The sequence below is a fragment of the Sphaeramia orbicularis genome, chromosome 13 (genome assembly GCF_902148855.1).
Source record: "Sphaeramia orbicularis chromosome 13, fSphaOr1.1, whole genome shotgun sequence".
Taxonomy (NCBI): domain Eukaryota; kingdom Metazoa; phylum Chordata; class Actinopteri; order Kurtiformes; family Apogonidae; genus Sphaeramia; species Sphaeramia orbicularis.
Window position 1 is genome coordinate 26,815,089 of NC_043969.1, and position 261,816 is coordinate 27,076,904.

General features: G+C 39.5%; 5 protein-coding genes across 9 annotated transcripts; 2 read left to right on the forward strand and 3 right to left on the reverse strand.

The window, feature by feature from the left end:
* Window positions 1-7,926: 7,926 nt before the first annotated feature.
* ppp2r1bb (protein phosphatase 2, regulatory subunit A, beta b) lies at window positions 7,927-20,899 on the reverse strand. 2 transcript variants are annotated; one of them, XM_030151229.1, is made up of 15 exons: window positions 20,752-20,899; window positions 19,953-20,043; window positions 19,621-19,721; window positions 18,918-19,150; window positions 18,634-18,781; window positions 18,363-18,518; window positions 16,870-16,984; window positions 16,660-16,730; window positions 15,514-15,648; window positions 13,765-13,938; window positions 13,545-13,605; window positions 10,273-10,427; window positions 9,993-10,135; window positions 9,785-9,876; window positions 7,927-9,496 (listed from the first exon to the last, which is right to left on the reverse strand). In XM_030151229.1, the coding sequence occupies exons 1-15, from the start codon at window positions 20,827-20,829 to the stop codon at window positions 9,480-9,482; spliced, it is 1,770 nt and encodes a 589-aa protein (XP_030007089.1). In that variant the 5' UTR covers window positions 20,830-20,899; the 3' UTR covers window positions 7,927-9,479. The 2 variants fall into 2 exon arrangements, with proteins under 2 accessions (XP_030007089.1, XP_030007088.1); XM_030151228.1 differs by lacking the exon at window positions 7,927-9,496 and adding an exon at window positions 9,666-9,712 and having other exon boundaries at window positions 9,750-9,876.
* A 558-nt stretch (window positions 20,900-21,457) lies between these two features.
* med29 (mediator complex subunit 29) lies at window positions 21,458-23,413 on the forward strand. Its single transcript, XM_030151233.1, has 4 exons — window positions 21,458-21,651; window positions 21,779-21,837; window positions 21,983-22,067; window positions 22,901-23,413. The coding sequence occupies exons 1-4, from the start codon at window positions 21,487-21,489 to the stop codon at window positions 23,126-23,128; spliced, it is 537 nt and encodes a 178-aa protein (XP_030007093.1). The 5' UTR covers window positions 21,458-21,486; the 3' UTR covers window positions 23,129-23,413.
* Window positions 23,414-25,050: 1,637 nt separating this feature from the next.
* Window positions 25,051-40,096, reverse strand: mlf1 (myeloid leukemia factor 1). Of its 3 annotated transcripts, XM_030151230.1 has the most exons (8): window positions 39,932-40,095; window positions 38,466-38,613; window positions 31,387-31,431; window positions 30,166-30,249; window positions 29,888-30,016; window positions 28,208-28,367; window positions 26,509-26,647; window positions 25,051-25,990 (listed from the first exon to the last, which is right to left on the reverse strand). In XM_030151230.1, the coding sequence occupies exons 1-8, from the start codon at window positions 39,976-39,978 to the stop codon at window positions 25,924-25,926; spliced, it is 819 nt and encodes a 272-aa protein (XP_030007090.1). In that variant the 5' UTR covers window positions 39,979-40,095; the 3' UTR covers window positions 25,051-25,923. The 3 variants fall into 3 exon arrangements, with proteins under 3 accessions (XP_030007090.1, XP_030007092.1, XP_030007091.1); XM_030151232.1 differs by lacking the exon at window positions 29,888-30,016 and having other exon boundaries at window positions 39,932-40,096; XM_030151231.1 differs by lacking the exon at window positions 31,387-31,431 and having other exon boundaries at window positions 39,932-40,094.
* Window positions 40,097-41,800: 1,704 nt separating this feature from the next.
* On the reverse strand, window positions 41,801-153,587 carry rsrc1 (arginine/serine-rich coiled-coil 1). The gene is made up of 10 exons (XM_030152322.1): window positions 153,523-153,587; window positions 152,794-152,982; window positions 149,627-149,749; window positions 132,354-132,581; window positions 111,186-111,222; window positions 99,837-99,888; window positions 63,493-63,564; window positions 46,305-46,411; window positions 43,834-43,941; window positions 41,801-42,290 (listed from the first exon to the last, which is right to left on the reverse strand). The coding sequence occupies exons 2-10, from the start codon at window positions 152,964-152,966 to the stop codon at window positions 42,198-42,200; spliced, it is 993 nt and encodes a 330-aa protein (XP_030008182.1). The 5' UTR covers window positions 152,967-152,982; window positions 153,523-153,587; the 3' UTR covers window positions 41,801-42,197.
* shox2 (shox homeobox 2) lies at window positions 120,626-164,070 on the forward strand. Of its 2 annotated transcripts, none has more exons than XM_030152319.1 (7): window positions 120,626-120,798; window positions 146,868-146,965; window positions 156,378-156,647; window positions 158,826-159,034; window positions 161,266-161,323; window positions 161,717-161,805; window positions 162,556-164,070. In XM_030152319.1, exons 1-7 carry the CDS (start codon window positions 120,761-120,763, stop codon window positions 162,847-162,849), a joined length of 1,056 nt encoding a protein of 351 aa, XP_030008179.1. In that variant the 5' UTR covers window positions 120,626-120,760; the 3' UTR covers window positions 162,850-164,070. The 2 variants fall into 2 exon arrangements, with proteins under 2 accessions (XP_030008179.1, XP_030008180.1); XM_030152320.1 differs by lacking the exon at window positions 120,626-120,798 and adding an exon at window positions 132,527-132,598 and having other exon boundaries at window positions 156,422-156,647.
* Window positions 164,071-261,816: the final 97,746 nt, after the last annotated feature.

The following is a 261,816-nucleotide window of genomic DNA, read 5'->3' on the forward strand; positions in this document are numbered from 1 at the left end:
CTTGTGTTACAGCCTTGTTCCAAAATTGATTAAATTCATTTTTACCTGAAAATACACAAAAATTCTTAAAAGTAGAAGACTATAACATGTACCTAAGTATTCGCAGTGTTTGCTCAATACTTTGATGACGCACCTGTGGCAGCAATTACAGCCTCAAGTCTGAATATGATGCTACGTGCTCGACACACTTACTTTTGGGCAGTTTCTCCCATCCTTCTTTGCAGAACCTCTCCAGCTCCTTCAGGTCAGATGGGGACCGTTGGTGCACGGCTATTTTCAGACTCTCCAGAGGTGTTCGGTGTGGTTCCAGTCTGGGCTGAGTTCTACTGAAGGCACTGCTTTGTTATCTGGGCTGTGTGTTTAGGGTCGTTGTCCCGCTGAGAGATGGATCTCTGGCCCCGTCCGAGGTCCAGAGCGTTCTAAAGCAGGTTATCATCAATAATGTCTCTGTGCATCACCGCCTCCATCTTTCCCTCGACCCTGACTCGTCTCACCTGCTGTTAAAACCCTCCCCACAGCCTGATGCTGCCACCATCATGCTTCAGTGTAGGGATGGTGTTAGGCAGAGGATGAACAGTGTGTGGTTTCCTCCTGACCATGACGTTTGGTATTCAGGACAAAGAGTTCCATCTTTGTTTCAGATCAGAGTTCACTTCCTCATGCTGAGTCCACTGTCCTCACTGGGACCTTCAGAGCTGCAGAAATGTATCTGTGCCTCTATGTAATCCTGTCTCAGAGGTCTACAGACAATTCCTTGGACTTCCTGACTTGGTTTGTGCTCTGACACACACTGTCAGCTATCAGACCTTACACAGACAGGTGTGTGTCTGTCCAAATCATGTCCAATCAGCTGCATTTACCACAGGTGGACTCCAGCCAGGTTTAGGAAACAGGACGTACCTCAGCTCACTTTGGAGCGTCACGGCAAATACTGTAAATACTTATGTGCATTATATTTATATGTTATATTTATATGTACATTATATTTGTATATTATTTTGCATATATGTTAGATTTTTGTTTTTTATTGTTAATAAATTAGCAAAAGTTTCAAGCAAACTTTTTTTTATTTTGTCATTAAAGAAGTATTGTGTGTAAACTTTCGAGGTAAAAAAAAATTAATCTGTTTTAGAATAAGACTGTGACGCAGCATAATGTGTGTGTGTGGAGGTGTAGGGCTGTGAATACAATAAGACAAGACAAGACAAGACAAGACAAGACAAGACAAGACAAGACAAGACAAGATAAGATAAGATAAGATAAGATAAGATAAGATAAGATAAGATAAGATAAGATAAGATAAGACTGTATTCTTCCCACTATGGGGAAATTTCTTTTTTTTTTTAAGTGATACAGTTAACGCGACATAGTGGAAAGGAGAAAAAAAACAACAAATAAAAGATAAATCAAGTAAACAAACAAATAAAGAAAAATAATGGCAAACAACAACAACAATGACATCATCATATTACAATGAAAAAGATAAACATAAAGAGAAACTAAGCAATATGGATTAATTAGAGGTGATAGGGAAAAGGGAAGGGGGAGAGTGAATGAAAGTGAGAAAGGAAGAGAGAGAGGGGGAGAAAGAAAAAGTGAGAGAGCTAATAATTGTTCTAATAATGATAATGATTATAACAACAGCACAACAATATATAATAATACTGCTAATAGTCATGTTTGTCAGTATTATTGTGGCAGCGGCAGAGACACAGGCAGCCACAATAATAGTAAAATGAGTTAAATAATTAGATATTTATATTAATTTATATCAATTTGAGTTTATATTAATTAATTTCACAGGGAAATTTCCCACTTTACAGCAGCAACATTATAACAAGAAAGTGAAGAGACATGAAAGGTAGAAAAACAACAAGTGAAAAACGGAATATGAAGAGGAAAAAAAAAAATTGGTATTTACATAAATATTCATAGACATTTAGAATTAGATATTATTTACATATTTACCTGTTTACATTGACCTTAATGCACTGTAAATAAATAGGGAGAAAACAAGGATTAATACAGATTTGGACAGAAGTAACAGGGATTTCGATCATATCAACCTCCATGTAAACAGTAATGATCAGATAAACACAGTAAAAGGGAAATGTAACATCCACATTTACATACTTTACATTCTAGGAGTTGTTTAGATGACCAGCGAACCATAAGTGACATAATAGAAGTCCTCTCATATTAAAGCAGAGCTGACTCACATTACAGACAAACCTGTTTGGCCTGTCTCTCTGTAATTAACAAGGAAAACCTGTTCCAGATACTCACACCTGGCATCTTTCTACGCAAATACTTCAGAGTTTTTTGTCAGTCCATGTGTGGGATTCCATCTAAATCTGCAGAAATCAGCTGCTGACCACTAGTTGGACCAAACTTGAATTTATTAACACACACCTTGTAAATCTTGGCATAAACCCACGAGAGGCGGCGATACTTTAATACTCCCAGACTAATTTACAATTAATCCAGTTGTCACAAACAACTGACACCACTATATATGAGGCACTGAAGGGCACTTACCTGCTCTGTGGATGTGATCCACTCTCCAACCTAGTAAATAATTTGCGATGCTCAGAGGATAAAAAAGATTGCATTTAAGAAAGTCAAAGGCAAAGTAGTGACATGGGCCTTGTTACTCTGTGTTAACTCAGTCTATTTGTATACTACTATGTATAAATGGAGAAAACAAGGAAAAAATAAAACTTATATTTATACTTAATGCAGTATAAACATATTTTTTACTTAGTACAGTTGATATATCAGATCAGATTATCAGAATTCTTCAGATGTTTTTTCTGGTTGTTCACTTCAGTTCTTGATGAGCATCTGATTCCTTGATGCACATCTTTATTTTATGTTTTTGACTCATTAAAGCTCCCACAACTAACTTTTTTTCTTACAGTTTAGACATAGATGTATTTTTCCATACTGTATTTCTACTACACTGTATTTCAGAGCAATTTTATGCATGTTTACAACAATTTCCTTTATATATCATAGCTACTTCTTTTTTTTTTTTTTAACATTCTGCTTTTTGTTGTTTTTTTTTTTTCACATATAAAAACAAAAAACATAGTTCCATTGTTTGATCCAGAAGTCAAACAAATAGACAAACAGCATGTGGAACAAACCCCCCTCCCCTGGCACACATCCCCTCCAGATTACAGGAAAGACTAAAATAAATAAATAAACAAAGAGTAAATAAATGCAAAATAGAAGTACAAAAATTCCCACTTTAAATGTTACAAAAAAAAAAAAACACTAAATAAAAAACAATAATAGTAATGATAAGTCAAAACTGCTAAGTCACACCAATAGTGTATAATACAATACTGATTCAAGAGAAACATGACAGACTGTACTATTAACACAGATCAGAAAAGGAGTCCATGTCTTTTCAAATGTGTTAGAGGCCCCAGCTCATCATAGCTACTTCTTTAACTGTGTACATAAAAATACTTTTTAAAAACATGGCACAGTAATATGATGCAGCATTATACTTATCAGTTACACACATATTTATCACACAGGCAAAGTGTGAAAAACTGAATTCATATGGAAAAACTATGACAAACTCTCTTACATGTATTTATGAAAAAATATTCAACATTCTGAACTTTTGAGTAGTATTTGGACTTTTACTTTTAGAATTTCTACACTTAAGTCAAAGGTCTGAGTATGTGTTACATATTTCTGTGTATTTACTAAAACCATGCACACACACACAGCCGGCAAACAAATACATATTTCCTTTCTGTCGTCTATGACTCACTGCAGTGTTTTACAAAACTCCTTTATGCTGAGCTTTAACAGACAGGAGGATGGACTGAATAATTCATCAGCAGTGATAGAAACTGAAGCGGCTTAGATCACTGATATGACATCAGATTCAGTCTATCTCCATGGCAATCACCTGTCAATATTTATTAACCTGAGAGAAACCCAAACACCTCTGTGATAGTGAAGGACAATCAAAGGCGGTCTGATCTCCTTTCGGTCGACCTCGGGTTCGACTACTTCAGCTGCAGACGTTTACAGCAGAATAAGTTCTCAAAGCTGAGTGGGAGTAAAGGTTTGGCCCAATTGTGTGGAAAGGATCATGTAGAGAGAACATGTCAATCCAATCAGCCCACTCAGACAGAGAGCAGCTAATCCCACTAATACACCACCAGAGGTAGAGGCAGGAGGAGGAGGAGGAGGAGGAGGAGGGGGGAGTGCATGCCACACTGGGACAGGTCACACTCACTGCATCGAAAACCATAGATACTGATCACATATCCAACTTCATTATGACTGCGTGAAAGGAGCGTGAACACAGCGATTTCACACAGGATCCACCCCTGAAGAAATAAAACAATAGCTCCTGCTCTGCCAGACAGAAATAATACACCAGCAAATCTCCCCAAAAAGATGCCAGTATTCAAGTGAACGCCATTTTCCAGTATAATGTAGTTATTTATAGTACGTATTCAGTGGCGTTCTGTGGTATTGAGACCTCCAGCAGGCTTCCTGTCACAGACACCCATGGGGGAAAGACAGAGAAAGAAAGCTGATACAAGGACAGACAGCGGTAATCATCTTTTTCTGCAGTAAAATATTGCAATATCAGAGACTATTCAGTCATCAGGGCAAAGTATACTGTAATGACATCAATGGTTGCCGTGACAACGGGAGGAGGGTGGATGACAACATCCTACTGCGTCTTCAGAGCAGAAGATCACAGCACTGTTCAGGATTAGCGCTGCACACAAAAAAAAAAAAAAACAAAAAAAACAGTTTGAGACAAAATGCTTGTGCCCTGAATGTAGAGAAAAATAACTTTAATGCAGTGTGTTTTTAATAATCTCCATGCAAATCACACACACACACACACACACTCAGACACTAATCATCTACACACTACAAGCCAGGTGCAGCAGACAGGCTTTGTTGCATGTGACGTAAATGCTGTGGTCGTGCATGAGGATTGTCAGTGGAACAAAGATTTTCTTCGCATTGAAGAGCTTATAGTATGAAACCAGCTCTTCAGTGAAGGTCATGTTGCACTCACAGGCATGTGTCCCCCATTATTCAGCTTCAGTCCCTCATCTCTGAGTACACAACTGAACACATGCTGGCCAGCAGATGGACAGAGTCAGAAATCCCAGTACAGATGACCCAGTAGTGCCTGGAAAAATCAGCTCCTGCAGGCTCAGGACTGGATGTTACAGCCAAGACTCACACACACACACACACACACACACACACACACACACACACACACACACACACACACACACACACACACAGACACTTCTTAGTGTGACTGATCTTTCTGTGTTCTCTTTACCCAACACACTTGCACTGATATCATCTAAAGGAGAAAGTTTGTACAGTTTATAAACCCAACGCTGAAAGATTACTGAATAAAAGGGGAAGCGGGGAGGGGGAGTGTGTGTAGAAGCAACAAGGTGACTTAACAAAAGATGGTGGGCAACTGTTCCTCTTCTCCTAGACTGATGTTTGTCATTTGTCACCCTGAGAGCATCTGACCTCACTATGTGTGTGTGTGTGTGTGTGTGTGTGTGCCATGCTGTGTGGGGGCTTTGCTTGACTCCTTTCATTATAAATGACACAGTCCTGGGAGGCAGCTGCATTGACGTCAGGGCTCTCAGTGCTGTCAAGCGCTCTGGCTGCTGAACACCCCCCCCCCCCCGCCCCCCAAATAACAGGATCTAAATAGAAAGAAATAGGTTGCTGCTGTTTCATTACTGCCTGATGAACCCAAGTGGATTTAGGGACCGGATTAGCTGTCGTCCTCAAGTAATCGTGTTTTAATGAAGATTTTCGGTTGTAGGAAAAATTGTGGTTCAAAGCTTGGCAACTAGATCACCAGCTTTAAAAAATATATGTAACCCTTCATAGTCTGAGAGAAAAAAAGAGGGTGATTTTATGTCTCTAGAACTAAACTTCTTACCTACTGGTCTATCTCGCCATTTTCTTCAAAAGCGCATCCTGCCTCGAAGCCATTCATTCTAAATAGCTCTCAGGGTAATCTGAATGTGCTGACACACAGCAACAGCAGCGTGGGCCTTTGCATTACACTGTATGTGCATAATGTGCTGTGGTGATGAGGTATAGAGTGAAAAGGCTGGGTGGAGGGTTGGGATGGCGCATGGCTCTGAAGAGGGCTGATGGGAGATTTGAGGAGATTAAAAAAGGAAGGTTAAGGTTCTAATAAAGATCTCTGGCATCTGATTTATGGCTTTAATCCTCTGTGTGAATGCTCATTTGGAATCAACAAAAAAATGCTGGTGTATCTAAGATCTGTTGCATATGGTGAAAAGGAAAGTAGGTAGAATGTTAACACTTCCCTGACAAAAAAAAACAAAAACAAGATGTCAGAAAGTAAAAATAAACATGTTTTTGTGGATGTAAAAATCAAAGAAGGAACTGTTTTGGTGTCCAAACTACATTTGCTGGAGGAAGACAAACACCCATTCTGAACCCAGCCCTTATTTTGAAGCATTCCTCTCCCCAGCAGTAGTCAGGGTGAGGGCAGGTGTCAGCTGCAGATCCTTCCCTGCTCTGCATGGTTCCCTGTGGCCAAAACAGCCCAGAGGACCAGCGCTTTCATCTCCGGAGCAGCTGCCTACCAGGTCAGAGCCGACCAAATATGAGACAGGGACTGGGTCAAATGAACACCACATTTTCTCCAATGTTCGACAGGCTGCAAACAGATTTAACAGATGTGTGTTCAAGGATACGCAGTCTTGCAACTGTCAAAGTTTCATACCATACTGATATGAAATGACTGTTGAAAACTGTCAGGAACACCATAACCAAATGTGGTAGATTTAGAAATGCAGACAGTATGTTCTAAGTGAGTACAAATCAATCATACTGATGTGATACTGCAGCATGTGTTTGATTTGGTACAGAACAACAGCAGACTTTTCAAGAAGACTACAAAAATGTCAAAAATGTTCATCTCCCAACAAGTCCTATAAAAAAAGTTGTCAAAACATGTAGATTTTTATAGTTACAGGTATGGCCTGACAAATGCAACCAACCCAACTGTTCCATCATGTTGGTAGTAGTACCATGTGCAGGAGACACTTTTCTGCAACAGGACTAAAAATCTGTCAAAATAATTACAGGTAACATCTTTTACAAGAAGAAATCCTACTGTTTACAAGTGAAATGCAGATTTTCCCTCAAGAGAACACCCAAAGTCAGCCTGTTTTACACTATGTGCATAGGTTACCTGGCCTTGAACTGTAAATACATTTTAGTTGTTTATGTTGTGATTGACCTGTTTTTCTTTCCTTAAATGTACCAGAATGCACTGTCCTGATATACGCATTTTTTTTGGTATTGCTTTTTTGTTTTTCATGAGTTCTATTTATCAAGTCCAGTGTTGATCCTTGTATTATAAACACATTACTTGAAATTATAAGTGTTACATTTGTTAAATGTTGAAAAGTTCCATAAATGTTGAAAAGCTCTATAATAATAATATATATACATCACCAAAAGTAAAAACATTAGACACCTCAGAAGAAACAATGGAAACTTCCAATACATAATTGCTGTGAAATCCTTTTTTAAAAAAAATTATTTTCTATTAACTCATGAGAACAGGACGTCTACTTCTGCAGTCAACAAGTCTACACTTCTACCCAATTAAGAATAGATCTGCTGTTTAGTGACAATTATCAAACACTAATTACATCTACTATAATTTGGTGTTTCCATTTCACCATGTTTTACAAGCTGTTCTCACCAAGTACATTCTGTGTACAGATTATAATGAGAAGGCTGCTGAAAAATCATTTCCTATTGCTTGTCATCATTTGGCAAAGCAGTCTGTAATTACAGGGACAGGAGTTGTATGTATGAACAAGTTATAAACTCAGGCTAAACCGGTTCCTTTTTGTTACTTTATTCAGATCAAGATACAGTAGTACAGCATCCCAATTGTGGAGAGAATCCAAAATAAAAATAAAAGCACAGTCTTTGTGATACAGGACAATCAACAGTCAAGGTTTACTCAAGAGAACAAAATGAGAGGGGAAGGAGAGAAGGAACGGTGGGAGGGGATCAGGGAAAGACAAAAGTTTCATTTCTTAAACACAGATGATACATTTATTCAACCCACCCATAACCACCCCCGCTCCCATCCCATAATAAAACATTATGCAGCCTTACGTACACATGCTTCATGTCTCCATCACACTTTCTATGACACCAAGCGCTCGTTCTCCACTGTGCTTCCATTTCTAAGCAGAAGTCAGCTGAGGTCAGTGTCCTTGTGCTGGAAAATATCCAAACAGTGGAGGACTTGGCGTGGTCTGGTGGCTCTAGGACACGAGGAGTGGCAAGGTTTTGTTAAGCCTATGGCATTAGGAAGCTGTCGTCAAATTCAGTTTTACCGTGAATAATGTGGAATAATGTGTCCCTTATGGAAAACACCTCTACTTCTTATAGGACAGGTGCAAACAGTTGAACCCAAGCATACCAGAAGAAAACACTGTTTGTTAAAGCCGTTGGCACAAAGATTAAGAGCGATGCAGAGAACGTATTGCAGAAAACACCACGACTACTCATTTCCCCTAAATCACTAAAGATCTCGTGGAGGGATAATTCTGAGCAACAGCAGACGACGGAGCTGGTCCTGTTATATTCATCTGTTCGACCAGTCCAATCTGTGCTGCTGTCCAGAGCAAACTGCCAGAGTACAAGGGTAGAATGGTAAATGGAGCTGGGAAAGGACACCATTTGAGATTAATCAGTACATGCAATCACTGCAAGGAGCTCAGATTACATGCGGTGATGGGACACTCCTGCCATTTCTTAGTCCAAAACTTTATACTTGGTGGAAACTCCGATTGCTTTTTCGGAGCCACACCAGTGTTTTAGGGTCAAGAGAGCTACAGACGAGCTGATCTGAGAGGAGGCTTGGCAAAACAAACAGCTTGTTCCACCATCTGCTGCTCAAAGTTTGTGTCTAGCGCTGGGGGGGGGACATGTACAGCAGCACACGGAGCTAGCACGGCCCTAGTGCTAGGTAGCGAACATAGACGTGGTAGGCTGCAATGACAGTGGCTAAAGTACAACAGTGGCCAAGGATGGAAAAGGGAGGAATGTGAAAGGGGCTCTGATTAGCGATGCCTAGCTACAGCAGCACATTAGTCAGCATGCACCACTTAATGCAACTTCATCACACTTTGCCTCTGTTTAAGCGGCCATTTACAGCAAAGAGGAAGATTAACAAAGAAGCCTGTGCGATGCCTGAACATGGACTACCATGGACAGTAAAAACAAAGGAAAACAGAAAGGATAAAACAATTGTTAACAGCTTTCTCTATACATTAACCAGTTGTTCCTGAACATCAATAAATATCTTGTAAAAGTGTGTGTGTTGTTGCTGTTTTGTTGTTTGTTGATGGGTAGTTGACTGGTTCAGCCATGTAGAGTTGTTATGCTAGGGCCAGAACTGGGAGAGAAGGAGAGTGAGAGCAATTAGTTTGTTGTGGTTTAATACATTTATTTTATAACGTTAAAATATATATCCTCTTGAGACCCAGCAATGCATTTTTGTCCTCTATAGGGGACAAGAGTTTCACAGCTGTGCTAAAAAAAAAACAAAAACGCTGTCCACTGCAAACTGTTGTATCCTGCCATTTCCATTCAAGACAATTATTTAATGTATAAAAAACCAAAAAAAAACAAAACACTTTTACTTTCCTGGGTCTCAGGAGGATATTAACGGGTAAATGCTTACCACTGATAGCCTCCTGGGCAAAGTACTTGACATCCATATCTGTGTCTGTGGCCAGCTTCTCCAACACTGGCTTCACTTCTGTCTGAAGGGCACTGATGGACAAACAGTGTGGAGGTTAAAACTACACCTTGTAAAGACTGGTCTCTGATTACTGTTTAACGGCACATCTCTAAGACTGGACAGAGCGACTGAGGTCTAAATAACGTACTTGCTGTCAAGGACGGGGCCGATCTTCTGAAGGGACTTGGCCACATTAAAGCGTACGTTGGCCACCTGGTCGTTGGACATCTTGAGGACCACTGGTAGCATCTGCTTAGTGGTGATCTCCTGGCCACATGCCTCTGATAAAGCCTGAGACGCAGAGAATACACAGATGCAAGGAATAAACACAGATCTCAACAAGTGATGGAAAATCGAGATGCAATTTAAGAACTTATGCCCATTACAAATAAATCTGATGACCTAAGCGACAAGTACTGTTGACTCACATTGATGCAGAATAGAGTGGTCATCCTGTGGAGGTAATTGGGGTCGTTGGCCATGCCCAGCACTTTGGGTACAATGGTGTTCTGGGCCCACTCAGCTCCAAACTTCTCCACAAGCTTCATGAGGTTACAGGTGGCTGCTTCACGGATGGCATACACTATGAAAACACCACAGCAAACAGTAAGCAATTCAGTACAAACTGATCAGAAATTCAACCAAGCTTGAATAAATAAAATGGCTATTATGTTTACAAAGTAGGATTGAAATGAACTCTTTGTAGTGCATTTTGTCCACAGTAAAGATAATTTCTTTCCTGTAAAATCCTACTACTATTTGAACGAGTGTTCAAAACAGCGAAGTAATAAGGCACACACATATCTAATTCACTCTCATCTGGGAACTGCTGGGTAATCAGTATGTTTTAATAGCTGTGAAATTATCTTTCATATTTTTTAATTATCAAAATTATAACCAATTTAAGACTGCATGACTGCTCAATCAGTTAAAGAAAAGGGAAACAAAGCACTAGATGACAGATGAATACAATCTATTATAATGTGACTTGAAATCTGCACCTGTGGTTAACATACTGAGATAAACGTCCAAGTATCCACATGATTAAAAACACAGAAATCATGATTTGCCATGTGATGTGTTGCATGATAAAAAAAGAGCCCCTTGTGATTGAGTCAGAGATAAAAACCGTGGCCTGATTTCTGTTTTTCTTTGAGACTTACATAAGGGTGGCACATCCCTAACCCCCGTCCACCACAGCCTCACATGCACACACATTCATGGACTGAGATCCACACCAGCAACATTCCAATGATGTAACCCAGCCGGCTCTTTGTCCTCAAAACAGAGCGTCTCACTCCAATTAGAAAACTCAATGTGAACAGAGCACCATTTGCAGACTGAAAATGTATGCAAAAGACAGTATCGCTGGTTATAAATGGAGCAGGATGTCTATATGGGCACCGAGGGCCCTTTCAGTTTCTGACTGTGGGTAATGGTCTCACAAGTCAGTTTACTGTACTCATAAGATGCAGAGGATAACCAGCTCAGATATACGCTCACCCACACAGCACCTCAACTTTGATGTTTTTTCTCCATTATAACTGAAGTACAAATCCAAAAGTTCAGGTGGTTCACATATAGTTTTCTCATTTGGCCTTATCCTGAAGGCCACAGAGGAGAACATCTCAACAGTGCAGTTGCTGCCATTTTACCAAGCATTTTGCAAGTCTTTCCCCGATAGCACACAGTACATAAAAGTCACAAAAAAGGAGCCTCTGCCTGAAAACAATGATACATAACGTGTGATGACATATTACAGTTTCCTCACAATGCTAAATCATGACTGATCTGAATACGTTCACTTTTAAGAGACCATACTGTGGGTAAAAATACAGATACCAACACTAATAGTTTTCAACTCATCTAGTGTTCATTTCAAATGGCCCAATTACCAGTGTAACTTTCAAGTATTTTACAGGGAGCAATGCATTATGGGTTTGTAGCATTAATGCCACTCTGCCTGTGAGGTTATTTTACTCTGGTTAGTGATACTTCAGCATCTGTCTGCACTCTAGTGTTCAGTTTTGGTCCAAACTACCCCACAGAGTTAAGTAATGTGATGTTTTGTTGCTCAAGATGAAATAAATGATGAAGTCTATGAGCTGCATCTGTAGTTTCTCAACTCTGATAAGGAGCAAGTCTGATTTACAGATACTTTCCAGTTAGGTTAAAGTATCAAAATGTCTGACTCATAAAACTCTGCTCAGACCAATTAGGTTGGCAGAATGTAGGCAATTAATGTTAATACTGCAACTGTTGGAAATGTCCAACAAGTCATACAAAAGTCAAAATCTTGCAATGTGCATTTCCAGTCAAATGACAAAAAAGCGGTCAGGTCAGCTATAAGGCCCCAGAAACCAGAGAAAACTAGAGAAAAACTTGTTAGTTTAATTATAATAATTATATCACGTACAGGTCAAAAGTGTTGAAAAATCATAATTCAGACTGTCTGTTATGATTCAATCTCAAAAGTCATATTTTTGGGCCCAGTCCTGCCCTGGTCACACTTATTCTCACACCCACACTGACTGATTAAGTTCACTAATCAGTCCCCCAAGCTACCACACAGATGATGTCTTGGTAAGGAAAGTAAAGACAAGTGAACATCCTAATGGTAAGTGGATGAGCTCTGATGGGCAAGAGCAGTGGTGCTCAGAGCTCAAAAAAAGACAAAAAACAGCAAGCTCATTGGACATCAAACAGTAATATTAGTGCAATCCTTCTGAAGTGAAAACTGGAAATAACTGCTGTATACATGTTAAGTGATGAAGTGATGTCAAGCATAAAAACCGGCTGGTACTGGAAGGCATGGAAAACAAGGGATTTAATCATCCACCTTATGATTCAATTTAGTGACTTTTGGGAAGTTATAATGTTAGAGCGGCAAAATAACTGTACAACAATCACAACCTCTGTGAGTTGTTTACTAACCAACCAGACAAGTAAAAACAGTCTGTACATATTTGCCAACACCTCTAGGAAAACCTTCAGGCCATTCCCACATGAAACCACATCTTCTGTTATCCAATCTTTTTCTTTGTCATTTTCAAAAAAGTGCTCCGTAAACACGGAGTCGTTTTAGGAAATATCTGTGTCCACATGAAACCACTAAAAACGATGTGCTACAAATGCGAGGCCTGCATGTGACGTTGCAACGCTCTTGCAAAAAAAAAAAAAAACAACGGAGAAGATGACGTGAAGCATGTGCATAAAGCTTGCTTGGTTCTACTGGGTCTGATCCAATATTTCCTCCTGGTTGCCCCTCTCCATGGTAGATCCAAGAGCATGTAGTGAATATTGTTAGCTATGGTTGTTTGTTGCTCATCGTAATGAAAGAGTAGCCGAAGACTTGGATTCAATATTTTCAATAAGCTAAATAGCTGTTGTAGAACGAGCACTACTCTGTAGTGCGACGCTGTTGTTGTTGTTGTTGTGAAGCGGCATCTTGCTTCTAGGGTGAAAGTTAGAGGGGTGGGGCTATGACATCATCATTTAAGAAAAGCTGCAGTTTGGTCATACAGATGTGAAAGGTATTTTCAAATTTATCCACTCTGGGACCCAGTTTCCAAAAGTTGTGGTTTCAGTGACTGAAAACAGCGGTTTTGCGTGGACAAAAGGCCTCTCCAATACAAAACTTTTGCAGATACGACTGAAACCCTCTTTGTATAGACAGGGCTTTAATCTGAGAGGGTCTTACCATGATCGATGAGCCAGGCCATACACAGGGTGTTGAGCTTCTCATCAAAGAATTCTACTCCCTGTGGAAACAAGGACAAAGAACTTAGCACTGGATGTCTGTCTACACTCAATCCAGTGCATTTCTCTGGATGTTTCTGGTTCTGTGAATGGTCCTAATTAGAAAGCCTTTCGAACATATTTTGTGTGAGCTTCAGCTGCCTTCAGACTCCATGACTCACCAGCTGTCCTGCCAATAGGGGCATGTACTCTATGATTGCCAGGCGAACTCTCCACTTAGCATCCTCTGCCAGTTCCACAATGGCTGGCAGAAGCGACTGGGAGAGCTGACGGATGCCAATCACCTCATTCACACAGTCCAAGTTGGAGATGATGTTGAGACGCACCTCAGGGCACTGTGAAAGGAGCAGGTCAAAACAAATTACATTAATTACCCATGTAAAGTAAAAAAAAATGTTTTTGGTTGATTGGTGGCTGAGAGGCCAGATATTTCCAGTTCAACTATGGTCAGAGACCCTTTGTGGCATGGTGTTCCCATCTCACTATCCTCATTTCCTGTTATTCATTTCTTTAATATCCACATTCTAATAAAGGCTCATATCCCCTTAAAAATGTTCAAAGTTTTCTACTAAGGAGATAAATCACTGGGTCAAATCTCCAAACATCATTTGCACCATTTCTTGGCTCTGCCCAAGCCCTGATACTTAAATCACTTAACAAAACAGAAATCTATAAAATTCTGTACACAATAATGTAACCCTAGTTTATTTTAAGAGCCTAAAATGAATATCTGCTTTAGTTCTAATCTGAACCTGATATTACCGTACTGTACTGTCTTCTTCCGCTTGGACCTGATATTAACCAATGGAAAAAGCTATAAAGACTCTACATGCACATGTCCCAAAACCAGCAGGCTTGGACTGCACAACGTTCTGACACTGTCAGGCTTGTTTACCAAGTGGGAACACACTAGCATCAGAAAAAAAATAAAAAGGCACAGTAACTGTTCGGTATAATTCAGCACTTGAATAAATGACAAGTCTACAGAATGTTCTCCACCTTTTTCCCTTTAAAACTGTCCTCAGATGGACGCACCTTAAATTACTGAAATTTGCAAGTCAAAGCTGTCAGATTGGACAGTAATCCAATTAGACACTCCTGGTCTTGTTTTATGCTGTGAGGAAAATGGGACATCTTTAAATAGGACTGAGGAAAGCGGTGGCAGAAATGACAGCCTTAAGCTTTCCAAAACATTTATATACTTTTGTTTTTAATCTGCCAAACTCATGTCTGAGCTCACTTTGCAAATTCATGTCATGGAAATGTATTCAGTGGACAACAAGAGGCTGGGCTGCTGTTTCAAATAAATCTGTTACATTAGAGGAAGAACTTATTATGAATGTAACACAATGTACTTAACTCCAACGGCAAACTGATCTGTTGGTTTGCCACTGAAACAGCTGCAGAAACTAATCTTTACAAGAAGTAGGATATAAAACTGAAAGCAGACCGATGGTAGCAGAAAAGTGTCTTATTTTATTCAGAAGTTATTCTGTGTGCTGAATGACTAACTGGACCACCATCCTGTTTAAACATTTCACAATATAGAGTAAAAAATAAAAACAATAATGTAACCGAAGTACAGTGTGTCCAGTTTCTCATTACTCTCCTCTGTAGACACACCAATGCAATCTTCAAATTGTAAGGTCTAAGTCTGACAGCCAAGTGCATGAATCATCCTCCCACCAGGTTAGACGGCTGCCAGGCAGCTCTACAGGCTGTGGCTAAGTACCTTTACCAGACTGACACATGTGGACCAGTTTAGGTTAGGTTGGTTAAACTTCTGCAGGGGACTTTAGTTGTGCTTGTTGATAACCTAATGCCCTACCTTAAAGATTTCTAAAGTCAATTGTGTTTGAAATCTGGAGGTAAAATTCAGCCAAACTATTACGAGTCTGCATTTCCTTTACCTCGTCCTTGAGCTGAGCCAGGAAGAGAGGCAGTAAGTGCTCTATTGTGTTGTCTTTGCCCAGGATGGTTGACAGACCCATGATGACCGAGGCCAGGGCTGACTTCACATGCTGGTTGGTGTCTGACACAAGTTCCTGGTCAGGGACAGGACACACAGGAGACAGAGAGATCAGCACAAACAAATAGTTAAGAAAGTAAATACAAATCAAGATTACTGCCCTGGGGCATTATAACAGGGCACAACAAACAGGTAGTCTATAATCTACTTGTGTGTAAATATACTAATACAGGACAAGCAGAGGCAACAGTCGCAGGAGATAAAAATCTCCTGTGAAGTCAAGCAACATCAATTATGATGAAAACAAACAAAACTGACTTGAAATAAGCCAGAATTCCTTTCCATACTGATTAATATCAAACAGAAATAATCCAACCAAATAATGTGATTAGGAAACACTGCATCACAATACTTTTCTTCAGACATCACATGATCACACGGAAAAAAAAAAAAATAAGTATGCTGAGCACTGATGATCTGCTAAAAGGGGGGGAAAAATCTACTTCTTTGCTCATCCTTCAGGTTTGCGGCTACCTGTACAGCAGTATGTCTAATGTTGACAGGATAAGCAGAATGAAGCTTTGTGATCTGAATGTGTACCTCTCCTACCAACATTCTGAAACCCTTTACATTTAAAGCCACTTCTACCTGTATTGATTAAAATATTAGTGGTGTAAAACAATAAATTGGCAAAACTTGATTTTTTGGATTTGAAGCACTACAACTGGACTTACTGTAGAAACAAACCAAAATCCAACAGTGCCACCTGCTGTTCAAAATTTTAATAGACAGCATACAGGCAGCTCCAACTCCTCCTGAGTCCAAAAAACACCTTTCTTCATTTAGTTACAGGAGTGGGCATCTTTGAATACCTACACATCTGCTGGCTACAAGTTACAGCTGGCCAGTGTATACCATTTCAACCACAGGAAAGTTAATCATGGGAAAAACTAGAAAATGAGAACTATTTTGTCCCTTGGGTAAATGTCAAGGTTTTTTTTCCATTCTTACAAAATAAAGGTATTTCAGTTCAACAAGAAAATGGCCGATAAAGGTAAACTGTGGCAGACAAAAGTTTATTTTTTACCTTGACGCAGGGCAGAATGTGAGTCATGATGATCTGCTCACGATTATCTTCTGGGAGGTTCTCACAGAATTCTAAGAAACAGTATGGAATGTTAGTGAAGCATAATGCAAAGGTGACAATGTTTTTTTTTTTTTTTTTTAAATGTAGGTTTTCCTTGTCTCAAAAAAATTCAGAAGAGATGTATAGATTAAACAGCATTTTTGTGCTTACCTTTGACTTTATTGGCTGCAGCAGCACGGACCTCAGCTTCACAGTCCTTCAGAAGATTCTGGAAAGCTGGGACCAAATCGTTCTTGGTGATTTCTGGGCCCACAGCTTTCTGGAGCTATAATTATAAGGAAATTATTTTAAGAACACCAACAGAAATGACTGCTGCATTTGAATAAATGTTGAAGGACAAGAATGAAGAAATAGACGATCAAAAGGTATGGACACCAAACGATTAAATTCAATCCATTTAAAATCTACCTAAAGTATGTCAGTTTCTTGTCCATTAATGTCCTGTGCAATTAATTATAAGATTGTAGTGGAATGAGTATAAATTAAATAAGCCGTAACCCAAGAGAAGCATTGTGGCCATCGCAACTAAAAAAAAAAAAATCATTTCACCATGTTAAAATACTGACTAGAATCATGCTTACAAAGAATTGCAAAGAAACTGTGCTCTTGACCCACTTAGTCAACTAACCTAGTTTTAACATTGCAAGCAAAAATCATGAGTCTCTTAGAAGAAGCTGGTTGAGCATTTGGACTACAAGAAACCCAGTTAAACATGGTGTACTCTGCATTAAATGGGTTACTGTGTCAGATCTTACATTGTTCTTTTTTATACACCACTTCCAACTGCACAACATAATGGGGACTAATTTGATGCCACAACAAGTCTGAAACTGTAGTACAAAGTCTTAAAAGTGAATGCTGAAATAAAAATGGCTCATGATCATCTTAGAACCATTCAGCCAAATCTGTTTGAGCTTTTTGTATAACTGAGACATATCCAAAAAGCTAAGCTTGAGAAACTGACAGCATGCATTGAATCTATACAAAAACCAGTTTCTAAAAGGAAGATGGTTACAAGCACTAGCAAATATACTCAGCAGAAGAAAATGAAGCACAGATGCAGGAAGTCTCAGTGAAAAAAAAAAAATAGTAGTGCTTCATTCAAAAAGAACATGGGGAAAAAAACAGCATTTTTTCACTTCAGTGGAGTAAAAGGTACTAAGATATGAATCAAATAACTAAGCCCTTAATTATTTGCTTGAGCCACGTCCAAATATTTTCTATAAATGTCCAATTTCCTAAAGTGATACTTCCACATTATTTTAAACGGGTCCAAAGAAAGGATGAAATATGCGCTAGATGTGACATTTGTTTAAGATGAAGCAACAACACTCAGTTACAACCTTCAATCACTTTAGCCTGACTCTGGCTCTAAAATGATCTTAAGAGTTCAAACATGGTCATTTGTGTAGTGTCATAAATCAAGTACTTACATTTTTTAGATACTGATGTGTGTGAACTGTATCATTGGATTTGCCTTTAAGGATAAACTTTATCATTTTCATAAACTTTTTATTGCTCATTAGCTAGGTAATCCAAAATGAAGTAAAACTCCATTTCCCAAAAGCATGTGCATACCTAAAAATTTGACTATTATCTGAAAATACACGTTTTAAATTTTTTGTATCATTTGCTCTGCTTACCTCTGAAAACTTGTCAGCCACCATGTAGCGAACCCTCCAGGACTTGTCCTCTGCAGCTTGGCGAAGAGTTGGCATCACGAGGGTCTCCAAGTCCTCCTGAGGCAGCAGAGTGGCAATACTAACACAAGCCTCCACTGCAAGCAGCCGCACTGAGTCCTGAGAGGAAACAAAAAACCGCACCAGTTTGGAAAAGGAAAAAAAACACAGACAAAGACAAGATTCTGTTGACAACAACTAAATTGTTAAAATTCAAGAAGAAAGATGTTCATACCTGCTCATCTGAGGCCAGAGCAGTGAAAAGGGAAATTATGTCACTTTTAACATAATCCAACTCCAGGACTTTGGCAAACTCCCCCAATTTAGATGCTGCAGCACGACGGACCATTGGTGTGTCATCTGAACACAAGGTGCGAAAATGCCTAGACGAAAAACAGAATTTGTATATTTTATCAGACACAAAAAACCTACTGAGTCAAGCATGAGTAAACAAACAATTCATAAAAAGGAAATGTACAATTAACATAAAATCTACAATTATATGAACAAGCCACTTACTGACGGATCTCAGCCTTAACAGTGCTGGAAACACGAGGATAACAAACACTAAAGAGGCCGCAGGCAGATGTGCGAGAAGTGAACCAGTCACCACTTGCCAGCCGCTTGACCAAGGGCTCAAAATGGACCTCCAGGTCTACTGGAGAGTGCTCCTGAGAGATCTTCCGCAGGGACTCAACAGCTTTATCTCTGACTACTGTCTCCTCCACTGTAGCTAGGCTCTCCAGAGGAGGCTGCAAATCAAGAAAGAATCAGGTTAAGTACTTGCCTTCACCATTTTACAAAAGCAATACATTATGTCAATAAAGCTTTTCAAACAAGCAAATGTATAAATGCATACGTAACAATGTCCAGTATTAACCTTATTGACCAAATGTAATTAAAGAAGCAAAGATATGGATACAAATATGGAAGAATACCAGTACTGGATAATAACCTGACCTTGTTGACGGACAGGGAGCTGAAATTACATTTTGAATTTGACAATGACCAGCATTTGTCTCATGTTTCGTAAATTTTGTCTATTTGCTTATTCAAACACATTATGGATAATGATTTATCACTTAATGGGGATTTATTGGAGTATTGGATTCCATTTGACAAGAAATTTCAAGTTAAACATTTTTTTCAAGGCCTCCACCAGGGTAAGGATGACATATTCCCTAAATGAGCATCCTCAAATCTTAGGTGACATCCAACTCACCAAGAGACAGTGGACATACTCGGGTCCTCCCACCAACATAGTGAAATTGCCAAGCTGCTCTGCCAAGGCCAAGAGTACCTCATCTTCATCATAGATGGTGTCTAAAGAGATCACAGAAAGAATACTATTTCTGCAGACATCTTTGCACAAGCAAAAAAACCCTAAATATAATGACAGCATTGAAAAATTAAACACAAAGGCTGTAGTTACTGCAATAGCCGAACTGGTCTTGGGTGCAACACATTCAGAATTTCTCCGTGACAGCCTCGTGACAATGACACTGAGAGAAAACATAGTAATGTTAATGGTTTACAAAAGAAGGACTTTATTACCTGTGAGGAAAGGAAGAAGTTCAGTGCGAGTCCTCTCTACACCGAGGGCCAGAGCAATAGTAGACAGTTTCTTGATGCTGTTCAGTCGCAACTGTGAACAAGAAAGGGGTGAACTTAAGCATAACTGTCCAGGCCAGTTAAAAAAATCCCATTTTCTTAATATTTAATGTTCACGATTTACACAACTGCATTTAGAAAACGTTAGAATTTACTCGATAACAATTGTTTGGATATTCGTCATAGCTAGTGTTAGCTAGCGTTAACGTAACAGTGATGGACTCAAACCGCTGTAAAACACAACTGCCTATTATCACTGCCTATTACTTGACATTATATGGACATAACGATACTATACTGTCTGTAGCATCTGTGATTTGCTGTTGTGATTGCCAACTTCAACATTAGTCACTCGACGCTAGCTTAGCTTTATGTGGGCCACTACCGATACATTACCGCTAGCAGCTAAACGAATGACCCGAACGGCTTCTTGTCTCTTACCTATGACAATTCTTTTGAAATTTAACTGATGTAAGCAACGAGGCTAATATATCCCACTGGTTAGTGCTGGTCATGGTTAATAAAACTGTACACTTAACAACAAACTATTCAATAACAAGACGGGGTGCGCCCGGCAGAAAAATCACGATATCACTAGGCCTTGACCGGGAACATTAGCTAGCGTATTTGCTAACGTCAGTGCGCTAACAACTAATTGCTGTCCGCCTAAAACCCATGTGAAAACGAACCGATGATTGTCCGAAATAGAAATATAGGTTACAAATGAATCGGTCGTCACTACCTGAACATCCTCGTTTCGCAGTTCATCAATGAGAACGGCGATAGGGTAGAGAGAATCGTCTCCATCAGCTCCTGCCATTTTGGATACTGTTGCAGTTACCGAATGGCGCTGCTGTGCTGCACTACGGGGTTTCTGCCAGAGACCAGCGGCTGCAGGGCCCTCCCTTCTCCGCCGCGGTGCGTTCAAGAGAGTAACGACAGATAGAAAACGGCCAAAAAACACAGAAAACAGACTTAATACAATGTCGTCAGAACACCTTCATGTTAAAATATAGATTAACTGAATAAACGTTAAATGGTTTGCAAGGGCTGTGATGTCGGCAATATAGGAGAGATGTTACTTGATAATCGAATTACGTTTTAATTAAAAAAAAAAAAATACTGGAATGTTTTTAAACTTTACTCATTTACAATTTGTTTGATATTCGATAGATCCGATTCAAAATATTTACTTAAATATATAGATTAAAAAATATATATTTATTGTGTGGGGAAAAAAAGGTTGTTGAGGTCAGTGTATTTGTAATTTAACTTCACGTAAAATAAAATAATAAATAGAATAAATAGTAGAACAAAACAGCATACAATTACAAAAATTACCCGAAAACGTCAATTGTATTTATGAATGTTCAAATATTTAAATGAAACTGCGCAGACATTTTATTTAAGGGGAGAAAAAAAACCAAAACGGAAGTCTTACTCTTGACATCCGGTAAGTAGACCGTACCCGGCCAAGATGGCGTCTCAGCAACAACAGCCTCCCGGTGGGCCGATGCCTCAACCCGGATTACAACAATCTGCCACATTACAACAGCAACAACAACAGCTCAGTCAACAACAAGACTTTGATCCAGTTCATAGATTTAAAATGCTAATTCCTCAGCTGAAGGAGAGTTTGCAGGTAATAGTCACATTCACGCCGAGCTAACACTGAGATAGGCTAACGAGCAGAGACACAGTTTGTATCGTTACATTTAAAATCTATTTTGGAAATATTAAGTATTTACTCATTTATTTTTTATTTGCAGAATCTTATGAAAATTGCATCCTTGAATTTGGCCCATAACACGGCGATCGACAACGGCATGTGAGTATCTTAATATAGGGAAATGGATTAGCCTTAAATGGTCTCAGTCAGGTTCTATCTGTCAGATCCTCTACAGCCCTTTTAAGAGATTGGGATGTGTTAAGTTTGTGTTTTATTTATTGTATTTTATTTCTTTCTGTTTCAGCAAAAGCAGTGACGCTACCGTTCAGCGTTTTGACAAAAGCCTGGAGGAGTTTTATGCCCTTTGTGATCAGGTGGAGCTGTGTTTGGTAAGAAAACATCCACACATTTACAGAATCATTTTATTTATCTGTGACACCTTTACTCTCTATTTTACTTAGTTGTGTTTTGAATTTTGAAATTTCTCCCTATGTATTTGTAAATTATAATAGTATTAAGAAGTAAAAGCTACATTAAACCAGCGTAAAAATAAGACCATATTGGTGAAATATTAATGTGATTTTAACATCACTCTTTGGATATGAAATTACAAATTCCTGCTTGATGATGCGTCTTGAAGGAATATCTGTATTAGAAAAAGTTTTTATCTGGAGCAAGTAAGAAGTAGTTACTAGGAATTGGTTTAATGTGAGCACTCCAAAGCCAGATCAGTCACTTAAAATTCTTCATGATACTTTTATTATAGAGAAGTTCACATTACTACAAAGAGGACACTGTCAATTAAAAAAATGGGGGGAAAAAATGGAATATTTATATGACAAGTGACACTGAAACCACTTAACTGGAAGTAAATACTACACCACAATGTACTACATGATTTTCCGATGATTTGTTATGCTGTTTGTTTTATTGTTGTTATTGTATTTGTCTGTTCAAGAGTTTTCGTGAAATTTAATAAGAAATTAAGCGAGGAAAAATGGGATAAACCTTTACTGTAATATTTAATTGTTGTGAGTTTGGACATATCCATATGCAAATTTCGCTTTGGGAATCAGGATTGACTAGTCGTTACATGCCATTGAGGAGATTTCTAATGCCTTTTTCTATGAGCCTTAAAACATATAACCCATGTGACTGTTTATTTGTAGCATGTACGCTCACTTGCACTCTCATTTTGTTTTTTTTGTCCTCTTCTGTGCAGCGGCTGGCATACGAGTGCCTCTCCCAGAGCATCGACAGCGCCAAGCACTCACCCAACCTGGTCCCGACAGCAACCAAACCAGACACAGTGCAGACAGAGTCCATGTCTTATGCTCAGTACCTTGGGATGATTAAGTCTCAGATCACATGTGCCAAAGACATCCATAATGCTTTGCTGGAGTGTTCTAAGAAGATTGCAGGAAAAGGACAGCCTCAGGGAATGATGTAAACCTGAACTGACTCCATATTATTTTTTTGCATCTGTTGATGTATATGACAGGGGATGGATTTCACTTTCCTTCTCTGAATATTTAAATTTCAGTTTTGCATTTTGCTGTTCAAGATCCTGTGTATTTTCACTTCTATGTTCATGTAAACCTTGTGTAAATATTTTTGACAAAATGTCATGGTCTTAAATGACCTGCAGATGGCAGCAGAGTTGTAAGTACCAGCTTACCAAACGCCACAAATCTTTTGTAGTTTATTTGTATTGAATAAAACCTTTCTACCAATACTGGTTTTCTCTTATTATTAACATGCACAAAGACAGACCTGTCCATCAATGACATCTTTACCTGGTGACAGATCTGTAAAATAAATGAACAGGGTTCCCACAGTCATGAAAAACCTGTGGAAATAATGGACTTGTATTTTATTTTCCAAGCCTGGGAGAAGTAATGAAATGTGTGAAAATCGTGACAAGTTTTGGAAATTTCCTCCTCTTTCAACAGAATTAGCCAGTGAAAAATACTCTACCAAAAATAATTTCTAAAAACTAAACACAGGCTAAAATTAACTGAAAATATGCCACAGAGTAGGTTACGGAAAGTCTTATAATAAAAGGTTGTGAAATTCAGACTACATAAATCCAGACAGGCAAAGTCAAACATTTCAGTGAAATGACATTACTTTTGGAAGAGTGAAATTAATCACTCTTAGGGTGGGGATTTCCCTTTGGCAAAAATTGACTGTAATACCGTAATTTAAAGCTAAAATATCGTAAATTTTCTTCATGGGGAACACGACCCTTGAGGGGACTTGTATCTTCGTTGCCTTCTACCTTATCAAATTGCTGAGGTGCTGGTAAGGCTTTTTGTTGTTTTTCAACCTAAAACAATGCACTTCTGGGTCTATATTAGTGGAATCCTTTTAAAATACCCTATTAGCCTGATGGAGTAATAACTGACAATTACACAATGACAAAGGTTGATACAATAATTAACAAAAAAGACACTTTTGTTCATGTGTTAAAAGGTTGTGAATGTGCATTTCAGTTGTTGAAAAGTCATGGAAAAAGTCTTGATATTTTGGAAAAAAAACTGTGGGAACCCTGTTCAAAGCATGATGTGAAAGTGGACACAGCTACTCAAAGGTCACAATAAATAAGGAAAACTACATGTATTTAAAAAACCCTGCAGCCATAGAGCTGTACAGATCTGTGGACACTATACACACTGAGCCTTTACAAAGCTCTGTAGGATCCTATAGAACTAATAGCGTTGATATAGTAGTGTAAATGGTGGAGTTAGAGAATTGTAACCTAGGAACGTCCTATGGAATTTAAGGAGGAACCCATTTGGTTGGGGGAAAGAGGTTGTTGAGAGATAGTGCAAAGATTTCCATTTACAAGATCCTTTAGAATGTTGGACTGTTTTCTCATGAATAACGCATTATTCCCACCTGTCACATGATAAATCAGAGGTGTAGTTCAAGAGAAGTTCCTCCAAATGGTTCCATTCTTGGTCGTCTTCTATTGTGAACCTGGACTGAGTGAGACTTTGGCTCACACCACCAGCTTTATTAAACAGTATACGATCATATATATGTGAAACAGGTTTTAATGAAGTCTGATACATTAGTATATGAGAGCGGAGGCTGGTGGGCTGCAGCTGTGTAACATCTCAGACCAGTTAGAACCGCTGACAAGTGCTTGGATCCAAAAATACTACCCTGGGTGACTACAATAAAAAGCCCAACACAATACAAGGTAGCACATTTGAACCCCTCGCAGCTCCATACTACCACACAACAGAGGGAGTTTAAGTTATTTCAAGATTATTTCATTTAAGTTTCTTGTCTGTGCTCCCATGTCAGACAATTTAATAGTCAACATGCTCTTGTGTATGTTAAAAAAGAAAACAAAACATCCTATCCATTTTCATATTTTTTATTTTTAGACAACAGTTGTTGACACAACTTTTTTGTTTAAGCTTGAAAAAAATGTACAAGGTCAACGTCTGAATTTAATCAGATAGTGTCAAGAGTCTGTGCCGAGTTCATTAGATGAAAAACATGAGAAACCAACGTATCAATATAAAAAGGTAAAGGTATTATTTGTCTTATTTTTACAAAGATTACAGAAGATAAAATACAAATAATCTAGAACGACAGGTACTGAACAACATAATTACAAACAGATATTTTAGACATCGTCTAAGTGCATTACTGGATTTCAGAAGTCACGACATTTAGCGTTTTGTTGCATGAAAAATAATGACTGTGTGAGAATGTGTCATAAAAGTAGTAGAATAAGTAGAGTAAATGCTTATCTGATACAACATACCATAAGTTTTGTTATTACCTTGTTATTGCATAATAACAGCTCTTAACAACAGTGCTTATGATATTTTGCCTATATCCATAGAGAAACTAAAAAACCTTTTATTTCCTGGTTTAAGTGAAAAATAGAAGAACCTTCTAACCTGTACTGTAACATCTACTGATACTGTTAAAGGATTACACCACTAATATGCTACATTGCACATATTACATAACAATTGATGAACAATTCTTGATTGTGTTAAAGTGCCCACATATTTCTCCATTTCTCCGTTTCTCTATTAACTATTTGACCAAATAGCAGAAGCCAAAAAATGTTTCAACAGTGATATTGTTTAAAAATCTGGGTTCCTGTGTTCTGATTCCATCCATCTCGCTGTATGACCGGAGTGTGTGTGGTTACAGAGCACCAGATTGTATTGGATATTGCTTCAGAGACTTTAATGGACACAAAGACAGATGTTTTCACGGCTTTGAAGAGCTTGCGATTCTAACATGGGTTTTACCCTCGGCCTTGGGCTTTCGTTGTTCTCTGTGAAGAAAGACAAAGCACACAGACAAATTTAACCATCATTAATTACTATTCATTCATTCATTTTTGGAAACCCGCTTTATCGCTGTAGCCTATCCCAGCTACTTATGGGTGAAGGTGGGGCACACCCTGGACATGTTGCCAGTTCATCGCAGGGCCGACAAATAGAGACAAACAATCACTCTCACATTCGCACCTATGGGCAATTTAGATTTAACCTACCCCTATTAGTGCATGTCTTAGGATGGTGGTAGGAAGCCGGAGTACCCAGAAAGAACGGGGAGGACATGCAAACTCCACCTGGTGTTGGAATCAAACCTGGGACCTTCTTGCTGTGAGGCACGAGTGCTATCCACTGCACCATCACTATTCATAACCCAGAGCATCATACGAAAGCAACATACCAGCCTGAACATGCACCCTCTATCAGCATTTCCATCTTGTTTGTCATTTGAGCCTTAACTGCAGATTCTGGCCTGTCTTCAACATTGCACTGTATGCGGGTATGTACTACTGACCTGTGGGTCTGTTCAGGACCGGTGAGGGCTGCCTGGTGAACATTACGGGGTTTGGGTTCCTGCAAGCGAGACATGGACCCAGACGGCTTAAATGTGGACACCTTTTGCTGCCACTCTTGATCAAAAGTCTGTGCTTCAGCTGGGGGCAGAGGACAAAGATCATGTTAGGCAATAATTTAGCACCGGATTCTTAACATACAATAGCTGAAGAGTAAAATGATGGACGGTGTTGTGTTTAACCCTTCAGTCTGGTAAAAGGTGACCTAATGTATGCCCTGACCACGTCCAACTCAGTCATGTACTGGTCTGGAAATGTACCAATAAAGACCCAGTGCTACTTCTATGGCAGCAAATGAATTTTTCTCTCTATTTAACCTTTTCTAGGTAATTTATCACCATTTATTATAATATTATCCTCTATTTTTTTTGCATTTTGCACTGTAAATCCCGTATATTCCTATTAAATTTCCTATATTTAATTTAGATGTTCATGAAAACTCAGAGTTGATTTAAAGGTCATTGTATCAAAATAAAGAAAACTGAAAAAAGCAAGATTTATCAATAACTGAACATAAACCAAGTGTGTCCATCCACTGTCATTGATCCAACTCCATGGGTTTTACTGATGAATCAATGTTGTAGAAGATGACAGTGTTTCCACAGTAACTACAGAGCCTCTGAACGTCCAAATGGGTCATATCTGATGACCATGAAAAGATGACAAAATGCATTTACACCAATTATTTATATGTATTGATAGGATTAATGCATCAATAGGTATTAAACATTTTAGATCAGTACATGATTTTAGTCGCCAGTGGAGGTTTGGGTCTTTATGGGTTAAATGGTGAATTTTTTTAATCATCCATTTGCACTAGACACAGATTAGTCCTGGATGTAACCGACACTTGTGTGAAGATTCTTTATTTAAAGTGTAGTTTAATCCCATTCTGCTCTGCGTCAAAATTAGAAATGTCAGATTTCTTGTACAATCCAAAAAATACAGTGTACATATCATTTGGCTCATAGCATAATTAGCTAAGTCATATTTTGGGCCAAATTGTGATACTGTATATGGACAAAAGTACTGGGACACATTGAATTCAGGTGTTTATTTTCTAACAGGAGTCTGGGATACAAAACAATAATGACAAATGTCAAAATATAGTTTTATATTGTGATAAATATCATTGCATCGGTTAGTTTTGTTTAAATTGTTATCTTTGCTTCCATAATGCCTCAGATGGTTTTTACTCAATTTCTCTCAACATTGAATTTGTTTTTGTTTTTTTAACAATGACTATAATTTTAAATGTTCTACCTCTAAACTTCTAAAATATTTTTCATGCTCTGAATGTAAATAATACTTTTCTACCACAATTAACCATCTACTTTTGGAAGAAAAATCTCTCATTAAACTTTTAAGGAAATATTGATGTTTATATCTCAAATCAGCATGAACAGCACATCTTACAAGCTGTAGACATGATGTGTCCCTGTATTTTTGTCCATAAGTTTATAAACATCAATAAAGCGTAACTTCACTCTCTGAAACAGCTGCTTCATTTTTCATAATTGGCTATGACCTGAAAAAAATATGACTTAGGAAATTATGTTATGAAGCTAACTATATGTGCTGTTTCATCAACTGACATTAAAAAATGATAATAAAAGATAATAGATTCCCCCATTAACATACACTCATCCATATTCTGGAAGTCCTGGTTGAACTCTCTCTCCCCAGTCTTATTGTTGAACTTCTTTTCGACAACGTGCCCTCTGTCCTGGATATGGTGACCAATGGACATCTTCTCCACACCACTCTCTGAGTCTTTTAATGCTCGCCTGGTCTCCTTGATCTTGAAAACCAACATTGGACCAGTCATCAGACAGAGATAGTGAACGAAAGGCATAATGATCTCAAAGATAAGCAGAAGGAATCTCATTAAAGTCCATTCTAACAGTAGATCTAGTGTATCTCATTAGGCTTCACTTCTATACATACATACACTGTTGCCATTAAAACTGGAAAAAATATTATTTTCAGACACATTCTCTTTTTATTCCTATTTATAAACATCAGTATTCACCTTTGCCCTGGTGTAATGATGACATACTGAGGCCCAGTTACACTTTATCTATCAAGAATGAGTCACATTGTCACAATACTTTCCTGAGAAGAAGTGAAAATGTTTTATTCAAACTTCATGGGCAACAGTGTATAACTAATAACATTTAATAATGAATAAATAATAGATAATAATGCATTTGTGGTACTGTAAATAGCATTTATAAATTCCCAGGTCACATTTTGTGTATCCAAAATCAGTAGTGACTAATACACTCCAATGACATGGATCATTTCATAACCTTGATTTAAACTCGGAGATATATTAAGGAAGCAACCTCATTTATAATATAGCCAAGACAAAACACAAAACATTTGAAATATACAATGAACATATCAGAAATACCAAAAAGTAAAAGTGACAAAAATGAATTAAAAACAAAGAAGTCTACTTAAAAACAGGAGCAGCTGGAGGTAAAATAAGATGCAATTATGGATTTAAATTATTGTCCTAATGATAAAAGTGTGGTAAGTTATAGATGGTTTTGCAGAGTGTTCCAGGTTGCAGGTGCACAGTAAGAAAAACTGGACTTTCCAACCTGCAGTGTGAGCTTTTCCTTTGAGCGTGTATGAGAGTGACTTGCATTAAAAGATACTAAAGAATGAATATAAGACAGCAAAAGACCTGTGAGGGATTTAAAAACAAATAAAATCCTATGTCTATTAAGCCTGTTAGATAGGGCCATTCAACTTTGGAATGCAGGTCGCAATAATGAGTGATGTAGCTGTCGTCTGTAATGAATCTCAGCTGAATGATAAACGGTGTCAAGTGGATGTAGGGTTGTAGCTGATGCATGCCGGTATGAAATGTCTCCATAATCTAAAACTGACATAAAAGTTGGCTCAATAAGTTTCTTCTTGCAATGAAGAGGAAAGGAGGATTTATTTCTGTAAAAAAAAAAAAAAGCCAGTTTTTCATCTTAGTTTAGTTACGAGATTAGATGTTTGAGAGTAATTTTGTCATCAATCCAAATTCTAAGATATTTGCATTAAGAGACTTTTTCAATAGTTGTACCATTACTAGTGGAGATAATTTGATTATTATTAGTGATATTTGTTGATTTAGTGAAAAAACGCATACATTTGGTTTTACCTGTGTTAAGAACCAGTCATTGGGCAGTGTAATATGTAAGTTTGCCTTTTATGACTTCATAAGGACAGGTCCAGACAAATTCCTTTATAAAAGCTTTGTGTACTAAACTGCACACATGACTGAGGTGTCATATGATTACATGTGTGTTGTGTTCTTACCCCTCCAGGGGCACGGCGTGTCGATGAGCTCGCCTGAAAGACCTTAGGAGGCTCATTTCCAACCTTAGAGTAAGTTGTGATTGACGAAGAGCTGAACGAGTGGGTGTTTGAGTCTGAAGGCATACTTTCCTGACACACACACAGACAGACATAATGTATTTAATTACTAACTAACTAACTACTAATTTAATTAATAACTACAGCCTAAGTACCCTGAAATCTGAAAGACTGCTAGACAGAAAGAAGAGAACGGAAAATCATGATTTAAATATACTCACAAAGCTTCTGTGCATTTCATCCATCCTGTTTCTCATGTTTGCCATCATACCATCGAACATTCCAAAAGGGTTCCTCATCAAGTCCTGTATAAAGATGCATGGAAAAAAAAAACAGGGGTCACGATTGAGGGGTGGGCTTAAATACCACCCGGTCACAGCTCGTAAACAACTCCTTCATGTTTACCAGCATACATGCACAATATGCAACATGCCATATGTGTTTTGTATGTGCTCTATCTCACATACTGTTACTGGGACAAACACACATAACCACTTTACACATGTGATTTAGTGACATTTACAACAAGGTTAAAAACCAAGATCAGCATGCACATGGTTATCCTTACATTTACTTAATTCGGAGTGTTTCCTGCACTGAACTTACATTTCTGATAATCAGCTTCAAATTCCACCTCATTTTATGTGAATCATTGCATTGGCCTAAACTGTGAGCCACATTTCAGCTCTGGACTCAGGGAATTTTACTTTTTCAGACTGTGCTGCTTTATTCAAAACCTGACCTTGTCAACAACAATAAAAGACTCTTGAGAAGAGTCCCAGAGCTGTTGTTTTGGATTACATTGTTCAACTGTAGACGTGTAACTGTTCCTCTGATATTTCACTGTTAATTTTAGCTGTGAAAATGATGTAAAATCACAATGGAAAAACCCGGTTCACCCCTGTGTGTGAAGGCTAATGTGGTAAAATAGGAAATGAGTCATGCATGTCATCAATCCTCATACAGCAAAATCAAAAGCCAAAAAAATAAGATGCAAACAACAATTTTTAACCAAAAACAACTGAAAATTGCATATTTGACAGAACCATTTAAGTGTTAAAATTGCAGCAAATACTATACATATACTGTACAAGGATTATTATACTGTTTAAAACTTAGAAATAAATGAATTGCCAACACTTTGCCTGTGTCTACATTACTGATTCGAGGAACTTAGTTTACTTTTTATTTTTTTAGTGATAGTTAACAAGACTTTGTGGACAGAAAAACAACAACAATAACACATAAACAAAGGGAAAATCAATCAATCAAACAAACAAACCAAAACAACAACAACAACAGAGTATTGACAAACAACAACAACAACATCATGTCATACAGATTCGAGGAACTTAGTGATGGAAGCCAAAACGCATGCACTTGTTCAGTCTGAGTTCATATGAGAAACTTGTTATGGTTAAACAGTAGCAGATTTTACTGACCATGCTGTCAGTGCTGCCAAAGGGCATCAATGACTGGCTCATGTCCTGAAGATTGAAACATTATCAGTTTAGACTCATAAAATAGTGCTGTCTTTACACAGTATTCTCCACCCAACCACACTGACAACCACCAATCATCTGACATATTTAACAGTAACAGTTTGTTCAGACCAGTAGGCTGCTGGTTTGGTGCTAGTTTGTCTTACACTGTTCTCTAAGCCCTTGACACAGCTACACAGAGCCCCCCATGTGGCCTTAAGTAGAGCTCTTCAAGGCCATGAACCCTCTGGGAGAGAAGGCAACAACGAGTAACCGGCAAGAGGGCGAGTCTGTCCCCGTGTTATGTGGGCCAAAACCACAGGTGTTTATGACCCCGCTGCCCTGGATAAGCATCTCAACAACTATCACTGTCTGTGTGTGTGTATTTTCTGGGGGTGTGATGTGCAGGGGTATTGTGCGTAATCAGTGGGGTGTTGAATGACTTGTGTTCCATGTGTAATTGGGTCGCATTGCCAGAGATTAGCGAGGGTTTAACACTGAAACCGATGCTTCATTCTAGGAAGGGTGCAAAGGGCTGAATGGACTGGCCAGGACAGGGATCTCACAGGGGTCGAAGAGTCCAAGGCTGCTCTCTCAGCTCTTTTCAAAGGTCAAGCTCATGTAAAACGCTCCTGACCAGTATATATGCAGCCTCATGGCCAATTTTATCCCAGTGTGGTATCTATGAACTAATAAATGCCAGTTAAATATCTGCAGGCATTATATTTAGACTGGGCTGGGTTGAGCAGAGGAGAGACTGAGGGTGGATGATAAGGAATCTAGACCCAGTGGTCTTTAACACATTATTTTAAGCAGTCCGGACTACTGCAGACTAATGTTCTCCTTTTTATCTCTATCTTATTCTGATAGTGAACCTGCTACTGTGTCCTTTGAAGAAGGCCGCCCTTGCTCTGAGGGGAGTTACTGTATAGTTATGCATAGGAGGGACATATACACATGATTCATGCTTAAAAAGACATATGCTGGTCAATCTAAAAGACTGCAGGGAAAGTGAGGCAGAGAAAGTGAGGCAGTGAGGTTCTGATGACATAATTCACCCAATTTTAAAACCAGCTTAGCTTAAATCTAAACCTTTCTTTTAAAATCTCTGTAAATGTCAACTAATTGAAAATTTAGTTTCTACCCTTGCCTAGATTATATTTAATTTTGATGCATCAGAAGTACGTTGAAATGCAAGGTTTAACCTAAATGGTGGCCTTTTAAGATGTCTTTTTGATGTGGATGGAGCAAAACAATCAAGTTCCTTAATCAGCCTTATAATGGTTACATCTGCTTTACTCATTTAAAATCTTATTTTCTAAAAGTCAGATTAAATGAATTGTTGTTGGTGCAGCCAAGAGTGTGTGTGTGTGTGTGTGTATATATATATATATATATATATATATATATATATATATATATATATATATATATATATATGTATACACATACATACATATATATATCTATATATCTATATCTATATCTATATCTATCTATCTATCTATCTATCTATCTATATATATATATATATATATATATATATATATATATATGTGTGTGTGTGTGTATGAAGCAAACAGAGCGTTGATCCACCTCAAAAACAATTTCAGTCCTAGAGCACTCTTTTTGGTTATTGTTTATCCCCAGAGACTGGTTTTGGACAGGTCTACCACTGGTCTAGAGTCTTAAGTTTGAACTTGAATTACTCTGATCCAAATTGGACAGTTTTACAAAAATAAAGTCTGGAATATTTTAAGGCCAAAAGTACTATCTCAGAACTCAGATCTTTGTTGAGTGTGGTACCAGTCAAATGAACCAGTGGCACCAATTGACTAACCAAAAAGTCAGAACGCGCAGGTCATAATTGAATAACTTGTGTGTGTGTGTGTGTGTGTGTGTGTGGGGGGGGGGGGGGGGGGGGGGGTTTACACATCAGGATGTACATTACCTGATTTTCAATATTTTAAAGCACTTTACCTGAATTTTCCAGTACAATACTAAAGGGACAATTGTGGTCCTGTACTGAACTGACTGAAGTGGTGCTGTAATCAGCCACATGGTTGTAGGTTAAAATTTCTGAAGATACCTAGAATTAGAATAAAATTAGCCATACTTATGATAGTTAATTTGCACAACCACAAGGTCAATTTGTGCAACTGATTCCTTCAGAGATCTGTCTTAAGTCTGATGTTTAGTTTGATCTAAGACTAAGCCTCATGTTGCTCATCCACACAAGTAGCTCCACTATGACAGCTCAGTCCAAAACCACAGAGTAAAAGTGCAAAATAATAAAACTAAAAAAGTACATCTGATGTTATGATGGTCACTTTACAGCACTCCTCTAAACAAACAACTGCTTTGAAAGGTGATATGAAGCAAGCAGTGTTGACTGGCAGGAGACGGGGAAATGCGAGACCCGATAGCGGCCTTACAGGGTTATATGGGGCTTGTTTTCCCACTGGGAATCTAATGCTCACCAAACTAATACAAGAAGTAGAGGCCTTCCAGCATCATGTCACCAGTTTGCATTTATGTGCATGCCAGCTTGCCTGCATTCTTTTACATGCTGTGACAGTGTATAATTGTGCTTGTAAGCATGTTTTATATGTCTGTGTATGTATGTTTGTGTGCACACATTTGTGCCTGTGATATTGGAGAACAGTGTAAGAGGGAGCTGTCTGTCATCTCATTGCTAATACCCTAGCACTGCCAAGGCACGTTCTGCCAAACAGATGGACCGACAGAGCAACAATGACAAAACAGTGTCCATGACATCTGCACACATGCCTTAACAAAGCCAACAGCACAGCATCTGAGCTTCAGTCCTCTGACCACTGCTGGGCACCAGAAGCACTGTTATCTCCAGATAGTTCAGCATGTGCGTGAAAGCAAAAGAGCAGAATGTGCACTTATCCTTCATTCCATGTGCAGCATTTTACTGGACAATATCATGTGTTTCCTTTCTACTTTTAATAGAGAGATGTCAGTTCTGAACATTTTATTGATTTGATTGGAGATCTCCCTCTGTATTTTATGAAAATCCCACAGAACCAAGAGAAAAAGCAATTGCAAGTGTGCCAGGAGGATTTTACACTCATAAGTAAATAGTATTTTAACTAAAGTTGAAAACATCTGAATAGCAATACATCTTGCACTACTATTTTCGTACTCATACTCACTGTCTTCCGCTTATCCGCGTCCGGATTGCGGGGGCAGCAGCTTCAGCAGTGAAGCACCAACAGTCCTCTCCCCAGCCACTTCCACCAGCTCTTCTGGGGGAATCCCGAGGCGTTCCCAGGTCAGCTGAGAAATAAAATCCCTCCAGCATGTCCTGGGTCAGCCCCGAGGTCTCCTCCCAGTTGGACATGCCCAAAACACTTCCCCAGGGAGGCGTCTGGGAGGCATCCTCACTAGATACCTGAACCACCTCAACTGGCTCCTCTTGACATGGAGGAGCAGTGGCTCTACTCTGGGTTCCTCCCAGATGTCTGAGCTCCTCAGCCTATCTCTAAGGCTGAGCCTGGCCACCCTGTGGAGGAAACTCATTTCGGCCACTCGTGACCTCATTGTTTCGGTCATTACCCAGAGCTCATGACCATAGGTGAGGGTCAGAACGTAGATCGACTGGTAAAGCGAAAGCTTTACCTTTTGGCTTAGCTCCCTCTTTACCACAATGGATGGGTTTAGTGTCCGCATCACAGCAGACTCCACCCCGATCCACCTGTTGATCTCCCGCTCCATCCTACCCTCACTTGCGAACAAGATCCTGAGATACTTAAACTCCTCCACCTGAGGTAGGACTTACCCCCCGACCTGGAGAGGGCACTCCACTATTTTCTAGCTGAGGACCATGGCCTCAGACTTGGAGGTGCTGATCTTCATCCCAGCCACTTTACAATCAGCTGCGAACCACCCCAGCAAGAGCTGGAGGTCGCTGCTTGATGAAGCTAAGAGGACCACATCGTCCGCAAAAAGCAGACACGAGATTCTCCGGCTACCAAACTCGACCCCCTCTACTACCCAGCTGCGCCTAAAAATTCTGTCCATAAAAGTTATGAACAGAACCAATGAGAAAGGGCAGCTCTGGCAGAGTCCAACCCTCCCCAGGAACAAGTCCGATGTACCGCCGGCTACGCAGACCAGACTCGCACTTCTTTGGTAAAGGGACTGAATGGCCGTTAACAAAGGGCCATCCACCCCGTACTCTTGAAACACCCCCCACAGGATGCCCCTGGGGACTTGGTCGTAAGCTTTCTCCAAATCCACAAAACACATGTGGACTGGATGGGCAAACTCCCATGCCCCCTCCAACACCCTAGCAAGGGTAAAGAGCTGGTCCACAGCTCCACGCCCGGGATGAAAACTGCATTGGTCCTCCTCAATCTGAGGTTGAACTATCGACCATACCCTTATTTCCAGTACCCTGATGTAGACCTTACCAGGGAGGCTGAGGAGTGTGATCCCTTTATTGTTGGAACAGACCCTCTGGTCCCCCTTCTTAAAGATGTAGACCACCACCACTCCAAAGGCACCCCTGATGTTCACACAATGTTGTAAAGGTGTGTCAGCCCAGGCAGCCCTACAACATCCAGTACCTTGAGATACCCAGGGTGGATCTCATCAACCCCTGGGGCTCTGCCGGCATGGAGTAGTTTCCCTACCTCAGAGACTTCTGCCCTGGAGATTGGTCTCTCTGCTCCATTTCCTCCACAGAACACATGTTGGTGGGATTGAGGAGCTCCTCAAAGAATTTTTTCCACCGCCCAACTATATCCTCAGTTGACGTCAGCAGCTCCCCATCCCCACTGTACACGGTGTGGCCAAGTTGTTGGAAAGCGTACCAAAAAGGGACTCCATTGTCCTATTGTGGGACTTGAACACTGGCGTGGGCAATGGCAGCGTGACCTGGAAGGGAGTGGTGGGGAGGAATGGCCTGCCCTATCTGAACCCAAGCAGTGTTCAGTTATTGAACTTCTGTGCGAGTCGCAGTTTGGCCATTACTAACACCATGTTCAAACATAAGGATGTCCATTGGTGCACTTGGCACCGGGGCATCCTAGGTCACCGGTCAATGACTGACTTTGTAGTTGTATCATCAGACCCGCGGCTGTATGTTCTGGACACTCAGGTGAAGAGAGGTGCAGAGCTGTCAACCGACCACTACCTGGTCATGAGTTGGATTAGGTGGCAGGGGAAGACACCGCACAGACCCAGTAGACCCACACTATTTGTTTGGATCTGCTGGGAACACCAGGCGGATGAACCTATCAGGATGATCTTCAACTCACACGTCCGGCAGAACTTAAACTGTGTCCCGAGGGTGGAGTTCGAATGGTCTCTGTTTTGCTCTGCCATTGTCGATGCAGCTGTGGTGAGCTGCGGCCACAAGGTAGGGGGGGCCAGTCACATCGGTAATCCCCATACCCGCTGGTGGACGCCAGAGGGGAGGGGAGCTGTCAGGCTGAAGAAGGAGGCCTACAGGGCAAGGATGGCCTGTGGGTCTCCGCAAGCAGCCGATTGGTACCAGCGGGCCAAGTGGTGCGCAGCTGTAGTGGTCACTGAGGCAAAGACTCGGGCGTGGGAGGAGTTTACTGAGGCCATGGAGGAAAACTATCGATCAGCTCCCAAGAGATTCTGGCAAACCTTTGAGCATCTCAGGGGGGAAGGCGGCAACTCACCCACACTGTGCACCACTATTATTAGATAATAATTTGTCTGGATGGACACTTTGCAATGTAGCTCCAGTCCACCCACTGCCATTGAGGTCATTATTCAAACACTCCCAGTCTGTCCTCAGCTGGCATTAGCTAGTTAATGGCATGATGTTAATAAAGAGAAAGCAGGTTGCTGGCAGTCGAGGCTAGGCTTCTGATTAAAGTCATTATCAAGGATAAATATACAGACCCTCATAAAGTAGTGGGATTAGAGCAGGTGACAGGGACTTAGAAGGGATTAACAAAAAGTACAGGGGCTGATTTAGGAAAGGTAAATGGGTGCAAAATACAGCAGAACAAATGTACACCCTGTGTACCCCATGTTTTCCCATCAAAAACGTTTGCAAATGACATCAAAAAGTCCCAGAGCAAATGAAAGATCATTTGTCTAATCTTCTCTACCCTAGTCTTTTTATGCTCTTATACTCAGCTACTGTAGCAGAAGTGTATGGAGATGGCAATCATGAACAAGAATAAAACTGAAAGATATTTTCAGCAGCCACTCAACTCAGCAGTGCAAAGATGAACTCTCTGTGGTCCCTTTGGTGTGAGTTGAAGAAATCTAAATATGTATTTGCAAGAAAGCAGTGTGTCAGTGGAACAATGTCCTATAAATAGTGCTCCTCAGGGCTAGATATAACCGTCCAGAGAGGCCAAGAGGGTTGCCCTTGCACTAAAACATAGACTCACATGGTCCCATACTTCAGTGAATGGTGCTCCAGTTACAGTACCAGCAGCCAGCCCACACTATAACCTTAATAAACTTAGCACTTCCTCTAAACACTGAATTTCTGTGGTTATAACCTCTGTGTAATGGCCAAACAGGGTCAAAATGCTTTACTGTATGAATGCATGGTACACACAAAGAGGTTAGGATTGACCAAACGTAAAAGTGATACATACAGTTGTAGTAAAAATGAAAATCTCATCACCATTTGTCATACTTAGGAATTACTCCAGCACAAAACTTGGTTGAAATAAAGTACAATATTTATTTACAGTTTTGACATTGAACTAGAGGGATTAACACGTGTAAATTAGTAGCATATTTTTAAATGACTAAATAGATGTTTTCCCTTTATTTGATGTTAAGTATAATTGTGTCTGATAATCAGTCATGGCCACTAATCAGTCTGTTCCCACAAAGAGGTACTGAAGCAGAGCATCATCCTTTGTCCTGCGCTGACCCAAATAATACAAAAGTAGGTTAGCTACTCAGCGGTGTGCATCACACAATACTTTGTGTACTACTTCATAGCCTATTTTGTCAAGTCCACAAGTAGAGCGGATCATTTAAGTATTTGTCATAATCCATGTTCTCACCCTGTGGTCATCCCTCAGTGCCTGGGAAGAGCTGGGATGTCTTGTCATGCTCCCATCCATTAAACTGGGCATAAAGGGCACGCCAAAGGGCTCAGAGAAGCTCCGCATCATCTGACGCATATGTTCCCTATGGGCACTGAAGGGATCCCTGAAGGATAAAGACAAAGTAAAGAAATCTGAGGGATCACGCTTTACGATGAAAGATGCATTTGGTAGAATTAAGTAGCTATGTTTCTTTTTACATGAAATTCACCCTTTGTGTTCACTCAGAGTGTATAACTGACCTGCAAGGTGGCACAAAATAATTTACAAAGAATGACCTATTGCACTTTCCTTAACCCTTTATTGGGCAAGTGACTATTTTTGGTAATTTCTGCACAAATTACAAGACAGTGACAGCATCAGTTACAGTGAGGCAACAATCTCAGGTCCAATGTGGTCTTCAGGGTCTGTAAGGTGTACCTGCTTTGTTATGTACCATGAAGTAATGGTACTAATGCAAGTGATGATGTTCAAAGGGATAATGTGGATGTTGACAAACTGGAACAGCACTTATGTTGGTCTAATGTTCTAAAAGTGATGTTCTAATGTTATAAAATACATGTTCCTTTCACTTTACAAGTGTTTTTCTTGTATTTTTTTTACACTTAATTCTTATATCTTTTATTTTATTTTTTTTCCACTTATGCGTAAGGAACCAAATATGGTAATTTCATTGATGTTGATTTTCTACAAAGTAATAATAAAAAATGCAAAATTTCACAAAAATAATTAAGTCTTGTTATATCCTCAGTAACACACTATGGTTGAAATTTTAAATTTCAGAGTATTTCTTTGAGTGTCCTATAAAGGGTTAAACTTCACTGAAATGTAAGGTTTTGAGTCTTGAGAATAAGAATGAATTTGCATGTCATTTGCAAGATGTCGAGTCAAAAGTGGCACCTCTTCCTCAACAAGTGCTTCACTCATTCATTAAATCTCACTCTGTAACTGTTTTACTTTGAACTCCAAACTTCAGTCTAACAGAGAAATAACAGAAACTTTTTTTTTTCAGCTACTGCTTGGCAACTACTCAAATGCTGACACGCAAGTAATAATAATAATAATAATAATAATAATAATAATAATAATAATAATAATAATAACAATAATAATAATAATAACATGTCATTTATAGCTGTTTTTACAGACTTTCAACAAATTATATGACAATTATTATAAAAGGCACACGCGCAGACACAGATACAGATGAAAATTCACTTTTAATCAGGTCAATGAAAAGAAGTGAATGATAAGAATGATATGCTGTAGTCTGACGACAGTTCAGTTATTCTAAAATTACATCTAAAGGTACACATTTGGAATTTAGGGGAACAACGTCCATAAATCTGTTCAGTTATGATATTTAGCTAGCTTGGTTAACGCAGCTAACATTTACTGTAACATTTTTGAACTTAGATACTCACGAAAAGAACGGATCGTCATCAAAGTCCCTGCGAAGACTGTTGAACATGTCCACGGACTGACAAGCTGTGAGCACAAACTTTGCGGACTTTTTACGGTTCTATATCCTTGTCTGTCACAGGTGTGTGGTTGTACAGTCCAGCTCCTGTACTGTTGCTATGAAGGAGGTTGGCAACAGGGTTTAGAACCGAACTCACTATGACACCGGCCACATGACGCGGATCCGGTTCTCTGATTGGCCAGTTATTCGGAGCTCTGAGCAGGTTCTCTGTGAGGGTCTGTGTTGTGCCTGGCTGCCATGGCAACGGCGCTCCAGAAATTTCTCGTACAAATTTAAGTTTTCTTATCATGCGTTTGCACACATCCAATAAAGACACACCCTGCCTCGAAACCTGCCTCAAAATGACTTATCAGGTCTAAATTTTGGCTGTTTCCTTATTTATTTATTTATTGGACATGCATTAATGACTTTTTCCCTCTCGTTTTTTAGTCTTACATTTTAGAAATATAGGCTACCAAAGTAAATTAGCCTCCATTTTTACTTTATGAATTATTCTTTTATAAATTTACATCATTGTTTATAGTGTTTCTTTATATAATAAACTATATTATTATTATTATTATTATTATTATTATTATTATTATTATTATTATCATTGTTACTATTACTACACTGGTCTAAAAGTAACATGCCTCCACGATAAAAAACTTTACCAAGTTTGAGTCATTAATAAAGGAAAATTCAGTCAAAAATACTGGCTTACTTGGCTGTAGTTTCCAAGATACTGTGTATTCAAGGTGAACGGAATGTTTGTCTTTGAGCTACAAGATCTCCTTCAAAACAGTCTGCACATTACAATACATTCACCTTTCAGATTGTTTGTACTGGAAGATTATAAACTTATTGTAGAAATGTACATAAACCAATACATATGCGTAGTAACACTGTATTATATAAATTCAAAATATCAGATAACCAGCACTTTTGTCATTTGTTTTCCAATTCATCTTATGAAAGTATGGAAGATTTAGCACATTTAATCCCTGAGGTAGATCATTTCTAAAATATTGTTGACTAGTGTTATTATGATAATTATTATTATTATTAATAATAATAGTCAAGATAAGAAGTCAGCTAATTAATAATTATTGTTATCAATAATAATAGTAATAAAGTGACTTCTTATCTTGATTTTTTCAGAGGGGCGTGTAACGTATACATGGCCGTTTATGTAATAAGACTGTAGAGGTTACATTTCAGTATGAAATTACAATGTAAACACTTCAGTTCCCAGCTCTTATTTTGTTAATTTTTGGATGTGAAAATAGATCATGTGGGGTGTCGACACCTTGCTGGAAAAGTTTCATTTGTGTTCTTTCCTTATCAAATCATTTCTTCACACTTATTTCTTATATCATTACCATGCTTACTATTTAGGGGGTTCTGAAGTGACACATAGTGTCCTCAGCTGAGTATAGATTTACCATCTGGCCGTTCCACAAATAGTCTTGAGTCTGGTCTCTAAACTGCCTTGAAATACCTACTCAAACATCATAGCAGTCCAACACAACACTGAATAAACATATATCGCCTGGTAGACGTAAGTATAGCCAAGAGAGTAGAGAAAGGTTATGAGCAGATGACAGGGCATCTCTGCTTTCTGATGTTAATCCTGATGCAAAACCAGTGCGATAAGGTTACTACCTCAGAGTGAGTCAGACTACTTTCATATTAGATTACTGTATCTGAGAGTGACTCATTCATCATATGTGGTCTTTTTGAAGACATGTATGCCTTACCTTAAAAATCTAGCATATGTCAGTAGGATGTTAACTGGGGTCTTACTTAATTCAGAAAACTACAAGACAGATTTTACTAAACAGCTCTCTTTATTTACTGACTTCATTACAAAAGACAAAGTCAACGTTTATGACAAATGTTACATTCCCAGTGTAAAACAGGTCATGTCAAAATAAGGGTGCAGTAAAATGAAAAGAACAGAGGCCAAACAAAACACTACATTATTGAATGTAGAGCACATTTTCAAATATTTACCAGACCAAAACCTGTTAATTTGTTAAGTTCTCAACAAATTATTAGACGGATGTGGGAGTTATTTAAGAAATGCAGTGGAAAAAACTACAACACACAGAGAAATGACAGGTACTAGGACACAGTAAATGAAAGATCAACTGAGTGAATGAGGTGTAGATCAATGATGGATCTGTTCTGGAAAAGGGAGGGGTCTTCTGTCTGATTCATGCCCTTCAGGTCACAGGACTTCCCATGAGCCTCTCCTGTCGCAGTGAGATCAGTCTGTTTAGCCACAGCTCTTCTGCCTTCTCTTTGTCCATGAACAACTGCAGGACAGTGAGGGGAATGGTTAGTGAGCAGACTGAACGAGGAGGATGCTGGTAGACCTTATAGCATATTTCCACTCTAGTTTAGACTGCTGTTCAAAGTCATACACTATCCTCTGGTTGTATTCCACTGAAAAGTCCTAACAACAGAGATAAAGAGGCTGTGATTCAATGTGGTATGGTCACTAAGTCCTTACATCCAAAACCTCTTGGGTCTGTTCTACACTCTGGCACAGTGTTGTTCCTACTACATCAACCATGTGACCTCAGTGTGGAACACAGAGTCACACAGTGATGACGATCTAATACAAGAGAGAAATTCATGATCTTATTAGTCTGTCCTTATCTACTCACTCCAAGATTTAGCTGAGGAAAACTTTTTATTTGAGTATACAGCCCAGCTTGTATCCTGATGGAAAGGGCCTTCATACTTGGGCGTCTTGTATTTATCGCAGCACATCACCAGCAGTAATGATATTGATTGTAAGAGGGCTATAAAACCACCGCTGCAAGTGTCTGATGAATGAAGGCATCTGTTTATTAGGAAGTAACATAATGACAATAAGACTGAGAGGCAAGACACAAAGACAAAGAGGAGATGTGGAAGATCATTTCTATATTCAGTGTGTGAGAGATAATGTTGACATGCTGGCTACGTGTACATACTGTACATCTATGTGATGATATGTGTCTATTATTATGCAGATTGTAGATCAACCGGGGCCATGTCAATCCTTCATTCCTAACCTACGCTGCTTACAGCTGTGCTGCATGTTATCTGTGTGTTAGATTCAACACCAGTGAGTTCTTGTCTGTCGGCCCTACACTGGTGTCATGGTGCTAATGAGGCTGTGTGTGTGGGATGACAGTATCTGGGCTGGGCTAATGGGACTCATCTGTTCTAATTGGAAGTGGAGCTGGAGCTAGAGCTGAGGCCGAGGCCCGCCTGGGGCATATTGCTACCATACATCAGCCTGTCTGAAAGTGTGTATGTGTGTGTATGTGCACACAGTTAAGCTTGGAGGGTGGTGTGTGTGTGTGTGTGTGTGTGTATGTGAGGGGGTTATCTGCATACGTCAGGGCATAACTTAGTTTCCCCAGTAGAGATAGATGACTGGGAAGCCCCAGGGAGCGTTATTGGAGTTTAAAGTTTTCCTTCTCGTTTTTCATCATTGGTCTGCGGGCAAGGGAGGAGTTGATGTTAGGTGGATATAAACTACTAACTGCAGTGTCCTATAGTGTACAGGACACAGTGTTGGAATATGCCAGAGTGATGGTATGGTGGTGGTAGTCGTAGTAACAGCAGCGATATGTCTTTCACATAAAAAGTTTTCAACTTTATTCCCACAACTCAATAAAAGTAAGTATCATACTCATAAAAAACTGAGACACACTAAAAGAGAACATGACAAGATGAGAAATCAACTTTTGTTAGCTCTGCCCGAGGACAGATTATTGGCTCACAGGATGCTAAAAAGGCTGCTGTCACAAACTGGTGTGATATTGAAACAACCGTGTGTGGGTTGACGGGTTAACAACTTACACTGGGATGCGCGAGTGTGTCACTGTCATTGTAGACTATGGACATAGGCAGACTGACACCGAGACAATCTGCTTTCTCTGACTCTTGCTTCACCTCGGACGACTCAACCTGACACACAACACATAAAAGATTAAGATGACCACGTGACACGATATTTTAACAGAGCTGATACAAATCAGACACAATGGGACTATTTAAGGTAAAACAAGAGCAAATCAAAAATGTAACTCTCTACTAACTGAGAGTGGGTCTCAGTATTTCATGTTTTCAGACGTTTTGCAAATGAAGAAAGCCCTTTCTGAACGTGTGGTTGTAGCATTAATGTCACTGAATGCATTCCTCAAAGAAAATGAAAGTATTACATAAAGCTGCAAAACAGCCCCAAAAGGGCACAGAGAACTGGGAAAATATTCGAAGGAATCATATATATTACAGTATATAAAAAGTGTTTATACCCTATATCCTGCATATAAATAAAACAGCAAAATATGCAGAATTTGCACATGTTTGTTTCAAATCCAGGACGGAACTGGGACGGAGCAAACTACTGTGAAATGTAGTGGGACTTTTTTTTTTTTTCCAGCAGATGGCAGTGAAGGGCTGGTTGATGCGTGACACTGTTGCAGAAGGTTGTGAACTGTTTGGCTTGTATTCTGACTTTTGTAGATCAATCCTCCATCTTTATATATGTGGCTTGAATCAGGACAGTAAGAAGGTGCTGTCCTGATTCAAGCCACATATACAAAGATGGATGATATATGGAATATAACTTCTGGAAGTGAGGGGTTACATCTACAAATGCAGAGTGAGGGCTGTAGCTCATACAAGTAAACAATGAAACACATACCGCCACATGCTTCATTATCCCTCCCCCTTGTCATTTACACAGCAGTGTTATTGTAAACCCTTTTCTGTCAGAGCAAAGGCACTTTTGGTCCCCTTTTCACCTAAGAAGGACAAAGGCTCTCTGCCCCTTCATGCTGCCATCTGTAAAGCCCTGTTGAGGTGCTACTTTAAACTATAATAAGCCCCATATTTGGAAAGATGGCATTTTCTCCGTTCTTGAACTTGACAGAGAAGAAATATCAAAACTAATACTTTGCCAAGTCTATTCATGCTTCAAACACTCCTGATACAAGCCCCAGAGCAAATGTTTACCCAGTTGGAAAGATCTATTTGAAATTCATTTGGCAGGATAAAAAAGTGAGTGCAATATAAAACACACTGGCTAATAATTATGGTGATCTGCCAAATATCACATCTTTTGACTGGTCATCACAATTCTTGGTAATGACATCCTCATATACATTTCTAATAAGTGCAGTTTGGTTAAGAAAGAAAAAAGAAATCGTGAGATACTGTAGAATACCTATATTTAGGTTTCACTACTTTTTCCTCAGCAGTCATCTAAATAAATAAATATAAGATGAAATGGTTCCTTATTTATCATAACAAACATATGGACATTTTTAGGCTGTTCATCTGTATTATTTTGGTCTTTTGAGTAAAAATATTTACTTAACATTAACATATAGTCTCACCAATGACAAACATAACCCTAATCTATACAATATGTTATAGTCTACTAGAAATAGTTATTTTTACAAATGCTTTCCTATTTACAACCCAAAAATGTGATACAGAAAAGTGCAATTTAAACATTTTATCAACAAGCCCAGATGAAATGCTAGCTTAACATGCAGAAATATGCCCAGGAGATTAATCGATCTATCATTCAAATGTGGTTTTCTGGAAATATTTAGAGAAAAATATTTTCTATTTTCCTGTAATTTGTCTTTCATCATTTTTATGTTTATAGATACAACATGTGTATGTTCAGAGTTGACTGGTCCAAAGTTCAACACGTGAAGAACAGATGTGAATAAAAAGTTAATACCTGCCCACACAGCTGATGTTGTGGAAGTTGCAGGTTAAAAGTCTGTAAGGCCTATTATATAATGTATAGGTAATCTGTGCAACCTGCCCAGGCTGAGGCAGATTGGTTCAGCTCAGTCCAAACTGCAGCCACCCGGGTCTTGACCTTTGCTAGATTCACTGACTTGTGCCCCAAATGTCTGTCACATGTTACCTATTTCTTCAAAACAGCCGTAGGCCTTAACAAATCTAATTCCTCCTCCTTCAGAGACGGGAACATTTCAATAATGACTTCTGTGTTTTGTCTACATCTGCACAACCAGAGGGGGGAGAGAGACTGAGAGGGGAAGGCAGAGGATGGCTGCTGCCTGCTGTGGCTTTTGTGTGGGTGCTGCTGCTTTGGAGGCGGTGAACAGTGGAGTGTCTGATGAAACCGTCTCAGTTCGGAACAAACGGCGCTGAATGGGGATGTTTGATTTGGCCTGGGCTGTCTCTGGACAGACGGCACAGCATCGCAGAGAGGGAAATTCAATAAGAGACGGAGTGAAAAGATAGAGAGAGTGAGGGGCAGGGAGAGAAAGAGAGACAGAACGCACCTTTATGTCATCCCTGGATGATTTGAAAGCCTGAGGAACAAAGGAATCACTCTCGATGGCCTCAATGTCCTTTATCCTTCGCACTTGCTCCTCCAGAGAAGTTCCCTCTGAAACACATGTAACACAGATGGGAGCCGATGAACAAAAGCATGCACACGAGTGTCCAGAAACACACACACACATGATTGTACACAAACCCACAGAGGGCCAACCGTCCCTTGTCATGTTTTGAAAGGCACCAGATTTCATTTGGACTGGGCTTAGTTGATTGTATGTTATCTCTCTGTATAATACTCTTTGACACATACAATCTAAAATATCTGATATTCTCCTATTTTAATCTCTGCCTCCATGAAAAGGACTCTTGGTTATCCAAGGGCATGGGGCCATTACAAAAGGCAAGTGGAAAAAAAATACTAACAACATAATAGCCAGACAGTGAATTACACTGAGATAATGCATTCTAAAATAATCAAAATATGAACACAAACTCACTGCAATGGAATTTCATTATGGAGACTAAATGTGATTAGGTTTCATACAGTTTTCATCTATCAGAAAGTATTTTGCTCTGGTTTGTCCAATCAAACAAAAAGACAGAAAGGGTTTCCAGTAAATTACTCTTGGATATAAACACATCAGGATTCTGCATATCAGATAATAATTCATTTCAAGAATTCATGAACAGTCTTCATAGCGTAGGAGGGCAAAAATAGGTGTGCCTGGAAAGTTGGCGACACAAAAAAAAAGACAGAGTCTGAATGCTCCTATTATTCTGTGGCTGTCAATCTTTCCACTGATCAGTCAATATTCATCCCTCTCTCCCCCATCCATCCGTCCTCTCCTGCACTCTCCCATCTCTCAATCTGTCAATCCAGCAGACATCCATGCTTCTCTGCTCCACTGATGTAGGCTGTGTCATGAAAACAAGCACACACACACTAACACACACAGCACCATGACACTAGAACTCCTACATGTACACGTGTGCCAGCAAAATTACCAACTTTGCACTCACACTTACGGTTGGCATAAAAAGGCGAACACACATGCAGCACACTGGAACACACACACACACACTATCCAATTGGGGCTAATGGCAGGAATTAATTCAATCCATTAGCAATAACAGAAAGGGTGTCACAACAGATCTTCATGGGCCTGGTGTTTAATGAATAAATGAATATTTGTTGCAGCTTTCACAGCAAAGCGCTGCATGCTCCCTCAAACACCCACACCCACACCCATAGACCAAAGGTGCACACAACCTATTATAGTTCATAATAGCACTCAAACAAACTCAGTTTTGATTTAAATGCACTGCAGAATTGGACAACTGAGTGACAAGTGGAATTAAGCGTCCCTTTATGACAGACTATCAGCTTGTCACCCTGTGCGGGAATATGTGAGCACAGACACATTGCACAGCGGCTCCAAAAATAGTCATTACCTTGACTGGGCTGCTAGATGAAGTCTGAACACTGGTCCAATATCCTCCTGGAGACTGCGGCCTGTCCTTCACACCACTATCACCGCCGCTCACTGCTCGGCTGCATGAGCGTGCACGTGTCACAACGAACGCCCATGACTGGACAATTAATTCAGCACAATTAATTTACTTTTTCAATTACCCTGTCTCTGCTGTCCTTTGAGCATCGATGCCCTACATAAAGAACCACACAAACACACACAAACCCTTGTTGCTGACATGCACACACACCCTATCTGCTAGTATCTCCTTGTCAGGCCCGTCTGTTGCTGGGCTGTCCGTGTGCGCTGCAGAAATCCATTAAGACCTCAGACTTTTTGACAAACACATTATTGGTAGATAAAATGACTTCCATATGCTGTTTGTCAGATGTCAGCGGGAAAAGATATGTATTTCATGAGAAAATCAAAAATAATGGACTTTGAGTGCGGGCTGGGCGAGCTTAGAGGCAGACAAAAATCAATACTCTAGCTGGGTGAGCGCACTCCTCAGCTCAGAGAGGTCAAAGTTGATATTTAATATTGACACATTATCTGGCAAATTAATTTAACAGGTCGACTCAATTGTCACCGCATTAGGAACGCTGCTCAGTCAGTGATGAGGGCAGGATAAAGTGAAAGCTGAGAGAGGGAAAACATTGGGAGTAAAGAGACATAAAGGAAAAGAAAAGTAACCACGAGTAAATGTGGAGTCTGCACTGCTTTATATTTGTTTATTCTATCTTTGTATGGCAATTATACCCAGACGCTGAAACACATTACAGCCCTTTCCATCATCTAGGAAATGGGATTAACCCCAATTAATAAGATGTTTGTACTTGGAGATTAGAGCAATGCGTACAGAATGAGCAATGAATATAAACTTGTGTTTACATCTTCGCATGTTTACATCCGTTCATGTGAGTGTGTAGATGTGTATAAAGGATGCAGCCAGAAAACTCACTTGCCATCTCATTACTGAAATTAGTTGGACAGACAGTGGTGCTGATGAGTGGCTCAGAATCAATAGGCTATTGTTCTCTCTTAATAGATGTTTGTCCACTTCATTGATTAGGACCAGAAGATGGGCAGAGAAAATCAAACTAGCCAATAGAAACTGATTTCAGCTCATCTCCTTCAGCCTTGAAGACGTGAACACTGTGCTGCAGTCACACCTTCCAGCCAGGAGAGGGAACTGTTCAACAACACATGTCTATGAGTGAGAGGAGGCCGTTGGCTGTGGTAGCTGAGTCTTTGCAAACTTGACTTTGGTCTACAGTTTGTCAATCAAGAGCAGCCGAGCTGAATATATTGCTGCTGCTGATTAATTCCAGTAATTGAGTGCACTACCGTACCGGCTAAATTACCATGGCACTTGTTGTGGGAGAAAAATAAATAAAGGGAAAACTAACTGCTTGTTTTACTGAGGTCTCACAAATTGCAGCAAATCTCCGGCAGTGTTCTGGAATTACACTAGAAAAACAGAGCTAAAAGATATTCAAGGGAAATATTAAAAATGTATATGTCATGGCAAGGAAAAGGGGACATTGTGGTGCTTAATTTACAATGGGTAGTGAGGACAAGAAATATTTTTGGGCAGTTTAATCAAAGAAAATCACATTGCTAAAATTTGGCAAAAGAGACTCAAAGTCACAAAAATGTATATTTCTGTCACACTCTCTATGTGTTCACTAAATGCTCTACGTCACTCATAACACACACTGCTCCAAACCTGGTGACAATGCATAGTCTAGTTCTTTGAATACATAAAGATTAAAACAGTTTTCCAAGTTTACCACGTGCAGCTTTAATGTGCATGTAGGCCGACACACACAGACATGCGGGTGCACACATTAACATCTCTTGGCTTCCCAGGTTTCAATAATGTGCCTTCCCCTCCTCTGCCCCACTGCCTCTCCTCTTGCACCGCGGTAAAGATGTGTAATTCAATGCTCAATTTAGACCCGTCTCAGTGGAGATTTTTTTGCCTGCTAATTGATAGAAATTAAGCCATTAATCAAGCCACTAGCCATCATTCAACCCAGGGAAGATGAATACAAACTTTCATAATAACCACCTTCCCCATTTTAGCCCTCATTAGCATTAATTTTTAATGTAATTATGCTATTCTTTTACACTGAGCTCATAAATTACTGCTCTTTTGTTGCTGGCTGGCCTTGTAAAATCCAAAGTAATGCTTTGTAGTCTGATCTTTAAGGCAATTACTGGCTTCTTCACTCTTTTATCTCCCTGCATTTCCAATAACCTGCTCTCTAATGATTTATCTCCGCTGCACCCCCCCCCCACCCCCACCCCCAACACCAATCCCCTTCCGTGTTCTTTCTCTCTGCACCAGCGGCCAACTGCCCCACTGCCAGCCTCCGCCTCCAATCCCCCGTCCGCCTACATTCTCCCCATCTCTTCACAGCAGCCCCAGATATACCAGGGATGCACAAAAAAACATGCGCATACGCTTACTTCCACAACTTAAGTATATTAACACACTGAGCATGAGTGTATTCATTGCACGTGTGTGTGTGTGTGTGTGTAGTAACTTTGGTTTTAGTATCTCCTTTAGTCATTTTCCTGTTTACCCTTCATTACTGAATATCTCGGTCTAGCAATGGCGACAACACCTGGGGAACGCCAAGGTAAGAGACCGCCGCTCCATCTCATTCGCTCTCTCTCGGCTGGTCTCCTGTGGGTCTTACCTGTAGGCTAGCTGCTCTTGTTTATGTAACCCCTGAGCTGGGTAAACACACACACGGACATACACAGGCAAACACTCGCACAGAACGGCATCAAACAGCTGAGTTAAGCTTAGTAGGGCTCTGTGCTAGGGGCGATACAGGGGCTCCAGTCTGGCCCTGTTCTCAGCAGCAGCATCCTGGCTGCATCAAAGTCTTTACCGTACCATTCTCCAGGCCCAAACAACAGGCTGCTCCAACGCATGCCTGAACAACAGAATAAAAAAAACAAAACAAAAAAAAAAACAGAAGAAAAGGTTACTTATTAAAATCCGACTGATGAGATTTCATTATCAGCACCAAATGTCTCTCTGCAAGACATTGTGCTTTGCTTAGAGGATTTCCATTATGCTGTCATTACAACAAATGAATTAAGAAGCCTAATGTGCCTGCTTGGTGTATGGGAATGTTACTGCTAATGAGATGCTGTGTTGATATGACAAAGAAGTTTAAACCTGCTCTGCTCATACTGAACCGTCTTACTTAACTTTTCTCAATTTCTACTGACACTCTATTTCTACCCCTTTGCCAAGTACACAGAAAGCCAGACAGCCAACTCAGGTTATTAAAAAGGTGTCTGGTGTGGGCCTTGGTTAGGTAATACTTTTAGACTGTATTGATTAGGGGCCGCTGACAGGCTCTGATGTTAGCCCTGGAAATGCATCAAGTGGCTAATGAGCAGCTATTAGGCCCATCGATTTGCTGATTTCAATTGATAGCTAGCAGGCCAAAGCTGCACGTCAATATTTGCATAACTAATACCCTGCAGCTTTGGGCATTGAAAAATGAGATCTCAATGAGGAACGGAGAGAGAAAAGAAAGGGAGAAAGAGATAAAGAGACACAGAGAGAAAGAAAACCTGAGGAGAGGAGAATAATAGGATTCAGCAAAGACGGAAAAGCGAGGAACAGTTTAACTATCAAAACAAACTAAGTGGGAAGGTTATGTGTTCCCTTCCTCCTGTGTGTGTCTGTAGGATATCTGTAAGGCAGCCTACCACCAGCGGCGTTGCAGCAGTGAGAAGATGTGATGCTGTGATGCTGATGCATGGCTGACGTCTGTGGCAGCGGGGGTCAACGGGTCACACGAAATGAAGGAATATTCTGACGGGCTGAGCCATATGTCCTGAGTGTGTCCCTGTGGAGTGTGCGTATGTATATATGTGTTTGTAAGTGCGTTTGTGAGCAGGGATATGTCCAATGACAGAGCAGGTGGCTAAGCCAGACTAATGTGTGTTCCCATGAGACCACACACGCACGTAATACACACAGTCACTCGTATAGTACCCCATCCCCCCACTCAAAAAAAAAAACAAAAAAACAAAAAAACAAAAAAAACACCCCACATGTCCATAACCCATGTCTTCCAATACAATACGCACACAAGACACGTGAGCCCCAGTGGTGCTCACCTTGTTATCATAGTGTCAACTGGTCTCTGCGGAGTCTCCTGTCCTGTCGACTCCTTTTGCTGTCATAATCATCTCACACAGATCACTGGTGCTCAAAGTCATTCTGACATCTCTTTTAACCAAAGCTAGGATCGGTGTAATTCTCAGGTACAAAGCAAAAAAAAAAAACACAAATGAAAGACACTTAAAATACACATAGATAAACTGAAAACACCTATTTTATGGAGGTATCATTGGATTTACAGAGGATGATTATCCACAACACCCATCACCACAGATTGTCATATGACATTAAAAAGCAAGGTAGGACAAAAACAACGCCATAAAGATAAATAAAACAGCAGCAGGATTAAAAGACGTGAATTAACCAGGATTTGGCCGCACATCTCAGGTAACCAGGTAGCGAGAGGATGTTTAACAGAATTCAACTTTGCTAAATATACATAACATGGTATATTTTGCATAACACTTCCATGGACTGCTGAGCATTATTTGACCTTAGCAGATATGGCATGTGATATATTTATGTGATATCTTATGTGATATCTATTTGGCATCAGGAAATGAAGAGCAGCTGGTGACTGAGTGTCACACATGCATACCCTCTTCTAGTGTCTCCCAATGATAGTGATCTCCCACTCTCCAGTCAATAAAGGTCTGAATGATGAATTAAAGACCCAAACAACCTGCTAATGACAGGATGACATGGCAGCCACGCGCCGTGCTTTCCTATCTCCTTCCACATCTCCAATCATCCCTCCCTACTCACCACTTCTCTCCTCTGTCATTCAATCCCATTCTGGTCATCTATCCTTCCTCTCCCCAACTGACCCTGGTTTAACTGTTTGACATATTCACTGTTTCTACCCAAGATCCTGTTGGTACAATTATATGCATGTTTTTATCCTCCTTGTCTGCACTCATCATGAAATTTGGGGAGAAAAACAATGGTCTATCCCTCCATCCAACTATTCATCCATCACACATAGTATCTGAGAACACAAGCTGAACTGGTGATGTATGTAATTGTTGGTTTCTGGCATTAAAGCTGCACTGATGGGTCAACATAGCCGCTATGTTATTTGTTTTCATATGTATAAAGCATGCAAACCTCAGACATAACTTACATAGACTTTGATGAAACCAAACTTTGGCAGAATAATGCAACAACTGCTGCATACCACATTTCACATACAATGTTCGCATTAAAAATGAAAAAAGGCAACATCCACCGTTTACTTGCAGTCGGTGCAGATGGAGATTTACCATTCATCAGAGATGACATGTTTATTGTTGCCTTGTTGACATTGGACCTATCACTATCCTGGGTGTGCATAAATACAGCTTTAATTTTCAAAGCTGAGACTCTACCTTTTGAGAAACAAAATTAAAAAGCATCTACTGTATATTTATGCATATACTAACTATACGTCAGCTATTTATCTGAAATCCTAGCTAAGACTCCTGCTCCTGCTGACCTGAACGTTAACTGCAAACACAGAGGGCTAACCAAAACCAGGTGGGTGTTTTTCTTTGTGTGCAAGTGTGTGTGTGTGTGTGTGTTAAGAGAAAGAAAGCAGTATGAGTGTTAGTCGATGTCCTGCGCCTGGGCAGCATCACAGAATCTCATTAAATAGTGAAGCTTTCACAGGCTGAGTGGTGAGATCTTCAAGATCACAGCCACTTTCTCTGTCGACAGGCTCGAGTAAGGAGATCGGTGGCATTCCACACATTTCACGTATTGTGTTAAAGTTTGTTTTCTTACATTTTTACACACACAGATAGCTCTTTTTACAGACATTACCTAGTTATATACTATACTACTAATTTGTACTACTAATTACATTAAGATTCTTATTAAGCAAACATTAACTATGCAAAAGTTACATAACACCACAACATAAAGAAACTTTAAGGTGCTGAGACAAATAGATTAATATTAAGCACTCATGCAACTTGAGACAGATATTGAATCAGTGGGTTTCAATCAACACTCTAAAAAGTGTTATTGACAGACAGCTTTTGTTTACTGTAAAAAATAATCATGTAAAACACAAAATTCAAAGAACTCATTTCAACGCTCAGTGACTTGCAATACAATAATCTACATCTGTCTGTGAGACTGAAGCAGCTCTTTATTAAGCACAGTGCTGTTTTAGTGTGATTAGAATATAGAGTCTCGCCCTGCCCTTTACCAGAAATAACAAGCATTTGACTGCATTAACTTGATGTTAAACTCGGCAGTGGACGTGCATGTCTGAATGTGTGTGTGCAGGAAAAAGTGCAGCCGTCTCCATTTTTCGATCCCTGGCTGGTCAGCAGCTCTTTTATGAACAACTCTATAATTAGAGAAAACACCAAGCAACTAATTACTTAATTGGAGCAAGGTCTTTAAAATGAAAATGATGTAATCAGAATCCAGGAAAAGGGCTCGATTTTCACATACACTAACATATAAAACACACAAATGGGCGCACACACCCCGTGACCTACAGTCTTCTTGACGTGCAGCCATCAAGCAACCAACTCTTTCTCCTTAGTTGGGATGTAATTGATTCTCCCTTTCACTCTACTGACTCCTGACAGGATGTGTGTGTATGTGTGTGTTGTGGCAACAGAGGGAAAGAGACAGAAAAGGACCTCTGTTTGTGTGGTCTGGTACAAACTATATTAGTAAAGGTCATGGCCGTGTGTGTATGTGAGTGTGTGCGTGTCTGAGTAGTAATTAATTAGGCAAATCCCCCTTCCTCCCTCCTTCTCTGACCTCAGTTGTAGACTAATAACCTTGGTACTGTGTAATATATTACCCTGCTTTTTTCAATTGCACTCTCCCTTATTGGAGGGAATCACGCAAAATAACAAAACAAGACTGACATCATCACTTCAAAGTGAATCAAAAACTTTTCACTGTAAAATATCCTCAGTAAATGCATGAGTATGACTTTTTATGTCCGGTCAGTTCGTACATGTTTGATCGCAGTGTGAGAAACAGTCATTCTCTATGTGTTCACATGGGTGGGTAAAATATGGTGTCGCTTCAATACGGCGACCCTTCCCCTTCACATTCTTTGACTGCCACCCTATCCCACCCTCACTACAACCCCAAAAATACCCCTCCCACTCTCAGTCTGGAATTGCACGCCTGTCTGGATGGCACAGGCAAAGCTTGTCCCTGAGGAGGCTACAGAAGACAGAATATGAGTGCAGTGCTTGCCAGTACAATTTGTGCTGCTCCCTGTTTGCAAGCAACATACCTTTATCATTAATAGATGTGTGTTGTGTAAAGCTCTTTGGTTTTAGGCATGTATGTATAAATGTCTGGGCTGGGTTATACAGCAGGTCGAGCAGTATATGTTTTTTTATTTCCTACAATTTTAGCCTCATTCCATATGAATTTTTCATATTGCATCCTGCACCTTTTCAGAAAATTTTGTTCCCTGCTAGAAGTACAGAGTATTTTGACAGAAGACCACTATTAAATGTGCAGAAACATTTAACAACTGGTTGCAGCTTTATAAAATAGTAACTAATCACTATCAATTTCACCAGAACTGTAACAATCTACTGATATAATGACGTCCTGACATAGGTTTGAGCTGAAAACAAAGCAGGTTTTTGATATATCTACACATTTTCAAGGTACGTTTATACTACACTGCATTGCGATATATAATACAATTATTTACAATCAGAAACTGATTATTTTATGTTTCTCATTTTGTGGCGCTAAACAACCACTATATTAATCAAAGTCTTAACTATATACATGATGAAATTAAAATAACTTTTATTCTACAAACTCCAAAATCCTATAGAAAGTTCCACTCATGTAATGAATAAATAAATAAACACTAGTCCACATGCATTTCTTAAATTATCCTCTTTACGTAGCTACACTGTTTGTTGCACCAAAACACTCCTATACACAAAAACTGGGGTCTCTTCAAGCATCTCAACAACTCAATTATCACACACACTTAAAAAGGAGACCTACTGGTGCATATTACTGCTCTGCTAACACAGACACACACACACACGGACGGACGCACGCACGCACACACGCACGCACGCACACACACACACACACACACACTTATTCTACAGTGACCTCTGATGTCTAATAACAAACCTTTCAGGAGTCACCACATGGCCAAAGCCACCCAGGATGCCAGCACTTTGACCTGCAACAGTCTGCGGGTGTGTCTAATCACAGCAGTCTGACCACCCTGTTAGACTGAAGCGAGTGCACCACTGCTGTGTATGATCATGTCCAGGCATAAGTGTGTGCACATATAAGCCACTTTCATACACTGACACAGCCTCAAGTGACAGCGGCCCATTGCTCTACTACTTAACTCTTCTTCAAAAGGTTTGATTATTATGGCAGCAAAAGCCTTGTGTTACTTTTGTAGGTTCTGTTTTGTAGAATATTACATGAATGTTTTATCCTTGTGGAGCTGGGTAATATGGGGAAAAGAATTCAATCACATTTTTTCAGTGTTATGGATAATTTTATGATTTTATTTAATTGTTTTACTGCTACATGAACTGACGACAAAGCTTGATCCAATAATACTCTTAATTTACTCAAACTACATGCCTTATATGACTGGAGAGACACATTTACAATAAATATATTTAGAAGCAAATAGGTTGCATTTTAAAGTTTCGCAGAGCAAGAAAGTAAAAAAAAATCTTGATTTTTGCATTTAAGCATTTTTCAATTAATTGAATTAATTCAATATATTGCCCAGCCCTATGTTGTTGTAAAAATTAGTTCCAAAAGAAAATGTATAACAACCAAAATTTATGTCTCCTTCTAAAACTTAACACTAGCTTTTACCACATAAGGAAAACCTACAATATGTGAAAAAATTGTTCAATATAAAGATGATGACATGAATTGCAATAAATATCTTGCTTTCATTGTCACTGTCAAATGTAAATGTATTAATGTGAGGGTGTGAATGCATGACCCATGTATCCAGAGGTCAATCTGATATGCTGCATGAATGCATGGCATTTCAGGCAGTCCCTTTCTATGCATTTACTCCAAATTATGATGATAGTGAAAATAGGACTTAATCAGTCCTAACTACAAATTTTTCATTTTGTAAACATTAAAAAAATAATTTTCACATAATTCACATTATTCTAAACCTAAATGCAAAGAGTGGGAAATCTGGAAACCATATCAGCTGAGTGACTCAACATGAGGTTACTGAACATAAAGAGACCTGGTGGCAGCAGGTTAATTGATAAGGGTGACCCAAGCAACGATTACCAATCACTGAGGGTAAAAGGGTGCTGTCAATCATCTGTCCACTTGACCTGACTGAACACAAAATGGAAGCGTGCATGGTCAATTTCTATGCAATCTAGCCTTTTGCAGAGATAGCCTGGCTACTATCGAGTCAAACATGTGATTCCATAGATATCCTCATAGAAATGATTAAGCTATAGGATCCATAGCTGCAGAAGTGACAGCCACACCGGGTGGCGTCAGCATCCCATTACCCTGGGACAACAAGGGGTCACACAGGGTTAGCAGAATTCAGCATGCGTCTCCACTCATTCACGGGACAAGCAGCGCTTAGGACAGGAGGTCACCTAATCACCCTGCTGAGCCATTGCGGAGGGAGGAAAGGGGATGCGAGAGGTACGGGGGGGAGAAAAAAAATCAACTTTAAATTTGCAGTGATGAAAAATCAATAAAGCAGTAATTGCTTGGCTTATCACCGTGCAATGAAACAAATTGGTAGGAGAAGGAAGGCAAGGAGAGGGCTGGCATCCACGCTGCACGCCAGGGCTTTTTTGGCTGCAGTGCGTGGAGCTGAGCTTAACACGAAAGAGAGAGAGAGGGAGAGAGAGAGAAGGAGGGAGAGAGAGAGAAGAAGAGAGAGAGAGAGGAGTTTGGGCTTCAGTGGGCCAAGGCAAGGAAAAAAGGTCTCCTCGTGATAATTAAATCTTCTCACACTGATTTTCTGCCAAATTTATTTCCCCGGGGACCATAACTCTGATTCAGTGCTTACAAGCCGTGCATAACTAATCATTTCAATGTGGGGGGAACCACAAACCTGAATGAATAGGGAAGAGAGAGGAGAAAATAAAAAGAGAGACGGCCAGACTGAATCTGTGACACTATTCATCTCAAAATCAATCATTATTTAGGCATGACAAAAATCAGAAATAGGTGTAGAGTATTTTCCTGTAAGATTCTGTGTACGTGATTTTTTTTATTTTTATTTTTTTTTAGTCCGGCTGTAAATGATTGTCAATATCCTATGTTTTTATATTTTCTCTGCAGTGCTATTGAGGCAGAAAACATCCTTTAATTCCTGGAACAAATAGAACCCATGAAGCCAATGAAGTGTCGGTTCAATATTCCTCTGACTGTTCCTGGCATGATTGTGTTGAACATAATAACACAACAAATAAGGCCATTTATCTGAAGTAACGACAGGAGATGAGGCTAACTCCACTAATCAATAACAAATCGATACAAACCAGATTTTCTTACATCAAAATCACTGAGACAGATCTTCCTTCAGCGCAGAGTGCACAAGAGCAATACAGTGCCTCCCTCGAGTCCAAAGGTGGATCATATAGCCAGTGGAAAGAAGACAGTTTAAAAAAAGTATAATGGTCTACCCTGAGAGACGATGCTGGGAACTATAATTATAGCTTGGTATAATTCAGACACTCTCCTTATTGAATCCCCATGTTTTAGTTAATATGATGAGATCATGGACACCAGATCACACGTGTTTACCATCGGTTGAATTTCACCGCTTGTCCTTCAAGTGGCAGCCTGAGCAGCGCTGATGCTGCGCGGCAAGGTAGTGTGGCATGCCACGCCATGGCCTCGGTAATTAAAACATTTAAAGCAGAGCCAGCCCCCTTGTGCTCCCAGGGTGTGATATGGGGGTCACGCGCCTGTAGATTCTAATTTGCGCACCATTTGTATTCATGACAGGCACGTGCTAAATATTTAACAGCAGCCCGGCAGGAGTTTTGTATTGTTAGGCTTTCCAGGTCAAATAATTTGATTTCAAGGCAGATTACATTAAGCGTCAATGTCCAAGCCACCACTCTCACTTGCCTCTCATTTCCTGTCTTTTATTACAACCGAGATAGGCCAGAACTGAAGGGATATGGCTTTGGATTATACAAGAGCTTGTTATCCGTGGATTAGTTATTATTTTCAATTAGAAAAGGGACCACATCGTTTATTACGGACGCGCACACCCACATCGGTATTGCATGCAGACACTTGCATGCAGAGCGGAAATTTTAGCTGACTGACAAATCGTCTAGCAGAGCCTGCAATCACCTAACACGAGAAATATTATTTTACAACAATTAATGTGTGTGGGCACATGCACGCACAACGGTATTCACTTCCATTGATTGTCCTTGACTGTTGGTTAGGAGGTGTATTCTCTCTGTGTTTTTTCGTATGTACAAGTAAAGCCAGAAACCAAATCCAGACATTTTTTTACTGTTTGAGCCAAGGCCATTTGGTGATTGACAACAGAGCTAGTTAAACGGTGATGAGGCGTTAATGGATGCTAGGTCGAGGAAGTGAGGGTGGTGATGGGGGTGGGTGGGTGGGGGGCTGGAGGGGGCCTGCAGCTGAATATTTAATGGTCATATAATTCCTGAAAACAGACACACACAGACAGGTACACACCCAACCCATGACCTGTCCTACACACTGCGTAATTAGGGAAACAGTCCTTTCGTTTAACTGCCAAAAGAGCAAACGGTAGGTATATATTCCCCTAATGATATGGGTTAAAGAGCTATTATACGTCTCATTAAAATATATGATCTCCCAATCTGCTAGTGGTTTGAGGTAATGGGGACAGAGCAGCATAGGGGCTAAAATATCATCCGCAGGCTATAGGCTAGTGTCCAATGATGAACAACATAACTCTCTGTGTTGGATAATGGCTGCACAAATGAAAAGATGTTTCTGCCTCATAAGCAGCACATAGCCATACCCGGATTTCACTAGATGACAGTGTTCAGAGTGTGTGTTTTGGCTGTTTGAAGTGGCACATTAGTGTGTGGGAATGAATTGGGGTTATCAAGCATTTGACACTAATTTCCATGTCGACTGGCTGATGCGTTGGACAAGTATATGAGGTAACGCAGCAGGAATTAGCACACAGTCTATAAATGCCTAATGAGGCCCAGATTGATGACTAACCGCACACCAATCACGCTTAAACACACCAAAACAACAACTCAGAACATCCGACTTGCATGTTAATATACAGGGGAAAAGGCAGACAACATGTTTGGCATTATTTAGCACAATTTCCCTTCTTTTTCTCCATTAGGATTGACTTCATCTGCACATATTGCACATCAGCTGAACATTTTGTTAATTAATGCAAAAATAACTGTATTTTTTAGTTCCAACTATTTTTTTTTAAATTATCAGCCATTTACATAATCAATTAATCATATCAGTAATTGGAAATGCTATCAAAAGTTGTTTGGTTCCAGATTTTTTGCTTATCAAATGCTTTTATGTATCAAATTTGATTATAAAGGGAAGATTTGGGGGGTTTTGAGTTATTTTGGTCGTAAACATGTGAGTGACATACCTGACATTTGTGGGTATTGACTGACATTTTATTGACTAAAAAGTTTATCTAATTTCATATCTTTATCCTGTTCAGTTTAAGTATGACTGGTTAAATGTGCTTGACTGTCAATTCTATAGGTCATGGTATTTTACAGATATTATAAAAGCAGCAAGATGAGTACATTCATGGAAATTCACAATGTTGGTAATTTAAGAACTTTTGTACAGGCCCACATACTTCATCCGCACAAAGACAGCATCCTCAGGACGCTTCAGCTAGAAAAGTGCATACTGACAGTGCAGTCTTCACAAACAGACTGTGTTGCACTGGCAGTCAGTCCATCCTTATTATAGCTGGACACACTATGTTAGCTAAAAGCCTCCTGGGCAAACAAACAACATCTCTCAGCTTTAATAGCCTAAACAAGGCATGCAACTAACAAAGAAATCATCCTACCCTCTCATTCTCACACCCTTTCATATCACGTTTCCTTTTTCAACCACCAGCATCATCTGGTTGCCCTTAACCAGAGAGGCAAACTCTCCTTTTAAGTGGAGACTACTTTGTTAACTGATGACCACAGGGCCAGTTATTGATCCTCTCCTTTCTCTCTCTCACTAAACCCTGCTGATGAAAACCGCTCTCTTCTCACAGGGCTCCACAGTATGCAGCCACAGTTCGCTACAATAATAGCTTGCATATCATAGCATCCACATGAATCAGTTCTTGGTGGTTTCGATTAGGGCTAAACTAACTCAAATACATCGCCAGTCTAGGATGTGAATCTATTTATGAACGATGAGTGTGGGAGGTAGTGTTCTTCACTTCTCCCCTCCATTCTCTTTAAAGGTTTTCTCATTTCAGTTGACTTAGCGGTTCAAGTGTAAACTTTCTAGTTGTGTTGACCTCTACGAGGCCCTGCAGGGAATACAGAGACCCCTGATGATCTGCTGTTTAGCAGCAGCAGTGGCTTACCTCCTCCATTTTACATGGTGCTGGGAGGAAGGGCAGAAGAGGATGAAGCTTGCTGACTGTGCCTATGCATGTGTGTGTGTGTGTGTGTGTATATATATGAGAATGCCACTGGGTTTTCTAACTTCCAAGGCAAGGGTAAGTCATCAGGGCCACTTTGTCAAGCCTCTCTGATCTCGCTTTATGTGTCCCTGTCCAGGGAAAGGAATAAAATGATCGTCCTGCTCCTCAAAGGCGGAGGCTACACAGCATGCTGTATGCTCTGTTCCACTACACAATCAAGCACAACACCTAACTTCACACAGGAGGAACAGTTGGAGTGAGAGATGATGGAGGCTTTGAGTGCAGGGCAGAGAAAGTCAACCGTTTCCAAAAAGAGGCAACAGTGCAGAGTGAACTCTGCTTCAGGAAGCCACTTGACTGGGAGCCTCGCTCTGTTGCCCCAAGCAAGGTACTTAGTCACCAATTTAGCAAAGCCTGCACACAGAGACGAAATAAGCTGAGTTAAAACAAAAAAAAAGGAAGAAAGAAAGAAATAGAAAAAGGGCAAGCACGTATTAGAAATGGCTGAAGAGGACAAATGGGGATGGGAAAAAGACTAGAGGAGACAGACAGTAGGAGGAGAAAAAAGAAACGGGAGGACAGAATATGGATAATAGACCTATATGACAAAGACAAATTAATAATATTAATGAGAGAATGACAGGGGGGATAAAAACAAATCAGAAAAACAAAACGGGGTGGAAAAAGTGTGGAAGGGGGGGATCCATTTTTCTCAGAATTGACAGACCAAAGCAATAGTGCAGGGCTAATTAATTTCTGATGGCTGGACTTTCATTTGGCTAAAAGGTCAACTAACTTTAAAGGTCACAGTGCGATGTCCGCTCAATGCAAACACAAAAAAATCCACCAAAAGAAAAGAGAGCTAAAAACACCACTATAGAACAAACTATGCTACTACACATCTGAGAGTGCATGTACACACACGGACACACACACACACGGCAGCTGATAGCAGCACATTTGATATTCTCATTAATATCATGCTCTGGTCAGAACGGGGACCAGGGTCATTATTCTATCTAAGGGTTTTTATTACTTCTAGCATATCCACTGCAAATTACTCTTGACTTTATATGAATGCGTATCGAGATGGTTGGTGTGTGTGTGTGTGTGTGTGTGTGTCTGTATGTCCAATCTTAGTGGGAGGGGGTCTCAGGTTGACAGGTTAAATTTACAGCCAGCAAGGATCAGCACATTTCTGCTTTGCACATCGACTATGCATCCTCGTGTAGATTACAGCTGTCTTCATAAAAACTTAAGCATGTAATAAGCATCTCTGACATCATGATTACACAGATATATCACACTCAACTACAGACGCACTGTCTCTTATAAGTCAAGGAGGGTTATTCAAACATATTTAAAACAATTTAGTGGATAAAACGTTGGTGTTACTTAAACACACCTGATGTGACAATCAGGAGCATAATGGCATTTGGCAAAACAGAGACACATCCTGGGGCTGTTGTACTTAATTTATTACATTTGTTAGCTCATACTCATGACATGCAAGCTGTGTAAATTGTGTTTATTTGGACACATAACAAATTTTCTTTTTGTTTCCACCAGATAAACATGCTCCAGCTGATTTGGGAAAGCAATGTACCAAAAAAAAAACCCAAAAACCTGTAGTTGTGCAACAGATGTCTTACAACCTAGAAAACAATTATGGGTTTTGTGTTTTCACTCCTCAAAGGTAATATCAATGGCTACATGATGGAGGCACACTGAGGCTAACTTGAATAATCTTATTGTTTTAAAAGCTAACTTGCCAGCAACTTAAATATTTTCGTATTTCAGAATTTTGGCTTGTGCTTCATTTACAGTTTCCCTTTGTGACCATTGTTACCCAGGATGACTTAACTGCTGTCGAGTCAATATGCTGGATGTGACAACCACACACACACCACATATTTACACACACTCACCTTCCTCCTGCTTCTTCCGGGCCTCCTCCTCTCTCTTTGCCACTTTGGCCTTTAGCACCTCATCCGTCTTGGCTGGAAAAACAGACACATGAGAACACAGTTAAGATACATTAAGTTAGAAACCCATTATATACTTCTATACTTGAGTACTACATGACGTGTGATTTATTATTCTATATTTGACTGAATTGGTGGTGACTACGGCATGTTAAATTAAAATAAACCTTCATTTATGTGTGTGATAATACAACTTCAAAACATAGGGAATAAAAGTTATTTCCGTGGGGGATATTATGTTTTGAAACACACTGATACGTATAAAAGAGAATGCAGAAAATCAACAGTAAGCATTCAAATCAATAACAAAAAAAATGAATCATGCCTCCTTCTCTTTTCCCTGCCAGCACCCCTCTCCGCTTTTCCCTCACACCCCTGTAAAGTCACAAGACAGCGCATCTTCCTGAGAGGTGTTTATCGTCTCGGCGTAATGAAAAGCTTAAGAGAAAGTGAGGCAGCGGGAGTAAACACTCGTCAGGGCATTTTAAGCATCTCTCATCATGAGTTGTGTTGTCTCGGCTCCCTTTTCCACCGCCTTTCCCCCTGAATAATCAAGATGTTAAGCCACATTAAAAAATATAATGCCGTGTATGGCAGGACTATCAATACTGCCTCTAAATTAATTACATTTCCGTTGCAGCGCATCATTTATTTTGCAGCGTTAGGGCCTCAGTGGAGCCATTCCCCTTTATTGCTATCTTACTGGTTGATGAGTGAGCTATGTAAAATTGAGTCTCCAATATCATTACACTTAATGAGTTTAAACTTTGAGAAAAAAAAAAAAAGAGGAAGAGAGCGAAACAGAAGAAGAGAGCAAGCAGACAAGGGAAGAGAATGAGAGCACTGTACTGTTTTGGGGAAGTTAATACAATATAAGAGTGGGTGTAAGTGTTTGTGTGCGCATACAGAATGTTTGTGTTGGGGCACAGCTGTGGGTGTCCGAATGTGGTTTAAATGCACCGCTTGAGATGCAAGTGTGTCTTGTGTGCGCTCCTGGTTTTATATCTGATGAAGTTTGCATGGTAAGTAAATACAGTATATACCATAGAAATATAACGCATACACATCTGTGTGTGTGTTTGGATGCAGGAGGCCATGGGTTGCGCTTGTCTCTCAGTGACTGTGCTGCTGTTTTTGTTCAGTAATTGGCGTAGACAAAGAACCCGTCACACTGCTGTTACGGCTGGTTAAGTCTGGAGGTTCCGCATCTTTACTAACAATGACTCTACATGGATGAGTGAACCCTCCTCTACCTCCCTCAGCTATGGTGTGTGTGTGTGTGTGTGTGTGGGAGCATGCATAGCCAATCCAACAACCGATTCATTTCTCTTAGCTAACGTAGTCGCATCTTACTAAGTTCGTGGGTTTGTGAGTGCAGGTTTGTGCCAATAAACAAACCATAGACGGCATAATCCTGCCTATCTAACCTTCTACATTCATGAGTTTTCTCTTTTGAATGCACAAATGTGTGTATTTGTGTGTGTGTGTGTGTGTGTGTGTATGCGTGCGTGCGTGCGTGCGAGTAAACTCCTCTCAGTGTTCTTCAGTTCCCTCCTTGCTTGAGGCTACTGAGAGGCAGGTAGGAGACAGAGCAGTACTGGTGGTGTGATGGAGCGGGAGGGAGGAATGGGGAGGTGAGAGGAGTAAAAAAGGGAAAGGGAGATAGACGAATAGATGGGGGCCATGTAGGAAAAGGGAAGAACTGACAGCAAGGGAAACCGACAAACAAGCAGAAATAAGAAAAAAAAACCTTGCTTGCGTGCGCATAAACGTGCACACAAACAACAGCAGTGATTTGTCGCCTCTTTTTGTTTGCATGTTTATCCTCCACCTCTATCCCTTCATCCCTCCCCCAACAGGTTCTCTTATCCTTTCGCTCTCTCTTCTCTCCTTATGTTTTGCCCTCTCCCAGCCCTCCCCGTTTTTGTGCTTTCTCTTCCTTCTCTTGCTCATCTCTCCAGTACACTGTGCCTGGGGGCGATAGCAGCAAATCAAACTGTTTATCCATCTCTCATCAGTGCACTGCCTCACGGGGCTCCTGCCCCCTCAAAACAATGAAAGTAGGCCTGAGCACTGAGCCAGGGATACGATTTAATTACATCAATAAGGATCTCTGCTTTAAAAAACATCAACTACAAAAAAAAAATACATTAAGGCAACACAGTTTGCTTTGCGATCATGGAAAGCCTGTTAACATTTGTGATGTTAAAAGCATGGAAAAAGAATTGAGCATCAAAACTGCACCAGTGGTACTCTGTGTATCCACTGCAGGGGTATAGCCTTGTCTGTGTGCAGGAGACGCTTATTGGAAGTATATTTCTTGGCAACTTAGTGGCTCCAGTTCATTGTAGGATAATTCTGTGATGGACTTTTATTAAAGTGGGTAATAAACGGCCCGGTGTTGGAGAGCGGAGAGGCCTTTCACTTCATTTAGACTTCGTTCACTCTTGGCTGCAGGGGCGGAGGGAAAGAGGAGGAATGGCAGCGTGAAGGGGTGGAGAGTGTCAGTGAAATCGCATTGTGATTATGAGTGTAATTGCAGCTCAGGGGCCCAGGGGCCATGTAGCTCTGATGGCGCTAGAAGATGTTTTATGCACAACAACAGAGAGGAAGAAAGTGAGAAAGAGAGAAAGAGGGAGAGTGGGAGGGAGAGGCCGGCTGCCAGGATGTTTGCATTCTTTTTTTTTTCCCTTTCCTCGGCAGAATCTCCTCCTCTATCTTTTCTCTTCCTCTTCATTCTTTTTCTCTTTTCTTCATTCTCTTTCACTCCTCTCCTCTGCTATTCTCTTCTCCTCCTCACTCTTTTCTCCTGTCCTCCTCCCTTGGCAGGATTAGCTGGGTCTCGTTAGAGGGGAAATGTAATAATGCTCCCACCAGGTGGAATCGGGCCCGCTCCATTATCAGCCGGGAGATGGATGGGCTGTGTAGGGCCGGCGGGGGCCAGGCGCACACGCAATTTAGATTCAATAAACTGGCAAAGCAAGACCCCCAATCTGATTTATCTCTTACACGCCGCCAATGCTTGCTGCTACGATGCTGATTCCCTATTACCGCTCAGAGAAGGACTATTCATTGGATGTAAGGCACGGCAGTCAGAGAGGCTTGTCGGGCCCCCGGGACGGCAGAAAAACAGATACAGCAGAGGGTTAATACGTTTACACACAGATAAGCAATTAAATCTAAGGCTGAGGTGAGTTATAGAGTTATTAAGGGGGGATTGGGGGGAAGAAGGGAGGGACAGAAGGTGTGAAAAAAGACACAGAGAGCTCTTATTCAACACAAGAATGTGTTAGCTCAAGCCTTAGGCCTGGTACAGTAAGTATTAGAAGTGCGAAAGGCTATCATATTATAGAGTTCATGAGGTGATAGAACAACATAAGAGCTGCAGTCTGCCCACAATGTTCAATAAACTCAGTGCAACACTTACAAATAACCATGCAGAAGACAGAGGTCAGCACAACACTTATCCACTTAGACTCTGTGTATTTTCCGAGTTTATGAGTGAGGATATGTATGCAAGTGTGTGTCACTGAGTCAAAACGTAAGTGGTTATGTGTTGGCGTAATAGGCATATCCAGTGTATAGCTGACTGTGAGTTAGCAGAACATCCCGTTTGACTGTGAGTGCTCGGGTATATGTGATAACTGAAGTGATGTGAGCAGCGTTGGTAGTGGTGGTGGGTGTCATTCCTGCCATGCCAATCAAAGTGAATCTGAATGTCAGCAGGAGAGGAGGCGTGATAAATCAGCCTCACACCCAACGACAAACAGAATATTAGAGGCAGCGCAGCGCCATTGGAAAAATGTCCCTTCCAATCAGCCAAGCACTTTACAGCGAGGCTCGGCAGCCGGGGCCTCCAAACCGCACTGAACACCAGAGAGACAGAAAAGACAATAAATAAAAAAATAAATAAGAGACAGACAGGTAGACAGACAAACAGACGTGAAGGTACTCTGATGTATAGCTGCTCTGACAGGCAGAAAGATGAGACAAAGAAAGATACGAAGTGGCGCTAGAGGACAGACAGTCAAACACATAGACTGCCAAGTAACAGGCCTCACATGTAAAACAAGACAGACAAACAGACAGGTGGGAAGACAGATAGACTGCTCCTGAGCAACAGGCCTCTGGTTTTGAAGCATCAATATCAAATGAACAATATTTTTTTTTAATAAAAGGAGTAATGCAACTTTTTTAGATCTAATTTTCAATGCAACCAGTTTAGCCCTTCTTATAAATGACAATTCAATACAATTCTATTATGTTTCAGTTTCTGGCTGTGTAGATGTGAACAAAACTAAAGGAAATGACTAATCAGAGTGATGGTAAGAATGATATCACCGATGTCAAAAATGTCTATTTATAAATGTAACTGTCAATGAGACCTGATATCAATTCACGTTTATAAAAAAAAGCTCCAAATTCTAGACAAAAGGAATACATCACAAACAGGTAGTGCACATTCTGTCAACAAACATGAATCTATGTATAAAACCTTGATATATGGAAGAATCTCACTTTATCAGTGACGTTACTGCAAAGTCACTGCCTTAGAGATCAAAATTTTTCAATGAAGCTACAGATATGATTCATAGTCTTTTAATTTTCCCATTAATAAACTCTAAATGTGTATACAAAATACTGCAAGAGGAGAAATATTGGTCCATGAGTGTGCATCACTGCTGCTCCAACACTTCTAATTCTGTGTGTCTATCACCCAGATATAGTGTGGTCTACAGTGTCATTTGTGCATGGAAACAGAACAGATAGCACTGACAAAAACTGTTTCATAAACAAAATTGATTAATTGCGATAATCTCTAAACTATCACAGAGATAAGGGTTTATGTCATCAATATTTTCTTAAATGGTTGATACCATTTGATAAACCACTCTGATTAATAGAAGTCATGTTTGAAGTGCTGTTTAAGAGGTTTTACATGAAGAGGGTAATCTTAACTCTATTCTGAACAGATATATATTCATTAATAATAATAACTTATTCCAAGATTTCCATTCTACATGAGGAGGACTGTGTTAACGTGGATGTGTGCAGTAAATCCACAGCAGGTGTAGAGGTTAAATGGTCTCAAAAAGTGTTAACATCCAGAGCAACCACTAGGTGGCACAGTCCACAGAAAGCATAAGCAACGGGCTTCAGTAAAGCCTTGTTTTTATGCCACTGTCTGCCTTATCACACGCAGGTGCCTGTGTTTCAGCACAACTAAACCTTGTAGCTGTAAAACATAATTTGACACAGCAGATATCACAAATGTATCTGTATTCTGACAGGATATTCAAAGAGGAGGAGATCCAACGTGGGCTAATTTAAATACTTAAATATTTAGCAGTAGAGTGCAAAAAACCATTCAAGGCCGAAGCATATATTACAAGCAGGTAATGTATGATATAGTGCAGCTTGTACTGGGCTGAAGAGAGTCCTCTGACAACAAAAACGCACATGAATATGTAATCAGTTCACAAAAGTACTGTATATGAATCTGTGTCTCTTCCACAACCATATGATCACCCTCCTATGTAGGGAAATCACAGAGAAAATTCCCCAATGCAGAAAACAGGAGAACTCAGCTTGAATGATCTTTATCTCCGGCCGCTCTCTGCGTCTGTCATCAGACTGATTTAAATGACACCCATGAAATATTTACAAACTAAACAATTAGAGAGAGATATCTTACAAAATGAATTAATTATTCATTGCCAATCGTCTGAAGAGCTTCTTTTTCTGTTTCGCAGCTATATTCTGATGCTAGGGGTGCATCAATTAGAGCATGTACTCTTGTGGTTTTATGGATGCATCAGCGAGGAATGATTGTCTAAATGAAGACGCCGGTTACAAGTTCCCAGTACTGCATGCTGACACTGCGCTGATACGCCTGATAAAAACGCAGAATGACATGCTGATCTCTACACTTTCACTGTCAGACATGAAGTGAAAGGGTCAAGTTGGATCGCTTACCTTATGGTGTGAAGAAATTGCGCATTTAAAACTCTGCAGCCTGGCTCGTGCAACATTTGTTCTATTAATTTTTAAAACAGCCTCTTAACTCTAGACACCTGGGCTCCATGTTTGCATTTTCCTTTTCAGTGATCATGCTGAGACTGCATCTGTTAAGAAGAGACTAGAAGAGGTACATCTAAAAGGAAAAAAAAGTTCATACTTTCATACAAACTACAAACATAAACTTATAAAATTCAAATTGTTCCATATATAAAGAAAGTCTGCTCTCAAAGGCCAACAAACACTAAATTGGACAGCTTTCTTCCTACACTGTACACAGCCCATAGCTATAGATGTAAGGTCTAAGGTTCAGGATGAGTTTCTGCAAATGCAAACATTTTTTTGAGCGGTTTCCAACCGTTGACCAAAGGTGCTCTCAAAATGCACAATCTTTCCTCCTCTTCTAACAGTCTGCATCTTTCATTGACATTTTATACATATCATAAACATCTGTGGACATGTTTTTTAAGACGTCGGGTAAAATAATACCTGTATCTAACCGTAATAGTCTCCTTTTATATCTTTTAGTTCCGCAGTTAAAAGAAAATGTGGTTTGACTAAAAATCAAAGAATTTACTAAAGCAGCAGTCAAACTGTTTTTCTTATTTCAGAACACTGCAAATGCTAAAACAATCAACTAAAAATGTACAAACAGTTTTTATCACTGATTAATTTTACAAGAAATCTTATTTTCTTGCTTATCTGTTTTTGGTTAAATGTAAAGCAAGTATCTGTAGGTGCTTTTAAGTGTATTAGAACAACTTTAAAATGTCACAGAGGGACACAGAAACTTGCTATTTTTCATTTTTTCTGACATTAAAGCAATCGACTAAGAATGGATTAGTTCAGATAACATAAGATGGTATCTTAGTTATAATTTAAAGAAGATTCGGTTGTTTGGTATCATAGTGGGATGTAGGTAAAACCCTGTGGTGTACTCCCTTTGGTGTGAGAACAGGTTTCATGTGGACCGGGCCAGTAAATAACCGGTAGAATGGTGGGATCTTTGTGATGCATGTGGGTGGCTGAGGCCCACCGCCCAAAACTGCCCTATAAACCCAAGGGCAGAAGCGTATCCCATGACTGTGCAGCTGAAGCGGTGCTCTCTGGGAGACGTAGGCCATGGACCCTAGGCCAAAGAGGAGCACTGTAGAAAAGGTGGAGGGAAGCTGAGGCCTCCAGCGGTCAAGGAGATCAGAGAGGGAGATTACTCTGAGGACCACGCATTGCCATGGGCTGCGCACACATATGCACACATCGATACACCTGAGGAATACACACGGATGTCGAAGGGCTCACATACGAGCATCGTGCATACACATACAAGGCTGAGGGGGATGGCTCCAAGCCTCGACAATGAACACACTAGGTCAAACAGAGTTCAACCCTGAAACCTTGCAATGGAAATATTGTATATAAATTGGAAATGCGTATGCCTTTTAGGGCTTATATACTGTATTAAAGCATTACATTTGTGTGTATTAGTCCCTGTATGTATAAGAGTGTTTTTACTGGCTTAGTGGGAGGGTGGGGATGCGTTTGAGACAAAGTTTTGTGGTGAGAAGTTCGTCGAGATGAACTAGTGAACGCACAGCAGAGGTCTTGCGAGGGCAATCAGTCCAAATCCATAATGCAAGGATCACATGGTGAAATATTAAGTATCCTGGGGCCTCTGAATGACATCTCACCCTCAACTTCAACCCTGTCATGTCTCCACATGCCACTGTCTCTTCATTTTTTCTTTTGTCTCATTTATGTCCTCCTTTTTCTCCTTTGTTATCTTTTTTCTCACCCTCTTTCTCTTTTATACCTGTCTTGCTTCCTGCCATCCTTTTCTGTCTTTTAACCTTTTAGCAGCATACTGGGCCTAGTGGTAGGAATACCCCATTACAAGCATCAAAGGTCCCTCGTGGGACACAAAAAAAGAGATTCCAGCCACTGTTCTCCATATGCAATGATATTTACCATATTGTCAAATTATTCACGTAGTCGCACTGCTTTGTGAAACATCAACTTTTTACTTTGTGGCTTTTAAATAAAAAGGACAAATTCATCCAAACACCTGCAATGTCTGCAACTGCAAATTTATGTACCGATTGTGATTTTTTTCTGCAACATTTCCATCAAAAGTTGTAAAACATGAAAACCATTGTCACAGATTTAGTCAAGTAATCCAGAAAAACTACAATATTATGTTAAGTGAATGGTTATTTGCATTTAATGACCACATCAAGAATCTTTTTCACCTGCAAAGATTCAACTTCACAAAACTGAAAACATAAAATACTATAGTAAATAGTTCTCAAAGCACTGGCAATTTTGGCAACTTTTTCTTATAATATGTGGAAATTTTAAGCCAAAATAAGTAGAACCAGATTCAAGATCTAGAACATGTGGTGAAATTTCAGTGCGAAGATATCCCTGTTTAGTGTGTGTGTGTGTGTGTGTGTGTGTGTGTGTGTGTATCTGTTCATTTATTCCAGTATGAATGCACTTGAGCATGCAGTTGAATGGCACAGAATAGACTCTGGTCCCCCTGCTGAAATCCTGTTGGATGCCATTGTGATGGCACACCACTGAGGGTGTGTTTCATGTGTGTGTGTAACGGCGGTGGCTGCGGTGGGGGAGATGGGACTAAGTCTATCAGGACCCCCGCACATGAAAGGTAAACTGGAGCCGCTAATCGCAGTGCTGACACAAGGAGGTTCAGGAGGGCGGCCACTTAGAAAAGAAAGGCAAGAGAGCCGGGACCCTGGCAGCGTCTATAGAGCTCAGCACAACTGACCACATTACAGGAACAAACACGCACCGCAGAAAAGACACACAAACTTGGTGGTCTCGGCTACTCCTTGCTTGCTCTTTGGTCTGGTCTTCATAAATGTGCATTGAGGGGATGTGTGTATGATCAGTGTGTATGTGCTCTTTTGCATGCAATAAAAAAACGGAATACATTCTCTTTTTACAAATTTGCAACACAGCCAGTGATTGCCTACAATGTTCTTGAATAAGTGTTTGATTTCTTTTCTTCTTTAAAAAAAAATATGAATAAGTTATTCAACTCCTACACACCGTGAAGGACAAGGTGACTACCCCTGAAAACAAGGTCTGACAGAACATCAGAGGTGAGAGCAAAGAAATAAATAAAGCAAAGCGATACAAAATTAATAGTTAGGTTCAGGGACATATTTGGCAATTAACGTTAAAATATCAGCTCATAAGAAATGATGAAGAAAAGAAGATAGAGTGCATCAAAATGAGGATGGCACCGGGGAGGGGGGAGAGATGGGGGAGATGGGGGAGGCAGGTTGGGTGCTGGAGGAGTAGAAGCTCAGGGAAAGAGACAGAGCCAGAGAGATTGGACAAATGACAGCCCCCCTCGAAGGTAACGCTGTGCACTCCCTTCTCTCTTCCTTCTTTCTCATCTCTTAATGCTTATTTTCATCACTTTGCTTAAAATATTGATAATCAATTAGCACTACGTCTGTTTTGCTACAGAATCTGTGTCACGGTCTATCACTCTGTCAGAGCCAATTCGCCGCTCATTCAAAGTTCATTTTTCCTTGGCGGCTCTGTGCCTTTGGAGGAGTCATTACGCGGGGAACATAGCCCGGGGTGCAATCACCTATTCTCTTTCATTACTGGGGAGATGGAGAAGGTGAGAGAGATTATTAGAACTTTGGAATGATCACAAAGCTCCACGCCGCCTGTCAGATCCCCCCTACGTGTAATTCATCTGGCCTCACTACCCCCCTCCCCCTCCCCCTTCCCTTCTCCCCGTACCCCTCCTCCACCCCCCAGCCTCAGCCAGGGGTTTGGCCACAGACATTATTCATGAACATCTGCAGCGCGCTGAATATTCCACAGACTCCGCCGTGATGAAAAGGGAGCTGCCCCTTTGACTTGAAAATTAACATGCCGGCACAGAGATTATGGACACGGTGTTTCATTCCAAGCCGAGCTGGGCCATGCTGAGGCCGGCTGAGCTATTGGTCCAGACTGGGCTGAGAGAGGTAGAATAAACAGTGCAGGTGCACAATCTGCTCTTTGTAATGCTTAGGTGTGCAACAAGGAAATGACAAAGTTACTAAAAGTCTTTTTATTTTATTGTAATTAAACTGCTGTTGCAAGAAATGACTGGATCAGTTGTGTTATGGAAAAGTCACAACTATTTCCAGTGTTTGATGATTTAATTTCTAGCCTTTATATTACTTAATACAGTTCATAATATCAGATTCTGTCTTTTGCATTGACCATGTTTGTTTAGTACTATAATTTAAGTCATTGACTATGATGACTGTCATTTAATTGCTCTATGACTGCTAGGCGTGTAGATCTTCACCGGCATCTTAATGCATCATACCCTGAGTTTTCTCTATAGTGCACATGGCTACTTTTCTATGAATTAACTCATGCATAAATCTGACAAATCTGATCTCCTGTTATTCAGAAAGAGCCTTTACAAGTATACATCGAAGTACAACAGTGAACTATATAAACAGTTTCATCTTTGTACTATTATAACCAAAACAAAGCATTACAAAAATCACAATGTGTCTTAGAAATGAGACATTTTCTGCATCCCTAATAATTTTGAGACAGTATTTTGTTTGTACATAACAAGAAGGTAACTACTTAATGTTTCAAAGGATGCTGGTGAACTTAGTGCAGCTCTAAAAAGTCTCCCAGTGAACATCTCAGTGCACCCTCTCACCTCTGCGTCTCTTCCCTTCATTCTCTCTTGGGTGTCTCTACATGAAAAAGCCCAGTTGGAGAATGGAGACTCTTCCTCTCCCTCACACCAGGAGTAGCGCTGCTGGAGAAAAGCCAAGCATCTTTCCTCTCTCACTCATTGTCTCTGTGTCCTGCCAGTGTCCATACAGATCTCAGCGGAGCATCCACTGCATCACAACTTGTGATGTGCCTCACAAACACATGAAAGCAAAAAAGTGACCTGACACACTAACTGGGTTGAGTAAGGTGTAAAAACTACTGGTGATTAATTTCATTCCATACTGTCAGTATCTTTCTGAGAAGTGTTGTCCAGCTCTGCAGTGACTGCTGCTCCACATGCAGGAGGTCAGCATCTCCGACAGGAATATAACAAATAATAACTCATATAAAGCAGACAGAGCTTCACATAATAACACAACACATTATAGGCCTATGAAAACTGGTATAAAATAACTTCACCTTCAACAAGTAATTTGGCAGAGAGACCATTGGGATACTTTGAGGCTGCATGGCTGCCACATCTAATGTTCAAAACAATGCAAGATTCAGCCTGGGAAACAACAATTACTGTGTCGAACTGTGGAACTGCAATTTACACAGGTATGCGTATATAAAAAATGTTAAATATGTGCTTTCTGTTGGTTTTAGCATACTCACCTGGCATCAAAACCTAAGTACTGAAATGTATTGTTTACTGAAAAAAAAAAAAAAAAAAAAAAGATGAGGATAAAGTAAGCAGCCTGATTTATGACTGCAAACACTCAAAAAAAAAAAAAAACTTATTTCAGAAACTGCTAAGCAGAGGATGTTTGATTCATTATTTTTAGATGTAAGTTTAAAATACATGACCACATATAAGAGAAAACAATAAAAATCAGGTGTTCTAAAATAAATGCAAGAAAACACGAAAATCAGTTCCAAAAAAGAATATAATTTAATGTTTTTGATATAAAGTGCATAATGATGACAACAACCTAAAACATGATTGTTGTTTAAGTTGCAAAACCAATGTGTTTTAGTCATTCTTTGGGTTCACCTTGGAGACAAGGTCTGTACGTGCATAAGGCTACAGAGGGAAAAGTCCTACATGTCAAAGTCTAAGACTGATCCTGTAGATCAGGAGCATTGTAAACATTTCTAGGAGTTTTACCATCATCAAAAGTTATTTTTGTACAATATAACTGTACACTGAAGATCATGAACACAAAAGGAAACAATGGTTTTGTTAAATGTAACTAAAAACCATGAAAGTATGATGCAACAATTTACTGCTCAAAACTCTAGGTGCATTTTGTCCTGATGTTTGTTTGTGCATGTCTTATGTCAGACATAAACATCTCTAACTACACTCAGCAGGGTAAATACACAAAGATACACACCAGAGACAGAGAGGGGAAGAAAAAAGGAAAGAAGAAAGAAATAGCAGCAGACAGACATACTGTAAAGAGATAAAGAAAGGGAGAAAATACACTTTAATGCTTGTGAAAAGGGAAGCAGTTGGAGGGTTCTGACATGGGCCGGAGCGGGACTTTGCACTGCCTCTTGTTGATTGTAAATGGCAGAGCAAGTTTACTCTGGCAGTTGGAGCCAAAATGAAGTCTGACAGCTTTGTCAGGGAGTTTGAGCGGCTCAGTGGCAGGGCAGGAATCGGGATGATTCCATCCCTTTCATCTCCAAATCGCCGGCGTACGCTCATGAAACCTCCATGGTAATAAAAAAAAGGGGAAAAAGAAAACCGGCCTGGCATAGTTTGGGGATGACAAGCGTTTTTTTTAGAAACACTTGTCAAAATAGAACAGAGAAATAAAAAAAGGAGCAAAGAATAAGAAAAATGGCAGACCAAAGTCAAAAAGAGCTAGATGCAGAACAAACATGTCAGGAGATGTTAGCACTCTCTCCACAAAACACCAATGTTAATAATCCTACCACTCATTCCCACCTTTCCTCTCTCCTGTTTTCTTTATCGCTCTTTGTTTATTATTCCACAAAATATCACTGTGTTGCAACCCACTCAAGATCTTGCCCTTTGTGTTTCCTAACTACAGCTCCATTGCAGCCATCTTTGCAACCTTTACACCGCTCTTGTTTCTTTTATAACTGACCTTAAAATATGAACAAGGGCAGCAGCTCCAGGCCGATACATCTGCCTTGTGTGTTGTATACACAACCTTCTCCCCAAACTCTTTACTTTTCTTAGGAAGAGTCTGAGGAGAGACGTTGGAGAAATGTAAAGACACGTCTATATCATGTTTTTGAGTGGAGGGATTGACAGAATAAAGGAAGCTTTACTAGCGCTGCTTTGTAATGTTACACTCCCATTGCTTTATCCCTCTGATCCCTTCTACCTCTATCTCCTTGCCTGTTTTTTTTTTTTTCTTTTTCAATTTACAGGATTTGTCTCTGTGTGTCTGACAGCGAGGAGGATGAGGTATAAAATTAATCTTTATCCTGGTTTTGTTGTGTTTCCTCCTCCTTGACAAAGCATGTCAGTAATTAGCCGGCCAGTTTGGTTCCAGGCTTTTCGATGGGTGCCTCCGTTTGCCAACTTTCGCCTTTTGTTCTTGCCACACAATACCGCCCACTCGCCCTCTGTGTCGCTCTCTCTCTCTCCTCTCTGCTCCCCGCCTCACACCCACACAGGGCGTTACACAATCTATCCAAATGTGCTTCGCTTTAAAACCCCATTACTTAGCCCCTGTTGTTTTGTTCAGCACAATTAAAAGAACAGGCCCTTCATGAGGATTCAGAGAGCCTCCCTCCCTCCTTCAACTCTCTCCTCTTCTGTGGTTCATCGTTGGCCGACGAGTAACTGTGAGCAGGCCAGCTTAGTTCTCCTAATTCCCAGGGTTTTGTTTGCATATAGGCTTAGTTTGGTTCCATTTGAAACTACTCAATGCCATGCCTTATCCCCTGGCTGTAACCAGACCAGTAAGCAACTTTAAAGACCGGCCAGCCCAATGGAAACCTGGTCCACACACACACACACACACAGATGAAGAGGCCGACAAAGGTTAAAGGGCAGCAGCATTGTTATCTTTCTAAGTACTGACACACTTCAAAAGGTCGAAAAACTCTGAGGGTTCTTCAGTAATGATTACCTCGTCGAGCTTCTGCCGAGAATTTGGTGGTAATTTTATGCTCCAGCCTTCCACGCGAATGTGTACGCCCTGCAGGATGGGCTTAGTTCAAAGGAAGAGCAGGTAAATGAGAGAGAAGGCTACTGGTCACTAATGACCACAAGGTCACTGTCAGGGAGATGCCAAGAGGGAATAGATATGTCTAATTTAACATGTACGATCTGGAGAATTAGCCTTCAGGTCAAAATATAAATCTCTATTTCTTTAAGAGCCGTGTCCAATAAATAGTTCATGCAAGACTCAAGCAAAGGTACAATCATGATGTGAAACTGCCTTTTTATGACACCAGTCAGTCAAGACAAAAACCAACTACTTTATTTTCACCATTTTAATCTTGTGAAATTGCCTGATGTTATACCTGTAAATGTACATTTTGTGTTAAGTTTCAGACAGATGATCATTTCCAAACTAAACATGATGGATTGAAGTAAAAACAAATCGTATTTTCATACATTTTCTGCTTTTCAGACCATAAAAGAGCTGATTTGATTATGTTATTCGAATGCTGCCAGCTCAAATTAAAGCTATCTGCTTAATGCTACGCCATTGTGCCTCTAGTTAAATGCCCTAATTGAATTATGTCATGAGGTTTTTACCAACACCATCTGAGCCTGCGTGTGCCTAAACACAGCACACACTCAGGGCTCCATTTAGCCGGTGGTCTTTGTCTTTGTGACTGAATGGAGAGGATGTTGACCCTGCCCAACAAATGACAGACATGAGGCTCTGGGAGTTGTCTCAAGTCGCTGATAGCTCTATAATTCACACCAGACAAAAACTTTTAAGGACAAGCAAGACTTAAAAGTGCACCACAAGCACGTGCCTGTCAGAAAACTACAACTTTTACCTAGTTAACCCTCAAAGAGCTAAAATATCTATTATTTTAAAAAGTTAAATTCACTTTGAACCACCAATCCTATCAATATTAAAAAGTAAGGTAAAGTGATTCTCAGCCTTTCAGTGGCTTCACCTATACTTTTTTTTATATTTACTATCATTGCCTTCCTCTGGGTCAATAAAAGACTAACTTTCTGAGGACAGGTTATATGTGAACAAAAAACTGAATTCTAATACACTTAAGTACAACTGTCTATGGAAAAAAATACTGAGTTCTATGGAAAAAGTATAGATTTTTTACAGTTGTTTTAAATAAATTTTACAGGTCTTAGAAAAAGCAAATGCAAAACTAACTTATTTATTTAACTTTTACTCAAGATGCTAAATGACAGATTTCCCCAGACATTCTTGTAGATCACTGAGGGTTAATTTACACAAAGAGCAACACAAATGTATGTGATACTGTTATGAAATTAAGGTTTAACTCATTTGTACTGGGGAGCTAATAGCACTAGAACATCTGTGGGGACAGGAGACACCTAGGATAGCTTAAATTAATCATTTGACCATTTGCAATCAGGCCACCGTGCTCACGCTAACCACTTAATCAACTTAATATATTAAACAATCCTTCTGTAATTAGATAATACTATATCTATATATTAATTTGATAAATTATGCATTAGAGCTGCAGTTGTTTTTGGGGAAGATTTTAATTGTTAGGACTGTTATTTTTCATACTTATCTAAACAGCACCAAGTGGTAGATTAGCAGTAAAGACAGAATAAATGTAAATGTTTAACCCTTATAATGCCTGGAATTACATCCACACAAAGACTTGAAGCCAAAGCTGTCTGTGTTCATATGTCCATGTAACTCTCTGCTGATATTGATTTTTCTCTAAAGCGTTTCAATCAAAAATTCTAGCCCCCACTGAAACACAGTAAGAGAGGACCACAAAACTGGCTTAAAACCACTAATTACATCAGCACTGAAAGGAAATCATTGATCAATGGCATTATGGGAAATTAAACTGCCCCCCAAAACTGGATCAAAGTGAATGAAGTGGCTTAGCAGGGTTTCACTGGGGCTCTGCAGACAGGAGATGGGATTATCACCCCTGGACACATACACATATACCCCTCATTAAGACGATACTGTAGTATGTTACATACATGACAGAAAGGTGCTTTTTCTTCAAAGACTTTGTTATACACCAACTATTTCTATTCCCGTACAAAACCACTTCCACCAGCTTCACCGACCTGAGCTGAATGTCAAACCATCCAAAAACTAAAACATCAATCACATGCCATTTCAAATGCTCTATTATAGTCATTACTCTAACAAAATGTTCGACATAACAATAAGCTTTTTTTTTTTTTTTTTTTTTTTTTTAAATGCAGCCCTGGCCTAATGTGAGCAGGTCTCATGTTCAGGACCTGTGGAGAGGTCCACTGGGGGAATGAATAAAAGAAAGAGGCCCCTGCTGGTTCATCGGGCCATCTATTGGTGCCCCGAGACCGCCATAATCTGCTTCACCCATCCCACCAGCCCCAACACTGGCCCCTTAGGGCTCCTGGCCTGCTGCTTGGGGACCCCTTCATGTGTAATTAACTGTTCCCAAGCTGCTACACACACACACACACACACACACACACACACACACAATCATACAATCATAGTTCAGGTCATTCTGTTTACTTGATGTGCAATTTTATATGTATGATTAAGAATATTAGTAATGTCTGAGTTGCGATGTTTGATTTGGAATAACAGAGAGAAGTGATTTTTAATGTAATATTCAGTCACTAATTAGGCAAAAGCTCAGGCTGATTTAGTGTTGTGCAATTCTTGGCCATAATATCTGGTTACTGTGCACCTTAACGGCAGCAGGCAGGCAGATGGTTGGTTAGATTATCGATTAGAGATGGGTGTTTTAATTACTTTTTGAAGTTGAACAATCAAGCCAATTCAAGTCAATTAGTCAAGACACTATCATTAGCACAATGTCTTCCACCCAAACCAAAATAATAACTAAGTATATGAAAACTAACCAGTCAAAGAGTGGGTGAACCACAAGTAAACCATTTAATTCTCTAAAAGACTTAACTATTACTTATAGTAATAAAAATATTGTTGTCCAATTGATTAAAATAATGCCTTATTTCGCTTAATTTTATTGTTGACAGTTGCTGTAGTCTCTTGCTTTCTCCACAGAGAAACTACACTGAAGATGAAGTACTTTGAGCAGAAACAGTGCCATAACCATTAGTTCTGCATCTCCCAAGTAAAAGTTCCTTTAAATCTCCTCCCACTCCAAACAAAAATTAGTCAACTTGGATAAAACTCATAAAAAAGATGTTGACTATGCGAGTCTGAGGTACTAGTCTATAATCTGGTTAAGATCACATGTAAACTGAAACATTTTCTTAAACATTTTTGTATGACATAGACATTTATTTAATTCTTTTTTTTCTTCTCGGAACCAGAGAGAAGCATCATTCAATAAACCGCCTGGCCTAACAGATCATACTATAATGTACACACATACGATGTGGAAAAGGAGGAGACTGAAGAAGAGGATGACGAGGACAGGTCACAGACAGAGGAGGACAGTGACAGTGTGGACATAGTCTGTGGGTTTGTTCTTCCAGTGGAGTATCACACACAGACACACTGTTTTCAGCTTCATGGAGGGAAACAGGAGAGGAAATCAGTGAAGAGACAGGAAATCATCACACAAATCATCCTCACAGTCTGACGAATCCATTATGTCTCTTATTGTGAATTTTCACGACTGAGTAATTAACGCATTGAACTCAGTGTACAAAGACTGGGCGTAGATTTGGTTTTTTACACATTTACTCACTACTACATCACATTGAAAGCCATCATTTCCACAGTATTAACCAATAATTCATTAGATATGTTACCCTACGTCTGGTTTTCAACTTCCTCTAAACCCAGCACCAAGAAAAGTGAATAAATAAGCACACTACCAGGATGCTACATACTAAACTTTGAGCAGCATACATATTGGCTGCATCCAACCCATTACCCACTGTACCTTTCTATGAGCATAATGGAATCTGTGGGATGAAAACCTCAAAATATGAACCAAAATAACACTTAAATTGCTGCACATTGGGTTTCAAACAGTGTAATTATCATCTCAACTTATTTGTTATGACAGAAGTTTTCGCAGTAAAAGTTTAGAAGGGCGATTTTTATGAAATAATTTGCATAAACCATCTGTATGACTTAAAAAGAAAGCAAACTATTTGCTGTTAGCAGTACAATACACAATATTTTTTAGCTTTTCAGAGTGTACACACAATCATCAGTCAACAAAACAACCTATAAGTTTAGTTACTTTTGCAGTTGCAGGCAGTTGTCTCAGTAAAATCTTCAAAATGAGTAATACAGACACACATGATTAACCTTTTGTGGCGACTTCCAAATAAATTTTTGCCTATATTTAACCCTTACAAACTTTTTCATCACCATTTATTATAATATTATCCTCTGCATTTTGCAATTTCCAGTGAAAATCAGGTATTTTCCTATATTTCATTTACTGATCATATAGGTGTTCTTAAAAGGTTACAACAAAAACTGGAGACATTGCAATTTTTTCAACAAAATATGGCATTAATTGAACATAAAAACAACTGTCTACAACCAGTCATTTGTCAAACTACATGGAATTTGCAAGTGAATCATTATTGCAGAGGATGATGGTGTTTCCACGTTTACTACGGAGCCTGTGGATGTACAAATAGGATACGATACATATGATGGAGAAGAAAAGCGGAGAAACTGCATTTTACCTGAATTATTGAAGTGTATTTATAGGATTAGCAGTTCAAAAGTTGCTAAACATTTTAGATCAGTAGATGCTCTTGGTTGCCTGTGGCTGTTTAGGTCTTTACTGCACACAGGCACTTAGTACAAAGTTAGCTACATCAACTCCACTTGTACTTACATTGTGCCCCAATCTACTTACATGAGCAAATCCAGGGCTTACATTACATTGAAATAAGCAGCGGATATTGGCAGAATGGGCTTACACAGACATTGTTTTAACTGGGCTTTTCTGAGGGAATTTTCTGGCCTACTGTTAAAGAAAGAAAATATTGAGGACAAAAATAAAGTAGTTGTTGTTGGCCACCGTCTTCAGGAGAAAGAGTTCAGCGGATTCAGGGGGGCGTTAAGATGATTTGTAGGCCTTTTCTCCTATCAGATCATCTAAAATGTGAGTGATTACACCGGTAATCAGCGGCAAGCCGACACTGGCACAGGCTGCGTTTAAGAGATAAAGGCCGAGAGACGGAGTTAAGAATGGAGAGGAAGAGAATGAAGAGACCTGCGAGAGAGACAACAGAAAGGAGGAGGAGAAGAGGAAGGTGGCAGATTATGGTATTTCTCAACATTATCGCATGCCAGGATGGCCATTCTCTTCCTCCTTTAGCTTCCCTCTTTCTCGCTCTCATACACTCTTTCTATTCAGAGATCCATTTGTGCTTGGCCAAACAAATAGCTGACACTGCCTCATCAAAGCTTGGGATTGGCAGCCCGGGCCAAGTGGGGCTGTTGACAAGCGAGGGCAGTGAAAGCAGAGGAGGAGGGAGAGAAAGAAGAGGAAAGAGCAAGACAGAAAGAGACACAACAGAAATCCCTGCTGTAATTCCCCAAGCTATAATCCACTGGGTTTAATGGTGGTTGTGTGTGTGTGTGTGGGGATTATACATTTATCATCGATGTTCATCCTTGCTCTCATAACTTGTGTGTTTGTGTGTGTGGAAATAAGCCAACTTATATAGAAAGCACAACAATGCTGGCTGAGGGATTAAAACCCTTGCTCTCTATCGTATAACCACATATCCCGGCCAATTCAGAGTAACGACTAGCCTATTCACTGTGGCTGATCCCACCGATTAGTCCCAATCGACTGACACCTCCCCAACACACACCTTCACTTCCTCACTTGTCAACCATGCTGCACGTTGTGTCAAAACTGATGATCGCCTTGTTGCAGTGTGTCCATCCATGTCTTTTCACCCTCGTCGGTGAACGGGTCCAAACAAGAGCAATCAAATAATCTTTAGCTGATACATACACTCTATCAACTCTAGGTCAAAGGTCATTCCTGATTCTGTAACCACCGGTCTGGTTTAGGTTTGTAAGGAAACAGGACAAGACATTTGATTCACTACTGCAGTTCAGTTAATCTCAGATAGACAGATTGCATGTTGATCACATACGGTTCATGTTCTTAGTTTTTCTTACAGACACACATGGACACACAGTTAGAATGAGATTAGGTCACATCTGCCATCTTTCACACTTCCTCTACTGATCCTAAACAAACCAAGGTGCAATTCAGATCCATATCTCCTTGTATTCACATGTTGGGAAGCCTTTGGGGAATTTAATAAAATGTGTTTATTTCATTATTTGGTGAAGGTATTCTTGCTATATTGATATGTATGAGCCTAGTTAGCCATTGTGAGAAACATGTTATCACTAAATGACTAATAGAATAAGAGCCAGAAAAGTGTTTTTGCTGAACATTATGAAAGTGCAGCAAAGGTGACCTTTGACTTTCAGAGTCTAATATGTTACTGCATCATTATTTTATCCTATTAGACATGTGTGATTGACATTTTATCTTATGTCATGAATTCTTGAGAAAAACAGAAATCACTTCTTCTGGGAGAAAGAGTTTTCTGTCAAATCTAAAAAGATTTCTGAGACACTGTGCTCACAAAAACAGAATGACATAACATGAAAACATGATGCCTCCAGTGATGGCTGTCAGAGGCATAAACACATATCCCCTGTACAAAAATAAACTAAATATGAGTAATATATCACATCATCCTAGTCCATTTTGTTCCTTAATGTCCTAAACAATGTTTATACTGGAGACCTTTTATGATTAATCTGGTCTATTATCATTTTTTTCCTGATAAATAAGGGTATACATCTTGTGTGAATATTATAAAAGTTACAGAATCAGGTGCCAAATTGAAATTAAAAAAAAAAAAAAAAAAAAAAAAAAAGATTATATTTTTAATTTTACAAGGTCAATATTGTTGATGCCAACACATGTAAGCAGGTCCAGGATTATCTCTGGACCTGCTGCGGTGGTCCTGCCTCTTCCCTGCCCTCATCATCACCACTCACTTATCCTCAACTGCCTCCATGTGTCTCCCCCTACTCCCCCCTTCTCCCCCTCTCCCCCAGTCTCTATCTCTATCGCTCTCTCTTTTTCTCTTTCTTTACCCTCTCTCTTTAACCCCAACTGGTCAAGGCAGACGGCCATCCTCCAGGAGTCTGGGTCTGCTCGAGGTTTCTGCTGTTAAAGGGAAGTTTTTCCTCGCCACTGTCACCAGTCACAAGTGTTTGCTCCTGGAGGATTCTGTTGGGTTTCTGTAAATTGGCTTAGAGTCTGGTTTTGACCAACTCTATATATAAAGTGTCATGAGATAACTTTTTTGTGATCTGGCGCTATATAAATAAAATTTGACTGATTGAGTGATTTGATTGGTTTTCCCCTGTAAGTCGCTTTGGAAAAAAGCGTCTGCCAAATGCATAAACATAAACATGATTGCATTTTTCACTTGCTTGGCCCTTAAGGAAATTTAGATTGATCTTTATCTGTTGTGACCTTTCAGGTATGCGACTGTCCCTATAAGACCTAACCCACTTTTAGGGCAAGACTATAGAGTCTGTATCACTGAAACATGTCCACAAAGCCTCACATCAAAATCAGTTTATTCTGAGTATGAACAGAGCTCGTCGCATCAATCTGTGCTCTGAAGTCTGCAGCCTGGGCTGGGTTTGGCTTTGTCCACTGGCTCTAAAAAGACATGAATCAAACTGAGAGAGACAGATTAGCCTTTGGTAACAAGGGATAATGTTCAAGACATCAGAAAAAACATACTTTCACCATCAGCACATACAGGCCCGGACATCTTTCTTTTAAGCTAACACACTCTAATTTATGGTGTGCAGACACTCACACAAATGTACGTATACTGAACATGTGTCCTGCAGATGTAGTAGCTATGAAAAAGGCCCTGTTCTGCGTGTGTATATTAGAGACAGAGAGTGAGTGAGGGAAACATGGAGAGACAAGAAATACCTGAAGAATGCAAATATATGAGCAGAAGAAAGAAGGGAAATTAAATGAACATTAATTCTTCCACAGAAATTCCCTCTTCCCAGCATGAGGAGATGAAAGAGGAGCAATGTACTTTCTGATATTTATTTCTCCTTAAACACAGCTCTGGTCTGGTCGAGGGGGCCCTGGTTAGGAGGTTAGGAGGAGTCTGGTACCCAGGGGCCCCTTATGGCTTGGTTGACTAATTAAGGAGAAATATGCAAGATTGAGCCAATGGAAGATTAATTAACTGTTTATTTCTCTTCACTCTTCTATTGGAGCTGTGAGGTTTGGGCAGATGGATGCAGAAGGAAGTGTTGGGTACGTCACCTTAGACAAATTTAGATGGGTGTAACTGTGTGTGCAACTCGCAGTAAAGTATGTGGCACCCATCTGTAATAGCATGGGTTGATGTCTCCATCATCAGTATGGATTGCATATGGAATGTCACTACTGCAAGACAAAGGACTTAGATGTAAGAGATATGAACAAAATCATATCATACCATGTTTCAATTTATTTCACAGTAGGAATATATACCATGCTACATAATTTGTACTGCCAATAACCTACAGATGAAGGCGAGTACTCTGGATCTGTCGCCAGTTCATCACAGGGTTGACATACACATATGATCAACCATTCAGTCTCACATTCATACCTACGGGAAATTTAGAGTGAACAAATAACCATTTAAGATGCATGTCTAGGAACAGTGGATGGACGTCTCAGTACCTGGAAAGAACTGACCCACACACGAGGAAAATGTACAAACCAGCCATTGCTTGGTTCCAGTCCAGGACTATCTTGCTATAAGTTGATAGCGCTAATTGCTGCATCACTGTGTTAATTATTCTCTTCATTCATTTGGAGCTGCCATACAAACAAAACAACATGAAAAGATTGAGTTAAAAATGAGTCTCAAAATAGTAAAAAAAAATAGCATTATTTGAAAATGGAAGCTCCAAGTGAGTGTTACTCTTGTTCGTATTTTAGTTACTCTGTTATCCTGTTGGTTGGTAACTAGTGCACAATTGTCACCAAACATTGCTTTTAATGTCACATGAGAATATACTGACTGATTCTATTGACTCCTTGAAAAAAATTGCTATTTAGACAAGCTTTGAGTTGACTGGGTGGCTTGGTTATATTTTAATGGTATGTTTTTGTTAGTTAGTTGTTTTTTTTTACCATGATGCATTTTAATATTATTTTAATTGTACTATTTATGCTTTCTGCCACTGCTCTTTTATTGGAAGGTACTTGGAAGATATACCCAAAACATGTTAAGGTAGCTGGGTTAATGATATTGCAAGATCACATAAAAAGCAGTGACATCCTGCATAGCTCACCCAAAGTATATATATCATAGAGACTAAGGGATAGTTTCTATAGTGGAAATGGTTTTTCCAAATCTGCACCATCAGTATTCCATCATACTACCAGGCCTTCTTGGAGGGATGGTGAGGGGAAAAAAGGAAAAGGAGACAAAGACACTAAGACACAGGAAGGATGATGAAGGTCAAAGTAAAAATGGAGAAAAGGTGGAAAAGTCTGGATTTGAGCAATCACACTCTAGCAAATGCAGTTTCAGTCATAATATCAGAAAAAGACTGAAAAAGGAATTGGCAGAATGAGAGGGGGAGATGAGGAGACAGAAGCATGTAGCGGGAGGGGGAAGAGAGAAATGAGTTAAATGTGTGTTAGTTAGGACATAGTAACAGCGCAATCTGCACAAAATTAGGACTCCATTAGAAGTTTAAAACAACTCATGACTTCCATCTGTTCCTCAGGCCTGGAACGTGAGATTGGAGACGACAGGTGTCTAAATGTTTATCAGCCGTGCTTGGTCTATTCCTGTGTCTCTGAGTTAGGAGGAAAAATGACCCACACTAATCTAATTCAAACTAACAATCACTTTGAAAGGTTGCTGGTGTGGCAGGAATAAAACACATGCTGTTCAAAACCATTGGACTCAGTACAGTGTGTGCCTTGTACAATTTAACTCTTCAGCCCCTTGAGAATAAATACAAATGTGCCTCATGTCTTGAAGCCATATTAACTTTGTTTTTCTTTTTTTTTTTTGCCTTTAATTTTTCCATGTAATCCTCTGGGAAAGTCACAGAAACCCACAGGCCATAACATAAATATTGAATAACTTTTCCCTTATACCACCTCGGTAGATAATGCTACCTTTTATCAAAGTTTACACATTAAAAGCATTACCCCTTTGTGGTATACATACAGCATTATGTGACTGATTTAACATAAGAAACAACTAGTCAGATTTGAATATCTAAAATAAAATGAATACACAGTTGTAGGCTGTTACTGCACCTCACACACTCCCAGTTACAACCACAATATTTTTTTTTTTAGTAGAGGGAAAACAAAGATGGAAAATACGCAAATTAACTGAAAATATTTTACATCTGGAAAAGACTGAATATATAGAAAAAAGTAAGCGAAAGTCACACTGTTGGGAATTAGAACAGTAGAAAAGCTATTGTTGGAGTAGAGCTTGGCAATGTGAGATCAAGTTATTTCATCAGTGTGCTTTAAGATAGTAGTTTGTGCTATAAACTACAAGCTTTGTCACAATCATCATCAGTCACCTCAACATATTCCCCCATACCTTTTTCTGGCGGACAAACACAGCCCATTGCCTGAGCCACCTAAATGTTTCAGCCCCTGGGGGAGGCAATTCCTCACTGTTGAGGTATTTTACACAGATTTGTTGCCAATTTGTTGCTTTCCACTGGAAAAGTAAATGTAATAATGAGGGGGGAGAAATTCATTAAATATGTGTATGAAATACTTTTCAAGTGCAAGAAGAAGATTCATGGCGATGTTCATACGGTGCATAATCATGCCTCCGTCTGCTCGGCTTGCAGTGGCATAAAACATTTAATCTGGGATGAACACTTTGTCGCTTTCTCTCTCTCTCTCTCTCTCTCTCTCTCTAAACACCCCCCTCCCTCTATCTTCTGTTCCTCTCTCGATCTCTCTCTGTGAGTGCCAGAAACCACAATCATAAAATTATTAAAATGCTGTTTGGCTGCCATTAATCAGTCGTGGTGATAAATCCTTGTGTGGGAAGTGACAGAGCATTAGTCACATACCTCTTGGCCTCAACAGACAGAGAGTAATGAGCCACGAGCCGGACCGGGTCAATCATAAACTCATCAAATGCGTCATTTAATTTCTTCATTTAGACAAACACAATTTGTTTATGGGAAAGATATCAGGTGTTGTGGAATGAGAAACGGCGCTGAAACGCTGGTACATTAATCAGGGCTTGATTACACGCGACTCTGCGGTTGTTTATCCTAATTTCATTCATTTCCATCAACAAAGCAAACACAGACGAACACAGCCATTAGTGATGGTTGGGGATGGCACAATTACAGCCTCGTATTAAATAAAGTGATGATGAATGGTCCAATACAAACTAAAACAAAGGGGTTTTTATTACTTCAATTCCATACCAGCCTGTGCCTTCCTGTGTGTGTCTGTGAAGCCTTGAGCTGGTGCGAAAGAAGAGGAGAAACCGTTTCAACTTTAATACTAGACAAAATCAGATTGATTTAGGGAAAAAATAAAAACTTTGTGAGAAGAATTGACTTATTTGAAATGACAGTTGGTTTTTATGTGTGTGTGTGTGTGTGTGTGTGTATGTATGTATTAGCAAAAGACAGTTGTACACATAAAAACTTCTGCTGTAGTTACATTTTAATTGAATCAGTGGGGGAGCTTGTTATAGAAGCAGCTCGCTCTATAAAACTAACACACAAACACACCGTATATACTCCGTTTACCTACTGTTCATGCACACATACTGTTTACACAAACATAGGAGTTTACTAGCACCCACACGCATGTCAGAGAGGCTGATAAAGATGAAAAAAGTGACAGCAAAGTCAGATATTTTTCTTGATCAGTGTAACCAGTGTATTTGCAGCTTGTTGATGCGGTGCAGGAGGCAGGCCATAGAGCTGCATGGGGTGTCCGCTTTTTACTCCATGCCACTGACTGTGGGCCTTAACAACTTCGAACGTAGCCTTAAAATGAGCTGTGAAATGTATACGCAGTTTAACGGTACAGTCCGACATTCATTTGAACAATACTATGTTGAATTTGGTGTCTTTCAGAGCCATTATTTTGCTGCATTTAGTAAGAGTGTCTTTTTGATGCTTTGCGCTTAAAACACAGCTTCACTCTCACCCATATATTAATTCATGCAGCGAAACCGAAACGTGAATACTTTGACACGCTGTGGTAAGGGAATTAAACCATCAACACTGGACTTATCCAGTTCTTCCCCATTATCTACTGTCCCTCCTCCACCCTGTGTGCTATTAAATCAAGGATTCTTCATTATTCACACGAAGCTCTGTGTGCAATTATATGTACTGCGACTATGTCATTCATCTGAATTTAAATCTGCAATTCCCTCTGACTCAATGTTACAAGGATGTAACAGAGCAGATTGGTTACAAATGTTGGCAGAAGGAGACAGATTATCCATAACCTAGAGCTTAAACTTTATTAAGAAATTATATAAAAAGTGAAAACAGCGCCAATAGAGGGGGGTGATAAATAAACAACAAGGTAAACCAATACAAAGTTTAGCACAAGAGCTATCACTTTTGAAAGACTTCATTTGCAGACCAACATAATAAGCCTTGGAGTTGTTGTGGTTGTTGTTGTTGTTGCCCTTTAGAGTAATATATCCAATCAATTCAATCACCTAAAGAGCCATTTAAAGAATCCAATGGGATGACTGTATGAAGGCCAAGGTTGCTGCGGTAACCCATCCTGGTCTATTTATAACCCAAACGTCAAACATTCTTCATCCGTCTGTCCATTTTCTAAACCTGCTTATTTCAATTCAGGGTCACAGGGTGGGGCTTTGTCCCAGCATGCACTGTGCAAAGGACACTGAGACATCCTGCACACACTGTTATCAAAGCAGACACACTTTCACATCAAGCAGCAAATAAAACCACACAAAGTCAATCTATATTTTACTGAAACATGATAAAAAAAAACCTCTGCATCTTCTTATTAAAGGAAAAATCAAAGTACAGTGTCTCTAATTTTGGACAGATTCTCTGAGACCAATATCATGATTAACAACATTACTACACTATTTGAAAAATGCAGTTTAATTAATCGTGCAGACCTGGCCTTAACCTGAAGAATCGCGTGTCATATGGTTAAAAATGATTACAAATCATGGAGGCAGGACTGCACAGGTCTACTATTTGCGGCAATCCATTTCATTTACATCTACTCCAGGGGCTTCTGCAGTGTACATCCATTAAAACTGAGTAGAAATCCACACGTTAGAGTTGTCACTGATGTCAGAGGACATCTTGTTTAAGATTCTCTGCCTTGCAAAAGTGCCCGAGCAACATTTTTTTCCAGTAATAACTTCCACATGGTGACAATTCAATAATACTGTAGTTAGCAGTATATACTGTCTTCATTCCTTCCTTCTCATCTCTCTCTCGCTCTGCATTCTTTGCATTCAGCCTCCCTCTTCACCCCCTCCCAAAAAGCCCTGAGCGCCTGCCAGCGGTCCAAGGTAATTAAATTACTTAGCAAAGTTTACTTAACAGTAAATGGTTAGCAAAATTTAAGGTGATTGCAAATTTGCTTTCATTCCACTTCAATGGCTGGCCTGTTTAAGGCTCGTCTGCAAATAATTAGCACATACATTTGCATCAAAATCGTTTATACCATATGTTGCAAAATTATGGAAAGCAGCAAATTAAAAATATTCTTTTTCTGTTATGGAAATGTCTACATGTTGAGAGGAGAGAGAGAGCGTGAGGGAAGGAGGGAGGGAGGGAGGAGGGGAAGATATCACCATGTGTCTCCAAACACCGACAACAAGGATAAGAGAAAAAAGGAGGGAGGAGGAAGGAGGGCGCAAAAATGATTCAGTTTGGATTTGAACATACTCATAACGGCCTTTTTCAAGAGCTCACCAGATGCTGTTTGAAATCTGCCCACAGAAGAAAAACAAAGCTTTCTCAATCTCTCCGTCTCCCTCTCTTTCTCACACACATCCACAGAATCAGAGAATTTCCTCTAAGTGGCTGACATCCTCTCTCTGGTACAGTGTATACTGTTCCCTAAGCAAGGCGGAGGAAGCTGTAGATCCATTTTTACACTCATTTTTAAAGTCATTTTACACTCAAGACCTTCAATATTACACATTATAAATAGCACAAGGATAATACTGACAGGAATAGAGCAATACTATAAACAAACACAAAAAAAAAAACAAAAAAACATACAAACGTACGCATTGCAGACATTGACTCTCAGGTCTTACATTAGCAGTTATTATTGCAATTATTTTCTCCGTCAAATGATCAGCAGCGAGGTGTTGAAAAATGTCAGGAAATGCCAAAAAAAGCCAGAGGAAACATCCTCACAAGTATTGCTACATGAAATTTTATAACAAGAAAGTACTATTGCTTTAAGTAAAGTTTAATAAAGTCTTAAAATAGCTCATCATTCTCTACTACAGTGTAACACGGTTCCAATTAACCTTTAAAGGCCTAAAGCTTTTTTTGTCACATCTTCCAAATGAATTTTTTTCTACATTTAATTTCTCCTAAGTGAATTATCGACATTCATTAACATAATTAGCCAACACATTTTGCATTTTTCAGTGGAAATCACTTATTTTCCTATAGCTAACTTACAGGTCACATAGATGTTCTTAGACGCTCAAAAAAAATTTAAAGGTCATTATATCATAACAGGAAAAAAAAACAGAAAAAAAACCCTACTGTTTCAGCAAAATATGATATATATACAGTATATGATACCTGAACATAAAAACAAATGTCTCCAACCACTGCCATTAGTCAAATTACGTTAGGTTTAATTAGGTTAATAGGTTAATTAGGTTTAATTGGTGGATCATTGTTGCAGAAGATGACCGTGCTTCCATGTTCACTACGGAGCCTCCGAACATTCAAATGACTCATATATGATGACAATGAAAATCTCAGAGATTGTATTTTACCTGAATTGTGTAAAGGTATTGGTAGGATTAGTGGTTCAAACATGATGAAACACTTCAGCTCAGTAGATGCTTTAGGTCACCTATGGTCTGTGAGAGTTAACAGGATGAACTGAACTTGGGAAACTGTCTACACTTGTCCTGTTTCTAAAGCACCGAATGATGAGAAGATGAGGGTCTGTCACAAGCTTATTACAGCAAAGTAAAACAAAAAAAAAAAACAGTACACAGCAGAGTCTGTGTTTATTATACCCATAAAACAAACCAAAAATCAATTGTACATAAACCACTGATCCATGTAGTTCGTAGGTTGTCGTTGACTGACACCATTGGAATGGGACACTGATTTCTTACACTGAAAAAAAAAATTCACTTGTAGGTCACAGAGATATACACTATATAGACAAAAGTATTGGGACATGTTGAATTCAGGTGTTTCTTTTCTAACAGGGGTCTGGGATACAAAACAATAATGACAAATGTCATAATATAGTTTTAAATGGTAATAAATATCATTGCATTGGTTTGTTTTGTTTAATGCAAAAATGCCTCAGAGATGGTTTTTACTCAATTTTTCTCAACACTGATTTTGTTTTTTTATCCATGACTATGATTTTAAATGTTCTGCCTCTAAATTTCTAGAATATTTTTCGTGCTCTGACTGTAAATAATAATTTTCTACCAGAACTAACCATCTACTTACTTCACATACACTTAGGAAGAAAAATTGCCCATTAAACTTTAATGAAATACTGACGTTTATATCTCAAATCAGTATGAACAGGACATCTTACGAGCTGCAGCCATCATGCGTCCCAATATTTTTGTCCATATAGTTTATAAACATCAATATTTCCTTTAATGTCAAATAGAGTCTTTGATTCCCAATACAACAGGATAATTTTGAGGATAAGAGCAACAGCTTGGGGTGCAGGGTTCTTCCTATGAGGTATAGTTCTAACTGTGCTTGGCAAATCCCCCCACCCCCCAATCCATCCATCCATCCGGAGGTCAGTCAGTGTGCCATCGGTGTCAATGGTCTACCACTATAAGCTTATTCAGGTATTTGGGCCGTCCGTTACTGGAGGCCCCATGCTCTCTCTCTCTGTCTCTCTCTGTCTCTCTCTCTCTGAGACATAATTACGACCGTTGACTGGAACAGTGAGGTAATGGCACATAAATCCAGTTGATCAATGGTTACAGAGACGAAATTACAGGACACTCCTGTGCCATTATCCTCCCAAAGAACAACTCGTAGATGCATTCCTACACAGATGCAAAGGGGATTTCTGGTGCTGTTGTGTAATTGTTTTGTTTATTTGAATATGGTGGAAGCTTAAAAAAAAAACAACAACAACTAAAATAAGTAAATAACTAAAAATGCCTTAAGTTTAAACATCCCATAGATTGAACAAACAAAAAAAATGAACTCAAAATGAGGATAAAACTTCTAATCTGTATATCACTGCTAACCTGAAAGCACCCCTGATTTGTTAAGTTGAGTCTTTTAAAAAGTGCTGCAGGGGAAACACTGACAAATTTTCTCTTTGGACCACGATACTTTAATCATTAAACTACGTGAGCTTTTTTTCTTTTAATCTGTCCTTTTCTCTGCTCTTTCTCATCGTTCACTGAACTTTTACTGTTATGTAAAAAACATTCCAAATTCAGCGATAATAATGCTGCAAACAAACCACTACATGAAAACAAGAATTTTTTGCACCTCAGAACAAAACAATCCAACTCTTTAAAGGTTGTTATCTAGCTGGCTGTCTTCTGTTCAGTCTAAAAAAAAAAAAAAAACAGAAAAAAAACCCCATTACATTACACCAAAGCCCTCAATTCACTTCAAAATGCTTGTAGTAAAGTGGCGTGCTGCTGTTGTCACAATAGCACATTAAGCTAAACAAAACAGGTATTTAGGAGTTATTACTGGGTAATTCCCTTGTGTTTTACAGACAAAATCCCCTTTGAAATAAAAATTACCACTGACGGTGTTCATAGCAGTTGCCTTAGTCATGTCACACTAGAGGTGATGCTGTGACCAAATTGACAGCGATTTGAAGATGGATAATATGTGGGAACTGTAACTCACAGACAAACAAATCCTACGTTTCATTGCAATGATGACTCCTCAATCTGATGACATGATAATTTATGTACACAAGGATCTGAGAGGAGAATGGAAGAATAACAAGTTACGCAAAAAAAGACGTATAGAGGTTTGAGAAAGACTTGGGCCGTGTAAAGAACGAAATCTTGTCTGAGCCTCCCCGTCCCGTCACCTCTTATCCTGGCAGAACAAAGGGCGGCAGCCTCCTAAATGTGGCGCATTAGCCCTTTAGTTCCAGAGGGGGTAAGGTGACACCCTCCATGTATGTGGTCTGTTCACCACACATCTGTCAGGGCCTAAGGGGACGGGCTGGGGCGCTTGGAGGGACAGCGGGAACTGGGAGCCCAGGCAAGATTCAGGAAAGAAGCAGTGTGTGTGTGTGTGTGTGTGTGTGTGTGTGTGTGTGTGTGTGTGTCTTCAGGACCCCTGCTGTGACAGAGAAGCCTAATACCCTGTATTTACTGTGGAAGAATTAGTCTGATCGCATGATGCCGCTAAGCCTAGCTAGTCACCCCCCCCTCCATTGCCTTTTTTATATCTGTCACTCAGAGAGTTCATATCAACAGAAAGAAAAACATGCAGATGAAAACAGAAGCACTTGTCTACTGGCCTGCTGATAAACTACCAACCAACTTTCTGAAAGGGCAAAGAGACATAACTGGCATTCCTTAAAGACAGACTTAAAATGGGTGGTCTGAGCTACTGTACACAACATGTGACCACAACACCTCTGCTTGGATTCAGGATCAGCTCATTTGACACATGTTCTCCAAAGATCCCCGAGGAACAGCTACAAAACATTATAATGTATATCTTTTCATTTAACATAAATGCTGTAATTTGCTGTCTGTTTTTTTCAATAGGGTGTGGGATGTTTAAAATTACTGCATTGCTTGCCACACACATACACACACGCACACATAGTGACAACAGTTAACTTAACAATTAAACCTTCACTAAGTTTAAGACTGGTTTAATGCACTGTACAATTTAAAATAATATCTGAAAATTACGATTTTGCATATTACCAGCATATAACACTGCTTCATTAGTATCTCTGTTCTGTAAATGAAAAATTAAATTACACCATGAACTAGAAAACAGCATACGTCAAAATGAGTTGAGCAGCACCACTTACACAAATGCTGAAACATTTTGTTGAGAAAAAAAGTCTGCAAATGCATAATATCCAGAGTGTGCAGCTTAACACATTTATTTTGAAATGATCTCTAGCTGGTAGTTAAGTGGATTGGGCGCAACATCACAATGACCACTCTGAACTTTCACCACATACTTGGAAATCTCAGTGGTCAATATTGTGATTTAATTGGGAAGATTGAGCTGCAAAGTTGATCAAATTAGACACTCCTACCAACCAACTCAAGTAAGGTGTCAAACCAATAGAGGGCATTAATTCAGACCAGTGAGTCCCTGCCAAGTTCAAACTTCTGATGAAATTGTAAGGATTGTTTGTTTTGCTGCTGTCAAAGGTTCAAATAGGGAAAAGACGGAGGTTTTGATGACCCTTGGCCCCGAGGTCCTTAGTGGGTGTTCTGCAAACACTCCCTATTGACATGTGGATAAGGAGAGGCCCACTGCTTTGCCTGGCGCAAATACTCATTTGAGTAGAAATGTACACTGCTTTAAAAAGAGATGAGAAAGAAGCAAATGTGTTTTATGTGTCCTGGCTGCTATGTGTGTGTATTCCTCATGGAAATGTATGGATTTTATATGCAGCTTCACATGTGTATGTATTCCCAAAGATCTACAGGTCTGTTTAACATCAGGAAAACATACTGATGTCAAATAAAAAAAGGAGATGGTGAAGAAGACAAAGGTGAAAAAGAGCAGATACACAAGAGTAAAGCAAAACTTTTTTTGTTTGTTTGTGTTTTGTGAATCAGAGGCAAATCCTGCTGAAGTTGCTCATTCATAAGCCATGCAAGAGCTGTTCTTACAGACAACACACCCCGCACGAAACAAAAGACTGTATGAAGCTACAGAATGAATATAAAATAATACATAGATACAGAGTATGTACTTGAGATGCAAAAGTACAAGTTGCTCTTTCTATCGACAGCTTTAGCATTTATTGTAGAGGTGATGACATCAGTATTAATAGGTCTTCCCATTCATCTGTTAATACGAATTAAGGAGAAATGTTTTCTCTCATGGGTTAAATGCTGAGAGAGAATTTACATTAATTTAATTGGACATTACTTATTTACAGACCTTCGATATCAAGCAAAGCCTCCCTATAAATGTTAAATAAAAAGTCATTTCTAAAAAGTTTAGAAAGTTGTTTGTACAGCAGTTGCATGATTGGTTTGGGTCCAAGTATCCGTTATTGCCTCCCCTTGATTATTAGCTGAACACAAACCATATCAATCAGTCCCTGTAAGGGATTATCGAATTAGTGAAAATTATTCTAAGATTAATTAAATTAATAATGAAGTTTGTCTTAGGGATATGGTGTGTAGTGTAGTGTAGTGTGCATGTGTGCGCGTGTGTGTTTGATATGTAGGCCAAGCAGGAAGTGACCCATAAACACATCCATCCAGCCCTTTCATTGGGGGCCAGTGCTGCCCTCCTCCTCTCACCTCCTCATCCACACACACATACACACACACACACACACACACACACATACACACAAAGCCCCCAGTGAGCGTTAAGCAGGCCAGCGGGCCAGCCGAGGGGGCTCATTACAGGTCCACAGAGCCCCCCAACACAAAGGCCTGAGCCGCTTTAGCCATGGGATGATCTGCTCTCTACTGACTAGAGAGAGTCCATAGACGGACAAAAGGAGGGAGCGAGGGAGGGGATGGGAGAGAAAGAGCTGGAAAAGAGCAGAGAAGAGGAGAGGAGAGGAGAGCCGCGGGCTTTAAGGATGTCAGGAGACCCCGAGAGAGAAAGCCTGGCGGGCGCTCAGAGAGGAATGGAGGGAAGGAGGAGGAGGAGGAGGTGGCTTAAGCTCCACGGCTACGTCAGGACATTAACATTCACACAACCTCCCAACATCTGCTGCTTCCTTCTAGCCCTCCATCCCTATATTCCTCCATCCACTAACAACGCAGGAACAAAGGCAGTAAGATAGAAAGACCGTGAGAGGATGGATGGAGCAAGAGAGGAACGAAAAACAAAATAAATATATCAAAAGGCAAATTAACTGCACACAATTTTGTAGCCGGAGGGTCAATGAACAGTAACAATAAGTTTCTTATGAACTAATTATACAAATGTATGATTAATAATAAGATTGAAATGAGTGAGGGATGTAAAAGAGAAAAAGCAGCAAGAGACTAAGTATCAAATAAAATCATATGTAAGTGTAAGCACTAAATGTAGTAGCTTTCAGTTGGACATTTTCAGTAGGCTTTATTTCTATTTGACAACTTTGTTTTCTTATTGTGATTTAGTGAAGTTAGCTTTACAAATATGTAAGTTTTACTTTTTTTTGTTTTTTAGAAATTGAGTAGTTTTGGTTTAATTTTTATTAGTTGATTTTAGTTATAATATGTAATGCTTTGATTTACAGATGCTAGTAAATGCAAAGCCATTTTATTTTGCACACCCCGAATCATTACAATTTAGGGGAAAATGAAAATCTGACTTTACCTGAAGTAATGCTTCGTTTTAGTTTGTACTTTGTCATTTTTTTCTTATTTAAGTTCATAATATTTTTTTTTTCATTGGTACTTTTAGTCATAGTCATCCTGGTTCAGGTTTGCTGGTGACCATCTCTGGTGACTGAGCCATAAACCTGCTCTTATTGAATCCTCCAGGAGATGGAGGAAAACCAGAGACGTGTCCAGTGCATTAAAACCCTCTCTGTCTCGTCCTGAGTCTGGCCCTGGGCTTGTGTCTGCACCCGTCTGGCCTGCTGCACTCAAAGCCACATGCTCATTTTTATGATGCCTCACCATTAGCAGCACATTAGCCTGAGCAGTATGGGGTGTCTGATGTACATACAAAGCACTGACCCCACTGCAAACATGTAGGATGCAGAGTGAATATAGAGAACAAATACATAAGTGACACATGAATCAGAAAGCTCAAGTCAAGTAAAATCAGAGCAGGAGGCTTCAGTGACTGAGAGTAAGACTAATTCTAAAGTCTTAAGTGAGGTGTGTGGCTGCTGCGCCTTTATAGATGATATATAGATGCCTTATAGATGGTTCTTTCATATATTTCCTGTGGTGAAATTAGAACCCTGTTCTAACGCGCCAGGCCATATATGTGTGTGTGTGTGTGTGTGTGTGTGTGTGTGTGTGTGCGTGCGCACATAAGTGTAAACATGAAGACATCTTTCTCCACAGTCAATCACTGCTGTCACATCCTGCTCACAACTCAACTCCTCGAATACACACTGGAATATATACACTCTGTGCATGGTGACATCTGTGACTTATGAACTGGAAGGAGTGTTTGAAATTAAGCTGCAGTGAATATGGGACCAGGGGTGCTCAAAGTGGAGAGCAGCAGAAGTGTGTGTACTTATTTGTCTGTGGTTGATATGTGCAGGGAGGGGTGCTGGGAGTCGGTGAGGGGGTAAAACGAGAATGAAATCCATCCTGGACAAAAACAGATTCTGCATATTTAAGAGTCAATCAAATCATAAGCCTATGAAACACATATCTAAACTTATACTCTCACAAATACTCCATCATCCCATCTTAATATTTCCATCCTGCAAAGAAAAATCTGTTTTTCAGTGGCACAGTTAGGCTGCGAGCTGAATCTAGTCTACTCAACAGTAACATTCTCATACAAAACGTTCTGAGCAGAAGTGAGGTCTGAGTATGACCTCACTTCTGAGTATACTCTGAATATGAGTAAATTCTGCAATGTGTGATATTGTGATGATTTGTGATAAATACACAAAAAGACTTCATAATCACCACCAACTTGACACCACCAAGAGAAGCTGGATCCGATAGGTCAAATGTTCGCATTATGAGGATGAAAGCATGGTGCTTTTTTTTCCTTTTGATTACATTTCAGACAGATTTTGGCTGTTTGTTGTTAATGTTAATATTAATAATAATGATGTTTATGTTTACTGTAAATGTTCGTACTGAAGTGACAATGCAAATACAATTTATCGTCTGGACTAGTGGAAAACTGACTGTTAAAAATGACTGTTTTTTTGGACGCAAATAATGAAAACAGTCCCAAACTGCACTGTAAGGCAAAAATATAAATATTGGGGGAAAACAGTGGTCTTCCACTTACCTGCAGCCTGCAGAACCATATGCATTCGGACCTTGGCCTGTTCTGCTGGAGTCTACAGAAAAAAACAAAAAAAACCAAAAAAAAACAAAAAACAGAACATTAGACAATAATAGTGTGATCATGTCAATGCCTCCTACAGAGACTTTCTTTTAACTGTGGTGCAATGTCAGAATGGAGCCTCGAGCAGATGAGGGCAAAGGCCTCCTCTCTGTTTACTATGCCACTCTGCTGTCTAAGACATCACAAAGCGCAGCTGATGACAGGACAGAAAGCCTCTGGTATAAAAGAATCTGTCTATATAATCTAGTTCAAACTACACTGTCCCTGAGGCGAAAATATATTCCACACATGATCATCTTTAAGCGCAACCACTGAAGTGAAATTTCCCTTAAACTGTCCTCACGGAGCATCGAGGGACAACTTCATGGAGCTACTAGTCTAGTCTGTGAAAAAAAAAACCCTGCTAGTAAAAAACAGAAAGCAACAACATCTCTGACACACCAGGGAGAATCAATGAGGAAGAGATGAAGAGAAATTTAGAGACAAAGAGAGAGAGAGAGAGAAGTGAGGGGAGAAGAGAGAAAACAAAAGCTGCTGTAACAAGTCTTTAGAGAGTTGGATAAGAGGGCACAGAGAGCACATTTTACAAAGATCACAGCCAAAGACTCAACATATTCCCCTTCGCATCATGTGTGTGCGTGTGTGTGTGCATCAGAAACGCTTAGCGGGCATGAACAGGGGGAGGGCCTTGTGCTTTGACAGCTGTATTGGGAGGTGCAGCCTTTTTTCCTGACATGCCCTCAAAAGGGTCTTGCTGTAATTCCAATATCACTGCTATTAGATTTGAGGGTCTTAATTGTCAACGAAGAATGATGGCTACGACAGGGCGCGACGCTATAAAAAGCGAGCCTGCTACAGATTGCTCTCGGAGGTTTTTCGGCGCTGCCGTGGCACGGCGGCCCTCGTTACAATGCAGCGGCGGAGACTATGCAGGATTAGAGAGAAATTAAATGCTAATGGGGATGGGATCTGAATCTGCTGCCTGGGAGCATCATTTAGACGACAGGGCCGGGGCGTCGCTGACAGGCAGCGCTTCCTCCCTCCTCCAACGCAGACAACCCAGCTCTTCCTCCCACCATTTCGTCTCCCGGCTCCCCACCCCACCCACAGCAAAAAACCTGATTTATCAAACTGTAAACTTGTCACTTTGTAAAAACGTCACTTTTCGGTGGCAGCTGGGGAAATATAATGACCCCCTTTAATGTAGCGATGTCAGGGTGCTGTATCCTAGATGGAACGCATATCAAGACACTACACTGACTGACACACACTCAGTGCAAAATTAATGTGTGTGTGTGTGTGTGTGTGAATCCCCTGTAGCAGGTGACACAGTGGATCACGCTCACACTGACTGGAACTGCTCGACAGCTGAAATTACCAATTGCTATTATGCTAAAGAAGAACATGAACACTTGAGGCCTTCTCCCACACACACACACACACACACACACACACACACACACACGCACGCACTCACACACACTTCTTGTTCCCTTCTTGAGGAAGTGATTAGGGCACAATTCAGTCTATTTTTCCAGCTTTTTGGCAACTTTGCCCGAAAAGGAACATACTAACTGCAAAAGCAGATATTATGTACAACAATTAAAAGTCCTGAGCTTAGCCTGCAGTCAAGCAGAGTGTCATAGTACAACCAGTCTTCGAAAGCAATAACACATCACAGCTTAACTAACCAGATAATTGTGTGTGCTGTGCAATCATCTTAGTTACAGTTTATTACGACGCCCCCTCAGTAATTACATTAGCATTTGTTTACATTGGCCTTGAGGCATGTGTAAGTCTATGTATCCTCAAACAACACAAACACAAAATCCTGCCAAATCATCACTGTAATACAACACTGACTCACAAAAGACAGAAAACTTCAGAACTAAAACTTTCATAGTAGCTGCTTCTTTTGAACAAAACAGCCGTGACGTCAAAGAAACTATGTGATAACCTTTAACAGCACAGAAATATTTGGTTTTGCTATCACAGTGCTTTTTTGACCTGTGTGATTCAGAGTAGGATTTCTTTTAAATAAATGCAGAAAATACAGAAAACAAGAAAAAACAGAGATCAGGAGTATGGGCTCCTGATCCCTCCAGTAGTAAATGAAGGCTGAACAGGCTAATTACTACCTAATTATCATCACAAGTATTGTAAAAGGTACTCAGAAGTCAGCTCGCAACTAAGCAAATAAAGACACACAGAAGCACAACACAAGTTCACACACACGAAAAATAATTCACTTCCAGACAAACCCACCGTTTTTGTCTCTAATTCACACACACATGCCTGTTTTCGCTGTGTGTAATTCATTAGTAAACAATAAAAAGGCGTTAATTGTGCTCCCCAGAGGCAGATCTGTGTTCCCCCCACTGGGAGAAAGGCACCCGCTGCATCTGAAGTGGCTTCGCCCCTCAATTAGAGACGTGCCTTTCCGACGCACACAAACAAACACACAACACTAAAAGGCCTGTGTGTGTGTGTCTGTGTGTGTGTGTGTATATGTGCTTAGGGGGAGTAGTTTGGGAGCGCAGGCTGGAAATGAGCAGCGCTTTCCTTATAAGGGATTCAGATGATCACACAGTGACGAAAGGGGAAAAACAGACAGAGGGGGACAAAAGACAAGACAGACCGAAAGCTGCTCTTGATTTCTTTTGGAGCTCCCATGATACAGCAAAGTGAGAGGAGGAGAGAAGGTAAGAAAGGAAGTAAAAATACGAGAAAACAGGAAGACGACCAGAGGAAAGGTGAAAGAAGCAGGGAAAGATGTGAGGAGAAGAAGAAATGCGGAGGTTTGTGAATTTACAGCAGACCGTGTTAAACCTGAGAATGACTGCTATAAAATGTTTTACCGTAATTCACCCACAAACATATTTATTCATAAGCTAAAAGTGGAGTCTGGTGCTGTGCAATGAGCTTGGGAGCTGCTACATTTAAGGTATAACCTGTCCTTCTCTAAGAACTGTCACAAAAAGACCAACTTTAAATACTGACTCTTGATTCACAGGCAAATTCTCAACCAAAACAAAAGAGGAAGTCCGTTCAGCCCCTCAGCAAGCCTCCTGTTCAAGCCAACAACGACAGACAAACTAAGACACACTCTGCTGCTCAGCGACTATCCATTAGTCAAACATAAACACGTCCCATTACAAACACAAACCACCATCACTCAGCTTGGTAAAAACAATGCTACTCTAATGTGGTACTACACGCAGGAAGCAGCTATGGATATGTGTTGGATTTGTGGTGGTGGTGGTGGGGGGGTGGGCTGTTAACATTACTGGGCTTAAAGCTGACTGGATCGAGCAAAGTACAATAGGTCAACGGACAAATAAAAGGCCTGATAGAGCAGAAACAGAGCGGGAGAGGAGAGGGCATGGTGGTCAGACTTGACTGCTGGTTTGTGAAGTGATTTATCCTGTCTATCAAAACATACGCAACAAGAGTCAATTTATAACTGCAAAAAAAAGAGAAGACAGAAACTGACATTTATAAGGTGCAAGGGCAGGGTCAAGTAGCAGCACAGATCAGTGTACATAGACAAATTTTTCAGCTTTAAAATCTCTGTAATTCAACTTTCAAGTAATAAAGATAATCTGTCAATCACTTTATTTTAATATGACCAGTCACTGAACATAGTCACGGCCTGTCAATCTGGCTCAGGTAAGAAATGAACAAAAACAGAGGAATCCAAGGGAAAATTAAAAAGCTGTAAATGGGGAGATTGGTCAAAGAAAAACAGACACTAATCACTTTTCCATTGGACATATGCACAAAACTTTAGCGATATTTACTAAATGTTGAAAAAACATAGAAGTGTGTAATGTCGTTTTTTCCATTAAATCACAAATGTGATGATTTGTTTATTTATTATCATGAAATGACACGAGAAGTCATTACATAAACATGGCGACGAATGTAAATATTGTGTTGATTTACAGATATATCCATTATTATTATATATTACCCCTCTATCCTGTACTAAATTAAAACATGATTCGGTTTCCTGGTGTGTCCACACATACCGCGCCATGTTTCTTTTAAAACTCTTCTTCGCTTGTAACACCCGTCAACATCCTTTTTTTTTTTTAAATTCACGCGACTCTAGTTGCAGAAAAAGGTCTTCCCTTTGCAGTTCTGCATGATATACCAATTGGGCGACGCCCAAAAAACCACCTCTTGTCAGCGCAAAAACTTTGAGGTTTGGCGAAATTGTCATTTTTCCATTACATAAATTTTTATGCGCAAATTATATTCACGCAATTTGAGGGTCAATGGAAAAGCGACTACTGCTGGTATTCCTGACCATAACTTGAGGTGTAAAAATCTTAAAACAGGTAATCATCTACCAGGTAACTCCAAGAAGTGACACACGATGACTTACAACATGTGACACTATGTAAAATATAATTGCTGTAATTGTTTATCATAATGTCAATATATAAAGGAAAACAAGGTAAGCTGTGTGCCAGCTTTAATTGTGATAGAATAGATTTATTTATAGATACAATCATAAATAATCAAAAATGAATGATGGAAACAAAGTAAAACTAAATATCCACAATAAGAGGACGATGACAATTAAAGAAAAAAAAACATAGTGACAGGTTAAGACGCTGTTAAAATGCTTCAAACACCCTGGATTCAACGGGGTATGGGACCTTTTTTTCAAGCTTTTCCCTCTACTAATAAAGTAAAAAATGACTGATTGAAAACAAGGTTTGCGCAAATTCATCTGAAATATTCCCAAAAACGTCCAAAACTGGCACATGAATCCCATCATCGACCGTAACATTAATCTTAATTGCCCCGGTGTAACCATTATTTACTGTCAATAAACAGTTTCAATATATGAACTCTCAGCTCCCACCTCAACTAACTCTCTTTATGGTGGAGATGATATGCCCAATATTCATCTCATTATGTTTTTAAAGTCTTCATCTGTTTCCATTTTCCTTCATTTGTTGCATTTCACTCAGCCTTGCTCTGCATCTCCTCTTCCCCACCCTCCCAACTCCCAAACAAACACACAGATATATCCCATACCCAAAAGAGGACAGGGGAAAACAGAGCCCCTAGAAAATGCAATATTTCTGTTTTTAATATCGAGGTCTATAAGATCAGGGCAGAGATGGGTTCCATGGCAATATGTTTATTTATATATTTTATAAGGAGGGGAAAAAAAATCCGCCTATCAGTGTATGTATTTGGGGGGCCTGAGCCACTGTACCGGAGCTCATCTTATATGAAAAATAATGTTGTGTATGGCTATACTTTTATATATAATGGCAATATGGGATCAGGGCTCTTTTACAATGTGCCATACTTCAGGCTAGGGCTAACAGCATTTTATGGCCCGCCAGCAGTTCATCTTCATGTCTCAGGCAGGCAGGAGCACTGCATAATAATGTCGTTTCCTGCCCCCAAATGCTATTTCACAGGCCGGGGCTCATTTCTCAAACTTCACCACTTTTACAATTTCCCAAACTTTTATTCCCGTCATTATTACCAACAAGATTTCATTACGTATTTAGAATGTAAACAAGTCTGAGTAATGACACTCCCCCGTCTCCCTGGAATCATTCCCGCTGATGGCTCTGCTGCTATCTAAGGCACCCATATTCACACACAAACACCAACACAAACACACACATACACACACACTAAAACATGCACGTCCATACAAACGCACAAAGCGCCACGCACTGCGACTTTCCCCGCATACAGCCATACAAACAGTACACATACACCCACGTAAACTGCCCCGGCAAAGATCCCGCTCTAAAGCATTCATTTACTACGTCGTGTGTGTGTGTGGACGCGCATGCATGTATGTGTTCCCGATAAAGGGGGAGGATGTGGGGATGGGGGGGTGGGGTGGGGTGAGTTTTATACTCAACTCACATAAATCATGTAGAAGAAAAATGAGCAAATGTGCAGGCTAACTCATCTTCTCCCCATCCGGAGAAAATGAAATTCACTGGAATACCTATCAAAACTGCAATCATCCAGAGATAATATCTTCTTTGGTCTATCTGCACTTTCCGATTTAATTTCCTCCATGCCCTTGACATCCAGCGATGCCATTAAGATGAAGCACATACAGTAAGGGAGTAGTTCTCATGTATTGATATATGAGATCTCTGTGCTTAATGTAATATCATCATTTGAAAATTAATGCAATCTTTCTTTTGTTTGGGGGGGGGGGGGGGGGTGTCTTATTTATTTATTTATTTATTTATTTTGGGTTTTTTTTTGGGAAACACTTGAGGAGCGACAGTGCGACTGCCTACAAGATGGAGCTTGAGACAGTGATGGGGGATACGTTGGGGGGGGGTGAAACAAAGTAGTGAAAGACGGGGGATACTTTTGTGAAGCGTCTCCCTCCTCTTCCCCTCCTTCCATACCAGAATGACATGCAATTATGTCTGGGCCTGCCCGAAGTCAGAGGTCACTCAAATTACTCCATCATTTAGCCGCGCCGTCGAGATGAGAGGGAGAAAGAGACCCCCCCCCCACACCTCCTCTCTGCCCGTGTTTCCGCATCCTCCCACCCCCCGCTGCTACATCAAATATCATGAAATCATTAGTGTAATAAGCATGGAAATCTGTTTGCAGATTATCAACACCCCCTTCCATCTTCCCCTCCTTTATCTGTCCACAATCTCTTTCTCTCTGAGCTGTTTTAACCTCTTTATCCCATACCATAATATTGGGAAGAAGAAAGACAGACAGAGACCAAAAAAAAAAAAAAAAAAAAAAAAAAAAAGGATATAGAGGAAGATAAGGAGAAAGTGTTTAATGAGACAATTTAAGTCAGACAACACGAACAGAAGGAGGATAAAGAACAGAATCAATTATATAGAATTTTGAGCTTTGAACTCTGTTGAACTTCTATTATTTTACATCGGGACTGCTCTGGACCGATGTTTGTTGCATTCCTCGTATGTGAATGTGCCGCTCTGCCCACAGCTGCTGGTTTCTATCTGTCAGTAGGCCAACCAGACTATTTGCCTTTGTAAACTCTTCAACTCACCAAGGGACACTCGCACGACATCAGCCATTCCCTGAAGTGAGCCATGTGTACGGCAGCACGGTGACGCATCATGAGAGAAGACCACACTGTCCTACCACTTTGGAAAATATAAATATTTCCTGGATTATTCCATAACAACTCACTTGGAAAATATATAGTCAGAATACCCTAAAAAGTAATGCTGTGAGGAAAATTGAAGACAGAAACATATTTGGTAATGATAAATCTCTATTAAAGCTACAGAGAATCTAATTTGTTTGTGGAGATATAAACAAAAAAAAAAACAAAAAAAACCTGCAACACTTATTTAAAAGAATACGCATTACAAATTATCCTCTGGGTTTCTTGAATATGCGTCGATGAAAAATAAGAAATGGATAACTCTTAGAATACAAACACTAGCGATGAAAGGGCAAACCCTCAAGAATTCATATCTAAAAAAAAGTATTTAAGTTTATGATTTTTATAAGGTGCAAGGTCCTGTGAACTTGAAAGAAGTTTTTACATGAACTGGAAAAAGTTCTGAATTCTGGTCGAGTTTGCCATGGACTGACCCTCCTTTTAATGAACAGTACATTTGCATAAATATATTGGTGAAAATTCTTTTTGACTCAATAGAGTAACTTCAAGACAGCTTCCCCTGCTTTGGTGTACTGGGTAATGTGTCCTCAGCTTCCTTTATTCAGCCAGTAAATTATTCTACCATCCAAAGGACAACGATATTACCAGTATGCATTAGTCAAATTAAATTACTCACCTATTCTAGCGATGCTTACACTGCCTGAGGTAGATTATACAGGCCATTTGGGAACCAATGGACCAAATTATTGACAGATTTAATGCCAAATTAGTTCATAGCATTAACAGGGAGGGTGATGAAGGTGATTTATAAAGAGCAAGCATCATCTGACTGGGAGAACTTGGTGTGACAAGTATGAAAATATGCAGAAAACTAAGGGGCAACCCAGAAATCCTTCCATCAGGACACATTAGAGATTTAGCAAATGTACAAAAAGCAGAAAAACTTCAGAAAAAAGTCAGAAGTTAAAAGTCAGACCCTGATGATCACATGCAACCTGCAACTTAGAAACAAACAAAAAAAAACCTTTAGAATTCTTTCTGCAAAGAAGATTATTACTTCTTTTACTCAAAGCATCCAATGAATCACTGCATAATTAACATTTTTAACTGTACTAGTTCGTGAATCCAGCTTTGTTGGAGTCACGACCTCAGCTGAACCTCTAACCCTGCAGTGAGCTGGAAACCAGGCCTTCCTGCCCTCTACAATCACGTCTTAGTCAACTTCTTCTCCGCAGACTAATGACGTCTCCCCCTCTCTCCCCTCGCCTTCTTCTTCCCCTCTCGGCTTCCATCCGTCCCTGGGCTGTGTGTACGATACAACGATGGCTACAGCTGCTGATTGAGCCAGTAATCCTGAAGAGGCCGATTCTTCATGTATTGATTGAGCTGCTGGCTTTCTTCTACTTCGCTCTAAGAAGTTGCGCATCTGGACTGATTAGCTGCTGTAGGCCAGTTCTTTCACTACCGCTCCATTTCTCCCAGAGCAAGGAATCGTCAGCCTCGAACTTAGGTGCTTGTGAATGTGTGTGTGTGCGCTTGTACATGTGCCTGAGTGTATAAAAACAGAACTAACGCAGAGCGCTGGGAGCAATTAACTTCAGTCTTCTTTTCTGCGTTGCTACTGATCGTGTTCAGTCAATCTGCTGAAGCGTGAAAACAAAAACAAACACGAACAATAAAACAAACCTCATACCACATAAATCTTATCTGCCCACCTAATTACTGCACCAGTCATTCACTCATATGGTTAACTTAACAGCAGGAGGTAATGTGAGTATTCATCATGGAAAATCAAGCACTTGAATTATTTGAACAGAGGCTTGATTGTCACAGCACTGTGAATAATTTACAATTCTTATTTTTGTTATGCGTAAACAATTACACATTAATAATTTAAAATAAGCAGAAAGTAGTTACTATTAAAAGGCATAAAAAAGTACTGCTTAATAGAAAAAATGTTATAAGGTAGCTTGGTGGAAGGCGACACTGAGAAGTGTCAATATTGTTGATGTACTAATCTTAAGAGCAGTACGTCAACAGACAGTCATAAATGCCTGTTTAGAAATCCACAGCGATATATGTGTGAGCTATAGATGGAAGGAACATTTCGAACAGCCTTGCAACTCTACCTCAGAGGGAGACGAGCTCTATTATTTACAGTTCTCTGTCCCGAATCGTAATCACAGTCTTGCACTCCCCAGGCAGCTGACGACTGGGGTGCAATCTCCCCATAAGCATAAACACACCCATAAATTCAAACACTCAGTATTCAGGCATTCAAATTCCACAAGACATACAGTATATATGAAAAAAAGGAAAAAAAAATGCATCAGTAGACATACTAATGTCTGTTTGTGCATGTCTCCTTGTGTGAGCAAATGTGTAATATTTAACTCCTGAGCTATCCTGATGAGTATAAAGACGCAGCAGTAACTAAGAATCAAACACAAATACAAACAGTTCTAATCTGTCCCTATAGGTCCACTTAGTGCAAAAACCATACAAAACATAACATGCATATGCAAACTTGCTGTGTTAACCCCTGCCAAGATACCCAACATTAAAACAAATACACTTATATATACAGCGCCAATCCCATTGTGCATATATCTGTATGTATAAACACTATATACCTTGAGTGGATTTCTTTAAAATGGTAATATGATCCAAAGATCTATAATTCAAGGTGACTTTAGCCAAGTAACTTTGTAACAAGTGTGAGAACATGAACAAATGGTGCACTCGTTTGTGACTTCTCTTATGTAAATGCAGTGCATACAGTATCCTATTTGCCTGTTATGTATAGAGGCCCGGGATCACTTCTGTCTAATGTAAATTAGTTCACATTCCTCCAAATGGCTCTAAGAGAAAGGCTCAACTTAACACAGCCAACCTAATGTTTGTGCAGATGTAACTGTCAATACACATATTGATTAATGCTGTTTATGCATGTAATCCTCTGTTGAATAATTCACACCACCTTTTATAGAGTACTACATCAATCACATTCGCGCACCCTCCCATCCACATCTCTACACCCAAAATAGTAAAAAGCAGGAGACAGCTGTACCCACAAGTGCACCTCTATCATAATAAAGTATGTTAAAACATATAGCCTAACATAATATAATGCTTTAACTGCATTCTAGCAAGGAAGTGCAATTATTAACAATTTAATGCTGCACTGTGAGCAAAGTGCTGCTATGACTGCCTAACTCTGAGAACATTCCCACTTCAGAATACGGTATAAAAACTCTCAGGAACTCTGAGGAAAACATTAAGGAACAGTTCTCAGTGACGATGAAATCTGAGGTCAACTTTATCTGATCTGCTCCTGACGGAAGTGGAGAGCGACTGTTTGAGTTTCAGGGTCAGGCGGTTGTGTGGCATATTCAGGGTCATTTGCGTAGGGTGCAGTTTAGTATGCAGGGAGGCGAGGGATGGAGGGCATGTGACATCCACAGAGAGCTGGGACCCTCGCTGACCCCTGTCTATAATTCATCCCCTGGAATATGGGGCACATCAAACCATGGTTCCTTCCCACCCAAAAAGAGGAGAGAGAACCTTTTCACTTTGTTGCACGGCACTCTGACCCCGTATTAAAGCGAGCGGCAAGAAAAACCCTGGAAACGTCAGCTATTAAAATATCAGGCCGTCCCGGGAGACCGTTTCCAGCGGGCCCTCGATTCGTGGATGGGAGAGGAGGGAGGAAAGGCCCCATGCTGGTGGACAGAGGGAAAAGGGAGACTAATACCTGTACTTTACCTTTCAGATATGACTTAAAGGTAAAAAAAAAAGGTTCTTTTCATACATGTGAGCACAAAGAAGCATGCAAACTTTTTAAACCTAGTAAAATTTACACCTAAATGAAAGCAATAAGAGAGAATAAAGCAAATATGCATCATTGGGAAGATTTGGGGATAAATGAAACACCGGTATAAAAGGTGGAAGTGGCCCTGGGGGGGGGGGGGGGGGATACAACCCTCCCTCTATCCCTGTATTCTCTGTTTTCTCTGTCTTTCTCTCCCTGCCTGTTAGCTGCAGGTATTCAGCTCCAATTCCGGAGGTTTCATTAGGAATGCAGATATCAAAATGTGCGTGTGTGTGTATGTGTGTGTGAGTGAATATGGAGAATAGAGGAGGAGGGGGTGTTGAATAGAACTTACCAGATGTTCTAATCTGGCTTTGATGTTCCCGGCGTCCCTGCAACACAACAACACATTTCCCTCACTGTAAATAAAGCACTGACACAAAACGTCATTTAATAAAAAGAGCTTTTTTTGCAGGCACACACAAATCTGCAGAGAAACACATACATGGCAAACATTTAAAAGTACTTTATGAGTATTTCTGAACAAATTTCTGAATATGTTAACACCCTAAGGGACATTACCTCAAGCTGGAATACAGTCAACAATTGTTATAATCATCTTAATGTTTTTTTTATTTAGTTATGCAGTGAGTATGGTGGAAGTGTTTGTGAGAGAAAATGACCCTGATCATATCAAAATGAAGTTAATAATAAAATAAGAAAACAGATAATTAAGAATTACTGTTAATATGAACATTTCAGACAGAAGTGATGGGTACTGGTGTGTGTTTGCGTGTACACCAGACAGAGGTTAACGAATATTGTTGCCACACTGCTGGCAGTCATAATAATAATTTTAAACTACAGAGAAAGAACTGGGAGCTTATTATCTGTGAATTAATAAAAAATGTGTGTATGATTATCAGGGTAGGAATGGCAGAATGACGAGTGGAGGAAGAGAAGGAGGGGGGGGAAGTCGGTTTTAAAAAGAGCAAATTGGCAGTAAATAATAGATGCAATTTTGGCACATTTCAAATTTGCAGCAGTGGAAATCTAAAGATCAAGAGAACACAAACAGGCCCCATCCCCGATCCCAGCACCCCTCCCCGTCCAACTCTGGCCCCCATTACTGACAACTCCACCCTGGCCGTGGCAATCCGGTGTGTGTGTTTGTCTGTGTATGTGCTGAGAGAGAGGAAGGCTTATCGACAGGCTTCAGTTGCTAATGCAGCCAGCAGCATCACAGTGTAAATCTACACCATCTCTAAAATTACATACTGTCTAATCCATCGCAACCCCCCCCCCATCCATCCATCTATCCATCCATCTATCTATCTATCACTCCGTCCATCCAGCCATCCATCTATCTGTCCGAGGAAGTCCCTGAATCAGTGTGACCACAAACCTAAGTCATTCCCATCCCATCATCATTTTTAAATAATGGCAAAAAGGAACGACGAATATGCTAAACAGAAATATTTACAAAAGTAAGAACCGTATAAATAGAAATGAAGACAAAGTCACAAAGAGAGGACGTTTGTTTGTTTATTGTGTGCTCTGTCAGTGAGCCACATGCAGACAAGTCAACCACTTAAGGCAAACTTCATCTAGCTGTAATTACATTACATTCTGACAAACACCCCGCCACATTCATTATACATGACGGGCGCCCGGCAACCAGACAGCAAGACATTTGTTACCGTGGTGACAGTGTGTGTAATCCGCTAATGAAGCGCAATTAGTGAGAAACAATCTAACACAGGGGAGACGCAGCGCTCGAGCCCTCCTCCTCCACTCATTTCCCTTTGCTTTTCTCTCCCCCTCCTTTTTTATAACCTCATCTTTTTTTTTCGCCTTAATGTTTGCAATCCCACCTTTAGTTGTATTTAATCTCTCGCTCATTCAATGTCCTAACTTCATCAAGGGCAGGCTGTCCAGCGCTGTCCACACCAGGGCCGATGGGATCGCTCTATCCATTAGACACACTCGGCCGACATGCACATACACACACAGCGTTTTACATCCTCATCTCTCTTTTCAAAACATCATATAATCTGCTGAGGTCTTCGGGGACTGAGCTTTCCTTTTCTCCTTATCTCTCTCTTCCCTCTCTCCCACCCTCCGTTCTCGGTGCCTTCAACACAGAGGCAGCATCGATTTCTGAATTACGCCACAATATTAAATAATTAATATACTTGCCATGATTGATGTTTTGCATTAGGCCAATATTAGGTTATCAATCAAAATCCACTTGGTTTAATGTAATAATATTGAAAATGTGTCAGTGCCTGTTCATCCAATTTGTAGTGGAGGCAGGCCAGATAGTAATGGTGGTGTAGCACAAGGCCTCAGAGACACTGTGGCCTGCTTACAACAACCATAGGAGCACATTATAGCCCTGGCACTCAGCGGGGGGAGAGAGAGGGAGGAAAGGGAGATGAAGTGAAGACAGAAGGGAAAGCAGAAACACACTGATATTATGCAACGTCACAGAATAAAGCAGATCTTAACCAGCTGGTGTTCATGCGTTAATCATTATAGTTGCTGAGCTGTTTCGGTCTGAAGCAAGGGTCAACAACCGTGCATTCAGAAATATCTTAAAAGTGACATATTAGTGACAGCTGCCAAGACCATGTCTCCAATTGGTATCCATGAAAAACTGAAACTGTCATGAATTCGAGAAATAATCAGACAATACTTTATTTCCAAGAGTCCATTCCAGTTTTATCTCATTTGCTACATTTGAATCATTTCAATAAGAATACTGATGGTCATTTTGTAAATTATTCCTCATTTAATACAATTCTGTGGCTAATAGAGAAACAAAGTCCCACCCCCTCTAGTGTGTTATATGAAAAAATATGAACAGCCAATGGTGAGAGATAAATACTTTCAAGAAAGCTGCCGTTTGTATCCTCTACTGCAGGGGTCACCAACCCTGGTCCTCGAGATCTGCTGTCCTGCATGTTTTAGATGTATCCCTCTTCCAACACACCTGATTCAAATGATAAGCCTATCATCAAGCTCTGCAGAAGCCTGATAACGACCGTCAGGTGCGCTGGAAGAGGGAAACGTGTAAAAGATGCAGGATAGTACATCTCGAGGACCAGGGTTGGTGATCCCTAATCTACTGCATCTCTTGTCACACATGAAACATGTTACCAACACCAAAACAGTCCTTAAATGGGAATATTTCAAGTCATTCTTCAAGAGAAAGGTGAAAAAGAATTGAAAGATGTGAAAATCACTACATGTTGAAGTGGCAAAGACATCTTCAACAATTCTGAACAGGCTGTAAAGAGAGACAGTTATGATGATGTCACTAGTCACTTTTCCATTAATCCTCAAATTGTGCAAATACAACTTGCGCATAAAAATGTACCTAATGAAAAAAAGACAATTTCGTTAAAACTCACGTTTTTCGATTAAAAGTTTTTGCACTGGCAAGAGGTGGTTTTTCAGGTGTAGCGCAAATGGTATATCACACAAAACTGCAATGGAAAGACCTTTTTCTGTAACTAGAGTCACATGAATACAAGAAAAAAAAGGGATGTTGACAGACGTTACAACAAGCGAAGAAGAAGAGTTTTAAAAGAAACATGGTGCAGTATGTGTGGACACACCAGGAAACTGAATCATTTTTTTTTTTAAATTTAGGACGGGATAGAGGGGTAATATATAATAATAATGAATATATCTGTAAATCAACATGATATTTACATATTTATGGCATGACTTCTCATGTCATCTTGCCATAATAAACAAATCATCGCATTAGTAATTTAATGGAAAAACCAACTTTATGCACTTCTGTTTTTTCAGCATTTAGTAAATAACGGTTAAGCTGTGCGCAGATGTCCAATGGAAAAGCAGCTACAATGTGTGTAATCTGTCGAAGGATTTTTGCAGTGTGAAGTTCAACAGGTTCACAACAAATTGACTTTCTACACTTTTAAATCTAGCTTTTAACCTGACAAACATATGTGTAAATGACACAAAATTCAAACTGGATCAATACATTACTTGTTTATTACCAGTGATTGTAATACAATTTTTTTTCCAAAATGAGGTCCCATGGGGCACAACCAGAAGAGGCGGGGCTTCAGCTCTCTATTGACTGCACTGGGCTTTGATTGACATGTCTTGTTGCTTGCAGGCCTTGTCAGACTCTTCAAGTATCTGTCCATTAAATAAAACTTTATTTGTAATCAAACAGCTTTAGTGCAGTTATGGTTATGCTGACAAGCGTGTCAAAGGATGTGGTCACACAAATGTTCCATGAAATCCATTGGTACTGAATGGAATTAGCATTAATTCAGGGTTGTATTTTAGGGTGTACAAAGTTGACTTTATTGTTATTAAATGTTAACATTTAGCAAGTATCTAAAATGACTCGTTGGTGTTTAATATTCCTAATTTCAGATTGTGGTTAGTCTATGTTTTGAATGAATAATGGGTCAATAATGTAAAGTGCTTGGGGTGTCAAGAAAAGCACTATCGAAATCCTATCCATTATTATTAGCTTGCTAGCTAGCTATTATTGTTAGCTTGTTTCACCATCTCCTCTCGTGCCTCTCAGACTTCACCCTTTTATTCATGATATGATCTCCTCTGGCGCCACAAGAACCAACATGGTGACCAGCCAAACGTAACTTACAGACTTCAAAAGTTAAAGTAGTTCGCCAGAGGTCCAGAATGTTGGTGTTATGACCATAATGAACAACACAGATTGGTTTGAGTCTTTTATTTTTTTGATCTGTTTTTTGTACTTGTGTATATTTGTTTTCTTCTTTTGGTGTTCTGTTTGCCCGTTTCATATGTGAGTGTTTATGTGGATGTGTTTGTGGGGATTCCACCTGGATGGGGTGGGGGGGTGGGGGAGTTCACAACTTTTGTAAGAAATGCCCTACGATGTCAATGTTGTTGATATGAAAAAATGATAGTTATTTAAAAAAAAGTTCATGTAGTTCAAAAACCAAAGAATTATGCCTTTGTGGCTGAGTCGACTTCCTTCCGATCACCAATCTGAGTTGTGAGATCAACCACAAAAAGCCAGACCCTTATTGTTGCTAAAAATTAATCTGTCAAAATAAGGATGAACAATCAAAACAGGTTAACATTTAAAATAAGCCTACGAGACAGAGAGCTTGGCAAAAAACAGCAGGTAAGAGAAATCCACAGAGAGGCTGAGACTAATGTGCTGTTGTTCCAGGAAAAGGTAATTAGTTATCTGAGCTCAATTAAGTAAAACTGGACAAACAAGTGTGAGTGTTAAACTGAGTTCTGGCAAGGTCAATACTGACCAATTTAACATGATCACTGGATCCATCACGCTGTCTGCACATTTCTACGCTCTCATTCGAGCTGCTTTTTACCCCCGTCTTGCCTTTGCTTCTTTCATCCACTCCAATTGCATACATTTTCCATCATCGTCTCACCCACAAATTCTTTTTATCCCTTTCACTCATGTTCTCTGTCTTTGTCCAAAGCCTTTCTTGTCTCTTGCGCTCTAACGAGGATCTTTAAACTGTTGCCTCATCTTACCACATCCCCTTCCCAGTGTCTCTGCTCACCTGTCATTTTGCCCTCTCCACATCGCCCAGCTCGCCTGCATGCCTTTCTCTCGTTTTTTTTTTTTAACTCCCTCTCCCTCTCCCGCCCTCCCGAACCCCCGCGCCCCTGCTAGCAGACAATTAATTACAGCGCCAGCACCAGATGAGTTGTCATTTGTGGTCAAGTTTCTAATAATTACGTTAGGTCTTCAGGTTCTTCTAAGATGCCCTCCCTTCTTTCCCTCACCCGCTCTCTTTTCTTTCTCTCTTCTCTCTTTACTTGAACCCCACCAACTCCTCCCCCCACCCCTTGAAACGGCAGAGATGAATATCTTTAGTCAGTCAATGGAGGCGACAGAGGGACTTAAAATGCAGAGGCAGTCATTTGATTTCCAGCTAACAGAGCTGCCCATTAGCCCAGCACTCATCAGCCATGCATTACCTCTCAGACCGGCTGTCCTGTGTGTGGAAGCGTTAACCCTTTCACTGACCGCTGCTGGCCAGGTTTACCACGTAGCATCAGGAAACACTGTTTTTTCAGCAGTGATACCCAAGCAGATCATTAGTAATCCAGGAGACTGATACCAGATATTTGGAACCAGTACACAGAACGTAATAAAAATAAAAAATCCTGTATCAACTTTAACATACAACTTTGCTGATGTACTGGAAGGATTATTTTCATTTCAGTGATGCTGTTATCCATGACATGTAACCAGTAGTACTGAAGTCTGGTCCAAGACCACAGAATGGAAACTTAAAGAGACACAGAGTGGAGGCTGTATTAAAGCTGAAGTAATAATTCACTGCAGATTAAATAATATTGGTGTATCAGGAATCCTTCCAGAGGATAATCTGCATTCTACATTATCGTTAATCTGGCCCCTGTTTGTGAACATAACCACTTAACTCCCTTTTATGAGAAATGTGGGTTTTCACCTGTAGAAGACGTGTATTTTGCTGCAGGGCATAGTGGTAATGTGTTCATTAAAAATTCTGACAAAGAAACACTTTAACTCAAGTTGCATTACAATCATTTAATGTTTTTCTCACTTACATCCCTTTTTCTGGGTGTACTTTAGCTGCAGCCTGAACATTTTGGCCTTCAGCAGCCTCTCAGCACTCAACCTGATATCAGTCAGAGATAGTGAGGAGGAGAGCAGCAAAGGGATGATGGGACACTGTAATGCTGTGAAAGAGACATCATTCATAAGAGTGAGGAGTGAGTGTGTGTGTGTGTGTGTGTGTGTGTGTGTGTGTGTGTGTGTGTGTGTGTGTGTGTGTGCCCGATTTGCCACAGTTGCATGCCTTGTCAAGCGTGTCATTGAGCATTCATATGTTGTTTGACTGCTGATAGAATGGCAGGCACATTTATTAAAGAGTCAATGTGATGGGGACACAGCGCAAGCATAGACACGCGCGCACACACACACACACACACACGAATCAGCCACACAATGCAGTAATACACAGCTCACATCAGTGACATCTGCCTGTTTAACTAATAGAAGGCAAAAGCTTGATATTAAGCAGTCAAGGGACGGGCACGTACACACGAAAACACACACACAAGCACAATAATACACAGAGCTCAGCTTTCCCCTAGGCCTGATTGCCATCTCCATAGCTCCTTTTTAACAGGGCTGCCAATTGAAATTGAAATTGTATTCTTGTGTGTGTACTATCAGAGCTACCTCTCAGGGTTTTATATAGCTAAGAGGAGCGTTTGGGGGGTGTGGGGGGGCACACTCACAGGAAGGGACAATGCAGGGGTAAGTCAGGGGCTGTCACTCTTCCATGCAGAATACACAAGAGGGAACAAAACACAGACTTATGTGTCTATGCGTTTTATGTAATTCAGCATGTGTACACCAACACACACACGCACACACTGAAACACACGCACAGCTACACAACACTGCCCCCCCCACTTTCAATGAAGGGGGTTCAATGTTAGCATAATCCCAAAATGGTGCAGAAAAGCAGCTCATTAAAACAAATTCAGCACTTTATGTTTCTCTAAAGGAGGGTTAAGTGCAGTCAATAAAAAAGTCAAAAAAAGAGAGGGATAAGAAAGGATGCAGTTGATTTATGGCTGGTCTTTTTTTGCTTCTTGTGATAAGCACAGACACACACATACACCTGTTCTAATGTGGCACCTGGACAGTGATAAAGGCTTATACTGAGGAGGGATCATTGGGCAAAATGTCTTCGATTTTGCTACTTTTTTTGGGGGGGTTTGTTTTTTGTTTGTATGCCATTATTTGATACAGATTGAAAATGCCTGCCAAAACTATGTTGACTATAAAAAGCATTTAACAAAGAACTGAATATAGACCAACTGCTGCATGAGAACAGGGTGATAACTGGAGAAGCATCACAGCACTAATGTTACAGATTATAGCTGTCCTGTAAATTTATACCTCTGGCCTGAATGCGCCAGACGTTGTACTTCAAGGTTTTTGCAAAATACTTCAAGGTTTTTGCAAAGTGCATAGTATTACATTTAACTATAAAAAATACACAGCTAGTACTTTCCTTAGACATCGACTTTGCACATGTTTACATTTCTTTTACATGCAGCAGGTAGAAAAAACTGGGCAAAGACACACAGATCCACTGTTAAACATACAATACATCATAGTGTGTTTCCCTATAGACTGTCCATATCACCATCTTCTCAGCCTATACAACCGACTCTGTGCTGATGGGAATTGAATGCCGGGGCCAAGTTTTAAAGAAAATTGCCTTTCTTTTTAACCACAGAACATAGAGGGAGAGTGTGACAAAGGCTGAGAGGGGAAAAAGCAAAAGGGAGACACGGAGAGCAATCAATTTCCCCATGGTTTCTTCAATAGCCGGCGGTCCTTTTCATACCTCCCAATTAGGACCTTTCCTAATCAGAGAAATACCTCTCCGTTATTGAGAGGGAGACAATGACACTCCCCAACATTTCCGCTTGCTCCAAAACTCTGTAGATTGCGGCACTGGTACACAAAGAATAAAGCACCGGGCTATACGGCAGGGGGGACGCTTGTGTTAAAATCACATGTGGAAATCTTTTGGCTCTCCTCTCGGCCCCAGAAAAACTGATGGGGAACAATGGCAGCCCGGCACAGCATCTGTCATGGCACAATATAAAAAGATGATCTTGGCATCGAATGGACAAAAAAAAAAAAAAAAAGAAAAAGGAACGAGAGGGAGAGGGAGGAAGACGGGGGAATGGAGGGGAGGGGAGGGAAAGGGAGGGCCGGGCGAGAGGTAATTCATTTGCAAATCAGGCCCTGGCGTTCAGGTCTATTTCAAGCTGCCAGTGGGTGCCAGGAGTTAACAAGGTAATCAGTTTCAATCCTGCCCTTCAATTGTACATCACACCCTCATCCAGAGAATACCCGGCCCTTTCTATAGGGGCAGAAGGGGGAAATAGCAATCTGGCTGCCGGCTGGCTGCACACACAATACACACACACACCTGAAGACGGTGTATACGCATATACTGATGCATTTACACACACACTCCTAGATGGACGTTTATTTATAGCGCTGTACCAACACGCAAATTAAACAAGCACTAAAATGTTGATTCATCTTGATCTTTCTCTTTTTCTTATCCCGATGTCTGTTTTTCGTCTATCTCTACGCCAGTGCCTTATCCTGATTGCAGAGTAATTTGGAGCAAAATCTTAAATTGTGCATTTCACATTGGATTTTAATTTAAGAAAGTTCCCTTACTCAAACAGGATAATTACTGTGACTGTGTTTGATTTTAACTGGTTTTATTTACCGCCTCTCATTCTCCAGTAATTCTCCCGACAAACTTGAACTCTCTGAAGCAGCAGGGAGGACAATGCTGGTCTGACCCTAAAAGTGGTACAAGCAAAATAGTAGAAAGAAAAGAAAAACAGCAAGCTAAACCTGTTCTAATCCTTTCTTCCTCTCTGTCTATCCCTCTCTTTAGCCTGTGTCAGCTGTAACCGGCTGGCTGAGAGGCAGTTAGCCGCTCATCTGCATAATCAATATGACAACCTTATTTTTCTGATGCAAACAGGATTTTGCTGCTGAGCTGTGTTTGCTGGTGTGTGTTGCTGTGTGTGTGCCCACTCTGCTTCTGGCCAGCCTCAGTCATGGCCCTCTTTAGCCTTAATTAGATTAGGTGCGATTATCCCGGCTCTACCTTACAAGTGTACAGGCGGGATAAAGTGGCCACAAAGGCCAGCCTGTCACAGGGACTAGGCTCTGGTCTGCAGGTTATCAGGGTCCGGGGAGACACACCGCGTACATTGTTATTCATATCATCTACACACCGTTTTTTTATGGTGCCTTTTTCACTTCTCTTCGTGCACTGAGACACCCCCCACACACCCACCCACCCCCATTCCATGTCTGCGGTGTCACACTGGCATAATCGCTGGTCAGGGTAAGTCGCTCTTTTTTCTTTCTTTCTGTCTGTCCGTCAGAAGACAAAACAACATTGCCCCAAGCGCTCTGCAGTCTGGCCTACAGGGAGAGATGTCAGGAGTGTGTGTGCACGTCTGCAGACTTCAAGGAAGAGTGGTACAAAGAAAAGTTAACCCAAGTCTCACACTAATGCAAACAGACGAGCAAACACAGAACTGACTAACACGCAGGTACACGATTGCCACGGATGGTAGTTCACACACTGAATCCATTCAGAGAAAAATCTACTCTGAAGACCTGATTCTATTCTAATGTTCAGATCTGGGCAACTAACTTTACTCTGATGTATGGTCAGATACATAGACGTGTGTTGTTGAAAAACTCCTCATATCAGAAGGTTTCCATTTTTACCAGGTTCCACAGAAAACAGAGGTGAGTCTCATTTGTGTTTTAAAGACCTTTGGATTGTTTTCTCAAATGAAAAGGTATTTTGCTGAAAAATATTCCTCCATTTCTTAAAGTAAGATATCAAAACACTATTTTCCAGGTATTCCATCACCTTCAGTATCAAACCAGTTTCCAGTCCTCTCCATCACGAACTGCATTCACACATAAACACATCATCACAGATACGATCATAAGACCGTAGAAAAACTTTTCTAGCCCACACTCGACGTTGTGGCATAAAAATACCAGCAAAAATATGCGCGTGGCATAACATTAGGTCCAACAGCATCATTCATTCTGATGAATATTTGTTTGAAAATTTAACAAGATGATTTGCTGTTCTGTTTAATTTGCCGAAATATTCCACCATTTTCCCTAAAAACATTTTCCGCGTAGGCCTCGGCACTGACAGATTTCAGTCGGTCCGCATCGAAGAGTGTATGTGGAGGGGAAAAGAAGTGAATTGTTTCACTGTGCTGATTAGACAGCAGTGCCCATGATATTTATACACAACTGTACATACTTTCCATGCAGTAAGACATGGAGAGAAAAAAAGGAAAAAAAGACACAAAAGGGAGACTCTAGACAAAAGGAAAAAAGAAAAATCGGTGTAAACATTCCACCAAAATAAATTCCACCCCAAAGTACCGTTGTTGTATCGTTGGCATAGCGCCACCACAGACAATTATTATTTGCTGAAAGAAATACAATCAAGCCAGACAGATACATTTCCCTTCTTCCACAATGACAGTAGGTTTGGTGAATGCTCTTAAACTACAATGACAAAGTGTGCAGATAAGCCTGGTTATGCAAAACTAATGCAATGTTATCACAGTCACTCTACATATTTCTCTTTGACATTAATGATTGTGGGCAAAATGTTTAGCTTTGCAAAGCAGCTAGGTGCTATAAAGTAAGAAATTCACTGTGATGACATCTGCTGCGATATCTTCATCTAGACCTGAACCGCATAAGGGAGCAGGTCGAGTTAATGTGCCACAGAGAATGAGTGAAATAACTCTATTAGAGAACCACAGGGACTTTGGCTGGCGAGAGAGCAAGACAGAGCACATGAGAGCGAAGGAGAGCAAGAGTGAGTGAGACATTAGTACAAATGAATTAAACATCGGCCCAGAGATCTAAACTTCTGCTGAAAAAGTGGCAGGCTAAATGGGCGGAAGGGAAGGAGGGAGACGGAGAAGAAGAGAGAGGGAGGCTTCGCAGCATCACAACTTTCCTGTGGCTACTTACCTCTGAATGTGAGCTGTCTGAGAAGCACCTCCATCCCTCAGTCATCACAATCAAACACACTCTCATTTGTGTGAAAGACAACACTGCCGATCTGAACCCTCCACTGAGAATGATTATTATATACTCCTCTCTGGCAATATTTACTTCCACGACTGAGTCATGCTACTTAACTGTATGTCTAGAACATTGTTTACCCCATCTACTGGAGGTATTCTTGTAATGATCAATGCCATTAGGCAAGACCGGCAGAGATGGATTTCTGTCTCAGGGCAGCAGAGGTCAATGCATGACGAAAGGTGCTCTCTGTTAACTGCAAACTGTTGTGCACGTCCGTCTACCTTGCATTCATTCTTCCTTATGCTTCTTCACTTATTCTTTCCGACAAAAAAGAACATTTCTCTCTAAAAATGTGTTCTCATTCTCAGACTCTCTCATAAAGACTTCAGTCAACACCTTTTCTTGCCCCTGGTGCAGATGAATAAGCAGTAGAGTCTGGAGAAAATTAAACATTAAAGGGTGTGTCTCTTTTACACATCGTTCTCCATAACAATCTTCTCTTTTACCTACCCTCCCTGCATCTGCCAACGTTCTGCTTCCCCAGCTACGCAGCTTTTCCATAGAAACGCAGAGAGAGTGAGAGAGAGAGGCAAACTACTGTGGGCAGAAAAACACATTTTGTCGACAAGCACATTTACATAACCCTCCTAAATCGGAGCTGGCCTGTCATGTTTGCTGCTCATAACCTGCTGCTTATAATCCTGCCTGCATCCTCCTCTGATCCATAACGCTGAGCAGCCAGCCACTTCAACAGCAGCCAGGACTGCCATCACTAGCTGCAGTGGCCCTAAAAAAAAAAAGAGGATAGGGAGGAGGAAATGAGAAGGGAAAGAGAAAAGTGGAAAAGGAAGGAGGGAGAGGAGAGAAAGGGAATAAGGAGAGGAGAGGAACAGGGTAATTGGATTTGGGGGATCTTCTATTTGGCCTGGCCTGGTCTGGTCTCTGTCATCACGCTCCAGGCCTGGCTTCTCTCAGTGCCTACAGAAGGTCCCCAACACATCGACACACACACAAGTCTGTTACAGCAGACTTTCCCGTGCACCGCTAAAACCCGCAGGCTGTCGAGTGTGTGTGTTTCTTACGTGTGTGAGTGTTTGCATACCCCTTTAACAACTCAGTAAATGGTTAAACAGATTACAGAGCGCACTAAGTGGATTGTCACAGCTCTCTATCGCTCACTCAGGGTGTCTCTCCTGTGATTAAAAGTGGCCAGATTTTTCTCTCCCTCTCCACACAAACAAATCTGCACACAGAACAGGCAGAGGTCATTCTCAGGCACAGAAAGCATTTCCTGTTAAGACAAAAATAAAGCAGTTCTTATTAAGAGGCTTTAACTGGGAAGCGTCCAAAATTGACCAAATCCATACTCATTTAACATTAAACATTATTACAGTCATTATCATCCTTGATTAATGTTTTTTTTCATCTTTCAGGACCTTTGCCTGACGATGCTTAATGGTCTCTACTTATTCTAACGGTTTTATTTCATTAGCCAACGCCTGATTAAATCTCAGTTTTCCTATCGATGTAAGCTTACCATTTTCACATTTAGTTTGATTGCAGAAAACTCCCAGAATTAAATTTCTGAAACTCCCAAAACCACTGTTCAATGTCTAGAAATCACATTTTCAGTGCTTCATTATGAGGAATGAGATTTCATAAAGTGATGGTCACTGGCAAACAATCTTCTACTGTGCTTTTTGCATTTTTGGTACAAATAATGCAACAAATAATTCCTGGATTACCAAGACATAATAAAAACAGAAGTCATGTTTATTTGGAAACCAGAGACAACACGTGTTTATCTGCTTTATATTCCTGACCTGTACACTTGGGTCCTTCTTACTCTATATATTTACAAAGGGACAAAGATCTGCATGAAATACATTGTGACATCTGCCCATGTCTGAAGAATGGATGACGTTATCTGCTATCTCAAGTGAACATGTTGCCTCGTACAACGTGTGTCATAATCTATTCAAGGGAATGTGTTCAGCCCCAGATGAAGTAAAACAAAAGGGTGGAAAGAGTGAGCAATGCCAACCAACCTTGATGGAACAGGGAAATGTGGAGCTTCTTTGAGTTACTGCAGAAGTCAGAGAGCATTTGGAAATTAATACAATTTTATAACAAACTGAAGGAACTGAGTTTAAGTTGATCAATCAATCAAATTTTATTTATATAGTACCACATCATGACAACAGATATCTCATGACACTTTACTGTTAGAGGTGGTCGAACCAAACTCTTAAGCCAAATAAAGTGTTGTGTGATTGGTTTTTTGTTTGGATCAGGGTCATGGAGCCAGGACAGTTGACTCACATTCTCGTTCTAACCTACAAACAGATTAGTCGGCCTGATTAAATGCCATTTTGAGACAACTGGAATAACTTGATTATTTCATGGCATCAGTGAGCGATTAGTTCATGAGACAGAATGTAGACCAGTCTGTAGTGCAGGCAGTCGCACAGTGACAGATTGTCTTGTCAGCGTCAGTCAAAATAAAGAGATGCAGCTGGGTGCTACTGGGTCTACTAGTATTGTTTATTTTTTATTTATTTATGTAAATTTTCTGTCTTAGAGACAAGGAGATGCTGCTATCAGCTGATGAATACTGTTGTTCAGTGCAACAAGAGTGCACATAATTTTCATTCATTAGTTTAAAAAAAGTTTGGCTTTGATTACCTGTGGACATTGTGACACACGTTTACAGCAGATAGAGAGCAGAGATCTACAACAGCAAGAATATATTTTTTTCACTTTTTATTTGCAGGGAGGTACTGATTGTAAAATTCTGGATTAATACCAATATCTAAAATGATAATTTGGCTAATAGTCGATTCCAAGACCAATATTATTTTCAGTTTCTTCTATTTTTGTCATTTTATCATCCCTTTTGTGTCAGAGTAACAAAGAGCTCTTCATTACATTTTCTTTTCATGACAACAAATTCAATTGTGCATCCAATTCACTTCATGAAAAAAATCTTTAATATAATCCCAACAGATAAATATCTGCCACCGCCATCAGTGAAATGACATCCTAAAACACATATTAGCCAATATCAGCAAATATCAGCCAATATCGATGTTGAAGTGATATATCGGTGCATGTCTACTGATTATTATGATTCACTTACCAAATTAAAAAAAGATATTAGTATTAGATATCAGCAATCGATCACCTTGATAGGTATCGGCCTTTGAAAATCCATATTGGTCAACCACTGTGGTTTATACCACATCACTGACTTAGCCTTAACATGATATTCTTCTGTCTCGTGTGTGTGTGTGTGTGTGTGTGTGTGTGTGTGTGTGCGCACATAAAAGTCCATCTATCTAGTGAAGATCAGGTTTATATGGCCAGGCTGTTTTCTATCTAATCTATGCTCATTATCTCAGTGGAAAAAAGCAGCTAATGATTACATACAGCCATGGGCCAAGATACACTACAGCTGCACCACTCTGTGTGCATGTGTCTGTGGGGATGTCTATGTCTGTGTGTGTGTGTGGTGTCCACCCTTTGCATGTGGGCATCACTCCTATTCCACCCAGCCCCCACCCAAACTGCACGCATGCACGCACACACACACACACACACATACCCTCACACACACACACACACACACACACACACACACACACACACACACACCTACTTTAGTTCAGCTGCATCCATGTCTCTTCTTGCTCCTGGCCACTCTACTACCCCCTCCTTAATGCACACACAAATAAAACACACACTTACAGCTCATTGATTTAAGTCAATGTGAGTGTATCCTAACCTTCCGAGGACGGTGTTTGAAGTCTCTCTTACCTCCCCAGACCCGCTCCCAGAGCCAGACACAGCCTAGAGTCTTGCAAGACTATGGACAAACACACATGCACACACAGCATCCAGCGGTCCCATCCACACCACCCATACACACTCCCAACAGGCTGAGAGGATGCCGCAGGCAGTGGCTACATACACACAACCACACGTAGACGCACACACAAACACACTTACTTTCTCTGTGTATTATCAACACTAATGAGCTGATAGATGTTCAACAGAGGCAAAGAAGCAGACAATCATTTCCTATGAGTGAGTCAAGGAGGGAGAGAAAATCAACAGCAGCCAGTGTGAATGTGTGTGTGTGCCTCTGTCTAGGGTCTTGTGTTATTTTCTCTCTGCCTCACAGCATCTAGGCTTCCAGAGGTTAAAGCTGAGCGATGGTGCAAAGCTAGCCAAACCAAGGCCTGGGGGTCCTGCTGGGACCCCTGTGGTGAGGCTGGGTTCTGTTTATCATGTCAGGGGAAAACGAAGTAATGAGGGGAATTACTTAACAATCACATTCACAGAGAGAAATGGGAATTGGTGGGTTGGTAAGGACTGCACTGTGGACACAAATGTCAGGAAAACCTTCTTTATTTTATGAGACTTACAAAGGAGCTCTCCCCTTTTCGAAATAAGCGTTTCTACAAGAGCGAACAATGGATGTTTTTTAAGTACAATCCCTCACTGGCAGTCTGCTCATCTTCCAAAAGAAACCCCCCCTCTCCAGCCCCTCCAAATGATTACATCATTCATCATCATTTGACAAAGACATCAAAAATGATTTAATGAAAGGTGGGCTATTATTTCATTTACTTAATCCCAAGCTCATTATACCGACTTGAGTTTTACATGCAGAGGAAAAGGCGTCCCTGGGCTGACATGAGAGGTCTCCACACTGCTCTCTGGGCCTATTTCTCACTCAAATGACATGAAATTGAGTCCGATGGACAAACGCTCCTCCTGTGACCCAGCACAGACAAGAAGTTCAGCCTAATTGGACAGACTTCTCTGATTGAGGATGTGGAGAGAGGCAGCCAGCCCACATTTTTACAGTACCTCGGTGCTCCTTAACGGAGAAAAGCAAAGAGGTCAACAGCACTGAAGGGAAAGGGTGAGGTCTTTTTATGAGCATTAAAAGCAGACAAATTCTTTGACGAGGGAGTGGAGTTTGAGAGGGGTGACGGACACGGAGAGGAAGAGGGACGGAGTAAGAGAGAAAAAGTGAAATGATGAAAGTCTTAAATAGTAGCAGTAATCATATGTGATACATCTGAGTGTCTGTCTGTCTCTCTCTCTCGGTGTGTGTGTGTGTGTTTGTGTGTGTGTGTGTGTGTGTGTGTGTGTGTGTGTGTGTGTTCGTTCCACCAAAATGGAAAAAAAAAAAAGGTTTGTACTCCATCCATACCATAACCATACTCCTCAAAGCCTGATCAAAGTCTGAACTTCTGCAGCATTTAACGATGCCAAAACATTTTAAAACACTGACTTGTAATTAAAAATATTTAAACATGTCATTTTCAGTGAGTGCAGAAACAGCCATCTGTTAACTTGAGATTCTAGGTTTTCGCTCATTAATTACAGGTGGGAATTGGGTTGGAACATCAGGTGAAGATTGCTGTTACACTCAAATTACACTTCTGTCATTACCTGCCTGGGGGCAAATGTGCACTTGTTAACACAGCACACTGTTTGTTTCTCATGCTCTGATTAAATAAATGAAACTGTAAAAATTGCATTAACTAAATGAATCCTGACCTGACTCAAACCACAAGGAATTACAAGTAGTGCAAGAACAGGTCAGGATGCACGTTGACTGGGAATCAGAGCTCAGATTTGTTTTGTTTTTTGTATTGAAAGTGGGTGCATTAAATTCCAAAAAATATGACAAATGGACTGAAGACAACAGAGAAAATAGGTTTACAGCATGAGCAAAAAAAAACAATGCATGTTACTTGTTCAAGTTATACTTCTATGAATCTTATCCAGGAGTATCTTTACTGCATGGTTGTACATTGTAGACTAGTTCATCAAATTTAAAAAAAAAAAAAAAAAAAAAAAAAAAAAAAAAAATCATCATATGGTTATAAACAATTAACACATTTGTACATAGAGAGAAAACAATCACAGAAATTGACTTAAAAATTAAAACTATTCTGAAAGTGAGCAAAGGAAAAAAATGTTTTCTAAAAGTCAAAATTTAAACTTTAATAAATTAAAAGTATTATGTAAAAGTATTGTAATGATACATTGGTTTGTATAATTAATGTTGTTACTTACCATCCAGTTTATTATTAATTTCTCTGAACACAGAACCTGGATGGTGTGGATGAAAGTGGATAAAAATATACTCACAAATCACTTGCATATATAAGTATTTAGAATATTTAAAAATGCACAAAGCATACGTAAACCCACTTGTTGAGAAACCAATGAATCAATAAAACTAATGGAAAAACCTTACATAAACTTTTCAATATCATGTGTTTTTCTATGTTTTCTGAGCAAATGCAAAATCTGAGGACTAGACCGAGTGAAGCTGACCTCCTGACCTGTACATGAGTCTGGGTAAACACATACACACACCCTAAAACACCCACTTACCCTTTGCCATTTTGGTGAAAGGCAGCAAGATCTCTTAACAACAGCTCGTCTTTTTCAATAAATTTTGCATGAAAACATGCTGCTGGAGCACCAAGTTGCCTGCTGTCATACTAGAGGAGTCTTAAATGTTTAATGACGACAACACCACATGCGCACACACACAGTGTCAGTGTCAGGGAGGCGCTCTGAGGGGCCCCTCTTTCATCCTGACAGACACTATAAAGCTCCTGAGCCTCTTCTCCACCCCACCCCGCCAACAACATCACACTGCTTTCGCTCTGCTCCTACCACCCGGTAAGGAAAGCTGGATGTAAATGAGGTTGGAGTGGTACAGTGTGTGTAGGTGAGGAGGATCAGGGGCTTTACATAAAGATGCTACCCCCATCACCATTAGGAGGAGAAGAAGAAGAATGGAAGAGACAGAAAAGAGGTAGCATGTCATAGACAGGATATAGGAAGCCTTGTTTTACATATTCCTGAAACATCTCACTTCTGTCACTTCTGTCTTTTTTCCAACTGAAGGAACAGTTGATAGACAACTAAACTCCTGTGGGAGCGTCTGAAGATTAAGAGAAACATCAATGTCAAGGTTTTGGACGCTGAAAACTTCATATCCAAATCAACAAAAAAACATTCTCAGATGCTATAAAAAAGCGTGGGTTTACTAATTACATAATAGTCCTCTACACACTGTCTTCCTTTCTTTTATGTCAATTAGCAAAACCTTTAAAATGACATTAAACTGTACCATTTTAGGCTGCTCATACGATTAACTTTTTGTAATTAAATCAGTTGAAAAAACCAAAGTATACAAAAACAGAGAACTGGATACAGGTTATAGATGACATTTATAGGATGGAAAAGTTGACTTTTTCTGTCAGACTTGATGCAGACAAATTCACCAGTTACTGGAAAAACTGGGTTGATTTTGTAACACCATTAGGAGCTGATTTTACTTTATAAGAGTAACGTGCATATAGACCCACGTAAACCCTTGGTTCATGCTACACACTTTAAATGTTCGGAGTTAACCTTATACAAGGGGAAAAGGGTTTATGGAAGCAAAGAATGGAATGGGAAATATAGCCTACTTGCTATTTCCCATTAACTCTTTTTTAGGTTAATGGGTATATCTTTACTATTTCTGTCATTGCTCCCCTGTATGAGTATGTTTTTGTTTTTTGTTTGTTTTTCTTTACATATATAGAAGTTATTTACATGATGTAAAATGCTGATAAGATAATGCTGCCTGAAAAAAATAATAAAAACATAATTACAAAAAAAAAAAAAAAAGAAAAAAAAAAACAAAGTATAATTATAATTCAGTGCAGAAACTATATATACTGTATGCTGCTGCTTCAGGTAGTTTTAGCAGGTCAGTGCCACACACTTTAGTCAAAATGATTACAATATCATAGATTGGAAGGTAAATATATCAAGGCTGCCACAGGTGGAAAAGCGCACGTTCATCCACAAACCTACAGTCTTACTCAGTATATGAGTGCGCACATATACACACATGTGCACACAGACAAGCTAAAGCAGGGTCAGAGATAAACCATGAGATCCTTATCAATTCTGAAGGATATTGAAGCCTTAATAAGAAAATAGATATAGTCTGCTGGTCTTACGTTTCAATGTTTGCTTTATTTGTTTTTCTGATACTGATCTAAAAAAGGCAATATGTAATAGCCTCAAATATATGCAGCGCTTTTCCTTTAAAAGCAAACCTCTATGTTATATTCACACAGTTAAACTGGAGATAAAGTATAGAATGTATGTGAATGTCTTTAAACCATATGTTTTTTAACATTATTCTGACAATTAGTCATACTAAAACTGAAATTACTTTGCCGCAATTATAATCAACATAAAATCATCTTAAAGAATGCACGTTTCTATTTTTCAAATTCTGTATTATAAAAAAACACACAAAAGCTTGAGGAATATGTTACCTCTTAACCCTTTTTTCTAATCATGCTCAAGTTCCCCTACATTATATCTATGTATATTGCTTTCTAAATACATAAAATGAGTTGTTAAAAATTCTCATCTGATATTCTCTGACAGAGATGCTGTATAGTTTCTCAATAATTAGCATTTACTGCACTTAATTAGATACAGCTCATACACGATTTGAAAAACAACAAAAAATGTTCAAGTGACAGTTTGACGAAGAAAAAAGTAAGTTTAGGAAAATGTTCTAAGATACACTGAATTTTCATCTCTTAGGGCCATTGCTACAGTGATGAGTTTCATCATCTGATTGCACTGTTGCGTCAAAAATACATCTGTGAAATGGAGATCACTTTAAGATCAAACAGACCTAAAAACCTAAATTGCCATTTGACTGCGTGCTTCAGTCAGTCAGTGTACTAAAAGTTAGAAACAAAAAACCTCCAAAATGTTGCTCGACTGACAAATCCTTTGAGAGTATTTTTATTTGACACACCACTAACAGTAACATTTATATATGTTGAAATATAGAAAGATCATTACAATATCAACTTTTTGCCCTACATGCAAAGTCAAACAGCAGAGGCTTTGGCTGTGAGTCTGAATGTGGTTTTCTAGAGGAACTTTTAAAGTGAGGTGAACCAAAGCAGCTGCATCACCCATGGGACCCATAGTTTGATGCATGCATCTGTGCCATTCAATATGATGGACAACAACTTGGCATCAGTGCAGTGGCCTCCAATCGCTTTAGAGCATGCCACACTGGGGAGGGATTACGGGTACTATTCTGGTGGAGGCAAAGGGAGGCCACTGAGGTAGTTAAACCTATAGTGGAGTGCATCACTGTTTAATGAGTCTGTTCCTAGTCTGGATTACAGCTGTAGAGGACATAAACTTACAAGTAAAGATGACTTTTGCCTACGTTTTTCACTTAAGTAAGGAAGCTCTCTCATCTCTCTTTTTTTCCATCATATACAACAGAGATGCATATTATCACGTTAAAAGCTGAGACATATTGCAGTCAGGCCCACAGGGCGAAAAGTGGAGTTTAAGTCATCAGACTTCATCTGGCAACCAAAACAATGTTTAAAAAACTATGTGGCACTTCGAACCATCCATCTATTCCTATATTACCACATCTTCTCTTACAAGAGGGAATTATATCACATTACAAGGCAAGTGTGGCCCAGTGCTTGATTGCTAGGGGAAATGGAGGAAGAAAGGCACTGATGGATTGATGGATGGAACAACAGAGTGATGGATGGAAGGAAACAGGAGCCAAGACTGAGCTCCATATTTAGTCTGTATTATACTGACCAAAATCTTGTGTATGTCTGCAGACACTACAGTTTGTATTGAGCTGGACCAACTCAAAACTTGTTTTGGCATGTCTGTGGCTGTGAGTGCAGACAACACACATCTACAGAGTCATTCATCACTTACCCCTTTTTCTCTGCCTTGTCTTTACTCCTGTCCTTCTCTCTGTCTCTTCCTCTCTCTTTGTCTTTCTCTCTTTCACGGTCGCGACCCTTGCGTCGGCTTCGGTCGCGCTCTCTGCTGTGACTGCGGCTCCTTCGACGACTGTGGCTGCGGCTTCTTTTACGGCTGTGGCTCCCTCGCTGGCTGCGGCTGGCGCTTTTACTGCGACTCCGCCGATGGCGAGAATACGACCTACGGAGGAGATGATGGTAAAAGAGATGAAGTTATTTTTACAGCTGATAAACCAATTACAAAACATCAAACTAACCTATTTCTTTGTTTCCTCAATGAGTTAGAAGTCAGATGCTGAACTGTTCAGATACACTTATCCACTCATTGTTAAATCACAGATTGTCTCCATTTTTTTTTAAGTTTTCAGGTTTTTGAGAGCTGCCCACATAATAATAAAGTTTATTTATATAGCACTTTTTGCAGAAAGATTTCAGAAAGTACTTTACAATAAAATCAGAAGTAAAATACAAAAAAAAAAACCCACACACAGCTACATACACAGACACAGGCATAAAATATAAAAGCAAATAGTCATAAAACCCACCCTGTCTAAACAAGAACGTCTTCAGTTTCGAGTTTAAAGTGCAAAGTATGAGCATATGAGGTGAGGCATGAGCATTTCAATAACTCCTTTAAAGTCTAATAATCAGACCAATTTTAATAAAGTAGTTGATCAGTCATTAATAACATGACTTACACCCATTTGAAAATAATAGTTTAAAAAAAAAAAAAAAAAAAAAAAAGCCCAACCAATGACAACACTTAAAACAGTTTTTCAGACTTCACTTAACATAGTTCTGCATCACTGTTAAGTAAAATAAGAATCTCCTTCCATCCTTGGCATGTTAACCTAATCAGCTAATCAGTTATGGACGCCCATCCCTACTACATTTCAAATAAACTATAGAAGTGTTTAGTTTAGTTTTGTTTTGTTTGGAGCAGTAAATACATGACTGGCAAATCTATGGCTTACATGACAAACTGAAGTAAAACTCAGTGGGAACAATTTTCTTGTAAGTGCAAATTCATTTTTCATCAGAGTGATGTAAGAAATCCGTTACATACAATAATCTACACCCCTCACAACTACACATCCACAGACACTGTGGAGATGGAGCCAATTAGAGGTGGGCTCAGAGGAAAGCCTGTCCTCTGTATTGATCCTGACACCAGCCCTCTGGTCTCAAAAAGATTTACAGTGTGGGATTTACTCTGTTAGTTATGACAAACAACAGACGGACACACACCTGCAGAAAGAGAATTGAAAATGTAACTCATGCTTCAATATGGTGCCGTACAGACGAAGACACAAATTACCAAAGTATAACTTATTTATGTCACTGCACATACGTTTATTAATGCAGACAAAATCCTCATGGTGTGTGTGCATAAGTGTGTACCTATGCGTCAGTGTGTGTGTGTGTGTGTGTGTGTGTGCAGTGTGTACATCGATGTGTGTGTGGGAAAGACCATGATTTGAAACCCCAGAAGAAATTGGCAGATGAGATGCCGTTATTTTCCATCATCTATCATTTTATTGATTTGTCTATAAAAACAGTCAAACCTGCTGTCCACGAGCTTTATTGCTTTCCCCCCTTTATTAGTTTGCAGTTTGGGACATCCAGAGCTGTCTCTCTCCCGACAGAAAACTAATCATTTTCTTCAGACGCCTGTCACCATCCTAACAGACAACACTCTGACAACTGTTGCAATCAATTAGGCCGGGGCGACGCTGATCACTGGAGAGTAGCTGCACTATTTCGAGGCCTCTCCAAATAAAAAGAAAACGACTGTTTGAAGAAAAAGAAACCACTATAAGAAGTTTCTTTTTTTTTTTTTTACAGCAGAAGTGCATTGCAAAAGTATACAATAGTCAATATGGCTGAAATATCACCAGATCCAATCAATATCAGTGCTGGAAGTAATGATTATTTTGATTGCTTGTTAAGTTCAATCAAAAAGATAAACAATATGTGCTTATTATGACACAATACAAAAAAAGTAGTTTTGATATTTGACATTTTTGCTGCAAAAATAAATTCATCTATAAACTATGATCAAAATCTGTGCTTATTTTTAACGACTGCGATTTCTACTTTATCAAGCAATTGCATCAGTCGCTCTGGTGTCGTAACTAACAGAAAAGCCCTCATTCCGTTCTGCAGAACAAGTATTAGCGGCCCCTTTGGAGAGATCATCCGAAATAATTATGATGAAATGTCTGATTGGAGGTGAGGTGAAAACAGCAGACAGTCTCAAGGCATATGATTTAGCATGTTTAATACAGTGTTTACTGGAGCTGTGATTAGGCTAGTCAGAGAATCGCAGTTAATGGGGGAAAAAAAAGGAAAAGAAAAACATTGGCATTTTTGGGGTTTGGAGTCTCCAGGCGAGATAATCCATCAATGGCCCAAACAGACCTTGGAATAAGTGAATCTATGTGTTGACAATGCCTGCGTATGTTTGTAATCAACAGTACATGAGGGGAAATACAACAGAGTTGCAGTGTTCCAAGCCCAAGTCTTATATTTACAGCCAAGCAAATTGTGGCCAGAAGCAGCAGATGCAATAAACACAATCTCTCTCTCACTGTTTCTCTGTCTGTGTCTCCCTCTCCCTTTCTCTCTCTGATGGCAAAGAAAACAGTCCACTTCTGGGGTGTGCAGCAAATTAAATTTACTGTAGTTAATAGAGTGAGCCTATGCTGCTAAATGTCAATTTCCTGACCAAGTCCTTCCCCTTGGAGAATGATTAGCTAATTTGAGGCTGGGGATAAATGGGCTAATGCAGGACACACACAGATAAACAGCCACAGTTGGACCCCATGCCAAGCCCTTCCCCTGCTTTACATTTTATTGGCCTTATTATCTCCAGGGAAAATGGGTCCCCCTATGGCCTAAACATATTTTCATTTCTAATAAAAGGCCCTTGCTGCTTGCCCCCATCACATACCCCCCACCCCAAACACACATGCGCTGCTGCCTCACAGCCTCCGTCTTCTATTCCTTCCTCGTTTCAGCATCCGATCCATTAAATCGGAGCTTTGCAATTGGCTGGGACCATTTTCCTGGTGAATTATCAATAGAGTAATTATGCTGCATGTTGGGAGCTGGGCTGAGGCTTATCGCCACTGACCCCCTGGTGCGCGCCAGGATATGATCCCTCACCACAGCCCATTGGGGTAATTATGTGGTCGGGTGTGAAGCTGGATGGTGTGTTACCCTTATCAGTCTGTATTCTATTTCTGTTTTTATTGAAAATTGGACATTAATAGCAGCTACGCGATACCACTAGTGTCAGATACAGGTGAACGTCTCCAATGGAATCTGACCCTGTTTAAATCATTATTCATATTACGCAGTCTGAGCTGAACGACTCCTCTGTGCTGCACACATGAACACACACGCACACACACACACACTAAAAAAAAAGACCAATCACCCTCAGCCTTCCTTTAACTTTATCTTTCCCCTGTTCGAGACGCAGTGACAGACATTCATAATTGTTTCTTGGTTTTTCCCCCAAACACAATCGTCTACTGGGAAGACAAAACAAAGTCCATGTCAGCATTGTGTTTGTCCTGTGGCACAAAATGGCAACATAACACACCAGCTGATGCTCTCAGTGATGCCCTGTGCTGCATCCCTGTCTATTAGGCCAAGTGTGGTCCGGTTGTGATTAATGGCTATGTAACTTCAGCCCTTACAGTATTTCAGGGGACACAGGCTGCAGTGACCTATGTTGAATCACGGCCTCTATCATGCTACTACCCTTTACTACACCGTGCACTTGTCTTTCTTTCATTTATCTTTGTGAAAAGCTGAAACACGACTCTGTGCATGTTCTATTTAAAGTTGAATGACTACCTCCTATTGTAATGACCAGTAAAAGCTCAGCAACTCCAGCTTTTTAAGGATCAGTGTTATGCACCTAATTTTATATTTTATGTAGCTCAGTTTCATGAGGAAGTGCAGGAGAAAGATGTGCAAAAATACACCGGGCAACAACAACCACAAAAAAAAGAAGCGAGATCAGTAGTATGTAATGTGTACCTTGCAAAGTGTTTGAATTCAACAATTTAGCAGGGCAATTCAAATCACAAAAGCTAGAGCCGTAAGATGCTTTTAATTATACTTAAAGTAACGCATTATCCCGGTGAATAGGTGATATGTGTCCAAAAACGCCACTATGCTAAATGGTGACAATTTTCTTATCAAACAGATACTCAGTCTGTCATTTTTACAATTAAAGTGACATTTTAATACAAATATGCAAAGAACATCTGGTGTATTTTAGTTGACCTTAGTCCTACACCAACTCAAACCTTAGATTTGACACTCTACTTTCATACACAAACATACATACACACCCCATCACATACACACATAAGACTATAAAAAAGCTTGCCAGTTGATTTTTCCAAGCAATAGACAGATTGAAAAAGAAACGGCCCTATTGAAAGTAGGAAGATCCATATTTGAAGAACTTCATTAATGCGCTGTTCCCCGCCGAGTTATTTCCAGTGACAGAGCACACAGCAGCAGCTTCATGTTCAAGTTAAAAGTCACTTTTCTGTTTTGTGCCATTTCAATGTGTCTAAAAGCACCTTGAGTGAGCAATGTGCATTTCCTGCTGCCAAAAGACGTGGAAAACAGCTGTTCCTGCCTGACGCTGCCTGCTGAATGGAATGCAAATATGTTAACCATCCAGAATTTATTACTTTTGAGTGCTCTTCAAACGCAACGGCAGACACAAGTTTAATTTATGATATTCCTCTAATTATGAGAGCTGTTGAAATCATTTCCCAAGCTGCTTCCTCCTTCCAAGCAGCCACATTATCGGTTCCCTCAGTTCACAGTACATGCACGCACACACACACACACACACAGACTCAGCCATCCAGCACACACACCCACACAGAAATATAAATATACATACACACACACACTCTCAATAACACATAAGGAATCACTGCAAAGTAGCTGATTGTGAGCACAATTAACACAGCAAAGACAGAGCATGAAAGATTCACAGAAATGTTTTTTCTTCGTCCCCCTCTGCTTCATAAAAGCAATGTTTAGATTTGTCATAATCTTCAGTTTGCTTTTAATTTAGCAGTCGTCAACACAAACGTCTGCAATGCCCTGCTATGCTGTGTAGTAGAAATGAGACCCCATGCAGGCCACCCACCCACTAACCTCCCCAAACCCACCCAAACACAGCCACAAGCCACAAGGTCAAGTCATTTAGCAGAGTTCAAAAGCCTTCAAAGCCCCCTCAGATCTATATGAACCTACAACGGCCAGCCAACGATGAGGGAAAAGATGACTTTCTGCAGCAAGATGTGGTTTCTATGCGCGTGTATCTATGTGCGTATATGTGCGTGGCTGTGCATATGTAGCGCTGCACGCACATGTGTTTATTACACGGCATCTTCATTGGCACATATGCCCAGTGTCACTCAGCCTCCTCATCGCAATCCTAAACTTGGCCGTCTGCTACGCACCAGCAACCTTTGACCTGTGTGCAGCCGCAGCTTGACATGACACCCATTAGCAGCTGGAGCCGAGGGGGGATCTGGCTCAGCCACTCAGCCCAGACACAGGGTCAAGTGGAGGTCACACTTAGACTAGGTGCTAACTTGCCAACTCGCTCACAGCCACTCACGCAACTGAAACCCACTTTTTCCCATACTTCCATCCATCACAGCCCGGAACAATTAGTTACCCCGACTTAGGAGAGAGTTGTTTTGGTTGTCATTGACTCCATCTGTAAGAAGGTGGAAAGGCAGGAGGGCGAAAAAGTTAAGGCACAGAAGAGGAGGAGAGCGAGATTAGAAAAGAAAGGGGGGGGAGGGGGGGGGGGGCATTACTTGAAGTGCAGGAGGTGGCAGTGAGGAATATGGAAGGAGGAGAAGCGATAGGATAAAGAGAGAAAAGGAGGTTATAAAAGTTGGGCAGTCAAGAACAATGAATGCAAGAAAAAAGGGAGACTGAAACAGAGAGAAAAGGACTGGGACTTATGGAGAAGACAGAGCAGACAGCCGTGCTTCACATCAAGCTGGCTCCAATTAGCAGGTGTGCTCTCAGACGCTCGCTCTCTCTCTGGTTAGGAAAGATGTATTTTTCTGCCTTTTATACGCATGTATTTATGAAGTGGTAGGAGATCTGAGGGCCCTTAGCATAACAGCCTTTTATTGTTTAAATGTGGACTGCTCGGCCCCGTGTGCTTAAGTGATTTAGGAACCTCACAACTCCGGTATAAGAAAAATCATAAACGCTGAGACAAACCATGTGGGTGGACTGTAAAAGGCACCGAGGAATGGGCCGACAAAAAGCAGACACACATTCCACTACTAAAGGGAAACTACACTTAATTAAACACCCAAGACACAACTGGAATAGTGCCCTGTAAAAAACATAGCACTATTAGTTTCCCCCTTCGGTGGAATAACATAAAGTTGTCTTATGACAGAACAGAGGCTTGTCTCATAAAGAAGTTTCTAAAAATCATTTTTTTATGAGCTGCTGTCAAGATGAACAAGGAGAAGGCGAGACAAACCCAGAAAGAGAGATCAAGAAATGAATATAAAGAGAAAACACTCCACTTTATGAAAAAAAAAAGCCTCTCCCTTCCAATACATCTGTCGCTTCTCATAGACTACATGTCCCATGCACAGAATTCGAAGTAGCCCGTAAAGAAGGCAGATTTTTACCTTCTTTTACCAATCATTGTTGGAAGATATGCGGGATGGTTCCTGTGCAGCAAAGCAGCACAGTGACACAGACCTGTAAAACTGGGAATCAGCAGACAATCCTGCTTTTTGTGAGCACAAACAAGATACTGACTTTTTCTGACACAATTTTATGGAAGTCTACCCTGTAAAAGATTTTTTTCAAACTGTTCATAGATAGATTATAAATCCCAGAAAAATGCTCTGCTAACCTGGTCATTGCCTCACACATACACAATGACATTTCAGGTTTATATAGTATCCTAAATGTGTTTTTTCAGTTTCTACATAAAGCTACTGCTGAGTCAGCCAGTTATTAAATCTTTTGAACAACTTTACAGTTTTCTGTCTATTCTGTATCAGACAGCTACACAATCCTCTTTAACATCTTGCAGAAATGGCCAGTCATTCATTGATATTCAGTGGAAGGAGTCAAAGATGGATTTGATTTTCTCTGCACTGTTGGAGGCAGCATGTTACCATCATCACATTAAATGTCATTTATTACACATCTGCAGTAGCACATAACAGACACATTTTGTCAACCTACATTTTGAGCATCAATGTCCCGCTGAGCTTACAGGAAAATCTGGCAAACGTCCACTGCAACAAAACTGTTGATTTAAAATAATTACATTTTTGCTGCTTTGATTTGAGGCCAAAATCCCAACGTTGAGTTCTCTGTTCACCCAGTCACAGAAGTGCTCTGCTCTTTGTTCAGCCAATCATACGACAGTTGGCTACGTATCCTGTGGGCGATCCATCTATCTCCACTTCCTCCTCATGTCCTCAACTCTGCCAAAACCCAAATGGATAGACAGAACAAAAAAGGAAGACAAATTTCAAATAGAAAACCTCATGCGCATGCTGAGAAAGTGTTTCATTACTTTCAAAAAGATGTCAAGGTTTCAGTCCAGGCGCACATGATCCTTGTTTCATTTCTTCTGCCATTCTCTCTCATTTTTCTCTTCTTTTTCCACAAATAAATTACTAAACGTGTGAGTGAAACCACATGGTTGTGTGTGACTGCGTGTGTGTTTGTATGGTTCCTTTGCTTGTCTAAAGTGAACTGACAAGTGCAGGTAGGGGTTCCATTAGCTGGCAATTTGCTCTCAAGTTGTCTGAGGGGCAGAAAATGAATGACGGAGGTCTTTTTTGGCAGGACAACGCACATGGCCCTGCTTAGGACGAGTTAAGTGAGGTGCTCACACACATAATCCTAAGCCATTGATCACACACGCTCCTTACAGCATACACTCTTAAACACGCGCTGACATACAAGTGAATACTACACAGACTAAAAAGATCAAAACCAACAATAAAAATGTTAATCCACAGTAAGCATACATACATTTACTGATGCGTATAAATGTGAAGTCTATTGGTCCCAAAATGAGTGCGCTAACAAACTGTGCAGGCCTTGAATCCAACAGAATGATGGTGTCCATATGGTTTGAGCCAGAGCACAACTAGAGTACAAGGTAAATGCTCCTGACTGAGGTCTGTCCATGCATGCTCTCTTAGTAAAGGTCTCTATGGACCGGCTCAAAACCTGGCCGCTGAATCACACATGGTACATAAACATACTCCCTCTTTTGCCTTTGTGTGTGTGTAGTATGTTTAAGCGTAAAAAGAAGAAATGTGGACAGACGGTGGCGTTTATCTATGCATAAATTAAGAGCAAAAGCTGGTAATTAAAAGGAGGGGATATGAGCGCAGATAAAATTTAACTGCGAATCGGCTCCTTGGCAAGGTGACCTCTAAGTGCACTGGGCATCTTTCTAGGACCCACTGTCCTGCTGGGCGAGAGACACGGGGGGGCATAGTGCAGGCCCGGCTGTAGGCAGGAGGCAACCAGTAGAGTGCACCCCCAACCTCATCCCTCTCTCTCTCTCTGTCACTGTTTTTCTATCTCTCTCTCCCCCTCCTCCTCCGCCCAGAGCGTTATTAGACCCAGGGCTCCGCTGTGGCTCCAAACAGCTCAATGACAACACACAGGGCCTGCCAATTAGAAATAATTAGACAGTCATTTCAGTGGCAAGTCTTTTTAAGTGCATATATAACGATGCAATGATGCTTATTAGCCGGCCTGAGCCGGCGAGGACCAGGGCCTCAAACGCTTTGGCGCTGGAGAAAATAATTATGCCAGTGATCACAAAGCGAGCTGCACATCTCTGTACTTCACCTCCACGCGTTTCAAAAATCCACTTCATTAGCTCCTGTAATTAATCCTCCATTAATTGCAGGAAAAGCCCAGTTTACCTCCCTTCGTTTCTAATTATCATCTTATAAATAGTTATGGTTCTAATTAATGTGTTCATTAGGCAGGATATTTCTCTCAAAGCCTCGCTGGGAGCCAAAGGTCCGGCTCGGCTCTCTCTGAAGCCTAACCAGCCAGAAGGTGAGGCCATCCTGCCTGCATTTGCTTTTATTTTACTACATTCAACCTCCTAATTGGCATTTAAAACCCAATTTGGAAGAACTTCAAGAAGCTTAAATAGAAGAGAGAGACAGAGCGAAGGCAGGAAGGAAAGAGTGAGGGAGATACATTTGGTGTTCATTTCCCTATGCCAGAGCTAAAAGCGTTTCTGTCTCCGTCTTTCTCTTGGTCTGGCCAGACGGATGATGCTTTCTCTGTTACAAAGAGAGCACAATGAGGGCTGATTGCATGGTATTAGTGTTTGGCATTATAGAGGATTTATTTGCAAAACAGTGCAACTGTGTCTCTACCAAAGTAATAGTAGCAGTGTCACGTTTCTACCGGGTTTCAGTAATCAAACAGCCAATTTATGTGTTTGGTATACAGATATTAAGTAATTAGTCCAATTTCTATGAAAGTAAAGATAATCACAAAGATGTGTGTTCATTTAAACAGATCTGAAAAACATAAACTGCTCAACACTATACATGAATGGAGCTGTATATGTTAAAAAAGATAGTGTTTTTTGTTCACTTTAAGAAACCTGATAAAATGATTGTGTGAATACATTAAAAAAAAAACACTATAGTAAGCAATAATATTTTTACACAGTTGCAGCATCATATATGTACATTTTAATTGTAAAAAATTACAGTGATCATATTTTTGACAAAATAATATTTAAAAAGTACTGGTAGTTTCCTGATTTGACTAGCATCTATTAATTTTGTTTATACTCATGTAAGAAACTTTTAGGCCTGTGTGTGTCCCGGTATTTCACAACTTGAGAAACTTCTTATTTGTCCTTTCCCGAGTGTGGAATTCTAACTGCATCGCTGCTAAAGGTCTAATAGAAACAGTGGAGGTGCTCTCTATATCCCCTGAGAAAGTAAAAAATAAATGTTTTAAAAGACTGTAACTATTTATTAAACATTATTCAGATTGCTATATTTCAAGTTTAGCCGCCTGCTTAATTTACTGCACTTACAGTTGACATAAGTATTTAAGTCTGAAGAGAAAGCATTTATTGCTAAGGAAAGGAATTGACTCATTCAAAAGGTAAACCTGATTTCATTTCTACAGGAAAATTCAGTTAAAATCACTTAAATCGACTGTTTTCAATCTGTGAAAATTAAATTGTAATATCGAACTGTGAAACCTTTATTATCAATCTTCTATTTTCATATTAATCAAACCATAACTCAATGTTCTTTAGTAGTTAATTCAATTTCTATAACATAACATGTATTCATTTACTGTTATTTCTAGATTGTTAAACAGATGGATAAACTAATATCTGTTAAACTAGTCTCTGTTTGAGACCATCGGACTAACTCCCTTATTTGATTTTCTATGTGAAAGGAATGCTGTGATGTCTTTTGTGAGGTGAATTTTGCCTGTCTGTGTGTGGAAGTACACAGTACAGACTCTACAGCTAGGCTGCTACCCATGGGAGTGGGCTAGAGTGTTGTGAGCCTGCAGGATGGAGGGGTGCAGTGGAGTGGGGTGGGGGGAGGACAGCTTGGCAGGAGTGAGGGGTGAGGGGGGTTTTCCTCTGGCAGTAGAGGGGAACACTGCTTGAGGCGAGGCGGGGATGAAAGAGGCTGTCTGTGTCAGTCACTTATTCCTCCCTTTGGTAAATAAAGGTTTCTGACAACAAAGCCGAGCAGCGCTTGACTGGCCTTTACAGCAGATAAATAAAAAAGACAACACAGAGAAAGAGTAAGACTGGAGAGAGAGGAAAAGAGAGAAACACAACAACAAACGTGTTCAGATCTCACGACTGGAAGCATGTTGATTTTTATGGAGTAGAGAAGACGCAGCCGAACTAAACCAGGTCATCCTTCAGTTTAAATCAACACTTTGCAAGTCTGGTAATAGGGGAAGAAAGAAGAAAAGGCTAAATGTCATCCTGTGGAAAGGGAGGAAGAAAAGATGTTGAGAGTTCACGGGATAACAGACAGATGGGTGAACAACAGAGAGTAGCCTCCTCTTAAATTCTAGTCTAGCCTACCGCTCAAACACACACACATAACACAAGCCTCAGCCTAACCTAATGGTGAAGACCAACTGGAAACAAACAAGTCACACAATACAACAACCTCCACCCCTTCTCGCCTGTCGACAACTTTTATGTCTCAATGTAAAGAAGTAAGAGCTGTTTCATGTAGGAATACAGAAAAACTTTGCTGGAAGCTGCATTACAGCTGAGGTCAGAAGTTTATTAGCATGATAAATAAAAGCTGAAATTAAACATTTCAAGTCAGCTAAATAAAGTTGTTGAGTTAACAGCATTAATAGAGGGAATATATGTAAAAATTTCATATCAAAATGGTTTTTCAAATTAAATGCATCTAACTGTGTCTTCTTTGTGAAAAAACATGAGAAAACAGTGAAATTCACAGCTTCTTTTTGGGGGAAATGTAATGTCTATCTGACACATAACATTTTCTAACTTTCCAACTTTTCTAACATCTCTTTGGTCTTGTTGCAAGCCCTTCGATGTTACCCAAAATCTCAGAAATCCTTGCAGAAGAAGAAAAAAAGATTTACCAGTTGTTTGCATTCATCCTCATCTTATTTCTTGTCCATCATTACCACTATTCAAGCCTTATGGTTCTCTCATAACCGCAAGATCTCTGCTGCTTGCTGAGGAAACCAGATTTCACTTGTCATGTCCTCAAAACACACTCAGAGTTGTTTCCCTCATGAAGCCAGCGACACCCAAAACCACCTGCTACATCACACACATTCACACACACTCTTAGCTGTCTTAATAAATATCAGTTGGACACAAACACAGAAATATTTTCATCCCCTCGACTGACAGGGGAATTACTGATCCAGGTGCAATGACAGCCTCTGTGGCTTTCCTATAGTAACCATGGCGATTTTCCCCACCCCACCTTGCTCTTCACAGACTAAACTGTCCTTACCTTCCTTTCCTCCCCCTTTAAGACCTTTCCGTTCAGTTACTCACCTCAGCCCTCCCCTTTCCCCAAGCTGCCTGGATGACCTTGCGCGCTCCGTGTCGCTATGAAAAGCTATCTAGCAGATGTACGACACCTCATTTCATACAGGGGAAAATTGCTGTGTGAAATAAATACCAGGCCATCGCTCACCCCTGCACACACATGCCTGGAGTCCCTCCTTTAGAGAGCAGATCTCCTGTTATGAACTTAGACCAATCCAGTTAGCCAGAGTTTTTGCTGACAAATAAGCCCTGTGGTTGGAGAACTGTCTTATAACCAAAAAAGTTTGTCTTTGCAACTGCTAAAAACACTACCCTTGACAAAGGTACTAAAAGTAGCTCTAGGCACTGATCTTTAGACAACCCTGACCTTTGACCTCTCAGAAGACAACAGGAGAAACTCCCTTAGATGTTTCCCAAGGTTCTTGGATTGTTATTATTTCATCATATGTGCATTATCAGCCTAATAGCAGCTCACTGATCCTAATAAGTGCTGTGTGCTAATGCTAATGAATGACACTGTGTGTGTGGGTGTAGGTGTCTTTGTGGGAATATGTGCATACGTGTATTAGGATGAGTAACATGCAGTGACAGAACTTCGGTACAGGGATAATAAAGCGAGTTAACCTTCAACCTTATAACATTTTTTGGTGGCAACCAGAATAGAGGAAGGGCTGAGCCTAAAACTCCTGCACCTCAATACTTAGGGAACCTGTAAAAGTGCCAACACAGAAATACCATTTTCACTTACAATACAGCACTCCAATGTAAACTGAGACACCATAAGTAGAGCTACAAGTTCAGAGTGGTCAGTAAGATAGACCAAATGATGTCTTTGACACAAACCATATTTTTAGGTAGTGGACTGTCCACCTTCAGGGATTTCTCTGACATAATAAAACAGGTGCCATTCACAAAGTCAAGAAACATAAACTTACAAATATGCACGTGTGTATAGGTGTTGTATATATATGTGTGTGTGTGTGTATATATATATATATATATATACACACACACACACACACACACACATATACATATATATATATATATATATATATATATATATATATATATATATATATATATATACATATATATATATATATATACACATACATACACACACATTTATATGTATGTGTCTGTACATATTACTTGAAGAGGGTTTATATATTTTTGAACAGAAGTATATTATGTCTGGCTGTATATAAACTTAATGAGGGTCCAGTACTTGGGGTGGGTGGAGTGTGTGGGGGGCAGTTGGATAGGAACTGGATACAACAGTTTCATGTTCAAGTTGTATGTTTTTTGTTATACATTTGAAAATTGAAAATAAAAAAACCTTGATCAAAAAAAGAAAGTCAAGAAACAGAAACTCTATGCTGAGTTTTCTCTCTGACACCTGCAAAAATACATAATCCTTAGTCAAACTACCACAACAAACAAACAAAAAAATGCCATCACAGCTCCTCGGCCCTCCACAAACTTAGGGAAACCCCTGATCTTAGTCCATTAGCTCTTCCTTTGTGTGGTTGGCAGTCCTAGCATGCTGGGTGGTGTGTTTAGCTATCTGTCTCCTCTGGGGGAAAGGCAGATAATTAAAGGTCTCAGTCTCTTTAGACTCATGACAGCAGCCCAGAGAGGAAGCCGCTCCGATGTTAGCAGGGCTAAACCCTGACGCTAGCACTCTGCTCTGCTAACTCAACACACTGCTGAAATATTAATAAGGAAAATGTGTTTGTGTATGCCCTGTAGAATATGTTCAGAATATGTGAATGCATTAATATGTGTGTGAAAGTACACTATTGAATGAAATGCCCAGGTTCTCTTTGATGGGTCAAGTGGTGGATTTGTCACATGTACCATCGCTACGTCTGCACTACCTCTAAAGCTACCTGTTAAGTGAATGTAAGTCTGACAGAATGACTGACTGAGCCACACACACTTAACCCCTGCTGAGGCCTCCCATAAAAGCCAGCAATACGCCGCACACCGAGCTCACCTAAAGACGTGCCTGTGATCCCACTGTGATGAGAGGCCGTGCCGTCCTTGTTGAACTGGGTACACATCACATCACTGTACGCTACTGCCGCTGAGCTCTGCCCCAGTGGACTAGGCCGTGACACCCCCCCCATGAACACGCATTCACACAACTCTGCACACGCATGCATACGCTCAAACAACCTCACACGTTCGCTTGCCAGGACGCACACTGCCAGTCACACACACATACACACACACACACACACACACACAGCCTGATATGCCTGCTCACATCAAAGAGAATAAACATTAATGGCAAATAGGTAATCTGCTCCTCTTGTCTGTTTTACATTTCAGGGCAAGATTGACTGCCTCTGGGGAACCTAGCCCTTCTCTGATTGAGGGCAGGAAAAAGAGGCGAAAGAGAGTAGAGAGGGAGGAAGCAACGATAAATGGTAAACACATGATAGAGCATTATTCTTATTTCATGTATCTCTTTATTTTTTATTTATACATGAGAGATGGAAAAGAAGGTAATAATATTCCCTCCCTTCAACCCACGGCAGCCCCACTATGGTCCTAATCTTCTCCCGTGCAATATTCTGATGCAGACGTTATTATTCTCATTTCTTCTGAATAATATCCCTCTCTCGGGCCTATCTGTTCTCTCCACCCATGCTCGCTTTTGACTTTTCCTCTTCATTTCCCAGCTTTAGGATCCGTTCCATTCCTCACCTTCTCCAACTCATCCTATTGTCTCCATACTTTTCCATTCACTTCGAACTTCTTGTCCCCTCTCTCTTTCTTCTCTGTGGTCAGAGCACTCCGTCTCTCTCTCTCTCTACCCTCTTTCATATTCCAGAGGTGGGGCTGGGTTGGTGTGATCTGGGTGGTGGTGGTGGTGGTGGCAGGCAGCGCCTCATATCCTATCCTCTTATCAATCATGAGGTCCTGTCCACTCAATCCTCCTCTGATCCATCAGCCTGCCTCTCAGCCAGCTCAGGCAGCCTCATTCAGACACACACCACTGACTAATAGCGGTGAGGGCACCTGTGAACTGCACACACCGTCCTGCTTTCATTCCACAACCCCAGTGGATCTGGAATTCGCACTGTCCACAATACAGCTGTACAGTTGGAGATTATAATACACACTGGCAACCGAACCTGCGAGAGCTGTGATTTAAATACTACAGCGAACTTCAGAATCTCAAAATCATTCATAGGTGTTTCAATTAGTCACATTTATTCGATGCGTAAGGCAATTTCCATTGGATTGTTCTGATACTGAACCAGCAAAATCCGTGTGACCACCGACAACAAAGTTTTGCAGACACAAATTGCAGCTGCCACCACATAACTGCATAAATTTATCATCAATGCCATCATTTTTGCACATCCCCACCTCCATCACTGCCTCCACCTCGTAACATCCCACCACACACCCACACAAAACCTTAGCTGCCGCACCAAACACCAGCCCAACCCACCTGCTCCTCGCTCGCTGCTAAGCCGATTACACAACGCAACCCTCCTAATCACAGTGCAGCGTTTGTAAACACCAATGTCATCGACTGTAGTTCTAAATCTCCCAAATCCCCTCCACCTTTCATCTCACACCACACTAGTAATGCCATTTTCGACTGATGTTTTAATCACTGTTGCTGCTGGGAATGACTGAGAGATGGGAGAGAATATGCAAAAACTACGCGGTTGATTTCTCAATACACGCTTTCAGCACAGAGTGTATTAGTGAAAACTGTTGACTGTTCCAAACCTACAGTTAGATAAAGATTACAACACGATCGTGAGGTTAGAGAGTTAAAAAGAAATGTCCTTGGTGGTACCATCAACCACTCTTATGTCAAAATGTCTCTGTTTGTTCATCCCTTCATCTTGAAACCTCTGTAATGAAGATATTAAAACACTTTTTCCTTTGTGATTAAAATGATCTCTGCTCTCCCCCGCAGCCATACACAAGTAAACAAAGGGCCTCGCTCACGCATATATTATAACAACCTTTTCTTCAGTTGTGTGTCTGTGCATGTTTTATGTAAGTGTGTGTGTGTGAGGGATTTAAAAACAGCACAGTTTACTGGTTCATTAGCACCAGATTAGCTATGCTAATGACATGGGCCACCACACACAGAGACTTTCCCTTTATGTTTTTGAAAGAGATACACAGCTGACTGTGGTGTGTGTGTGTGCTCCTATGTGTGTTTGTGTAAAAAGTGTGCTGCAGGTGTGTACATTAGTCCTGCATGAATAAGTTAGTCCATTACAAAATAACATAAAGAGTGAGCTACACCAATAATAATAATCATAATTCAACAGAGTATGCATGGGTAATGATGTTTTAATTGCATTAATGAGTGAAAGAGGAGCTGCAGCCAGGAGAGATTTGGGAAGGCTGGGGCTGGTGTTGCTTACGACCTGCTGTCTCTGTAGGTTTCCATTTCATTAATGCTCACACACTGAGGCGCCAACCAGTCAGGGCCAATGCGAGACATGAGTACACACACACGCAAAATGGTAATCCAGACCTAACACACAGTTTTCCATGTGGTTCAATCTGATGACATGAGACATAAATATTAACCAACGTGTTTGCTTACACTGCAGTAAACTTCCAAAACCCTTATTGCGTCTTTAAAAGAAAAATCTGCGATGACATTCCACAGCCCAAAACATGTCAAATTTCTTGTCACTCCTAAATGATGTAGTCATCGTTCATCAGTCCTCTTAATGTATTATAAACTTCATCTTCAGTTTACATTAAATATATTTATATCTTAATGCATGTGTATATCTATTCTGATTTGTTTACACTGACATTATGTCACACTGTGCTTTTTTTATTATTAAACATTATTATTTATAATAAGAGGTAGGAACCCTCAAAAACTATATTTACATGTAAAACTCCCCTTAAAGGGTAAAACTTAATTTAAGTTCTGTGGTGGAAACAATATACAGTAAAGGTTGATTTGTTAATAACTTCTTCACAGTATCTGTTTTAAAGAAATAAACAGAAGTTTAACATTTTAAAACTTTTAATCTTTCTGAATTTAAACTACCTCGTACTGAGCCGTGACTATATATGTGTGATGATGTTACCTCCTCTCTCGGCTGCGTGACCTGTGTGAGCGATGGCTCCTCCCTTTATCCCTCTCTGCACTGCGACTCCTCCTCCTGCGAGACGAACTGTGAGATGAACTGCTGCTGGAGCGTCTTCGCCGCCTGTGGGTATGGACATAATGTACAATAATGGCAAATCAAAAATAGATACACCTGCACATTTGTTCTGAATACCCACTGTGGTTTCCAATAACACTGAAAATAAATATGTGTTCAGAACAGATCAGAACATTACGCAAAACAATCTGGGTCATCAAATTTTACCATATTATTTTGGCTCATTGTACAGCTACTCTTAGTTTACTAATAATAAATCAAAACTTTACAACTGTAATTCAACTCTTGCCACTTTCACTCCCTCTTCTCATCACTGTCATTGTCCTGCTTTGCCCTTACAGGCACTATTTTCTGTAGAGCAGGGCTATATTCCTAATTTGTTTTGCTGTTGCTTTCAAGAGTAAATATGCCCTATTGTCTGATGCAACATCACCTACTATATGCGATGCTGACGGCTACTTTGCATTAGTGAACAGACTTGTGTATGGCCCAGAGAAGCAGAGCCATACAGGCTGCCCTACAGTTCCTCCACAGGGGCCCTTTGGTACTCTGCTGCTCTTTAATGTGGATACAGCAGTGTGTGTAGCATCTATTTTCCAAACACCACTCACACCATGTTCCTATTGATATCATGTAGCAGGAGGCATCTACAGGGGTGAATGTAAATGCAGGAGCCAGGCACCCCTCCCTTTTCTGCGCAAACAGTTTGAGCAATATTCATTATTTAAAATCTCTTCTTTTGTTTCACCAAAGCCAAAAATACCCAAATCTTTTTAGCACACACACAAAAAACACATACTCAGTCCTATGGGAGCACTGTGAGATAGAGGAGGAGAGAAAAAAGGAAAGCAATACAAATAACACAGAGGCTGAACTATCAAACCAGATTTGTACCACTTAGAGCAACGCAGAAAAGATCTATTAGTATTCTAAAGGCTGGATCCCAAGAGCGGGCCTTATGAAATAACTTCCACAGCCCTGGTACAAGCTCTTCACACACTATGTAGAAAAAACACACAGTTGTGAACTGGGGTTTTATGCAAAGTGCCACAAGCTCACACATTTTCACAGAGTGAAATGTAAAATGCAAGAAGGATTTGCTGTGCTGATTTGTGCACAATGTGTAATCCTTCTACTAAAACATCTCCAAATGTATTATGTGTATCCCACAACCACAATTACAGATATTTACATATAAGGACATTATATGACATTGATTTCAATGGCTGAGAGTAATAGCAATCTTCTGTTTTTCTTATCTGTGAGGTCTGAAAATGTCAAAGAAAGTGTGTGCCCTTTCACATAATCCTATTTAAAGAATTCATTCGACACATCCACAAGGTCTTAGTTAATTGATCAAAATGTATGGCTAATAGATCCGGGACTCTGGTCCCACAGTTTACACTGCCCACCCAGCCCCACCCTGTGCAGACAGGCAATGGCTTCCCATCAGCAATAATGGACCTTGACCAAGGCTCATAAATAATTACCATCAACTAGCCTTGTCTGAGGAGCTACAGAGTCAGTGGCAGCTGTGGATGGATGAATGGATGGAGGGTAGATGGAGGAGGCCAAGTTCAGCAACTCGTCAACTTGTGAAGATGGCTGATTATTATTACCCCTCCTTCTACTACCTCTGAAACTGTTGCATATAATAGTCTACATGTAAAGTTTTGTAAGACCTGGAAATCAAAACTCATATGTATGATGAAGCTGTATGAACTAACATGGACATGTAACTTTAAATGCCTACACTATGCAAGTCTGATCTAAAATGGAGCCCATGAGAAACCTCTATGGCGTAGTTGTTTGACCTCTATAAAGACCTGTAGCCACATAAATAAAAGGTGATATACATTTTATTGTTAGTCTATGTTTAGAGTAGCAAAGATGATGAAAGATTGATCAGCATTAGCATTTTTATTCATCTAGAGTTCATATTTGGGCTTACTTAGTAGCCAAACATTCATATTTATTTTTATTATTATTATTTATTTATTTTATTATTCATATTTGTTCATCAACACACACACAATATATATATATATATATATATATATATATATATTACACGTATATGTCAGTTATAGTAAAGTACTTTCTCCACTCAACAAAGTTTCACTGCTATGTTTCTGTAACACATCAGAGGCACTAGGCATAAATAGAATTGTTTATTTTGCTTGTTTGTTTGTTTGTCTGTTTGTTTGTGTGTGTTTGACAGCAAGTAAATCAATATTATTCTATTCATCTAATGGAGTTTAAGCTTACATAATCAAAAACTGATGCAGCAAAGAAAATCATATCTTTAGCCTCATAGCATAATTGCCCAAGTCATATTTTTTTCAGGTCATAGGCAATGGTGCAAAATGAATCAGCAGTGATAGGAGAGTAAAGTTACACAGATATCACAATTTGGCCAAAAATATGACTTAGGCAATTATGCTATGGGGCTAATGATATGAAGGATTTAGCTGATTGGGTCCATTCTGCACACTCTTCAAAATACATGAAACTACTCACTGGCAAAGCAACATTAACACTTACTTAAGCTCACCAATCATGTAAACAATACACATAACAGCATTATATTTCAGACTTAAAATATGTTTAAACATAGAGAGAAGGAAGCCAAATGTATTTATGTACAGTAAGCTCCTGTTTTTAGTCCTCTTTGGCAATAAACTAAAGAACAAAGACTCCAAAAATATCCAGAATGTAAATCAGCAGTGGAGCTTCAGAGAAAATACTTCTGATAACATCTAATCCTGCCATGATGAAAATTATCATTATTACTTTTTAACCTCAACAAGAAGGTCACAAAGACACAAGGGTGTAAAATATTGGAAAAATTTGACTTTTTCATTCAATATGTGAACAGCAAACAGTATGTACATGTCTGAATGTACCTGTCACCATTTCTCTGTTTTGTACCTTGTACTAGAACAAATAAAAAATAAAGTATAAAAAAGGGTCCCAAGGCAACATGAAGACAGTGCCCATGGAAGTGAAACAAAAAGCCTTACAAAGGGACACCTCAGACATCCTGATCATTCCAAGGACACAGAATGCATGTTGTGCAGCTGACTCACCTTCTGTCTCTGTCTCTGGAGCGGCTGCGGCGACTGGACCTCCGGCTCCGGCTGCTGGTCACCCTGCTGCCAGAAGATGAGGATGAAGAGGAGGATGAGGAGGAACGACGACGCTGTTTTCTTTTCCTCCTGCTCCGACTGTCATCCTCACTGTCAGAGGAACGCCGACCCATGTTGGTTGACTATCAGCTGGGAGAACATAAACATACATAGATAGGTTAGCTAAATGTCCCAAACGTGACGATTTTCCGCAACATAGTGGATGCACACAACTCCACATCACAATAGCACTAACATTAACAAAGCATTATATTCAGCTCATGTCTCATTTATAATCGTAAGTGTTTTATTAACATGAAATCTGACCATTTCTGAGGGTGATGCCTGTTACAGTATTATAACTAGCTAATATAGCATGTTTCTTAGCATGGTTGGAGGTAACAGTTAAGAAGTTTAATCATAAAATAAAACTAGTGTCGCCTACACTATTAACAGAAAACACAAATATAAAAATGACAATACATTGATGTATGTTTTCTTCTGGGGCTAGCTAGCATGCTAGCAGTACTGCTAATTCAACCAACGTTTATCGGTTGTTTTTTATTCGGCTTACTCTCTCCGGCTGCTCTGTAAAAGCAACGTTTAGTGCTTCAGATAATGAATGCTGCAGCAAATAAAAAACGAAGCAAAGACCTTAAATTTGCTTAAAACTAAAATCCCGCTCCTCACCTTTAAATCGCTGCCGAAATCCACAACTGAGTCATGCACTGCACAGAAGACCACACTAGTCAAACCGGAAAACATCGATCGAGCCCAAGAAGCAGAATCAAACACAGAGCAATCGATTCAGAGTCTGCTCCTGTCTGGTAGTTGACGCTTTCTTTATTTTGTTCGAATTACTATTTTGACCCATAAGAGATCTGGGTTTTTTGTCACTAATTAATATATTCTGAAGCAGTTTAATTATAATAAACTCAACTGAACTAGGCCAGCATAACCAAAGCTAACCTTATAAGGAGTTTATTTAGAGGTTCATTATCTGAATTTATTAAACCTACAAACTGAAACGTTATGGTTGTATTTTTGTATGCGAAATATAGTCTATCCAAAGCTGAGATATTGTTTCATCTACTGCTTATTCCACTGAGGCCACTTTTTGACAATGATCTATACTTTATAATAGATCCAGAAGCATCAGGTCAGTTAATGGAGATGTAACATGCACCTTATCATCTTTCACTATTTTGTTGTACTCCCTGTTTCAGAAGAGAATTGAAAACATCCAAAAAAAAAAAAAATTAACAGAATGTTTACCCATGCATATCACCAGTCCATGGCTCCTCCAGTTTTGATCCAATGTGCCCACACGAGCACCACCTCTGATAAAATGAGCAAATGCATGCGTGAGTTGTAGGTCTGTCAGTGGTGATTTGCATAAGGTCATCTTTTCACATAATAAGATTTTACACAAACACACATAGAGAACTGCGGAGGGCAAGGGAGAGCATTCAAATGATACAGTAAACGAGTAATTATTATTATTATAAAATTCATAAACGGATAACAAGTCCGTAGGTGGAATTACCGCTGTTTTTTTTATTGACAGTGGGTGAATGGGTGAGGAATCAATATAGAACTCGACTGATAAGAAACAACAGTTTGCAGTTAATGAGGATTTCCTTGCAAATAACAAACAAGAGGTTGCTTATCACAGCGATTAGCAATTCATCCTGGCTTCAGATGCTGCAGAAATAGGCTAATAGTAATTAATGCCTAAGGTTCAAGCTGAAACATCGTTAATATTTAATTAGGGGAATTGTTAGAGCCCTTATGTGCAGCCAGGGCTTTATATAGATTATCAATAAACACGCTTAATTTTGCATCAAATTCATCCCGACGTTTTCAAAATCCTGCTGTATCCTATTCCTTGTCTGGCTATATGTTCCCTTCTCTTCTCATTTAATTGCTCCCTCCTATTTTCTCTCTCTCTCTCCTCTCTGCGGCATTCACTTACGTTCACCGCAAGTGCACTATTGTTTATTTATTTATTTAATCTTTTTTTTTTCTTTTGCAAATACAGGCATCATTTCAGGAGGAAAAAGCTAGTTGAAAACGTTAATTAGTGAGCCCAATGGCAACGCATCGCAAGAGGCACTATAATTAAACGTTTAGCTGCTATTTAACATCCTAATAGCTTAAAAAGTCCACTGAGAATTAATATTACCCCTTATAGCTTCACTAATGATGACAATTTAAAATACATAGGTAATGGATGATTAGAAACATAAACCTACTAATTTGTCTCATGGGGTCCCTTAAGTTTTTTTTTTTTTTTTTTTTTTTTTTTTTTTACGTTATTCTTATTCATGAATTAATATTTAATTCCGCACGATTATTATTATCAATAATAATAATAATAATAATAATAATAATAAAAATAATAATAATAATAATAATAATAATAATAATAATAATAATAATAATAATAATTTGCGAGTCATTGTGACGCTTTAACAATTTTAATCGATTTGTTTTCTTTAGGATATTCCATTTCAAATCAAGAATCACCGCAAACTTAACAGCTAGATTAATTTACCAGGCCTAAAGCAAAGCAACTGTGGGCTAAGCAACTGGGACTGAAGCCAAATATGTTCAACTGGAGCTGTTGTTTTTTGTTTTGTTTTTTTCTTTTCCTCTATAGCTCCTTGTAAAATATGTCGCGGCTCCTCTTGGCTTGGTATCCCAGCTGGTCTTCTTCTAGGCTACTTCTTCTTCTGTTTTTTTTTTTTTTTTCTTCCACCTCTTTTTCCCCGTGTCATCGTTGTGTCTTATTTTCAACCCCCAGATCACAGAGATATATACTGAGGAAGAGGAGTCCTCGACCATGTGCTTCCCTCTCTTGTCATTTACAGATTTTTTAAGCCACACCCCTGCAGAGAGAGAGAGAGAGAGAGAGAGAGAGAGAGAGAGAGAGAGAGAGAGAGAGAGAGAGAGAGAGAGAGATCCATGACCATCTCCCGGGTGTCTAAAAAACTAACTCAGGACAATAGCAGCGAATGAGCGCTTAATTAAATTAATTAGTCCTTCTTGTCAATCTCGGATTAATGGCCAATAGCGACGTTGCTGCTTAATGCTCTCTCTCTCTTTTTTTTTTTACTCCCTCTCTCTCTCTCCCTCGTATCAGTGAAGGGGAAGGGGGGCTCATCCCGGCATCCTGAGGGGAGGTAATTTGCACGGATCAAGGGGGCAAGGCGCCGCAAAGTATAAATACTGTGACTTCAATAGAGGATCACCAGCAGGTTCCCAACTCCGCTACCAAAGGAGGAGGAATTGGCTGAGAAGATATATCTTTACATGTTTTTTACCTTTTCCCAGAGTTGGCAGCATCACCTCGTATCATTTTCAAGGGGTCGACTTTAAAACGAGCCACACCATTGATGTCTTAAGCTGTCGTGGATCAGTGTGTGTGAGAGAGAGAGGGAGTGTGTGGTGAGTGTGTGGTGGTGAGAGTGTGTGTGTGAGTGTGTGAGATTCTTTTTTTTTTTTTTTTTTTCTTTTTTTTTTTTTAAATATATATATATGAGGGGAGAATACGGTGATGGAAGAGCTCACCGCTTTCGTGTCTAAGTCTTTCGATCAGAAAGTGAAGGAAAAGAAGGAAGTGATAACGTACAGGGAGGTGTTGGAGACCGGCTCTGCGCGTGCGGGGAGCAGGGAGGCTTTAACTGCGGAGCCCGGGAGCAGAGAAGAGGCGGCGGTCGTCACCCGGAACGTTGCGCTCTCACCGGGAAGGGAAACGGACATGCTCAGCCCGGAAAGAATCAGGGACGCCGGGAGTCCTAAACTCATTGACGGTAAGAAGATGCGTTTACTGTGTTGACGGATTGTCTGGATGGGGACGTACACACTAGGATCATGTAGATATGAGTTGAAAATCACATGCATGAAAGCAGAGTTAGAAGTCAGCACAATTCAGTATCATAAATAGACCACTTTCTTTGCAGGATGTTCGAATTGTAGCGTGGGAATCATAAAAAATGTAGCCTTAGAAAAAAAAACAAAACAAAAAAAAAACGGATGCAGCAGAATTTTGCATCATAAATATATAGCCTACCACTTTCTTTGCAGGATGCTCCAATGATAGGAAATTACAACAGATCAGTTTTAATACTTGCATAAACCAAAGTAGCACAATTTTAGCATCATAGACACACTATTTTCTTTGCAGGATGCATGAGCTGTAGCAGGAAAAACATAGAAATCAGAGTTAGGTCTGTTTTATTACTAGAAAACGAATGCAGCCTTGTTTAGAATCCTAAATATACTACTTTCTTTGCAGGATGCTCGAACTGTAGCGTGAATGTCACACGTAGAAAGCAGAGTTAGATCAGTTTTATTACTAGTAAACGAATGCAGCACAATTTAGTATCATAAATATAACTGCTTTTAGCAGGATGCTCGAACTGTAGGTCGAGAAATAATGAATACACGCTTTTTCTTGTATATATATATATATATATATATATATATATATATATATATATATATATATATATATATATATTTTAGAAGATGCAGATGTTTGGCTTTGATGTCCCAGGTTATGTTTGATATCATTGCTCTGAACAGGCCTGATATTTTCCATCATATTCACATGTCCTGCAGCCTAATGTTTTGCCTCGTTGTAGCACAGTGAAAAAGTTTCAATTCATTGATTCGGTGCATCAGAAAGGGCCTACCCCGGAGGTATATTTAGCAACAAGGCCTCCTGTGGCACACTAATATTACTTTTTGTATTGTATTCTACATCTCTTTCATTTTATTTATTTATTTTTTTTATTATTAATTCAAGCAGTTGCTTTGTTGCTTATTTGCCTGAAGTTAAAATAAATTTCCCGTTTCCACCGATAGCAAAAATGTATTTTATTTTTTTTACACACTTGGCTTTATTTTTGCAAAAATCCTTTACCAAAAACCCTCCGTGTTTAACTTAACGGTAGAAAGGCGTATCAAACACCTGACATACAGATCAGTGCACATGAAAGGTGGGAATCAGGTCCTGTCTGCCTACATGTCTGTTTCCAGGTGTGAAAGCGCATGATGTGCAGTGATGGACTGAATACAAATCTGATGAACACATTGTATAAATATCACATAGACTGGCTGGCAGGACTGTTTTTCTTTTGCACTTTTCAATAATTAAAAAAAATATATCGGCCTTACTGCACATAGAAGTAAACAGCCAGCGTCAACATTTTAAGGATATCGGTAAATGAATCAATAACCTACTTTAAGCAAAAAAAAAAAAAACAAAAAAAAAAGTTTATTTAAATCACAACAATAATACCTTCAGGTTAAATGCGTTCATAGAGATACAACCCAACTGTTTCAGAGTGACTGTTTAATTCTTTATTATTATTATTTGCATAAAAGTGGTGCAGATTGAAATGTCCCGTCTCGTCCTGTTCGTGGTGCATTATGGAACCTGGTCTAAAATGTGACAAGTCTTCTCAGTGTAAAAAAAAAAAAAAAAAAAAGAAATGACATGTATTTTGTCGTGGGCATCGTGGTTAAAAACGGAACTGCGACAAGCACGTTATCAGGCATCCAACAGTGGGCACATTGCATATTTATAAGCAGTTAATAATTAAAGAGCTTTATGTAGCTCTACAAAACATCCGAGGTCTGATAGCTGTGTGATATTTGAGGGCTGTGAGGGCATGTCTTTCTTCCTTCCCTTCTTTGGATAAAATAGGTCAGTAAAATTATTTGTGTGGGTAACAGTTTGTATCACAGAAATTAAAGATCTGAGGTTTGCACAGACTTACACTTTATTTTAGGAGACTGGATCAAATATGTCTATTAAATATATGTATGCAACGTGCTTTTGTGCAATATATCTCTGCAGTTTTTACAATCCATGCTGACATTACTTAGAATTATGCAAAGTTGAAGGCCAGTGTTGCTCATGGGACCAGGTCAGAGCACATGTGCATCAGTGATGTTTATATTTTATTCCTGCTTCTCGCCAGGCAACACGGACGTAAAAGAAAGGAAAGAGGACTCGAAGCCTATAGAGGACGAGACACAGACTAAAATCAAACAAAGGAGAAGTCGGACTAACTTCACGTTAGAGCAGCTCAACGAGCTGGAGCGGCTGTTTGACGAAACCCACTATCCGGACGCCTTCATGCGGGAGGAGCTGAGCCAGAGACTGGGACTGTCAGAGGCCCGAGTCCAGGTAGGAAGAGCCGGTCCAAGAGAAAGACAGGAAAAAGAGAGGAAAAACACATGCACGGATGATAATAATAATAATAATAATAATAATAAATTCATGACACCATAATATCAGTGTTATGGCCACTACAATAATGCTATTAGACACTGTAAAATAAAATGAATAAAAGTGCAGGTTATTGTTTTTCATGTGTTTTTCCCCCACAAGACATTTTTATATCATCTGATTTTATTTACAATGTACTTCATATTATGCATGCATTGTTTATGTTATAATTTAGTAATCAGTTACACTAAAGCTGGACTGTTCTAGGTCTGTGTGTAAATGTGTAAAACACACACCCCTATAGCCTATAGGTGTGTTTATGTTTTAATAAGTCTGATGATGTGTTTTTACAACATAAATGGTTTTATCTGATATCTTTGGGTTTTTTCTCTCTCAGAACCCTGTGCTGTCTTATTATTGAATTTGTGCTAATTGTCTCCATTAGGCCCTGTTAGTATCACGAGGGTCATTTAGCTATTTATTGTCCAAATCCACCGCGACAAATAAGCACACAAATATTTGCCTTGAGTTTTTTGGGGGGTACATGTTAAAAGGATCTGTTGTCGTTTTTCATGGGGGAAGACCATCTGCGCAGAAACCCAGTAAGGCTTCAGTCAGTCAGTCATTCAGAGGGGGGGGGGGGCTCAGCGTCTTGTGTAACGACACCATGGGACAATGAAGACATAGTTGTTTGTCTCTGACGAATCCAAAAACCTATAGTATCCTATTTTAGACTCTTTTACGCACTGGAGCTCAGGGGAGGCCAGAGGATTTGACTATATATCGAATATGGCGGCTGATCTACAAGGGGGTGGGAAAAAAAACAAAACAGAAAAAGAAATCATAACGGGCCCAGTGGCTCCCCATCCTAAACTCAACCTTTACCCACTTCCCCCAGCCCTCCTGCCCCTCCCAAAAAAAAAAAAAAAAAAAAAAAAAAAGTTAAAGCCAGCTTTTTTGCAGGGCTCTCCCGGCCTGGACTGGAATCTCACCAATAAGGCGCATTGTGTCCCGAACAAGGGGCACGGCTCGGGGATTTGCATAAATTATGTATTATTTTCAACCCAAATCAAAAACAGCTCCTTTTCTCTCTTTGAGCATTATATCTTTTTTTTTTAAAGTTTTACCAGTTGCGTGCAAAGACCACACATTCATTGTTATTGTTATTATTTATTTTATTATTATTATTTATTTCTGTCTGAGCCACAAGCACATGAAGATTTGTTTGTTTTTTTTTTTTTTAAATTTTTTATCATGGCAATAAATTATATCTGAAGCATACACAAAAGGACTTCCGCTTGACATATACTGTGGTCAATAAATGAAGCTCGCTGACAGCCAAATCAATATGATATTTCAATCGTGCTTTCACTGTGTAAATGGGACTAATGTAAGGGAGACTGCAGATTGACATGTTGTATTGTGGGCTAATTTAGCCCGAGCTTTGTCTGTGAGATTCAAAGCAGATTATCATAGTAATAAATCGTTTAATCTGTGTTCCAAGGCGTTTCTCTGAAATTGACGCTTGTCGATTTTAACAGAAGGAAAAAGAGGAGTGAGTAATGTCTTTGAAGCGGGGTTTTTGTGCAAGTACGTGTTATGGCGGTGATTAGACACAACTGCAAGGCATTTAAGCGTTTCACTGACATGGATTTTCAGCAGATAAGGGTAATTAATTTCAGCGGTCATTTAATGAGAGAGAGAGAGATGGGAGAAGAGAAAGAGGGAGATGCTCTCAGATCCCCTTGCTCTGATGTCCAAAACCGTAATAGCTTTGCTGCTATTCGATATCTGAGAGTCCATTCAACTCTTCGGGGACACCAATCTATAGAAAGATGAAACCAACGCTGACAAGGTTATTTATTATAGTCCAATAGTCCTGCACATTTTCAACAAGGGGGTTTCTATTCTCCTAATAAGAATCTAATGTCACCTTTTTGTAGTTCTACTGCTTTTACCTTACTCCCCCCCTTCCCTTTTTATATATATATATTTTTTTTCTTTTTCTGTCTCTCTTGTTGTAGACTAAATGTAATAATTAAAATCTGGGGTTAAGCAGTGTCATTAATATTTCAGAGCTCCTCGGGGATATTGTTTTTCTGCGGTTGTTGTCACTTTGAGAGGAATTACACATGGCCTCACAAGCAGCTGCCAATCAGTAGGTCTCTAATTAATTTCTGTCCCTGCAGGTTTGGTTCCAGAACAGAAGAGCCAAATGCAGAAAACAGGAAAACCAGTTACATAAAGGTACGCTTTTATCACGCACTGGCACTTGTATACTTATTCTATTTTGCTCTATTATTTTCTATTCCGAGGCAGACACACACAAATTTGCAGCAGCCTTCATCTTTATAGGTGCTGTTACTGTTTTGAGTCATGGTTTAATTTCCACTTAATTAGGCTATGCCATCAAAAAAAAAAAAAAAAAAAGTACTGTGATTTCTTCAGTGAGTGTTTATCTTGAACCTTATTACAGTTTACTCTGAAAATCAGCTTACTGCTCGTTACTGAGCCCTGCAATTTACTCTTTGAGGTTCCAATAGTGTCCTCACAATTAGGCTATCATCTTTTTTTTTTGTTTTTTGTTTTTTTTTTTTTTAATTTCTCCATTCATTTATTTATTTATTTTTTTCTTTCCAGGAGTCCTGATTGGAGCAGCGAATCAGTTTGAAGCTTGTCGTGTAGCGCCATATGTCAACGTGGGGGCTTTACGGATGCCATTCCAACAGGCAAGTTACTTTGAAGCGTCTAGTCTTAAAACCAGACCAATCCCCAGACTGCTGTCTTGGCACAGTCTCTGCCCAAGTGCTATGCAGAGACTCCTGTTCCAATGTAGGGGGTAACTAAACTCTTATTATTACCACAATGACACTTCTACTCACAGTGTAGCCGCAGCAAAAAAAAAAAAAAAAAAAAAAAAAAAAAAAATCCCCCCTCTATTGTTTTGTGGATCATTTTTGCAGCTTTGTAAACTTCAAAAACCAAATATTTCAATATGTCTGGTAATGTGGAGTTAATGCTGACGAGAATTTCTGAATGTTTTCCTCCAACACAAGCCTCCTATTATTAATGTTATTTCTGTATTGGAGGTGGATGGAGGTGAGAGTCTGGACAACAACAGTAGTCCAGCTTTAATTTAATACCTCATCTGGGTTTGGATAGTGTTTGCAATGGTTTGAGATCCACAAAGGCCATGAAGGATTGAAGTGAGATTCAATATCAAGCAACTGAGGTCCAAATAAAACTTGACCTCTGAGCCACAAGAGCAGCAGTGGCCTCCAGTAGAAATACTCCACCTAGAATCAGAACAGTAGGATTCAGCCCTGAAGATGAGCCCTCTAATTCTACTGTGAGCAGGTCTATGCACTTACAGAGCTAACTTCATAGGCCACAGGTGAAATGACCCTTCAAACAACCCACTGCAAAGTTAACGCGTGTTCTCCCCCTTCTCTCCCCCATCCGTGCGTCCCGTCCTGTAGGATAGTCATTGCAACGTGCCGCCCTTCTCCTTTCAGGTGCAGGCTCAACTGCAGCTGGACAGCGCCGTGGCCCACGCGCAGCACCACCTGCACTCTCACCTGGCGGCGCACGCGCCCTACATGATGTTCCCCGCGCCGCCCTTCGGCCTGCCCCTGGCCACGCTCGCGGCCGAGTCGGCCTCCGCCGCCTCCGTTGTAGCCGCAGCCGCAGCCGCTAAGAACACCAGCAAGAACTCCAGCATCGCCGACCTGAGACTGAAGGCCAAAAAGCACACAGCCGCACTGGGACTGTGACGCCAGGAAGGCGCGAGGACACGGGGCGTGCGTCAACTGCGTGGCACGTCATCGCCACCGAGAGACACTGAACATAAAGGCTTAGGCTCCCAACCCGAGGACACACTGAGAAAAAATACTATCCAAGGACGATATTTATGTTTTCTTTTTTAATGAAGGACGACGAGTATAACTATAAAAAAATATAGGCTATTTATGAGATAAAGAAAAGACTGACAAGAAAAAAAGACTGTGACGTGATAGCCTACACAGACGTGGTTTTTGGACTCCAGAGCCGTGGCGCATATGGGACAAATAGCAAAAGGCTCCGCAGGTCCCTCCTCTGAGGCCCCGGAGCCGAGGAGGGCCACGGGACACCCCGAGGAGGAGAAAGATGCAGCTGGGACGGTCGATTCTTTGTCAAACAAGGCGAACCATTCTGCAATAGTTTTGGGTTTTTTGTTTTAATATAATATTATTAGTGTTATTATTTCATTCTGAATCTACATAGAGGCTGGCCTCGGTATATTTCAAAACACGTTCTCTGTAAAAGGACAGAGCGGGGATTCTTTGGCAAAACAGGGAACATCAGAAGTGTTTGTCCCTCTTGTTCAAATTTGAAGATGCAGTGTTTTGCATGATGAGTTTGTTTTCATGGATGCCCTCCCCCTCCTCCTCCCTCTTCCTCCCCTTTTCAACTCTCACTTGAATGTTTGGCCTTGTTTGGACCTCCTCTGGTAAAGGTGAAATGAACATACCAGAAATGTGAGATTATAATAGATGTGCAGGCTATGCTGAACTTTTTCTGTCAGGATAACCCGTAGTGTCCATATTTGCAAGGCGGTCCCACCTAAAGGACAACATTATGTCACATGTCATCTCCACTGAACACCGACAGACAGTAACAGGGGGCGAGGACTGTATGCGAACCGGTACGGGCACGTGTAAAATATGTTTATACACGAGAAACATGCATTATTTTTATTATTTAGTGGCTTTATGAATGCCTTGTGGGGACTTTGTTCATTTTTGTATTTTCCTTTATTTCTGTGTATTAAAAATCATGTGCTTTCTGTAATTTGATGTTTTTATAACAGTGAAAGTGAACTTGAGGCACGGGTTTCTAAAGAATATTCATGAAATTGTTTTACTTTTTTTCCATCACTTATGTGAAACGTGAATCCGCCTAAAACAAAAAATGTTTTTTTCTTTCCTGTAATAAATTAACTGAAGTTTCTTTAATGACTTGACATTATTTTTGCATTAATTGGTTTAGATAAAATTATTATTATTATTATTATTATTATTATTATTATTATTATTATTATAGCTTTGAGAGCATACGATTGTTAATAATTCATGGTGTAGATGTAGGTCTTTTGATAACGTCACATTGTGACAGGCCCGTTTAGGCAGGAACATGGGTGTCTGTTGCTGCTGCAATGCCAAACCAATGCATTATTCATAGTTTGGTTATGGAGCGTTTGGAGATGACTGGTAATTTCCAGTACAAGCCTTAGAAACAGGCAGATAAAAACATGGACCTTTTCAAGAAAAAGTTTTGCAGCACCGAAGACACGTTTTATTCAGAGCAGATAAACGTCCCTTTGCGATTTAATTCTTCTTAACCCATGGCTAATTTTAATAGGCAAATAATTGTGTAAAACAAAATTGCAACGTTGATTTAATTTCAGCATTTTAATTGTGATCGAAAATTAATTTGACAGCAAAACGTGTGTTTTAATACGGAAATAATAGAGATGATGTCAGTTAATGCAATAATATTACATGTTAAAAAAAAAAAAAAATGAAAGAAAGAAAAGACGGTCCAAAGGCTATGATCGCATTCAGTGAACATTTTCTGTTGTGTATCATCATGCTTCAGTCCGAAACTGTCCTCCTGCCCACAACACTAAATACACAATGTTGGCTGTTTGTCATGGCCTAAAGTTTGGTTAAAACGCATGAAAATACAGCCTATAGGCGGCTCATAAAGTAAGAGAAAGCCACAGTCTTTGCAGAAAGATTTATTCACTGCTGCCTCACTTGACTTACAAATTTGCCTGATTCATTTCCTGACATCTTAACCGCCTTTTATTGAACATTTAATAAACACCTGACACGGGAGCCTATAATTATAGGAATCCAGATCGCATTACCCTTCCGATATTTCCACACAAAACACAATGTCTTTAGCTATTAATTAATACTGATCTCACAGAGTCTGCACTGAAGTCTGGAGCATTTATGTATCTCGCCGTTTGGGGCAGGATTTAGACGCCAAAACTATTGAATTATTGATTCTGAGCCTCGCCAGTAATGGAGGAGACGGAACTGGGAAACTGCTGAAACCGGGAGCGCGCACTACTGCCCCGAGATGGAGCAGCAGAGTGGGGTCGGGGACGCGCCTGTCCTGCGACTGTCCCACTGAGGAAGACTGTAGTGGAAAACTATAGCAGCACACTGTTGTGACTCGTTGTGTTTTTACCTTGAACACAAGTGAGGCTAAGTTAACCATACTAGCTGATCCATATTTATCTTTCTCTTCTTTTTTTTTTAATAGGACCTTTACTTTGGATTTAATCCTTATTTGGGCAGTAAAATTAAAATATGGTGATTTCAGTTAAGTGATAAATATATATTCCTAGTGATGAGATTAAAAATGCTATAAAATATAAGCGTCACTATATTCATTATTGAGTGCACTGCAAGGGCATTCCTGTATAGTTTATGAAAAGTGCAGTCATACTTCATTTCCAATAAGATTGAACATCACCTCAAGTGTGTAATCACTATTAAAGCCCCATTTAGTACTTTACACATCATATTATTGAATGTTTTCCTCATACTCAGTTTTATGACTCCTGCTCGACCAGTCTGGCTGTCCTTTTCAGAGGGTTGGGCGTCTATCAGCATGTTCGGAGGTGTGGTGGTGGAGTGGAGGGCCTCCGCTCTGAGGGGCCCAGGAGACAATGAGACGGGGACACACAAGTGTTCTGCTGATTAGACATGGAGACAACCGACGCTCTCACTCTCCTCTCAACACACTCTTAAGACACACATCCCCACACAGCCAGTCGGGAGCCAGCCAGGCTTCTTCTTACTGTCTTTTCCCTGTTGCTTGCCTCTGTGCTTTCCCCCAGTTTCAGCCCCTACTTAAAAACACACTCATGCTCTTTCACTATTGTAATTGATTTTTATACAATGAGTCGGAGGTGTAAAGAGTGGGCTAGTTATAATGAAGTGTTTATCAAACGCCTTGCAAACACACTAATACTGCACATGTATGAGTCCAAATGTGTGTGAGCTAACATTACACACATACACAGTCATCCAATCATCATAGCCTGGTGAGTCACAATAGCACTCCACACCATGGTATCCTTCATATCAACTGGTGCTGTCTGTGTTTCTATATTTACCCTACTACAACCCTTGAGACAAATACACTACTCTCTCATTTCCCGCACTTGGCCCTTTATCAAATTAGGACATGTTAAACAATCACAGGGAGCAGATTTTATTGACAGCAGATGCATTTTTTCCCCTTTTGCATGTGAATGACTGTCGCTAAATGTGATTTATATGTATATACAGCAAGTTTCAGTGCTTGTGAGCATATGAATTTATGTGAGAAAGAATGTGAGAGCTCCCTTTCTCTTCTTTTCTCTCTGAGGGCTTGCCTTTGTTACATGTTAGGAGTGCTCAAAGAGCAGGGCGCACACAGCACCACACCAAAGACAACAGCCATCAGGAGCAACAGCAGATAAAAGACCAACTTCAAAGACATCAAATGGAGCGAAAGTGAAAAAGAAACCTGCTGAAAACTCCCTCCAACAGCACTCAGACCAGCAATTAGGACGCCATATCGCTGCCTCTTATCACATGCGTGCACCATATAGGCCTGGGTGGCTAACCGCAGCATTCAGTGTGGGTTGCAGTCAGCGGAGAATTACAGCATTCATACAGCTCGACAGTAACACTGTATTTAATTTCACTGTAGGATGAAAAGTGGGTGTTCACACAGATTTGACCCCTGCTATGACCAGGGAGGCTTAACCGTGGTGATTACAGACACAGAAAAACAACAGTCTCTATCTCCAGCTTATTCTATTCAGCAGCTAAGTAGAACAAAACAAAACAGAGGTCAGAACAAAACAAGAAGTCTAATTGTTTCACTGTTTCCTGTTTAGGTGCCCCAGGGCAATCTACACATTTTTATGTAGTGGGTGCATTTTATTTGTTATTAATTCATTTCCAGTTGCAGCTGGTTTGCCGATTAGGGAGATAACATAATGTATAACTCCCTGCCCTGAGAAGAAGACATAACAAGGGTGTATGTGTTGAGACCTATGGGCATTGGTAACTCTAAGGGGATTGTATTGTTTCTATTTAAGAAAAAAAAAAAAAAAAGTGACATTTGGCGTTTGTGGATGCACTGGCGGGTGAGTGTGTGCGCATTTCTTGTGCGTATGGGTTTATGTATGCATTGTGGTCTCTGGGAGTATGTTAGTATGAGAGACAGGAAAAAAAGTGTGAGAACAAAATGAAATGCAAAGACAGAAAGATTGAGAGAGAATGAGGGAGAGAATAGTGGGGCACACAGTAAATGTTAACCATTTGGCTCATGCCTTTCTGTATTTACAAGCTGGTAAGATCCAATCATCTGTGTGTGAGCATAATCGAGTACTTGTTTTCAATCATCAGATGTTTGTACACAGACTCTTAAATTACAAAAAGGCTTTTGGAAACACAGGCCTAACTCATCTCATATTGATTGTATTCACGCTGTCTGAAGTTTACAAAATGTCATTTTAAAATGTCATGAAATGACAAAAAACCCGACAAATCACCCAGTATTTGTATCAGGATGCTCAAGTGTCTTTTTAATGTGGGTAAATCCGGGGAGGTCCAGGATCATTCATTCCGGGATTAAACACTTTTTCAACATTCTGTCCAGGGAACCATTTATAACCATTTATATATCTGTCAACCACATTCAAATGCTCTCTGAACCAGTGACAGACGTGTGTGGTCAAGGCAAAGTTTAGATGTGATGGAAAATAGCCCCTGGTTTTCAGTCTAAGCATCCATCACCTGTGTACCGTGAATGTTATAGTCATAAAGCTGTTAGTTGTTTTCACGTCCAGCCATAAATCTGCGTATGTGCAAAAATTAATACATCTTACTGATCTTAGAAAACATACAACTCTATGATAGATTTGCTGGATGTGAGTTAGTTATAGTTTTTCATTCAGAAGTTGCATACAAACACATCATAACTCTGTGAGAAATGCATTATGATTGCATCGGAATGTGATCTAAGGAATTCGTAAACATTAACAATGTGTTACATTTGTTGTAGGAAAATGAACTGACTGAAAAATGAATTAAATATGCTTCATCAGGCAAAGTTTATTTTAAAGAGCACCTAAAGAAACAAAATGTAATACACTTATTGGATCCAAGATTGATGTTTTATGTTTAAAATCTCATAGACTGGACCCTTGGATGCTTTGGGCGCATTTCAGATGCCAACTATTCTGACATCTTAAAGCTTAAAATAAATAATAACAATAAAATGCATTACAGTTGCATAAACGCCTTCATGCCAGTCTCCAAAGCTCATTAAATTTCCACATAAGCAAATATTGTAACCAGAATTTGTCTCTGTGTGAGTGAGATCATTTATCATAGAAGACTTTGTCATTATGCAAACCCACTCACTGTTTTAGCATTATCTATGAAATGCAATTTACAAAGTTTTACCAAGTTTCTTTTTGGGGCAGTGAAATATGGGAGCAAGAGGTCAAGTGCTTTAAAAGTAATAGAATTTTAAAGCAGGAAAGTGCCTGTCATCCAGGGCATCTTATTCAGATGTTTTCATTGATCCTGCCACTTGTGTCCCCTCATTGATACAACAGTATTGACAGCTGTATTGCTATGGTAATTTACTCCTTAGGCAAGTGAATGTAAGTCGCTGTGCCTGAGCTGGAAGATAAATACATACGAGATGCACACACAAACACACACAAGCCTGATTATAGGCTAATAAGATGAGCATGAGAGGTAATGTATAATGGTGGGCGACCATGTCAAGTTCAACTGGGAGCTGAGGGTTAAGTGGGCTGAGTCTGCGTTTAGGTGAGACACTGGTGGGAAGAATGCATCTAGTTTCAATGCAGGCTAATGTAAATTGATGTCACAAGCTGAGAGAAGGGCAGACAAAACGCGAAGAGCTGACTGAGCTGCATTATGGGGCCAAGGAGGCATCGGAGGAGGCAGGACCCTCCTGGTGCGACGTTCTATTGGATTACAGTGTTGGCTCAACAATCTGCCAACGTCTAATTAAATAGGCCTGCATTAGTTTCCTCCACAGCAGGGGGGTGTGTGAGAGAAGGACACTATCTCATTCTGAAATGGGATGTAAAAATAGATCTCACAAGTTGGCCCTTAGTTGCTCCCTCCCTCCTGTCACACTGGTACTTCTCAGTGTCTCTCTGAGTTTCTCACACTTATGTTTTTCAGACGTCTTACATCATTCTTTCCTGATCTTAAATAAACAAAAGGAGCGACTGCAGGTATTTTCAATTTAAAACACCAGTGAGGCATTTCAACAGTGACTGGAAGACTTTGGAAACCATATAGCTGCCTCTAAAACTGCATTTGTAAACTGGATTATGTTAGAACAATGAAACAATGGATTACAGTGTGGAGCCAATGTAACATCACCAAGTGACATATGCTCTGAAAATGAACTTACATATGTGCAGTAACAGATAACCAGCTCTGTTATGGAGACAAAAGAAGGTACAGTGGATTGGAAAACTGAAACCACATCACAGAAAGGCAAGGTAGAGTTATTACGGCAAGGATGAGGCCAGTGGTATGTGTGGAGCAGATAGAATGAAGAGTATGTTGGAGGAGGTAGATGGAGGTGCCAAAGACATGAGTGTGCTAAAGAGGAAGCACTTTGTTGAGCTAAAGCAAGTTTGAGAGACTGCCTCTTATCTTAATGATGACAGGAACCCTTTTAAAGGGTCACATGTAACACACTGGGCAGTGGGAGCATTCTGGTAAGACCACCTACATCAAGTACAATTCTGGATGCAGGAGTTGATTAAAGAAAAACCTGTGCCAGTCAATCACGTCAGTGGATTTTATTGACTATAACCATTAACTAGTTTATAGTTAATTTGTATACTGTATTGTATTGTTCTGTACTTTTTGACTAAATGCTATGAAATACTACCTTCATTTAATATACAATAGTACAAAGGAAACAATGGAAGCAGTATCTTAACAAACATATAGTTTACACCTATCTTCAGTTTTTAAAACTCTTACATACTGACAAATCTGTGTGTAATGTAGAAAATATACCACATTATTAAAGTGAATGAGGGTATTTGTCTTGTTATATTCAGAAAAATGATGACAAGAGGTCACACAAGAGAATACAAGCAATGCGCAAGACTGTGCTACAAACAAAAATCAGATATAATGCTTATTATTTTGTTTTTCAGTGACACAACAGTAAAAACATGCAAGCTTATTAAAATCACAAGTCATTTAACATTTATATTAATTTCAGGTGACTTTGTCCAAGAACAACTAGATATTTTCTGAGATATGACAGGACTTTTGGACTTTGGATTAATGTTGCTTTCACAAAATTTGAAGATAATAAACCAAATAAAAATGTTTATTTAATATCAAGCCATACCCATTGGTGTTTTTTTCAGAATAACAAGCAATATAGTACACTGGCCTTGGAGAGAACAGTATGTTTTATAAACCAAAGCAATACTGTGGATAAAAGCATCAAAATCTTGTTTGCAATGTGGTAATAATAACCAACACAACCTGGTTAAAGGCTTGTATTGCATTCTATATGTGTAAGATTGGAAATTCTAAATGACAAATACGATATTGTGATTGTTTTTCTGTTGAAACTTGCTTGTACATAAAGCAAAAATGCACTCGCAGTAGCTTTTTTAGTAGCATTTTTCACTCATACTAGGCTTTACATGGTATAATTTATAAGCCCTATGCTGCTGCTAACGTCAACACTTCTTCATATTAGTCACATTTGTTTACTTTATTCTCTAAAAGCCTTCTCTCTTTTGTGAGTGGGCTGGATAAATATAGCGCTGCTTCTCGGAGAGAGGCTTTAGAAGCTTGTGATGGAGCAAATGTAATGTATCTTTATAATATTTCCTTTGGGTGATATTTACAATCCCAACACTCATATCACAGCGATTTTCCCTAAATACTATTAGAAATAATTTGGGCAAACAGCAACAAGCTAGAGTAACTGAACTTCTCATAAGTGCTCACTCAATTGGCTGTATGAACAAAATGTGAAATGAAAACCTGAGCTGAGAGCCTGCAGACCACAGAGAGACACACAGACAGTGTACTGTGGTCTGGAGGGGGTGTGCGGACACAGAAGAGATCCAAGCACTGTAAAAACACATCCCTCTGGCACCATTATATAAGCATACATATGGGACAGTAAAAATGGAAGACGACACTTTAAATGACATTATTATAAAATGCAATACTCCTGGAATGATCCCTTATTAAATTAGGCCCTATGATCCAAGATGAATTTCCCGCTTCCCTAATCCATCAAGAGGGGAATATTAAAAGATAGGCCTCAACTGGCATTAGAAGCTCACTCCGTCTTGACTTTCATTATTCTGCATTAGGGTGCTGCTGGGGGAGAGCCTCTTAATGAGAATTACAATGATTCACTGGCCCCGGCCCCACTTCTGACAAGTCAAATATTAACTCCTCAGTCACAGCTGTCGGAATTAAAATACTTTGTAGCCGCGGACGTGCTAAATTAAATTGGCCTTTTATGTTCCTTACATGGCTGACCCCCGTGGGGCTCCAGCGCCTCAGTCACCACTGAGACGACTATGACAGAGCAAGAGAAAGAGACAGAGAATATACACTCAGCAGGGTATGCATGTACCCTACACACACACACACAGAGGCTCACACAAAAACAAACATTTCTGTCCCCGGTGTGTCATTCTGTCATCTTCTCTTGCCGCCGCTCTATTCGCTCCCTTTTCCTTCATTCTGTGTGTCTCACCAGAGGCTGTTTCCTTGGCAGACATCTTTCCTGTGCTGTTTGTTTGATAGCCAGTGTCAGCTACTGTCGACTACTGTCTGTGTTTCACTACGGTCTCTCTATTAGCAGGGCCATACACACACATAAAGGCTCCTCACCTGTTGCTTGGCCTTCATGTTTAACAGCCAAATAGATTAACATAACAGAGCAGCCTTTTCAAAGAGCAGGGGAACTTTGTTCTAATGTGATTATGGCTTAGTATGCAGAGAACAAATCAAATTTATATTGACCTTTAAAAGTTTTATTTCAGTTAATTTACACTCACTTAAGTGGAGGGCTAGGGCTCGAAGACCCATGCTCCACTCTGCCTTCCAAATTCCTCTGTGTGAAGCAGAGCTCGCTGGGCGGTTCCTCCGCCCGCTCACTCGCTAGCTTTCTCTGGCCCCAAGGTCATGTGCACTGACGGTGCGAGAGGGGAAGCTTTCTGCCTTTTGCCTGCCTCTTTCCCCAGCAGCATTTCTGGTCTGCTGCATTGCCAGCAGAGCTCTGAATGCTTCTGCCGCTCTGTTTGAGCTCCTTACAAACAAACGATCGATTTCACAGGGAGAGAGAGAGAAAGAGAGAGAGGAGGGAGAGGGAAAATATAACTGCCAGTGACCCCGCAGTCTGCAAATGTTACACTTGAAATCGCTGGTTTTTTTAAAAACACATATATGCCCCGGGACATGTCACCTCTTCCCTTTCAAAAGTCAACTGAATGAATAAAGAAATGGATGGAGCTGATAAAGAAAACAAAAAACGGCCAAATGGAAGAGAGTGGAGGATTAATTCAGTGGGCAGATGGGTCCTGGTGTCAATTTGAGCTATTCTGATCCACTGAATTGAAACCAGAGCTTCAACCAAGCCCCAAACAAGTCACCTTTGACCCTCATGACAGACATAATACTGATACTCTATATTCATTCAGTTCCTCTGCATGCTTTGTTTTGACTAAAACCACTTTCCCTTTTACTACTCTGGCCTTACTTTAAAACTCTGCACCTTAGGTCAAATACTTAGCATAAGGCAGTATACGCACGGCGGTAACAGACAGCATGGCTGCTGATAACTATAAGGTACAGTAGGGTTAGCTATATAGTGGAAGGGCATTTGTACTACTTTGTACCACTTTAAATAACTTTTAACTTAGAAATTAAAACTATCAATGCGTTCTTGACCCTGGGTTACCATTAAGGTTATTAATTACCACCCAGAAAGTAATTACTTCTTGTTGAAAGCATATTTTGGTATTGAGTTTCTTTGCCAGTACTGGTGCCTTTGGGAAAATATAACCCTTATTATGTAAGCCATTACAATTAAAAACTGCTCTGACCTTAAGATTGAATATCGAACATTTTCATGATTCTCATTATCTACACATAATTAGCTTTAAGTGTAAGCTGTAGGATTCACATGTTGAGAACAAAAGTAAACAGAGGATTGTATTAAAATTCAACCAATCAATGCTTCCTGGGACGATGTGCATAAATGGACCCATTACTGTGCTTAGAGGATTCAGTGCAGAGTGATTTAGAAGACACTCCTGCAGTGAACCATCAGTCACTCTTTTAGAGTTAAATAAGCCATGTGAAGGACTGTTATCCTTTCTGGCTTAAGCCGCCATTAATCAGTCCACTTCACCTGTCAATACAGCCACTGGCTTCCAATCAAACAACCATTACAGCCAGAGCATCCCAATAAAGATCTTTGTTTCTTATTGAGTTAATCACCCTGTGTACACACACTGCTCTCATCAAACTGGCACAGGCAGTGTATATTCCTCTCCTCATGCATGGAGGAGTACAAGGGTCAGGCTTGACACACATTGTGACTTTGAATGTGGAGGAGGCGTAGGATGAAACAATATAATGAAAACGCTTTGCAATTACAACTGTGTGGAGACAGATCATTGTTGAGACTGACCTCTAAAAGCGAACCACTGATCTATGCAAATTGATAGCCGATGGAAGTAATTGAGTGCAATCATCTCAAAAGCTGTTATATATGCAAACATAGATGTAATAGTAGTGAACGAAGCAGTGGCGAGGGGAGACTGGGACGTGATGGACTAATGTGTCATCCACAGCCTGAGTTGGAGAATATAGCTCTGAGCAGGTGGGAGTGAACCAACCTCTGACAGCCCTTTTTAAAATGACAAAATCCATCCTTCCGTATTGATCAGTTATTCTTCTGTCTTTCAGCGGGCATCTTCAGACCCTGCCTTCCTCTCTTCATCTCCCCATCCTGCCACCACCCCCTCCAACCTGCCCAGCCGCTCCCTATTGATCCTCGCTGGTGATTGGTTGAGCTGTAATTTGAGATGGACATTGACGGATGAGTGCAAACTGTTTTTCTTTCCTTCTCTTCCTCTTTTCTCGGGGGTGATGAAGTCATAATGCTAGTGACAGAGCCAGACAGGGACCAATTGCAATGGAGTGCTGGCCCGAGTAACCTTTTGAGCCATTGCAGGATGTCTCCGGGTCTGTCGCACATGCCCCCAGGGTGCTCTGTGGTCACAGCACTCATAAATGCTCCCATACAGGCAGAATGAACAGAAAGGACGGAGGAGAGAGCTATAATGGACTGAGCACAAATATACATGGGGTAGTCTGTGATATTAAATAGGAGCAACAATGTCAACTTAACATATTATCTTGTACAAAGTAATTGTAGTTGTATAGATAATGGTAATGGAGTGCAACAACTGTGCAGATATTGAACCGCTATTCCAAAAAAGTTGGGCTGCTGTATAAAATCTATATATAAAAACAGTAGAGGTCAACTGATATAGGTTTTTCTAAGGCTGTTGCTGATTTTTTAATAAAATTTGGTCATCTAATGGCTGATATCTACAGCCGATTTTTGGGGCTGATATTTAAGGCTGGGTTTTTTTTTGTTTTTTTGTTTTTTTTGAAAGCACATTGACCATAAAAAACAACTGAAACACTCAGATAATTACGATTTTTACTTATCAATATAAATGAAATTATAAATACATGTACACATAGTACTCTTTTAACATTTATTGAACTTCAGACGCTGCCCACACAGGTGCCTGATCAAATATCTTATAACATTTTTAATACTGATTAAATGTCGGCTTTCAAAAAAAAAAAAAAAAAATTAAAGCTCATCGCCGATATTGAAAAAAATCAATATATCGGCTGGCTGATATATCAGTCTACCTCTAAAAAACAGAGAGCAATGACTTGTAAACCACAGAAACCCATATTTTATTCAAAAAGAACATTAATTTCAGGAAACATAGATCATTTCGAGTTTGGTGGCAGCAGGTAATCCACTGAAATCTCCAAATGTGTAATTTTGTGACCAATTGAAGGACAAAGTTTCCTTTTAAGGGTTGTGAAAATTCACACACCTCCAAAGCTACATTAATTCAACACATATATGTAAAATATTTAGATGATAAACTGGAATAAGCTGGTCTCAAAGCTGGTAACAGGGTCGTTTTTTGAGAGTTTTCCAGAGATACATGGTTCTCATTGGACAGGGACACTACAAACATATGATAATCTTACAGAATATGACATATTGCTGTAGATTAAACTAACCAGCAGTACATAAACTTCAACTTAAGGTATGCAAAGTTTACTATAAATGTTTATACAATACAACATATACCTCAATGCAGCAGTATATTTATCAAAAAAAACATCATATAATAGCAAAATACTGACAGGAACTATTTTACTACACAATGACTACTTTTACTTTTTATATTTTACGCTCATTTTAATCATAAGTAAGGTCTAAATGTAGAAATTTTACTTAAGTCAAGGTTCTGTTGGATAATTTCAGTGAACTCAAACAACTACTGAAACTTTGTAGTTCCATCACTTACTATTTAATTAGATACACCCAGGTAAAACCAATGGGGTGTAAAACAAGAGCTCTCCATTAAATCCTGGTGTCACGTAGGTTATAATGTTGAGTTTTTGTTGAAACTGTTCCAAAGAGGTGTTGACAACCGAGTGCACAGCACAGAGGTGGCAATCAAGAAGTTAGCATTAAGAACAATAACAGTAAAAGGTTGTAAAGACAAAGATTTGAGTAAAGGAAGCGCATCGGTTTTCATGTCTCAAACTTTTAAGACCCGTTTTTGACCATTTCTTTTTGACTTGAAAGAGTGAGGGCAACTCTTGATCAGCACTTGTGGTAAATAACCAGCCAATTAAAAGAAGACACACAGACCGAGAAAAGTGCCAGAAGCAGGATTTCAGAGAGCAGCGCAGATGCAGGCGTGCAGGAACAACTTTGAGAAGTGACAAAGATCAACAATATAACAAGGAAGAAAAATAACAAATCTATTAGCTGTTATATGCCCATAACTGTACGCCTTCTGTTTTTTATGGGGGGTTTTTGTTTTTTTTTTTACTTGAGACCAATTCCAGTTTTATAATTCTGATGTGCTTATTTCAATATGTGAATAAAATACCTGAAATGCTTTACATGTGCCATTTTAACACATTTGTTGAAATGACATGTCTTAAAATGGCCTTTTCTGTCTGTGATTACAGCCAGACGCCCCATTTTAACAGCCTCCCTGTCTCTGTAATTGCATGCATATTGGATTTTAATAATGGTGTAGAATATTATCAGACAGTGAACACGCTGATAACGAGCCTTGTGCTTTGACTGTTTGACAACTCAATCTTTCACTGCCGTTTACTCTGCCTCATGCCATCACAGACGCACGGAGAAATAGGAGGACTGATAGCTACATTTAGAAAAGAAATCACTGCTTTACTACACGCTCTACCTCCTATTTCTTATTTGCTTCGTTTTTCAACAGTCTTTTTCATTTCATTCAATTGCACCTGCAAGACCATGTGATGGGAATAGAACAATCATTCTTCTATAAAGAATTGCTTGTGCCAGTGGTTAAACAGAAGACATTTTGATTAATATTTTCCATTTGTTTAGCAGGCTTTGAGCTAAAATTAGATGGCTACCTCTTCCCTAGACAGGACAGCAGTGACTTTGGTTTCCCCGCCAGGCCAGTCCAATGCGCACACACCAGTTCCAGGGAGAGAAGAAAGGAGGGAGGGCTGGTGCGGGAGTAATTTCAGCGGATTGTGAGCGGACAGTAGCTCCGTTGGGAGAGCTGGCAATCATGGGGGAAACAATGTTTACATCGATCAGCTGTCAGGAAGATTTATGGCCTCATTTTGCTGTAATGGAGAATTAGTGGGGAGATTATCAGCGACTCAACACCACCGCTTGTTACCCGTGTCCAGGCCTAGCAATTTGTCTCTCCCCAGGAGCAGCCCAAACACTTGTGACAGCACCAGCACTTGCCCTAATTCAATCAAGAGAAAATGTTGGAATTAATTTGTTACAAGAAAATTTAAATATGTTCCAGTTGAACAGTGGCCTATAGCCACTGAAAAAGCAAAGGGGAAAAGAGAGAAGGGGAGGGAAAGCATCTGATTTATTGTGCTGGGCAAGATATTGATCCAGTTCGATCCTGGCCTGCGCACAGAGGGTTTAATGTGTAATAATTTCCAATTTAAAGCTCCTTCTCAAGATCATGTCTGTAAGGAGAGGAGAGGAGAAGGCAGGTCGAGGCTGCGCAGCAAACTGGCTGATTAAGGAGCCTGTTGCTAAGGCTTTGTCAAAAGATGTGTTTGAATGTAAATGGGAGCTTATCTGTCCCGGCATCTCCCATGTGCCTAACACACGCTTTATTTGTCTGTCATGCGGGCAGTCACTAAAATAGGGTGGCCATGAAATAACACACAAGTCAGAATAATTCTGGATAACCCAGACTCTGTTCAGAAAACTGGGCAAAGGGTAGACTCAACATTAAGGGATAAATAATATAGAACTATGACATGTTTTTCACATCGCAAAACCAGTCGTGGAAAAAATTAATAGACCACCCTTGTTTTCTTCAATTTCTTATTCATTTTAATGCCTGATACAACTAAAGGTACATTTGTTTGGACAAATATAATGGTAACAATAAAAATAGCTCATAAGAGTTTAATTTCAGAGCTGATATCAAACCATTTTCCATGTCTTCTTGATAATAACCAAAATCACTTCAGTTCTTACATCAGTAGCTATGGCATTGTACTGCCAAAAACAGTGCTTTTAGGCATTCCATGTTTTCTTTTCTGTCTGTTTTAGTCACATGATACACACAGGAGTTAGTACTTGATTACATAACCATTGTTTTTGATGACTTTTGATGGTCTAATATTTTTTTCCTGCAACTGTATGACCAGTGTTGGAGAGCTGCTATTTACATGTAAAGGTATTGCATTATTAAAATGTAAAATGAATGTAACTGTAATGTGTTACAATTAGTAGGAAAATTAATTAAATGATAGTAAAATGTACCAGATTGCAAACGTTCCAAATTCAGTTACTTTGCATCTTGTTATCATACATTAAGGACTTTCTTTTGACATATTTCTATTTGATTCAGACCAGCAAATTAATTGTGTTCAACACCATGGGTAGAATGGCTTACAAGGAGCTACAACCAGTCAGCCTCCAGTTATTACACAATAAGTACACAAATTATTTACAGCATTGTTTTCTGGTTGTTTTGCATTATTTTTGTCTGCTGAGCCTGGTTAACTACACCGGGGGTCATCAGACAGGAATGACTCACACTGAAAATAATACATATTTTCCTTCTGAAATCAGTGCTTTTCTTTTCTGTGGGTACATTTATTTATTGGTATTGTTGAGCTCTGTATTTAACCCATTGTAGTAGATAAGAATCAGTGAATGGTGTTCACATTGATCAGTTTTATTGCCCAGTGTAAAACATTAATAGTAATCAAATGTAACAACCAGCATAATTTTAATGTCATTATTTAAATAGTTGCATTACTTATTATATTTTTGTTGTAAAGGTATATTTAATGCAGTGGTTCCAAACCTTTTTTGGCTCATGACCCCATTTTAACGTCACCAATTTGTGGTGACCCCAGACATTCAAAACAGAGACATTTTTTTTTGTTAAAATTAATTTGTTTCTGATAATATAATAGTTTACTATAACAGTAATTTTAGACGACATTTAGTCTATATAATGTATATTATTATGGACGGAATCATAAAAGTCAGGTGTAGATTCCTGCACAATTTTATTTCCCTTGGTCAGGATATGTACAGTCCAGTTTGGATTTACAAGGCTGACAATTAATACTGAACAAACAATAACTCAAACTATGAATTATGAAAGAGCTGCAGCATCTGAAATCAGCCACAATGAACATTTGAAAGATAAACAGTACCATAGTGCTTCAGTTTCAGCTTCAGAGTTTGTCATGTCTTTTATGGATTGGGATTGTCTCTCTCAACTCACCATATATTTTTCATGAGTACGTTTTTTTCTTTCTTTCTTTCTTTTTTTTTTTTTTTAAATTTATCAATTACTAGAAATTTCAGGTGACCCCATTTGAATTCCAGGTGACCCCACATGGGGTCCCGACCCCAAGGTTGAAAAACACTGATTTAATGGAATGTAGATTCACAGTGTGCAAACACATGGTGCATGGTATCGGTGTATTCCACCATTCTCTAAACACTCCTACATAACTGCCATTACACAGAATTGTTATACAGCAACGTAATGATAAATAAATATTAATCCAAAACAGATGTCCTATAAAATAATAAAGCACAGAGTTTAAGAATTGCTACCTAAACACTGCTTATGAGGATGATGTGGTTGGCGAAATTGGAAAAAAAAAAAAAAAAAAGAGCAACAAGAGCAGAAAAAGAATATATCCTTTAACATGTCTTGTTTAACAGGCTTGTGGAGTGAAGGTACAAGGCTGGTAAGTGAGCATTCATAGTACTTAGGTGGTTGAGGTTAGGGTCATCTGTTAAGTGAGTGTTTTGTGGGTTTTGTGCACCCCGATTAGGTGCTTCTGGTGTCTGTGGGATACATGATCACCCTTAACTACCCCCTTCCTCAACCCCAACCCACCCAGTCTCCCTCTACCACCACCCTGAGGACTGCTGTCAGCACACTGACCTATTGATCAAGCTGTCTGTATGCTGCTAAGAGTCCTCAGTGTGAGCAGGCTAAGGTTAACAGAACACAGCAAGATAGCTTGATAACCATCATATACATCAGCAGTCAGATGACACAGGGCATGTTACTTGATGCTGAATGTTGGATTTTATTTCACGTAACATTTTGCTCGGGTCTGTGTGCTGTGCTTCATTTTTCAGTCCTAGTCTGATGGCGCCTGCATACTTCAATCTCCTACAAACAAATGAGCCAAAGAGGAATATAGATCTGCATGTTAGTGTGAAAGTTTATCTGGAGTTTGTAAAAAAGCATTTGAGGTCAGCCACTGTGTTGTTTTGTTCCAGAGTTGATACTAATGCATATTATTAGTAATAAAAGAGAATGATACCATTGGAACATTTGCTGTAAAAATGAAACACGTTGGACAAATTTTAGAAGAACTCTAAACTTTGTTGAATGTCAAATCAAAGACAGTAGAATTTAGCATCAACATCTGATCAATGTTCAATCAGTTTTCATACCGAACTAGAGGATTTAAAAATAATTAGTTCTGGTAAATAAATGAATGTTATTTTGTGAAATTCTGAGTTCATACCAATAATGATGTTCAAAATAAAGATTTGTCACATGGACAATGCCAGCGTTTCTTCATTTTGTACTACATTGTATTTTCTCTTTCTTATGTGCCAAAGAGACAATACATCTTCAACAGAAAACTATTAGCTTTACCTTTTTAAAGTCTTCATCACATTACAACCCAAATATACAAATGTGTAAAACAACAATGAACAACACAGAACAACAGACAGAAATCAATCACAGCTGTTAACCAGTAAAAAATGTTCTGATACCTGATGTCACTGATTAAGGTCAATATCTTTTAATTTCATTGTAAATGTGTATAATGACAATAAATGCATATATATATATATATATATATATATATATATATATATCAGTGCTGATAGGCCATTACTTATGACGTGTAACCAGTCATATGGTGTTGTGAGTGAAACATAAGAGGAAGTAGCTTCATCCAGGACATAGAAGTGTATTTTCTAAAATATATTTATAAAGACAATAAAAATGCTGACTGAGAAGGATGATAACTGGTGAGTCCTTAAAGAAAATACATGAAATGACTGATATAATTTTTCATTTTATTGTGTATGATGCATACTCTTCATACAGTGCACAGTATCTATGCATAGATCTCTGCTGGCTGCATGATCCCATGAGTTTTCTCTATCAACCAGACAAGCAGCGCATTTCACTGTTGAAACAGCGAGCCTGCTATTAACACAGGAGCTGCTGGAAACCTGCTGGCAAAGGAGAGCTCTGAGACAGTGGGCTGACAACACACACACACACACACACACACACACACACACACACACACGCATATACACACATTTCTCTGAACTCTACCTTTGGGGGTTCCCTGCCGAAACCAGCAGCCTGTTAAGAGCGAAAGCAACAAATAAACGCCTCACTTCCCTTTCCTTTCTCTCCATCTCACTTCTCTCTCTCCCTCTGTCTATGAATGTGTAAGTGTGAGTTTGTGTGTATGTAGCTTGCAGGCCATTGCAGGCCAGGGACACAGTTAAATGAAGAGGAGAAGCAGGCGCTGCGACCTCTGCAGGCCACATTCTCTCCTCCTCCAGCTTTGTTTATTAACATCTCAAGGCTTTCCTCTATTCCACTCTGATTTCATATTTTTCCCTGTGTATGAGAAAATAGCCTACAAGACACTGTCTGTTCCCGACTGTTGACGTTTCTGTGAAACAGTTTTTACAAATTAGTTAACAGGCGGGCTCTTAAAAAAATTCAGTGCATACACATTAGCATGAGTTAATTAATGCCTAATTAATTTCTGCTGCCATGCATAAATTTGGGCTGCCTTCCCTCGCTGCCACAGGAGACCAAGACAAGGGCGATGATTTCCAGGATTCCCATAAATAAATGAATAAACATCGTGACGGGCCAGAGAGAAGCTGGTCTCACAGAGTAGCCAGGTGTGCAAGGTTAAAGACCAACTATGTGGGCGTACACACAGATACACACACAGCAGGAGGAGGAGCAGGTGCAAATACAAATGATCTTTGAAACTCACTAGAGGTGCCAGGCTAAAGCACCAAGGCACAGCGCTAAGTGCACAGCACAGCAACACATACACAATGTTAACAGCATCCTCTCTGAACATCACACCTCCAGAAATCCAAAATGCACATCACTGTCATTGTTTTTTTTTTGTTTTTTTTTTAACAAATCTAATTACTTATTCTACCTGGACATCCTGCTACATCCGAATCCCACTGAACTGTTAAGAAGAGTGTGTGGAGTGGATGATAGCAGTGGCCTCTCTCTCGCCTAATTTGTAGTAATTGGTAGCTCATTAGGTGAAGCAGGTCAGTGTCACGGGGAGCAGGCTGTCAGGGCGTGAGGTTAATGACAGAGAGGAGACACAGACAGACAGATTAAAAACTCTGCCGCCTGCCATGCCTCTCCTCTGCCGGCTTGTCTCTAGCCAAAGGTCCAGCTGTCCACCATATGCAGAGCTCTGAACATATCTATCCCACCACTCACTAGAAAACTTGACTGCAAACTGGCTGCTTTATGATGACATGATGCTAATGTTCGTGTCACATTACGATTTGATGTGCAAGCGCCTTCTAAAGCCAGACATTTGCTGAACAGTGCCATCGTGGCTACAAGTGGCATTTACAGGAGAAGAATGGTGATTCATTGCATCAAGACACAGAAGTAGCAATGAATTCACCCTGCTCTCTGACCACTTATTGTCTTATATCCAAAATCTGATGTCATTTATAGTTGTGGTATAGAACATCATTGTTGTCCAAATATCATTTATGCATACAGCTCCATAGGATTTACATTTTGGTTATCATATTGAGTGACGTAACAGTACACATGTGCAATAAATGTAGATTAACTTAAACTAAAAGTAGTCGTAGCCATACATGAATTAATAATGTACATAGAATTACTGTAATCAGTTCAAATATTAACCCATAAAGACCCAAACATCCATCACCGACTAAAACCATCTACTGATGTAAACTGTTTAATACCTGTTGATCCACTAATCCTATCAATACATGTAAGTAAATGGCGCAACATGCAGTTTGTGATGTTCAGAGGCTCCATAGTAACCATGGAAACACCATCATCTTCTACAATATTGATTCACCAGTAAAACCCATAGAGATGGATTAATGACAGTGGATGGAGACATTTGGTTTATGTTCAGTTAATGAGAGATTTACCTGAAAAAGTCACTTTTTCTTCAGTTTTCTCTGATTTTGATACAGTATCCTTCAACTTTAATCTGAGCTTTTACGAGCATCTACATCAGTAAAATAAATATAGGAAAATATCTAATTCATATTGATAAAATGCAAAAATACAAAGGATAATATAATAAATGGTGATAAATCAATTAAGAAATGTTAGATATAGAGAAAATTTCATTTGGGAACTGACACAAAAGTAGCACTGGGTCTTTATGGGTTAAATTATGTTGCATTTCTGTAAAAGGATAAATTAATCTCTTCAGTAAACAGCTTATGACTGAGTGCCACAGACAGGGTTGGAGAACTGAAAAATAAAAAGATAATAACTAAAACATTATCGGATTTAATCTATCTGCTCTACAAGAATAAGTTCATTTCTGAGGCTTTAAATGTAAAATCAGATTATATAATAGATAATATACAGAGACCATTTAGTTTTTTTTCCTCTGTTCTTTCAAAATAGCTTGTATGCAGCTAATGGTCAAACAAACCAAGCAGCCATGTGGCAGCAAAATCAGATTTATACTACATTCATGCTAATGCCGATATTTAGCATTGCAAGCTAGTATCATTTGTATTCTAATTGTTTACATGCTAAGTGTGTTGTAAGTTCTCAAGTGCAATTGTTCTATGTTTGTTAGTATGTACAGTTCTCACAACATTACGATCTCAAAAAGAAAGGAGTTATAATAATGACCCGATGGTGTACTTTAGTATATAAGAAACAACTGTAACCAAGACCTAAGAAGCTCATCACAAGAGCAATAAACGCCCATTTTAAGGAACTGACCTGTGCCTGTGTTATTACAAAAAGACATACATTAAGTTTGTAATTTAATCTGTCATTTTTGTTCAAATTTATGACAGATTGGATCCTCTTTATCTGCTATGACCAGTATTATTCAGTGTCCAGCATTGTAAGTCAACAGAAATAAAGGTTTGTCTGATATTTTGTACCAATTTGTAGTTGTTTTAATGTTTACGTTTATGTTTATGCATTTGGCAGACGCTTTTTTCCAAAGCAACTTACAGGGGGAAACCAATCAAATCACTCAATCAAATTTTATTTATATAGTGCCAGATCACAACAAAAAAGTTATCTCATGACACTTCATATATAGAGTTGGTCAAAACCAGACTCTAAGCCAATTTACAGAAACCCAACAGAATTGTTGCCACATAGAGATATTTTGTAAAACAAAGATCATACGGATTTAAAAAAAAACAAAACAAAAAAAAAACAGATGAAGAAAATAAGTGTTTAGAACATGGGACATTAGGTAAACAATTTGTTTTAATTTAGCTCTGAACTTGGAAAAAACAGACTGTAAAAAATGACAGCCTTGCTTTAGGTTTCATGGCTGATTTGGGCCCATTAGCCACAGGAAATGTAATGTCAGCCTGAGTCTCTCCATGCCCGGTGCATGCAATCTCAGGTTTGAATATGTGAGACAGTGGGAGTGGGTTTGGGCTGCTGTTTCTTTCTCCAGAAATGACCACAGGATGCATTAAGTGAGCTCTATTAGGAAAGGGCTATGTTAACCTGATAGTGAGCTGACAGTGAGATGTACAGCATTGAGACTGCACTTGCGGCCTGACAAAATGGATGGCACTTCCACATCCAGGTTGAACATGAGACAGAGGCCTATCAGTCCTGGAGGATAAATGTGTGTGTGTCACTTATGGGGACTCAGGTTTTTTATGGGTATAAAATAAAAGTCAGCACAAAGTAAATCAATAAATCAAAGAAATGTGAGGGTTATGGCTTGTTTTTAGGTTTAGGTATGTTGTGGTTATGGTTAAGTTAGGGTAAGTCTCCAGGAAATGAATGTAAGTCAGTTTAATGTCTCCTAAACACATGAATGCACAACATGTGTGTGTGTATATGTGTGGTCACTGTGGAGAAAAACAGTTCCTAATGGATCACATACACAGAGTAACTGTAACTTAAGAGTGACATCTAAATGAACGAAACTGAGCTTGTAAGAGCTCTTATGGTTATGTAAATCTAACCCAAGAATCTTTTTCATTTATCCACTTTACATAGGCCTTTTCCCATCATAACCTGGAATGGATTACTGTACCTAATTTAGATTATGTTTCATCAATTTTCTTTCGCAAAGATTCAAAGCCCTAGCATGAATTGTGGATAATTATCAGCTGCCAGTTTCCCAGACATAATCGGGTAGTTTTGACAGGTGAGTTATTAAATTGTCCCCTGTACCTGATAAACATATTAATTTATTTCAAGATAGATAATTTCATCAATGCAGGAGTCATATCATATATGGGGTAGACGATACCCTCTCCTTTTTAATTATACAAATATCACAGTCGTCAAAATGACAGACTTTCAGACATTTAGATTCTTTTACGCCGTTTCACTCTGTGAAGTTTTGATTAAAAGAAGCCACGCTGCTAAGCCAATATTGTTCTTTGCTCATGGAAACATTTCACAATACCTTTAATGTCATATTTGCTGGTTATTCACAAAAACACAGGCTGAATAAGATATTATCCTTAACCCAGTTTTCAGACTATTATTTTTAAAATTGAGCTGTCACGCATCCCAGTGTGTACAGGATAGTCAATAACAAGTCTGATGTCCTCTTCTAGTTATGAAACTACAAAGGCTTTCATGCTGCTGAAATAAATATATATATTTTTATACATTAAGTGACTTTAATCCGAGTTGAGGGCAGCATGGCTCCAAATAATAACCTGATCATTGCTACTTTAATGGACAGGAAGTACATACAAAATCTTGACCTTTGCTTCCAGAGAATAGAGTTTGGATCGTAACTGTTGTAGGTTTGGTTAAGGAAAAATCTTGGTTTGGTACCACTGCACTTATTGTGAATTTTTCCCTATTAAAACAAGTGGTGGTATCTTTTAATAAACCTAAATAAATGCTGTAAGTATCTAAACCAGTCTCTAAAATTACACACGTGGTGGAAATGGAAGTTGTGCTGCATTAACCAGTAGATGAGTGAGGTTTTGTGTTCATTGTTTGTCTCGTCTTCTCTTTCAGTAATTCTTCATGCAGCACCACCACTGGTGAAGAGGGGAATATGTTATTCAAAAGCAAACTCAGACCAGCTGAATGTTGCAACCCCAATTAAACTGAGTCCCCAGCCACGTCTCATTGACTATTAGATGTGAAAAAAGACTTAAAACAAGTTGTCAGTTAGAAAAATAGGACATTTTTTTCTGATTATGTGGTGGGACAATGGTGGTTGTGCACCATGGTGCAGTTGTTAGCACTGTTGCTTCACACCAAGAGGGTCCTGAGTTCAATCTTGCTGGTGTGGGTCTTTCTGTGTGGAGTTTGCATGTTCTCCCCATATCTGTGTGGGTTTTCTCCGGATACTCCACAAACCCCCTCAGACAGAACTGCACGACACTAAGAGCAGGGCATCGAGTGAGACAAGCACAGTGAACCAGACTGCTTTGTTATACGTTGGTGCTGGTATTGTCTGTAAATCCATGACAAAAGGTGAATTTATAAATTGTTTTTTTAAATACTACATAGTTTGCTCTTCATTAACAATAACAATGCACATGGAAATAATTTCTATTACAAACAGCTAAAAAGTGCTATGAGTCACTGAAACACTAATGTGCATAACCATAAAATACATTGAGAAATGTTGACATGAAGCCTGTTGGCTTCAATAACACTGAAAATACGTGTGTGGATTTCAGATTGGACAATGGCAACATTTTTCGGTTTTATTTTGTTTGTTGCTATTGTTGCTGTATGAAATATGTGAAATACAGTAAATGTTTTTCAATGTACAGCAGAGCTTTGAAGCTCTGCTATACATTGATACATACAAGCTCAGAGCTTGTAGACTCTATGCCTATAATACGCCATCTGGTCTTTATTTACATCTTATATTAGTTGCATTTATTTCTGTCAGATGTATAAAATAATGACATACCACAACTTAATACAAATAGTATTAGTCTTTTAGTTAAACCAGTAAATCGAGAGACTTAGTGATTGTCTGTTCTCACTAATTGAACGGTTATAGCATCCTAAATGAATTAGACCACATGAAACTGAACACTGTCAATTCATATATCAATCTGCAAGAAAGGCCCTTCTTGTGTCAAAACTGGGATGTGTGATTTCTGCTTTACATTGGCAGCCTGCATTCAGAATGTTCTGTACAGTTTAAAGAAGGGCTTTCAGTTCCTCCATTAGGTTTGGCTCTTATGGACGGTTATATCTGTTCATGGAGTATGATCATCAGGGAGTGAAAATCCCTCTGGTAAATCCAAATGGCCCATATTGTAGAACAGCTATCCCATCACAGCAGTGTGTGTATGTGTGTTTGGTTGTGTCCTTCTGGCATGCAAGCATATTATATATATATATATATATATATATATATATATATATATATATATATATATATATATATATATATATATATATATATATATTTTTTTTTTATTTTTTATTTTTTTTTTTTAAATGTCTTTGCACATCTAACCCACTGTTTGCATTTTTCTTCTAGACTCAGAACTCAATCACAGATGGGCTGCTTTACATTCATACTTTTGCATTATGCAGCATGACAATCAGTGCTGACATACACATAAAACATCCTCTTTGTATCTCAACAAAGTCATTGCACTCACTTACTCACTGAAACTGCAAATTTGTATAGAACATAGACAAGATGAGAAGAGATGTCTTTCCAAAAAAACAGTGGGGATGTTAACATTTCCCTGGTGTGGAGCTACTGTCTTCCTGTTTTAAAGAGCATTACAGTCCCATGTAAGCTGTGTTTTGAGTATGATGACCCTGTAGCGATGGGCCTTGGTGTGTGTGTACACACAGCTGTGTAGCCTCTGTGCAGCCATTGTCCTACAGATTCAAATGTTGTTCCTGGACAAAAAGATATCTGGGATCAGCTCAGATGTTTATACAGCTCATCAGCTGTGTTAGTTTTAGTGCGCTCACACAGATACAGTCACACACATGCACATGCAGCAGTGCGTCATGTACAAAAGACTGTCAGCCAAGGACTAAACAGTCAGTACCCTCCTTTTGGATGTGAGTAACAGTGTTTTCAATAAACTACATACAATTATGGGGGAAAAAATGGATTAAATGTGTCAGCAGTCGCTTTTCCACTGACCCTCAAATTGTACAAATAGCCTATAACTTGCACATAAAAATTTGCCTGATGGAAAAACATCAATTTTGCCAAAACTCTCGTTTTTCGATGAAAAGTTACTGCGCTTGTAAGAGGTGGTTTTTCAGGTGTAGCGAAAATGGTATATCATGCAAGACTGCAATGGAAAAACCTTTTTGTGCAACTAGAGTCACGTGAACAAAAAAACAGATGTTGATCGATGTTACAACAAGCGAAGAAGAAGAGCAAACAAGCAAACATGGTGCAGTACATGTGGACACACGAAGAAACCCAATAATTTTTTAATTTAGTACAGGATAGAGGGGTAAAGAGCATTCTTCAAAACAACAGATATTAATGTTTGTCACCATGTTTATGGAATGACTTCTCCTGATATCTCACCATAATAAATAAACAAATCATCAAATTCGTGATTTAATGGAAAACAAACATTACGCATTTCTGTTTTTTCAAAATTTAGTAAACATGGGTAAAGTTTTGTGCATATGTCCAATGGAAAAGCAACTAGTGTCATCCAATTTCCAAAAATGGACAGTCAGATGTCAAATACTGACCATCATACTGTTTAGGGAAATTATCAAGATGAATCAATATTTCATTTACTGGGATAATGTGAACTTTGTTGCTTAGTGCAATGCAGTATTCGACAATTTCTTAGCCAGGGTCACCTTCATCTGAAAGTCTTTCCAATTTAGAGGTCTGGGGGTTTGGGATTCCCTGCTTGAGGTGACCCCAGCAGACCAGGTCTTGGCCCAGAGCAGCGTGATTGACAGGTAAGACTGACCTCATCTGTAGAGAGGGGTCCCTGAAGACTGATCACTATCACACAAAATGGGACAGATGGGATGAAAGCCTCACTAACAACACCACCGATGGGACACCACAACACCTCAAAGGTTACTCTTTTCTATCTTTTACTTTCCTTCCTTCTAGGTAACTCTTACTTTTTTTTTGTGCTTATTATTTTATTTCCTCACTCCTTTACTGATACAAAATGAAATACCACATTTACATTACAAATCTATGGGCCTTTACATACTGTTATGAGGCACAACACCTCACATCACACATCTAATGGCTGCATGAAAGCTTGCTTAAATATTCTTTTTGAGGCAAACACTTGCAAGTTGCCGGTAATAACTTGATAATAAATAGTCAAGTTTGAAATGAAAGTAGAACATAAGGTCTGTGCTGATCATTAGGTATCAATTAATCACTCAATTACCTAAATGGTTCAGTGTGTGTGCTGAGGCAGACAGGATCTGAGACAGAAACATCAGTTAAAACAGTCTAATGAACTGAGCTGAATTCATCATGAAACACCAAATAATTAGCAACTGTGTCTTGGGGGAATACTTCAAAAGAAACCTCAAAGTGGTTCGGTTTAGTGAAGCTTTCCCTTCAAAAGCTGAACATAAACACACCGCTTAAGACTACACAGACAGGAAAAGCTGTCCCCCATGCCTTTCATTTACAGCAATAAATAATGATTCATCACCAAAAAAGTTTAGACAGGGTGTATTTGTTTGCATCAGAGTGACAGTGACCTTTGTGGTGTTGTTCTGAGATTAAAGTGACACAGCAGCTAAACATGTTCAGAATCAACAAATTAACATAAACCCAGGCCTGTCGTAGCTTTGGTTGACAGGAAGTAGAGTTCAGTTTGTTGGTTTTTTTTTTTTTAGTAAAGCTCTGCTGGGACTCGATGTGGTAGCGTGGCAGCAGAGCTAAGAGACTGAATGATCACTGGTGGTTCCACTGCTGGGGACCGCAACGTAATTAAAATGACACAAACAAAGTGAATCTAATTAGGAATCCCTCTGCTCTAGCTCGTTAGCGCCCGACGCTGCTAAATTATTTTCCTCCATGGAAATAAATGAGGCCACTTGTCTTTGCAGATTTGGGGCTGCAAGGTGCTCAGGGATGGAGCACATGCTGAAAGTAATTATTGAAGTGTAACTAGCGGAGCCGAGTGCCTTGATGCGAAGTCTCATGCGCTCACATATGCTAACATCTATATCGGTCAGCAGACGCAAATGTGAGAAGTGAACACCTGAAAGTTTTTTTTTGTTGGTTTTGTTTTTACTTAGGTGGGTTTTCCATGTTATGGGGGGCATGGAGAGTATATGGCGGTGAGAATGTGAGACTTCCAGCTCTCCCATCCACCGCCTGCATGCCATTACTCAGAAAACACATAGCTCATCAGAAACAGTCGGACCTCAACAGTTTCTGTCTGTCTCACACCTACACTCAGTCATTCACATACACAAATGCTCGCTATGCAACGTGCCACGTCCACACCATTCAGACCCCCCACACATACGCACACACACCCCGGTTGGTGTCGTGAGGTAAGTGAATCCAGTGGCTGATAGTTTTGAGGGAGCCAGGGGAGCCATTGAGAGCCCATTAGGAGGTTAAGTGGAGGAAGCTCTCCATTGTTCTGCTGTTTGATTCCTGCCCTGTGACCCACACTCTCCTGGCCAGAGCCTGGGAAACCCTGTTAGTGATGATGATGGGGGATAGAAGGCGATCGCACATGCATGGGTACACACATACACACTCGCGCTGCTCACTGTGTATGGCTGTGTAAGTCAACATACACAAGCCTGGAACAGTATAAAGCACTGACAGTTGGATGACTCTCTGTGGACCGCTGTCTGTCTGTAAGGGCGGAGAGGTTTCCGGCCAGACGACAGTAGCACTGCATAAGGCCAGCAAAAGGTCAAAAGCAGAAGTCATGATTTACGAAAGAAAAAAAAAAGAAAAAGGAAAGTGTGGCTTTCTGTACATTTCGCTGATATTTGAAACTGAAAAACCTGTAACTCTTTATTGATTAAGTGATTGATTTATGGCTTATCAAACAATGAAGACAACACAAATCAAAACATGTTAAAAGGAGAGATATTTTGCTTTTTAAATGTGAATACACATTTTAAAACATTTCCCTGTGGTCTACATAAACTGTAAATGCTATGCTTGGGTCTGAATTCTTCATTAATTCAACTCCACAGGTCCATCTTCAAGCCTATTTCTGAGTAATGACACCAGAAAGGTCATTTTGAGCGCTGGCCCTTTAAATGCAAATGAGCCACTTCACGCCCCGCCCCCTCCAGGCTGTTGACTGTGCTTTCTGTCCCGTTCAGCCACTTGTGTTCATTAATACAACCAACAACTGAACATTTTAGGTAATCGACTCAAAGTTTGGACATATTTTCAGTTTTTACTACAACTGCTGCTGCTGACAAACAATTATGGCATACTCTGAGAAATGTTCGTCGGAAGTCTTGACCTTATATGTGCAAATGTCCTTACGTGACTCATTATAAAACGTAACAAATTAAGCAGGAATTAAAACAGGTTGTAGAAATCCACTCAAATTTTGCCAGAATGAATATAAAGATAGCTTTGCAGCACCTGGAGGGTTCAAATTCAAACTTTATGAACTATTAGGGTCCAAATACACAAATAAATGTACCAAAGACTAATAAAAGTGGGTTTAGCAAAATATGAGCCCTCTAAATTGCTAAATAAACATTCACTTTCAATATGGTCTCACAACATTAAAAAGAAAACGCTAAGAAGCAAGAGAAAACAGTCACAGTACATACACAATCTGTCATTGCGGAAAGTAATAATGTCCCTCATCTAATGACATGTAAAGCTTGAGTAGTATCATTAGAAATTTCATTTATTAAACTGTTCCACAAAAAAGAAGTCCTAACTTGGCTTCTCATCATTCATACACTCACAAAAACTTGATGTGAAATAAAAGGGCCGTTCAACAACATGGCACCAGTGTAAAAAATCCTCCTCACATAAATGCACACTGGGCCTTTTATTATAGTAATGCTGAGTATGGACCGCTGCCATCTGAGAACATAAATATTAGGGGGGAATACATGTAAATATACATGTTATGCAGCATCTGTTGTACTGGCAGCAGTTCTACCCCTCTGAATTCATCACTATGAGTTTAAGGCACTTTGCAAACTCAGGCATTTTTATTTATTTACTTGTTTTATACATGTGTTTATTGGGTTTTTTCTTCCTTAAACACACACATAAAACAAAACACAGAATGGGAGTGGTCAGAAAAGAAATAAATAAAATTATGTACCTTCTAGGCTATATATATGAAAGGTACAGTACATTATACAATACAATGGAAGCTGGATAGCAAGTAAATCATTTTTATACAAATGCTCTTGTCATTATAGCAGATATGTTCACATTGATATAGTCAAAGAATGGCAAACTCAGACATTTAATAAATACCAAACAACATCATTTGCACCACTTGGAATTTGTTCCAGATTTGAGCTCTCAAACTACTGCAGCAAGAAGAATACTGAATCCATTTTGTTGTATTTTCTGTTGTTTATTTTAAAGTGAATTTTAGATATGTTTAGTGCTTTCTGACTGACACTATAGACACTATGCCTTTAATTTTGTAGTTCCCTTCATACAGGACTACTACTCCCATAGTATTTAGCAGCACCAGTCCAACTCATTGACACAAGTGTTTTGCATTAAGGCTAATCAAGTGAAGTCTGTTGTACTGATGCATTCACTTGACAAATGTGTGTGTCTTGACGAAAGTCTGTGATCGAAAGCTCACACGTTAAAAGATTTTGGAGTGTGTGGAGGATTGTGTCCTTTTTTCAGTTTGATTACTTATGAGTCACAATACTTTAGCTGATAGATGAGCTCTGTCTTTTCTTCGATATTCCAAGATGAACACTGAAATAACACTGTATCAATGATATCATAAGATGTTTCTTAACTGAAACAACTTGATTTTGCTGGCACACTTAGATCATGTTTTAGTGGGATTGTTTCACTGACCATCCCAATAGTATTTGTATTACAACATACTTGTCTGAGATACAATTTCAGTGTCATCAAATGAGACTTTCAACATATTGGCTCTTGACAACCTCTTATTTGCTCTACACAGGAATGGCCCTAATGAATTGAATGTTTGTTATCTATGATACTAATTTCTCTGACACTGTTTGCAGTTACAAGTTTCACAGAATCATCAGCATACAATGAGAGCATGCATTTCACAGCTGTTGTCACATAATTTTTACATGAGAAAAAAACAGATGTTTTTGCCAGCAGAATGAGACAATCTATTGTTTCAATGGCAACAACTGTCTGTGCATCTGTTCTGATTACCAGCTTTTCAGGGTTCTCTGTAGCTCGGTATAATTTGCAGAATTTTTAAATATAAATGACAGTGATAGTGATTATTTACTCTGGTTGTTTTTCTGGTAGAGATGGAGCAGTGAAAACATAAACAAGAGGGTTCAGAATTTTTTTGTCTCCATTTCCAGAGCACTATTAATGTTGGGGGGGGGGGGGGGGGCAATGAGTATTGAGACAGGATTTTACCAGGGAAACTGCTTAATGGAAACAGGTGAGCTACAACAAAAACACAATGTGCTTAGTCCACAGTGGAACACTCTAAAACCAGCCTCTGATGACTTAACAAAATATCAGATTGAGACCAGTTGAGTCCAACACTTGAATCTTTACCTGTGACGTTTGGGTTTGGATCACCATCTTTCATCTGAACAGCTCTTAAAGGAGTGATATTTTGCTTTTTAAAATGGAATTATGTATTTTCATACATTTCCCTGTGGTCTACATCAACTGTAAAGGCTATGCTTGGGTCTGAATTCTTCATTAATTAAACTCCACAAGTCCATCTTCAACCCTATTTCTGACTAATGACACCAGAAAGGTCATTTTGAGTGCTGGCCCTTTAAATGCAAATGAGCCACTTCACACCCCATCCCCTCCAGGTTGTTTATCATGCTGTTCTGTCCAGTTCAGCCACTTATGTTCGTTAATACAACCAACAACTGAACATTTTAGGTAATTGGCACAAAGTTTGGAAATATTTCAATTCAAGATTTTTTTTGCTTAATTCAAGTGAAAAAATCTGCCAATGGAACAAGTGAAAATTATCTTGGTATGATTTCTTGAAATAAGATTTTTAAGATCTTTTGTCTACAAATAAGTTCTTATATTTCAATGAAAAGTTACTCTTTAGGTGATCATATCTTATTTTACGTGTGATGAGATATTTTGACTAGAAATGAGAAAAATACACTTGGTAAGATTTAGATTTTTTCCAGTGTAGCCGTAACAAACTAAGAAGGAATTAAAACAGGTTGTAGAAATCCACTCGATTTTTGCCAAAATGAATATAAAGATAGCTTTGCAGCATCGGGAGGGTTCAAATTCAAAGTTTTTGAACTATTAGGGTCCCCAAATATACAAATAAATGTACCAAAGACTAATAAAAGTGGATTTAGCAAAATATGACCCCTTTAAGGAACAGTCTAGGCATCTTTCAGAGGAAACTCATTATGATGTTGTGATTTAGTAGGTACCCACACAGCTAATGACTATTCTGTAGATGAGGGAAAGTAAGTGCATCACCTTTTGACTCTGCTCTTTGGGACAACTTCTGCACATTGCATACATCCCTCCGGTCAACCAGTGTGTCAATCTATATTTTCCAGACTTGTGAACTTGTTTCAACTACTCTACTTGCTCATCCACAAACCATAGTGGGCACTCCACCCTTTTATAGTTGAGAAACATGGTGCTCCACACTCAGGTAGTGCCCCAGTGCAAGCTAGTAAATGAAGCCAACTGGAACACATCTACAAAAGCAGAGGTATGATATTAAGGCTTCCATACCTTGGGTCAGCCCACAAGAGTTATGAACAGACTCTTTGATGAAGGGCAGCCCTGGTGGAGTCCTACACCCACTGGAAATAGGTCTGACTCACTGCTGGTAATGTGAATTAAGCTCTTGCTACAGTCATACAGAGAATGAATGGCCCATAGCAGAGGGCCCAATGCATGCTGTATAATTAATTTCAGCATTATTAATACATTATTAATTAAAAAATATTAAAACGTTTGGTTGCAAGTAAGTTCATTAGTTTAAATATTAGTTTAGAAGCTGCATCTTGTGGAATGAGTTTATGTGGGAACATCTAAATAATTACACTAGTTCTATTCACTGACTCGTCCGGTCACATCCCTCGCTTCAGCTCTTTTAGGGATTTAACCTCTGTCACCTTAAATAGCAGAGAGTGGGGGTGTAAGGAGGTGATGGGTGGCTTAAACAGGGTGGAGGAACAGAGAGGAGGACTGGAGGGTGAAGTGGAAGATGGCAGCGGAGCGGCAGAAAGACGATGGAGGCTGAATATGCGGGGTGGGGGGTGGGGTGTGGGGGGCAGAGGCGGCACTGGATGTCTTGTTTGGCTGATAGTAATCTGACAGCTATTAGAGAGGGGAGAGTTAGAGACCTCCTGGCTTGGGGTGGCGGATGGAGGTGGTGGTGCTTCGGGGGGAGTAATAGTGGTGTTGGGGTGATGTGATATATGCTCCCCTTCACACTGAAACCACCCTGTGAGTGTGTGTGTGTGTGTGTGTGTCTATATTACTTCTTTCTTCTACATTCAATTCTCTCTTAGCCTCAATGGCCTCTCTCTCACCCCCCCCAATCTCTCTCTTCCACTTCTTGCTCTCTCTCTTTCTGTCCTTCCATCCTGTTATCTCTATCTCCACCCCCCATCCTCTGGTGTAGCGGGTGCCACTGTACATTTCAGTGTCTCATTGCGGTACAAGGCTTGCCCTTAATTTGACAGTGTCACAGGGATCCATCTTCATTCTCTCACTCTTTTCATAATCTGATCCTCTTCCTCTAGCATGCAATTAGTGCCCCTCCCCTTTTTCCCTCCTCCCATCGCTCTGTCCTCGGTCCCCTTGCGGCCCCTGAGCAGCGTGCCGCTGCCCCCGCCGAGCGGCCTGGATGATTGCTACAGCTTTCCCTGTGCAATCCATTTAGAGCCGGGGCCCTGTAATGAATATGTACATTGAGAGGGACCTCGGCAGGGGGGAGGGTCACGAGCAATCAACCTTGAATTCAATTATGCCAGTGAAGGTTAATGACTGTGCTCAGTGGTCAGAGGCACGCGCCACATCGCCCATTAAAGCAGCTTGTCAGAACTGACAACGTGGGGGCAGGGATTCGCTGGCTTGGAGGGAGAGTGTGGGAGGGTGAAAGAGGTGGGAGAAAGATAGAGGTGGGGAGGGGGAGAGAAGAGAAAACAAGCGAGAGGAAGGGATGAGAAAGAGTTTGTAGGATGGATGTAGAGGAAGAGACAACGAACCGGTGAGCGGGCATGGAGTCATGTGACGCCAGCTGCCAGATAGATGGACAGATAGATAAAATGGTGTCAGTCGGAGGTGCTAGATTACATTGAGTTCTCTCGGACAAATCAGATTGTAAAGTTCTCCAACCTCCACTGCTGATGCATCCCCCCCCTACACCTCCACTCCCCCACTCTCTCCCCCCGGGGTGAAGCTGAGCGCGCTAGCTGTAATATGATTAGTCTACATAAAGACGTGTCTGGAGTGTAATTCACTGCTCACTAATGAGGACCTGTCTGAACCCAGGACAGATGAATCCCCCCGGTGGCACATGCTCACCTGCTGCTTGAATCACCCCCTCCCACTCAGCCTCAGCCAGACCCTTCGTTTCTCTGTATGCCTTCGTCCTCGCCTCAACTCCCAATGCTTCACCTTGACCTCAACCACAAGACTCCACCTGCGTGACCTATTGTGTCACACAGCTACTTGGATCAAGCCGATCACCTTAAGAGCTGTTTTAAGTATCTTTGGAAATCGGTAATTCGAGACACAAACTAAGTCTTGTAACTCTTAAGACTCAATTCCTCCTTTTTTAAAGAGTCAAATAGGCCTTAAAGCACTCAGGAATGCATCGAATCTTGAGTGCTTATATTTTTTATGTTGCTAGGTTCTGACTACACAATATTTTAGTATGTTACAAAGAAGACTGTCCCAGAATAGGTCATTAAAGTGTCGTAAATTCTTCCTGTGTCATTCCCAGAAGAAATGAAAGGTCTACATGTTGTTCCCCAACCAATAATCACTTGTGTAAAATACTGTCTTATGTTTGGTAAACCTGAAAAAAAGAAGATTAAATGACCATGGGCCTGTTCTTGGGTTGCATGAAGAAAACAGTATGGGTTTGTTAGTACTTCAGAGAACTTCAAGTACAAATAATATTCACTTTGCCATGTTTACAGTTGTGTGCAGCAGAGTACTATGTGTTCTGAATAGTCAACATCACAGATCCTCTTGTGGCCGGGCAAAAGAACTAACCAAATAAAATTCAGTAATGCTACATTTTTCAGTTGGGAAAGCAGGAAGTACAACAGATGTGGCATCCATTGTTGTTCACCATGACACAAGAAAAAACAATTAATTGTCATGTCTGACACCCATTTCTTTTCCGTGACACACCACCACACACGATGCCCACTGGATGGGTCATATTTGGGCTGATTTTGTACTAAAATCTGTAAATCTGACTTATATCAAACCCTAGTTGTCAAAATTGTAAATTTTTTTATTTTTATTTTTATTTTTTTTAAGTAAGATGATTAGATTCCAATGCATTAAAATGATTAGATTCTAATGCATGTTGTTAATGCCTCTCTGAGCCTATATGTTACGTAAAGAACTTAATGTCAATATATTGAGATGAATAGTGTAAACAAGTGTTTTTGTTCTGTCACCGCAGAAATATGTAGACCCCAAGAAGCTGAAAAAGGTATTGGAGATTTTAATAATGACCAAAACAAGTATGAGAACTACAGTTCAGTTTTGCATACTTTTTCCTTCTGCTTCACCTACTGTGTTGCCAATGAATCACCAAATATCCACTGAGCAGCTCCTTTCTCCTATATATTTTCAATTTTAATTCATGAAAGATTTTTAATTACTGTAATACTGTAAGCAAATTTGAGACAGAAAACAGAACTGCAAAATGAATAAACAATACAGCACACATGACATATTTTTTTAAACAGACTTCATTCAGAAAGCAATCAACTGCACAATGCTGACTTACCCTGCATGAACTTATTTGCTTCCCTGAGTTCACAAGGCCTGATAGTAAAAAGCACAGTTCACCTTTTGTCCTTAGCCTAGAAGTGAGAGCAGCAAAAGGGAGCCCAGCCTGAGGATCTACAGTAGAGCTCTGGTGCACAAGGGGTTAAATGTCAGTAAGGTAGCCAGGGGCAGGCCCTTGGTGGCCCTTGAAAGTTTATACTAAAAATCCTGAAATCAAGTTCAAATTTGCAAAGTGTTAAGATGCCAAACTGGGTGAAATATTGTCCCTTCACCTTCCCTTAGTTCTGGTCAAAGTCGTCTGAGATTTCCTGCACAGACTGGAAACATACAGGACTTCTTCATATCACTGACAACAGCCTAATTTTCTCTTTATTTTCAAGGTGAGCAATGTGCTTGGGTGTGCTGTCTAGTTTTAAAACATACATGAGCCCCACACACAGTCTGTTGTTGTTGGTGATGGTAGCAGCAGGTTGGGGGGCGATCTGGATGTAGATGCTTGTAGAGAGATAATGACATTCTCGAGGAATGAGGTCTTTGATGGCGATACAACACAGTTCTACTTTACTTCTCTCCACCTTTTTCATACTGGGTTGCTGACTTTCACTATCAACATATAACTAGTCATTCTTAATGGAGCTCTCTTTTGAGAAAATTAATTTAACATGCTTCTACATAGATCTAATTCTAATCACAGGATGTATGCCCAATCATTATTCATCTGGCAGAGCACAGAAAAAAAGATGTGCACTGCATGCAGAGATTGCAATCAACATAACACACTATCAACATTAAAGAAATTGTTCAGTGTCTAGAGTACAGCCTTTTTTTTTGAGTGACCTTTTATGCCAGGTTCAATATCAATCTAATAATGGCCTAACAGTAAGGTGTCATGGCAGAAAACGGTCCTCGAGTGCAACAGCGGATCATTTTGTGCAGTGTGTCATACTGGAGGATAACTAATAATTCAATCAGGACACCTTAAGAGATGTGCATCAAAGACATTATCTTGCCTAATATGACAACTTCTACATCGTGCAGGTCATGAAAAGGAGTAATATATGAGTGATCACATAATAAGGAATCTATAATGTCTCTTTGAAAGTCACAGCAAATGTGTATTAAATTATAATTCCCTAAAATGAGTTTCTGATCAGACAAATATTGGTGGTATTGGTAATAATGACAGAAGCTACGGACTAGAAGGACCCTAGAGACAGAAGAGTGGCAAATATGACATGTTGATATTAGCAAATACCAATACTGAGTGTGGAAAAATGGAAGTAGTCTTTTGGAATAAGTGTACCACTAAGAGACACTTGACAACAACAAAAACACTTCAAACCATCCGATCGTGATTATATTGTAGTGGAAAAAATTATTAGACCATCAGAAGCCATTAAAAACAATGCAATCAAGTACTAATTCCTGTGTGCATCATGTGACTAAAACAGACGGAAAAGAAAACATGGAATGCCTAAAAGCACTGTTTTTGGCAGTACAATGCCATAGCTACTGACGTAAGAACTTAAGTGATTTTGGTTATTATCAAGAAAACCATGGAAAATGGGTAGATATCAGCTCTGAAATTAAACTATTATGAGCAGTTTTTGTGTTATCATTGTATTTGTCCAAACAAATATTCCTTTAATTGTACCAGGCATTAAAATTAACAAGAAATTGAAGAAAACAAGGGGTGGTCTAATAATTTTTTCCACAATTGTATCAGGCATGCTGAAATCTGCTATCAAAAACTGCCAACATCCTGTTTTGTGTATTCAAAGCTGAAGATAACATGTGCTAAGATGGTCACATTTACTTACAGATATTAACATTAAGCCCAAAGAAGAATACACCAAAATGGTAGACCACAGCAGAATTTTCTTTTTTTGTTCTGTTCTTGTACTTGTGGTTGTGACAGTTTCCCGCTGTAGGAACCAACAGCCATCGCCATCATGTTCGGGCTGAGGCCTCTTGTGGTACCTGGTTTCCATTTCAGAAATATGTTGATGAAATCATTAGCCATGCTCCTCACTTAAATAACCTAAACATAACAGCGAATGTGGGCCTGTTCTTAGGCTGCATGAAGAAAACAGTATGGGTTTGTTAGTACTTCAGAGAACTTGAAGTACAAATGATGTTCACTGTGCCATGTTTATAGTTGTGTGCAGCAGAGTACTATGTGTTCTAAATGGTCAACATCACAGAACCTTGTGTGGGCAGCCAAAAGAATTAAGCAAATAACGTTCAGTAATGCTATGTTTTTCAGTTGGGAAAGCAGGAAGCGTAACAGATGTGGCATCCATTGTTGTTCACCATGACACATAGAAAAACTATTAATTGTCATGTCTGATACACATTTCTTTTCTCTGACACATCACCACACACAACGCCCACTGGATGGGCCACATTTAGGCTGATTTTATGTACTCATTTGTACATAAAAGTGTACATAAAAACATAAAATTAGCCCCTTGAAGCCACTTTTTACTTGATTTCCATTTCAGAAATATCTGGATGAAATCATTAACAATGCTCATCACCTACATCACCAAAACTCGGGGGGGCAAGGTGAAAGTGGAGGAAAGGAATTTTGGGCAACACTCTGTAGCCCATCTGTTCTGCTTTCAGCATGTTCTCAACTGGTTGATCATAATTGTGGCTCTATCATTGCCCAAAAATTTTGTATCACTTGCACAATAAATCCCAAGCTGTTAATACTAGAAAACTGAGCTTTGAGGGGAATACGGGATCACCGATGAGCTCGCCACTGTAGGATCCAATGAATATTCCAGTTTTTAGCTTTGCATCACTTTGCACTGCACCAAATGTTTCTTTCAGGTATTGAAAGCAATCTGAAATTTGATCCCTTAGAATTAGAGAATTCAAACGGTGGTGCTGCTAATGGCTTATACTAACTTGTGCTTAACTGAAAATCTTGATATACTGGAGAAATTCTGATTTCCGACATGGAATCAGCATGCCTGATTTCAGCAAAGTCAGGTATTTTTCTCTTGGTAGCTAAATCATTGTTGAACAGTTTCAAAGCCCCCTCACTATTTGGAACAAAAACAACCAAGACAACCTCCCAACTAGCAACGATTTGGACAACACAACAACACAGGCCTGTTTGGCTACTTGTTGTGTTTTCTTTTGTTGGCATTGTAGCCATTTTAACTTAGGTTTGCCTCCCTGCATATAAATGTGAGAGAAAATAAATTCTTTCACTACATCAGAAGGAGTGGCTATGTGAAACTACTGTGCAAGTACAGTTGAATTTGTATTTTCACAGTGTTATGAATGATCAAACTTTAAAAAATCTAGAGACAGACAGACAGACAGACAGACCAAAAATGCAACACTTTTGTTTTTGCTCACATTTTTCATGAGCTGAACTCAAAGATCTAAACCTTTTTCTATGTACACAAAAGACCCATTTCTCTCAAATATTGTTCCCAAATCTGTCTAAATCTGTGTTGGTGAGCACTTCTCCTTTGTCGAGATAATCCATCCACCTCACAGATGTGGTATATCAAGATGCTGATTAGACAGCATGATTACAGCACAGCTGTGCCTTAGGCTGGGCACAATAAACGGCCACCCTAAAATGTGCAGTTTTACTGTATTGGGGGGGTTCTGGGGGGTCAGAAAACCAGTCAGTATCTGGTGAGACCACCATTTGCCTCACACAGTGAGAAAAAGTCTTGGATCCTGGAGTTCAGCTCATAAAAAATGGGAGCAAAAGCAAAAGTGTTGCGTTTATTTTTTTGTTCAGTGTAAATAGATAACTTTATTTATCAAACTGTGGACAATTCTGTTAACAGTCTCCAATACGGTTTGACTGGATCATAGAACAGTAACACAGACATAGACATTTCAGACATCATCATCATACACACATTCTTTGCTACAGCTGTGGCTGATTTGTCATTAGAACATGTGAATTGACATTACATCTCATCTCAAGATCTGATTTGGCCCTTTCAACAATTATCATACAGTAAATAGTTTGGGCGGTGTAAACTGTTAGAATTACAGTATCGTGTGTACCTGTAGAAGCTGAAAGTAACAAGTCAAATCAGTGAAAAAGATGATTTTTGCAAATACACCAGAAATTTTAGGTACCATTTAATAAACAGGTTGTTAGTCATAAGAGTTAGACCTGACAGTGAAATAAATAATTTATAAATGGAACATTCAGTTTGGAGGATGTAGGTTGAGACTCCATTTATGTTTGTTTGTGTGTGTGTGTATGTGTTTGTGTGTGTGTGCTACTCTAGCGGCCCAATATGTGAATCCCTCCTACGCTGACTCTCGCAGTATCCATCACAAGGGAATATCCAAAAGCAAATTTAAGGACGGGAGGAAAAGTTTGCCACACCAGCATCCTCTTTAAATAGTTTATGTTGTTCGCCGATGAAGAAAATATCAAATTCCCAATGAAAATTTATGGAAATTAGATCAATGCTATTACCGCAGCGACTTTTTGAAGCAATATATTCTACCCAGCGACAGTCTATGTGCGAATGATAAATAGAAGGTAGTCAGAGAGAGTTGGGAGGGTCTTTCCTCCTGTGGAGCGGACCTACGTATCTGTTATTGCATTTCAACCTAACAGGATCAACATGCATACTAAAAAAGGCAGCTTCCCAAGAAAACCCCCATCCCAACATTCCTGTCATTCTCAACCTCTCTTCCTCACTCTCTTTATTTGTCATCAAGAATCTAATACCATTTTCACCACAGTGAGGTGTCAGGTTATTGTAAATAAGATGATACTCTCCTGGGGAAAGTGTCTATGTGTGTGCACGTGTGTGTATTTGCACACGGAGACAGTATAGCTTTATAATGTTGATTTATCAGCTTGTCAGAGTCAAGTATTTTTTAGACACTAATGCATAAGTGTGTGTATGTGTGTGTGAGCGGCAGGGAGAGTGACAGCACCTCATACGCTCGTCTATTGCACTTGCTCTGATCCTGTCACGGTCCCACACTCTGTCCTGGCTTCGCATCAGCCAGTGTTGATTGGTTCAGTCACATCAAACCAGCCGTAATTCTGATCATTTATTGGCCGATCTCTCATCTCTCCTGTTATCCAGCCAGCTGAATGGTATTGTCTTTCTAATCAATGTGCTAATTGTTATGGGATGGAGGGGTGTTATTCAAAACAGAATACTTTTGTGTCCTTACAACCTCCTTTGACAGGACATTGATATTGATTTTGTATTCCTCACAAGCAGCGATTAAGTTTCCATTTTCACAAACAATCAGCTGTTTAACTAAAAATTATAATAGCAACAGAAGTGAAACCTCTATTGTCTCACTGTATCATTTCTTATGATTTCTCTGCATGCGAGTTCTTCTGCATAGCTATAATTTTGTGGAAACTATTTGGTAGTCAGCTTTCTATTCTAAATTTTCAATAATGATTAATGGTAATGTGATTACTTTCCTCAGTAATGATTTGCGAAATGGATATACTATACTACAGCATCTTAAAATGGATTCAATATTAATTAAAGCTGACCAAAAAAAAAAAAAATTAAATCTGCAACAGTGATTTTACTGTTTTGGGTGATGCTATGACATAGTGATGTCAGTGATGTCAGTGATGGACCTCCACATAGCTGCTATGTGGAAGTCCATCACTCTACCACTAGGAGTCTCTCAATCGCAACAACATTAAAACAACAGCTTTAGATCACATTGGGAAGTACTGTGGGATTATGTTATTTTTACGACCATTGCCGATGAAGCACTATCTGATGTTCATTTCTACAGATGAGGTCATTTTTTGTAAGTTTAACCCATTAAGACTTAAACATCCACAGGCGACCAAAAGCATCTACTGATCGAAACTGTTTAATACCTGTTGATCCAATAATCCTATCAATACATGTAAGTAATTGGTGTTAAATGCAGTTTGTCCTCTTTTCATGGTCATTAGATATGACCCATTTGGACATTCAGAGGCTCCGTCGTGAACATGGAAACACCATCATCTTCTACAACATTGATTCACCAGTAAAACCCATGGAGTTGGATCAATGACAGTGGATGGAGACACTTGTTTTTATGTTCAGTTAACAATATATTTTACAGAAAAAGACCATTTTTCTTCAGTTTTCTGTTTTTGATATAATAACCCACAACTTTAATGTGACCTTTTATGAACATCTACATCTAATTCAAGATTTTTTTGCTTAATTCAAGCAAAAAAATCTGTCAATGGAACAAGTGAAAGTTATCTTGGTAAGATTTCTTGAAATAAGATTTTCAAGATCTATTGTCGAAAAATAAGTTCTTATATCTCATGGAAAGGTTACTCTTTAGGTGATTATGTCTTATTTTAAGTGTGGTAAGATATTTTGACTAGAAACGAGAAAAATACACTCGGTAAGATTTTGATTTTTGCAGTGTATGTTTTGGCTAGGATCTTGTATTGATGATGGAGAGTGAGACCACAGTGTAAGGTCTTCTCCACGTATCTCATAGATTCCCTAAGTGTTCAGGTCTGAACTCTGTGGTGGTTAATTCACGTATGAAAATTATTTGGCTCCCTGAAGTACTCATAAATGTACTTCATAATTTAAACCTGCTGAATCCGGGTATTGTCTCTTCAAATATGTCCACTGATCTCCAGTCCTGGTCATTCAGTATATTCAGGTTCAGCTGGCCTCATTTTTTGGACATAAAATATTGCTGAACCTAGACCTGACCAACTGAAGCAACCCCACATCATAACACTGCCCCCACTGGCTTGTACTGTAGACACTAGGCATGATGGGTAATCACTGCCTCTCTTCTCACCCTGATGTGCCCATCCCTCTGAAACGGGGTCAGTCTGGACTCATCAGACCACATGAACATTTTAAATTCCTCCACAGTTCAGTTTTTCTGCTTCCTTGTAAACCAAAATGTTTTTTAACCTCACATTAACCTCACAGATATATGGTTTTCTTCTGTTTAGTCCAAATCCATTGAGTTTTCTTCATATTTGGTGTGTGGAATTGCTCTCATTTTCACTATTACAGATAGCCATGACTTTGTATGTTCCATTTTATTTCACCTTATTGCAAAAACTCAACATTCAAGATTTCATTCATTTTAGATGATGGTTTATCGCTATATTTCCAGGTTTTAATAATGAATTGGACAGTTTTTAACCCACTTTGAGTGGTTTCAGCAGCTTCCTTGGTTGTTTTCTTTGCTTTGTTGATGCTTTGCTTCATGAAGGCCAATAAATTACATGTTTTCCACAACCACAGGATATTCCATCTGACATGTTTGTTTAAGAAATGAGAAGCTACTCCCTGCATCAGTTACGTTTAGATAACTTGTTTCCATCTTCAGCATATTAATTATACAACAAAACGCTCTTACCTACGTGCTTAGTTAAATTAAGATTTTTTGGCCACGCTGTGTATTAGAGCTTTAAAAGTTAAACTGTGACATTGTTGGGTTGTATACACTGTATCACATTGAATATTTGTACAGTCTATTCTGTTTCAGCTTAGTCATTTGATATGTTCAGATGGACATATCAAATTCTTTTCATTTACTGTGGGCCTGCTGATAACTACCCAAGACAATGAGGTCCTCAAATGAATGCAGGGAAGTGTGATAATTACTGCTATTCTGAGAAGCAGACACAGAAAGCAGGAGAAGGAGGGAATTATTGTTCTGCAGCTAGGGAGGGGAAATGCATGTTTCCTATCTGGACCCAAATATTTACCCTCTCCTATGTCCAGCTGACTCACGCACAGACGACAACGCTCGCAGACCCGGAAAGGCCCCTCATCTGTCCAAGTGATGCAAGGTTCTGCGGTCCGCCACCTCCTAAAACACGACTGCCATTAGTGGACTGCTGAGTTTACAGGCCACGCCCACCTCACACACACGCACACAAACACACATGTTATCTGTTTCTGAGGCCCACACACCCAGTTTCCTGATCTGATTAGTGGACTGTGGTGCCCTGTTAGCCCGATGATAGCCCATTTCCCATTTTCCCATCAGGCCACTGTCCTGCGTAGGACATTTGCGGCAGCAGGTGACAAAAGACTGTAGGAAGTGAGGCAGCGTGTGTGTGCCATGTGTGTGAACTTGCGCCTTCAGGGAGAAGCCTGCTTGTTACAAAAATGTAGATGAGCAACACCATTTGGCATCTTGTTGCCCACCTAAAATGCTACTTTGTTTTTTTTTTTTTAATTTTTTGTTCAACAGTGAAGACAGAAACCAAACAAACTGTTCAAGGCAGATTTCTGAAGTCAACTTGTTGTTTAACTCAGTAATTCAATGCAAGTTTCTCAATATTTTCTAAAGAAGTGAATGTCCTCATGGGAAAACTTTGTACATTGCACACTCCTGTATAATACATAGGCTTCCTGCTAACCTTTTTAATTCATACAATCTAGGGAACAGGTGGTCAGATATTCTCCTTACAGAATAAAGCAACCTTATAGATTTGTATTGTAATATTAGTAGGTGGTGACTGAATAAAACAATCGAAGAAGGGCTTAGTGAGCGGGGTTTCTTGCTGACCATAGTGACCTGAAAGCTGCTGTCCTTCTGTCACCCATGTTTAGGTTTTTCTTCTTGTTTTTCTCATTTCTTCTCCGGTGTGTGGTCAATCTGTCTTTGTGAACCTAACGCACACACTCTTGCTTTGCTGTAGGACACTGTGCAACCTACCGCCTCCTCTGCTGAAGCCTCTCCAGACACTGGATTGTCAGATAGTTTACAAAAAAATAGAGAAAACTAATGGAACAAAATGAGAGCTTGTGAGAGAGTAACAACATTTATCCAGTAAATTAAATGAACATCGTCTTCATTATAATTCAGGAAAAAAAAAAAAAATTAAACACACATTACTGAATCGCGAATGGTCACTGAAAAATTGCCACTGCAGATAATATAAATATTTTAAAAATCCATAAAGAATATTCATCCCAATTTTTCATCCAAGTTAACACTGACAGTGTACCGTACAGCAGAGTGGGAAAAAATAAACAGATTAGTGACATTCATCTGGCTTTACCTCCTCTTATGTATGTGTGTATTCCTTTTTATATTAGAGGAAAGACAAGCAAGAAAAAAGAGATGAATAATGAGAAAACATTATTTGTCTGAGTATCAATCAGCTTTAGTTTACACAGTGAATTTTTGTGCAGTTTCTATTTTCAACCATCACATCATTAACACAAACCTCAGTTGAGATATGGAATAGCTACAGTAACACTTACTACTGTATTCACCGCTGCAATCCCAAGTGAAAACAAAAGAGACAATAAATAATAAATGGCACTATTTAAGTTGTGTTCCTAACATAAAAAAGTAATGCCTCTAATATGCGTATAATATCCCACATTTTGTTCTCAGTGGAATCTAATGAATACCAATTAGACACAGGAAGTTACTGTTAATTACATTTCTAAGTTCTATTATGTAGTTAGCATGCATTAATCACAATGCTATTTTTCCAAATTCTATTTGTGGTTTAAACAGAGTCAAAGTATATTTGGAGTGGATTAGAGCTCACCTACCAGATATAAAAGTTTTCATATAAACAGAAACAACACATTTAGGCTGTATGTTCTCCATTAAGAATCAAAAAAACCCCACTATGGAAGCAATATAATTCTACATTCATTAATCTGTATACAGCTTCAGTATGTAATTATAAAAGCAAAGACGTGGCACTCTTCATTATAATAAGAAAGAAATTAAACAATGCAATTTATTAAACACTACGTAGTCGCTTTTCCATTGACTCTCAAATTGTGCAAATATACAAATATAACTTTTTTGTTGCGATCTGGCGCTATATAAATAAAATTTGACTGATTGAGTGATTTAATTGGTTTTCCCCTGTAAGTCGCTTTGGAAAAAAGCATCTGCCAAATGCATAAACATAAACATAAACATATAACTTCCGCATAAAAACTTACCTAATGGAAAAAAACGACAATTTCGCCAAAAGTCTCATTTTCGATTAAAAGTTTTTGTGCTGGCAAGAGGTGTTTTTTTGGGCGTAGCACAAGTGGTATATCATGCAAAACTGCAATGGAAAGACCTTTTTTCGCAACTAGAGTCAGGTGAATTGAAAAAACGAATGTTGACGTACGCTGCAACAAGTGAAGAAGAAGAAGAAACATGTCGCGGTATGTGTGGACACACCAGGAAACCCAATAATTTTAAATTTAGTATGACATAGAGGAGTAATATATAACAATAATGAATATATCTGTAAATCAACACCATATTTATGCTCATTGCCATGTTTATGAAATGACTTTTCGTGTCATCTCGTGATAATAAATAAACAAATCATCGCATTTGAGATTTAATGAAAAAAACGTCATTACGCACTTCTGTTTTTTTCAAGATTTAGTAAATATTGGTAAAGTTTTGCACAGATGTCTGATGGAAAAGCGACTACCATGTCTTGTTTTGTGTGCAAATTTATAGAAAATATGTACTGTTAGACATACAGTGAAATTGTTATAATATTCAATAGCAACAAATGCAACACTGACTGAGTTGAGGAAAGTGACAGGGGGCCCAAAGCTCGACTGAGACAATAATTGTTTTCCTGAGGTCAAAGAGAGAGTGCATAGAGACACACTTCCGTCTAATCAAATCCAGTACAACAGTCTCCAGTTTCCTCCTCTTGACTCTGTATACACCAGAAGCAGGAAATATAAAGCCAAACAGGAAACGTCAGATTATAAAACCAGGAATAAAGACTTAGATTATCTAATCACAGAGGAAGAGAAAGTTTTAAAACTATGACATATTCTGAAATGTTAGGTTCGGATCTTGTTTATCTCAGAAGTCCATCCATCCATCCATCCATGTAGTTACTCAGACGTGTACGGGCAAAACAAACCAAAAAAAACAATGCTTTTACTAAACACGCTAGAGGCTAAAAGGGACTTTCCAGACTGTTTTAACCGAGCAGCACCTTTATATAGATGTGGTCCATGTGGAGAAGAAGACAGTGACAGGAGTGGACAGTCTTCTCTGACCCTAATCCACTATTCAAGAACCAAGACAACCTATTGGCATCCATTAATCCTGAATTGGCTTACAATCAATGGGTTCCTCAATAACTCCTTATTCATTCATTCATTCATTCATCAATAGCTATAGGCAACTCGTGTTCCCCACCTGCCAACTGTCTGACTGAGGGAAAGCGAACAACATTGCCATTCACAGAGCCATGCCACCAAATAGGCAAAAAAAAAAAAATACTGGTTTAGAGCAATACTTTGATTTCTAATTCTTTTCTTATTCCATACACTGCTAATGAGAGATGGGTTGAATGATATTGAGTGACGTTTCAACTCAGCAGGAACTGTCATGCCACAGCTCATACCCCATGTTTGCATGAACTAGGGCTATATGGGCAAAAGTATCAGGACACATCACACCCACAAATTGTGGGACTTTGCATTTCCACTGATTTGACACATTATAATGATCCACGCATTTATGTCAGTTACCAACATTAATCACAATAAATATAAAGTCAATATTTTTTTTAACCCATAAAGACCCAAACAGCCGCTGGTGACCAAAACCATCTACTGATGTTAACTGTTTAATGCCCCCGATCCACTAATCCTATCAATACATGTAAATAATTAGTATAACATGCATCTTTTCATGGTCATCAGATATGACTCATTTGGATGTTCAGAGGCTCCGTAGTGAACGTGGAAACACCATAATCTTCTCTAACACTGATTCACCAGTAAAACCCATGGAGTTGGATCAGTGACAGTGGATGGAGACATTTGGTTTATGTTTAGTTAATGATATACAGTACTTTAGTGAAAAAGTCCTTTTTTTTAATCAGTTTTCTCTGTTTTGATATCATAACTTTTGAATACACTGAGTTTTCATGAACATCTAAATTAAATATAGGAAACTAGATATAGGAAAACACATGATTTACAGTGAAAAATGCTAAATACAGAAGATAATGTAAGAGTAAGTGGTGATAAATCATTTATGAAAGGTTAAATAGAGAGAAAAAAATCATTTGGGAAATGCCACAAAAGTAGCACTGGGTCTTTATGGGTTAAGGTTGTTTTCTACTCCTACTTCTACTTCTACTTCTACTTCTACTCCTAAGAGTGTGTTAAAGAAATAACAGTTCATTGTGATTTAAGAAGATTATTTATGGTCAGAATGTAACAAATCTAGATGAACATTCAAAACAACTCTGTGTAATTACATTAAACAAACTGAATCATTTTTCAAGCACAGATGAAAAAAAAAGCCCCAAAATGAAACAAACTTAAGGCTGTAACCCAAAATCACAACATACATTATATTCAGATATTTATGATTATGGTTGTTTGTCTCAGCCACTTTTTTTTTTTTTTTTAGCAATAACAGATCTGAATTCAATGTGTCTCAATACTTTGGTCCATATAGTGTATATGTTTGGAGCAGAAGGGATGTCGGCGTGTGCCGCTCATAAATGGTGATCAGATGGATGTGTGAATGGGCGTGTCACTGTGCACAAATCAATTAAGCACCAGAAATCTCTAGGGAGAGAGGGGTGCTGTTTCATGACTGCAGTCCCCCAAGACCTTTAAAATACACACGAGTCCAAATTTAATCTGTATTTCCACTGTAAAGCCTGAGACATGGTGAAGCAGCTCATCTGACCTAAAAGGTTGTATGTGTTGAACCTCATACTGCTCAGATTATTTCCTCTTCTCTGTTTCTTGCACTTGAAAATAATGTTTAATCAACTCCATGTTTAATGAAATTAGGTTATGATGAACCATAAACTTTAATCCAGTCTCCTGGTACTTCATCTGATTGAATAATCATATACAAGTGTTTATTTGAGAGTGAAGTTTGTGTGTTGAATGTTCATACTTTGATTTTGATAGTAAGACATAAAAGCCAAGTGTTGACTTCTTTATTATAATCTATTACTAGAAAAAAAACTGCAAGGCAAATATTTCAAATAGCACTTACACTGTAAAGCTAAACCCTGATTTTCAAAGGTTGAACCATCCCTGAGGGAAGCAGGGGGCAGGGAGGGGTTAGGGCAGGGGGGTGGGTTAGAGCATGTGATGTGAACAGGGTGGGGCGAGCATCTAGGGTACACTTAGCCTTTTCAAGACCAAGACCCAAACCCTGCCCCTAAAAAAAGGGAGCTCCACAGGGACAGCCTCATCTTTTTTTTTATTATTAGAAATTCATGAATGAATCTAGTTTGTGAAAACATACAGTAAAGCAGTGGCTGTTTCAAGCAGGAAATGGGTTGTTTATTTGTTCACATTCTACTGTTGCATGTGATTTAAATTAGTGTAGTTTTACAGAAATATCCTGAAGCGGTCCAACCCTCGCCCCCACCTCCACCTCCATCCTCACCCTGAACCTTCACCTTGGCTCCCTCAGAAGCAGAGTTGTGCAGGAGGGGGGGACACCGGCGATAGATAAGCGGAATGAAAAAGAGCAGCGTTTTAATTGACACCCTTTAAGTTATCTGCAAGATAATTATGGCCAACAGCTGTAGACGGTGCAACATGCAACAATGGGACTTATTAGCATTCTGGTGGATGTCTGTCAGAGAGTGCCAGACCACATGACAAGCTAACAATGTTGATATGTAGTTTATATATACACGCATTTGCAAACATGAACACATTTTTACACACATGTTTCATGCACCAGGGGATCACGCCATCTTGAAATTAATGAGAAAATTGTTAAAAAGAAGCTCCACCTGATGATTTTTTTTATTTTTAATTTTGTTAAATACTGAGGGGTCATAGCTCTTTTAAAATCCACACTTTCCACTTTTGCCTCAAAGCAACAGCAGACCTCACTGAGCTTAAGAATACGGGTTTCCCATTTTAGTCCTAATGCGAGAATTAATTATGAATTAATTAACATTACACTTAGGATGGCTACTTTTATATCTCTCTTTTTTCGGTCTTTTTGTGTAGTCAGGAATAATAGGACTGAGTGTTGGGGAGAGACAAAGAGGAGGGATCGAGATATGGATGCAGTGTGTTCTTACGTCTAAGACTATCTCCAGGTTATGAATTACAGAATGTGTTTAGAGTTTGTTTCTCCCGGCGAGCCATTAAATATTTCATGGAGGGGGATAAACGCTGGGAGAATGCCACCCCCTCCCAACCTGATCCACACTGCAATTAGAGGCCCATTATCCCTCTCTCAACCCTCACACTCTGTACAAACTGGGCCTCAAAAGCACCAATAAAGAGCCCTGTGATGAAATATGATAACAGAAATGATGAATAGAAAATGTATCTTTAGGATTTATAATGAAATGACATAGTTTTGCTAACCCATGTATTTTTATAGGTCATTTCCCCATCAACATCATCAAAAAACAGAGGAAACCCTCCAGCTTCACACTATTGGTTTTCATTCATTTCATTTGATTTGACATATCATGCTTCTGTGCTTTGGCAATAAGGACACAACATTGCAGCATATTGGCAAGCTCATTTGCTTTTCATAGTGAGCGTTGTGTCCAAAAAAAAGTGCCCCCTGGGATAAACACGTGTACGGGGACTGCGGGCTCGCCGCCCCAGCAGCAGGTGGCCCATTGCTGCCTAATGAACACCGCAATCTGTTACTATCGCAGCGGTGCTTTTCACCAGACAATTAGGCGACTAAGCATGTCATTATTCCAGGCCAACAAGAAGAGCCTCTTCTCTAATTTCATCTTTTCATTCCTGTTTACTCACCCACACTCCCCTCATTAACGAGAGATTTTCCAGTCCATGCTAATTGGTTTCAATAACATTCATTTTAGTTGAAAGGAAACGATTCTGTTAATTGAGGAGCGCAGAGAGAGGAGAAGGGAGCGAGGGAAAAAAAAAAAAAAGAGGGGCTTCTTTTCATTTTCAAGTGCGTCCATGAGATGACGCTTTTGAAAAAGCGCTCTACAGGTTCAGAGCTAATGAAATTAAGTGATGCCGGCCGTGGCAAAAAGGAAAGCCCAAATTAAAAGCAATTTATTTTCATTGAGGCATGTGGCACTGTTCGGGCACAATTAATGGGCTGAGCATAGACACACAGATATGGAGGGAGAGAACAAAAACAGACAAAGATACAAAGGAATAACTGGTGGCATAGATGAGTCAAGAGAGAGCAAAGTCTAGACTTGGACAGATTAATTCTATTATTGTATTTATATATTTTTTTTATATTTTGCTTAGTCTGAATTGGAAACATGCTCTGGTTGTTCTAATATTTAAAATGATCTCAGGGATTGTCGATGTTTCTCTAAAGTTTGGCTCACAATAACACTGTGTGGTTTGTAACCAGAATAAGTACAGTCAGGACTAATAAAGACAGAATGGGTTTGCCTGGAATGAATTATAAGTGACTTCTTTTAGGAGGTTTAACCATCTTGCTTTAGTATAAGGAAAGCAAATAGTGAAAATTATTTATTCATTTTGGTTTAAATAATTTTAATCACTATTGTTAAACACATTTTGGTTATTTTTTTCTCAGTTGCAATTACAATATGGAACCTCTTTAGATGAGGAAACCTGACCATCATAAGCCAATCAATATAATTATTAAAATTAAGAATACAGTTACCGACATTTAATTAAATCAACTTCCTTGTAAATAACTGAATACTGAGAAAAATTAACTGGACAGGCGAAGTCTGAGGATAATCATGTGTTTTGTTTTGCTTTTTGAAGCCCAAAATTAGGACTGTCCCAGAGGGTAATCAAAATTTTTACCCTAACAAAACAAAACTAAAAAAAAAAAAAAAAAAAAAAAACTGCTTTAGAGTAAGCTTGACAAAGAGGTAAAAGATAAAATGGCTCTTTGTGCAGGTCTTTAATTCAGCATCACTTAAGCTTGACAAATAAACATGTAATCCTTGTGGGAGGTGTATAAAGTGTTCAGGCCTAATGTCACTGTCAGCAGCAGAGCCACAGTTATCACCTGTGTATGCGTTCACATACGGTCAGTCAGCTGCCTAACCACCCGTTGGATGGTAGTTTAGTGACAGCAGAGTGAGCGTGTTAATGGCCTGTCTAAACAGCCTCAGCTGGGGGGGCACAATGAAGAGGGGGAGGGGGGTTTATCGCAGGTTGCAGCCTGTAAAGGCATCTGAAGACCACAGGATGAACAGACAGAGCTATGGAAAGCATCTATAATCATTACCGATCAATATGTCGACAAGCAAAGCAAAGGGAAATGCTTGGCATAAAAAAAAAAAAAAAACAATTAACAGAATTATCTGCGGGCTACTGTCCTTTCTGTTTCTCAGCTGAACCATCAGTATACTGCCTCTGCCTGTGTTTCAGCCAATGAGAAACTAAACTAGTATAAAGTATGACTAAATGCCCTGCTAGTCTCCGAGGAGCTCTGAGTGCGGAGCTAGCGGGAGATCAGTGCAGTTAATTTACATAGCATTTGCATTATGTCAGGACATGAGCTACAAATAGGTATGAGTGTGTGGCTTAATTAGAAATGAGCCAGGCTTTTCAAAAACACCCTTTTGCATCATAATTGAGTCAGCTCAGCGCTGGAGTAAACGGGAGTGGGAAAAAAGATGCCTGTTTCTGAACAAGCACAGAGATGATTGGTAATTATGATACACCTACCTGGGCTCAGAGCAAGTTGTATTATTTTTATACAAAACATTTGTCTAAGCTTTGAACAACAGGAGAGGGAATGTGCCGTATAATATTTTAAGCATTAATATAAGATAAATACTGTATATGAAGTGTTTCAAAGGGAGGTTGTGACTCCGAGGTTGCCAATGTCTACATATGTGTGGGCAGTTTTTGATTAAGCCTGTGCATTTGCGTCCCTAGGACTTTTGAAATCCAAAGAGTAAGTGGGAACACAACAGCAAAAGTTAACTCTAATAAACAGTGTTAGGAAGTAACAAACTACAAATACTTTATTACTATAAGATGATTTTTCAGGTGTATGTGCTGTACTTGAGTATTTATTTTTCTACTTTGAATACAATTTTTTTTTTTTTCATCTTTGTGTGCTTTCCTATCATTAAGACATATTTCACCCTTCATGCACATGTTGCACAAGATATCAGGAGTGCATATCACACATTACAGATTTAGCACCATCAAAGACTGTGGAGTAAATAATGTGAGGTTAAGTTAGCTGAGGATGAAAATTCTTCTTAATTTTATTCCTTGAGCTTGTACTTTCATTTGAGTAAAGGAACTGAATTCTACTTTCACCAGAGTACATGTTTGTATGTTCATTTGAGAAAAAAAAAAAAAAGCAAAACTTTGACACCTATGCTAATAAGCAGAATGCAACTGTTTCATCCATCTTGTCTGGATTTAACTAGATTTTGTGTGAATAAATGTTAATCTAGAAATACATGATTACATTCAAGACAAAGATCAGCCAGGACAACTTTTATGTTTGTCGTAATGGAAGATAATGGCCCACTTTTTTGCATTTAATCGTGACAATAATAACTACAGTGAAAGTACATGACACAGGTACGAGTGTGTTTTATGACACTTTAGTTATAAAGATTACACAAAGTGACGTATTTATTTTTGTTTTTGAAAGTCATTTGTTGAGTATTTAAGGATACAATGACCCCTAGTTCAGCTACTGGTCTGGAAGGACTGTTGCACGGAATCGCACACCCATCTACCTCTACTTTCTGTCTCCTCTAAAAAAGAACATCTTCCTGGTTGCCACAAAATCTACAGGCGGAAATTTAGCTTACCTTCATCGACTGCAAAAGAGACCCACTGACAGCAAAAGAAACAAAAAGTGTCAGAAAATGGCACCTTGTGTCTTCCAACTAGATAGATAGATAGATCGATAGATCGATAGATCGATAGATAGATAGATAGATAGATAGATGTGTGTTTGTGTGTGTTTAGAGGGCACCAAAATGTGTACATTGCAGCACATCTGATGGAAAAATATTGAATGTTTTTTGTAGTTATGCTGTGGAAATAAAATTATGAGACTGACAAACACAAAAATAATAGGATAAAACGTACTGAGACGAAATCTTTAAAGATTAATTACCAATCTATTCCTCACACAAACTTCCACTTAAATATTAAACTATGTGGATTAAAGACTGTTTACATCTACTCCTAGCTCAACAAATGAGTGTAAAAGGCTTTGTGTCTTTGTTTCTATTGAACAATAACTATCATCCATTAAAAATGTGTCTTTGACAAATGGACATGAACCTTAAATGACCATCGGCTCCTCATATTTCCACAAGAGTCAATATCAGATGCACATGTCCCGGCTACAGTTTCCCATGTGCATATTCTTCAGATTTTATGATTACCTTAACCTATCTATTACATGCAGCCCATTCAGCTTTGGATTTACTTCAGTATTTGTGTTGAGTGGATTTACTTTTGTGTTTGTGTGGATTTACACAGACTCTGTTCAGGATGTACTTCAGTTCAAAGTGTTGTATTTTTTGGTTTTTGACCGAATGTGTTCACATATTGGAACTTGATGTGCCAAAATGTATATATGTGTTCGGAAGCCTGGATGTTTGGAGTACCTGGGGTTACCAAGGTTACTGAATTGAATCGTCCCCACAGACATGGCTGATCTACATAATTTGGTGGTATCATTCACAGCGTCTCACAGTCTGGGTGATGAATGGCACCCGCAGAAGATAATATTTCTGCTTGGATGTAATAAATCTTATGTAAAGTGCTCCACCGCTTATATAGCAATGACAGAAAGGTGGTAAAAAAGACACAGTACTTCTTTTTACTTTGCCTTTATTTCTGTCTTTATTTTTCCCAGATTTTTCACACTCAGTTGCTCCCATTAACAGAAAACCAAGGTCCTTGTTTTAAGTGCATTGTATCTTCCAACTAAATATTTGGTTTGCTCACTGAGCCTCACATGTTATTTACAGTGATAGCCAATGATAAAGATACAGGATGATAAATTCCTCTGAGGTGTGTTTCTTTGTATTTTTTTCATGGTGTGTAGGTTTTGATAAAGCTCATCTCCTCAGAGACCCCTTCTCTCTGCCTCTTTCTGCACAGCTCTGTACCTGTTGTATTGATCGCAGTCCCAGCTATCCCCTCACAGACAGCCCGCAGTGTCCTGCTATTACTAAACCAGCCCGTGGGTCGTGAACTCATGACCTGCTGCTGCTCAGCACTGCTCAGTGAGGGGGCATGACCCCCACATGGGGCTAGGAGGCCTGGGACACTCTGGCTAGCTGTTCATGTTATTCATAGCTCCTCAGCCATGCTGTGTTTGCATGTGTTTATCATGCATTAACACTCATTAAAAAACAGTAAAACTAAGAGCAGCTCTGGGATAAAGATCTTGACTAAGTTGGATTCTTATAGGTTTAAAACACTGCAGCAAAGAGAAATAGATGTGGTGTGCTTTTTATAGATATAGACTTTACAACGGTTAATTTGTCTATATGTGTAGAAACATTAGCGTATGCAAATTAAATGCAAATGATGTGTTTTACTTGTATTTTAATCTGATACATAATAACACTGTTCTAAAAGTCAAAGTCAGAAAATTATTCCAAAGGTTACTAATCACAATTGTTTACTAATTAAGTTTTTCTATCTCCTTCCTCCTATTATTCCTGTTTTTAATAAGCTGAGAGTCAGGTGTACTTGACAGTAATGAATGACTGATTTTAGCTGATCGTTATTGCTGCCCTCCTCTTGCCTGCCATACTCTATGTGTGTGCGTGTGCACACGCGCAGTGGCTGCCTAATAAAAGGGATAATTGTTCCATTTTTGCATGCAGACACATAGAGCAGTGTGTATTGACTGCTTGACAGGCTGTGATTCCAGTAAAGCTAATGGCTTTCTCAATTCTCCTGCTCCATCCATCAGGCTCCGAGAGCACCCCGTCATGTTTTCAATTAATGAAGAGAAAACCATAAAAAGTTAAAAGGCAGTGTAACACAGTGGACGACAGGGTCTACACACACCCAGACAAGAGCACGCACACTCAAAATTTATAATCACAAATATGAAATACACGCACACAGACACACACACAAAAACAGAGCGGTAGCTTGAAAAAACTAAGTTGAGACCTAAAAGCCTGTACAGCATTTCTTCCAGACTACACACAACCTGTAAGACATTCCTGTCTTTTCTTTGCTGTGGGTTTGAAGGTTGCCTGTGTCACTACTTCACACCCTCTGCTTGTAATCATAATGTAAGTATTCTGATGCTGGGCCCGCTTAGTTTGGGTGCAGCACACTGGCTTTATGCAGGAGATAAAGGGAAACTTCCGATCTGCCTGAGTGAGCGATAGTAAAGCCCTCCAATTCAGGCAGGAAATTATGGAGTAAGTGGCTTGGTGGCTGATAGTCAAATGAAGCCAGGGCGGCTGGATGCCTGCTCTAATTAACCGGCTGGCAGGTTTCAGTGATATCAGGAATCCTAGCGGCTAACCTGATGACAAGACCAAGGTGCACACAGGGGTACACACACACACACACGCACGCACGCGCACGCGCACACACACACACCCCGTGATGCATGCAGGGAGAAGCACACAGACACACATTAACACAGAGGTCCACCAGGCCACACAAATAATTATTTCAAACTTAGCTGAAATATCAAACCATTGATTTCAGATCTTGACCTTCCAAAACGGTCCATAATGATAAAACTTGCAGCATTTTACTTTAGTCACCAAGTTTTCATTTAAAAGATGTGTGTGGTACCATTTAAAAACAGTTTCTAAAAAGTTATAGTGCAGCTGTATGCAGATCTAAGTTTTATTCACATATTTGTCAAAAAGTACATCTACGCTGGCAGGGTCGGTGTATAAACAAAAATGGTGTCTGAAAGTGAACCACTGACCAATGCTTTACATTAACACATACTTAAAGGCACAATATGTAACATTTTCACATTACAATGTCTGAATAAAGCTGATGTACATTTTATTGAATTCTTTACTTGCATTATATCAAATGTTTTTACAATATTCTGATGAAGGGAAATTCTGAACTAAATTTGATTCAATATGAAATGTAAAATCTTGTTTTATTGAACTGCATCATCACTTCAGCTCTTAACATACCATTTACTAACATTAGTGGCAGCAAATTTATTGGAATTAAATAACACAACATGAATATATGACACTAAATGTAATCTGCATGTAGATTTATCATCTCTCTAAACAACCATTTTCTGAGATTTTAACCAGGTCAATGTCATCCACTACCGAGTCTTTTAATGTTTTGAATGAGTGACACCCAACAGCAGAGATTATATATTGTGCCTTGAAAATGTCCTTTTGTGCAATATGCAGTATGATCATGCAGTAAAATCAATGTAGTGAACAAAGATATGGGCTGGTTGAAATGGCATATTACTGGCAAACCAAAGGTAATATATTGTTCTTCTTCTATTGTGTAATAGTGGATTACATTTAGCACAATTAGATTACAAAACAAAAATGGCTGCAAGCTGTGAAGATGAACTACAGGTGTAAGTATATAAGGCTATAACTTCCTAAAATATATTTTAATACAAAAGACTGTTTATGTCAAAAAAATATACTCTTTAATGTTAAATGGGTAAATAAGAAGGCTTTGGGTGACCCCATATTTATCACAGGATTTCACTGAAGTTTCTTTGTCAAAATATCCAAATTTTGTAAATATCTGTGAACAGCTACCTGGTGATCATGTAGGTAAACTACATAGTTTTCATATATGGCATACAGCATTGGATTTTCCCCAGGCTTTTAGATGGCTTGGATTTTATCTTTGTGGAAGATTTAGGCATATGGTAAGTTTGGGAGCTTGTACCATAAGTAAATATTACATTTTAATTAAAAAATTAGAATGTGACATAATTTTGGGCCATGATCATCATATTTGTGTACAAAAATTCAGAAAAGTTGAACCAGATGGCTTAGGTGGACGCCAAAATGGCTGGGATGGTATGGAATGGTGGGTAAAACCCTGACTCCCACAGAACACAGCATGTAGCATCTAGCGTATTGTAAATATATATCCGATATCCAAACGCAGCCAGAGTAATCATGGGGAGATATATGTACAATTAAACAAAGTGGGACAGGGGGACAAAAAATTCACACACACACATTTAGGTTTTGATTCCAGTCAACAGAACTAACCATTTTCTATGAACAATTCCCACTGTTGCTTAATGACAGCTCATGTCCGGAGATCAGCAATCTTACCATCACATCATCAGATGCGTTACAGAATTAATTTTAAATGATTGACAGTCTTTTGTATGCATTATCACTAATCTCTGTAAGTCACAATTACCGTACTGGAAGGAAATGGGGAAAGACAGTGAGAAAGCACTATTAGCAGAACAATTAACTGAGAATGAAATGAATTCAAACTGTTTAATTCTGTTATAAATTAACAGTGGAGTTTGTCTAAGGCATCTGTTTTAATATCTAAGTCCGTGGGTCAGCTGCTTTATGTGCTCGGCACGTGACTACGAGTGTATATACGGTTACAATAAGAGGGGAAAAGGAGACTATAAAAAATCGTGGAGAAGGTGTATATTGGCAAGCCAGGAGGAGATTTATGCCTCTTCTTGTGTTTCATTTGCTGGTCTAAATCACCAGTGATGTGATGTGAAAGTAAGCTAAAAAATAAATGTCAGGGTGACAACCGCGCCTGCTGGGAAATGTTTAACATGACTGCCATATTCCTGAAGTCTGCTGGCAGTGTTTACTCCACATAGGCATATAAAACATTTATTTCCACCACTGGTTGGAATTAATCAGGAGAAATACTTATAGAGGACTCTCAGTATACTGTACACACAAGATTTACTTAGAGTAATTACTCACTCACTGGCACATATGTTTTCTTTCGATTCCGACTGCGTGCATGTATTGCGTATGCGTGTGTTTTCGACTCGCTGCAGAGGGAGTTCACACCTTACCCTCTAGGTCCTTCAGTTTCGTGACCAGTAATAAGTTTAATAAGAGGAACATTTACAACGGGAAAAGGAGAAGTTAACTTGGTGAGAATGACTTGATAGAAATCGCATGAGTGTCTTGTGCAGCGCCTGCACGCCTCTTCACTTTAACCAAACAGAGCTGAAGGTGAGAGAGCTAGTGGAGGATAGATGAAGACAGCGTAATCGTGTGTGGGAGTGAGATATAACCAATGCTTGTCAATCATCATCAAGCGCCCTTCTTGATGCTTGCAGTTTGACTTTCCTCATCGTTCAGGATAAGCACAGCTCCAACTCGACACACTTTAGGGTTTTTGATTTTGATGTAGTTATTTTTCACTTTACCCGTGCATGTTGAATGTGACATATGCCTTATTCGGTCTCACTAACACACATGCATTTTCACTGAAATGTTTTTCAGAGGAGAGAAAAGGAGGAATGGCAGCTGAGGATAAATGCATTTTTCATTATTATAGATTCTCTCCACTTCTCCGCTGGCAGTAAGAGCAACCTCTGCTTAAACATCTCTTCTCTGCCCCTCGGCGCTTTTCCCTGCGTTTGGACGTCGGCCAAGCAAAAAGTAATTTAAACATTACAGGAAATTAAATCTCACATTTCCAATTTTTACCTTAAAGTTTAAGTACAATGAAAATGTCATCCATGAATTATGGAATCAAGCTGGATTTCTTCTCCAAACTTTAAACTGTAAATGTAAATGTCCTTGACAACAAGGTGGGCACATGGAGACTCCATCACCCCCTCCCCCTGATGTGATGTTACAGCCAATCAGAAGCAGACAATGAAAAAGGGAGGATAATACCATTTTCCTTGCCTGTGTTGCTCAACTTGAGAAATGAAGAAAGATCAGGTAAGAGTGGTGTGAGGTAATCACTTTTTAGGTACACGTTTTCATTTTCCTTTCCATAATTAAACATGCAGCCTCACGCAAATTTCCAGTCAAAATCCTACATATCTCAAAATAGGTCATCTCCTATAATTTTCTGTATAGTCAGTCAATAAACACCTTCTATAAATATGCATGGAAAGGTGTATTCATACCTTGCTTCCATTTTTTAACTCTATATACTTGGAAAAATTAAGCTTTTTCACTATGATTCAGTTTTTACTCATTTCATTTTGATCATTTTGTGCAAATTGTAAATTAAGCACATAAAAAAATATGCAAATGTCTGAGCCTGGGATTTGTTTTGAGCACTCAACTGTACTTTTGTGTCTTTCATTCTTAGACATTCTCCATACTGTTTGACATGATTCTTGTGTAGGTGGTTAAATACAAAAGTTAGTTGTGTTTGAGTCTGGTGTGGGGGACCGGTCTGCGGCATAATTTGCAAAGTACAGTTTTCTAGTCCATGTCAGACTTTTCATAACCAAACCTCATCTATGTGACAGAAGTTTTCCTTCTTTTAGGTATAAGTTTCTCATTATATCTTGGCTCTCCTGTGTAGAATTAACCCATTTTATGTAATGTTCACTCTCTTCCATTTCCTGCTTACATCCCTGCCATGTGGAGAAACAAAAAGCTTTGTCCAAACGACTAAAAATATGGTGCAAATAGCAATACAAAGAAATACATGATACTATACATGCTTTTCTATTATCGCATCACAGATACTGTCTCGTTGCGCAGCCCTAGATCAAACTGTTGAATATTTACCAAGACATCCTCTGCTCACACTAATCTATCACAGTATTTAATGCTATATCTTACATTAAGACATTACACCAGTCTGCAGTGTTCAGAGTTATCCTAACATCACCTGTTAAAGCTTGTCCTTGTGATATTTCATTCTCTAAGCACAGCATTACTACAAAGATAATACATCCACTTGATATGTCTCACACCCAGACCAAATTATATTTACTTCTAAATCACATTTCTGATGGCGCCGCGTTATTAGAAAATTGCATGTTGTGCGTTTGATTTATGTCCCAGCATATCTGGAGGAAAAAAAAAAAAAGAACACCCACCCTCCCACGCTTGCAGGTGAGATGAGTTCCTGCAGATTGCTGTTAGTGTCATCCTTCGGGCTAAGTGTTGTATATTAAATAGACATCGCAGTGGATTGTCACCCTGGTGCCCCACCACCTAGCAATGGGCCATCTTTAATTATAGTCCGACGGAGGTGAATGCATCAGAAAAGGCCTGACAGAGCGGCCAGTGTGTAGATTATTTTAATTTGCGCCCCGCCCCTAGGTGAGCGATGCGGCCGGCCTTGACCCTCCTCTGACTGCATGGATTAATGCCTGGTAATGACTGCTGAGGCTATCATTGCGGCGGGCATCATTAATTATCCTTATTGATTGTTGCTCTCAGAGATAAAGCGATCTGCTGACTGGAAAATACCCTCAATGCGCAAGGTCAAGGTAAAAAAAAAAAGAGGAACTTAGATAATCGCATAGGGGCCACCACACCTACGTTTGAAAATAAATATGGCTAACGCCCACTGCAAACCCTTGCACTAATGTGTTACCCTCTCCGTCCTGTCCTTCTCTGCTGTCCCTCTATCTCCTCCTCTCTCCTTCAGTATCTGTTTGCCTCACCATTTCCTCCAGTCCTATTATTGTCTTCAAACAGGGTATGTGAGGGATTTCAATTGGAAACCTAAGCAGGTGTGCGCAAAGAGCAGGGACATGTAGTGTAAATTTCTGCGTGAAAACTAATGATATGACAGAAAAATGGGTCAGAAATGAGGGAGTGTGAGTGAGAAGAGATGCTGAGGGTGAGAGGAGGCAGTTTGAAGCGATGTAGAGGGGAGTAGAGGGAGACAGGAGTAACGTAGGCTGGCAGGCGGCTGTATTGCTCAGGCAGATTAGGTTTCTGCTAGTGCCATAATGGAGGAGACAGCAGGAAGTCAGGGTTTTATATTTACACTAGTCTACATCATCCTTCCCTCAAATACACAGAAACAGGCCTGGTTACTTTATTCAACTCTCCAACTCTGCTGCTCCGACTCCTATGTGGCAAAAAAAATACATAAAACCTACTATCGTATGTAATTTCACAGCGAGTCGGTGGTCTCATTTTAAGTCAACCATCTTTATGAGATGCCCTGTGTGCAAACCTGAGAGCACATCTGTGTGTATCCTATTCCTGACTCAACCAGGCTGATCCAGGAGATGGGAAGTGAGTGTGACAGGAATGTATTCTCCTTTCAAGCGCCGGTTGGAGAAGCTGCTGTAGCGCCTCTCTTGTCCTCTGCCATCTCTAGGCCTGTGATTGGCATGTCTTCATATGTGGATCCTGTTTCTTCCTGCGACTCTTACTTTTTACAACTAGCCAGTGTCAAACAACAAATAAGTAAAAATAAATCCAGCCCAAAGAGTGTGATACACAAGTAGAGGCAGCTAAAGTGAGACACTCCACAGAAGTGGAATATATAGATGGTTGAACATTCAGATTTTCACGTTCTATAATATACTACGAAGAATATATTTAGGCAGATAGCACTGGTTTCGGTGGTCTTACTCCATAAATGTACTTTGTCTTTTATGAGGCAATAGAGACACAGGCAGTGGAGGTAGGGTGAGATGAATGAGTAGTCTGTCTTTTTTTGTTAGTACCTGTTTGAAGTGTATCAGAAGGAGCTTTCCAAGGTTTGAAAATTCATTACTGGACAGGAGCTTTGAAAGAGGTCTGCTGGATATGTATGGGTGTCTGTGTGCGCGAGTGAGTTTGTGCAAGCCTGCAGCCCATTGTATTCAGAATGGAATTGCTAAGCAGTTGCCTGAGGCCATGAGAAGACAGCTATGGCCAGGTATGGCTAGCCATTACTGCAGGGCATCAGGCTCTATCAGACTCTCTGGAGAAAAGATCATACAGACCATACACGCCAGCATAGGTTTGTGTGTGTCTATTAGAGTGTGTGAATGCATTTGTGCGACAAAGATGGAAAGAAGACGGCCTAGATCTGCCTTGTAAAGCTTTTATAAGATTCAGAACATCTGAACTGAGATTTTGATCACATTTAGTGATATGATGGCTTTAATCAGATCAGAAGCCTGGATCGGATGACTCTATGACAGTGTATGTGTATGTATGTACGCTCGTGAAACAGTAGCAGAAAGAAAACCGAGAAAGTGAAGTCAGACTATGTTGTTGTACAACTGCCGGCTAATCAATACATGACCACAACGCTGACAAGAGAACCCAATCAGAGGCAAAAGGATGGAAGTATGGTTTCATCGCTTTAAACCCAACTACACAAAGACATACAGAAAACTACCGTCTTCTCTTTTTTTCCTCATAACTTTGATTTAACATTGAATTACATCTAGAGGAGTTTTTAGTTTTCACCAGCAGAGGAGATAAATGAAGGAAACAGACAAAGTGTGTTTCAGGACAAAGATTGACAACATAGACAAGTTAGTGCATCACTTGTGCAGTATATGTACAGTATCCCACTTGCAAATGTGTAACTTCTGTTCATCCTACATTGTCGCCAGATGAATATTCGTGCAGGGTTTGGACTATTTAAAATATACCTTATGCTCTGAATAAATGTGCATGTTTCATTATCTCCTGACCCTATGTGTTTGTGATACAGATGCAGGTAGATGTGATGTGTTATATGGGCACACATGTATGATAAACACACACATGCAAAACAATTTGAGGGGTGCAAGGGGGGGCTGGGGTATCGTAGCATGATGCCCATCTATCTTTCTGACATCTCCTAACCCAATCCCACTGGGGCTAACTGAATTCAATCCTCAACATTAGATAAGCACATACCCCCTCCCCTCTACATGTGTGTGTGTGTATGTGTGTGTCTATGAACATATCACACACATAGCAGGTTTAGATTGTTTCTACAGTCAAGTGTTAGTGTGCAGGTCACATAGCAAGAGGGGGGAATGAGGCAGAAATCAAGAGAAAAAAGCCAACAGGCCCAGCAGACAAAGAGAGACCCTGGCAGACACAGAAGGTGAGAGAGAGGCTTGACGTTGCCTGTCCAGTGGGAGTCCATCCTCTGTTTCTCCCCTCACCCTTTCTCCCCCCTCTACATCCCTCACTCTCTACCCCCTGCCTTGCCACCCCCCTCCACCCCTCTGGTTTCCCCTCTCGGCAGCTCTCTGCTGATTGTTTGGGCTTCTTGGTGCCTATCAGGCCCATCGCTCTATGTTTCCATCAAACACAGCATTTATCTTATCATTGCCTTGACAACTGCCTATTAGTCCAAAAGAGTCTGCAGGCTCTGTGTTCCCATAGCGATGACATGGTGACATTGCCAGGCAGCTCTGAACCGCCTGCCGAGATAGTGGACCTTTTTCCTCTCCTCCTCTCACCCTTCTCTTCCCTCTATTTTCCTTTTTGCCCATCCCTTGGCCTCCTCCTTTGGCAGCAGCCCCTCTCCCCAGAGCTTACAACTCTTTGACGGTGTGTGCATTCGTCAGTGTGCGCACAAGCATGCACATTTATGCACAACAGATGGGAAGTGTATCCGTCTACATATGTGTCTGTGTGTGCTGCATTATGATCACCAAAGTAGCAAATATAGAGGCTTAAAAAAACCTGATAGGGGGATCTGCATATTAGTGTTTGTTGTGTGCATGTGTTTAAAGATGCTGCAAATTCAGAATTTTTTTTGTATTAATGATGGATCACACAACCACTTACATGTTCAGAACTTGCATATGTAAGTATCAGACCACAACATGTTAATGTTGGGTTCACAGCTTGTTTCTGCTTCAAGTTTATGGCTTCTTAGTGAGCATTTTACAACTTAAGAAATGTTCTGCTTTAAAGGGGTTAAATGTAGTATTGCTATTCCAAACTATCAACAGTAAGGGGAAGTCACACCTCAATGAATCCATGGCTACCAAAACCACAATTTAACACAGAATTAAGTATGAAGCTTCTTGTTGACATACATCTGTATTATGGCATCATCAGCTTTTCACCTTAAAATAAATGCAGTCAGTCAACACTGTGATTTATAATCCTTATGTGCTGTATCAGCCGATAGTTTACATCAATAGCTCTGTTAGCTTAACTCTGAGAACGGCCACAATAAAACCACAAATCTTTTCTGCAGCCGCACAAAAGATCTGTTTGGAAACATCCAAACCAAGGTTATAGTAGTTCTGGATTTTGCATTATAGCTCAGTTTTATTTAGTTTTGACTTTTTTTCTCTAATTCACATAGTTTTAATTAGTTTTTAGAGCAGGTTTGCTAGTTTTTATTAGTTTTAATTTTTTTTCTAAATGCGTAGTTTTAGTCTAGTTTTATCATTAGTTGTAGTTTTTTCATATCTTTTATCTTCTTCGCCGTCATAATCAAAGAAATTCCATACAGGACTCTGTTGCCTTCTCCCAACTTTAGTCTCCATGTTGCCAGGTAGAGTGGGGACGAGAGGCTGACTAAACGAGAAGTGACGAGAAGTGACAAGAAGTGATGGACCATGAAGTGCTGCCAGCTAAAATTACTTGAGCAAAATAAATCGATTTCATATCAATCCAACATTGACAAAGATGAAAACGAAGGGAATTTTATCCACAATTTTTATACATTTTAGTTAGTTTTGTAAGCACACAATACAGTTTCAATTGGTTATCATTTTTTCTTTTAACTATAGTTTTTATTTATTTCAGTTAATGAAAATGTTTTTTCATTTCTAGTTTTCACCATTTCGTTAGTTTTTGCTAACGATAATAACCTTGGTCTAAACAAGGTCAGAACTGTCACCTTTTACTCTGAATTGTGGATAATCAAACAATCGAACTTAACAAACATAACAACATAAGATAGCAACTTTATACTTTCAAAAGCTTCATAATCAAACTCACAGGTATAGATGAAACATTACAATTTCAACATCAAACTCCATTCTTACACTTTAGAGCTGTGTCCAGTGGTGAAAACAAATATAATAGTTTAAATTTTTCTATTTTTGTCACATTGTTCAGCTGTGACAATACAGTTCTCATCCTGAACTTGGCCTTAGTTACACCATGGGGGCCTCACTACTCCCTCTAGTGGTCACATAAATTCAGAGTTACAAACTGGTCCATGCCTGTGAATAAATATAGTTCACGTCTCTACAATACAATGCGATGCCAACTCTTTTCTCCAAACACTGTAATAATTCTTTGAGGTCATACTGAATACCTACTACTACTAAAAACAACTAAATAAAGTAGAAATACTACTTACAGCTCCTTTAACTATGACTAACATAGTACCACAGCATATAATGTGTCCCTGAGCTTTAATGCTGACTGGGGTAAGTTGTGCAACTATCATCAAACACATCAACTACAGTAGTATAAACAGCAACCCTATAGAGTAGAAAGCTATAGGAAAAAAGGGAGAACTCACTTATATTTTCATCCGAAAATAGCTACATCTAAACGAGAACCTCTGGCTCAATCCAACCTCTTATTGCCTGCCATTATTTTAAACAGAACAGCGGTGATCAGAAGCTCTCTTGGCAAGTCTCTTTATGCTGAGCCCAGTCACAGATGGGTAATGAGAAGGAGCACTATAAATGACAGTGCTGGAGCCTGGGTTGTGCTGACTGAATCTAGTTTCCAAACTCCTCCTTTCTTGTTTCCTCTTGTCCGGTTACGATGCGTGTTATTATGTATGGTTCATAGCAGTTTATGGACAATTTGTCACCATGTCTGCTGCTATTCCTGCACACTCATGGTTTGTATTCAGGCACTGTAATGCAGATATTAGAAAAAATTACATTGCTTAACCTGCTGTGTTATAATGTGACTACTTATATTATAACAGTGATGGAGACACTTAGGAAACAGATGCACCATTTCTGCAAACATGTAATTTGTTTGTCTTGTCTGTTCTCTTCTGGTCAGTGATTCAGTGCTCTAGCTGCAATCTGTACTCAGTCTCTATACTCTCTCTCTCTCTCTTGCTGGATCTGGATGAGAGAGGAAGGGGTCTCCCAGGGCAGCTCACAGGGGCCCGGCTCTAATAATAGAGTGTAAATCTCAGTCATTACTGCTCTGACAGGACACTGTGTCATCATTGTCTGGCACACAACTCCACTCGAGTGGAGAGGCTTCAAGTTAACTACTGTTTTTATTGTGAGCCGCCCAGAATGCTTGTAGTGTGGTAAATGACAGAGTGTTAAGGGAGTTATGAGCACACCACAGGATGTCTGATTCGAGCAGCAACAACAAATATTATGATTTGATACTAAACTTTGACTTGGTGTCTATTGATCCAGACGATTGCCATGAGACCGAAAAACTTTTGCACTTCTCAAAAGGTTTTATTAGATACAAATGTCAAGCAGAGTTATCCTCGCAAATCTGAAAACTACTGTTGCTACACCAGTACTTCATAAGACCCCTTTGCGCTGTTAAAACCCCAGCACCAGCGGGACTGACGTTCCATATCCTGTTAAGCAGGAAATCACTATTGGTCTCAATAACGGTGGACCATAAAATCACATTTCAGCATCCATCGATTTTTATTTCATAGTAAATGGCAGGTAACAAACCGCGGGGCCGCTGAGCAGTGCAGTGTAAATGCGCCTCTGATAAACAGTTAAAGAAGTTCATCCACTCTGCTGAACTGCAGCTTGGCGGCAGAAAAATCAACACTAATCTGATGAGAGGCAGCAAAACAAATTCCACTGTTGTTCTCTCAACACAGAACCCAAGGGAAGGGGGGGGAGTAGGAGGAGAGGAGAGGAGAGGAGAGGAGAGGAGAGGAGAGGAGAGGAGAGGAGAGGAGAGGAGAGGAGAGGAGAGGAGAGGAGAGGAGGAGTAAAGTGGGAGTGTAACGGTACAGAAAAAATTCAGTTTGGTATGTTTTTGGTACAGGGGTCTTCGGTTCAAAACATTGTCGATACGTTTTCGGTACAGTGCAGGAGACCAATTTCATTTAATAAAAAACTAAATATAACCGATCTTCATGAAACAATGCCGGCATACCGCTCTTGTTTTGTCGACTTGTCTCTCTCCATTTACATAACGGGGAATTCCAAAATGCTCTCAAAATCAGAGACCTTAGAGAGGACGGAAGGTCTTCCAACTCTGGCTTTGTACCTGTGATGCTGCTCTGAGCTGCCATACTGGTTCACCTTCAGCATGTGGATGGTGTGTGTACTGCTTGGACATCCATCTAGGATATCAAATATTGCACATGGGTTCTGCTTGTGGCCACCCTGCTCATACCGTGTGTGTTCTGCTTCAAGGTTCGTGTGGAAACTTGTGTTCTTCACAAAGGCTACGTGTATTTGTTGGGTACACCTCCATATTGTATTGAAGACAAACAAGTGCATCACTATACGCTTAGAGTAAAGTTAATATATCAAAGGCAAGGCCAGGAACAAAAATAATTGAGAGGAGGGGAAGAAAGAGATAAAGATAAACACTAATAGATGAATGAATCTAAACTTTTCCCCATCATCCTGAATGGCATCAATTCTGAAAAAATCTAAGCTAAGAACAAGCCTCTGTGGTACTAAAAGATACACAGCAAATTGGTTTATAATGTGAAAAAGCAGGGAAAGTAAACTCCTTATATAATATGGCATAGCTTAGACAGATGCAACATGCAGCATCATTTGAAGACGAGTGCAACAAAACATACATACAGTATAAAAATTTACCATATAATTACAGTAATCGATTCACATATCGTTAGCCTCATAGCAATATTGCCCACGCAATATTTTTTTTAGATCATAGCCAATGATGAAAAATGAATCAGCAGTGTTAGGAGAATAAAGTAACACAGATATCACAATTTAACCAAAAATATTACTTAATCAATTATGCTATGAGGCTAACGATATATAAATCTGAATTTTTATGTTCTCCACTATAAGTTGATTGTCAAAAAGTATTACTACAAGGGTTTATAGGTATTAGGTTATCTAAACATGCATCAAAACATGAAAAAACATCCAGTGTATGTCTTCAGCCCCCTGTGTTCCCTTTAACCGTCTCTCTTTTCACTTTGTTTCCTTTTTTCTCTGCGTCTCTTCCTTCTCGCTGTTCTTTTCAGAGGAAAATGCCAGATCAACAGAAACGTCACATCCAGGATAAGAGGCTTACTTTTGTTGCTTCTAATTGAAGTGCCTTCCTACCTTAGTATCTGACAGCTCTTTTTGACAAGTGATGGGTTTTTTGAAAGTGAATCACCTTTCTTTGGCTCTGACTACTTCAGACAACAGAGATCAGTGAGGGTCAAGCTAAATGCTGGTCTCTATACCGAGTTACTGCTGCCTCCTGCCATCACAGAGCTTGTCATTCATTCTATCGTTAATCTCGCCTTCTTCTTTCAGCGGATACAGATCACGAACTGTAGCTGTTCAATACGTGCGGTTCTCTTTATTTAGAGCAGCCGACTATTAAAAATGTTAAATGTGTCATAGGTTGTTTGGTTAAATGACTCAAGTGCATGAATCGATATTTTTATATGATAAATCAATGTGTGTTGCTACCAATGATCAACCCACAGTAAGTCATCATCTATAATCTGCTACAGACAGCAGGTGATAGTTGAATGGACCTACAAAGTAAATCAGTCAATACTGGGTCCCAAATCAATATTAATATTATGTACCAGTTGTTTAAAATAGCACCGGAAAGCATTTTGGAAAGCCAGTGTGGTGGATGGATGAATAAATGACGCATTTTAACACAAAACATTTTTGTAAAGGTCATATTTTGGGTGACGCTATTAACACTGCATGTTTTGTATAGAGAAGTGAAGTACTGCCCTCAAGGAATATTTTTTTTCCCCCCATTAGAATTATTTCATCATTTACACACATGATGCTAGTTAGTTGGTTTCATTAAGAAAGCTGCAGTTTAAGTATGAGACTGTGCAAAAATGTAAGTATGTAGTCATCATAACTATGTCTATCTGATATGTTCTGAATTACTGAAGATGTCTGTGCAGCCTCAACTAGGGATGTAACAGTTAGAGATTTTGGTGCTCCAATTATTGTCAGAGAAATAATTGTGGTTTCATGATTACTACGATTATTTTGCGGGGGGTTTCTACATGGGGGTGCGGTCCATGCCACGTGTACCTCACAATGGGTACATGCAGACCATACTACTGTATGTCCTTTTGCAAAGTGAAACTCAGCATGCGTTACTAATTCCTCTACGTCTCTCGCTGTTGTGAAGCTCATTTACCTTTTCCCTACCTCCTAAAATTTAGCTATCTTTCATTTGAAAGGGCAGGACATTTGTTTAAGGGGGTATTGCCCCCTCTTTTCAATTCAATTCAGAAATACGTCCACCCCATGAGACAGATGGTCAGCTTGTTTCTTCTCTGTCATTTTCACTCATGGAATGTCGAATGCAGCTTGTGTAACATTGTTTTTGTTCCATGTGAGAAGTGCATATTGGCGTGTCTTGGTTCCACTCTTAACCTACTGTAGTTAATGAGGTAGTTTTTGGCAGTCTTGACAATTAATTAACTGTGACGTTTAAAATCGCTGTCCATTGTAACACCATGACATCATTACAGCGCTAGCCTCAACGTGACCAGAATCATAGTTTTTCACCTCATGTAATCCTTTTCCCTCTGAAAAACAGATGAAATAAACCAATGTCATATGTGGTTGGTGGAATTAGAGATGCAGTCTACTATGTCATTACTTTACCAACTTTACCACAAACTACAGCTTTCTTTGCTTGTAAAATAATATCTAAATAGACAAATATCATATGTGTAAAGGGTGGCACAGCTTAAATAGGATCAAAACTTTATTTATCCCTTGTCATTGACTGCTGTTTGTATTTTTTTTCCAAAGTTAGGTCAAATGGAGTGGGACTTTGCCTCTGTACTTACATATTCACTTCCAGAGTATTTGGCATGTTTCCATGTGATTGTCATGTGAATGTGAAATGAACTTTAGGAAATGTGAAGCATTAGAAATACAACAAAAAAAATATGAAAAAAAGTAGTTTATGAGGTTGCAAATGGGAAGCAAAGCCAGCCGTCTTGGCCATCTACATGTACCTGTCGCTACTGGTAGGAAAGTGTTTACTCTTTATGGGAATATCCAAGAAGATATTCTCTTTTTTGCATAAATCAAAAACCACCTGAAGCAAGTGTAATAACATCTATGAGAAACTGAGAATGTACTTGGAATTTCTGTAAACCTTGTCTAGTATGAAACCTTCCAGTTGACCTGTCAGAACTGTCAGAACGGCCCGTCCCTTCATAAAATACCACAGCACTGTGATGGAAATGGATGGTAGTTGTCCATTTAACCTTGTCAAACATGATCCTGTTGAACTGTATTTGAGACGATGATGTCTCCAGGACTGATTCTTATTTGGTCGATTTTTTTTTGGTGGTGAAGCACACAGCTCATCCATACCCTGCAGCTTCTGCATCTATAATCCCATCTTTTCCTGTACTGTTTAGCATCGCTCTATCAACAGGCAGCAAGTGAACCTTCAATTATATCTTTGACCAACACACACAGCCAACCCTCATCATTGGAAGGTAGCCACATCCACATGGAATGGAAATATGGGAAGAATCAAGTCATTTTTTTGGAAATTTTCCGAAATTTTCGTCCCTCTGCTTCTCCTTGGCATCTTCCCACTTTCCCACTCCAGCTCTGTGTGTGTGATATTATGAAGAACAGATTTTCCATAAAGAAAATGAAAGGGCTTGTTAGCAGAGGAGAGTCAGACAGCGAAAGAGGGAGAGATCAGAGGGCCAGTGTTGAGGCTGACAACAGCTCAGTCTTCGTGCACCATCAGCGTCCCACCCAGCAGCCCGCTTGCCTTCACAGGGCTGCATAAATCCACATGCAGGTCACATTACTGCTCTCCTTCATCAGTGTTTACTGGCATGTTAAAGATTGTAATAACATTGGTCAGGACAGAGATTTTTAATTTAGATGGGTTTTTTTAAGGGTTTGTAACCCAGCTGTGGCAAGGGGAGAAACAGTCAGAGGGAGACAGATGCTGGCAAAGACGAGGGAGGTGTAACCACATTTGGACTGAGATGAGAACAGGGCCTGCAAGGTCATGCTCTATAAACACTCTTCAAATCAGGATGCTAGACTTTTGTTATACATTGTAGGTTCGGTTAACAATTTGTGCATATCTTCATGTTTTCAGTGGTCATTTGAGGTTGAATAATAAAAGCGGTTGGAGTCATGACAGTAAACAAACAGTTACAGCAAGAAAACGGCCCAAAAAAACAACTGCAGAGGCAAATCAGAAATTCCCCTTTACAATCGCCAATACTACTCCGTCTCTCGTGCTTAACTTCTGTGTAAAGGGGTGAAGCTTAAACATGCTTTGTTGGTATATTTTCTTTGGGTAGCGGGCCATAACTCTGCTTAACTTAGATATATTGGATTTTGATCAAATGCTCTAAAAGTGGCACAAGGTCTCTGTGCTTATTTAAACTGTAATGTTGAATACACAAATCAGACCGGGCGCTGTGATGAGGGACACACACTCACACACACACTCGCACATTCCCCTCTGCCCTATAGACGGGTACTGGGATGAAGCTTGAAGAGCCTTGCCTTGTTCAAGGTTATACACCCACTGTTCTGTTCCACTGAGCTGTGTAACCATAACAGTTTAATGACATGCTATTACAGAGCTATCACACTTACAGCATCATGTTAACACCACAACCGCTGCCTCAGTCCCACACAGACAGTAGGCTATATCAGATTTAGATCCTAATCCCACTCATTTAGGGTCTTTGTTTCTACTTTCACATGGACTTTTTCCTTCCTTTTTGCCTTTCTTCCTTCTTCAGATTTCTTAAATCCTCTTCACAGTTTTGTAAAGTAGCTGTTGACATTTCTCAACACTGCACTTAAGTCAGATTCTTTTTTTTTTTTTTTTGTGATACTTAATATTTCTAATCAACAGCGTTCCAGATGCTTTCTAATAGACGTGGGAGATCGGACCATCTTATATCATGAAAGCCATCCACAATCTGTCACTTCAATGAGTTGCAGAAGCATTTTATTTTAGTCTATGGCTGGTTCCAGACTTCACATGATAACTTCAGAGAGCATTTAAAAATATTGATCAGCACTGCATTAACAATCCAATAAAGCTAGTACAGTATATAGCTTAATATGCTGCTCTGCTGACTGGACAAATTAGCCTACTTCACATGTCTTCCTTCCCTAACATGACTTATAAACAATGTGAGTAGCAGAAATATGATGCTGAGCGAGGGCTGTAAAACCAAACCAGTTGTTGCTAAATGAGGCATATAAGAAGCATGACTAGGTCCAAGTCAAAGATATGATACTGTTTAAAGCAGTAGTGAAAATGGGTCATTAAAAACCATTGCAGACTATAGGTTGTATAAATAGACAATATGACCTGCAAAGCCCTAAATATTTCCTCAACAGGAAATTTTAGGACAAATATCTGAAATGTCAGAATTTGAACACTTTGCTTACTGTGGTCTAATTATTAATAAACACCTGAATTTCCTCTTATTATTATTATTATTATTATTTATTAAGTTAGAATAAAATGGTCAGAAGAAATCAGTTGGTTACTTCTAGTCTGTCTTGTATTGTATGTATCATTGTATTATTTGGTAGAACTGAGGAGGAGGAGGTACTTTGGCTTTGCCTCCCTCATGACTAATATTCTTTGAAAAGATGCTGCCCCACATACTTGTGTAAAGTGGCATTGTTTAAAAGTTGAGAAAATCACTCACTTCAACATTTGAGAAAGACATTCCAGTACATACAGGGCCCCAGAAATTCTAAAAGTAATATTAACCAAGAGTGGCTTGATAATATCTACCATATTGAAACACTGTCACCCATAAAGTTGGAATGATTTTGTGTACGCACACATTCCTTTTTATTCCTATTTACACACATCAATAATCACCTTTGACCCAGTGCAATGATTACATACAGAATCCAAGTTACACTTTATCTATCATGAATAAATCATATTATCACAATAATTTCCTGAGAAGCAATAAAAAATTTTTTTTTTTAAAATACCAACTTTATGTGCAAAAATATATTACAGTGAATACATTTAACCTAATAGTGTGATGGCTGTGACTGAAAAAAGGAAATATTTATTTGTTTTCATTTCCTTTCCTTTGTCTTTATTTCTGTTCTTGTTTCTGCTATGCCTGTGTTATTCTTTTCTAAGTTTGTGTACAGCCTCATTTTATGACCAAAAAAAATGTGAAAATTGATTATAGTTAACATCCCCTCTGAATTAGTGTCCCCACTGACTGAAAAAAAAAAACCCCAAAACTTAAGCAATTACTTTATTCTGTGTCATTAAATGTTATTACAGTACCAAAAACACGTGGCTGAGTTAAAAAAAAAAAAAAAAAAAAAAAATCATTGTTTAGATTAAATAAGTATTTTGTCAAGGTTACAGGACCTTTGTCACTATGATTTCAATAATGTTTGTATGAATCCACTTCTTGAACAATGACATATAAACACATTTAAATCCACTGATAAGGGGAGAAAACATCGTTCTCTAAGCTAAAGTAATGAAAGAATTAGAGGAAGAGGAAATGAGACTCAAAGACCATTCTTTTCCGGGTTTTCGGAATATTTAACATATTTAAAACTTAAATATTTCTCATTTTACCTTCACTATTAGTCAGACTCAACACACTATCTCTTCTCTCCACTTTTCAAAGCAGAAAAAAAAATGTTTCTTGTGTAGTCTGGTGAACACAACAAACAAAGCTGGTCTGGCTTGTTTATTTTGATGCATTAAAGCTCACCCTGAGAAATGACCACAATGGCAAACCTGTGCCAGCCCTCAGAGCAGAGCTAGTCACTTGTGATTTATTTCATATTTCCATTTGATTGGGGGCTCTTTTGGGTAATCCGGCTCTGACAGTGGGTGCTGTGCTGTGGCTGTGCTGTTTACATACAGTGTATTTCTGGTAGAGACATGTTGACACTGAGGCGGCCTGAGACGCAGAGCGGAGCTGTTCTCAAGGTCTACAACGTATTGGATCTCTGTCTGCTTTTTGCACGGAAGGACACATCAACCAGGGCGAAAATTATAGGCTAAAAACAAGTTGGACATAAAACAGTAAGCATGAGGAAATTGGATGAATTTTAAGTAATATTAAAGGAAAAAAAATCTACCCTTAAGCTGAACTGAACATTCTTAATTGGCATCACTACTGAGCGCTTTGTATTGCTTGTCAAATTTAGCCGTTTTGTTATTCTTCCTGCCAATCTGGGTAGAATTACAGCAGAAACACGTTTGAAATAGCTAAAACATCAGTATTACTCATCCGGATTTGACATCAGGTTAAAAACGCCATCAGCAAAGAGACAAAGATCTCTGGATTTCATAAAAGACTTTCAACCAACCATTTAAAGCAGGGGTGTCAAATTCATGTTAGTTCAGGGGCCACAATCAGCCCAATATGATCTAAAGTGGGCCGAACCAGTAAAATAATAACATAATAATGTACAAATAATGTCAATTCTTAACGTTTTATGTCTAACTTATATGTTTTAGAGTAAAAAGTATGTTTACATCTACAAACTACCGTTTAAAAAAAGTGAATAACATGAACAACATGAATGAATGAATGATTAAGATGAAATTTATTAAGAAAAAAAACTGCAATTTTAACAATTTATGCCAATATCATGCTTCAGCTTCTCATTTTTACATGTTCATTACAACTTACAGATCACAGTGGATCTACAGTCGCAGAAAAACTTATTAGACCACTCCTTGCTTTCTTAAATTTCTTGTTCATTTAATGCCTGGTACAATGAAAGGTACATTTGTTTGGACAAATATAATGATAACAACAAAAATAGCTCATCAGAGTTTAATTTAAGAGCTGATATCTAACCGTTTTCCATGTTTTCTTGATAATAACCAGAATCACTTCAATTCTTACATCAATAGCTATGGCATTGTACTGCCAAAAACAGTGCTTTTAGGCATTCCATGTTTTCTTTTCTGTCTATTTTAGTCACATGATACACACAGGAGTTAGTACTTGATCGCATAACCATTGTTTTTGACGACTTTTGATGGTCTAATAATTTTTTCCGTGATTGAACAAATAAACAAAACATTTAGTAACCGGCAGAATATAGGTAAAATTGCACTTAATTACCTTAAGACATTTCAGGTTGTTCATATCTCTTCAGGTTATTCACATTTTTTATGAAATGACAGTTTGTAAATGTAGGCATGTTTTGATTGTTGTAATGTTACTTTTTTACACTACAACAGAGCGAAAAATTTGTAGTTGTCATTATTTATAGGTTATTAAAATTGTAATTTACTAATCTGATCCATTTGAGATTGAATTGGGCTGAATTTGGCTCCTGAACTAAAATGACATTCAAATTCATTCCATGGGCTGGAGTGGACCCTTTGGCGGGCCGGTTTTGGCCCGCGAGCCGTATGTTTGACACCTGTGATTTAAAGGTTGTGATGAAGTCATTTTGGAGATTGTAGGAGGCTACTCACTAAAGTCAAACTAAATGAAAGATGCTAAAAAAAGTTACAATATAAGCCACAAAAATATTGAGTCTGGAGTGTTGGAGAGTGAGGGGTTACAAAATGAAATGGTGCTAAATGTATAATGGTAACAAGTTTCAAAAAAGTTCAAGCATCTCCTTTTTCCTCAACAGTAAAAGACCCCAGTAGAAAAAGTCAACAGCCCCTTCTGCACCTGCTCTAACAGAAGGCCCCGGGTCACCGATGGGAGAAAAGAGAGACAAAAAGACATGTTTGTGAACTTTCCAGTGTGAGCGAGTAGAATATTGAACTTTTCACATTGAGTTGCATCAAAAGCCTGAAAAGTTTGGAGTGCCTAATCAATTTACCAAAAGGTTTTTGTTTGACTGCAGAGCAAGAGTCAAATCTTTGAAAAGCAGAGGCTGACATCCTTGAAAAAAAAAAAGGCATGCACTGAACCCACGCCTTTGTATTCTTTTAGTCTTTGTTTGTAGAAGGTTCGTACATGGAGGAGGAGGTAGTTGGCTCCGAGTATCAACCTCAAGTAATATCACACACACACGCACACACACAACCACACACACACACATTTGTTCAGTCTTTAAAAGAAATGTATAATGCTGTTAGATATTATTTTAAGTCGAGGTACTGATTTCAATGCCAAATGTCAAATCACATGTAGATGACTAGGAGGGTTCTTTATGCTAATAAGATGGTTAATATTCTGGTGATACGTCTACATGAAGCCTGAGTGTGTTTTAATTTCCCAGAGAAGGTGTGTGTGTATGTCTATCTCCACATAGAGATGGGGATGGTGCACCCAAGGGCGAGCCGACACACTAGCTAGCCTGTGTCTGCTCGACTGGTGCGCCTTGCTGTTTTACCGCAGGAAGTAACACAAAAGAACAGCAGGAATGTTTATGAACACCTCCAATCCCCGAGGACCTGCGGGCTGACCTGATTATCGCCTGTCTGTAATTCCAACAGTCGGCAAGGTGCTGCTACTCCTGGAGGGGTGCGAAGGGTGTGAGTGTGTGTCTGACTGTGTGTGTATTCCATCACTGATAGGTATCATTAAACATCATTAGAGGGTTGGAAGAGTCTCAAGCTGCTTTGGTTTTGTGTGCAACACTGTTTCTGTCAGACGCACTCTAGGAAGATCACTAAGAGCGCAGCCCTGAAGATACACGCACATTTAAAGGCGCACATATACACTGAAAAGAGGGTATTCATCAGTCAGGCTTGTTTTGTTATTGCATGCATTCTTTTGACATGAGCTCTGACTGTGGCCTTTGTAAAAGAGGAAATCAAATAACAGGGCCAACAGGAGCAGAGCTACAACCCCCTCCAGCATATACAAACAGAAATAAACCTCGGCTGTCTATATCTAACAATAGGACAACAACTTTTACTTCAAGGCTATTGCGAAGTTTGAGCAATCATTTGCAGGTTTGTGTATATTTGTCTACTTGTGTACTCAGAAACGGCTGGCATCGTCTCATTCATTTCCCCAGACAGCTATTTGTTAAGTTATGTTTAGTATTCACTGCCAGCATGTGTCATGAGTGATTCTGTTGATCAGCTGTTGATTCGTGGGCTGATCCAGGAATGCAGCGGTTAACTGGTTCAGCATGTTTAGACGCAGAGAACGCACAGTGAGGACCAGGCCCCCAATCAGCCCGCTGACCTACACTGTGTTGCGAGCATAGTATCGAAACATCTCTATCCATCATTGGACACAACATATCTGTGAGCGCAATGATGGAGACAACAGAGACCAGGAAGGGCCAAAGCATAGCTGGGTGCTGCCATCTTCTGGCCAGGCGCCACACAAGGAGGGCAAATTTATCTATCCAGAATCAAGCATGGTTTCTATTAAATAAACTATATGGCCATCAGTTCATTAGGTGCACACTGGAGACATATGTTTCATGGAGGCTGGCATTTGTTGCAGCTTAAAATTCCTATTTAACATTTCTCTCTGTTTCTTCTTCAAACAGACACCTAGAGACTATGAGCAGACTAATTCTGTAATCTTTCAGCAAAAACTGATCCGTGATGAGCACCGTATACAGCTTCAAAGCTGCAATAATCTGTATTTCTTTACAGCAAAATACACTGCATCTCCTCAGGTGATTGTACAGTACTACAGAGCAGCTGAGAAAAAAAAAAAAAAAAAAAAACACACAACCAAACACCCGGCTACCTCTCTCCACCCTGGCTGAACGCATCAAGCTAATATGTGGTGACGCGTGGTGAGTTATTGCACTGAGTACCAGGCCGCTGGTTCTGCTCACAGGCCTGGTTTGATCTTTTATTTACACTCCTTTTTGCTCAGGATTTCAGGACAATTTTTCCAGCTCTTTACAGTCAACAAACTACAAAGCAAGGCCCCTGTCTCTGGGAGGCATGTTGAATAGAGAAAAAGACCGCTGGTTTGGCTGCTTGCTTCAGAAACAAAAAACTACATCAGTTCATCCACTTTGGACTCCGTGTCGGCCTGGTCAGTGGGATGATATGAGCGTGACAGCCTGGGAGAGAAAGGCAGGTGAATGAATGGAGAGAAACAGGCCAGCAGACAGACCAGCGGAAAGACCCAGAGACAGGCACCCCATTAAGTAGTCAACATGGAGGACAAACTGTTTTGACTGCAAGTACAGTTGCATATTCACTCAAGTGGCTGTCTGCATCAGAGAAATAGAGCCAGTACCTAAAACTATTATTCTGCCATTAGTTTTCTGCAGGTCACGATTGTGGCATAATGCAATAGCATTCATCTATTTCATTCATTTTAGTTCTTAGAGAGCGACACACAATTTAATTACCCATCCTCCTCTTTGGCTGTTGGAGCGGGAGCAAGCGCCTCGCCCCCCTCCCTCCGCTCACTCACTTCTCGTAAAGGATCGAGGGTGCCGAAACAATGATGGATAGAGTCTGAAAAGTGCATTATTTCTGATGCATTTTTGATTATTTCTACCCTTTCCCTTTTTTCAGGTAATGCAATAAGCCTGATACGCCCTGAGTTCTGTCAGAGACATGGATATTGCAACAGCTCAGGCATCGCATTCTATCGGCAGGAAAGTCATTGTTTCTGAAACAAGGAGTTCTCTGTTTTTTTTTGTGTGTGTTTTTTTTTTATAGCTCTTTTACTCTTTTTCTCCCTTTTTTTTCATTTTTGTCTCCGTCTGTCTTTTTTCACAGCCTTTGTGATTTTGTCGGTCTGTCTGTCTCCAGCTTGGAGACATTCTCATTTGGACTGGTGCCTTGGATGCCCCAATAGACTGCCACGATAGTTCCTCATCGAAACAATTTCAAGGACCTCTTCAAAGTGAATGAATCAATAGTGCTCATATGTGGGGTTAAAGCAGAGGTTACGCAGATACTGTTCATTTCCAGACATTCCCTTAGCCCCAACATGCTAGCCAGAGCCAGTGACCTCTTTTGTGGTTAATATAATTCATTCTCTAAATAGAGAATATCAATCTCTCCAAATGTAACCCCACTTTGCCCTAAACAAATAAATATATATTAAAAAAACACAAACCTTAGGGCTAATACTCTTATGTCTAAACTTGGTTTATCCACAATCAAACAATGCAAATGTCTGTGATGTCTGAAATCTAGGTGCTGCAAGCCAGCATTGATCCCCAAATCCTCACAGCTATTTTCATCCAAACCAATTGTGGGTGCAGTGTTCTTAAAGAAGATTACTTTAACAATATTTCTTTCACAACTCATATTACACTTTCCTCCCTGTAATTTTGTTAGTAATTAAGAATGGGAAATGATATGCCTTCTGAATTTGATGTTCATATTCATATAACAATATTACTGATACTAGATATTTTTTATGATAGTGGGGTTTTTTTTTTCTATCCTTGCATGCCATCTCTGTTTAATAGCACTATTCCCATTCTACAAGCTTGCTGCCAAAATAACACACATAATATTTGACATATACATAAATAAATAAAACATAACCTTTAGCACTCTTCATGATTGTATTTTCAATAACTGCATAATGCAGGATAACACAGCAAAGTCCAGAAGTGTAATTATTTCTGAATTTTTTAAATAAAATCAACTGAAGGAGGAAGCCTGTTTTTTGACCTGTGTGGGACTATGTATCATCACTTTTAATAGCTGCTGAAAGAAACATTAAAATATTCAAATGTTTATGGCATTTATCTGTTTGCATGTGTATTATTAGCAGTAAATGTTTCACACATAAAGACATATTAAATCTGCAGCAGCATATAGTTCATAATCACAAACACTGCTGTGCAGGTTCAATATTGTGACCATTTTAATCTATGTTTAACTGTATGATTAATGTGTATAATTACATTAGGAAACTTCTAAAGAGAATGCGCTGTTTATCATACAGTATATTGAACTAAAATGACTTTTGCATTAAACTACTCCTGTATAAGTCTGTTTCCTACTTTAAGTTCTAATAGAGGATCTAGAAAATCAACAACATACATGTCATACCACACATAGTTGCACAAACTGACAAAAAGGACCCTCTTAGATGTGTTTCAAGGGTAAGTATTATAACAGTGCTATATGTTACTACAAGAGAAAGGTTCAGTATTGCACCAAAAGCGTACCAAATAACCACAACTTGGCACTGTAGAGTGTCTCACGCTTTGTGATTGTATGTCCCGCTCCTCACTAACCTCTCTCTTACACACCAATGTTTCACACCACTTTTCTTTGATTCAGCCAGCAGCTCTACACATACAGAGCTGCACTGCACCACTGGGTCATAAGCACAGGTGAAGCAGTCCAGGTGAGCTTGGCAGGAGAACGCAGGCGGCTGTCTGTAGGACGTGAGACTCAGATGGGCTCTGAAGCCTCTCTGTCTTGGCATCCCACTTCACACAGAAACACAATGTAACCCAGGTAAGGTAGTAATGTACAGTACACAACATTGGCCAGGCTCCATCCTGCATGTGACTGGCTACAGCGCTTTTAGAAACAGAGTGAGAGGAGATGCGCGTTCATTGTTAAACATAGAATCTAAAGTTGATTCTTAAAACGAATGCTATATATCATGGAGCAAAAAAAAGACCTAAGAAAAATCAATTATCAATGTGGAAAAACATGAGTAGTGCAAAAATACTAGTCAGTCTTTGTTAGGGCTGACATATACTCTGACAGTGGTGTCCCTATAGGTCTTAAAGGTACTTTTATTTCTGTATCAGAGTTCCTTGCACTAGTTTCTGTGTGTTTCCACTACTTACTTTTTTTTTTCCCCCAACGATCTTCTGCAACTGTCTTTTTTGCTCTTTTGTTTCACACATTCTCCCTTGTCTTTGATGCGCACCTAATTCCTTTATACACATCTACATTTAGTGTTTTTGACCCAGTGGAAGCACTTGCTATTTTTTCTGTATATTGTAGCTTCATTGTGTTATCTTATCACGAAAAACATATCAAATGTCCCCTTGTGTTAAAGAAGAACATGACTGCATTATCCTCAGTAGACAAGACAGATATATGATACTGATGGTGATAAGTGTAATTTAGAAGCGGTATGGGTACAGTAAAAAGGAAAGTTGTCAAATTTTACAATAAGCTGACTGTCTAACCATATATAGAAAGAACTATATTTTAATATTGAACTGGAGGAATTATAAATGATCAGTATGAGTTATTTTATTTACTCATACTTTTCATTTACAGGATTCCTACAGGTTTCTAAAAGTTCAATTTAAGAATTTTTAAGACCTTTTTAAGACTAGAATTTGAGAGATTTAAGAATTTGATGCCCATTTCACAGCCATACCGGGAAAAATCTACTCCTAGAATTCTCAACTCTTAGAATTTAGGAAAATGTATTTATTTACTCCACTGCCTTGATTCCCATCGTTCTGAGGTATTCCTCACCGGGGGCTGCAAAGTTAGTGACATTTGGTTCTTAATTTCAATATAAATTTTTGGGTTAGAACAGGTGGAACTGAGTCGACTAATGTTACTTTCTTTGCAGCTTAGACATTTAATAGACACATTTAAACACAATATGGTAAACAAGTTTATAGCAACGTAACTCAAGACCTACCATATCAAATTTAATACCTTTTAAATAATTTTTTAAGGTATTAAATGCAGATTTATAAATTCAGGACTTTTAAGGCTTTTTAAGACCCTGCAAGAACTATGATTTCAACATGATATCATGAATTGCATAAATATACACGTCACTTTTAATTGGTGTGTTATCCGTACGCATTACAAGCTTTCCGTGTGTATGTTCACACCGTGTCAAATACTACGCGATTAGGGTTAGGTTTAGGGTTAGGGTTAGGGGTTACAGATACGTAAACTGGAGATCTTGGCGTAAATTGGCACATGATCAAATGGCATTGAATAACACGTAAAAGGATGAAAATGCATATGTATAGTATGCCAAATGCCATAAGAACTGGTGTGACATACATCACGTTTTCATGAGATCAGTCTGCTGATATATATTAAACGATAATAAAATGCTCATTTCTTCATTTCATTGAGACTATTTATAGAGAAAAGGAGCCCCATCAAAGCCAAAGCACCATATAATAAAAAAATCTGATCTGGTAAACGGTCATGGCTAATAAACAGTTAACAGACCAAACCTATCTCTGTAATTTCATAATAAAAAAGCTGCTGAAATCTGGTCAACTGTCTCTGAACAAGTGAGACACAGAACCTAACTTTTCTCGCAACAACTTGCCCCATATAACCTTACAAATACATGTATCATTCATGTTCTCCTTTATTTAACTGCTGTTATTTTCACACACATGCGCACATACACACACACATACACACACACACAAACACACACACACACTTAGCAGAAGCTTAGCAGGCCTGAGGTCTCTTGACATAGCCTTCCCAGTGACATTTCATCAGAGGTTGAGTGTGGCATCCCTCCCTGTTGATGTGATTGGCTTTGTGCTTTGCTGTCGTAGTGACCGGGGGGAAGATTGATCGTGGGGGTGTAGGGTGTGTGTGTGTGTCTGAATTTGTGTTTTTGTGTGTGTGTGTGTGTGTGTGTGTGGGGGGGGGGGGTCTTTCAGAGAAGGGACAGTCTGGAAAGGTCAGGCTCTGGGGTGAAGCCTCTAATATTGACTCTACAAAGGTTCACTCTGATGAGACTCTAATACCTGTGATCCCACTGCACCACAGTGTCAGCACGAGGATGTTCACACACATGTGCAATCACAGTGAGACGTGTAGTCAAAGCCACAAACCAGCGCCAAGAATCACTAAGTGATTACAGCAATTAGTGAGTTTCAACTATGACCTTAAAACTTGCAACACAAAACTAGGTTTTACTGGCAACAACTGAAAATGCAATGTTTTTAATGCCTCTTGAAGCTGCTTTACCTCTTTAATATGCTGATTTTTTTTTTTAACACTTATCTCACACAGAAATTCTGTGAATGCACTGCTCCCAACCTATAATCCTGAACATTTCTTTTTCTTTTAATTGCTCCAGTATGTCTCTTCCTCCTCCTTTCTTCTCTTTCGTTTATCTAAACCATACTTTTCCCTATTACTGTAACACTTACATGCAGCACCCAAGCCATTTTTTGGGTGCTACCTTATCCAAATTAAAGTAAAATTAAAACCAAGAGCTTCATAACTAAAAGACTTTTCCTAGATTCAGTGGTTATTGTTGGTTCTCAGTGGACTTCCTCAGCAAGTTATGTCTCTTAGTGATATTCATTCATTATCTGCTCTAACAGTTCTACATTTTCATTCGCTGATACAGTCATAAAAACGCTCCGAAATAACATGACATGTTTTTTTAATGCGCAATTTTCTTGTGGGATGACCCTGAAACCACCAACACATGCATTTGATTTTTCCCCAAACTTAGGGCAAATGCTATTAATAGTTAACAAGCATAGAAGTGAGTATTAGGAGAGGATCCCCAGATTCTACAACCACAGCCCTTAAGCCCCCCAGAAACCTGGCGAAAACCCTGTTAACACCCCCCCCCTTTTCATCTCCTTTCGTCTTTCACTGTTTGCCTCCTTTTCTTCCTCCCCATCTTTCTTTCCCTCCTCTCCCTCCTTCTTTCCAGCCGTCTTTCACCACTGGCCGGTGTGTTTTCTCCAGGACATTTCCTATCATTGTTCTTCAGTTCGCAGCACCATGCCTCTATGTTTCCTGCTCCGTCTCAGTCTGCGCCCGCACCCATTCGTCTTACGGCCACCTGGCAATGCGGGCTTGCCTCTCAGCATTTCCTCGTCTGATGCTGCTCGCTGGGCCCAGACCTCCTCTTTCTCGCTCAGCCCCGTGCCCAGGGAACCTGCCTGACTAATTAAAGGAAAACAAACTCTGTGCTTTCCACCCGCTCGCTGCAAACACTACTTATTAAGGAGTAAAAGTCAAACTTCATGATTCATTAAGCAGAGGAAGTCTGAGCAGACTGGACAGATCAGTGAGACTTGAGAGCAGTGGAGAGATGGAGCGAAGGAGGAAATGGGGGAGGGTGTGGGACTACATGTGTGTGTCTAACTTTATTTAAAAGTATAGGATTTCAGAACCCACATTTAATCAGGAGACTTCAATTCACACTGTGTCATGTTATTCACTGATATGTGATGTGATAACAATTGATTAATTATGTCTGCTTTAAAGTAAATGTTTTGTTTTAGTACATTACAACTGACGTGGAAAATATTTTATGTACTTTTGAGGGTAGATGCTGTCATGCCTTTTCTTTTCTTTTCTTTTAAAACACTGAGTGAGGAGGACTCACTCTCGCTATATTTGTAATTTCCTCTAGTAAAGTGAGGGTGGAATAAAATATAAAATATGTGAATATGGATAATTCATATGAGCAAAGAGAACCAAGGGTTTACTCAGAGTAATGTCTGAATTTTGTAAAAACAAACAAAAAAACAAGCAAAAAAAGTTAAATAAATTCAAGTTATCACACACAAATTAATTTAATCATTTTTTAACATACATTAAATGCTATATTTAACATGTAGTTTGAAGAAATTTTTTTTAAATTCTACATCTTTCACCACGTCAATCAGTTATGGGACAATCATCAGACACACTTTGCCCTCTTATGATAATCTGTCAAATATTTATGGTTCTTAAAAACAAAACAAAAAAACAAAAAATTTCATATTTAACATGTCTAGCATTTCCATACTTTACACACATCGGTTATTAAGCTCTATATGTTATAGCTGACCACTGGTAACTGTACTTGAACTGATGAAATATTATGGAGTGATCTACAAAAAAACTCTACATCAATGTGTGTAGTCCAAAGAAAAACAATTTGTGCTTAATGAGGATGAAAACCCTATAGATCTAAGTTTTCCCAGGTTTAATGACCTGCTAACCATCTTTTACTACATCCTAAAAGCAGTATTTTATATTTCAGTATAATGCTTTTTACTTTATACCGTTCTCTTTGAACTATAATATTCTTTGCCAAAATGTAATTAAGTTGCTGGTGTGTCACTGAATAAATAAATGCTCATTTACTGTTACCAATTAACTGACTGATAGCATTAGGGATTGAATCGAGCTGAAAATGGGGACTTGAGCTTATAATAACTTTGTGTTTCAACTTCAAATCATTCATTCATTACCATCAGAGAATAAAGAGAAGTAAAGAGTAATGATGACAGGCATAGCTTTTAAATGTGGTTCCAGTATTGTGTCATTGTGCAAGCACATTTAGTGTACGACTGCTTAAATGCATGTTTACACGTCACCAACATTTTGGAATACCCAAGTCATGCACACATGTGCCAGCTAGTGTGTGTTAACGGTGTGTGTCTGTGCACCCCGTTCCTCCTTTCTCTCCTCTCCTCCAGCTTTCCTCAGTGTGATGTTTTCCTTTGGCTCTAATGAGTTCTAAGTGGCCAATACTTTCTTCTGCAGGAAACTCGTGTCAAACTAATTAACTTTTAATGAGAGGAAACCCACTGATTAGAGTGTTTTTCTTGGCAAACCAGCCTATTAATTCTGTTGGTTTGAGCAGCAGGGCCGAGGAGTCGGGTGAGAAGAAGGCCTCTCCTCAGCAATCTGCACCACTCTTTCCACCCCTCGCTTTCTCTCTTTCAGCCACACACACACACACACATACTCTCACAGCTTATGTCTGAACCCCTGCTCAGTCTGTTTGGCCAGCTGCTGAAGCCTGGGCTTTTTAGAGACCATGTCCTCTCTTATACGCTCTTCTCCCTCTATCTCACATGCACACTCAGATTGGCATCTCCTCTCTCATCACTGCCCAATACTGCTCTCTAGTGACTGCTTTTGGATTCTGTGGGTTAATTTCTGTGTGTGCAGTGGCGTCCTCTGCATGTTTAACCCATAAAGACCCACTGGTGACCAAAAGCATCTACTGTTCTATATTGTTTAATATCTGTTGACTCACTAATCCTATCAATCCATGTAAATAATTGGTGTAAAATACAGTTTGTCATCTTTTTGTGGTCATCGGATATGACCCATTTGATGTTCAGAAGCTTTGTAGTAAACGTGGAAACACAGTCATCATCTACAACAGGGATGCCCAGTCCAGGTCCTTGAGAGCTACTATCCTACATGTTTTAGGTGTTCCCCTCTTCCACCACACCTGATGGTCATTATCAGGCTTCTGCAGAGCTTGATGGTAGGCTTATTCTTTGAATCAGGTGTGTTGGAAGAGGGATACATCTAAAACATGCAGGATAGTAGCTCTCCAGGACCAGGATTGGGCACCCCTGTTGTAAAACATTAATTCACCGGTAAAACCCATGGAGTTAGATCAATGACAGTGGATGGACACACTGGGTTTCCATTCACTTACTGATATCACTGCTGAAAAAGTGACTTTTTCTTCAGTTTTCTCTGTTTTTGATATCATAACACTCAACTTTAATGAGCTTTCATGAACATCTACATGGTCAGTAAATTAAATATACGAAAATTCAAGATTTACACTGAAAAAAATGTCAAATTTAGAGGATAATATAACAAGAAATGGTGATAAATTACTAAAGAACGGTTAAATAGAGAGAAAAACATCATTTACAAAGTACCACTGGATCTTTATGGGTTAAAGAAGTTGTGAAAATAATATAACAATGTTTACAGAGAAGAAAAAAAGGCTCACAAAAATCACTGCACATCTACCTCTACATGTATTTAACCTATAAAAACTAGAACTAAATTTTTGTGGTGGCTCTATACATGCAACCATTACCAAGTGATTTATCACTACTCATTATAACATTATCCTTTGCATTTTTCAGCACACATCATGTATTTTCTTATATTTAATTAACTGATCATAGGTTATTACATTAAAACAGAGACAAAATGAAGAAAAAAGTGACTTTCATCAAAATATATCATTAACTGAACCTAAAAACAAGCATCTCCATCCATTGTCATTTGTCAAACTCCATGGGTTTTACTGGTGAATCAATGTTGCAGAAGATTACGGTGTTTCCATATTCATTACAGAGCCTCTGAACATCCAAATGGGTCATTTCTGCTGACCATGAAAAGATGACAAAGTGTATGTAATCTGAATTATTTACATGTGTTGATAGGACTTGTGGATCAACAGTTATTAAACATTTTAGATCAGTAGATGATATGAGTCTTTAAGGGTTAATTGCATGTTTTATCATCCATGTTGCTACTGTGTAATTAGTTAAAATGCTTGAAGACATCCTGTTCAGGCATTATCTAGGAAAAAATAAAACATTCTACTGCACATCAAATATTATCAGTTGCTTCTTTTTTCAGGGACATTATGGGCTTTCTATAATAAACCTGTCTAGTGACAGGCAGTCACATGAGGGTGAAACATTAGGGGACAGTATTTCAATGACATATTCATGACTGTATCATCTTTTTTTCTGAGCATGTGTCTATGTGAATGTGTGAGCTTCACTAGGATCAGCAGTGGGCCTATTTAACTTGTATTTTCATATCAGAGTGGGTTTAACTGCCAATAGACCACATTAGAAAGTGCTAACATCTTATTACAGCGGCATTTAGATCCAGTGGGAGTGGAACGCCGCTCTATGCCATTCCCTGGAATCCCGAGTGGGAGCATTTGATGTGCCGATCGGAGTGGGCCTCTCAGAACCTGGAAAATGTGTCTGTTTCATCTCTCAATTACTGTCAGAGTTTGAAGTACTGATGTTCTACCTTTATCTGTCACAATATGGCTCAAGTTTGTTGAAGTATGAAGGAAAAAAAGGCAAACCAACGAGTCCAAAAGAGAAAGAAAGGGAGACAAGCAGGCCCGGCAGCTGGTGCTGTTTCAAAGCCTGCCCAAGCCCTTAAAGATGAAATCTATTTTGTTTCAAGTTCCGCACCCAGCTCGCCTGATGAGGGCTCTGGGGGTGAAGAGGGAGAGAGAGGGAGATGGAGAGAAAGAGAGGGAGAGATAGAGATAGAAATCTGTTTGATTTGTCAGAAGTTCTTTAATTTAATCTACAGCTGTCAGGATGCTGAGGATCCAGACCTCATCACTGCCTTTTATCTGCCTGATTTCACCCCAGGCACCAGACACTCTTCACTAAAACACACAGACACACACAGACACACAGACACACAGACACACACACACACACGTGAAGACAGAGCGGGTGAATGAGAGAGGGATGCAGAAAGATGAACACTGTTCATTTATTAAAGAGCACAAAGAAAAGCTAAAACGCAAGAGTACAAAACAGATTAAAACAGGTCATGTCACCTAATATCTGAGCGTGTGTGATGTCCTCATATGTGGCTGACTTTGAAAAACTCTGAGGGTGTTTTACAAAGTCAACAAAATAGAATTAAAGAAGAATAAAAAAAAAAAAAAAAACAAAACAGATGTGCAAGAAATGTACACTGCCATATACTGTGTATACTGGCTGTTATGTTGCACAGACATATAGGAGTTGAAGTAGGACACCCTTAAAGTTTCAAAAGTTGTAGCTGCATCAGACACAAACAAATGCTATTTTTTTGTTTATTGTGAAAAAGAAAAGTATAACAAAACTAAATGCTTGACAGTTTTAACATGTTTTGACCTCGATGGAACAGAGCATGTGCAGAAGGGAACATGTTGGTTTGGAGAATGGACCAAGACTTGTCAGTGTTCAATGACTTAACAGTGGTTCTTAATTAAATATATCACAAATTTATGAGGTGTCAAAAAAAAAAAAAAAAAAAAAAAAAAAAAAACACTGTAAAGCATAGCTCTGACTACACATGGCATTTATTTTGAGTGTGTGTTTTGTTTTTTTTTTCCTACTCAATTTACACATAACTCCAATATTTGTTTACTGCATTATTAAAGAGGTGGGGATCTCTTCTGTTAGTAGTATATGAAACACAAATGAGAAAGTTTGAATTCATCACCATGTGGCATCATATAAAATAGATCATCCACTGACATACACATACCCACCAGATGAACTTAATGTTTATTCTATTTATACTAGAGACTACAAACATCTACTCATCTAAAATGTTTAATACCTGTTGAGCCACTAATTCTATCAATACATTTCAATTCAATTAAGTGCAGTTTCTCTGCTTTTCAGTAACCTCAAACGTGTCTTATTTGGATGTTCAGAAGCTCTGTAGTCAATGTGGAAATGGGGTCATTTCTGCAACATTTATTCATTAATTAAACCCATACAGTCTGACAAATGACAGTGGTTGTAAATATATGTTTTTTATATTTAGCTGATTAAATATTTTGTTGAAAAAGTCACATTTTCTTTATTTTTTTGTTTTGAAATAATAACCTTTGTATTTACTCTGCGCTTTTACAAACATCAACATGGTCAGTAAATTAGCTAAATATAAGAATATACATGATTTTCACAGAAAAATGCAAAATACAGGTGATAATATCATAACATATGTAGAGGAAAATTTATTTGGAAATAGCCACAAGAATAGTTGTATGTCTGAAGAAAACTGGAAAGTGAATAAAAAGTGCACTGAACTTGTGCTGGTGTTGAATCCATAATGAAAGCCCTACACCAGTGTTTTTCAATCTTTGTGTCGCCTGGAAGTCAAATAGGGTTACTTGAAATTTGTAGTAATTGCTAAAAAACAAACAAACAAAAAAAAAAAAAACGTGCTAATAAAAAAAATATATGGTGAGTTGAGAAAGACAATCATAACCCATAAAAGCCATGACAAACTCTGAGGCTGAAACTGAAGCACTGTGGTACTGTTTATCTGTCAGATGTTCATTGTGGTTGGTTTCAGATGCTGCAGCTCTTTCATAATCCATAGTTTGAGTTATTGTTTGTTCAGTATTAATTGTCAGCCTTGTAAATATAAGATGGACTGAATGTACATATCCTGACCAAGGAAAATAAAATTCTCATTTTGTGCAGTAATCTACACCTGGATTTTCTGCCTCCATCCATAATAATATACATTATACAGACTAAACGTCATCTAAAATTAACTTTGATTTACAATATAGTATGGCAAACTATTACATGTTCAAAAAATTAATTTTAGCAAAAAAAAAGTCTCCGTTTTGAATGTCTGGGGTCGCCAGAAATTTGTGATGTTAAAATGGGGTCACGAGTCAAAAAAGGTTGGGAACCACTGACCTACATGTAAAAGTTCAGAAAAGATGACTTGTTTTAGTTTGTGATCAGCTTCATGATTGTTCAGGTCACTTAATGTTTTTACTTGATTGTTCAGGAATAAAAATATCAAACTTCCGCTGTGAGGAGGATTTTCCCCTTGACATTCACTCCTCTCCCACAGTTGGAATCACACATGTTCATAACCTCAGCTGTCCGTACGCTATTTGCAAATGTTCTATTTTCATTTTCATCCATTTCTGCTGTCCATCTACTTTTTAATATCGCTCCTTTCCTCCCTCTATCTAAGTCTCTCCCTGTGGTTGTATATCCACTATCAACCTGTCCTCTCCTGGCCAACACTCTCAATTCCCATACTCTCTCAATCTTCTACAAGTCCGCACACTTACTCTCCTACACATCGTATCGCCACCTTTTAAAGCATCTCACACACTCAGCAGCAAATGTACAAGCATGAGATCCTACACCCCTACAGCACAATTCTTCTGTTAGTCTCCCACTCACTGTGGGACCCTACTGCAGATGGACATACATGCCTTTTGTGCTTGCTTGTGAAAGAGGAAATGAGAATTAGAAGCTGCCTGCAGAAATATAGTCCTGCTGCTCTCCCTCAAGGTTCCAAATGTTCTTTTTTTTCTTTTGTCCTCTTGATAATCTTGAATTGGGGAACCTGTGGACACTACAGAGTGCTATCTTGTTATTGAATCTGAGGACTTGACAAGAAAAATAGGCTGCCTAAAGCTGCACGCTGTCCAACCCCTGCCTGAAGAGACCCAGCATTTCACCAACCGTCTTCACCTTTTTTATGCCTTGGCTGTGCTTTTTTGTTCTTTCCGTTCATTGCATTTCACTTTCACTTCTCTGTTCACCTTTCCTGTCAGCCATACGGGGATGGGATTAAGGCAAAATTTACCACAGAGCATTTTACCTGTCTGGCTAACATATTATGAGATTAATTTATCATTTAAGAGTACACTAGCATTTCTCTCTTGACTACTTTGTCTTCTTCATTTCTGCTCTCTTGCTTCTATCCTCTACTTTACCATTTCCACCCTTTCCACATCTGGCTGCCTCTATCTGCAGTTCTGAGGTGAGCCTGGATGTCTGTCAGACCGCACAAGACTCTGTCATGGGTCCAAACAGCCCTTCTGCAGTCTGTGGCCACTTTATTAGCTACATGTTCTGTGGAGGATTATTTGCTTTCAAAGCAGCTGTGTTGTGTACATTACTTGAAAAATGTAAGAGGTAACATTCATCTAATGGATAAACTGACTGACTCCAGTACTTCTGAGAATAGATATTTTGCAGAACCACTTTAATATCTGGAATTTATTTCAATACATGGACAATGAAAACACATTTTCGTCAGGCCAGGCATGCTAAGCCATTTCCTTAGTTGGAACATGTCTGTCATAATTACTATCTATGTTTTTTTATGCTATGATGCTATTATGCATCTTTTGCAGTAGTTTCTATCTGTGCACAAAACTCAAAGCCTTTTATTTTACATAGCCACTATTACTATTTTGAAGTACATTATATCACAGTACAGAGGTCAACATACGGCACAACATTCCCTAATAATCCCTGCACCCCCTTCATACATTTGCACTACAATTTACAGGTGGCCGTATTTGTACAATCCTGCAGAAGCCGCAGTTTTCCACTTCTACAAACAGATATATTACAGCCTATTGCTTTTATTTCTTATTTTATATCTTCCCATATTACCTATTGTAAGTACTTTTATTATGCATATTACTTTTTTACATTTAACTTATTGAGACTTGTTTTTGTGACTTCTAGTTTCTCAGTTCAATTTCGAATTTTTTTTTTTTTTTTTATTAGTCTGTTTGTGTGTTAGTTTTTCCTATGCACCTATGAGGTCAAATTCCATTTATGGTGAAAAGGATATTTACGAATAAACCTGTTACTGTGCTGCTATTCTGGTATTTTTCCCAGTTCACGTGTCAGGCTTCTCTAGTGTAGCACTATGTAATACTGCCACCTTGAGGTCAAATGTGGTATTTGGTAAAAACATAGACATTGAGGTCACCATCTGTGACGATCCTGTCAACACCAGAAAAGTAGTAGTAGTAGTAATGTGTCAAAACATGCAATGATTAACTATGAATTACATCAGTGCTTTCCAAAGAAAAGAGGCCAAACAACCAGATTCATCACTGTAGCACATCACAATCTTTTAAACAAAACAGGAAATTATCAAGCAGGTCATCACAACAAACTAGTAAAACGATTACTTAACAAGCTCAGGGTTTTTCCAACCATTATAAGGCTTAGGGTGCAGCATGTAAGCTAAACTAATGTGAAGTCTAACAAAACATTGCTGGGTGTTTACTATTTGCTTTAGGTTTTCAACATTTTAGGGCAAATAATGGCCCAAAAATATGCAAAGTTATATTTCAGGATGGCCCCATCACACTACATGTTTAACTGTTTCATAAACTTAAGACATCTGAAAACCACAGGGAAAAACAGGCAAAAATCACCACTCAACACAAATATACAAAATAGGACCAATGGCCCTGTAGCTTACCAGCACTTCCTATCTCTTATAATGGGGAAATTTTTCAAAGTCGCACCAAATCCAGAATCAGATCTGGATCCAACTAATTTCACTAACTGTTGTTGACATCATCATAAAGAAGCTGTATACCAAGTTTGAAGTCAATTGGAATTGTAGTTTCGGAGAAGAAGACAATTGAGAGTTTTGTAACGGATGACGACCGACGACGACCGACGACGACAGACGACAACAGACGACAACAGACGACGACACTGGACGCCGCATGACAACAATAGCTTAAAGCCTATCGGCCGGTAAGCTAAAAAACACTTCCAAGTAAGCAGAAAAGATTTCAGCTTCAAGCAAATTATCTGTGTGATGTGTCATGGTACTCAATCAACAATATTACTATGAGGACAGAATGAGAATTAGGTTTATCCCTGTCATTACAAGGACGCAACCTAAGCCAAATCAAAATCGATATGTAGAGCATCAAAACTAACTTAAATCAGTACTCCTAGATCCAGTTATTTTTCGACTCAAGCTCCATTTAAGTCTAAACACTTTATGCAATCTATGTTTCTGTCAGTAGATTTCTTCTTTGTAGAATTGCTGGGGCTGTCCTTGACACAGTCCTTGTCTTTTACATTTGTCTGAGAACTTTTGAACTCTCCCTTGTATTTGTATTTAAAACAGAGTCTGTCTCAGGGTGTTTGTGGGTTTAAGGTATACTGGGATGTTGTGTTGGTTGAAAATCCTTAATTATTTCTCAGAGACTGACGACGGCTCTTCTTTTTTCCAGCTTTTGCTCTCTGTTGCTTCTGGGTTTTTGGCTCCTTGATTTGGTCAAATCAAGAATCCAAAAATCCCAGCATACTTCAAATCCACCAACACCCTGAGACAGGCTCAAGTACACCCCAAGGATTAACTGCCTAAGGAGAGAAAGAGTGTCATTCTACTGTATATGCTGTTCAATGCACTGAGGAGTGCACTCACTTATGGGCCTGGCCAAGTGTAAGTGAACATCAGGGTCAATTTCCTTTTTCTCTAAAACAATGTTTTTGATTACTCAGCATGGAAGGCATATATCTCTAGTTTCTAAAACTGTGTTTATTTAATTTGTACCTAAATTACAACTGGATACATAAGAAAATATGAGAATACAGTGTAAATTAAGAACAGTAAAGGTTGTAAATGAATGTATAGGCTACAGCCTAAATTCAGAATGTAAATAGCAATGTGTAAATAAATACGTTCAAAATATATGCCTGTGTCTAATCTTATATTTCATAATAATCAAATACTATAATGACTTTGAATTGGAATTTAAAAATGAGCACAGGCCATGTACAGTACAAAAACATATCAACGTGACCAGAAAGATGTGAACTGGCGATATGCCAAGATCCACGAGCTGCTGTCACTTCAGGCTAGGGTTGCCAACCATCCCTTGAAAAAAGGAAACATCTCGTATTTAGACACAAAAGTACGAGTCCAGTATTGAGCTGAAAAGGGACGCACTTTTTCACACACACAAAAAATGCAAAATAAATTCAACTGGTTCGGCCAGCCCTGACAATGAGGTGTCCCTTTTTTTTTTTTTTTTTGGTCAGGGAGTTGGCAACCCTACTTCGGGCAGAGAACTTATCCATGCTAACATTTGTGGAACGGAGAGGTTAGCAACACTACTATGCTTGAGGTTTTTCCAACGCAGAAGTTATGTCACATTATACACTGCACTGTGTCGCTGCCCCTTAGATTCCGGAACGCAGGTCCGCTGTGTTAAAGGTCAGCCTGCCTCACCTCTGTTAGTCCTTTGGCTTAGCTGTGGAAATCGGTCAATGGTGGAAAAAAGGTGGTATCACCATCTCACCTTTTTTCTCTGTGTAAAAGTGACTGTTGACATGCCAGCTGTGGGTGCTAAGACACCACTCTGCAGCCGCTAGCACTGCGCTGCTAACGTTAGCCGTACAGCTTAAGAGTTAACAGCAGCTGCTGCCTGTCATAACCTCCTGGCCCCATTAGCGATTAGCACGCTGTCAGGGGCTAGCATTTAATTCTCTCACAAACACTGCATTCAACTGACAGAATTCTGTAACTAGTAGTAAAAACACACTTCTGAGGCAGACAAAGGGTGACACAGTAAACTAAACAAACACACCTACATGATATGAACAACCATGATTGCTAGTGAGTATGAAAACATTTTCCGCTAGCTAGCAAGCATCCGGGCATCATTAATAACATGAGTTCATAAATGAGTAAACGCCATTACAACCAACAGCAATCACCAAGAGTGTGCAAATACACTGAAATACGCTACATAGAGAATTTATCACAGGGATACTTACAAGTACATCAGCAACAATGTGAAGTCTGCATCCATTTTGATGTTTCCTCTTCTTTCAGCTCTTGACATTCTGTAAAAGCTCGACCAAGGCAGACTGTTGTCTTGTTCATTGTTTGACAACTGTAGCTCTGCCATGGTAAACACCTGAGAAGGGCATGTCTGACTCTTGTTTGCAGCTAGCCGGTGGTACCTGGGAGTGTGTTTGTGTCCTAATGCCATAAACGGTGGCATTTCTTCTGATAGACCAGATCTGGGACACCAGGACGGTGGCAGAGAGGTTCCAAGTGCCTGTTCGGTCCTAGTCCAGGGGTATTCAAATCCGGTCCTGGAGGGCCAGTATCCTGCATGTTTTAGATAATTCCTCTTCCAGCACAGCTGGTTCAATTAATGATCAGCTCATCATAACACTCTGCAGGAGCCTGATAATGATGTAATGGCTTCCAGGTGTGGTGGAAACATGCAGAATACTGGCCCTGGAGGACCAAATGTGAACACCCCTGCCCTGGTGGGAAGGCTGAGCGCTTCCATTCTACCCCGACAAGCCATTTAACCATCTTAATTACTTTGAAGATATTTAATTAAGGTCAAAATATGACATAGTTCAGTTGGAAGGCCTAGCAGAAACAACTACAAAGTTCGCTCAGTCCTAGACATTTCTAACTTCCGGAGAAACAAAACCGAGCTCGTGGACAGTCCTCCGTTTTTGATTTTTCTTCGCCTTAACCACGCCCACTTCGAATACCTGACCAATCGCGCAATAGTTCTTCCACTGCAAGAAGAAAGTTCTGATCGGATGGTACCGGTGAGTTGAGCCAAGCTGCTAGAACTCTCAGACCAGGGAGCTGTTCTCACAGGTAAAGGTCATTAACATTATGGGAAAACCAACCTACACAGACCACTCCCCCTACAGGTTCATAAGTGTGTGTCCTCCACCAGCCAGTAGAACTGTGGAAGGCTCTTGGATGAGATTGGAAATGCTTTCAAGAACAAAAACAGTCCAGTTGAACTTCGAAAATCTGCAAAGGATGGTACATTTACAGCCATAAGCAGCAGATGGATAGACAATAAGACTCACCTGTGTGATGACGCAGTTTTCTCTGAGTTTCTGCCATGGACAGATGTCTGTGTCTACCATGCAGTGCTGCTTGTGTACACTAGAGGGAGGCAGAGCCCTAGAAAGAGCCAAGACTGGGTTAAACCTGTGATGTTCAAGGGAGGAAATTATAGTGTGATCTCAACAGGGCCTTCCTAATCCGAATGACAAATGGCATGGAAGAACGAATGACCTGACCCAAACCCCTAACCCTAACCCCTAACCCTAATCCTAGTGGTCATTCATTATTCCATGCAATTTGTCATTCAGATTAGTCAAGCCCATCTCAACACAAATGTGACATGTTATATACCATATCCATTTTATCTCTTCAGATCTACTTCACACTATACAATGTGACCACAAATAATCAATTAAATAAAAATATGTAGATATATATATATAAAATAAATGTTAAATAGATAAAATTACATTGAGCAAAAAGGAAGAAAATAACCAAAAAATTAACAAAATGTATCAAAACAATAAACAACTAGAAGCACTCGGAGAGCGCAGACCTCCACCAAGGCTGATCAGTGGCCCCCCCTGTGGGCCCCCCCCCACGCCAAGGAGGTTATGTTTTTGCCAGGGTTTGTTTGTTTGTTTGTTTGTTTGTCTGTCTGTTTGTCTGTCCGTTAGTGTGCAACATAACTCAAAAAGTTATGGACAGATTTTGATGAAATTTTCAGGATTTGTTGGAAATGGGCCCCCCCGTGGGCCCCCCCACCCCCGATCACCACCAAAATTTAATCATTTCTTCCTTATCCCATTTCCAACAAACCCTGAAAATTTCATCAAAATCTGCCCATAACTTTTTGAGTTATGTTGCACACTAACGGACAGACAAACAGACAAACAAACAAACAAACAAACAAACAAACCCTGGCAAAAACATAACCTCCTTGGCAGAGGTAATAAAACAGCATGAGTAAAATTTAAAAAAAAGAACAAATAAGATATTAACAAATAAGCATTAATAAGCACAAAATTTTGATGTAACTGATCCATCTCTACACTGTTAAGTATTTCCTATATAAAAAGGAATTTCAACACTGACACTAGTATGGAAACCTGATTTTAATCTGCTTCAGTTGATGTATTCCATTTAAAATAAAAATGTGAGACACTGTGAGATGTGAGACAAAGTTCTGTGCAGTCCCACACAAATAAGACACTTGATCACCTCACTGATTTACAATGTACAACATTTTACCGTTTATTGCATCTTGTCATCCAACTTCTGTTTCTGTTGATTCCAAATGAACAGACAGGAGGCAGCTGTTTACCCCTATATTCTGTAGATTATCCACCACTCAGCCATAACAGTCTGATCAATGAAAGGAGAAATGGTAATAATATTGATTATTCCATTACAATGTCACCTTTCACTGGATTGGATATATTAGGCAGCAAGTGAACATTCAGTCCTTGATGCTGATGTGTTGGAAGCAGCAAAATGATCAATGTCAAGAACTGAGTGACTTTGACAAGGTCCATATTATAACACTGACAACTGGGTCAGAACATCTCCACAACTGCAAGTCTTGTTGGGTGGTTCTGGTCTGCAGTGGTCAGTACCAACCAAAAATGGACGAAGGAAGGACATCCCAGTCTCAGGACAGTTGATCATCTGTAGGAGGTGTTGGACAAATAAATCTGATCCATGAAGGTCCACCTCACTTCCAGGACTTCATGGATCTGCTGCTAATGTCTTGGTCCAGATACCACAGCACACCTTTGGAGGTCTGGTGGAGTCTAGGCCTCGGATCAGAGCTGTTTTTATGGAATAAGGGAGTCATACACAATATTAGACAGGTGGTAATAATATTCTGTTCCTATAGAACACAGGTGTCAAACATGCAGCTCGGGGGCCAAATGTGGCCCGCCAAAGGGTCCAATCTGGCCAACAGGATGAATTTGTGAAATCCAAATATTACACTGAAGATATTAACAATCATTGGTGTCAAAATCATTTTAATTCAGGTTCCACATACAGACACTTACAGTCCAATTAGATTTGAAGTGGGTCAGACCAATAAAATATTATCATAATAACCTATAAATAATGACAACCCCACATGTTCTCTTTGTTTTTTAGGTGTAAAAAAGTAAAATTACATGAAAATTTGTACCATTACCAAACTATACTTTTACAAAAACATGAATAACCTGAACAAATATGAACAAATGGAAATTTCTTAAGAAAAGTAACTTTAATTTGACCAATATTCTGCCTGTTACTAAATGTTTTGTGCGATTGTAATGCACATGTGTAAATGGTAAACTGATAAACTGAGGCATAATTTTGTTAAAATTGCACTTGCACTGAAGACAATTCAAGTTGTTCATGTTATGTAGATTTTTAAGGAAACTTTGTAGATATAAACCTGATCATAACAGAATTCT

Coding starts and splice junctions, on each gene's coding strand:
- ppp2r1bb (XM_030151228.1), bottom strand. CDS start 20,829: ATGGCAGGAGCTGATGGAGACGATTCTCTCTACCCTATCGCCGTTCTC. Junction 16,731..16,869: donor TGCAGCCAATAAAGTCAAAG/GTAAGCACAAAA, acceptor ACTGTTTCTTAG/AATTCTGTGAGAACCTCCCA. Junction 10,136..10,272: donor CCACTCTATTCTGCATCAAT/GTGAGTCAACAG, acceptor TCTGCGTCTCAG/GCTTTATCAGAGGCATGTGG.
- med29 (XM_030151233.1), top strand. CDS start 21,487: ATGGCGTCTCAGCAACAACAGCCTCCCGGTGGGCCGATGCCTCAACCC. Junction 21,838..21,982: donor ACGGCGATCGACAACGGCAT/GTGAGTATCTTA, acceptor TTTCTGTTTCAG/CAAAAGCAGTGACGCTACCG. Junction 22,068..22,900: donor ATCAGGTGGAGCTGTGTTTG/GTAAGAAAACAT, acceptor TCTTCTGTGCAG/CGGCTGGCATACGAGTGCCT.
- mlf1 (XM_030151230.1), bottom strand. CDS start 39,978: ATGTTCAACAGTCTTCGCAGGGACTTTGATGACGATCCGTTCTTTTC. Junction 30,017..30,165: donor ATGAAATGCACAGAAGCTTT/GTGAGTATATTT, acceptor TGTGTGTGTCAG/GAAAGTATGCCTTCAGACTC. Junction 25,991..26,508: donor GGTCCTGAACAGACCCACAG/GTCAGTAGTACA, acceptor CTTTCTTCACAG/AGAACAACGAAAGCCCAAGG.
- shox2 (XM_030152319.1), top strand. CDS start 120,761: ATGTCTGCGGTGTCACACTGGCATAATCGCTGGTCAGG. Junction 159,035..161,265: donor TGTCAGAGGCCCGAGTCCAG/GTAGGAAGAGCC, acceptor CTGTCCCTGCAG/GTTTGGTTCCAGAACAGAAG. Junction 161,324..161,716: donor GGAAAACCAGTTACATAAAG/GTACGCTTTTAT, acceptor TTTTCTTTCCAG/GAGTCCTGATTGGAGCAGCG.
- rsrc1 (XM_030152322.1), bottom strand. CDS start 152,966: ATGGGTCGGCGTTCCTCTGACAGTGAGGATGACAGTCGGAGCAGGAGG. Junction 111,223..132,353: donor GACAAGGCAGAGAAAAAGGG/GTAAGTGATGAA, acceptor GTTGTGTTGCAG/GGACGCCGGGAACATCAAAG. Junction 99,889..111,185: donor AAGCCAGATTAGAACATCTG/GTAAGTTCTATT, acceptor TTTTTTCTGTAG/ACTCCAGCAGAACAGGCCAA.